The sequence below is a fragment of the Rhopilema esculentum genome, chromosome 13 (assembly GCF_057945365.1).
Source record: "Rhopilema esculentum isolate cy_ngs chromosome 13, ASM5794536v1, whole genome shotgun sequence".
Taxonomy (NCBI): domain Eukaryota; kingdom Metazoa; phylum Cnidaria; class Scyphozoa; order Rhizostomeae; family Rhizostomatidae; genus Rhopilema; species Rhopilema esculentum.
Genome location: NC_142827.1, coordinates 2,520,463 through 2,744,014, shown reverse-complemented (window position 1 = coordinate 2,744,014; position 223,552 = coordinate 2,520,463). Strand labels below are relative to the sequence as shown.

Here is a 223,552-nt window from a genome sequence, read left to right as displayed (position 1 = left end):
GACCTTTCCTTCATTCACAAACTAGATGAAGCCTACCTCAGAAAAAGGGCACATGCTTTTTGCCCTAAAACATAATCTGGAACAATTTCACCAAACTCCCATGCAACATTCCGGATATGTTTTAAGACTGGGTTTCCACGCTACAATAATAATTAGAAATCAGTCAATACCAAAATTAGATGAGAAAATCTACAAATCAAAAAGAACAACTAAAGTGGTTCTTTTCTACACACGGTACGTGATTATGTAAACATAAACTTATTATATTCTAAACAAACATGTGGAGATAATCAGGAAATATGAATATGATTTAATGAGAGATATGCATTTAACTATTTCTTTTGTTGTTCTGAATCATATTGGCAATCTCCTTTAATTATGTATGGTGCTTAAAAATGTATTCGTAGGGAAGTCCAGAAAAAGCTTCAAATGGTGTGATTTATGACACACCACTATGGATAAATGTTAAGGGTTTATCTTTTGTTTTAAATCAGTTCTGACGTTGTTAAATTACGTTAAAATTTATGAAAAAATACTATGCTCAGACTATTGTCGTAAAATACAACAAAATTTCTCACCCCTCTAGTGCATTTTTCTATCTAGGCCACTGGCTGTGACCTGCAAAATTATTACTGTGGGACAACAGGCTGCCAGGAAATCCACCATAGCTGTGAGCACATGCAAGTGTTCAAGCTCTGTCCATTTATAAATACAATATCACTAAACCTACCTGACGGGCACTCACAATGATTGAATTACTGCTGGATTTGAAGGATGGTGTCTGTTTGGACCTATCCCTTGAAAAAGAATCTTTCTTTCAGAACTAAAGCATATTACTAAACAAACTAAAATATTGGGACCATCACTTAAGACAAAATTGGTCTTCTTAATCTCAGCCACTCAGTATACAATCTATCCAAACTTGCAACTGTTTATTTTTTCATCCTTTTACTAAATATACTTAGAGGAACTCGAACATGAAAGTGAAATTCAAAACAAACTTTTGAAAAGTAAAGAAACCAACTTTTCGACGGCCATTTCTTCCTTTTCAACAGCCACATCGTTTCGTTTATCAACAGCAGTTGGTTCAGTCACTTCTATCTTTCCATCATTATTTTTTCTTTTAACAATCTCCGTGCTACTTAAATAACTATCTTTCTCCTTTATTTTTTGCGATAAGTCTGTAGTCTTGGTATTTGCCTCGGTAGGATTTGACTGGTGTGGTTCTATAATAGAAGAAACTTTAATTCCGCCTCTTGCTGCACTGATTTCTTGGCTGTCTTCAGAATTTGCCGGTCTTTTAAGTGAAGAAAACACAGAACCCTTTTTTAACCCTGCTGCAGGTTGATCCACCTCCTCTGCACTTGGAATTTGGAATTTATACCTTGGTACTTTCGCATCTTTTGCAGCCATAATTGAGTTCCCGCGAGAATGAATCAAACTGGAGCCTCGATCCCACATGCACATTGGCCTCGATTTCCCACTGGCGACAAATTTTTAGAAATGTCGAACCTTTTCATTTTGTGCCTGTTATATATGTACCAAATAGTTGTCTGTGGAGACGAAAATTTAAAAAATGACACAAAATATTCGTGGGATGAAAATGGTTACGTGTTTTTCTGCCTCTGCATGGGTACGTTACAAGCTTTAACCGTGTATAAACAAAGCTAAAGTTTTGTGAGTTGTTTTCATCAAAAGTCAAATGAAACGTTTACAATTTTTTGTTTACAATTAAAATTCCCGAAACATTAAATTTATTTTTCCTGTATGAGCGAATTTTAATACAAATAAATTCGGAATTTTCCTTGATATCAAGTGAAGCGAAATATCTTAACAAATAACGAGAAACTTCACTGTTTGTTTGAGACATCTACCTACCCCATTCTAATTAGAAGTCTTTTTCTCATACCTTTCTATGTTCATCATAATCTTTATTTTTATTGTAGATTTACTATTGCAGGTTGAATAGAAGCCAGGAATTCAAGGGGCATGTGCATCCACCACCCCTTCTCTCCCCACTTAATTCCAGGCACTAAGTTTTACCACCCTCTATTTTCTGAAAAGTTGCCTTTCCTTTTGTAAAATTGCCCCTTGTATCATACAAAATCCCTTTTTTCATGCCCCCACAACTGTATGCAGAGACATGTTTACTACCCTCTGCCCCTCCACTTTTCAAAAAGTTCTAACACACCTGACTATTTCAATTTTTTATAAATAAGTATCTTGTTAGTTTATTGAAAGAAGTATTTTTCTGATGGATTTCTTTTTAGGAAGGTTTGGGAACCAAGCAGAGCATTTTCTTGGTGGCGCAGCTTTTGCTAAGGCTTTGAACAGAACCCTTATTGTGCCTCCATGGATGACTTATGTATAGTATCTGTTACATATTAGAGTTTACATGATTATCTCTTTTTATAATTATCTAATTGCTACAAATGCAGCAAATCTTTATTCTCATCTGTAGATAAAGGATCCCCTCCAAAAACGTCTCCAGTTTTTAGAAATGTTTCTTTTTTATGGAAAAGTGCCCCTTTAATGGAAAAGTACACCAGAAAGATCCTTTTTTGTCTGGAAAGATGACCTTCTTTTTGTAAAGCATATTTCAACTGAAAGATCCCTTTATCGGAGGCATCATGGATAGGGACCCTCAGGGGGGGGGGGGGGGCACAGCTTGCAACTTTCCAACAACTGGTTTCCAGTAAAATACAATGACATCATTGACTGCCTGCAGGCGGTGTAATTAAGAGCTGATGTCTCTATGCCTTAGGAGGATATCTGTTGTCCCAGGTCCACATAAGCCATCTAGAGGCTGCCATTTTTTAACCTGCTTTTCAAAATAAATGATGATGTATGTATGTATTTAAATGTCTCATCATAAGCAATTATGCCTCCACAAAGGCTTGCCATGTAACATGTCAAGTCATTTCCTGTTTTAAGGTGTCATGATATCACCTGGAAAATCATTAACAGGTCATGATATGAGGAGGCGGTCATCTATTTTACAAATCTAAATACAGCAGATGGAAAATCACAAAATACTCTATTTTTCCAAAAGCCAACAAACATCAAATTTCTGCTCAAATTTCTGAAGATCCCCTGGCCACAATGCCTCTGCTCATTTAAAAAAAATGATCAAGACTTTATGAAAGAAAATGATGCACTACCCTTCACTTACTCTTTATATGGTTGCGGCATTTAAAACCTGGGCTATCCAAGTGCCTTTTTCTGTTCCCTTCAACCCCTACTTTTGTCCTGCTTCCGACATAACTGTCCTTGTTAGATTACTCCCTTGTTGTGTTTGTTTGTATCATTCTATTATCTCAGTATTATCAGTTCATCATTAGACTTTATAATGAAATTTTTAAATGCTTTCCCTTTTCAGAAAAGTGTGACCTTTACAGATTGGTTTCAGTTGGAGCCCTTGCAAGAATACCACAAAGTAATTCTTGCTGAAGATTTTATGAAATATCTAGCACCAAGATATTGGCCTAAGGGAAAGAGAATTGGCTATTGTTGGTTACCTTATGGAAGTAAACAAAGATGTGTTATGAAGGAAGGATTTCCATTTAAAGCTTTCTGGGATAATCTTGGTGTAGATTTTGATGATTACGTTATATACCACACTGCTTACAACATGGAAGACCCATATGTACTTTCAGAATGGATGAGCCAGTAAGATATTGAAATCTAGGGTTTATTTGGCTTTCGTGTTTCTTGCCCTTCTGACCTAGAACAAAAGTTACACCTTAAGGTATACTTACATGAAGATTGGCATGATATTTTACTATAACTTTTTAGTACACCCTTGCTAGGGAGGGTACACAACAGGTTTTGAGGGATGGGAGGATTAGCCCTTTTTTCCATCTGGGATATAGTATGTTTGATTCCTGGCTAAACTGGTGTGAGAATAGCCAGGGGGGAGATTGGATTGGATGTGATCAAAAATAAAGTAATGCAATCTGGGACGTGCCCAAAAATAATTTGTCTATGATAGTATGAATGTTGCTCAATGCACACCAATCTATGACTTCTTAACATCCATGATATCTGTTTTCATGATGTGCCATTTTTAAGGCAATTAATTTTTTAGACATTATTTTGCCTTATAATGGAATCTTAGGTTAATGCGGAGGATCCCCCCAGTCCAATCCCTGTATGCAATCCTTGTCAGCCAGCCCTGCACTTTTTATTTCAATCTTAAGCAAATCCTAGAGGCCTACTCTGCTGCCATCTTCCATTATACATTATGTAGTTGCAATACCGTTGCAAGATTTTTCTATTTCTTTCAGTAGTCGCTTGACACCTAGAGATACAGAGCCATTTTTGTAGGTTAAACTGCATGAAAACTCTTCTGAGAAATATTTTGCTTGTCTGTTTAAAATGTGTCTGTTTAAAAGACAAGTGTAAGTACAATAATTTGTTTTGAGAAAATGTGTCTGTTTAAAAGACAAGTGTAAGTACAATAATTTGTTTTGAAAATCTTTCATTCTTTTAGATTTCCGTCGGAAAAACATCCAGTTCTAGCATTTCGAGGTGCACCAGCCACTTTCCCTATTCAACCTGAGCATAAGTCCCTACAGAGTCTTTTGAAATGGTCTAGCAAAATTGAAAGCATTGCTCAAAATTATGTTGAAGAGAACCTCAGACCTGGAAAGTTTGTTGGTATCCACTTGCGGAATGAAGGATCCTGGGTGAGCTGTGAATTTATAGCATATAGCATTTATAGAAAAGCCCGTATCGTGGCCCTCCTCATTCCTTATAACCCTCTCCTCACTCCCTCTGCCTGAATCTTTTCCAAAACACTGTACCTAGGATTAAACTTTTCTGAGATTTTTTTATATCCACTTAAAGATTACAAGCTGCACTACTTTACAAAATTACTATACAACTATACTATACCTCTAAACAATACCCGGGGAAGAAGAAGGCAATGACTATCCTTAGGTCGTTTGGTCACAGAGATTAAAATCAAGTCTTAGAGATTAAATAAACGACCTAAAAGAAAAACAAAATGGATCCAAAGAAAAGAAAAGAAATGTTAAAATTTTCTAATTTAATTGACCAGATTTTTGGATAAATTCTAGAGTTGGCAGGAGTATTTTTTACTTTGTAATAAAGCAAAAATTGAGACTTGTCTGAGATTTTCTGCAAGAGGCACACAGGAATCAAGTAACAAGGCAAGGTTTAAATTTGAAAGCAATCTGACTGTTGTAGCTTAACATTTTTATATATGGAAGTATTCCATAAAACCAAAGAGGGACTTTTAACCTTTGTTTCACACACTTATTTCACCGAGCAACGGCTGCTAAGATCACACATAAATAAAGTCATCAAGTCAAAGGCCGATGAAACATTACTGAGGACATGAATTTACCATAACTGAATTTCTTTATGAACAAATATTAGCACAGTATTGTTGAAGGCAAAAACATTTGGAGGCATAATTATTGATTAAATAAAAGATTCGCTAATCAAGTTTTATGCATGTTGTTGGTATCACTGAGATCTGCCTACAACTACATCTACCAGTTACTCTCTGCCTTCTTTAGTGAAGATTCTGACTATTCTAATTCTGTTCAATGTGAAGATTCTATAGAGGTAGGCTGTATTAGAGGATGAAGGTACAAACTGGACATGGGACCTTTGGAATCAATTGCAGAAAACTGCATAGCCCAAAGCCATCTTGCATTGCAAACTTATTTTAGCAAATTATTGTGGGGTTATATAGCCTCTTGCCTGATTCTGCCTACTGTCCAGTTTAATATGGTCAATAATAGATCGTTATAGTTTCCTCTAAATGGAAAGCAGTTTTCTTGTCGTTGATTTTGACAGTGTCAAGAACCACAAAAATCTTTATCTTTTTTATTCTTCTTTACCTAATCAGTTATAGAAGAGTGATCACTTTTATCAGATCAAATGAGTGATCAGAATTGACATGTTATTTTGGTAAAAGTTTTTCCTAATTATTACACAGATTCAAGGTTGTGATTATGCTGATGGCTCAGCAGCATTTATGGCGTCTCCTCAGTGTTTAGGTTATTCACGATATCAGAAGGTCACGCGTGATTTGTGCGCTCCACCGCGAAACAAAGTCGTGAGGACTGCAAAGGAAATCGTGGAGAGAATCCAAGCTAAGTTTCTCTTCATTGCAACTGACAATGATCCAATGTTAGACGAATTCAGACAGGTCTTTGAATCTTTAAATGTAAGTATTTCTATTTTGAATTCTTTAGGTGCCTTTTTAGCCAAAATACATAAGATTGAGAATCTGATTGAAAATTTGATTGAAAATCTCTCCCGTAAACACGCATGTCTGGCGCTATGAAATCATCAATGTAAAAAATTTAGCTGCCTGATGATCATATTAAGCGTAAAAGTCAGATTTGCAACTTAGAGCTGTTCTTCTCTATACACCAAAAGGTGTTAGGCCCTGCCTTCACAGTATTTTTTTTCTTTAAAACGGAATCGGTTTTTTTCATAGGAGGTATGAAGAGGCTGCAGGGCAGTAAGGCAAAGTACCAAGGCATAACAATAACAAAATTAAGAGTTCTGTTATTTTTGCAAGAGCAAGGGGGGAAAAGCCCCCGTGCCCCCTTGCTTCAGTGTCCCTAGATTTGTTGTAAACAACAAGCTCTAAAGGTTAAGCACGATATTTTTTGGTCAAAACATATTTAGACTGTATTTACCGGCTTTATTAAGGTCCCTGCAAGCGTTTATTAAATGATTCTTCGATTTTAAAATGGATTTTTTTTGCTTTGAGATTGAAAATACAAACACCTATATGTCTTTGTAATCAACTCTGATGTCTAGCTAAAGATAAAATTATGGTTAAAAACGGTTCTTTTCTAGGTAACAGTTCGACATTTGAACCCAGAAAGGCCACAAGTTGATTTAGCAATTCTTGGAAAAGCTGATCATTTCATTGGAAACTGCGTTTCTTCGTTTACAGCCTTTGTTAAGCGAGAACGAGACTTGAATGGGAAACTAAGCTCCTTTTGGGCCTTTGAAAAACGGTGACTTATCGATTCACGTGACTAGCTTTGATATGTCGAGGCTGGAGGTTGAAACGGCTTTTTGAGATGCTGCGAAGAAATAGTCCAGGTTTATTTCGATTCAACTCAAATAAGCCTTCTAAACACAATCATGGAATAAGCATCATTTTAAAATATTGTGAAATATTGCTGGTTTTGTAAATTTATCACAAAAACATTTGCTGTTTGCAGCAAGTAAACTGTATGAATATTTAATAGACAGAAGGCATTTTCCAACTTTTATCTGTCAATATGATTTACTTACATTGTTCGGAAATTAGTTTCAAACATCATCTGCAACTACAAATGTGCCATTAATTATCTCTTCTGAATTAAACTGTTCCAATTTTTCAATTCTAACTTCTTCATTTTCCTGGTTCTATTATAATGGATTCCGTTAGTCAAAGATCGCTAATAGAAGCCCCAGAACCACTGGTATAGCATGATGGGAGCATTCATGCCCACCGAGAGGAGGAGCAAGGGGGCAAGTGCCCCTGGGGCAAAATCTGACTTTTAATAACAGGATAACTTTAAGAAAAACTAATCGTATCTGTTCCCGGAAAGTTTAACAATACCTTATGAATATAAATAGCAACTAGATAACGAAAATTATATGTATCTAAATCCATATTAGATAGATTTTAGGTGTATTGCTTTGGTGAGCCAGGGGCTCGAGCACTGGGCCTGCCCCTGGGCCCGGTGTGGCCCTTTGTGGACCTGCTGATAAATATGAAGATCGTAATTTGCTAAATGCAACTTCAGTGGCATAAGCTTACTTCAAACTCATTTGCAAGAAAGGTCGTTTCCTGCATTCTTAAGGTTGTTGCCTCAAAAATTTAGCGATCAGAGGCAGTGGCGTAGCTTTAGTTTGAAGACATTTGCTTGGTCATCATGTTTACAGTTTCCAGACAAACGCGTTGATGAAGACGACAGGGCTCCAATGTTACACTGTTTTTACTTCCTTGTTTATATGCTTCCTAGTTAATTGATTTCCAGCAACACTTGGAGTGTTTCTAGATTGTATATGTCATACATATTGAATAGAAGTTGCTACAGATTTTATCTATAACTATAACACAAAGGATACTTGCTTCCAGTTTATCATGTTTCTAGATCGCTAGTAGCAGGGAGACTCCAGTTATTGTCTATGTTGAAAGTCTCTAGATAAATTTTAAATGAGAAAGGAAACATTTTGCCGTGGATTAGTTCAAAAGTATATAGTGGCAGCAAAATGCGATGTAGAAAAAGTAGCTAAACTTTTCGGCATGTAGCATATTTTGTAGCTTTATTTTAGACGACAGGAGGGGTCTTTGCCGATAAAGGCAGTAAAGTTATTTTTCCATGTCTTTTTAAGTCTTTAATTTTCCACAGCTAGAACTCAAAATGCTTTCCACATCTAGAGAGAAACCAAAATTAAGAAATATTTTAACAAAGAATTGAGCAGTGAAAGAAAATGTTAGGCAAGAAATTAAGAAGGTGCACAGCCTCGGGAGGATTACCCTCTTTTTGCATTACAACAGAGTGCTTTACGATCACACTCTGGGGGATATTTGGTACTTAAGCATGACAATCAAATTGATTTGTCTAATCTGATTCTAACTTGCATCAAAATACTGTAGAAGGTTTCAATTTTTCGTGATAAAAGGAAATTCCAGATAATATTGCTGTCTTTGCTGGTTTTGATTGTTTAGGGATATGGACGGGAGAATAGGTCCCTAGCCCACCGTCTCCAGAGTACCAGAAAGAAGGCCGTTAAACTGCTACATATCGATCCTTTTCAATGAGTTGCTCAACGTCTTTGTTGCTTTCCATAACGTCTCCTAAGCTAACGTTTTTGCATCTAATAGCCCAAAGTCTTTGGCTATTCAATGCAGGAATTTGTTCTCGCTAATACTTTTTGTCTTCTGCCAACAAATTCAAACAGTTAGATATTTTTTGGTACCATCTCTCAATATAAAGTCGACCGCTTTTTCTTTTCGTATCATAATGCGTATGCCTATCAAATCTTTGAAATAGTCATCAACATATAGATAAAGGCGATATCCAATATCGTCCATTACTTTTCTCACAAACAGCACTGTAAATGGATGACATTATTCTGTAACACTTTGAATTTCCATAAAATTTGATCAGAGAATCCAAAAAACTGCTTGCGAATATGACTATAGCACTCCACTCAAAGAAGGCATCTATGACACCAAACGGCGAACGCAATGTTGAATGGACACCAGTAAACACGAAATACATTCATAACTAAACGAAGTATTTTCAATGCAGCTAGTTACTCATTTCGAAAGTTGATTATGATTTTCTAGCATACCTTTGAAATAGTCGTCAATATAACAATGGCCGTGCGAATGCTAAACATTTAGGGAGGGTTGGTCTGGATCATGCCTGACTACTCTCGTTCATTGAGAAAGAATTGCCGAAAGGAGCCTGCAATGCTTTAAACTTGCCCTGATTAGCGAAGCTGCTGCAATACTCCCAGCTCCTGTATATTGTATTTCACCAAGGAGCTTCGCTACTCTTAAAAAAAAGCGATCCTACAACTCTGCGACATTTTGTGTTTCCATGTATAAAAATCAATGAGTTAAGAAAACTGACACTAGCCGCAATTACACTACTCCATATGTAAATTGTATCCAGCAGAACTCCGGGTGCAGAATTTCTGTTGAATTTACGATACGTCCAGAAAACTGAAGAAATGTCGTAGGGGATGTAGCAGATAAGAAACAAACCCAAGACCAAACAGATTGTTTTCACTGCAGCTAGACGTTCTGTTCGAAAATTGGACGTATCTTTTCGATTGCCAGGTTGAAAACGGAAGACTGCATTTTCTTGGTGTCTCTCAAGAGTTTTTAATGTTTTTGTATTCAATATGAGAAAGACTGTCTTAAGCGAAAAGTTAAAAATCACAATGGTTAACTGACGGTAGAAGGACTCCCATATCACGGTAATCGTAGCTGCAACAAGTCCACTAATAAGACAAGATACAACCAATAGGGTCATCCGATTATTGTTCATCATTGTCTGATATCGAATCGGTTTTGCGACGTGAAGGTACCGATCTAGAGAAATTGTGATTATCATAAAGAATGAAATATATCCCAAAAAAATCACTGTAAATTCAACAGATTTGAGCTCAAGGCAGTTTCTTTGTCTACTTGATATCCAGAATGCTCCCAGTACAGGCTTTGCAAACATTCCCAAGCACAAATCTGACACTGTCATTATGAGAATAAATTTATTTGAAAATGTCCGTAGCTGCTTCGATTTGTACAATGCGAAAATCAAAAGGGAGTTTGACAGGATATTGAAAAAGGCAAATATAATCATAATGGCTCCAGCAATTGTAGTGTACGGGTTCCCTGGATTGTTTGGAACCAGCGACAGACAACGACTTAGTACTCCATATTCTCGTAGCATCTTTGTCTACGATATTTTCCGTCTTTTCAATAAGAATATACTTTTTTGTCTTGATGCTTTTCTTGGCCTTTTAGTTGCAACCCTCTGAAATTACGATGCGAAAAAAGGAAATGCTGCGAACCAATTTCCATTTCAATTAGGTTTCCTTTACATTTCCATTTCAATTTAAATCAAATACAGCTTCAATTGACTTGCTTAAAGTCTTAATTGTTTATAAACATTGAAATCTGAAGGTTACTAAAAAGCATGCAGAATGGAATAAAAATCAGTTTATTAATTTTGCAAAGTGTTAGAAAGCCTCCGCGTTTTTTTCTTCTATTGACTTAAAATTAAAGAAATCAAGCACGGAATGATCAATCGCTTAAGTCAGCTGTCATTTCTTCGCATCGGATATGGACTACTTAATTCGTAAATTGAAATATTGGCATACCGGAAAACAAGGACCAAGGACATTTAGGCAGGACCCTGGACTCCGGACGCTGGACCTAGGACCCAAGACCAAGGACCCAAGACCTACGACCCACGACCCACGACCTAGGACTCTATATGTTTTCGATGATGCACTCCTTTCTTTTCAAGAACACGAAGTCATAACATTACATGCCATGAACAATTATACATAAAAGCCAAAACTTTAAAACATCGAACAGAAGACTGCACATCATAGTAAAGGAGAAATACTTCCCGTGAATATAGAAATGAATCTGATTTTTGTTTCTGGCCCTGTGTGAAAACGAAAACTCGGGTAGCTCGGGCAAAATGCTAATGAACGATTTAACTAGAAAGCAACGCCTTGCAATGTAAAATACTTTCATTGACCGTGAAAATTTAAAGTGGTTGTTTTAGCAAAGTGGGGAAGTACAGTAATTACTATTCCGTCATAGTAAATACAGCAATCCTAATATCTTTAGTACGCGCACTTCATTGACAAGCCATCAAAGCCTAAGTAATCTTTATATGTTAACAAAAAGAAAAACATTAGAACGTTTATATGCTCTAGAAGCAGGAATGGCTGCACTTTCTTTGGTATGTTTACAAAGACCGCGGAAGATATTTTAGTTTTAGGGGGCTAAACCGTTTTGGGAAGTTAAAAATGCTGAAAACTTAGAGCAGGGCTACTTTTGTATGGTTTTAAGTACATTTTGGAAATTTCAGAGGGGAGCCATATGTTGTGTTGTTTATTGCTTTATGTATTTATTTAGTTTTGTTGTTGTTGTTATTATTGTTTCGCGCCTTTTTTGTAGATTTGTTAGGCGTGGGTTGAGAAACTAGAAAAGAAGTTTTAAGAGTTCGATTTTGGTAGCTGGATTTTAGCTGAAGCTGAGTTGTCGTGGATTGAGAATTTCAAATATTGTAGAACTCGATGGATTTTTGTTATGGCCGCTTTTTCACTTACTCGATGATTTGTAAATACTGTAAATATCGCTATTACCTCGCCGTTTTATTTCTTGTCGTCTGTTCACGTTTGTCATTTCATTTCACGGACAAAGATCAATTACCATTACACTAGGACAGGATTGATATAACACGTAACCCTTAGCCTTCTGTGGTGCCGGTATCTTAATCATTTTAGACTGAAACATTTTGCAGTCTTCTGTTCGATGTTAAGAACTTTTGGATTTTATGTACAATTGTTCATGGTATGTAATTTTATTTCTTGGTGTTAATTTGAAGAAAGAAGTGCATCTTCGAAAACATATAGGGTCCTGGGTCCTGGGTCCTGGGTCCTGGGTCCTGGGTCCTAGGTCCTGGGTCCTGGGTCCTGGGTCCTGGGTCCTGGGTCCTGGGTCCTGGGTCCTAGGTCCTGGGTCCTGGGTCCTGGGTCCTGGGTCCTGGGTCCTGGGTCCTGGATCCTGGATCCTGGATCCTTGGTCCTGTATCCTGGGTCCTTCCTTAAGGTACTGGGTCCTTGTTTTCAGGTATGCCTGAAATATTGAACCCACCTGACAAGCAGCTGTAGTGTCTTGTTGCCATGAAAACAGTGCAGTTTACAAATATCTACTAAAGGAACTACCAATCAAATCTGCAGTCTAAAGGACGTTTGTTTATATAGTTACAATGAAGAACGCCTTTCAGTTTCAAACTTCAACATTTTTTCGAAGCAAACAGAACTGTATAGAATATTACTGATAGCAAACCGTTCCACTTACCGGCTTGTCTGAACGGCACTTTCGGTGTTACATTCAGTGACCAAAAATGAAAATCTTTTTCATTGCAAATCATAACTTGCCTTTCTGAGTGTTGGTTTTTTCATTTGAATGTAATCAAGCTCTTGAAAAAGTATTAACTTATGCGCGCATCTCATCTCCATTTTCAGCATCATAAAAAGTGCATGTTTGCCGATTGTTAAAAACCAAATATTGAGACGTAAAAAGAATTCAAAATATATTTATCTTCATCAAAATCGTACACACAAAAAAACAAACTTACAACACGTGCTAACTGGAATAGAGGCTAGATATGATTTATGCACATATTTTAATACTATTGTCCACAGGGGACAACACGATGTATGTTTTACCGACTACAATAACGACTTCCCTTTAGAGAAAATGATAAACGAAAACCGCAAAGAAATAAAACAAAAAAGAGATTACAAATTTATGAAAAGTTCGTTATTTTGAGGGTTACTAAAATGAAGGGACCTAAAATTTTGTTGGCAATAACGAGAGTTCTTTATATCCGGGGTGCGTTATTCCGCGAGAAATTTTAAAGAGTTTGTTAAGCAGAATCCAGGGTACCAGAAATTCAGTTCGTTATACCGGGAAGTATCCGATATATCCGGGGCTCGCTATATTTGTATAGTGGAAGGTTGATGATCTAACAGATCTTTGAAATAGTCATCAACATATAAATGAAGAAGTGGTATCCAATGTCGTTCATTACTTTACTAACAAACAGCACTGTTTCTAGAAAAAACGGATTGTCAATCTTGTGAATGGATGACAGTATTCTTTTACAATTTGATTTTCATAAAAATTGATCAAAGAATTCAAAAAACTGCTTGCGAACATTGCTACAGCACTCCACTCAAAGAAGGCAATCACAACACCAGACAACGAACGCAATGTTATTAGACAGTAATAAACACCAAATACTTCCATAACTAAACGAAGTATTTTAAGCGCAGCTAGTTACTTATTTCGAAAGTTGATTATGATTTTCTAGCATACCTTTGAAATAGTCGTCAATATAATGATGGCCGTGCGAATGATCAGGGAGGGTCAGTCTGGATCTTGCCTGACTAATCTCGTTCATTGAGAAAGAACTGCCGAAAGGAGCCTGAAATGCTTTAAACTTGCCCTGATTAGCAAAGCTGCTGCAATACTCCCAGATTCAGTCTCCATGCCTAAGAATTTAAATATTTTATTTCACTCAGGAGCTTCGCTACTCTTACAGAAAAGTGATCTTACAACTCTGCGACATTTTGTGTTACCATGCATAAAAATCAATGAATTAAGAAAACTGATACTAGCGGCAATTACACTACTCCATATGTAAGTTGTCTCCAGCAGAACTCCGGCAGCAGAATTTCTTTTGAATCCATGATACGCCCAGAAAACTGAACAAATGTTGTAAGGGGTGTAACCGATAAGAAATAAACCCAAAACCAAACGAATTGTTTTCACTGCAGCTAGACGTTCTGTTCGAAAATTGAGCACTTCTTTTCGATTGCCAGGTTGAAATCGGAAGACTGCATTTTTGTGGTGTCTCTCAAGAGTTTTTAATGTTCTTGTATTCAGAATGAGAAAAACTGTCTTAAGCAAAAAGTTAAAAATGACGATGGTCAACTGACGGTAGAAAGAGACCCATATCACGGTAATCGTAGCAGCAACAAGTCCACTAATAAGACAAGATACAACCAATAGGGTCATCCGATTATTGTTCATCATTGTCTGATATCGAATCGGCTTTGTAACGTGAAGGTACCGATCAACCGAGATGAGAAGTATCATTAAGACCGAAATATATCCCAAAAAAATCACCATAAAATGAAAAGATTTGAGCTTAAGGCAGTTTCTTTGTCTACTTGATATCCAGAATGCTCCCGTCACAGACTGTGCAAAAATTCCCAAGCAAAAATCTGACACTGTCATTATCAGAATAAATTTGTTCGAAAATGTCCGTAACTGCTTCGATTTGTACAATGCGAAAATCAAAAGGGAGTTTGACAGGATATTAAAAAAGGCAAATATAATCAAAATGGCTCCAGCAATTGTTGTATTCGGGTTCTCTGGATTGTTTGGGACCAACGAGAGACAGCGACTTACCACTTCATTTCCTCGTACCATCTTTATCTTTGAAATTTCTTCCTTTTGCCAATCAAAATATACTTTCTTGTCTTGATGCTTTTCTTGTCCTTTTAGTTGCAATCCTCTGAAATTACGATGCGAAAAACGAAAGTGCTATCAATCAATTCCCATTTTAATTAACGTTTCTTTACATTTCCATTTCAATTTAAATCAAATAAAGCTTCAATTGACTTCTTTAATGACTTGTTTAAAGTCTTAGTTGTTTATAAACATTGAAATCTGAAGGTAACTAAAAAACATGCAGAATGGAATCAAATTCAGTTTATTTATCTGGCAACGTATTAGAAAGCCTGAGAGTTTTTGCTTTCTATTGACTTGTAATTAAAGAAATCAAGCGCGATATGATTAATCGCTAAAGTCAGCTGTCATATCTCCGCAACGGAAATGGGATGCATAATTCAGCTGTCATTTCTTGTTGGGGATACGAGCTGAAACGGCTATTGTCTTTCCTTTTGTTTGTCGCTCAAAGTTTAAATCCAATCAGAGAAAGGTGTGTTAAAAGAGCATGCTCAATTGCTTACATTTTGCCGCGAAATACTGGTTTCATATCTCGCTCTCGCAGCTTCACTCGCTTGGATGAAACTGGAGTTGCACGATGTTTTATCGTTCTGTTGTTGTTTATAAAGTAGCTTTCTTGTAAAGGGCCTAGATGGAGTGGAAATCTAAGCAAAATTAGGCTACAGCACACAGGAAATTAGTCTTGTGTTTGTAGCTGGATTTATTATGAACTGATGGAATTATCATGGCGGGGTTCCGGGTGCAGAATTGTTCTGTTATGTTTATCTATCAAGAAGGGACTGTGAATCGAATAAAAAGGACATCGGGTATTATCACTGTAAATTTGGGAACTATGTCTGGGCCTAACAACATAAATGAAATTGCATCATTAACCAAAGCTTTGATATTAATATATTCGGTTATCTAAGCCCAATTACGACCAAAAAATCTGTAGGAAACTAGATAACGCATGGGCTCCGACGCTTGTTGGAAAGTTGGGGGGCAAGGGAGATTTTAACAATCATAACAAAAGATGTTTAAAAAGTTCTATTGTTTCGCTAATTAGTGGGGGTATGGCACCCTCCCCCATGGCCCCTTTGTCAGAGGCCTGTAACACCCCTTGCTTGCAGCGGAGTTATCCAAATTTACCCCCACTCCCGTAAGTCTTTGATTGTAAAGAAAGGCAAAGTATTCACACTCTTCATTTCTAGATTTATCCCCCCCCCCTTATTTCTGTCGCTGACGCACAAATTAGCCAGTTTAGTTTATTATCTAAACTCGAAAAAAATTTAAAATTTGCATAGTGTTCTTGGTTGTTTGAAACATGCTAATTTAAAACAACTGGCAAGGAAAAAGGCAGGGGCAGAACTGATGCTTTTTACTGAAAAACCCTTGGTCTAAATTGAGTCATGTTAAGGTTATTTGTCACTTCCAAAAAAGGAAGTGGTACTGTAACATTAAGATTACCAGAATTCTGAAACTATGTATCCTTCATCCTAAGATAACCCTTTGCCTGTCTTAAATAATGACCCCTTAGCATAAAAAAGTTTTTGGTGGGGTTGGATCAACCAAATGTTATTTTTTAGTTTAAAAATGGCTGAATTAAGAATAAAAAACTTTTCTTTAACTTGCATGTCACTGAACAAAACAGTGAAAGCTTACTTTTAGTTATCAAAATAGGAAACTTAAGGGTGTACAGACCACTTTAAGGTATTCACAGTTAAACAAACATCCCCTTTAAATCATGCACATACATCTGCAAAAATGAGAAATGGTCAATCAGATAACTCCAGTGAATGCCATATGTTCTTGATTTGTTAGGGAAAGTGAAGGAAAATTCAAGTAATAGAAACATAATTTATTGGTTTTTATGAGGTAACCTATAGCATTTTAAGCACTAGCTTTTGACTGCTGAACTTATAAAAATTGCTTACTTAAAACATGCAGCCTTTCTAAATAGCAGAGAGAGTGACAGACTTCCTCTTCTGTCTTTCTGCATTAGAATGAAGCCTTCTGTCTTTCATACTTTGAAGTGGAGTTACAGTGTTGGTGAACAAATTCATATTGGGGGAAGGGGTGCTGCCCGTAGTGTTACTTCTCATTCAGCAAATAGTTATAAATGAAATGTAGTAGAGTGTATAGTTATAAATGAAATGTAGTAGTTTATCTAAATATATTCATGGTATGGGATGTTATGGCTTGGTGTTCTTATAGAGAAAGGAGTGCATCATCGGAAACATATAGGGTACTGGATGCTGGATCCTGCGTCCTTGGTCCTTGATCTTGCGCTCCGGATCCTGCATTCTGAGTACTTGATCCTGGGTCCTAGGTCATGCGTCCTTGGTCCTGGGTCCTAGGTCATGCGTCCTTGGTCCTGGGTTCTGGGTCCTACCTTAAGCTACTGGGTCCTTGTTTTTCGGTATGCCTGAAATATTGAACCCATTCCAGGAATGTTTACAAAAGCTGAACGTTCACACTGTGTATGCCTGACAAGCAGCTGTGATGTCATGTTGCCATGAAAACAGTGCAGTTTACAAAGATCTACTAAAGGAACTACCAATCAAATCTGCAGTCTAAAGGACATTTGTTTATATAGTTACAATGAAGAACGTCTTTCAGTTTCAAACTTCTTTCTTTTTTCGAAGCAAACAGAACTGTATAGAATATTACTGATAGCAAACCGTTTTACTTACCGGCTATTCTAAATGGCACTTGCGATATTATATTATATACTGTTTCAAACAAGTACGCTTTGTATAAGGAACCTTTTTATGACGCGGAAAAGGTTAAAAAGCCGTTAGTGTTAAGGACAAAATCACTTTTGAATACTTTCATCATTGCTAGCATTCAAGAATTAGAAAGCCAGTTCCATTCTCTTGAAGTTAGAAATCACATAACGAAGACAGGGAAATTTTGTGAGCAACCTATTAAACAGGGTAACTATGATTTTTTCTTTTCATATGTGATCTTTTCTTTTCTAGAAGGTATGCTAGGCGCTGGAGAAGTTCGAAATATTCAAAACTTATGTTGAAGAAAGCTTAAAAAAAGTAAAATCAATTTTATACACTCAATCAAATTGTAAACTCAACAACGGCAAGAAGAAGCAGAAAAACGTTCCAAAGGCAATCTCTATCTTAAAAGAAGATTGACAGGCATTTATTATACTTCTTTTAAAAGATATTAATCTCTGTGAATCTTTCTTTCTCCAATCCCCAATAACAGCATATCTTCCTAGCAGGGTCGTCGCGAGGCAGTCCTTGTTTGGGGTGTCGGCTACGAATTTGCCTGATTAAAGATAATTGCCTGAAATTCTTTAGTTGTTGACACAAACCTCTGCAATACATTTTGCCAATCCAACTCTGTGGTATATAATTCGCATATGCCATTTATATGATAACAACGGACTTTCCTAAAAGCTTGTCAAATCTGTATATCGGGACGGGCAAAGGGTATAGTTACAACCCGAGGCGGCACCATGGGTGCATCCTAAGGAGTAGATAATTTTCGAATTTTCATGTTTCCAGTTAGTTCCTTGGAAAATGCACTCTTTCAAGCAAATTTTGCTAAAGCAATCTTCCTAATCCTATTGAAAATTCTTTTAATTTTGCAAACGGATTGAGCAGCAGATAAAACAACTGGTGCAATTTCACCGTGGTCTTGAATATCCCCGTGTTGTTTCGTTACTTAAAGGCCAGGTAGCAAGAAGCCAATTTAGATCCAACTAGTTGCCAATTTAGAACTCGCCTTTCATCCTGGCATTCCTTTCGAATGATAAAAAAAATCTGTAGCTCATTGTGAACTGCAGTTGGCGCTTCTACTGGGAAATGGACACAAGGCACAATTGTACCTCAGAAGGGCCTGGTTTTTTGGATTTAGTGCCCACAAGAAATTGTAAAATCATAGCGCCGAGTTTGTTTAACTTAATTCATATACAGGAAATATCATATTTAACCAACGGAGCAACTACCTTGGCTTGATCCTTTATTGATTTCAAGACGTGAGGGTCTCTCATCTACTTAAACCGTTTCTTCCAAGGAACATATTTCACATTTCCTATTGAGATACGATTGGGGGGGGGGGGGATGTTACACACGCCCACACCCCCGGTCGCGACGCTTCAGCTTCCTAGCCCAGAAACTCTCGACTGAAGAGTGTATTTAAAATTCATATGATTGATAAAGTTTTTGTAATGTCTTCACAACCACCTTTGGTGCCCGCTTGGCTTATGACGGAATGGCGATGCTCTCCCTGAAATACATGCCAGAAACGTCAGGCAATCAGTCATAAGGCGGCGTTCCTATGTCATCGAGAGCGATTTTGGCCGTTGGTGCATCGGCGCAAAACGCTCAACTTACCATTAACCTCTAACAGGAAGAGGCTACTAAAGGAAAATACACAATTTACTAGCATCAAAGATGCCCAGCGGTATGAGAAGTTTTTGTAATGCTAGAAAAAAGGACAAAACTGTCAAGGTAATACCGAAAAATTTCAATTTTCAGATAGGGAAAACAAAAAAGCGAAAAGCTCTTTTGTAATAAGGCTTCACCAAGCAAAGTGACACCCACGCTATGTCGAGCCCATAAAAACCCCTAGTTCGAGCAAGGTAATATAAATGCTATTTACCTTACCCTAGTATTTCTAAACCATTATATTCTAGTATAACTGGTATTAGTAAAACATGAAGAAACACGTCACAAGAGACCATGGCCAATAGCAAGTAAATATCAACTTAGGACAAATATCAACGTGTTCTTGTGGCTTTGGTAAACAGATAGGAAAAATGTACTTGCCATGCGCAAAGTAACCACAGGGCACCGAGAGAAACTGAAGCAGGGATTTTGTTTATCGCGAAATCCGCCATAATGAAATGTTGCCGCCCTTATAAAATCTTATATTGGCAACAATGATACCATTAAAACTTTTATTATGTTTGTTTTTGAGCAAAGGTGGAAAAAAGGAAAAAGAAGTGTGGGAGAGTACAACAAACGAGATAATTTTTAGATAATTGTTAATTGTTTAAAGCAACGGAAAGGTCGTACGTTTCTTCGCGTTGCTTGTTATCAGCTAATATAAAAACATCAAATATTTCGGCAGTTCTTAAAAAAACACTAGAATATATATGCAGCTCAAAACTGCACATTTTGTCCAGTCTTTTCCCAGTTCAAAAAATTTCATCATTCCTTTGTCTGCACTGAAATCTTTCGGGTCCAACATATTTTTATATCAACCATTAAACTTTCAGCAATTTATAAACACGATAAAATCATTTCATAAAATCTTGATTCAGCCTGACCATGCACTTTAGCGCTTCCGTTTGTTTTCTTGCGTATGGATTATGAATAATAAACTGAAAGCGCGATCTCAACCGAAAGCTTGTAAAAAATGAGGGGATTTGATTGGAGGAGACTGTCTTTCAACTGTTGCTAATTTTTGACAAAAGACAGTAAAATTGATAATGGCACATTAAAGGTTTCGTACATTTAAAGCAACAAGGGGGTTTCCATCTGCAAAGCTAAGCGTCCCTGCAATAATACAATAATAGTCATTCAAATAAATTATACCTAGTGGAGGATTAAAGGAGGGCAATTAGGGGCAGGTCTGGCGTCCCTTCTTGGAAATCGTGCTTCCCTTTTAAAGAATGAGAATCAGGTGAAAATTTTTAAGAGACCTATCGATAAAATTACTTCCAGGATTACCTCAAAGTTAAAATTGCCTTAATTTAAATTGAGGCAATGTGAATTGCTCACGAGGACAATGCTTGTATGCTTGTAAGTGGGAAAATATTCTCTTCAAGGCTACAACTGATTTTTTACTTTATTTAGAGGATTGAGAAATTAAATTGTGTGGAGATAGCACGCGTTTAGATTAAGATTAGATGAAAAAAAAATTTCGATGAACGGGAGCAAAAAAATGGTTGATCCCATGAACACCAGCCCCTTAATTTTAGGGCCCCTGACGGAATTTGAGCCAAAGACCCACCAGGATCATATATTAAAAGAAAAAATACCAGTTACCCTGTTTGCTAGATTGCTTACAAAAATTCCCTTTCTATTATGTCCGGGGTTCGTTATACCGCGAGAATTTTGAAAGAGTTTGTTAAACAGAATCCAGGGTACCAGACATTTTGTTCGCTATACCAGGAAGTTCGATATATTCGGGGCTCGTTATATTTGTACATTGGAAAGTTGATGATCTGACAAATCTTTGAAATAATCATTAACATATAAATGAAAAAGCGATATCCAATGTCGTCCATTACTTTTCTCACAAACAGCACTGTAACTGGATGACATTATTCTGTAAAACTCTATATTTCCATAAAACTTGATCAGAGAATGCAAAAAATGCTTGCGAACATTACTACAGCACTCCACTCAAAGAAGGCATTCATGACACAAGACGAGGTATGAATTGTTGAATGGACAGTAGTAAACACGATGTAGTTCCGTTACCAAACAAAGTCTTTTCAATGCAGCTAGTTGCTCATTAAGAAAGTTGATATGATTCTCTAGCAAACCTTTGAAATAGTCGTCAATATAATAATGAGCCTAGCGGATGCTAGACATTCAGGGAGGGTTTGTCTAGTCTGGATTTTGCCTGACTACTCTCGTTTATTGAGATAGAACCGCCGAAAGGAGCCTGAAATGTGATAAGCTTGCCCTGATTAGCGAAGCTGCAATACTCCCAGCTCCAGTGTCCATGCCTATGAATTTAGATATTGTATTTTACCCAGGAGCTTCGGTACTCTCACAGAAAAGCGATTTTACAACTCTGCGGCATTTTGTATTTCCACGTATAAAAATCATTGAGTTAAGAAAACTGACACTATTCGCAATTACAAAAGTCCATATGTAAATTGTATCCAGCAGAACTCCGGCAGCAGAAATTTTTTCGAATTCATGATACGCCCAGAAAGCTGAGGAAATGTTGGAGGGGGTGTAACAAACAAGAAATAATCCCAAAACCAAACGGATTGTTTTCACCGCAGCTAGACGTTCTGTTCGAAAATTGGGCAATTCTTTTCGATTGCCAGGTTGAAATCGAAAGACTGCATTTTTGTGGTGTCTCTCAAGAGTTTTTAATGTTCTTGTATTCAATATGATAAAGACAGTCATAAGCATAAAGTTAAAAATCACGATGGTCAACTGACGGTAGAAGGACTCCCATATCACGGAAATTGTGGCAGCAATAAGTCCACTAATAAAACAAGATACAACCAATAGGATCATGCGATTAGTGTTCATCATCGCCTGATATCGAATCGGCTTTGTAATGTGAAGGTACCGATCAACCGAGTTGAGAAGTATCATTAAGACCGAAATATATACCAAAAAAATCACCGTAAATTCAACAGATTTGAGCTCAAGGCAGTTTCTTTGTCTACTTGATATCCAGAATGCTCCCAGTACAGGCTGTGTAAGAATTCCCAAACACAAGTCTGACACTGTCATCATGAGAATAAATTTATTTGAAAATGTCCGTAGCTGCTTCGATTTGTACAATGCGAAAATCAAAAGGGAGTTTGACAGGATATTGAAAAAGGCAAATATAATCATAATGGCTCCAGCAATTGTAGTGTACGGGTTCCCTGGATTGTTTGGAACCAGCGACAGACAACGACTTACCACTCCATATTCTCGTAGCATCTTTGTCTACGATATTTTCCGTCTTTTCAATAAGAATATACTTTTTTGTCTTTTAGCTTCTCTTGTCCTTTTAGTTTCAATCCTCTGATATTACGATGCAAAAATGAAAATGCTGCGAGCCATATACCATTTCAATTAGATTTCCTTTACAGTTCCATTTCAATTTAAATCAAATAAAGCTTCAATTGACTTCTTTAATGACTTGTTTAAAGTCTTAATTGTTTATAAACATTGAAATCTGAAGATAACTAAGAAACATGCAAAATGGAATAAAAATCAGTTTATTAATTTTGCAACGTATTAGAAAGCTTGAGCGTTATTGCTTTCTATTGACTTGTAGTTCAAGAAATCAAGCGCGATATGATTGATCGCTAAAGTCGGCTGTCATTTCTCACCGGATATTGACTGCCAATTTTGTAAATTCAAATAATGGCATACCGGAAAACAAGGACCAGGTACCTTAAGGCTGGACCCTGGACCGAGGACTCAGGAGCCAGCAACCAGGACCAAGGTCACAAGATCCACGACCCAAGACCCACGACCTAGGACCCACGACCCACGACCCACGAACCACGATCTAGAACTGTCTCTTTTTTTTGATGATGCACCCCTTTCTTTTCAAGAACTTGAAGCCATAACATTACATGCCATGAACAATTATACATGAAATCAAAAGGTTTTAAACATCGAACAGAAGACTACACAATGTTTCAGTCTGAAATGATAAATATACTTGCACCCAATCCTTGAATGTTTATAAAAGCTGAACGTTCACACTGTGTATGCCTGACAAGCAGCTGTGATGTCATGTTGCCATGAAAACAGTGCAGTTTACAAAGATCTACTAAAGGAACTACCAATCAAATCTGCAGTCTATAAAAGATATTTATTTACAAAGTTACAATGAAGAACGTCTTTCAGTTTCAAACTTCTATATTTTTTCAAAGCAAACAGAACTGTATAGAATATTACTGATAGCAAACCGTTTTACTTACCGGCTATTCTAAACGGCACTTGCGATATCATATTATATACTGTTTCAAACAAGTAGGCTTTGTATAAGGAACCTTTTTATGACGCGGAAAATGTTAAAAAGCCGTTAGTGTTAAGGACAAAATCACTTTTGAATACTTTCATCATTGCTAGCATTCAAGAATTAGAAAGCCAGTTCCATTCTTTTGAAGTTAGAAATCACATAACAAAGAAAGGGAAATTTTGTGAGCAACCTAGCAAGCAGGGAAACCGCGATTTTTTATTTTCATATGTGATCTTGGTGGGTCTATGACTCAAAATCTGACAGGGGCCCTAAAATTAGTGAGCTGGTGGTCACGTGATCAATCATTTTGTTGCTCCCGGTCATCGAAAAGTTTTTAATCTTAATCTTTAGAACATTCAAAAATGAACAAAAAATTATAAAAAAACCTAATATGTTAAATAAACCTGTAAAAAGATATGACCTCTTGAAATATTGCAAAAATGACGTCATCAAACGAGTAGAAACTCTTTACCATGTCTTTTCTCACTTATTTCTCATTGTTTTGAAGAGTGCTAAATCTCAGAATGGCTCAGGATTACTTTCTGGAGACAATCGAATTATTTTCGTAAAAATTCATATTTGTTGCTTTTTTTCACGCCATATTCATTTCAATAAAAGAAAATGTTTTTTGCTTGATGCAAAATATGGTCAAACTCATGTTTTGTTTCTTTTGGAAAACTCGGTAATGATGAGTAAAGCTGGGATGTTGAGTAGACGCATTCACTAGGTTATAGAAACAGAACTGAAGCAGTTGACAACTGAGTAGAGACCACTCACATTCATACAAAGTTAAGATAAACTTAAGCGAAAACAATAAAAATATCTACCAAAAGAGTGCACAAAGAGGAAGCCAAAAGTGCACCGTAATCTTCAATGGCTCCACGTCTAGAGCTAAATGTTTATAAAACTAACCCATTTACTAGAAATAATCCATAGATTTCAAAGGGCAAAGATGTCAATGTTGAAGTTGTAGAAGATAAGCTAGGCGCTGGAGAAGTTCGAAATATTTAAAACTTATGTCGAAGAAAGGCTAAAGAAGTAAAATCAATTTTATACATTCAATCAAATTGTAAACTCAACAACGGTAAGAAGAAGCAGAAAAACGTTCCAAAGGCAATCTCTATCTTAAAAGAAGATTGACAGGCATTTATTATACTTCTTTTAAGAGATATTAATCTCTGTGAATCTTTCTTTCTCCAATCCCCAATAACAGCATATCTTCCTAGCAGGGTCGTCGCGAGGCAGTCCTTGTTTGGGGTGTCGGCTACGAATTTGCCTGATTAAAGATAATTGCCTGAAATTCTTTAGTTGTTGACACAAACCTCTGCAATACATTTTGCCAATCTAACTCTGTGGTATATAATTCGCAAGTTCCATTTATATGATAACAACGGACTTTCCTAAAAGCTTGTCAAATCTGTATATCGGGACGGGCAAAGGGTGTAGTTACAACCCGAGGCGGCACCATGGGTGCATCCTAAGGAGTAGACAATTTTCGAATTTTCATGTTTCCAGTTAGTTCCTTGGAAAATGCACTCTTTCAAGCAAATTTTGCTAAAGCAATCTTCCTAATCCTATTGAAAATTCTTTTAATTTTGCAAACGGATTGAGCAGCAGATAAAACAACTGGTGCAATTTGACCGTGGTCTTGAATATCCCCGTGTTGTTTCGTTACTTAAAAGCCAGGTAGCAAGAAGCCAATTTAGATCCAACTAGTTGCCAATTTAGAACTCGCCTTTCATCCTGGCATTCCTTTCGAATGATAAAAAAAATCTGTAGCTAATTGTGAATTGCAGTTGGCGCTTCTACTGGGAAATGGACACAAGGCACAATTGTACCTCAGAAGGGCCTGGTTTTCTGGATTTAGTGACCACAAGAAATTGTAAAATCATAACGCCGAGTTTGATTAAACTTCATTCGTATACAGGAAATATCATATTTAACCAACGGAGCAACTACCTTGACTTGATCCTTTATTGATTTTATGACGTTAAGGTCTCTCATCTACTTAAACCATTTCTTCCAAGGAACATATTTCACATTTCCTATTGAGATACGATTGGTTGGGGGGGGGGGGATGTTACACCCTCCCACACCCCCGGTCGCGACGCTCCAACTTCCTAGCCTAGAAACTCCCGACTGAAGAGTGTATTTAAAATTCATATGATTGATACAATTTTTACAATGTCTTAACAACCACCTTTGGTGCCCGCTTGGCTTATGTTAGAATGGCGAAGCTCTCTCTGAAATACATGCCATAAACGTCAGGCAATCAGTCATAAGGCGGCGTTCCTATGTCATCGAGAGCGATTTTGGCTGTTGGTGCATCGGCGCAAAATGCTCAACTTACCATTAACCTCTAACAGGAAGAGGCTACTAAAGGAAAATACACAATTTACTAGCATCAAAGATGCCCAGCGGTATGAGAAGTTTTTGTAATGCTAGAAAAAAGGACAAAACTGTCAAGGTAATACCGAAAAATTTCAATTTTCAGATAGGGAAAACAAAAAAGCGAAAAGCTCTTTTGTAATAAGGCTTCACCAAGCAAAGTGACACCCACGCTATGTCGAGCCCATAAATACCCCAGTTCGAGCAAGGTATTATAAATGCTATTTACCTTACCCTAGTATTTCTAAACCATTATAATCTAGTATAACTGGTATTAGTAAAACATGAAGAAACACGTCACAAGAGACCATGGCGAATAGCAAGTAAATATCAACTTAGGACAAATATCAACGTGTTCTTGAGGCTTTGGTAAACAGATAGGAAAAATGTACCTGCCATGCGCAAAGTAACCACAGGGCACCGAGAGAAACTGACGCAGGGATTTTGTTTATCGCGAAATCCGCCATAATGAAATGTTGCCGCCCTTATAAAATCGTATATACGCAATAATGATACCATGAAAACTTTTATTATGTTTGTTTTTGAGCAAAGGTGGAAAAAAGGAAAAAGAAGTGTGGAAGAGTACAACAAACGAGATAATTTTTAGAAAATTGTTAATAGTTTAAGGCAACGAAAAGGTCGTACGTTTCTTCGCGTTGCTTGTTATCAAATATTATAAAAACATCAAATATTTAGGCAGTTCTTAAAAAACACTAGAATATATATGCAGCTCAAAACTCCACATTTTGTCCAGTCTTTTCCCAGTTCAAAAAATTTAATCATTCCTTTGTCTGCACTGAAATCTTTCGGATCCAACATGTTTTTATATCAACCATTAAACTTTCAGCAATTTATAAACACGATAAAATGATTTCATAAAATCTTGATTCAGCCTGGCCATGCACTTTAGCGCTTCCGCTTGTTTTCTTGCGTATGGTTTATGAATAATAAACTGAAAGCGCGATCTCAACCGAGAGCTTGTAAAAAATGGGGGGGGGGGGGATTTGATTGGAGAAAACTGTCTTTCAACTGTTGCTAATTTTTGAGAAAAGACAGTAAAATTGATAATGGCACATTAAAGGTTTCGTACATTTAAAGCAACAAGGGGGTTTCCATCTGCAAAGTTAAGCGTCCCTGCAATAATACAATAATAGTCATTCAAATAAATTATACCTAGTGGAGGATTAAAGGAGGGCAATTAGGGGCAGGTCTGGCGTCCCTTTTTGGAAATCGTGCTTCCCTTTTAAAGAATGAGAATCAGGTGAAAATTTTTAAGAGACCTATCGATAAAATTACTTCCAGGATTACCTCAAAGTTAAAATTGCCGTAATTTAAATTGAGGCAATGTGAATTGCTCACAAGGACAATGCTTGTATGCTTGTAAGTGGGAAAATATTCCCTTCTAGGCTACAACTGATCTTTTAAGAGGATTTAAAAATTAAATTGTGCGAAATTAGCACGCGTTTAGATTAAGATTAGATAAAAAAAAAATTTCCATGAATGGGAGCAACAAAATGTTTGATCCCGTGACCACCAGCCCCTTAATTTTAGGGCCCCTGACGGAATTTGAGCCAAAGACCCACCAGGATCACATATTAAAAGAAAAAATACCAGTTACCCTGTTTGCTAGATTGATCACAAAAATTCCCTTTCTATTATGTCCGGGGTTTCGTTATGCCGCGAGAATTTTGAAAGAGTTTGTTAAACAGAATCCAGGGTACCAGACATTTTGTTCGTTATACCAGGAAGTTCGATATATTCGGGGCTCGTTATATTTGTACATTGGAAAGTTGATGATCTGATAAATCTTTGAAATAATCATTAACATATAAATGAAAAAGCGATATCCAATGTCGTCCATTACTTTTCTCACAAACAGCACTGTAACTGGATGACAGTATTCTGTAACACTTTGAATTTCCATAAAACTTGATCAGAGAATGCACAAAACTGCTTGTGAACATTACTACGGCACTCCACTCAAAGAAGGCATTCTTGACACAAGACGAGGTATGCATTGTTGAATGGACAGTAGTAAATACGATGTAGTTCCGTTACTAAACAAAGTCTTTTCAATGCAGCTAGTTGCTCATTAAGAAAGTTGATATGATTATCTAGCATACCTTTGAAATAGTCGTCAATATAATAATGAGCCTAGCGGATGCTAGACATTCAGGGAGGGTTTGTCTAGTCTGGATTTTGCCTGACTACTCTCGTTTATTGAGATAGAACCGCCGAAAGGAGCCTGAAATGCGATAAGCTTGCCCTGATTAGCGAAGCTGCAATCCTCCCAGCTCCAGTGTCCATGCCTATGAATTAGAATATTGTATTTTACTCAGGAGCTTCGGTACTCTCACTGAGAAGCGATTTTACAACTCTGCGGCATTTTGTATTTCCACGTATAAAAATTGATGAGTTAAGAAAACTGACACTAGCCGCAATTACACCACTCCATATGTAAATTGTCTCCAGCAGAACTCCGGCAGCAGAAATTTTTTCGAATTCATGATACGCCCAGAAAACTGAGGAAATGTCGTAGGGGATGTAGCAGATAAGAAACAAACCCAAGACCAAACAGATTGTTTTCACTGCAGCTAGACGTTCTGTTCGAAAATTGGACGTTTCTTTTCGATTGCCAGGTTGAAATCGAAAGACTGCATTTTTGTGGTGTCTCTCAAGAGTTTTTAATGTTTTTGCATTCAATATGAGAAAAACAGTCTTTAGCATAAAGTTAAAAATCACGATGGTCAACTGACGGTAGAAGGACTCCCATATCACGGTAATTGTAGCAGCAACAAGTCCACTAATAAGACAAGATACAACCAATAGGATCATGCGATTAGTGTTCATCATCGCCTGATATCGAATCGGCTTTGTAATGTGAAGGTACCGATCTAGAGAAATTGTGATTATCATAAAAAATGAAATATATCCCAAAAAAGTCACCGTAAATTCAACAGATTTGAGCTCAAGGCAGTTTCTTTGTCTACTTGATATCCAGAATGCTCCCATCACAGGCTGTGTAAGTATTCCCAAACACAAATCTGACACTGTCATTATGAGAATAAATTTGTTCGAAAATGTCCGTAGCTGCTTCGATTTGTGCAATGCGAAAATCAAAAGGGAATTTGACAGGATATTGAAAAAGGCAAAAAAAATCATAATGGCTCCAGCAATTGTTGTATTCAGGTTCTCTGGATTGTTTGGGACCAGCGAGAGACAATGGCTAACCACTCCATTTCCTCGTACCATCTTTGTTTATGAAATTCTTCCTTTTGCCAATAAGAATATACTTTTTTGTCTTGATGTTTTTTTGGCCTTGATATTATTGCAATTCTTTGATAAGATGATGCGAAAAACGAAAATCCTGAGAATCGTGATCCTTACAAACAGCTGTACATACCTTGCAAGCAGCTGCGGTGTCCTATTGCTTGCTATAAGATCTGATGATATATTGTATTGATTGTGTACCATATTGTTTGCCATCATAGCAGATGGTTTCATGAAATTTTTATAGTTGGAATAAGGAATGTTCTTTTTACCCTCAATAAAGATATGGTTTTTTAGATGATGATGCTGACTGAAATTATTGTATATACTGCCTTGAATAAAACTGAGCAAGATGGTCCCCAGAAAGCAAAACACGGGAATTTTCCTTCGTCTGTATGTCTTTCCAGTCTGAATCTATCCATGCTCTGAATTTGGAATAAATTAGGCATTTAGTTTTTTATACAAGTGTATTTATTTTGAATAAGATTATTTGTTATTTTTACATAAGTTTTTTCATTAAGCAGCTGGGTAGCGTAAATGAAAACGGGTGTTAACTGGCCATTTATCGTAAACAATAGAGATGTTTAGTGTTCATCGGAACATCGATCGATGATTGACTAAAATGTCCATTAAACGACAAACGTGCTATCTTCAACCAGTGCGATCTTATTTTACGTGCAGAGGACACGGAGCCAGAGAGATGCAAACTGTTTGTGCAGTGTGTAACGTGATTTCTACTGACTGATTATAATTTACAAGAGTTCGTATTGATATAGAAAACTGGCAAACTTAATTAAGAGTTATACAAAGGAATGGATATGCTCGATGGTTAACAATGGTGCGATGGATTAGGTTAAAATGATGAGTATAGAATTACGTAGGTATGCAGAAGAAGCAATGATGGATTGTATAAAATGGCCTAAATTGAATCACTACAGATGAACTAAGAGTAAAACCCATTAAAAGTTTTTTCTTAGAGTTCAATTATAAAAAAATGCTATCTATCTCTGATGCCCCTACAAATGAACATCATCATAAAGCAAATTAAATTTAAATGATATTCAAATTAGTATAGGTGATTAATGAAACATAAATTGTTTAATTTTTATCACTTGGAAACAATGAGATCAATCTTCTAGAGTTATATTTGAAACATACAGTTTTGTTGTTAGTGAAATAACTACAACGGAATTCAACGACCTGACCTTGTAGTATTTTTTGTCCTGTTTTTCTCTATCTACAAACTGGTGAGATATAAGACCTGTAAATGCCACTCCAAAACTCTCTTTTAGTTCATTTATGGTTGCACTTATAAAAGGGTTTCAGGCGCGGATCCAGACTATAGCTAATGACGCAGTCGCTTCAGTCAGATATTCAAAGTACTTGTAAGATATTTTCTGAATTTTCATGACTCATTATTCGATCATTATTTTGCTTATTACCGCCGTATTGTGGCCCCATTGGTCTTAGCCAACGTCAATGGTTTTAGCCAAGTATCTTTCAGAATTGTTTAGACAAAATTGGCGGGAACATAAAGACAACTTAAATGAATTTGCGAGCCAATTGCCTAGCTTGAATCAAACGCTGCAAGCCAATCCTCTTGCTCCCCAAAACAATCGGGCTTTGTCAGGAGTTTTGCAAACCAATCAAATGATGAAGCAAATGTTGCGAACCAAAAATTCACAGAAAGGCATGAGGAGTGTGAAACGTCAAGGTTACCAGGTTACCACGAGGAATCAAGATGGCAGTCTCACTTCTTGATGCTTTGAGTGAATGCCTCTTAAGCAATATCCTTTCTGCAGACGATAAGTAAATAAAAATAAACAATCTTAAGACATCTTAAGACATATTCGCACAGCACTGCAAATAGAATGAATGGCCTTGCTTTACTACATGTGCATAGAGACATTGAGGTAGATACTGACGAAATAATTCGTCGTTTTGCTTTGCGACACCCTCGACGCATGAAGCTCCTCGACATTCTCAATAGTGATCCTAAGTAAAGGGATAATGGTTCAAGATGATGCAATTTAGTTTCCAATTAATCGTGCAGCTTATAGTATGTTAGGTTGAAAGCTTAATTAAGAAGTTAAAAATAAGGCCATATCAATTTTTATAACAACTCTCGACCGAACAGTCCAAACAACTTTTTTTTTCAAAATAAAGATGAAGATTTCAATTCTGAAGTCTAATTTTTGAGAAAGATACATAGATAGCGAGATACAAAATCGATGACGTCAACCCGGAACGGAGAATTCGCACACAAAAAATTTCAGCTCGAGGTGTTGAAGTAAAAGCAATAATGAATTGTAGGACGTCTTCTATTGTATTTTGGACATGATCATAAAGCGTGACCTGATTGAATCTTTTCTCAACACTTCTCAGCCCGTGTTGGACGGCATCGGGATATTTCTTGTGTTCTCCCGGTCTGAGAAGCTCGATCCAGTCTTTTTTGCCCAGAGAGGCAGACTCGTTTTCATTTTTCGGGCACTTAGGCCATAAACATTGGAGCCATGTTTGTGCTTGCAGAAATGAAAGATGTTGTTCGTATTAAACCGCGGCATTTTTCATATGATCTACATAGCACAATTGCATACGAACTAAACAAGAAGCTAGCAAATAAGGTAAGTGATCTGAAAAATTAGTTACAGAGTTTATATGGTCTATTTTTTTGAACGAAACAAACCAAAGCTCATCATCATCTCAATTCTATCCCAGACTGAAAAGTTTGGTCTGCGCGGGGAATGCGTTCCCTGCGCAATAATTTTTGCCCTTATTTCCGCCCGCGCATTATTAAGAATCTGCCGTAGATTCCGCGCAAAAAATTTTTTTTTATCTGTTCATGTTCCCCTCAAATATTCCACCAGTTTAACTTCTGACTTCTGATAACAAGAAAAAACAACGAATACAAGGTCTCTTCGAAAGTCTGTGCTTCAAATTCCACGCACGATTTCGCGGGAAACATTCGTTATCCGCAAATTTCAAAATTATTGTTCTGGCATTCCCCGCGCAGAAAAAATACTTTACAGACAACAGGATTTCGAAGATAATTAATAGAGAGTGCGGGAAAATAACCGACCCGAGCGAGGCTCGAACTCACGACCCCTGACTCTGTACGTCAAGTGCTCTACCGCAGCTGCGATGGCTCCCCTGTGTATCTGGTAAAAGAGAGGGGCAGTGCGGGTGAATGACTCGGCCTTGGGTGTTGGCTTGAAAGCACGACCCGATAGCTCAGTGGGAGAGCACTTGACGTACAGAGTCAGGGGTCCTGAGTTCGAGCCTCGCTCTGGTCGGTTATTTTCCCGCACTCTCTATTAAAAAATACTTTACAGTCTGGAATCCATCCGGCGGAATTTTTGCGATAAGCAATTTGTAAAAAAGGCGAAAACGACGTGTCTTGGAGATTCAAAGCATAAAAGGAGAGTGATTTGAAAAAGCATTAAAAAACTCTTATAAGGATTTTTCCGTCTGCAACATGTAAGGTCATTGTACTGTGTACAATTATGTTTGAGGAGTTTTGAGAGTTGCAGACATTATGCTGTCAACCTTCTTAGTTGCATATACAGCATGTAATTGTACAACAAAGATATAGTTCCAGAGAAATTAATATGATAAATTTTGTTGCTTCAGGTTGTGCATGAAGTTGGGCTTTGTATAACTTTATTTGATATAACTGAAGTATCTGACTCCTACATTCTGCCTGGAGATGGAGCTGCTCACACACCAGGTATGTTTCTAGGATCCCTTTAATTTTACGTTCTATGATGATTTGGACTGAGGTCAACATCTGCATTCTGGCCTACCTTTGAGTAGTATTTGTGTGTAGAAAAGATATGAATCAAGACAAGCTACCTGATGATAGCATAAATCATGGAACTTCTGAACAATCATTTAGAGACCACATCATATCTACAGGTAAAACATGTACTGCTGTGTTTATTTGGCATCAGAAGAGGTTTGCAACAAATATACACTTGTCAGTTTTAGTTGTTATGTCAGAATTGGTTTGTTGAAATTGGAAATTTCGTATGCTATCATTTTGCATGAAGATAACTGGCTAAAGGTCTGTTATAAAGTGCTCAATGCTGATACTCTCGAGTCTGGAGTAGACAAGGGACCTAAATAAAGGGAAAAAGTGGGAAATTTTCCAAATAAATAATTAGCAGGGTGAATGGCTAGCAGTCCCTTAAGCTGGAGACAGAAGGAACAAGCCTGGCTGTTTGTATTTTTGTAGGTGAGCTGTGAATTGCTGCCCTTATTTGGTGAGGCGAGCTAAATCAGTAACAGAATGTAATTTAAATCAATGGATAAATGGCTTAAACCTCTTTAGCTTCTGTCGATTGCCTTTAAATAGTCTTGAAGTCAAGAAGTATGCTGTTTTACTTCTTTCAATGTTTATATGCTGAAACCGTGGTTCAGACACCCCTTTAAAAGAATAAACACAAGGTTCCATTTGGAACCATACTAAAATGAGCATGGTTAGGCCTTCCTTTTACATGGGACACATCTGCATTTACAGGAGAAAATTGGAATGGTTCCAAATGCTAGCCTACCAAAACGGGATCGCTTAGAAAAAGTTCCATTTGGAATTGTTCCAAATTTCTCATGTAAACACAGCCAAAGTTAAGCTTATTGTCTGACACTCTTCAGAATATATAACATCAGAACATAGATCAAAAACTCTACGCTAGGAAATATATATACCCAGTTGTGGTTGAAATAGGCCAATCATAAACTCAAGCTTATGACTGTTGAGGTTGCCCAATCAGTGCAGCTTGCCTATGGAAAATGAGCTCCTTTTTTCTAGACAATAGCGATTTTTTCATGCTTATGTAGATAGATTCTAAAACTGCTATATGGAAGAATGATCAAACAAGAGTTTTGTTTCAAATGCTGGAGGGGACCTGCAGTTTTTTTCTATCCCCAAAAATACAATTTCTTCGACTTTCCCACCAAGAATATGCCTGTTTTCATAAGATTGAAAGGTTCTAAGCTCTGCAAACATACCTTTTGCTTCATTATCTTTTTCCAAGTAGATTAAAGTTTGTGACTATCAAAATAAAATCTGTCGGCTGGTGTTTGCAGAAAAAATTAATTGCAAAAAATGCAATGGTGGGAGAAATTGCTGTTGAGAAAATAAATCAATTAACCCTTTTCAGGGTTCTCTGAATACGAAAAGGGCAAATGAATGGACATTTTAGGGGAGTGATTTTTCCTTCATGTCTGTTTAGGAGAGCAATTTACAGCTTGTCTCGGGTTGCGAGGAGAACACAGAGGTGAGCACAAGTTATTGCCTGCAAAGGCCAGGCCTGAGAAGGAACATACAAAAGATGCTGGTTTCCTTAGACGCCTGAGGACTTTAGGTGTGTGTGAAGGCGTGCCAGTGTTATCTTAGGCCTAATGTTGCCTGGACTGCCATAATCAAGAGTAGGCAGAGCTGTACATGCTTTGGTACATAGAACAGGAAGGTTCTAAATTGTGATTTCTGGCTTCATATTTATGTCTTCATCAAGCAACTGTTTGATCTGTGACTACATGAGAAGACCAAAGTAGTTATTGATGTGCAGCTTTTTATAGATAAATATTTTGCTCAAAACCTCAGTCTATGAAAACTGAAAGTATAGCATTGTTTTCATTTTTTGATTGTTTACATCAGAAAGGAGTGGGAGGGAGAAAATAAAGCACTTACGTCAGGCCACTCCATGGAGACGCGCTATAGCCCGCGCCCACACAAACCCAGTGCAAAATAAATTTGCGAGGGTTTTTTTCCGCCCGCGCAGTTTTTCAAACCAACGCTCTCATTTATTCCATGCAGTTTAGCCTCCCGATGTTCATTGGCGGAAATTCAGGCTTTTATTTGGGGGGGGGGCGGGGGGGCAGGCCTACGATTTTCCGACAAGATTTCATCGTGGGTCATGTCTAATTTTAAGAAAACTGTACATTTTGATGAAAAAGGTGATTTTTTAAGTAGAAAGAAGAACAATCCATTTATGATTTTTGATATCAAGATCTATATCTCATCTAAGACAATTGATGATACAAGAGGTCGACTGATTACACATAGAGATTACACATATCAACAATAGAGATTAAGTGTGTCAGAAGTTCTTCCTGAAATCTTGTTCGATGCGTCTAGGGCCGTAATATAGCACATATTAACAAACTATTGTATAATCTGCTAAAACTTTTAATAGAATAGGAAATGTGTTCGCACGAAAGGAATAACATATAGCGTGATTAATGGTAGGAATAATTAAAGTGAGAAACGTTATTCTAAAGATTTTCAAGTCACGACATATTAACTAGGCATTCCCAAAAAGGTAGTGATACACATAAAATGCCTTCTTAAGGTGAATAATGTTTGAAGAATTGGCAACGTATTGTGTTCTTGCCTTTGTAAATATTCAAATATGAAAAAAATTTCCAGCAGTTCTGCAAGGGCTAAATAGCCCTCGCAGCCAAACTGGCAAGTGCTTGGTATAGCCCGAATTGTTTTATCCCCGAAGAGAGGCCTGTCTTACGTATGCTGCCTTGTTAATTTTGCTGTTGCCGATTGTTGTTTGATGTTGTTTAGGGTATAGATTTTCTTATTTTGGTTTTTTTCTAGTAAAGTTCAGATATGTGGTTTTTAGACCATTCATTGATGAAGTTCTTGTCGGTAAGATCAAAGGCTCAAGCTCAGATGGAGTTCAAGGTAAATGTAACTGTTTTTGGATAATTGTGTTTCATCTCCATTATATGCTTTATGTTTTATGCCGTTATGAAAACAGGGTACACAACGGTGTAAGGTTTATTCTCAAGCCACTTAAATGCCTTTTTTATAAAACTAACAAGCAAGCAAGCAGGCCTTTTCATTTGATGCGAGCAATCACTCGGGATCGCGCCAGCACACGCGCAAGCCGAACGACGCGAGCGTTTGATTGCTCGCGCAAAACAGTAAATTTTGATGAATAAATGTCTTATCAATTAACACATTTATAGTCATCTTTTGTGACTCAAGAAGTTACATATGCAATGCAAAGCCGGAATATCAAAACACAGGAAATATAAGTAAGCTGACTTAACCACATCTCAACGAAAAAATGCATTTGAAAATCAATTCCACAGCGAATGTTTAGGAATACTGTAGGTACTTAGTATTTGAACTACAATAGCACTTAGGACATTTTCTGGGCAGTAAAAGTGTTTTTAAAAAGGTATGGAACAACATTTTGCGATCGTCCGGCAATATTGTCTGTATTACCTTCGCGATGTCATAAGTTTATAAGCGAAGCACATTTGTATTGGGTATTTATTCTTTCTTGGAGTGCATTAAAGGTCATCGTAACTGTTTGTTTTCATTTGATATTACCTCAAACAAACAGGTACCTTATAACAGGAACATTTTTTCACTATCAGAGCGATCGCTTGCACAAGCAAAATCACACGATCGATGGACCACTCGCGTGGGCTATTTCTTACAAAGGCCTGAGCAATCAGCATATTTGTTTCTTAATGTCAGCTAGGCATACGGCAGTATAAACAGAACCTGCTGCTTTTGCCTCACATTGATATTCTTTTCTGTCCAGTAACCTGGATGCTCGAATTCTAGCATCAAAAGGATAGACATCTGAGTTGGCTACAGTCTTGTAGAAAACGATCCTCATGGGGCTCAAACACACAGTGTCTAGATCATAAATCAGGTCTCTTAAATGCTTATCCACACAACGGTTCATCCTTAGTCTCATTTCTATTTATAAAAATTTCTTTTATTGCATTTATCTCTGTTGCAGTATCTTTGGGGCTCTTTGATGATATTCTTATCCCAGCTGTGTATCTGCAGCAGAAGTCAAAATTGTATCCTTTCCATGCAAATTTTATATTTTTGGTTTCTTGAATTTCATGCAGCTTTACAATATATACAAACTTGTGTTTAAATGTAGCTTTTGAAATAGTAATTACGTTTTTACTTGTTTTATGTCTATGCTGTTGTCCCAGCTTATGCCACGTTTTTATGATCAGTGCAACATGTTAAGCCAAGTATTTTTAACTTAATTTCCAAGGAACAGAATTTTATTTGTACAGTATCTGCAACATTTTGGAATAGCTGGTGTATTTCTGCAAGATGTGGTCAGAAGGGTATCATGAATGATGGTGATACAAGTACAAGCATTGTAAGATGATGTGATCATCTTTTTCACCATGGGTGATCTTTCTTCTTGATAATCTTAAAAACGATTTGAATACTCAAGTAACATTAAAGGGAAATGGTTGATTTGGCTTGAGGTACTTGAATGGCATTGTTTTGCGTAGCAAATCCATTGTCATGGAAGGACTGATAATCTGATCATCACCTTTGTTTCTTTCTTTTGTTGTTGTTTCTTTTTGGGCGTAAAACCCCTACACGAATTGCCTGTTAGGCCTTGTGTAGTATTTAATGTAGATGCGGATGATTATAGTACTTCAATGAAGTTGTTATTACCTCCCCTTCTTGTAAGACTCTCCCTGATTTCTCTTGTTAGAACTGTGCTATTGGCATCTCAGGCTCTCCCCACTGATCTCAAAAAAAGACTGGATCGAACAACCTATTGTTCTCCTACATCCGCATGAGGAAGCCGATGTAGTCTCTCCATCTTGAAACCTTGAGACCTCTCGCGCCTAAAGCTTTGGGCTGCCATTTGTTAAAGCGGGGCACACACAGTGCTGCGCCTTTAATTGTGCATTAGTAATTAAATTCTTAAATATTCTAAGATACAACAGGCCTAGGAAAGGAAAATGAGTGATCAGTTGATTATTCGTTGCATAAGCTTAATACCACGGCAAAAATGTTTAACGTCACTTACGAACAATGCAAGTTTTTGTTTCAACGTCTACTTTGAATTTTGCTATGAAAAAGTAAGTTGAACTGAAACCAACATAATTGCTCTTTTGCGAGGTCTCAAGATGGACGCTGCAATGTAGAATCAATGCTGGCCTGGAGAAGCTCGATCCATTTTTTTTTGAGATCAGTGGCTCTCCCTAACATAACCGTCTATAAAATACTCAGTTAGAGATTAAGTTTCTAAATTATTTTTATTAATCTGGTAAAATCTGATTATTTTTTTATTTACCGTCCTTTATCAATAGGCAACTGATTGGGGGATGCGGCTTAGCCTTTTCAATGTGCAAATAAACACACTGATGATAGGTTTGTGGGTCCAGCCATGATAATGGGTTTGCTATGTAGGGAAGTCCTTGGACATCTTTTTTGAAATAACAGAATGATGATGTGGTGTAGCCAGTTTCTTTCCTCTTTTCTGTACAATTTGATAAGATGAAAAAATGTTAATTCTTGTCTCCAAATGCATAGCCAAGAAGTAATTTTCAATGAATTTGTCTCATATCCCCTTTTCTAATTGTAAAATGTTCAGTTCGTAATAATATCGTTTACAATCAGATCATAAGCAGCTGTGCTTGTTATGCCTTAATGTTTGCAAGTGATGACGATGAACAGTTATGGGTATGGGAATATGAGACAGACGATGGCTCACATGACCTGTTCATGGATGCAAATGAACCAATCAGGTTTAGAATTATTGATGAAGAGTTCATTGACATGACACCATCAGGGCCGATGCTAGCTGGAAACACTGAGACAACAGAAACTGCAGAAAAAAAGAAGGCTCCTTATAGTATTCTGGTGAGCTTGTAACTCCAATAGAAATTAACTTGTGCTTCAGATTTTACACTGTTATTAACGCAGGATGCTAATCTATTTCCCTTGAATTTCTCCCACTTAACTCAAAGTGCCTTACACAACTACCAAACATTTTTTAAAACAATACCAATTCTCTGTTATCTTATGTTGACTAGAGCAATCCACAAACTTAAATTTCACACACTTTAATAACTATCGCTCTTCTTGGAAAATGTGTAGACCTTCGAAATAAAGCTGATTCCAAAGTAGGTCGAGATGTTTTAATAGATACCACGAAATTAGGCCTAGTTTAAAATAAAGCGAGATGAAAATGAAGTATCAGGGTGTACTACCCAAACTCAAAATAGCGTTAGGGGAGATTCCCCACCACAAAAATCCACATATCATCTTTAAGAATGCACAAGGGTGCCAACAGTTGGGTAATGTTTAGAATGAAGAAAGGGGCGTGGCTTGGTTCAAGCTTTGTCTCTCTTGTTCAGGTTTCTAATTTTTTTCATAACTACCGTGTTACATTATCGTGTTGTGCTACTTTTACACATATTACCTATTTATGATAGGCGTCAATAAGCGAGCCTGGTCTAGGATTGCTGTCATGGTGGAATTCAACTGGGTGATACAAAAACCGGCTACTGCTACAGCTGCCACGTGGCAAAGCATGCTTACATCAAGGCAAGGCATTCTTTTGCCAATCTCAGTACATGCTACTTCGTCAAACTAATGATGTTGCCCCGTATGTAGCATTTCGATACATATATGTTGACTTGTGTGTTTGAAAAGAAAATACTTAAGGCACTCGAAGAAAGATACTTGAATGCATACATTGACATTGAATCTTGGAAAGATATTTCTCCTTGTGGTATTGTATAGTGATGTTGTATTTCACAGCCATTATCAGTTAGCCACATATTGGTTAAAATTTTCAAACAGCAAGATGTGATATGCAAAACATACAATTGACTTTGCCACACCGGTTTCAAGATTTATGGACAATTTTCCCGAAAATTATTTGGTACATTTTAGATATTTTTCTGTAACTTTTATAATAGTAAGATAGTTTATAATAAGTTAGATTGATATGAAAGCAGTAAAGGTCTTATTCAAGGCTTTCTTTAATGCTTTTTCACAATTGCTTGGTTTGTTCGATAACAAACACTGGAGATACATAAGTTCTGTGCGTGTTGCAGCTAAATAATAACAACAGCAACAACAGTGGGAACAACAACAGCAAGATCTATATCTATTCAAGGCTAAAAAGTCACATTGCAAAGAAGCTCCTACCCTTTAAGGTCCTGTGTTGAAAATAAAAAAAATATACAATTACATGTTGCATTCTAAAGTCGGGTTAATATATATCCAAATTCACAGTTTTTGAGGTATTCATTTTTCAAAAAGTTTACGCTGGGGAAACCGGTTGAGATTGTGTCGTTGTTGAAAAAAAACAAGAAAAACAAGAAAATTAGCTGCAGAATTATTGGAGTATCGGATATTGACAATTTGTGTTAAGGTTAGCAGGTACCATACAACTTCAATGATTCGCTGCCTGATTTCACTTCACGCTTGAGTGGCCTCAAGAACCTGCGAAGATACTCCCTTGAACGAGTATGCCTGGGCGCCACTGCAATTTTTGCATTGATAAGTAATATGCTTTAAAGAAAATGGTCAGAATAAATCGACCTGGCAAGCTATTTATTGGAATAGCATCATTCGCCTTGTTTCTTCTCGTTAGAGTTACTCTTGAGAAGAAAACCTCGATATTCGAAAATGTCCGCGCGGTTAGCCGGCAACTCTTATCGACGCCTCTTGATGATAACTGTGTTACAAGCAAAGGAGCAGTGGAGGAGTTCCCGAAAGACTTCTTTACGCAAGAAGAGAGACTTCGGGGCGCTTGTGTTGTCCATATACTAGTTGCGTTTTACATGTTTGCTTTATTAGCGGTTGTTTGTGACGAGTACTTTGTTATTAGTTTGTATCATATTTGCGCGCGGCTAGATCTCGACAGTAATGTTGCAGGAGCGACATTTATGGCAATCGGAAGCTCCGCTCCGACGCTATTCATATCAGTTATATCGATTTTCTTCACTGAATCGGGTGGAGATGTGGGCCTAGGCACCGTCGTGGGATCGACGATTTTCAACACATTATTTATCATTGCTACATGTGGCCTAGCCGCCAAGCAAGTTATCTACCTTACGTGGTATCCACTGCTCAGGGACTCGTTCATGTACACCATAGGAACTGTTGCGCTTGTGGTCACGATACGAGATCGCGAAGTCTATTGGTATGAGGCAACTTCGTTCGTGGTTATATACGCAATGTATATTATCGTCATGTATTTCAATCGATCGCTAGAGAGTTTTTTCGTCGGTATCAAGGAGAGATATTTCGGCGCATGCAGTGATGATCAAAATGACAGCATTGTTGAAACAACTGCAGATAAATACGAAAAGATCATGACGTCAATCAGTGAAGAGCTTTCTACAGTGATCAACGCGGAGAGAAGAAGCGACAACGCCACGGCGCTTGAGATTGTCAAGAACAAGTCGATCAGTGATCTCGCTGGATTGAATCTAGGAAAAAATATAGGCACTCAAACGACATTTGCCCAGCGGGACTCAACGCTAGATACTAATACGACTAAGAAAGCTGATTTATCGCAATTTGAGCACAAACAAGACTCGCCGTTCAAAGCACCAGATGGTATTATAGCCAAAATTGCATGGGTACTTGGTATGCCTGTCTGTTTGTTATTCTACATCACAATACCACCATGTTGTAAACAAAGATGGAGCGAATGGTTTCTCGTAACGTTTCTAATGTCTGTTCTTTGGATGGGCACGCTGTCCTATGTTTTAGTGTGGATGGTCTGCATTTTAGGCGGCACGTTCAACATTCCTGATTGCGTCATGGGGATGACCTTTCTCGCTGCTGGCTCCAGCATACCTGACGTCATGGCAAGTGTTATCGTAGCCAGACAAGGCGAAGGAGACATGGCCTTGTCGAACGCCATTGGTAGCAATGTGTTTGATATGTTGTGTTTGGGTGTGCCTTGGTTGATGAAGAGCACCATCATGAACCCAGGAACTTCTGTCACCATTTACAGTCAAAGCATTATGGTATCTGCTCTGCTCTTGATAGGTAGTATATTTTTTACTGTCTTAGCTATACATTTGAACAATTGGAAACTCGATCCTAAACTAGGAGTTATATTTTTAATCGTTTATGTAGTATTTATTTCATTAGCTACTTTGGTAGAGTTTATAGCTTGCCCGTGCCAGTTGGAAGTCTAGTAGTCTCTAAATTTACCGTTGGTAACAATAAAATACAACACAGCATCGAGCATATCCCTATTTTGAGAACTCGAATTTGATTGTATGAATTCATTCGAAGGAGATTTTTTCAAGAACTGAGAAAATTTTGAGAACCTTTTCAGATACTAGGTCGATCAAGAACTGAGCAGTCTGAATTTCTTGATCTTGGTCTTATCAAGGGGCGGATAGGCCGCACTTTCCCTTTGATGCCTTGAAATTAAGGGGGCATAAGGTGCAACTGAGTAACTTTAGATTAGAATAGTGCTTAGCATGAGAATGGGAGAAAGGGAGGTGGAAGGCTTAAGCTCTTTTGGGGAACTTTTCGCTAGATCATTAGGATAATATGTTCTCGAGCGATGCGTCATCTAGTTATGCCACTGCTTTCTTGCAAGGTAACAAAACGTGACCACTGCAGTTTAATATTCAGTACAGGAAGAGGTTCCGTTTGATGATCTAATAGTTTTTGAAGTTGAAATCGACTTTGCTTAAGTGATACTCAAAATTCTTGAGAGAAAATTTGCAGAGTCTAGAGAAATATACATCCTTCTTCCAGCCAGACAGCCTTGACTTTCAAAACGTCTCTGCAATATAAATACTTTGTCTGGATGTGCTTACATAATTTATTCCAACCGTAAGCCCACTTGTTTGCAGGCTGAACCTAAGTAACGGAGGAGGACAAACATCACAAATCTTAGGGAACCCTTTTGCTGTAGTTAAAATATTTCATTTAAAGATGCGATATTTTGCAGACTGCTAGTAAAATAATTCTTTATTTTATTCTCTCAGTCACTGTTATTAATTTATGACTAATTTTGTTTCTTTTTGTTCTACTAGATTTTTCTCGTATGTAATTTTTGTCATAAGATTTTCATTTTTTGAAATTATGCCATCAAGTTATTTTATCGTCAGATATCTTTCTGTTGAGGCACTTCATTTCATTTTGTAAATCGGCAGCCAATCGGTATATAAACAGTGCTGAAATAATGTGATTTCATTGGCTATCAACCAATCAATCAATCAGTCAATCAATCAGTCATAGCAATCAATCAATCAAAGTTCCTCTATAGGCGTGTGTATGGTATCATGCTCACTGATTGGTCAATTTTGTTTGACCGATGGCTCAAGCCACGAAAGGCAAATACGATCAGCCTATTGCATGAATTTTCATCATACAAAATATTAGTTTGCTCTTATCTTGGTGTCTTTCAACAAATGAAAGCAGCCAGGAATGTTTTTAACACAAAGGGTCTGATACAATACAAATAAAATCGTCAGTAAATAATAAAAGAAGAGAGATTAATAGACTGTGTAATGTAATAAAGAAGAATTTTAAAAACATAAGAGGTTATTAGTGGATTTGACATCGGCAGAAGAGCGTGGCTGAGAGTATTTGATAGAAGCTCAATGGGAGAAATTGCGGGGTTGTGGGGGGGCGACCGCCCCCAGCTTCTGCCAAATTGTCAGTTAGAAAATAGTTTTTACCATTTTTGTCGGAAAATTTGGTAAATTGGTGGCAAGTTTGTTGTTTTTGTGGGTTTGGCTCCAAATGATACAATCTTTCTTAACAGAGTCCAGAAAAGTTGTTAACCTTCCTCCAGACAAAAACATCCTAGAAAGCAAACCTTCCTCACAAAACAATAGAGAATGGGCGTGGCTTGGGTGTATCATAGGAGCTTATATTGTTTTTCGTGGACCTTCCTCTGTTCAGTGGCCGTGCGACCGTAATGTTTTCCTTACTCTGTTTCTTGAATAGCAATGATGATGTGCATGAAAGTATAGAATTTTCAAATGTTCCAGTTTTAAAGAAAAACTAAGCTATGGAAATTAAAGTCCTTTATCTTTGATTCAGAGGATATTTTAAACCAAGTAGTCCCTGAAACGAGCTGTCATTGATTCAACAAAATATTGCTAGGACTGTTGATATATTTTGGCCTTATTCCTTTAAGTAGGAATGTATCGTCAACCATGCGTGAACATTTAGATGTAGACATGAATGAATACAATGCTTCTTTGGCAGCAGATGTTTATTGCAAGAAACATTACAAGAGACGGTCAAAAGAAAAGCAAATGTATAAGGGTATAGAAAAGAAAAAAGAAGTAATAAGGGCTTCTTGAGGGCACATGCTGCTCCTCAATTTGTTTGAAGTGCCCAACAAAAGAGGTACCCTTGTGGTACTAAAATCAGAAAGGGGGCACTACTCCAAGCATATAAAAAGCAGTTGTAATCCTGATGTCATGCCCTTATTCAAACCTCTCAGCATTGTTCTGATCCACCAAAAAGGCTGTCATGTTTAGAGAGGAACAAAGTTTTCCCTCCAATACACCCATATGGCCCAGCCTCCGCTGCAGACCATCTGGTGGGCTCCATCTATTCCCCTGCCCTAGCAAGAAAACCCACACCATTTACAGATGGATTTACCCACCATTTCTAGATGCCCCTCATCCAGGCTTTATCGTTTCACTACAATGCAACCGCTATGTCAGACTGTAAATGGGCAACCCATGCTGACAACGAAACAATGACAAACCCATAATAAATAACTTCAATTTGAAAATAGATTACTCTCTAAGCTATCTATGACATTGGTTAAAATTAAACTATTTTATGTTATTTTATATCTATTTAAGATTTAGGCAGTTAATGAGAAAGAACTTGATCTTACTTTTACTGTTATTTTAAAGTTAGGCTAAAAATCTAATTGCAAAAGCAAAATGATATCAAGATAACAAAAAAATTAAATATAATCAAGGAAAGTGATATAAAAATATAAGAGATTGCTCTAAATATACGTGAGTGACCCAGCCAAAATGTTAGTTAGTGAATTGAAATATCAATAAAAATTAATATAAAAAGAAGACGTAAACACAATAGCTTTTACTGTGCAAGGAAGGGTTGCAGTCTAGAAAGAAACAAAGGTACAACATAAAAACAGCATTTTCTCAATACAAGGATTGAGAAAGGATAGCGGATAGAATCGAGAGGTGAAGGGAAGGGAAGGATAGGCTCAGATAAAGTTGAAAAATAAGAGTAATTAGAGGAGACGAAAGAAGATACAGAGCTAACAACAGAAACATAACATAAGATAAGATAAAATAGAAAGTCACTAGAAATGAAAGATTCAGGAAGAGAAGAGTGTTACACGTTACAACACAGAACAAGCACGACACTACAAGGCATTTACTAGAACTACACAAGCGAGGTTCAAGTAAAGCCTTAATTATAGGACATATAAACACAACAAGGAAGATATGCTAAATCTGTACAGCTGGCATTATTGCATTTGTCGTGAAACGTTCAGCCTTTCAATGAGATGACATCTGATGGCCTGCTAGCTGGTCCCCCTTTCTACTTTCAAAAAAACGTTATCGCATTGTTATGCTGAGTAAAAGTTGAATAAGGCTTTCAAATGGGGGACCATAGAAGGCAATGGGGCCAGCAGCACTCTGTGCCACTATTAGACACAGAATGCTGACAAGGTGCGTTGAAGGTGCATATTTTGTTCCTCTCGGCATATTCGCTGGGTAGACGAACGACAGGAAGTCTTGAAGTGACTGATCCATACATGCCTCGGTCATTTCAAAACTAGCTGTCGTTCTTCTGCCCAGCAAATACACGGATTGTACTTCTTGGTGGATCAGAACAAACGATTTAACTAGGGGCATGACATCACGGATTATACTTTGTAAAAGTGATTGGATTGTGCCCCCTCTCCATGTTTTTAGAAAAGCGTGCCCCAAAAATTGAGCATCACTGTGTCCTCAAGAAGCCCTATCTGCTTCACGAAAATACACAACAAGGGGAGATAGATGCTAGAGGAAATCATATGGAATTCCACCTGCTGCCATTTTTTATTTTTAAATGTTTTTTCTTCATCTGTAAACTTCTTTTCTTGATATGCCTATAAAATAAGAATGCGAAATTGATTTGAAATCTGCAATAAAAAAGAGGCAGTTCTTACTTGAAATGGCTGCGGTCTTATCTGTTAAAAAGTATGAATGCAGTATGAAAGCAGTATGAAAATTAATAATAAATTTTACCTTTCATTTAAGAAGAAAGCCTTTTTTAAACCCGCAAAAGCCCTGCGAGTTTTTCTTTCCTGCGGTCTTTGTCGAATCCTTGGCTGTCTTTTCGTTGTTCTTCTTTTCCTGATTGCCAGCTCCGTCTTGACTAGAGAAAGAAGCCTTTCCTTTCCTCTCTGCAGCCTCTGCTGCTGCATTCGCCTCTTCTTCCTCTTGAAGTTGAGCCTAAAGTTGATATTGGTGTATAATTTATATATTATGAACTCATTTATTCTTTGTCTCTAGAAATTTCACTCTCAGTAACTTTCACTCGACTGTCTGAATTACTAACTTCTATTAAAAGTGCTAAAATTTAGGCATTGTGAGTATTATGGAAAGAATATTTGAATTTAGAATATATTCATGGATCAAAGATACTCGTTAACAATATGAACACTGCTCCTTTCCTACATACCTCGAACTTTCCAGTTAGCTCTTGATGTAAGTTGCACTTAAATTGTTTCCTTTCATTTTCTCGGTAGACAATTTTAATTTTACCCAATTTTACATTCGCGAGCTATTATCTTTAAATACTGACATCGTAAAAAGAAGCTTTTGTGTTGAGAATGCTCACCTCTCGTTGCTCTTCCCGCCAGTTGTCATACCAAAGATAGGCGGCGTAACCAACCACTCCAAACGTGACTGTTGTCTGAACGACTTTCCAGAACGTGTTCATTTTTAGGTTTTGCAAATAGCCAACGTCTTTGGTACAAATGATTCTTTCTTAATAGATGTTTGCGTAAATTCTGCAACTACTTTCGTAGAATTATTTTCTAGTCGAATAAAAACTCGTGTTCGTTTGTTACTCTCGATGCGAAGACTAATGTGAGACTGATTAAGTGTGCATTATAATTGTCTTTCGATATGACGTCAAATTAAAGCCATGCGATACAGATGGAGGCTGCATTTTGACGTATGATGGAAATCAGGCCTCTTTTTCCTAATAAAAAATTGGATCGAGACAATGTCTCGGTCAGTACTTAATACCTAATTTCTAATGAAAACGAATATGGGTTTTCTTGTCGTTACTAGGTGCATATGTTGGCATGTTCAAGGCATGAGGATGAGGGTGTTGCGTCGATGTTTGATTGAAAAGTGATGTATCATCTAGATAAACTTAACAATATCGAGTCACTTATAATTGACAAATGACGGATGAATTTTCATAACAGGGTTTCCAGAACTGATCAAACTATCTTTTTGGAGCCCCATCCCTTACCCCATATAAATATTTATAAAATGTCCTTGATATTTATAAAATCTAAAAATTATTCGACAGGTTTATAGAACAAGGGTGTAGTGTTATGGGAAGAAAAAAGGGGCTCTCACAGTTTTTAAATTTAAATTTATAATAAGTGACAGTTTTTATTATAGGGAAATTGCTCCCCCTATTTTTCCAAGCAGCTTTTACGAGAAGCAAGTGAATCTTTTTCAACATTAGGCTTGCGGCCTTACTTGCCAACGACATTACGATTGCAACCAATGACGCCAGAATGTATCCTTGCCGTACTTTTCGCTGTGATTTGGTCTCGAATTTTTATTTGAACAAAGCACTTGCTTTTTCTCATAACTGCACGGTATAACACCGAGTTTAATTAAGTGGAGGGTCATTTAAAGAAAAGGTTGTCTTTCAAATAATATGCATTGGTAGCCGATCTGATTTAGGGCGGTCTGAAAGTCTTGAAAGCTGTCGAAAATTGTGATGCCTTTAAATATAAGAGTCCTCCAAACATTAAACTATGCGATATTCGGTATAAGAATTCCTCGGGTAAAAAATATGCAACTACAAATGCTAAGCACTTCTCCAGCTCTGCGTGAGTGAAGATGCGATTCCACTTGGTTTCAGAAACATTAAGGGTTCCAGCAATTTCTGCAGGAAGCTTAAAAGTATCTATAATTTCAACAGAAGTCCAAAATTTGCAAAAGTTGGATGCAAAGGGGAAGATGCTCCCTGAATCTCAGCCACTGTGTTCCTAGGTAAGGGACCCACAGCTGTTTATTATACTGATTAAACCTTTTCTAAAATGTTTTATAGGACCCTGGGGAAGTAGTGTTAATTGCGCCATTATAGTGTTTCATTTACTCTAATGGTCCGTCAGACAATACTCGATGGCAAAGAGGCCAAGTTGTACATGATTTGGTGTGAAGAACAGGATGGTGACGACGGCAATTAGACATTTTTACTTTTCCCCAAATTTAGTTTCCATTACAAAAATTCTGTACCAAAGGCAAGATAGTAAATTTTTGAAAGTTTTTTAAAACTGTTAATTAAGTTTGTGCCTCTAAACAACAAGATACAAACTCATTCGCTTCGCTCAGTTTAAAAACAAACCTTGATTGGCTTCACCCACTCCCCTTTCCAGAGCTGGCTTCGTGCATGGGATGTGGGGGTAGAGAAGTCACTTCAAAGCAAAAAGGACGTCGTATATAAATAAAATGCAAAAATTTCAACCTTTATAAAATTATTAACATATTTAACATATATAACATATTTATAAAATTATTAATGCTCATATTTAAGATATGAAATTAACTCTTGTGGAAGTCTGTATATGTTTCCAAATTCATCGATTTGACAAATTGGTAACAATTGTCGTATTTTCAGTCTGCAGATTTCCTTCAAGGATCGAACAGTACCTAATGAAAAATTAAAATGATCAGTAAGAACTGTTAAATTAGAAATAAAATACTGCTTACGTTGCTATAAAAACAGTTGTCACACTAGAGGGACACCAAGGTACAATGGTCCACCGCTTTTTCGGTCACATTTGTTGTTTGCGATTGATGGCTAAACTTTTTCGACTCAGGACACCCTATCCCACTTTGAATTGAAGTTAAAGTACGGATCTGAGCAAGATTTTCATATTTTGAATTAAGACAAGTTGTAGCTGTGCCCTTTTACAGAGAGGGGGTGTAGCCATAATATAACATTTCCGTTGGCAGAGCTCATTCCATTGAGGCTTTCAAAACTAAAATTAACAAACTTGCTTTTATCCTCCTCTTCCAAACCCCTCCCTCCTTTCTAGGCTATTAGATCCCAGGCATTTCCCTAGCATTACCAACTAAAAAAGTCTCATCACCTTGCAACTGAGTGATAAGTTTTCGACATGAATCATCAGGTGTAATTTCTTGTGCCTGAGAGCCACTACTAGTTCTTGCATTGAAGTCTGCTCCATATTCCCATAATTTTTCGATGCATGCTCTTTTGCTTGTGCTTGCACAAATATGCAGTGCTGTGTAACCAACACAGGCAAGCGAATAGAATCTTTTTGAATGGTCGGCTCCAGCTTTAAGTAAAATCTAGAAAATCACATCAGAATTTTTTATCATATTATGTAAGATGCTTATGCTATTGGGTTTATGTTCTCCCTACCCCTCAATTATTATAAGGGTTTGAAAGGGACAATTTCAAGCCTTCGTAACTGGCGATCACAGACAATTTTTTACTGAGTACAACTGCAATTTTTTCATAAATTTATTAAAGATTCAATTTTTAAATAAAATTTAGGTTATCATTCAGCACATTTCACACGCTTATTTTTTTGTGGGTAGTGATAAAAACGTCCAAAATAGGTCTAAATCTAGCTGCAAGACACGTTTGTTGTCATATTCTTGAATTCTGATTGGCTAATGGGGTATGGAGAATTTAGGTCGCTCAGCCAATCAAAAATTTGGAACCTATGCTGGCATAGTGGGAAACAAATTAGTTGCTACCCTCCAGTAAGCAACTACCATCAGATTGACTGTAACAGTTGTCTTTGATGTTTCATAGCCTTTGAAAGATTTCAGCCAAACCATCAGTTTACTCCTTTATACTGATATGTTTTGCTGTCATACAACATTTAAACATTATATGATAAATTTCAAATTAGTTACACCAGGTGTGAGTCAGATATGAATCATGTTGGAATTATGCTGGTTACCTACCTCAAGCATTTCTTCATTTGCATGGAAGCAACTTAACAAAAGGGGTGTACATTCAAAGTCATCTTCAATATTTACTTGGCAACCAGCTTCAACCTTTATGTGATAAAAATAGCAATTTAACTCCACATGATGTTCACTTGAAATGACCGTAGGAATTCTTTTGAACAAGTTTATATTCAAGTATATACTGATTGCATCAAAAAAATTTCTTGATTAGAAAACAAAAAGAGGTTAAGGAATAACTTGGGTAATTATATGGGGGTTAGGGAGGGGGCAATTATTAGCACCCTTTAATAATTGCCCAGCTATGTTATTGTATTTCTGCGACCGGTTTTTCAGTAGGGAATAACTAGTCCAGCCATCTTTTTGCAGCCCTCTTCCTAACCCCAATATAAAATTTGTATCAAATGCCTTTGAATTTTACATATCTTACTATTTTAAGTCATTGTTCATTTTACTGAACATTGCCTTTTATTAGCCCCCTTTGAGTGGAATTTCTGAACAGTCGCTACAAGGAGAATATCAATAACAAAATTGAACTTCTAACAGACTGAGCCACATTCTCTGAACATAGCTCAGCATTATTTTTCAAAATGAATTCTGATTGTAAAATTCATAAAGTGTTATAACATATTACCAATTCTCTTGCAATTTCAGGAAAATCATTCATGACTGCTATATGAATGGGCACTCGTCCATCATGATATTTGACAGAAAGATTAGCACCAGCTTTTATTAGCAGTTTTAAACATTCCAATTGACCTTCACGAGCTGCAACAACTAATGGGGTCTCTGGGTATTTCACTTCTAGTTTTGCACCCTTGTCCAGCAAAAGCTTCACACATTTTTCATGGCCTGCATATGTTGCCACCCAAAGAGGAGTCCATGCTGCTTTGTGCTTATTTATACCATCAACTTCTGCTCCTATGATTTGTCAAAATGCTTCATCAAGTTATTGTCACAGGAGAGTTTAAGTATCATCTTATCATTTAGTATTATAATTACCAAAGGACAGCAATGAAATCAACTGTGATTCTACATGGATCAGGGAGCGATTTAGATTATCAAATTTGAGGTAAGTAAAAAGAGATAAAGTAAAATTAGTTTCTTGATAGTTAATTAGTATAAGAGTCTAGGCTATTTCAGAGTTCATTTTTGGCCTCTTTTAACCATTGCTACAAATTTGCAACCATTTTGCATGCATAAAAAGCTATAGATCAGAGACCGGGCCACAAAAATGAACCTGATGGGGGGGGGGGGGGGGAGGCTGAGAATCAAGTTTAGTGACATAGGAGGACCCACCAAGTTTGCGTGCAACATGAAAGAACATTTTTGAAATTCAACCTTCTAGAATAGCTAAAAATGCATCTCCCAGACTAAAATTTAACAAATTAATAGGCCGCTCAGAACAGACAATTCAACGATTCTTTGAAAAACCCTGATAATTGATTTTTAGGAAAAATTTGGGAGGAGCGGAGTCATGCTAAAATGCTAGTGACAGATGTTGGGGAAAGAAAGAAAGGGTGACCTTTGGTTCAAAGTGCACATCGCTGTCAATAACAAGAAGCTGTTGTATTGATTAAGAGAATTTCACTTCCTGAACAGAAATGTGCATCTACTTTGTCTCAACTATTTTCAGTAGGCCATGTCTACACATCCAAAATGCAGACATAGCAATGATACAGAAAGGTATCTACTGAATGGAAAATTTAAAAAAATATCCCAAAATAAATTAGTAAAATTCAGTCTCTCTTAAAAAAAATTAAAAAAAGATGTCCAAAAAGTTTTCATCTTTGAAAAAGTTATATATTGTCCATATTACAAATGCATTGGGCTATATTTGATTTTTGATACCACTTCATGTTTCAAAAAATACTTTGAAACTAGGATATTATGTTATCTGTTTTTAATTTTTGAACAAGAAATATGAGCCATTTCAGCTGTTCAATGAAATTAGCTGAGCAAATTCAGCTGAGCAAAGAAATTAAAATATGTACTTTTAAGGTAGTGTTAACTATGAGAACTAACAAATGATGCATAGACTGGAATGCAAGGGCTGAGATATCGGAGGGGGAGGGAGGCTTGGCCCCTCCCAAAAAATTTAAGTAGCATTAGTAAATAATTTTAATTTGTAAAATATGGCTGTTGTTACATTTATTTATCAGGGCTAGCCCCCCTTGCTAAACAATAAGTTGTACCTTAGACTTGATTGGAATGAACTTGAAATTACTCATTTTGCTCTTGGCCTTTAGCATTTCAGGCTTTCAAAAACCCTTTATGTCGTCATATTGTGTTAGTCTATTACATAGTCTAATACAAAACAATGTATTATCTTTAAAACCGTTTGATTGGGCGGGCCTTTATGTTAGATGGTACAGAAGCTTTCTTGAGCCGATCCAATACAGGCTTAATCCACAATACAGCGAATACAAGCACAAAAAGTGCTAAAAACAAAGAATTCCGTGCCATCAGTACAGGACGAAAATCCACAACTTTTAATTACCTGCTTCCAGAAGTAATTTAACACAATCAGCATGCCCTTGTTTTGCTGCCATAAAAAGCGGAGTCCATAGGGAATTCTTTGTTGTATCGATATTAAACTCTTCATTGTGTTCATAACTCTTCAATAAATTATACAGAAGGTTGCATTTGCCGTACTCAGAAGCATGAAGAAGCCGAGCTTCGGTCGTCTGTATCTCCAAATCCGGGTGTTCAGAGAATTCTTGAACATTGTCCATCGACATCTGTTTTCCAAAAAAAATGTACAGGAATTATTGTACAAACATTATCAGATGTGCAAAACATATCTTCTACAATAATTTGTATGGAAAAAACTCTTTTTAGGGATCTGAAAATATTGTTTGAATCTCATCTTATGATGTCGCCTCGTTTCTGTCAACAACAAATCAGCCTCCTTTCCATTTAAGGTCGGGATACCAAAAGAGTCTGGGCTCAAATCTTTACGAAAAACATGGTGGAGTTGAGTCTGCTACAATGTGAATTATGGTCGACCGAAAAAGAAAATTTTAAGTGCATAAATATATGTTAAATGCTCCCGTCAGGTAGATATTGCGTAGAACTAAAAGTTCTTTTACCATATCAAATGCTGTAATTTTGCCTTTGGGCAACAAGCTGGCAAATTGGGCCGGATAGCGAGTAAGCACGCGACGGTCATCACCAACACCCTGGGTGCGACACAGAGCCATCAGCACCCCAGTTTTCCTTTAAAGAAGCTGAGGAAGCTCAAGTCTTGCACTCAAGGAATGAGGCAGTCCCCCACAGAAAACCAAGAGCCTGATGAAATGGACACCAAGGATGATGGTATGTAGCCAATCAAGCCAATGGTTGAAGTGGGAAACTTGCATTTTGCAATTTTAAATGAAGTCATGCTTTCAACATATTTTCTTTCCAAGAGGGTTTCATTTGTGTTGGAGCCGATTTTAATGAGCTTCTCATTTGAAATGATTTAGTATAATGAACTATCACAAAGTCAAATAAAAACATATGCAATATTAAGACCTGTCAACCTTAAATTTTCAAAACATTTCAGATTTTTCCTAAAGAAAAATAGGTAGATTTGGTCAAAAACAGGGAGATCACAGTAATTTGATAAAGGAATAAATATACCTGATAAAATTTTGTGCTTGGCAAACAGTTTATGACAAAAGTGATCATAAGAAGTATCTTCATAATAACTTTTAGTGCTTTTTTGTTAATCAGTAAGCACTAACAAAAAATTGTTGTCATGTGGAAGTCAATGTGACCATTATATCTTAATTGTACCTCCTGTAAAAAGAAAATATACACAATGGATCTGTCTTTGAAGCATAAGATGCGCAGTTCAATCGAACATCCGGTGAAGAATCTTCCTAGACATTCTGCTAGACATCTTTAAAACCGGGAGAAAAATTTAAAAAAATTGGACACCAGGAAAGAGCAGTCTAAACCAGGAGTCTCCCAGCTGAACTGGGAGGGCTGACAGGTCTGAATATTTTCACAATCTTGTAATTTGATAATATTTAGCAAATTCTTTTTTTCTTCTAATGTTCCAGGCTAGAAAACTGTTTTGCTGGTTTTTTGCCCTTCAACAAAATTCAACAACAATAAACAACAGAATTCAGATTTGCAGATAAAAACACTTGGCAATAAATTATGCATAGAATTTGTACTGAAAGCTTTCACAGAGATGTTGTATTTTTTGTCTTTCCCTTGTAATCAGAAGTCAAAGTTTAGTGAGTGGAATATTCATGGGAAGCATGACCAGATGGAAAAAATACTATTGCAGACTATCCATGGCAGTTTCTTGATAAAGCCCTGGTCAATCGATCCAACATTTTGCCCAACATTTATTTTGATGTTGGAAAGTGATCCAACATTGGTGGTCAAACGACCCAACATTTCACCCCACATTTCGCCCAACATTTTCTTGCACAGATCGAAAAGGGAATGGGTAGTAGGTAACATTAATGTTGCTTAACAACAGTAGGCACACCAGACGCTTGTGATGATGACCGTACATAACAACATGATGATGACCGTGCACCACATTTCGATCTGAGAAAACGAAAGGTAATCGCCACCATAGCTATAATGTTATCAATTGTAAGCAAAATCAAGAGTCAAAACCAGAATCAAAGGGAGAGTCAAAGCAATCGAAATAAACCCGAGAAGTCAACAACAATGCTATGATCAAATTTTGGTAGTCTTTTACTGACTAACCGCGTGCAGAGCCAACAATGTTGGCTAAGATGGTCAAGTGATTCAACATTTCAGCTAACACTTCAAAACAAAAAAATTGTTGGATGTCGGCAGCCAACATTTTTGACCTCAGTCAAATTTCGTCCAACATCAGAATTTACAATGTTGGGTGACCCAACAGATGGCCAACATAGGTGAAATGTTGGATCATTTGACCAGGGCTTAATGTTCAGGCAGAAAGTTATTTCATGGGAATGCCTTTTCTGCAAAGACTGAACTTTACCGTCTCAGGCCTTGCACTAAGCAAAATAAGGTTGCTCCATATAACAAGCTCCTAAGAAACTCAAAGCCCTCACTCACACTTCTATGTAAAATTGTTGTTAGCAAAAATGTGTTTTTTTAAGGAAAATGTGTCAAATGTTTTCTGTTCTTGAGGCCTTTTTTTAATAAATCACCTTTGCAATTGGTATCCTTTCAAAAGAAATTTTTTTTAACATTAGACGCTACAGAAAAAAGTCCATTGGTGGACAGTGCAGAGAAGAAGAAGGGGGAAGCTGTTGCATCCAATGACATTGATATGGATGGTGGACCTAGCAGAGCAGAAGGGCAACTTCGGTTTGAAGTGCAAAACTTTAGCAAGATCAAGGACACAGTATACAGTGATCCAGTGATGATCAGAAATCTCCAATGGTAAGTTTGTTTAAGTATTGCTGTTTGCCAAGGTGCCTACCAACAAATGAAAATCTGATTAATCTGTTCCATGGTTTGTTTTTCTGCTGTCCTACATAAGCCTTATTATGCAATTACCCTCAAACACAACAAATAACTTTCTAGGGATGGCTCTTAGGTCCAATATTTGTCTTCTACATTTCAGTTTAACTAACTATATCAATTCAATGTAGATGATAGGCTGATACAATAGGGTATGGTTTGAGATATATACAGGCTTGGCGGTTTGAGGAGAGTCAAGCTTTTGCTCCACTCCAGGCTCTCCTAAAATGCTGGAGGGGAGCAACATATTGCTCTCCTAAATCGCTCTGAAAAGCATTGCTCTCCTTGAATTCAATTTTTATTTATTTCTATTCTTATTTATCTACAAAAAGCTCACCTGGAAATTACTAGGAGAGCTGTTTACTGCTCCCCTGTTTAAATCATAAATATTCAAGCTGATATATATATATGATGGTAATGGTACAGTAAGGTATAGTTTGCTTCTAAATAGGTATAATTCGTGGCATAGATGAAATTATTGTCTCTTTTTAGCATTAGTAAGAAAGTCTTATCTATTTAGATAAAAAAATGTAGCCTAAATTTATTTCTTGCTCAAAGAATTTTTTACTTATTGAGGGAGTTTTAGCTAGCAAAGTTGCTGAAAGAATCCAATTCATTATTTTATGGCTTTGGTTGAGTTCCAGCGATGGTTCGTAAATTACACATTAGAGGACATAAGATTTCAACCTTCTTTATTTTAATCTTTTTCTATTTTTAATATCTAGGCGTATTATGGTGATGCCACGGTTCTCAACAGTACAGTCTGGAGAGAAGATGAAAAGTTTAGGGATATTTTTGCAGTGTACACCTGAAGGTGAAGGGTCTTCTTGGTCCTGTCATGCCTCTGCAAAAATCACTGTTATCAATCAAAAGAACCAAGAGGAGAGTTTCACAAGAAGTGAGTTTAGTGCCTTGTGGATATATTGTTACTTTGTTGTTCCTTTGTACCGTTTATAATGAAAAGTTTGTATGTTAATAGTTAACAGGAAAGTTTTCAAGGCTTTTATTCATTAAACTATATACTGTTTTGATATATTTTCTTCTGACAATATTTAAAAGTTTTTAAACAATCATTGTTGCTTTTATGTTTCTGTTTTAATTAAGAACAAAGTTTTATTTAATTATCAAAAAACAGTGATGCTTGTCTACCTTGTATAGATAATGAAGTATTCAGTTGCTCAGTGTAGTCTAGTTTGGAAGGAGACTACAATCAATCTTCTTCTATCTGTCTTTGACAATTCATTTAAAGATTCTTAAAATATCCAAAGATTGTTCATCTTCTTTCAGATTTTATTAAAGAATCCTCTTATCAGCAAATAATGATTTGAAATTGTCAGTCTAAATAATGGCTTGGTGACAATGAAGTGTCTGCAATTATTACAGCTTGTTTCCTAATTTTTTTCTTGCAAAAGGTCATGTTGACCTGGTGACTCTTTGTAGAACTCTCCTTTTTGCATGAAAATAAATTTTGATTTTATTGCATTTGTCTATTAACTTGAAAACATAAGCCAGACCCTCACATAAATATAGGCTTGAAATTAAACATTTTCTATAACTTCCAAGAATAGACTCTCAAAACAAGTAGAGATCCAGTTGTGTTGGTGTACTTATGCAGACAAAAAATTTTTGCAATGTTTTTCTGATTATCTGAAAAAGTTTCATCTTTTTTGTGCTCCATGAAATGCTGTAGTTTTGGCAATAAACATGGAATAGGTTTATGGTTTATTTTTTGAAACCCCTGTAGATTCTATCTTGACCTGCACATTGAATCTTCTTCTGTTTCTGAAATATTATTTAATGTGTGTGTAGGGCTCCAGTAAGGAAAGGCTCCTGAAAATTATCTGAAAATTATCATACTAAAAGGTTGTTTTCCAAGCGTTTGCACTAACTTGATGGCTACATTTATATGGTTGGGGGTCATGGAAGATCTTTATAAAGTGACAGGAAAATCTTTAAATATTCTTGTCTTTTTTTAGAGATCACCCATCTGTTCTTTCAAAAGGAAAATGACTGGGGGTACAGCAATTTTCTCCAGTGGCAAGTGAGTCAAGATTTGTTTTTTTTGCATATCATAAGTGTGTAAGTTTTTTGAGACAATTTTATTTTTATGGGCTTTACCTGAAATAGTCGGCCTCTCAAGTTTTCAGTCACCTGATTTCGTAAATTTGATGAAAGAGGTGTTATCTTCTTATTACAGGATGTTATTGATCCAGCAAAAGGTTACATCAAGAATGACACCATTATTGTTGAAATATCAGTTCAAGCTGATGCACCACATGGCGTTTTGTAAGTTTAACTGTTAGTTTTCCACTTATTCAGAGCAGAATTATTTTGTGATTCTTGTGTTACACTACCTTAAGTAGATTCATTGAATTTGTCTGCTAAACTTTTTCTACTTGTTCCCATGTTATTTTCTAAGACATATGCTCTGAAGAGATATCTCTTTTTGCCAGGTTTTCCCCATTTCCCTTTAAACTTCATTTGGAGTAAAAATTGGCAAACAAATAGAATTATAATGAACCTTAATGGACTGGTACAAATGAATTAATACGAGCCAGAAAAATTCTTTAGTTGATAAATGGTAACTCTTCTTTGTAAGAAGTAAAACTTCGTATATCAGTGTGAAACAAAATAAAAATTCATATCTTTTCTATGCACATCTGGTTGTCATAAAAAGTAATCATCTTTTTATCATAATTTCGGCATCTCTTACCCAAGCGTGAGTTATGCAAAAGTAGCTTGTTGTTTGCACAGAAGATGGTTCTGTCCTTTAGGGTCATCATGAAGCTCTTCAGTAGGTCAGGGCCATTTGAGCAAATGGCAGTTTTTAGTAGGTCAGGACAAAATGTTTGTTTGTTACCCAGATACTTCTATTGATAATTAACATTTGCAATCAGTCTTTGTAATATGAAAGAGACTGCGTGGGGCGTTTCGCATGTCTTGACTACTTTGCGCGTGCGAGGGCGTGCGATGTGGACCACTTTTTTATCGGTCGTTACTCATTCCTGTTGTCAAGAACTATAGGTTGCTGCTTTCAAGGAGACCATTTGTGTTACAAACTGAACAGAAACCAAGGAAATTGTCGGACAAACTATCCTTGTTCTTCTTTAAAGATGTTAAATTTAATTAGTTAGATTTTCTAGGAAGTAATAATAGAATCGTTTTGTAATCAATTATGGAAATCTGGGTTGAGAAAATTTCAATTGCTCGTAGAAATTACCATGCATTGTCGAGAAATTACCATGCAGCATCACTGACTTCAGTATCATCGTTAACGTAGCGGATATCATAGCAGATACTCTTAAGAAATATCTTTATACAATTTGATCGGTGTTCCTTTCACGATGATATGGAATTCAGCGAAAAATCGAATGAGATGGGACGGGTAGAGAAATGACACAAATGTCGAAATAAACACACTTTCTTTGAACTCAAAACGAATTTTTACAGCTCTTAATCCAAAAAATTTGTCGATAACAGTTTAAATAATTAAAAAACAGCACAGTCATTGTCTCTTCTTTTTTAGAGCTTTTTTCAGTTTCCTTCTCTTTCTCAAGCTTAGGTTTCTTCGATATACCGATGCCATTATCAAGCTTTCTCTTTCTGCTCTTCGAAAGATAGAGCACTGTTGCCCTTTTCAAGATATTTATCTTTCTTCGTCAGTCAAAATATCATCATTGATTGCAATACTAAGTCGCTTCTCCATAACACTGTATGACATTCGTAGTCGTTTGATAATTCTGTTCTTTCCCCAACCAAGAAATGTCGCCAGCTCCACTTTGTTTTCTTTCGCCATGATCACCGAAGAACAGAATAATCAGATGGACAGTGAAGACGACTCTTAAATCGCCGAGTTTTGAAAGTTAATAAAGCACCTTGGTGTTGATTGCAGATTACTCCCCCCTTGTTACCCCTTGGTTAAATAACTATAATATTAAGCGATCTTGTCGTAACTACTTTGTGACACCGTTGTTAGATCCCGTACGGGAATACTTTAACAATACCTTAGAAAACGACAAAACTGCCTTTGATTTTGGCGGCTTTGATTTACCGCTGCTTTAAAAATCTTCGAAACATAAGCAATTTTTAAAGTTTTACGGCAAATTCTTTGTTTTGCGCGGGCGATGATTTGCACGCCTTGGGCAATTTGGGCGTGTGTGGAGGCGATCGCACGGCTCATATTACAAAGACTGTTTGTAATGAAACTACACTTAGCAGAATTATATAAACATTTAATTTAGATAAAATATGTCTGTGAATGCTTGTTCATGTACCTCATTTGTTGAAGTGCCAGACTAGAACCAAACAGCTGTGTTTTTTCAATAACCATGTCAGGTACTTTTAACACAGTTTTAGCTTTCAAATGCGTGATACGGCCTAACGAAAGATCTTCTCGTTTTCAGCTGGGACTCCAAGAAACTCACCGGTTACGTAGGACTGAAAAATCAAGGAGCAACTTGCTATATGAATTCATTGTTACAAACACTGTTTTTCATGAGTGAGCTTCGAAAGGTATGACAAATAGCGCCGAGTAATGCCGACTTATACCGAGTCGTACCGAGTGATAACGAATAGTCTCATATTTTATAGAATATATAAACCTTTTAGTCACTAAGCAATCATTGAGTTGAGCTTATCATGGATATTATCTTTAGTTAAATTGAGACGTTTACTTAAAAAAAGTTTCATTCACTTTTCTATGTAACTCCCAGTTTTTGTTACACTTTGATTTCGGCTTCTTTCTTTTATGACCTGGCTAAACGCCAAGTACTTTAACAATAGATAGATCAAGTACTTGCCCCCCCCCCCCCCCCCAATATTTGACTAAGTGATTCTGGCGAAAGGCTGTCAGATTCAAAACTCATTTAAAAATCCAAGTATTAAGACAAAATGCAAGATCTCGACACTGCCTTTACATAATTTTACTTTTCAACTACTGTGTTTTTCTATCCCCTTGCAGGCCGTCTACCAAATGCCGACAGAAACTGACGATATTAACAAAAGTGTCGGGCTTGCTCTTCAAAGAGTTTTCTATGATTTGCAGTTCAGGTTTGTTTATATCCTAATCAGTCTTAATTTCAGCTGAATTGTGGCTTATACGAACTACTTCACACTGAATCTCTTTAGCTGCTTTTTGAGTCCAGCAACTGATCTTACGGCCGAGAAATTAATTTTTTTTATGAAAAAGAGTAATGGGATGGGCTTAGGTGAAATAGAATAATTGATAGGATTTCTATCGGATTATTTTGTAGGCTTAGAAATTACTCATCCTGTACTCTGTAAGTATAACTGTCACGAATGACATTTGAAGATGGTGCAAAGCTTTGCATGTGACAATATCATGAGAACCAGCAAAGCAGCTGTGTGACAGGCCTTTCGTTAGATGTTGAAAGCATCCATTCCTGAGACCCAATGACTATAGAAATAGCTTAATACCTTGGTAGAATTAGTTTATTATATTTTGAATAAATACCAGAACAGATAACCACCTACGGAGTGATTTTTTGAATAAGAAATTGAATACTCTACCACCATGGCTATTTTGTAAACAATTTCGCTGTGTTTCAAGCACTTTTTGATATCCACATACCCTGGGGAAAGACTCTCCTCAAGCAAAAAGTACCTCAAATCCAACCCTTGGAATCCAAGATCTGTGTGTAATATACTCGCCAGTTGGGACGAGAATTACGGATCTTTGCCAGATGACCGACCATTTGTCTGGATAAAGGTTAAGTGTCAGCCTTGGACGTGTTGATCCTACCACTCCTATTGAGCCTACTTTAAGAGATCAAGTGTACCTATACACAGGTTCCAAAGCATACTTCATGTCTTTGAACCCAAGGATTTTAAAACAGATCTGTGTTTTATTTCTGGCACTAATGCATCCTCGGAAAATTGCAAGTTTATGGAGAGTAGTTGTAGTTCTTTATGTTTTGAATGTCAGTTTAATCAGTTCGTTTAGAAGAGGATTCTAATTCCGAATTGCTAGCAGTCTTTGTAACCAGCTTCAATGAAACATCGCTCCCTTATTTTAGGAATAACATTCATGTTAAGTGAATCAGAGTACACGGCCTTTACAGATAGTTCGTGTATAATGATGGCAGCAAAACAGTTTCTGAATGGAACAAACGCATTGCTTGGTTGGAACCAAATTGTAACAAGCACTTAATTTCATTGGGAGCATGCTTAATTTAAGTATTTTGTATTTCCCGTGACAAGTAGTTCACTCTTCAATAAAATGTTTCTTGCCTTCAGGCTTAGCTTTACTGAATCTCTAAGAAAACTATATTATCTAGAAGCCTTATTTAAATGTCCTTTTATCCTGCAGTGAAGAATCTGTTGGTACAAAAAAGTTGACAAGATCTTTTGGGTGGGAAACACTTGATAGTTTTATGCAGCACGACGCACAGGAGCTATGTAGAGTGGTATGTTGGATGTCGTTTGAATGTTTTTTGCCTTAAGAATCTTTTTCATTGACATTAAAGTTGAAATGAGTTGAAAGAACCTTCACTTTTCTTGACTGTGTGTCGTGTCTTGTCCTTGAAAAGATGATAGAGTTCTTAACTGATGATGTCACAAAATCTTTTTCTGAATTTTTGCATTTTGAACCGTAATGTGAAAGAGCATCATACAATACCTCTAAATCTGCAAAATCAGTTAAAGGTATTATGAATTGGCTGAGACATGTCCCGATGAGCACAAGCTCTGCCCCCATCAAATCTCTGTAGGTTTACCTCTGTTCGTATCTTTATGGCTAATATCACATCCAATTTTTGACATATTTAACCTTTAGTATTTATATATTGTATTATTACACGGTGTTCTTTAAGGTTATGTGGTAAAAATTCGAAAGTTTAAAATTAGATTTTTATGACGTCAAGTTTCAATTAATTCTTTATAGCTTATAGCTACTGGTTCAGACCTGTTTGCTGATGTGTTAGTCTATTTTGCTCATATTTTTCCTTATTACCAAGCCATTTCATTTTTCATTGTACTTTTCTTCTTGGCTTGTGCTTATCACATTTAAAGCCCGGACTTTATGATATGAAACTGTTCTCAAACTGATTTCTAGCTCCTGGACAATATGGAAAGTAAAATGAAAGGAACAATTGTTGAGGTACATTTGTTTTCATGCTCTCACTTTTTTCAACACGTTTTCGTGGCGTAAAAAACCTTTATCCAATGTGCAAATAATTGCCTCTAATCTTGCTTTGCTCTTGTTAATCATTGGGCTATTTCTTTGTCTGAATATCTCTTTCTTTACATTAGGGTACCATACCGCGTCTACTCGAAGGAGAAATGGTTGTAAGTAAACAAATTGGTTGCTTGCTTCATAGTCAATAAGAAAGAAATTTGATTTCGCGATTCCTTTACAGCATAGTATTTGAAAGCTTTACTTATTAAATTCAGCAAAAATTGGAGTCTGGTGGCAGAAATGAGGGCCAAATGTACCACAAAAAGCCACTTTTGCTCAATTTGATTTTCGCCTGGGACAATACATTTCCAAAGCGAGTGGATTTTGTACCAGAGTTTGCACAATATCACACGTTTTTCTCAAAGATCAACTGATATAAACATGTCCAGCAGGGTTGTTTCAGATAGAAAAATAAGCTTCGATTATGGATAGTTTTTAACATCAAAGCCTGACAAGACATTAACGTGACTCAATGTCAAGGCTTGTAACAAACCTGTTTTTCATGCTAATCGCCATCTGACAGCTAACACCAGATAAAATTAAATTACAAGCAAGTTTTTGAAAATCAGAAGATACCAGTCTAGTACTATTTGCTTTTAGTAAAAACATCCCTGACATACCATTTCTCGATGCCAATCTCAGATTGCTTTGTTCGAACGTTTTGGAATGTAAAACACTTCGTCCGATGGAGTGTAGACCAGTAATTATGCCATGCATTTCTTTGTCTCGGGGTTCCTTTTCAAATTTTGCTACTGTGCCAGTTTGCCTGGTTGGAAAACAAGTGCGTTTCGAGCAGGATACTCAAGTTTTGCTCATTACCCGCAAAAATGTCTTTATCTGCTAATGAAGGTGATATCAGGTGCAAGTTTGGATGAAGCCCTGTATGCCAAGGCAAAATTTTAATATACCGTAAGTCCTCGAATTGCCCCCCCCCCCCCTCGAAAAAGCCCCTCCCCCTCGAATAAGCCCCCACCCTAAAACTACAAATTTTCAATAACCCTCCCCCCTCGAATATGCCCACCCCTCGAATAAGCCCCCACTGCTACCGTAAATTCTCGAATTGGACCCCTCAGTTTGATGATTTTTGCCTTCCGAGGTTGCCTTTGGCGTTGTATTAAATTGCCACAGCAAATTCATACTTTTGGTAAGAATTAATTAAATGCACATAGAGACATTCCTACTATAATAAACGAGTGCCCCCTTCGTATAAGCCCCCTCCTCAAATAAGCCCCCATCCAAAGATATGAAAAGTAAATAAGCCCCCAGGAGGCTAATTCGAGGATTTACGGTATGTTGGATTAAATTTCAATTTTAAAATTATATTACACAACGTTGGATTCTCGTCATCTTTTTGCCTTATTCCTGACAATTACCTTGACAATAACTCATTGCAAAATTCATTGCAACTCATTGCACAAGCTAATCCAGATTCTTCGTTTTAGTCATATGTGCAGTGTCTCCATGTCGACTACAGGTCCAACCGGTATGGTTTCTTTCTATTCCACAATTACCATTGACAAAACATCTGCCTTTGTTATTAGAATCTATTAGACTCATCAAAAGTGACTTTAATCAAATTGAATTTCGCGAAATCTAGTATCATCAAAACGATTTTTCATTTGAGAGGAATTAAATCGTCATAATATGTTAAGCTATCTTGTTAGACTGTCTTTAGTTTAACCTTAACAAGATCTTTTCCAACTTAGATTCGTAAATAATTTAAATGCTGAAAGAGTGATTTTGTAAATGCCACAACTTTTTTGAAATCCTTTCTTTTCATTAAACCCTTGAAACATGAAAATATGTTTTCCAGTCGCTAGTGAAGTTGTTTCTCGCAATTTTTTCTGTTTCATTTAACAGGTAGCAGAATTCTCCTTTTCTTATGTAATATTTGGCCCATCATTGGAAGCTTCATTTAATATGAATTCCAATTTGAGTTTGAATATGAATTTTGGTAGGGAACAAGAAACTCACAGCTTATCAATGATGCTCACATCTTCCGATACATTTTAATTGTGTAAATAGCTTGGCCTGGAATGGCAAATGATTTTCAAGAGTATATTTTTATTGCGATTATTAGAGATCAGCAATCCACCTATGATGCTTATCAAAAATCCTGCTTGCTACTACCTGCTTGCTAATTTTTTAATTCTTTTACCACATCCAACTCCATAAAATGTTGTTTTCTGCAAAGTTACGAGGCTCGATGTATTCCAATGGATTCATTTCGGATAACTATAATATTTAAATCTAGAGCCAACATTGTTGGAGATAGGGGGTATGGTGTCAGTCTTTTTTATCAGAAAGAATAACTTTTTTCAAACAACACTGAAGCAACAGGGCATCCTAAGAACTTTTAGCAAGGAATTGTACAGATGAATTTTACATGTGAATTGTACATGTGATACCGAAGACTCTGGAATCAGTTGTTTTTATTATATGATCAAATAATTTATAGTGATTTTCGTTTTTCTTTCCTAGAAAAGAGCCGTTTTATGATATTCAACTCAGTATAAAAGGGAAGAAAAATGGTATGTGTCTAAAAATTATACAAGCATTATTTTTTCAATGCTTTATATGGAATGAAGTTTTTAGTAAGTGTTTTAGTGCATGTATTGATTAAATTAAATTATTTTAAGTAATGGATTTACCATTTAGTAGGGATGAGCTAACAATGGATTAAACTTCAAAGATAGATTCGTTTTATAACTCACAGTGTTATTGTCGTATTTTACTTTATTCAAAGTTGTAAAAATTTTAATACTTCAAAGAAAAAATTGAAATTAACATAAATGGGGGAGACCTACTAAATGTTAACTGATAATATTTTGTTTCGGTTTTTTGAACGAGCGTCACAGGAATGTTTTTGAAATTAACATCTTCACCTCAGATTTTTAAAACTCTTTTTTCATTTTAGTGTATGAATCGTTCAAAGAATATATAACACCAGAAAAGCTTGAAGGGGATAACAAATATGACGCAGGGGATTATGGGATGCAGGTATGTTTTTTCAGAGAATAATGAAATAATGGTTGATTGTAATTGGTTCAGATTTGTCCTGTCCTGTCCTTATATGTCCTGTTCTGTCTTGTCCTGTCCTTCCATGTCCTGTTCTATCTTGTCCTGTCCTGTCCTGTCCTGTCCTGTCCTGTCCTGTCCTGTCCTGTCCTGTCCTGTCCTGTCCTGTCCTGTCCTGTCCTGTCCTGTCCTGTCCTGTCCTGTCCTGTCCTGTCCTGTCCTGTCTTGTCCTTTCATATCCTGTCTTTTCCTGTCTTGTCCTGTCTTGTCCTGTCCTGTCCTGTCCTGTCCTGTCCCGTCCTGTCCTGTCCTGTCCTGTCCTGTCCTGTCCTGTCCTGTCCTGTCTTGTCCTGTCTTGTCCTGTCTTGTCCTGTCTTGTTCTGTCTTGTTCTATCCTGTCCTGTCCTGTCTTGTCCTGTCCTGTCCTGTCCTGTCCTGTCCTGTCCTGTCCTGTCCTGTCCCGTCCTGTCCTGTCCTGTCCTGTCCTGTCCTGTCCTGTCTTGTCCTGTCTTGTTCTGTCTTGTTCTGTCTTTTTCTGTCCTGTCCTGTCCTGTCCTGTCCTGTCCTGTCCTGTCCTGTCCTGTCCTGTCCTGTCCTGTCCTGTCTTGTCTTGTCTTGTCTTGTCCTTTCATATCCTGTCTTGTCCTGTCCTGTCCTGTCTTGTCCTGTCCTGTCCTGTCCTGTCCTGTCCTGTCCTGTCCTGTCCTGTCCTGTCCTGTCCTGTCCTGTCCTGTCCTGTCCTGTCCTGTCCTGTCCTGTCCTGTCCTGTCCTGTCCTGTCTTGTCTTGTCTTGTCCTTTCATATCCTGTCTTGTCCTGTCCTGTCCTGTCCTGTCCTGTCCTGTCCTGTCCTGTCCTGACATGACCTGACCTGACCTGACCTGACCTGACCTGACCTGACCTGACCTGGCCTGGCCTGACCTGACCTGACCTGTCTTATTTTCTCTTCATTATTATTATTATTTTTTCTTGTCATAATATACGCAGCAAACGGAGTTTAAATGACATTTAAGATTTTAATAATAAGACGGTTTTAAAGTTTTGGGTTCTTTTGTTTAGCATTATTTTCCTGGCATCGTTGTCATACTGGCATGGATGTATTTTTGATGTAAATTTGAATTTTGTATATCTACAGGATGCAAAGAAAGGTGTCATCTTCAAAAAGTTGTCGCCAGTTTTGCATCTGCATCTGCTCCGGTTTCAGTACGATCCAATGACAGACTCGAATTATAAAATTAACGACAGGTAAGTTTTGACAGATTTGTTTGAAGCATAGCTTACGGATTCAATCAAACATAAAGTTTTGAGTTTATTGTTCGTACCAACTTCAAGTTTGGATTTTACGAAATTATACCATCAACAAAAATTGATACTGCAGTATATTAGAGATCGTATAAGTGCTAAATCTGGGTCTGATTTGATTTGCGAGTTCAGTTTGTACATTTTGCTTGTGAATAAAATTGCGCTAAGGCAATTCGAACACAGTGTCTTATTAAGGGCATTTGAACGACTATCCACACTGAAAAAAATTTGAAATAGCAATTTTTTTAAACTAAACAGACTGCTTTTGTAAAAGTTTTTTTCGGATGTGCAGGCTTTTTGCGGTAATTTTGAAAATGCTTGTTTTCGTTTCAGGTACGAATTTCCTGAAAAGCTTGATTTAAGCGAGTTTCTTGAGAAACCCGAAGAGACACCATCCACATACACTTTGCACGCTGTTCTTGTACATAGTGGTATGTTGTTTCTCCATTTGCCGTGTAAATTTACAGCCTCACCTTATCCCTAGTTGTACACTCCTGCTGTTAGCATTTGAAAGTAGGAAATGATGGCCAGGACTTTTCAGAATGCCCTGTTCTTCTCGATTTCATTGCCAATCGTTTTAGAACTGCCATTGGCGGAAATTTAGCAAATCATTCTTTGCCATATCTTTGAATCCTAAATGATAACAACGTTTTCTTATTGCTTCACATTGACTGAAAAATGTATTGATATACTTGGCTCAATTACAGTGTTGTAAAGGCGAGAACAGCTGATCTTAAATATCGATTTTCTCTAAACTGCTAAAATCAACCCAATTTGATTCAAAAATAGAATTTGGACAATGTAACAAAAAGATAACTTGCATCATGTTCCTCCACTTGTTATGCACAAGGAGGATGTCTTGTTACTCTTTAGGTCCTAGAAAAATCATTAGTTTTTATTGTTGAATGCTGTTGTCTTTTTGTAGGCGATAATCACGGGGGACATTATGTTGTGTATATCAATCCCAAGGGTGATGGACAGGTAAGACAATCTTCCTTCATCTCGCAGCTTCCGATGTGTCTGCGAATATTTATTTCCTAGTTTGAAAGACCTTTTTATGTCTTTTGCAATTTTTAATCCTACATCAACAAGTATACTCACAAATAATGTTGACAATAAAACTCGTCCCTGCTTTTGGTACAGGTATATTCAAATCTATAGTCCTCCCATTACTTATTCTCAAGATATTGAATAAGGTTGTTCAACGGCCAGACTCCTAAGTTTCTCCGTTAAATTCTTGATAAACGAAACAGTTTCCCTTAAATGTCCGAATTCAGACTTTTTTTCTTTATTTCTCAGGTAAATAAAAAAAAATTTGGCATGTATATATTTTATGAATTTTGTTTTCTGTAAAATTGAAAAGGTGAATCTGCATTTTAAAAAAAATTACGATGTTTTTTGTTTTAGTGGTTTAAATTCGACGATGATGTTGTTTCACACGTTAGTATTTTTCAGTTCCTTCTCAGTATTTTAGCTCTTTCAGTTCCTTTTTCAGTCCCATCTTCTCATATAAATACTATTGTTGTAAGCATCGGTTATCTCATTTGCATAAAAATTTTGATCAGCGTTCACAAGATTCATAGCTGGACTTTTTTCTTCTCCTTTCTAGATAACAATAGCATCGTTTTCCTTCGCCAAGGAATCAAATTGATAGAAATAGGCCACAAAAATTATTTTCACAAGAAATAGGCCTATTAAAATATAAACAAATTTTTTATTTGTTTATTTCATTCGGCTTTTAAAATTATATTGAAAGTACAAGGTTTTGGCACATTACAGCTGAAGATCATATGAAACATTTCGCAACATTGTAAAGTATGCTGTCCTCAAACACCCTTCTCAGCATATGAAATGTTGACACGGTGGTGTTGACAGTCTGAGAAAAAGTATTGTTACATGTCATGAAAGTTTTTCTGCTGCCTCGTTATCTATCAAAAGCTTTTTCTTACAAACAATGCTCTCGATGAAGCATTTTCATTATGATTATTTATAATTCAAATTTAGTTTTTCCTTAGTAATTATAATCCAAAGCAAATCAACGAATGATAGAAACACAAATATTTAGCCACTGAATGTGATATGGATTTTTTCAAATTTATCTAGGCAACCAAAAAGGAAGCAATTGAAAATAATTTTGGTGGACACGACGTAAGTATTATGAATTTTTGTTTGAAACACCATTATTTAACTATGATTGAAAATCTGAATAAGCAATATGCAACATGCTAGAGAACACTTACTTGCTTATTTTCAACTTAATTGCTTTGAAATATTTTAATACTTCGTTGAACTCTTTTTTGTTCACTTGGAATCTCAATTTGAAGGATCTCGCTGTAAAAGGCAATTATTTCTGGAAATCTGTTGAATAAGAGAAGAATTTTCTGCTTTATGAAAGTATTGCTTTGAACATTTGCCTCCGAGCATTTAATACAAAAAACCGTCAGGAATTCTCAACCTGGTTTTGATTTTAACTTGAATATGATTGAATAATTGAATTTTTCAAGAAGATTTTTTGTATTATTCTGATAAACCGAAGCAAAATACTATTTTTTTATATTGTGGAGTATAATTTAATGATCTTTCGGGAAATTAGGTTTGTAAATATGTGTGGATTGGCAGATTCTGGTGCATGTAGATTTTTTCGTTTCTGTATTTGTCGTGTTCTTTAGTCTAGTATCCATAAAATTGCTCTTGCAGGAAGACCTAACTGTGAGGCATTGCACCAATGCATACATGTTGGTATATGTCAGGGACAGTCACATAGGTTGGTATCACATATTGTCATTATTTTGTCACTTGGCTACCTTAATAATCTGAAAAATTTTACCATGCTATTAGGCCTAAGCACTGTATTTTTCACTTCATCAAGTTAGAAACTTGCTTTAGATATATTATACTTCAGTATAAGTTGGCGAGGTTCAGTTTATTGGAAATTTGCTGTCAATGAAGAAAGATGAAATGGCTCTTATGTGGCCACAGATCCGTCGCCATATTTCAGGAAATTCCTTAAACTGATATCTGTGTCACATTTCCATATTACCTGTAAACCACTTCTATTTAGCATCGAAACAATTTTTTACATAAATCCCGATTTATATAAACAATCCTTCAAATATATGAGCGCTAATCGTTTAATTTCATATCGCGAAAAATTGTAACCAGGCAATAATGTTTCTAATAAAGTACTGGGGAATTTTATTATTATGTATGTGGCGCAACTAATTTCACTCCTCCAAAAACTGTAAACTGTTAGTTTGAAAAGATGCAAGTTTGCTGTATATGGTTATTGCTAGTTTCTGATTGTATTCCATGATATTTTTATTTGTAGGTCAAGTATTGCAAGAAGTACGTGACGAGGATATCCCTGAACATCTCAAACGAAAGTTTCAAGAAGAAAAGTAAGTTACTCTTTCACAATTTTTCAACAATTTCTAATACTTTTGTAATGTTGGAAAATCATCCAGAAAATTGATAGGTATAGCATACCATCAGCAAATTTTACTTCATGTAAGAGCTGATTGTTTTTACTAACTGCAGTTTGGTAACATAAGGTAGGGGTAGTTAAGAACCAGATAAAAAGTTCACCAAGAGCAAATGCTGGTTTCATGTCCGCATTCTTTTCTGTAGCTTCTGCCGTCAAACAGTTATCTAGTGTGTTTTCGACGTATCACCGTGGAAACTCTTACAACTCGGTGCTTTCCTGGGTTTCGTATCACACAGTTAATTCTCCTCTTACCAATCATTATCGTGTCTGAAATGATCTTAGCCATTCCCTTTAACAACCAGTGAAATGAGGTCTTTAGGCCGCTCTGATCCTCGTTGGTTGAAACGTCACTTGATGAGCGCACAGGCTTCTGGTCTGCCACAAGCTGGCCAGGCCATGCCTTAAGACTTGCCTTGTATCAGCCATCTCATATTAGGCCCATTTTGAGTCATAATCTCTCTGTCACTGCATTGGTGTTGATGCTGTTTTTATTTTATTCAGACGTCTTGAAGCCCAACGACGGAAGGAAAGAAGCGAAGCTCATCTTTACATGGACGTAGATGTGAGTACATGTTCCTCGTGGTAATTACAAGGGTGGGGCTTGGTTTGTTCATAAGGAGTGTTTGAAATTGGCTGTTTATGGTCACAGAGTGCGTGAATACTGAAATAACAAGGGCGGAGGTCGGAAGACTAAAAGTTGACCCGTTCTCGTTACACACGCTTTACGTTTATTTCATTATAAGACTTAATTGCTTCACAAACTGCTCCTTTCCCAGATAATAATTTTAATAAACCACATGAAATAGAATAGTAAAGAATTTTCTTTTGATGATCGACATCAAATCTTGTTTCCAGCTGTGCTCTATTGTCTCTTTATTTGATGTTTTCCCATATTTAAAGTTAGGGTCTTGATGTTCTTTTTTGTTTGTTTATTTGTTTTTAACTGTTTTCGTCATCATAGGTCGTTACCAGCGATGTTTTCTACTCATGGAACGGCAACGACCTTTTCGATATTGATCGATATAGGAAAATGTATGTTTAATTTTGAAATATTTGAATGAATTTTTTATTTTTTTTGACATTTTTGAAAAGTGTTGCAAGATTGCCAAGGGTATAACTTTCTCAACTGTCCCTTCAAGAGTCGTATGCAGGGGCGGACACTTGATCAAATATTGGGAGGCAAGCCTATTGTTTTAATAAGATGACTTCACATTTCCCATTGTTTTAGAACAAAAGACCATTGTCCTCTCAAGTATTCCGAGAGAGTAGAGCGGTCGCCCCCCTCCCCTCAAGTAGAGCGGTCGCCCCCCTCCCAAGTGTCAGCCACTGGTCGTATGTTCCTTGATCTGGGATCCTTTTCTCAAAAGATTTAAACTTTCAAATAAGAACCTCCCGTTTTAGGAAATAAAAAATATCTTAGAATAAATTGTTGATTGTTTAAAATTTCTTTTTTAAATCATCTGGGTAGACATTTTCTATGTAGACAGTTTCTGTCTATCTCATTTAAGTCTCAAATGCGATCTCAAAGACATATAATATTGTTGTATTAATAACACCCTTTTGGCAAGGTGTTAATATGGAGTATAGGTATTTGCTCCGTAATTATTAGCGCCGTCTGAGGTTGCACCCTGACATATGCACTTGAGCAAAGCAACCAGGGGGTATTGTCTTAAAGTCGTTAGAGTACCCTTAACGGCTCGACCAGTAGAAATTCTTGATATTTGCAAGCGCCAAAGTTTTGCGGAAATATTTTATATTTCTTTAGCAATTAACCAAGCAAATATATTCTTTTCCAGTCGTTTCAGAGTTCCTAAAAACGAAAAACTGAGTGACTTGATGAAAAGACTAGCAAATTTAATGGTACACCACTTAATTATTTTACACCATTTTGTACTCACATTGTAACTGTCGTAGTAATCTACAAATCTATAGTTGCCTTTAATTCTTATTCAGATATTGACTTGTTAAGAAATATTAAGTAGTCTATAGAAAAAGTTTACCGTTTTACTGGCTTAACATTTCTAAAACAATGAAATCGTTTTTGAATTAATCATAAAATGCTTAAGAAATGAACATAAAACAAAGGTTTCCACCTAATTTTTTTTCTGACTATTACCTTTCAACGCGATGATTTATTTTCAGTTAATCATGGATAGTGAATCTCCAACACTGTTGAGAGGTTTATGGTTCTACAAATTTTCATATCCAACATAAATCAGTATAACTTAACTTGACTCGAAGTGGCCGTTTTTGTTGAAACCAAGTCATATATTTTGCATACTTAGAAATGTTGTAACGCTTTTGTTGTTTTATTCGAAATCCTACAGACTATTACTTCTTTCAAGCCAAAAAATATAATAAATAAAAAAAGGCTTCGTTTGCACAAAAAAGAAATTCGACTTCTATTGATTCAAATCTTTCACCAATTGTTTCTTCCCTTAACCTAGTCTATCTTTCTCTGCCTAATAGGGCTATAGCTCACCTGATCAACTGCGTCTTTGGCCTCTGTCAAGACGAACGAACAACACAATTCGACCAAACTCCTTCGATTACTCTAATGTGGACAAGAAAAAATTCCCCACGATCAACGACGTAGATGTGAGTGAAACTGTGATCTAGTGAACTTATCAGCTAATACACTGGTCTTTATAAATACTGTAATTTCTAAACAAAGATCTCTTTATAAACCCTTTTTATCTTCTCTCTTCCTATTTTTTCGTTTTTAATTGTCTTGCTTGATTACTTGAATTGTGTAGTTAAAATATGGTTTTCGTTTTTAATATAGTTGCCACATTCATTGATCCAGTTTTTGAACTAGAAAATGAACAATGATTTCGATATTTGTTTTTAATTCCGAATGTCTTTTAACCCGCACCAAGAGACCATGACTACTTTCTTTTCATGTGATAATGTAGTATATTGGAAATTAATATATGGTTTCCGGAACTGCATTTATTGTTCTGCATATTTCATTTTGTTACTAGTTTTCGTAAAAGATAAGCAACATAACTCTTACTAGTGTGATTTTTGGTTGTAACATATCAAAATTGCAAATATTTCTTAATGCTGGTCCTATACGCTATGAGACAGGGCTGTCTTCTTAAACCTGAATTGTCCCGACGTATTGTTTTGCAAAGAAGCATAAAACATGTTAATTTCATGTTTGAAAAGGTGCCTAGGATTGGCTTCCATATTTCCTCTAAAGAAAATAGCCAGCAAAGGCCTTTAAACAACAAAAACTCAATTAGTTTCAGATCCTCTTTCCTGTTGGTAAGTTCATTGTGAAAATAGCCTCAAGACGCCAGACTCTACTTCACTGCCTCCTACCCCCTACCTCCCCCTACCTCCCCCCTACCCCCTTCCATGATTTCATGCTCGGTATATGGAGATTTCATCGCGGAGGTTTTAAGATTTTACATTGTGATAATGATAAAGTAAACAGAGACCTTATCCAATTACAGGTGGCCACTCTCAGCGAACAGGATCAAATTCTACTAGCTTTTCTTGAAACTGTAGACCCAGAATCAGCAGACAAAGTGTTGCCACCTTTCGACGAAAATAACCATGTTTTGCTATTTTTCAAATATTACAATCCAAGGACGAAAATTATGGCTTATTGTGGCCATCATTATGTTCCAGTCACTAAATCACCACGTGAGTTTTCGTAGAATTTTATTTCGTTAGAAAAGTTTGCCACAAATAATCTTACGTTTCTAATCTTACGTTATAATGCCACGAACATTTGCCACGAATAATCTTACGTTACGTTTTCTCCGTTTGCCTGTTAAATTTGAACCAAATACTTTGCTTTTTCAGCAGATAACTTAATGCCACAGTACAAAATTGTTTTTAGTATTCATTCGGTTTTCAAGAATTTTTATTTCAAATGTCTTCTCTTCCAACTTGCAGGAGAACTTTTTCCACTAATGTGTGAACGAGCAGGATTGCCCAAGGACACAAAACTACTTTGGTTTGAGGTAACGATTCCGTTTTTATGTTTCTTAACCAGTATTATCGCTTTGATGAGCTGAAGCTTATATCATAATATTGTTAATAAGATATCATCTTACTGAATATCATGTCATATTAATGAATCAATATTTTATACGATATTTTAACTGAATATATTATGTCCTTTGGATGAATATCATCTTATTGAATAGTCAGAATATATATTATCATGCTACTGAATGCAAATTATAATATTTTTTTATAATTTTCTTTTTATAATGATATTCTGAACCAGATATTTCTGCTTTCTTTTGATACATTAGTCAGCAGCCTCATGAATCAAATAATTTGCAAAGATATTTTGAATATTATTAAGGTTTTACTATTAAAGAAAAAAGTAACCGATATATTTTAAAAGATGTTTAACTGTATTCAAATTCTTTAGTTGGTTTTGCTTGTATATTATTTTTTAAGCTTTCTTTGTTACCTGCAGGAAATTCGACCGGGGATAACTGAAAAAATTAACACAGATAAACGATTCGACGAGGTATGTGGTGGCATTCTGTTGGTATTTAACATTGCTTTTATTATAGAAATCATATAGAATATATATTTATTCCTAGGTGTTTGAGATATTTTCGAAGGTGAAAAACCTGAGGATTTTTGTCTTTCTGTTTTAGCCAGCCGAACATTTTTTGAGGTCTTTCATTTTATTATTTGTCCTTTAGGCTGTTCAAGATTTGATGGATGGTGACATCATTTGCTTTCAAGCGTAAGTATCAGTATTTTGCTTTATTCTTTATTAATTTCTTCATTCTTTTCTTTTTTAAAAACTACCTGCTGTAGTAACTAAGTCTATTGCAAAGGTTTAGTGTCGTATAATCTAAATGAACACGATAGAATTTTCAACAGCTACCAGTGCAATAATCAGATTAAATTTGTTACTATACCAATATTAGTATAAATACAACCGACTTTTATGCTCCACTCCATTTTAATGAATTCTGAAAATCTCTAATTCATCTCTCCTCATTAAACTCACCTTAAATTAGAAGCTGCCGTGTCCCCCTCTTTTTCCACTTTCATGTAATTTTTCTATTCTTTCTTGTAATTTAATTCTGTTACTGTTGCTTATAATTTTTTGAAATTCAGATTGTATAATATTACTGTATATCACAAGCGTATGTAATAGGGCACTGGGCTCGATAACCTTTCAGGTTTATCTCATTGTCCTAGGCAACACTCACGGACATTCTCTTTGTAATTCTTTAATTCCTCTTTATGTTTAAGACAATAAGTAAATATATTTTTAATAAACATGCTGTAAAAATATTGCTTAATGAAAGAAATTTGAATTTGAATTTAAACTGTTACAAACGGGCTAAGATATAACCAGCAAAATATCTAATGTTTAGTAAAGTATTAGTTTCGTTTCGCCTGGGTGTTTAAATTTTGGAAGCAGACCCAAAATATTGTCTGTGATTATGTTGATATATCTTAGGTAATTTTCAATAATATTTAGTTTAAATTCAGCTGCCTCTGCACGTGTAGAACTATTTTGTAATATTTTTTATATAATATTGTCCAATTTCTACAATTCTACGAATATTATCTTGACGTCATTACTGGGTCACTTTTTAATTGATGTCGATTAAATACTTAACAATGCTGGATACTTAAATCGATTATTTTTTATTTAGATACGAGCCTGATCTACTCAGCTACAGCCTTCCTACTTGTGAGGAATACTTCAGGTAATCACAAACAATGATAACCCTTTATTATTACCGCACAGTATCTAGAAAGCAGTACACATTTTATTAGCGTTTTGTCCTCTCACACTGTACAGCAATGACTGTATTTATGCACCAGGGGTCATTGGCCCAGACGCATTGCTTGGGCTTTCTTGGGTGCGTGTCCTTTTCCCGGGGCATCTTTGCAAAAATTGATGCCCCATAGCGAGATAAAGATGGCAAATGTTTCTAGAGGCAGTTTTTTGCCGTCAAGTTTTTTGCATCTTTTCTGTAGCTACGCATGTTGGTTTGCAGACTTTTCTGAATGCAATTCCAAAGCAGATTTTAGAATTATGAACATCATCCTTCATTTACAGAGGAATTTTTTCCTTAAAGTATTGTATTTGTAACTACGAGCTTCCAAAGCTTCTTTTACCTGTTGTTCCTCTCGATGTGACTACAGCTAATGACTCCAACGCCGTGGATTACATGGAAGTAGCGACTTCCTTAAATCTACTTGGTGAAAATTCTGTCATGTTAGGGACTCGAACCCCAGGTCATTGGGCCTGTAGTCTATCCTCACAATATGATGAACTATGAGTGTTGAACGAACATATTTTTGTAAACTTTCCAGCAGTTATAAGAGAGAAAACTCAAATGTTTTTATTTCTCGAATGTAAAGGTCAAGTTTTGTATTTATCGGTGCTTTTATACACAAGCTTTTTGGATATCTGATGGAGTTAGATGTCTTTAATTTGTTGTTCCATTTCAGGGACTTATCAAACCAGATAGATGTTATTTTATGCGATAAAAACATCCCAAATGATGCTGGGTTCAACGTCAAATTGTCTTTGAGGATGCAATACATGCAGGTTTGTTTTTTGCCAATGCAACTTCCAACGACATTACTTCGAAGTATTTATCAGGGAGGCTTTTTAGTCATCTGGAGTTGTGAAAATAAGCTGAAGACGGTTTTAAGCTAATCATTAACTGACATTTTCATCAAAGCCTTTTTGAATAAGAATTTGGCTTTGTCTACTGTTGGGTAAAAAGTTTTTTCCCCAAAAACTTTGAGATTTGCGCGAGGGTATACAGTTTGTGCGTCAATGTCTGATTTTTGAAAAACGTTTATATTTGTACATCATTTATCATTACAATGTCGAATTTTTATTGTCAATCAAATATGAATTAGATATATTTACAATCAGGCCATTTGTGCCATTTTGTGCCAATTTTTATATTGCAATTCATTTTGTCAACATTTATCTTTTAAATTGTTACTTCAAATATGCTTTCAGTTTGATAGGCACCTTAGATTTGTTTATTGCTTCATCGCCCTTTTTGATTTTCGTTTTCATTTCCCCCCTGTTTTTCTTGTCAATCTAGCTCGCAGAAACAGTCGCAAAGCATCTTGGGTGTGATCCGATGAAGCTGCAGTTCTTCAAACCACAAATGTAAGCGAATATTCACCTACAAAATAAAAAATATTGTTCTTTTTATTTTCTTAAATGACTTTATCTAGTAAATCAGTTAGAAGTACCCAGATCTTCCCTTTTATTTCAGGTACCTTTTCGTTTGAAAGATGCCGTCAGATTCAATAAAAGTTTTAAGTTGCATACACAAATGAGTTGTGTGTTGAATGGCTCAATGTCCTTGATAACTTCAGTAGCATTTTTAAACCATATTCTCAACTAACTTTTACATTGATTTCGTTCGTCCTTAGGTACAGGGATGCGGCAGGCAGCGCTGTCAAATGTAGCTATGAAGGCACACTTAGGGATATGCTAGCAATCTTCCGAAGTCGATCGCCGAAAAAGTTATATTATCAAATTGTAAGTAACTTAACTAGAATATCTTTTCTACTAGTCGTATATTCCTCCAGGAAAACACTTTTTATTATTCTGATTTTCTTTTTCTTGGTAACTCATCATTTCTAAATTGGCTCCCTTAATTCCTTCATCTATCCATTTTAACAAAGTACCCACCTACCTACGTTACAAAAGCTTACTACTTTCCACTTGTTTGATTAGCGTCATGTAATACGTGAACGGCCCGCTATGCCAAAGCATTCAGAAACTTGCTTATATCTTCGAACCTCACGAATATTCGAGCAAATGGTATGCAGGGTTATGTCCTGAAACGTTCTATGCTTAATAAAGTGCATAAGTCCACCTGGGATTTTTGGTCTAGTCAAAATTGTATACATTTGAAAAAGTTATTTGGAAATATTCTTTTTTCCGCCCTTTGCTATTTTGTATTCCGCGAGAATTTTTTTACGAAGTAGATCCTCTTCTTCAGTCTTGCAAAGTAAAGGTGCCATCACATTTGGATCTTAAAAATATTTATCTTTGCTTCTACCGAGCATCTGAAGGTAGTTTTTGGGATACTAAGAAACTATGCTTATCGAGCAGTGTCCTGGTCCTTCCTCTTGATGTGACCAAACCTAGTGATTCATACGCCTGGAATTACAGAGAGCTGGCGACTCTCCTCATTTGGATCTTGAGTCCACTGCCCTTAACAAATGACCCATTCTCACATCATACCATTCCAGTCACACTGCTCGTAGATATTTTTTTGGCTATTGTACGTATTAAACGTCAGTTGATACAACTCATGTTCTGTCTTCGTTTTTTCCTATAACTATCACTACCCCATGCCACATCTATGGTGTTTTATTTTGCCATAAAAAAGTGCCAAGAAATGCTATTTGTCATCATATAATCAAAACATAAGTCAATAATTTTCCTCCTTTCATAGCTAACCATTCCAATAAACATCCTGGAGAATAAATTTCAATTCAAAGTAACGTGGTTAAACGGAAATCTGAAGGACGAGGTAATCTGTTACAAAATTTTTTCAATCTTAAATAAACAATATTTTGCATTTGATATGCAAATTTTACATAAATCTATCTTTCAAGAGGATATTTTCGAAAAGAGCTTCAGAAGTTACAAATACGAATAATGTCATTGTTATTTTGAAAGAGTAATTAATGTTCATCGCTAGATGAAATATCTCAGAATTGGTATTAGAGGACAATTTTTTTTAAAGAAATTTGTGTTGCTGTAGAATATTTTTCTAGGACCTAATCATTTTTTCTGAAAAGTTTTGGAGAAAAATATTTGATGAGGAATTTAGTGACTAGATTTGGCGAAGTAGACAACGTCTCCATTTCATAAAAAGGTTTTTTATGAGACATGATGTAGCTCCTCTAACATAAGACGTTATTTAGTGGGCCTTGATCTCATTCTGACAATCAACACAGCGGGTAACCCGTAGATAAACTTATTTGATCTTAAAGAATAAATCTCGCCCCTCTCATATCGATGTTGCCGGCAAACTCAATTAAGTTTTATTTGGTATGTTTCTCTTAGCTCGCCTCGACCCAATCCGTATTCGACTTAATTAGAGTTAATGTTTCAGTATTGTATTTGTCGCTATCTAGTTATTTTAGGACGTTTCCAACACAACAACGAAAACAAAAGCCTTAAAATTGTAAGTATGAATATATTTAACAAGTAGGTATGCACAAATTCACGACATCCTTTCGTTTCTTTAACAGCAAGAACTGACTCTGTTTGTGGAAAAAGAAGGCCTTGTGTCTCATCTGTTCAAAGAGGCCAGGCGCCATGTTAGCTCTGCGACCGAGCAGTTTCGATTGCTAGAGATTGTTAGCTGTAAGGTTTATCGTGTTGTACCAGAAGACCAGCCGCTGGAACAACTCACGCCACAAACTCAACGGTCATATAGGCTAGAGGTAATTGCCCGTCATTATTGTATGGTTTCTGTACATTATAAAAGTTACGGGTTTGTTTTAAAGTGCTCGATGCCGAATAGACGGAGTTCTATTGCCTGATGATTGCATAAAGCACGAAGCTCTGGTTAGCAACTTAGAACCTCCCTGTTATAAACAACAAAAACATGTTTTCTCTATTCATGTATTTATTATATATAACCTAAACAGTCATGTGCTCACGTTTCTGATTTGCCTGTTTCGATTCAAAACTGGGTATATATATATATATATATATTTCCTATCTTAAACATTTTCAATCATGCTTTGAAGAGTGTCAGACTATAAAATGTTTCCTTTTCACAAACCCATAATTACATGTCTATTTTAGTTCTTTATCTATCACCATACTTAGAAAGCGGTTTTATTGCATTAACGAAATATTTTGTCTTCCATGTTCTTGTCACATCGTGGATGTTTTCCTGAGCCGTCTCTGGAAAAATTCTAGGAGATTTCGCAATTAAACATTAGAATTTAAAAAAATCATTTCAGGCTACTTTTTCCTGCTCTTTCAATTTTCTGGCATCGTTGGCTCAATTTCAAGTTCCTTTAAAAAGTCGTTTTAAAATTTCTTCAACATTTTTCGGATACGAAACAAACTGTAATAAACAGAATTGTGATATAAAGAAAGAACTTACGACCTCATTTCTAATGACCATCCACCGTTGTCTCTATCCACTACATACTATCGCTTTTTTTGATTGTTACTTTATATTTCCGCTGCGACAATAAAACTCCATTTGCCGTTTATTCGATATGATTAAACCACTAGTTTTTATCAGTTCTCTTTGCAGTACTTTTATCTTTATTTTTTTACCAGGCTGTGAATGAAGAAGACCTCACCATTGATGAGGATTCTGTCATTATCCAAGTAGCGCATTTCAATAAGGTAACAAGCGAATATTCTTCGAGCGATTGGAGTAATTTTTTGATATATATATATATATATACTCAATATAATCTTGCATTGACAGGATACCATTTCTTCAACTACTCTACTATACTACAAGGACGATACCCCAGGGGAGCAAACGATAATGACTACCCCGGGGCCATTACGTAAAGAATGACTAAAATAAAATTAACTACATTTTTTTAGAACTATTTTTTACATTATTTTTTCACGATATAATCACTTTTTATAGAACTAAGCACATTTGAATTTAATTTACTTATTGGAGTGATTCATTTGATAAAAGCGATTGATTATTCTTTATCATAACACGTTGGTGATTGTTTGACTGTTCTGATTGATTTTTCGGTGATTATTTGATTCTTTGAATACGCTGCTTATTATAATGATGATGGGTGTAAGGTGTTGCATTAGTTTTTTGCTCATTTCATGTCACATCAGCTAAATCAGTTCAATTCAGTTCATTCATTTTAAATTCCACTACATGCAAAACACTCTAATAGTAGGCAACTTAAAAAGAAGAATCTACATATTAATAAACTAAATTTAAGTTCTTTAGGTGAAGAATTCTTAAGGAGGAACTCTCTCAGTAGCTAAGCTAATCGAGGAGAGCGCATCCACCCCTTTTCTGGAAAAAATTAAAAAAATATAGGTACATGGTGATTATCAATAGTTGTGTTTATTCAAAAGTTGTGCTCAATATTGTATCGTTCATTGTATTGTATTGTATTGTATTGTTGTATTGCATTGTATTGTATTATTGTATTGTATCGCTCAATATTGTATTGTATCGTATGTATCATATATCGTTCAGGCTCAGTATGAATATGTCACTCAATAGTTATGTTAAAACAGAAAAATTTTCAGTTCCTGACTTGATCATTCGTTCTGAAACTTACTAACTTCAAGTTATTTCTCTCACCTATACGCTTCTAACGAGGTACCATTCACTTTCTAGAAACAATTATTTCTTGACTTATGACTCTATTTCCAAATATATGTGATCTAGGCCCACTGTGATCGATGTAATCTTCTGCTTTTTTAGGAAGTGTACAACACATTTGGGACACCGTTTCTGCTCAAACTACGAGATGTGAGCATCAATATTTGTATTTTTCATTTATGATACATTTGAGATATATAACCATAAAATATGATATGAATGATTTCAAAGTTGTGCTAGAGGCATATCAAATCCTAATATGCTGTAGCTGGCATTGTTTTGCGTGCAATTTTCAAATTTCACAATACCGATGGTTTATTTTTATACATAGTATAATAAACCTATTATTCCATATGCATTATTCAATATGCAATATATCATACCACATTAAAGTCTTATTTGGGATTTCATATAGCTTTTTCATATAGGCATTACCGGACTATGAGGCAGAAGTATGACGTATTAGAAGCTACTGCACTATTATTACAAGTACTGGCTAATAGCATACCGAAGTGATGACGTCAAAAAAATATATTTTTAGAATTTTTCAGTTTTGAGTTTTAACACCAAAAAGAATTATTAATTACCTCTAAATGTGGAAAATCAGTTGAACGTACAGGCTCTTCCCCATCAAATCTCTGCAATTTGGTCTTGCAAGTCAGAATAAAATCCGTTAGCTAAACTGCAAACCTTTTATGGGCCATATCTCGCCTTATTTTGAACATATCTAACTGATTCTGCATAGTGAGAGGTGCTTTTGCCGTTCGTTAAGATTATGCGGTTAAAATTTTAAAAATATATTTTGATGGACGTCACATTTCGGTTCTTCATTTTGAGATTAATGAGGATCATTACAAACGGAATTGATTCTCTTAATCATAGTGCGTTCAGAATATTTGAATAGAGATCAGTTTAAATATGAAAATCAATGCCATTTTGTTTGTTTTGCTATCCAACCATAATCTGTATTCCAGGGAGAAAAAGTTGGTTCAGTTCGCAAGCGAATTCGAGAGAAACTGGATATGCCTGAAAAAGAATTCGATAAAGTTTGTATTTATTTATATTCAATTTAATTAGATTGAGCGTTTTTATATCATACAACAGCTATGTTTTCAAACCAAAAACTAAATTTGCATTCCGCGACTCAGCAAAGCTAAATTAGTCACGAGTACCGAAATTAATTTTACTGCATTGTACAGAACAGCAAGCAAACATGCGCTACATACTCATATTTCCTTCCCAGGGCTTGTAAACATTGGAACACTTTACCCTCATCCTGCTTCCCAGATTCCTATATCCTTTTATCTTTATTCAAAGCTAAAATCGACGAACTTGATCTCACCTCCCTCTCTTCTTAGCCCCTTCCACTCTTCCCTTAGTTAGAACTTTGCTATAGGCGTCCAGGCTCCTCCCGAACATAACCAACAGGAACAATCTAGAGACAAACGCCAAGATGTGTTTCTGATCATTTCTACTTTAAGTCATTTAATATTATTTTTCAAATCATATATTTATGTTCTATTTTCGTTTATTTCACTCGTAGATACGGTTTGCCAGAGTGCAGATGGGGAAAGCAGATTACTTTTCTGATGGTATGCAGTTTATTATATATTATATTATATTATATTATATTATATTATATTATATTATATTATATTATATTATATTATATTATATTATATTATATTATATTATATTATATTATATTATATTATATTATATTATATTATATTATAATATATTATTTTATATTATATTATATTAGATTATATTATATTATATTATATTATATTATATTATATTATATTATATTATATTATATTATATTATATTATATTATATTATATTATATTATATTATATTATATAACATTATATTATATTATATTATATTATATCATATTATATTATATTATATTATATTATATTATATTATATTATATTATATTATATTATATTATATTATATTATATTATATTATATTATATTATATTATATTATATTATATTATATTATATTATATTATATTATATTATATTATTCTATATTATATTATATTATATTATATTATATTATATTATATTATATTATATTATATTATATTATATTATATTATATTATATTATATTATATTATATTATATTAGATTATATTATATTATATTATATTATATTATATTATATTATATTATATTATATTATATTATATTATATTATATTATATTATATTATATTATATTATATTATATTATATTATATTATATTATTCTATATTATATTATATTATATTATATTATATTATATTATATTATATTATATTATATTATATTATATTATATTATATTATATTAGATTATATTATATTATATTATATTATATTATATTATATTATATTATATTATATTATATTATATTATATTATATTATATTATATTATATTAGATTATATTATATTATATTATATTATATTATATTATATTATATTATATTATATTATATAACATTGCATTTTATTATTGTATTTTGTAATGTCATGTTATTTTAATTTCTTTTCCTATGTATCATTTACTGTATTTATTTACTAAATGCTATCATTATTTAGTGATCTATGTTAGCCTTTCCTTTGCAGCATTCTATAAAATATTATATAGAAATATACTTCGGAGTTACCTTACCAGTGCTATGCTGCACTGGAGGACGACTTCACGTATGTTTATTTCCGTTTCAGATGACGATCAGCAAATATCAAGCAAATGTTTCCAATCATCCGCCAACACGACGACAAACAGACCCTGGTTAGGCCTGGATCACGTGAACAAATCATCCAAGCGAACTAGGTATGCTTACGCAGAGAAGCCAATTAAGATTCATAATTGAATCCAACTGTACTTAATTGAAGATCAGCACATTAGAAAATTTCTAAATTCCCAGAGAACACCCGGCCATTTTGCAATGATAGTACAGGTTTGGGTGGTTCAACTTAGCAGTGTCCGGACGAAAATAAAATAGTCAATCTTGTAGGCGGAATATTCAAGCTTGCACAGGGAATTTTAATTTCGTTTAGTTTTCAGAACAATCAAAGTAAAAATTTAAACTTGAATAGTCTGTTAAAACTCGATTTATCTGTTTTTGTTTGTACAGAGGTCTTTGACAGACTTCGTACTATATATGGCGTTGTGTCGCGCGGGCGCCCGCGGTTGAATCACCCGGATCAAGATATTGCTTTGGTTAGTAGTTTCTTTCTTTGTTATGTGAAATTCAGAAGATTGATCAAAGAATACTTAAGTTGCAACTGCATACCTTTTATTAAGGCTTCTTGTGTAGGAAACCTTTGTAGGCTGAGGTATGGTGCGATCCATTTGAGTCTAACGTGAAAAACCGTGCTTTTAATGCTTTGGCCTAAATCTGGAACGCGGAAATGTTGCTGTAGTTCAAGAATTCTAAGGAAAATATTTCCTTTTTGTCTCCTTTCCTTTCTGAGAAGGCGTCTTGTGTCGATCATGCCGTTTTATTGCTAGATATAAAGATAGAGGGAATCTAATTGATTAATTAATATCAAGAATTCGCTGATTTTTTCTCAAGCCACACGAAACCTTTGCTGCCCCGGTTTTTTGCATATCCTGTCCTGCATAATGACCTTAATATATATAGAATATTTATCGAGGGAGGTTGATTGCGTTTGCCAACCAATCAAATTTAAGAAATTTCTGTCCTTTCCAAGAAAGCATACAAGGAAAATACCCATGGGACCATCTTCATAATCTTTCCTCGCAACCCCCCTTCCCCCATTTAACGGGGCCAACTTATCAATGTTTCCATTTGTTGCAAATTTCTCAACATTGAAACTTGAAACTCAATTCAAGTGTCCTTCAAGCATCTTTGCCTTTTTGCAACCTCATTTATTATCAAAGCTCGAAATTGAAAAAATCCGTCGAAAGTATTGATAACCTCTTACCAATTAACTAGATAGTTGACAACCCCAGCTGGGTGTACTTTAATGTCTCGAACCTTCGTTTCTGGAATTAGACAGAATTAAGATAGTTCTCCAAAGCAAATTATTTATGTTATTGTCCTATTGTGGTAAGATTATTTTCCTATTTGTTCGCCGAACTCTTTGATTACTTGTACAGCAAATAAAATTTGTCACGTAGTTTCAGTTTTTATGTTATGTTGTTGGGTGTTCGTTATCAACTTTTGCCAAGCATTTGCATACAAGCTTGAAGCTGTTAGTTTGAGAAATTTCATATGTCGCTTCTGTAAGACTTATCAACGATCATGGTATGCAAATTATCAATTAAAACTTGTCAGATTGCAGTCTCAATGTAAAAACAATAGGATAAAGGAAAGTGTGTTTTTTTGTGTTCTTTCTTGAAGCTGTTGGACTGCATGCTTTTTCTGAAATCGATACTTGTGGGTAGCAGGGAGTGCCAACCTATCACTGCTTGTAGGCCCAAATGAAAAGGTGTCAACCTGTACGTTTTATTGAACAAAATAATTTTTAGATTGTACTGACTATTATATCCACTTATTGAAGTTTTGTCTTTTGACTTTTAACATGAATTTTTCGGCTCGAAAATACTCTGTAAGGTATCCTTTATTTTCATATATTTCTGTTCGTCAATATTTTGTGAGTGTATTAAGTTTAAATTGTGATAATATTATGAAAATTAGACCAAGGCATTTTGGGCACACTTATGCCGTGAAAGACTTGGAGAACAATCTAACCAATGAAAGAAGAGAAAATTTCTCCCATCTCGGTTTTCTTTAACAAAAATTTATGGTTCAGAGACAAATATTGAACGCAAGGTGCTTTAGTAAAGAACCAATTGATCACTCCACGCTGGATTTAGTGCTCATTTACTTTAGCAAATTCAAGAAATTACACTACATGGGGTTGCTGATACGAATGTTATGTGTTTATGTTGAATTTTGTTAATTGGGAAAAGGCTAATTTGTGATGTTAGACTGACTCCGGATTATTGCCGTGGTTTCAAGTTGTCTTTATTAAGATTGCATTCTTTGTTAAACTTAAGTTATTTTTAGCGGTGAAGGGCTTTGGAAGGTGTGTGTAAAACAAAAGCAGACGAACGGGGTGGACTCCATTGGGATGGGATGTATGGAAAATTTGACAAAATGTCCTCCCTTATTACGTGGAGGACACGCCCAAGGGAAAGAAAGTTTGAGTGAACCATTCCCCACTTTCTTTATGTTGGAAATACCCCTGATACCAGAATTCATTGCCAGCATGTAAGAATGCCCATGAGAATGCATTTTTTTACACGTGGAGGCCTTCGAAGATCACTGGATTTGAGCCACAAACATACTGCTATAAAAGTGCACATTTTCTCTTGCATATAAGAGTTTCGTTTGAGAACTAAACAGATATGTCGAACACGTGTTTTGTATTTCCATCTTCTCTGCCGTTGAAGTTCTCTGGACCCTGATCCTGGTTGCCGTATCGCCATTTTGGTGCAAAACTACAAGAGAAGGGCGACTAGGCCAAAAAACACGTGCAATGAGAAGCGAAGCTGAACGGAAAGTGAAATTTGAAGAGATTCAAACAAGTGATTCTTCTTTTGCTGGTAAGTCACCATTTGTATACAGAAATTTCATATAAATCTTGGCAATGAGTTAGGGCTTTGAAATATCGAAAACGCTGGTCAAGGTATATTTTCAACGACCAAAGATGATAGCAAATGTGTAATTAGAATTGCCGCATTAGTAGTCAGTCGTGACATTATTTGCTCGTATCGGTAAGGAAAAAGTTCCTATATAGGGGTGGGGGCAGGGAAGGAGGAGGTAATGTTTTCTTATTTCTAAATTTTTGCGAGTGCAGCACATATAGCAGTTTAATGAATTAGTTATATCATTCAACAACAAAACACCTATAGAACATCTCGAATGCTTTTCAAGCATGTCGACATATGATACAGACATTACAACTTAACACAACCAACCTTCCTTTAATGAAAATTATGTGCTTAAATTTAATTATTGCTACTTCACTGTGCCACGCAAAAATGCCTTCGTGGAGTGTAAAGTCTACTTGTCTTCTTTAAAATAAAAGTGTATGTGCATGTGTTAGGGTGGGGGGGGGGGGCGGTGGTAAAATCCTCATGCATAATGACGTTTATGTGAATTGTAAAAAGATAGAAAGGGGTCAATAGATTAGAAGGAAGTGAAACGTCCAGAGTTCTGGATTTTTGGATAAATAAGGAAAAACTTTGCAACGATCATTAGAAAATCCTCAAAAATCCAAAAGCTAGGGGAAATTTTATTACAATTCTGCTAAAACACGTCGCTCGTGTTGTCTTGAGATAGCAGGGAGGGTAGAAATAGCACATATTATTCTAGGGTAGTTTGCGTCAAATACTTTTCAGCTTATAAAATGTGAGATTCTGGCCTCTTTGGCTTATTTGAAGACATCACTGAACGAAGATTTAAGACTTATCAAACAGAACGAAGATTTACGGGGGCAAAGAAAGCTCTAAAGTGATTGGAAAATGTTAAGCAACATCGGAAAATTTATAGTGAAACGACTATAAACCACATGAATAGCAATATAGCGGATGATACCAGACAGTTCACTTAGCTATATTTGCTTTATTCATATCGAGATAAATTTAGCTGTAACGATCCGTGAACATTTGCGTAATACGTGGATCGAAGAGCCAAGTTTTATATCAATATTGCTCAATACGAAAAATATCATTGACGGCGGCAGACTGAAAAACCTCACCATAAGCCGAGAACCCACTCCGGAAAATGATCCGCGGATCGGATCAGATTTTGTGTTGCGCAAGCGCTTTGGATGCAAATATGGTCACATGACTGATCCGCCACGGATCGAAACGGATCGAAAAAAAAGTTGAAATCATTTCAACTTTTTTTTGAACCGTTCCGGTACAGTAGTTTTCTTTTGATCAAAATCGAATTAGAACTTGTTAAGCAATAGAGCACTTGCGTCATTCTGTGTCACGTGCATTCGAATATGAAACGATCCGCGGATCGAAAGAACAACGCGATCTGATCCGATCCGCGGATCATTTTCCGGAGTGGGTTTTCGGCTTTAGACCTATCTGTGAGCAGCCGCTTGATAGGAAATTAGCACAATCAGACAACTATGATAAAACATTTACAAAATATTTAAACTATAATTAAATATTCCCTAATCTTTCAATTAATTATCATCTATATAAATTCTTTTGCTAACATATATTGTCTGTTTGCACAAAATTCCACTTCCCCAGCAAAACAGACACCATTATTTGCAGCAATGCATTGTGGGATCACCTACAGTCATGTGACTATCTATTGTTACCTCTCGCCAATCAATTGCTGTATCTGCAAAACGACAAATTTACTTCCATAAATCAAACATGCTTCTCCCTATCTTTGACAAAAAATCAAATTCAAATCTTTGTAGAAAAATTAACATTATTTCATATGAGATGCAGAATATTTCTAGAAAAGTTATTTTATGACTAGCGAACTTCTCTTCTTAGGCGAACAAATAGTCGGGAAAGAATAAAAAATCTCGATAATATATATAAATATTCAAATAAATAAGAAGTTTAAGAACAAGAGATGCGTTTAAATTTAGGCAAAAATATATAATGAACAGCTAAACAGCAAAAGAACAAAGTTAACATCATTGAATAAGTAATTAAATGTGAAAAATTGATTAAACTTTATATGAGTCTATGAAATTGATAAAAATTTCAATAACCCATCATAAAAAAGTTTTGGGTGACAATAAGTCATTGGATAACGTAAAAGCATTCTTGAAAACGGTTTAAATTAAACATCTCTATGACTAGAAACTTTCTCATTTCACTGTTGGATTTCCCTTAGTTTGAAACCATAATAGTTTATGACCTCTCGAATGAATATATTTCAAACCTTCTTTTAAACTCTAAGGATAATCCAAATTTTTCATCAACAAATAAACTGTTCAACTGGGAGCAAAACGAAAATGTACCAAATCTTTCTTTTGCTCGCACGGGAATGGAACGGAACGATTATGTACCGTTCCATTTTTCGTATCATTTTTGTGGTCGTTTGAATTTTTAAAACGGAATGATTTGGAATGGAACGCAATCGTTTCCGTGTGAACAGGGCCTAAGATGTTTCTTTGGTTCAGAAAGATTTCAAACTGATATTCAATGAATAGTTGAACTTATTTGTACCTGTTGCTTGTACATCTGTTTTATGTCTTCAAGATCCATTCTAAGTTCATCAGCTTCTTCCGCCTTCTCCCCATACATTTGCAGCGCTGCATTGTACCTGGATTCTAGTGCCTGAAGTGAGAAACAAAGACATTGTAAAGCTTATACATGTCGAAATCTTTTTGCGGGGTAGAGTAGTTTGTGTTGTAACATACTATTGGGATAGAGGAAATGATATATATATTATAGAGGCGGTGTTATATATTAAGGGACACCTTACTGGCAAACAAGAAAATATACGGAGAGATTCTCGTACTTTAAGAGTTATCAAAATATGAATCTATATTAAAATCATAATCTTTATGAATAAAGATGTTGATATGAATCCATCTAACTTTATACCTTGCAATCTTGCTGCCTTACATTGCCTTTTTAAAATGCGTAAGAATTCGCATGAGGTCTAACCTTCTTAGGAAGTTGAACTAAGACATGTTATCATATGTATACAAAAAGCAGGATTACAGGTCACTTCATTCAACAAAGATGACCTATTTTGTAATAACGGTATGCTCAAATTAACGATCATTTTCGATACTTTATCAAAATTCGCTTATGATAAACTCACATATCAAGAGAAAACCTTTGAAAAGTAAATCATTTCATCCGATAACCTTAAAGGCAAACAGTCGTGAACAAATTGGTTTTAGCCAAAAAAGATTCTAGAAGTAACTGGAAAATTACTGTAATAGAAATTCGACTGAACATATGTGGATATATTACTAAAACCTATCTGAAAAGCCTAAAATAAGTTCTCTTAATTTCAGAGTTGAACATGTTGACTGAAATTGTGTTTGTTCAAGCTAAGTTTCTAAAAATGTCATAGTAGAGAAGGATTTCATACTTTATAATTTTCTTTCATCTCATTAGAGTCATTCAGCTTGTCTTGCAAATCTTCAACCAAATTTGCAAGGTCGACCAATTCTTGTGCAAGAGAAGCTCTTGTTTTCTGCAACGCAGTAATTTCCTCCTGAAACCAACAAATTTCTCGTAAAAGACTTACTAGAACTAAAATTGTTTCATTTACCAAGGGGTAACATAGGAATGCAATAATAAATAAAAGTAACTCTGCATTATATTTTACTGCCATCCGCCACATAAAGTCAAACACGTTTATGATAAGCCTCCTGTAGGCTTTATATTTTAATTCGTTTTGATATAGCATTCATTGTGTGTTGGGCTTCTAGAAAATTACAAAGTAACGGAAATAAATATTAACGACATTTTCAACGCATTCAAGCCTTCGAATGTTTTTTAGGAATTTGTGATATTTCATTGACTTTTCTCATAAATACAAACAATAACTAATTACTACAACCTCAATCAAGAACTGTATCAAAGAGCGTGTATTGTAAATCTTAAAAAATCTGAGATTCTAGAAACTTGGAATACATTTTGCAACTATGCAGCCTGACCTATTTTTTTAGTTCACTACGATCAACAGATACAAACGATATTCGTCAATTAATTTCCTAAATCTTCACCGCTTCCAGAGACATCCAAGATCAATTAAATAGTTCAGAATGTTACCTTTAATAGTTCAGAATGTTACCTTTAATAGTTTAGAATGTTACCTTAGCTGTCAAAAACCAAGTATTGGCCAAAAGCAAAAAGGTGAAATTTTTTATTACCATGACCTTATACGTATGCATGGTTTTGCAAATCATGTATTTGAGTCATGAGGGAATTGTATTGTATTTTTTGCTGACCCTGGCTGCTGAAGGTAGTTTTAGGACACTGAAAGGCAATGCTTATCGAGCAGTGTCCTTTTTCTTTCTCTCGATGTGACCAAACTTCGTGTTACAGAGAGCTGGTGACTTTCCTCACTCTGAGGGAAAATTTGTTCATGCCAAGGACTCGAAACCACGGACCCTTGGGTCTGTAGTCGCCGACCCTTACCAAACCAGTAAGCCTTACTCCTTGCACGAGTTAAAGAATACCAAGAGAGTGAAAATTAAATACATGAAACTTTGATATATAAAGAAAGGCATAGCAAGAAAACCTTGAGTAGCTGCAGCTCTCCGTCTTTTTGCCGCAATTGCGTTTGCAGTTTCTCCATGATTGCTGTTGACGCGCCTCGGTTGGTTGTCTCAATCACGTTTGATGAGCTACTCGAGCTGCTGGTTCGTGAACGTGTTGTCTTAGCAAGCGTATCGTGCTCGAGGTCTTCTTCCTGTGTGTTTCTCTCTCCCTGAAATTCAAGTACACAATCACATTTTTCTGGACACAATCATTATTCTGATGAAATATTTTAACACAGTAACTGACAATTTATGATTATGAGCGGGTCAACATGCGAGTGTAAACCTGAAGGAGGGTAAGGCTAATGGAAACAGCAAAAACATTTCAAAAACATTACAATCTTCTTTCACATAATTACCAATACTAGTGTAAAGTTTTTAAGAAGTCGAATGATTTGAAGCTAGGCAGTATAACACTAAGATATAAAACGAACAAGTCGAACATATGAATTGCAAGATAACGGCTATTCAATTAAAAGGCCTTCTGTATAATCAAGATTTTCTTTAGTTTTAAATTTCAAAACCACATCACTTTTAACAAAATTTACTTTTTCTCAACATGAACTAATAACGCTAGGGATACATAATATCTTCAGATAACTCGAAATCTTCCAAAAGCGAAAATTCTTTACCAGATGATTTTGATAATAATGTTTTACTTACTTGTATATTATTTGTTTGGTGTAAACTTACTGCATTCGAGCTATTTTGCCGAGACAACTGTCTATTTGCCTGCCAAAAAAGAAGAGGTTCGTCATTTCTACAATAACATTATCTGCAACACGTCATTAAAACATTGTTTACATATCCATAACAAAGGCATTCATTGCATTAGGCTGTCCGCCGTATTCTATGAAACTTGCAATAAGTTTGGATATAAGGTAACAGACAGGAACAAATCAAAACAACGACGAGAATTCTTGACTCTATATATCTAAAATTTGCTATGTAAAAGAAAATGATCAAAATTGTAGCTGAAAACAACAGAACAACCATTTTTGCTGGCCTAAAGCTCAACTCTTTCGAAATTCTACACTGTGGGGCTACAACTAATTGGTTTAGACTTTGAATTTTAATCAAAACAAACAATATAAAGAGCTTCAAAGTTCCTAAAGTGACATTACGCTAACTTATATTCTACATAGAAACTTTATAGGTAAAGTAACATTGGAAAGAGTATACTGTAGAAAAATTAAATATCAGCGTAAAAGGGCCAGTAACTCGCGTGCAGATTTAGCTGTTAGAACCAGAGACACGTAAGACTCTTGAGGAGGCAAAATCTCCTAAGCACTTGACCCCCGCTTTTTAAGCTACTTTTGCCCTTGATCACTAGCATCCGGGGCTGCAATCCGGAGGGATACGTGTTACGTGTTACGTGTCACGAAACTGAACAACTTCTTCTTGTCAAAATGATGGGTTTTCTTTTGAACAGGAGTTAATTCGACAAAGCTTAGGCCCTAAAAATCATATAAAAAAATACTGGATGAGGGGATGTAATTGAAAATTGTACATATTTCTTTGGAAGAAAGCTCAAAATTCTGGACTAAATCTATCTTAGTTCCTTAATGGTCGAGCTTCTTGTCCTACCTTTATCGCATAGATAAAATGCATGCTGGATTTTTCCCCTGGTAACAAATGTAAAAAACATAATAGGCTTGAAACTAATTAAAATAATATACCCTATATTCAGTTGACATTCGTGATAATTCAGTCTCGTGCTTCGCTCGTTCTGCATTCAGTTGATTTTCGATAAACATCTGGAATAGAGAATATGTGTTAATACAAGTAGATTCAACACGAGAGCAATCTTTTGCGTAAATAATGAGCCCATGGCCTAAAAAAGCACTCCTACAAACTTTGGATATTACATAGATCAAAAAACTTTTCAAAGCAACTTTTGTATATTCCTTAAAAAATGAAGTATAAAAATACTTTGTCAGAAAACCAATTAAATTCCATGGAAATCTGTAACGGTTGGCTTTAGTGTGTGATATATTTCGTAATATCTCAGTTGCATGTTATAGTCACATGTGCTGTTGAGTCCTGTTGTGTCAGTTAACGTCTTTCTAATGGCAATGTGTTTGTCTGTCAACATGTATTGTGACGTTCGTATTGTTCTCTTAATTACTTTCCGTCAATGTTCACTTTAGAGTTGGTCTTGCTGTTGAACGAATAAAGACAACATCAGAATAGAGTCTCTCTCGTGTTCTACTTATTCGGGGCTTAGGCCCATTGGCCTAGCCCCATCGTATCTTCACCATCCTAAGAAGAACCCGACTAACATAAAACGTTACATTTGGTGACAGAGAGGGATGGTGGTGAAGAGAGGAAAGGACGTCGGAAGCAGAGTAATAAGTTGTTTCACTCGCGGTGGTGAAGAGAGAGGTCTGTCTTTTGCTTCAAACTAACGATTTTTTCAATTTGGCTAATTACTAATTACCGTTGGGCTCAAGACCACTGTTGCTGACATCACTTATCGGAGAAAAGAATACGCAACAATGACATTCAAGAGAAATCAGACGACGCCATTATTTTTGTAAAATAGGAAGTGGGTGCTGGCCATGAAGGGTTGCAGCAGGAGGACGGAGGATCCTCCCGATTTGACATTTATTTTCAAAGATGCTGTTTTGAAGCTGGGAACACCAAGCGATGTTGTAGGCACTACCTTTGCTTGCTGTTTTATGCCTCCGGGCCTTAATGACTCTTTGGACCTTTTTATTTTTAGTCGTTTGTTTCTAGGGATGTTCATTTTAACGTATTTACTTTTTGTAGAGAGGGGATGATGTAACGGTTGGCTTTAGTGTGTGATATATTTCGTAATATCTCAGTTGCATGTTATAGTCACATGTGCTGTTGAGTCCTGTTGTGTCAGTTAACGTCTTTCTAATGGCAATGTGTTTGTCTGTCAACATGTATTGTGACCTTCGTATTGTTCTCTTAATTACTTTCCGTCAATGTTCACTTTAGAGTTGGTCTTGCTGTTGAACGAATAAAGACAACATCAGAATAGAGTCTCTCTCGTGTTCTACTTATTCGGGGCTTAGGCCCATTGGCCTAGCCCCATCGTATCTTCACCATCCTAAGAAGAACCCGACTAACATAAAACGTTACAATCAAAGATCTTTTGACGAAATGCAGATAGATTGTTTTATCAAAGGGTCTGTTTAATAAAATACTTTCCGGAGAGAAGACATGAGCGATGGACACGATCAGGGTGAGTAACCAGTGCCACTTGCTTCATCAACTGAGGTACCAGGTAATATATCAATTATATGCAATTAGCTAAATTGGTAAAATTTCATTCATTCATTTTATAATATTTACACAGGTTAAAGGCTCATACATATATGTTTTTCAACCTGACCTGTTTAAATGATTAAAATAAGCGCTAATAAATAGGTCATAATACTAATAACAAAAGAAATTTACCAACCAAACCTAATTTACAATATTTAATAATACTAAGGCTATAAAAAGTGAACGAAAAGATGAAATAAAAGTTGTCCCCGACTATAGTTGTTCTTTGAAGGTTTTCAGGGAGGGGGCCAATTTGGTAGCCCTTTCTAGACTGTTCCACAGTTTTGGACCGCGATAAGAAAAAGCCTTTTGGCCATTTATCGTTTTTAGCAGCGGTATCTTAAGATCAGTTTCTGATGAACGCAGAAACCGTTCTCTATCATCCGAACATTTTTCGAATAATTTTCTCAAGTAGTCTGGTGCAAGCAGATTTAGAGATTTGTAAGTTAGCGTGGCTGTCTCCTTTCTTACAATATTTCTGATGGTTAACCAGCCAAGATTCTGATTTATCAGAGCAGCAGACGCATCGTATGGGCTGCTAGTTACAATTCTGGCAGCTCTATTTTGGATTTTTTGCAACACGTCAAGCTTTGATTCATTACAGCAGCCCCAAACGGAACAACAGTAGCTCAAATGGGGCTCAACAATTCCTCTATACATTTTGTTGAGTATGTCAGATGGAAGATATTTCTTAGAATACTTAATAAGTCCAAGGGCTCGATTAGCCTTGGTCTTGATAGTATCGATATGCTTGTCCCAGTTGAGCAGTGAACAATCATGAACAGTGTCGCTGGCCGCAGATTCAAGTCGTGCCCCGATCGTTTCACTCTCTCATGTTCCCTACTCACATCCGGTTCTATACTCACAAATAATTTATAACGGTGAAAGCAACTGGCCGGCATCAATGCAAAAGAATTAACTTAAATATAAAATGATAACAAAACTGAACTAAGAAACAAACCTTTTCGTTTTGCAGCTCTTCCAAAGTCTTCCTAAAATTGTTACTGAAATCTTCATACTTTTTCTTTTCTCTGTAAGAAAATCATGTCTGAATTATTTCCTATCGATTTATTATGGCCGCGCATGATGGTCTGAAATATTACTGCCCATCACTCAACCATTGCAATGGTTTTCCATAATAAATGACTTCACCAAGGAGGAGCTGCATAGTTGGAAATATATTGCATGAGAGGGGGGGGGCTGTTTAGCATAAGAATTCACTACCGCAGGGTATTCATCATATCTCTAAAGAGTTAGGTCGTAGTTTGTACCTCTTACCTATTCAAATTCTCTTCTGTATTTTTTGAATCCTCAATTTTCTCCTGAAGATCTTCTGAAAGCTTTGCTTTTTCTTGGCGTAAAGTTTTCACTTGCATTTCCAAAGCATTTACACGTGACTTTATCTCCATTGCAAACTCGACTGCAGATCGCTCCTTCTCAGAGACAATTGCCAGCTGATTCTGAGCAGAGGCTGTGAAAACGAGTAGAAGAATTTCTTCATTTGCACAGATTATTGGCCTCCTTGCAAACAAGAAGAATTTCTCCAATTGAACAATGGACAGTTGTTCTTACGCTGAATAACAAGTAACTATAACTACAAATCAAACAGTTTACACTTGGTCTTATCCTGAAAAACCTACAGAAAAATATGATGTTTAAATAAGTAGTTATACCACATATTTAAGGAATACATTGCCACCAAGCAACTTTACAAGAGTTTCCAATGAAGTAAGAAAATAATATATCTTTAACAGTATCTAAGACTTATTGTCAACTATTTTAAACTCGATACAGACGTTACAGTTCATAGCTAGAATGGCTTCAAAATTTGTTGGGGATATGATACGATGTTTATGCATTTTTACGAGATTTTTCCCGTTTCCCGGTAAGTATAAGAGCAATTATAAAAATGAAAAAAATTGAACAATAAGAAAAGGTGCAGCCACTGGCACCGATTGGAGAGGGCTGAGACGACTTTAAAACATCACCTTTTACACTTTCAAACAGTCTGTTTGGAGCAAAAATTATGCATCACAACAATCAGCAGAGAATTTCAGATATTTCATTCTTACCCAGTCTCTCACTAAGGCTTTTCTCAATTTTCTCCCAATTAGCAGCCTGGTTATGATGGCTACTCTGAAGGTTTTCGATTTGACGTAAAAGTGGTCTTGAAGCTAAAATAAAATTTATTTGCAGTTCTCATCAAACCTTTGCAATATGATTGCATTTTGCCATCATGCCTTAGAGCCATTTTTAAAGATGTAAAATCTGTGTGGGGTTCGTAAGTTAATCCAAATATCAACCCGACAACCAAGAGACAATCCTGGACGATGAAAGATACTCTTTGCGAGACGACATGAAAAATCTGACAAACTTTTTGCTTAGGATATCCCAATATTTCATGCCATGTCATATTTAATGTCATATTAAACCCATTAAAAGTCAAAGAGACCATGGTTCATAAGAAATTCTTAATGCCATTCAATACGAAAGGGTGAAAAGTACACTAATAACAAAGACATTACACGACACAGCTTCCTACAAAAGACAGCCTGAATCAAGATGAAAATACGAACACTGAGGTTGATTAACGTGTTACCTGTAGCGATACTCTGGGAAAGCTCTTGGTTACGTAGTTCTGCTTCTTCTATTCTCTGCGAAAAATGGGTTAGCGAGTGAAATGACCAGAATATAACAAGCACTGGCACAGTAACGAGGAAAATACTTTTTAAAATACACAAACATCTTTTTGTCAGCTAGAACTCATCCTAAGAGACAAATGTAAGCAGGTCGCAAATTTACAAGACAAATGGTACTGTCATGTTAAAACAGGTTTTTCCTTCTAATTTTATCCTAATATTACCTCTAAGTCTAACGAAAATGCATCTGTATGTTATTCTACTAAAAAGCAAATAAACACAGGTTTTAAGGCAGTCACAAACAAACATAGGTTATAAAGGAGAATATTCAAAAAAAGATTCCATCAACAAAATCAAGGGTATTGAAATATTTAGGCATGAGAAAAAGATCAACAGTTTGTGTGAAACTTAATCATGGGTAAAACTGTTATTTACTAAGTTTGGAAGGAGAGCAGGAGCCTTTCAGCTTTGTCCTTTCATTAAAAGTTTCAAAAATTGACCAGTTTTCAGTTTTAAGAGTTTTGAAAGTGAAATTTCTTCAAATTATTTAAAATGCAACCAAGAGTCCGAGATTCTAAATAACATTAAGCGTAGACGAAGAATTTAAGAATTTGTATATGACTCTAATACGACAATATCAAAGAAAATTGAGCGGTTATCTATTAGATTAGTGCAGTGTTGTAGATTTCTGAAACGAAAGAGTTATTTCCATTGAATGAATTCAACTAACAAAAATAAATACACGGATTAAGAGAACACTATGAAAACGGTATTTCTCAATGTACCTGGTGAAGATCTTTTATTTCAAGCTGCAGATGATCTTCACGGCGGGCAGCCGCTTGTTCAGTTCTTGTAATTATCAATCGCAAACTTGCCATCTAAAATTGAACAACATATTTGGTAATCAGTACATGAAGCACTGCAGACATTTAGTGAGACCAAAGTACATCTTTAATTAGCATGATTTTATCGTTATTGTATATATTGTTATTATAAATGCAAAAACAGACATCAGAGTACCCGCAAACAAGGATTCTTAGCACTTTACTAGAAGGTTTAGTGAGAATTGGAAAGCTGAGCTAAGGCCAATACAAAGAAAAGTCAATCCAAAAGCGATATCAAGAAGCATCCAAACAACAAAATGGTCTCAAGTTGGATGTTTGTTAGAGGCATTAATTAGGGAGGGGTGTTTATTAGAGGTTGGTTGTAAACTGGAGGAAATGCGAACCCAAATGTGCTAACAAAACTGGTAGCTAAAAAGAGCTGCAGGTCATAGCCAGAGTCAAAGTACTTGCCTGATTTTGGTTCTCCTGTTTCTCTAAATTCGCTTCATTTTCGATTTCAATTATTTTCTTCTCTAGTTCCTCTTTGGAACTTTTTAACAAAGTTATTTCCTGTAAAGATGAAAAGAAAAGATACCACTCTCTTATTAAAAAGTTTGTATAAAAAAGCAGATATAAAATTAATTCAAAACTGGGTAAATAAATTTTTTACTTAGAATTTTCGATCAAAATTCTGATTTTTTAATCTGAAGAGTTTCATACAAAAGCTTAAGTATCTTTCTAAATGTCTGATCTTTTCAAATGTCTGCCATTTTAACATTTTTTATCAAAAACAATTTTTTAAAAAATGAGACCATGGTCATTTAAGACACACAATAATATGGAATATAAAGAAAACAGGCTTAAATTCAGTTTTATCAGATTTCGTTCAGCTAACATATCTCTATTTCTGTCCTTTTTCCCCTCTCTTTCGTTCAATTTTAAAAATATACAAAGTAGTCTCGTTTCAGTTTGTCACAACCCATATCTTAACCCAAGCGATACAAACGATAAACGATATCACACAAGCCTAAGATCAAAGTGAGAGGAATACCTCGATTTCTGATTCTCTGTTGGCTTTCTCTACACTCAATCTGTTGATCTCCCTGGAAAAGAAGTGAAGTGCAAAACTAGTTAATACAACATGATAAATCAAGCCATGATCAGGGTACAAAGTTGTGCTTTGATGGTGATCAGAGTTGATCACGGTTTACGTGATCATGATAGGTGATTAATTGGATGGGCGATTAGTGATCACTGAACCAATTACTTCTAGTTAATAGAAAACTTAACACACAACTGTCAAACATAAATCCTCTAAACAGCTGATCGATGAATATCAATAAACTCAGCAGTTATAGAAGACAGAAAAGCTGAACGGTATGTGATAATGGGTAACTTGTAGGTTTGAAATCTCAGTCATTTTAATCGATAGCGGCTTTGGTTTGCATTGAATTGATACGGAACTTAGAAAAGTCTAACCTTATTTACTAATAGTACACGATTGCCTATCGTTGAAGGATTTGCAATTTTCAATACATTTATTAAGGACTTTTCATATGCAAACCAAAGTATCATCGAAGAAATTAAAGTCTAGATAAAATTCGAGAATCTAAATCTCGAAACGTACAGATAACCAGAATCTAATGTAGTTTGCATTCCTTTCATTTTATCTTCTGCGTCATCTAGCTGATCTTTTAATTTTGAAATTTCATCTTCCTGTTGGTCTGTGATCATTTCCAACTTTTTCAGTTGATCTTAAAAGGAAAAGAAGAAACGTTTTAAGGTAACCGCTTTACGATATCGTCATGTCCTTCCCTAAAATTGTTGCAGTTATGTTTAAGTGTCTCGAAGAATATCTATCCTTATTGGCAACTTTTCTGTAATTTTCATATTCCACATACCACAGAAAAGTGACAAGAAATGCTATTTGTCATTATATAATCAAAACATAAGTCAATAATTGTCCTTTTTTCACAGCTAACCATTCCAATAAACATCCTGGAAAACAAATATCTTAGAATAATTGTCTAAACTTGCCAATCTTACAACGGAAGTAAAAAAAGACATATTTTCTTTCGACTGTCCCTTCTTTGTTTCGTATATTTATGAATTAGGGCAAAAAATGGCAAGCGACCAGAGAGCTTGGTTGCAGTGTTAAAGGTCATGCTTCAAGGTAGGATGCATGATTTGGAGGCTCGCCTCCTGCTCATCCATTAGCAAATGGGTACCCAGTAAAAAAAATTTGATGGAGGCTGAACGCAGCTGGAAAAGGAACTGGAAATTCTACACTAGTAATTCTACACTTGGCCTTCACTAGCAGCCACTTCCCTTCATCGTAGGTCATCAATGGGACCAACTTTAACTTAACTTTTAAAATGAATTCATCTTTACCGTCCTCTTAGCACTATGTTTCGCAGCAAAACTGCGATTTCCAGGTGATATAAGTACCTTGCACATAGATGATGTGACATTAATATATTTTTAGATTAACAAAACTTGTTTTCATTTGAAAACCTCTTGCGCATGACTTAAAACACCGGGTTATACTCTTTTGGCATAATTTTTCCGCATTTGGACAACGCTTAGCTTCCAAGCACAAACCATCCTAAGCTGTTCGCTTAAAAATCATTTTTCTTGTTGTCAAAGTTACTCACAGCACTTATCTCCGAAAGTGGTGAAAAACATCAGCTGGAAAATAACAGTTTTTTTCCCGGTAAAATTTCTCTCCTTAGCTTGAGCATATTCACACGTTCATAGGTAACATCCCTGGTTAAACAGCAGTCATTAGCATTAAACGTTTCCGGGAAATTGACTGCTTTGAAACCAACTTTCTGCTTTTTGCTTGCATAGGAAGCCAAATCATGCATGCACTGAGATGGTCATTGTACCAAATTAAACACAAAAACGGCTCAAGTTCTGCTTTAGAAGTTTATCTATACATTATTCTAAGATATAAATTTATGAGGAGGCAAGGATCAGCTACTAAGGCAATGAAACTACGTAGCAAAAGTTACCTTGTAAAGTCTTCTCTTGCTCAAGCTTGTCACTCAGCGTCTCTTTCAGACTTTTCAACTCCTTCTCCTTGTCCTCATTTTCTTTTCTAATGAATAAAAATGATTTTATATATATATATATATATTCGGTATAAAAACTTACAACAGCAAATTACCTAAAACAGTATGTACGAACTACTAAACTAAATTACAAGGACGGAACCCAAGGAGCAATATAACATGACTGCCCCCTGGAATATGACATGTATCTAAATATAACTAATAACACAACTATAATACTACATATACATAAACTAGATTATAATAAAACATACATAGTAAATACATACATACATAAAAATGATTAAGATACAACGAAACTCATCTTAATGATTAAAAACGAGTCTATTAAAGAGCGTGATCCTGCAATTAATTCAATAGCAATTTTGTACCTTTTCAGCCTAGATAATAACAGCTTTTCTAAAAATCTACAGCTTTTTCAACAGCTCTTAATTCCTTTATGAACTTTTTAGGGTTCCTTTGCGAAAGTTTTTTTATTGCACTCTCTTTATGTTTTATCTCTAAAAATCGTGAAGATTGATAAAAACAGAATTTCATAAAACATTACTCACTCAAATGCGTCAGCTTTCTTTTCCAATTCTTTTGCCTTCAGCTTCAATTTTTTGACAGCATTATTGCTTTTTAGCTCTCGCTTGGACAACGCTTCACCTTGAAAAATGAGATGAGCAATTTACAAGTACTAAAGTAGAGCTAGAAAAAACTTAAAAAACGCCTACCCATGTCGATACATTGCCGTACATTATTCTAACATTTCAATATCCTAATTTTTCAAGTAACAACAGTTCTTGATGAGCATCACAAAGCTCAAAAGCAGGCCAGGGTGACAGGAAACAAAGTTCATTTGAATAGCTTTTTATGTCCGAACCTAAGTGAATGCAAGAAACAGTCTAAATTGCTACTGAGTGACTATTTTTACAGACAATTGTATTAGCCATTCGAAAGGGCAAACTATTTTCTTGCAGTTTTTCATGCGATAAAAGTATTCATCCTTCTCAGGTATCCGTTCGACTTGCGGATCCATGATAAATACGACATACAGTACCTTCAGCCAAGAGACCAGCAATTTGTTCTTCCTTTTCTTCCAAAGCCACCCTGAAGTCGTGAATAAGCTGCTCTTGCCTTTTTGAAGAGAAAAAATATTAAAACTTCATGAAAATTTACAAACAATATTCAAAAAAGGTATATTGTTGACAAATATACGAGCCCACATGCCTCGGGCCTAATTTGCAGTTTACAAACAATTTACAAACAATATTAATAAAGGTATATTTTTGACAAATATACGAGCCTTCATGCCTCGGGCCTAATTCGCAGGATGCAGTATCCAGCGCAAAGATTGAAATGATGTGTGTCTACTAAAGTAGAGCAGCCTAGAAGGGTGTCCAAGAGCCCTAAAATTTTCTAAACATATTCAGAGACTACGTCTAATTTTATTCATTGACTCTTGTTGGCCAAAAATCAAAATCATAACTTCGCACATTAAAAGAATCTTGAAATGACAAACAGGATCAATATTTTCGACGGCTTTTTCAATTTTTTCAATTAGAATTAATACAGCTACACGCAATAACACGACAAGGAGGTTATGGTAAAATTTAAAAAAATTTACTTAAATAAACATCGATACGTTAATATATGTTACTAGACAAATTACAAGATGATACTTAAAGAGGTGATATCAAGCATATCTCTCCTTCAGTCAACAAGAAAACGGCCCAAAACAAGCAGTGACTGAGAGTAACAAAAACAACAAAAAACAAAGAAGATGAAATTTTCTATTCTTTGGAAGACTTTAAGGGTACTGATTAACCCACTAAGGTTTCTACTCTACCATTTTGATGAAATATATACCAATACAAGGCAGAATATATTGAGATTTCTGTAAGTTACTTTGCTTTCGGTCTTTGAACATTTCTTTTGAAAGAGGAATCGCCGAAGAAGCGCAAAAACTTAATTTGTTGGTTCTCAGGATCAACTCCAGCGGAACTTTTGGCAAGAGAATTTGCACAAAACAGCGAAACTTTGCAGTTGCCACTAAGAATAGCAAAGCCAGATAAATTTCACGTCAAATCATACAGTAACTTGGACAATATGTTCTTATCAAAACTAACCACTAAAAATCAAAGGTATATTGCTGGATTAAAATGATAAGCAGATTTTCTTACTCTTTTGTCAATCGTTCAGTTGTCTCTTCAAGCTCCTTTTGCAATTCGTTTCTTTCCTAGATTGCAAAGACATGTCTCCATCAAAAAGTAAGCTAAAATGTATCAGGTAAGTTCAATTTCTCGTTTTGAAAGATAATTGCAATGTAATACCTGTGGATAGCTTTGTTGCACCAGTCTCTTTTTAACTGTCATGATTATAACAAGATATTCAATTCACGTTCCTTATTATCTTGCCAATAAGGGTTTTATTTGGCCTATGGCAATTCTCTCTGTGGTTTAACAATAAAAAAGTACTCAAATGAAACTGATTATTTTTTTGTGATTGTCAGTGGCAAGCTATTCTTGGTTGAATAAAGTGTTTCAGGGACCTAAAACCAACTTGAACAAAAATTTTAATCAGATGCATAATGCTTGTGGTGTCCAAAAAAGCCAAATCGATATATACTTTTTAGTTATACATCAAGTGTACTCGGTCAAATGTTTAAACTATTCAAAATTAAGGAATAATTATTACATCCCTCAGCTATCACTATATAAAAGGATTTTCCGTACATCATAGAGAAAATAATTCTGCACTAACTTTTCTTACAAGGATGATAGCTATAAATTTAAAGTTATCTACCGAGCTTGAACCATGTATACAAGTTGCATGAGTGTCCTGCATAATAGAAGCTATGTCCCTGCTCCTGCTGGCTGTTCTTAAGACTGTTTCAGTGTATTCTTAGATCTCGAAGCAATAAGTAATAATCGCATTCTTTCTAGTATCAAGCAAATTATGTAAAAATTCACTGGACATTTTACCTTGGTTGTTTTATTCAGTTTTGTATTCAGTTCTCCAATCCTTTTAGAAAATTCATCCCTCATTTCCAATATCATTGAGTCATCCCCTTGTGTGGCCTGTTCGGCTTGCTCTAATTGGCTGGCAAAAACAAAAATTACAAAAAATTAAAACACTCTTCATAAAACTTGTTATGATATAGTAGCACCAATTCAATACCTACTAAAGATCTCAACTAGAGGAAATTTTGAATGATACTCAAAGTCTCTGGGCATAAATTCCCTACAGAACTTGAGATGGTCATAGTTTCATGCCAGAAGTGTGCTTTACGGCATTGTCAATTCTGGATATATAGAGGGTACAAAAAACCTAATAAAATTGTGAATATAAAAAAAATTATATGCAAAGTTTTCATGCTAATTGCGAAAGATCTTTCAACTTCTGATAATTCATACTGTGAAAGAATCTCACTAGGAATCTTAAATTGTATTGTCTAAAAGACCCTGGCAAGCAGACTGGAGGCTACAAAAGTTTTAACACTAGAGGCACCATCAAAATACATCATATTCTTGTATGTTGCCTCTAGTGCCTTACAAGTATTCTTGTATGAAAGGGTGCCTTAATAGCTAGTCTTTTTTAATGGTTCTAAGCATTGCTTCACAATCTGCCAAATAACAGTTTGATGCCTTATGGAAAAAGTGAAGTACATAGTGTCAACTGGCATAGCTATGGGCTTTTTTTGCATTGTTACTGACTAGCAACAGATCAGATGCTTTGAGAAAATATTATTCACTTTCTATGTGAAATATAAGGGACATACTTTTTCAATATTGATACAGTCTCTTGAAGATCAATGTTTTCCTTACTGAGAGTGACCATTTTTGATTCTCTTGCTTCCACAAGCTCCTTCAGTCTTTTCACTTCCTTCAAATACAAATCATTAACAGAATATTTAATGATGAAACACCATTAAGCCCAAGGAGGGCCTACACGAAAAACTTTTCACAAAAAAACAATGGCAAAAGGAAAAATAAGCTACTACTTGGCATTTACAACAGGTCTTAGCATCCATGAGCCCCAAGCTCTACATTTCTGACTAAGCCATTTCCAACAAACAATGCCAACAGTATTTTCAAAAATTCATATGCTGAAATATATCCAAACTTTAGAATTAGATTTCTCAGGTACACAGATTTCTTTTAATATTCTATAGAAATCGTTTTTTAGGTTACCTGCTGAAGGTAGGCAGTTTCTTCATTTGAGTCTGACTTTGGTTGGTCTTCTTTTCCATCATAAGCGCCAAGTTTGCTATCATGGTCCCCTTCCATTTCCTTTGTTTCAATACAATCTGGTTCACTTAAATCTTGCTTTGTGGCAACATCTTGTCTTAAAAAAATTTCTGCTTCTTCAGCCTGCTTCTTAGAAACGTCATTTGACTCTGCTGAATTACATGATGCAGAAACCGGGCTTAATAGCTTTGTGTTTTGATTCTCCTTCATTTGTATGCTGCTATTAGTCAACAGATTATCAATGTCAGGAGTTGCAGGCTTGTTGACATCAAGATCATCAAGTACAGTAAATTTGTCATCCTGACCTTCAGTTATGCTTTTAATGCTGTCTGTTTCATCTGTTGCAAATGCAATACTACTTACATTTGAATTTTCATTCTCTTCAGTAGAAACAGTATTGCCAGTGCCAAAGTCATCATTTTGTTCCAACACAGAGTCTGCAATGTTGATTCCTTGCTCCATTAAAGTAGAACATTCAGGGTTAATTATGTCATTCCTAGATTCATTGTCTGCCCCATCACTTTTCTCAATTTCCTGTTCACTTGAAGCTTCAATAACTGAATTACAGCCATCTTTAGAGTCATTTTCTCCACCATCATCTGATGCATTATCAAAATCTTTATCTAAATTCAGGGAATTCTGAGATAAATCACTTTTAACTACACCTGATTCTTCTAAATTAAATGTTGTTGACAGATCTTGCTTTAAGTCATCAGATACATCAATATCTGAATCTGAAGTTTTAAGATTTGGTTCTGTTGAAGGTTCTTGGGGCTTATTCAACTCCGTTTTGCTATCATCGGTTCTATCTGTGGTATTTTCTTTATTATTAGAATTTTGATCTTCTTTTGTGTATGTCAACATCTGCAAACCTTCAGTTGCATCCAAATCCCTAGAATCTTCATGCTTTTTATTATTTACATCACACAGTGTATCTTTACTTTTTATGCTTATAGCTGCTAAGTTGTCTTCATTCTTCATTGCTTCTTTAGAGTTTGGAGTATTTTCATTAGTCTTAGAATCATCAACAAACTGATCAGAGATGTTAACTGAATCAGATGTTTTTGTCTCATTGTCCTTGGTAGTCTGTAGACTCTTTAGCTTCACGCTTGGAGTTTTGTTTGCTTTTGGAGTTGACTGTTTGCTTCCTCCCAAAAAAGAAGCAAAAAATGGGTCATCTTCTTGGGTTTTTTCACTTGTTTGATCTTTACTGTCATACTTTTTAGATTTCCTTTCAACATTCAAATCTAGAAAATAAAGGGTAAAGTCTGATCAGTTGTTTAGCTCTTGATGCTTTCACATCCAATGTAATCATAGGAAAATGTAATATTATAAATTTTTACTTTCTCAAATCAGTATAATCTGAAATAAGTTATCAAAAAGCATTATTTACTAAAAGAAAGCATTACCTAATTCAGATTAAAGAGTAATAGAAGGAAGGTTCAATATACAGTGTTCCTCTGCAGAGGGAATAAATCTTTAATCCCTAGAATGATGAAATGGCTGACATGGAAAATAAAAGCTAAGTTGAGAATAACATGGGTTAGGAACACAGTTTTTGCAAAATGACTACAAGCAGTCTTTGTAATATGAGGCGTGCGATCGCACACGCACGCCTCCACACACGCGCAAATTGTCCAAGGTGTGCTAATTATCGCACGCGCAAAACAAAGAATTTGCCACAAAATTATTTTAAAATTGCTCAACTCAAAGTAACTCAAAGTCGCCAAGGTGTTGTTATAGTATTCCCATAAGGGATTTAACAACAGCGTCAAAACGATCGCTTAACAGTTAATACGACAAGATCGCTCAGTTGACCCAAGGGGGATTAATCTGCAATCAATATCTGGTGCTTACTGTCAAAACCCGGCAATTTTAATTTTCGATCCAAGAGATGTTTTCACTGTTCGATTGATTATTCTGTTCTTCGGTAATCATGGCGAAAAGAAACAAAGTGGAGCTGGCAACATTCATTGGTTGGGGAAAGAATGAATTTTTATCGGTTTCAAGTCGGAAAAGGATGATGCTACTTCGATGATGCTGATGGAGTATTTAGTACGATGAAGTGGTTTGATCAAAAGCAATGGAACGACAACAAGGATTACGGGTTCCCAGAGATAACTGCTTTGCAGCTATTTTCAAAAACCCCCCTCAGCGAGACGAAGTTTGATGTTTCGAAAGCTCTCAAGGAATGGAAGTCATTCAAAAAATACGTACAATATAATGCTTGTAGGATTGAAGCAAGAAAGCTGTGGAAAAATACGCTTTCTTACAGGGCAGACGAGTACCCCAACCTGTGCATTCTGGCAAAGATAATGGTTGCAATATCTGGCTCCAATTCATCGGTAGAGAGAGCATTCAGTATTCTCAGCATATTATTGTCAGATAATGTCATACAGGGTTATGGAGATGAGACTTCGCATCGCAGTCAATGACATTATATGGACTGACGATGAAAGGGAGAATATTTTGAAAAGGGCAACGGAGATCTATCTTTCGAAAAGCAGAAAGCGAAAGCTGGATAATTGCAACAGTTTATCGAAGAAACCGAAGCTAGATAAGGAGGAGGAAGCTGAAGAAAGCTCTGATGAAGAAGAAAGTGACGGTGACTGTACTTATTTTTAAATTATTTTAAACTTGTTTTTGTGCCCAAAGAAAGTGTGTTCATTTCGACGTTTGTGTCATTTCTCTACCCAATCCTTCTCATTTGATTGTTAGCTCAATTCCAAAGAAATACCGATCTAACGGTAAGATATTTTTTATGAATATCCGCTAAGATATTCACGGGTAATAGAATTTAGGTAATAGAGTAGGGTCTACGGGCAATATAATTTTTTTTCAATCCAGATTTCTTTAAGTGACTAATTAAATTTAACATCTTTAAAAAAGAGCAAGAACAGTTTCTCCGTCAATTACCTTGGTTTCCGTTCAGTTTATAACATAAAAGGTCTCCTTAAAGCAGCACCCAGTTCTTGACAACAGAGATGAGAAACAACCGATAAAAAGCGGTTCGCATCGCACGCCATCGCACGCGCAAAGTAACCAAGGCGTGCGAAATGCCGCACGCGGCCTATTTTCATATTACAAAGACTGTACAAGCAGTATAAAAATCTAATTTTGGCACGCTAATTACTTTGGTTGGTTCACATAATTAGGTTTCAAGTGGGTTATACCAATCAATGTGCACATATTTTGAATAAAAACATACCAAACAACTTGCAAACCTTTGTCAATTGTTATTACTAGGCTATATGACAGAGATATCAAACAATAATGATCCTCTTGGCTAATAAATCTTTGACACTTTCAAAAATGAAGAGCTAAAATCTTTGTCTCTAAATTCTTTAGGAATAACCTATTTACACCTTTTGCTGACCAACCTGTTTCTACCTCTTTTACCTTGATAAAAACTTCAATCAAATTAAAAGAATTCAGTATAAAATTTTGAATTGGATATTACATAATTTTTATTGAAAGATGGAGTTTTTTCTTTCAATTGATTTGCCACCAAAAGGCAAAAGGTGTCATGTGCAAATATTCTAAAAACAAAATATTGACAATCTTGTTTTGCATTCATTTTTCTACTATGATTTTATGACTTCTGTAACATGTAATAAGGAACTGATTAAATTCTAATTTTTATGTCATAGATAACTATTGGCTTTAAATGTTTGGTTTTGTAAATTTGCCATTTATGGTAAGACATTTTGAAAATCAATCACTAGATTAAAGATTCTTCTTAGATATTTGTTGGTTACAGCAACCTATAGGAAGAAGGCTTCTAGACCATCTTTATATAAAATGAAATATGGAAATCGTGGCTATATACTGTAATGAAATATGGAATTCAACATACTATAAATGAAATTAACACTTCTAGACAGGCACCCAAGCCACAATATTCCAAAAGTGTATGAAAATATTTCAAGATAGTATAATAAGGAATTCAAATTCATTCTTAGAGATGTAATGTCTTGTCTCGAAATTAAAACGAAGAAAGATACCTGGCAATGATTCGTTGGAGCTCTTTGATTTCGTTACCAAACTTTCTGAATAACTGCTCGACTTCGACAAGGCAGATAGTTTATCGCTTCGTTTTGGCTGCTTTCTTTCAGTTGTATCCTCATCTTTAATATCCAGAACTTTGTCGATAGACTTCTGTGCTTGTGAGATAGCGGACTTCGCCAAGTTTGAAAACCCGGACGTATTAAACCAACTCATAGCTGTAAGATATAGTATTCCCTTCTCTCGTTTGAATGGATATTCAAAGGGTAAGAGTATCTGTTATCAAAGTTTGCTCTGACTGCTTTAAATTCGGATCCAGAATAGACATAAGTGACAAAATCTAATCAATTCGGGGATGGTCCTGTTTTGTGATGGTGTTAGGCCATGTTTATGTATCTAGGCCAAAATAAATCGCGTTTAAACCCCACTCGATCGACATTGCAGTTCATCTGAGCACTTTATATACAGAAAAAAATGTATCCAGGTTACTTCAAGATGCTTATTCGATAAAAATTTCATTCGACAATCGATATTACTTCAAGGAGAACACCGGTAGCTCCGTCCATCAATCCATCCATTTTGTTGTTGGTTGTAGGAATGTAGTTGTTGCTGTCTCCACGTAGCAAGGTGACAAACGCTGCCTGCCAAAGTGTCCTCGTTCCATCGTTCTCCGTTGCTCTGTGCAATAAAATTATCGTGTGAAGTTTTTCATCATTAGCTCCTGATACCGTAAATCCTCGAATTTCCCCCCTCCTCGAAAAAGACAAATTATCAATAAGGCCCCCCCCCTCCGTATATGCCCCAGCTACTACCGTAAATCCTCGAATTGGCCCCCTCGATTTGTTGATTTTTGCCATCTGAAGTTGCCTTTGGCGTTGTATTGAATTACCACAAAAATTCATACTTTCGGTAAGAATTAATTAAATTTTCATAGAGAAATTCCTACTGAGATATACGAGGTCTTTCATTTATGTCTTCTTAATGTCTACTATAATTTTATAAGCCCCCTCGTATAAGCCCCCCCCCCCAACAACCCCTCACCCAAAAAAATTAAAAACAGATAAGCCCCCAAGAGGCTAATTTGATGATATACGGTGAATGATTTAGCTTCCAATCCTCGATCCCTAATTTCAAAGAACTTTCTCACCATTTTTATACACAACCTCCTACCATAGCAGCATTCGCTTCGGTCATCAGAACACTGATTAGAAATAATAAAAGCTTTGCTTCTTCATGGCCTTACGGTAAGACTCTGCATGAATTCTTCAAAACATTGCTCATGGTCCATACTTTCACTCTTACTTGATAGAAATCCTTCGTGTTATATGACAGTCTGGTATAATCTGGTATAGGTATAGTTTTAAGGGATTGGAAACTGATGGAAATTCCAGTTTTTAAAACTCAGTCTTTAACCTTCAGATACATTGCTACTGACTACCAAATAATGCATTTTTACCGAATCATAGCAAAATTTACCGGAGAACACAAAAAGTGGGGGTTGTCGCAACCCTACAACCCCCGGTAAATCCGTCCCTGATTGATGCACAAATATAATTCCATCAATTATCTCTCTAGCTTTTGGCATATAACGCCTGAATCTGTTTCATTAAAAATTTTTGCTTCATACTTGCGAAACTTGCCTTTCTGAAGCTTCACTTTAAAAATATCTAGTGCTCTTTGGTAGCAGCTCTCTTAGACTTTTAGACTTCAATTAATACAACCTGTCTATAACACGTTCCTTTCAGTGCAATTTAATCTTTGGCTTTAAAATCTTTATTCTGATTTCACACTGACATTCATCGCAGACATTTCTCAAACTCCAGCATTACTTGTTCGTCGTGGGGTTCTACAAGGTGGCTGCCTTAGCCCTCTAATATTTTATCTCTGTTTTAATTCTTTCATAAATTACACCAACACCGATATCGCCAACAGTCTGCTGAGGAAGCTGCTGCTGTTGCTAGTTTGGAACAGCTACTTCTACTTCAACTGTTTTTAGCTACTTCAACTGTTTTCACTTCCATATATCTTGGTCTCTTCTTTACTTCGAGATGGGCAACGGCCCTTATCAACCTTAACTTTTATCCTTATTCTCTGATATGTTGAAAAATTCGACAACTTCATCTTTATTCGTAATATCTAAAGTTTCCTGGCTGGTGGTCAAAAACCTTTATACCATCTGGTTTCTTTAATTAAATATGTACGTTGCGTGTGGTACTTCATCCAGAATAACGGTAATATAGTTAGAAAATAAATTTAGTACCAGAATGAAAATATAATAGTTCGATTGTTAAAAACACGACGTTTCGAGCATGTACTCATTATCAAGTGGCTAGAAAAGAATGGGCGAATCAAGAACTGCTGTAAGCAGTATAGTTCTCTCAAAAATCATTTTGGATTTTACTGCTAATGACAAATACACTGTAAACTGGCTCTCACACTGCTATAGATTCTGATTCCTTTCAATGACATCTTTTACTTCGTTTCTTAATGGTAGTTAATTTGAATTGAACACGAAATGCTTCCATTCTGTTAATTATCTAAATTTCATTTGTACAGTTGGGCTCTCTCAATGGGCACTCAAGGAACAAATGATAACAGGCAAAGTCAATATTCGTAATACACTACCCACCCTATATTCTATATCCATGTCAACAGTGCTACACAGTTGTATCAATTAATTGACTAAATATGCATTTCGGTCAATTTGGTTTAAAAAGAAACTGAAATAAAAGGTTTTTCAAATTTATGTGTATCTTTCTTGGCATAATTTTCCCTGGTTTGAAATTCATCAGTCGTTAATTTCTGTGATGAGCTAGCTCCTTTTTTTGAGGAAAATAGTAAAATTCAACTCACAAATGGCTCGATCCATAACTGGGGATATGTATTTCCTAGCGTAGAGTTTTCAATCTATGTTTTTACGTTTTATACTCTGAAGAGTATCAGACGAAAAGAAGAAATGCTCAAATGTTTTTCTTTTCAAAGCCATTTTTAAGTTTTGTACCACAAAAAGTTTGTTTAAAATTCAATTCAAGACAACACGTATATCAACCAATAAAAGAAGTTCCTAATAAAGGAACCTAATTAGACAAATTATATTTTGGACTACTTTCTTGTATCTAAAGCTGCATTTACATGAGAAATCTTTGAACAGTTCCTTTGCAGTGTTTGTTCCAAGTAATTTGTTTACAGAGAGCTCACACTGGACTGTTTCCATTCGGAAATGTTTTAAGTAACTGAACAAAAGCGACGTCGGAGTCCCATGACGTAGTGCCAGTCCCTTTTAATGTAAAAGCTCTAACTTACGACTTCATGTTTTTTCCCATTCAAATTCCATCAACATATATTCCTATAATCTTCAAAGTTTGAGAAAACGTCATTGTCTTTTTAGGTCGCAAAAGTGGACACGAACAATTTTTTCATAAATGTTCGTCTATAAATATATTTGAGAGTATAAGCCGACATGAATCCTGAATTTGTAGTTATGACTTTCGGTAACAGGCAGAGAAACGACAAATGAATCAAAATTTACAATTGCTATTTAATATTCTTAATAAGACACAGCGCAAATCTGAAACAATTAAATGCAGCTTAAAGACACGAAAACTGGAGGCAAACGTACGAACGTAAAAATGTTTATGGGTTTAGAGTCTAACGAGACGTTTGTAACTAACAATACAATCTATGTACAACGGTCGATCTTGAAGGTGTCTTGTATACCGATTTTAACTGAGTGGTTAAAAGGCGAGGTGAAAAGCAAATCATGTAGTGACTGGCGACAAGGCATGGCTCTGGAGGGGGGGGGGGGGAGAATCATGTAATAGTTGAGGGTCCTTTTTTATTTTTCATAGTTAATGGTTCCAGGGGTCTAAGGCAGGGGCTAAGAAATGAGTGTGTAATGCGTCGCACATCAAATTAAATTGGGCTCCTTTTGACGTCGCCAGTTAGCTACGGTTTAATCCCGCCATCGAGGCTTGCCTCTCTTGAAAATATTTGATGCAAGTTAGGATGCCCGGGCAACGGTAAAGGAGATGGTTAACCCTGATCACTCTGTCAATATCCCAGCGACATTGACAGAGAAACTTTCTATATTTTGGTATTGCTTTGATTTTTGTATTAAATGTTACTTATATTTTCGTATTTATTTGATTTATTAAATATTATCCATCAATTGGGCCTCATATGAGTGAATTAAGTTTATATAGTAGCAAAACAAATGTGCCAATTCATCCTCTACGAATTCTAAAATGAGTAACACCTTTTTGTAATTGTATAATCTAAGCGAAATGCAATTTCCCATAAAACAATCGCACGGGCAGTTGATGTTCCTTTCGGTAAATAGCAATCTAAAGATATCATAAAAATGTCCGGGCCAAAGAACGCGGGCGGCCAGCGAGTGTCCGGTATCCATAGCTTGACCGCATTCATAATATCTAATGTCTAAATATTACAGACTTCAGCTTCTGCAATGTTTTTCTTTGTCGAAGAGAAAAAACTCCCCTTTACTCCATAGCATCAGCTCTTAAAATAAAGCATTCTCTACAGTCTTCAAAACCGGAGATCCCATTCTGTTCAGAAGCGGAGCCCAGAGCACTAGCAACTCTTCTCAAACATTTGAACTGCAGAAACGCCATCTGATGGACCAGCAACATGACGAAGTTTCTTTAAAAATATCCAGGCTATTCTCTAAATATTATAGTCCGTAGAATAGTCGTTAAAAGGAGATTTTTTGTAGTGTATATCTTTACTTGCGTTACTTTTCTCTGTCTTCTTCTTGCGGGGCAGGGACATTGTGGAGGCCCTAGGAGAAAGGAAAAGTTCAATGCCTACTTTGCTTTTTATAAAATTTGTCAATAAACTTTGAATAAAGCAACAGCAATTTGATTATCGGACTGAATATACTGAATAGGGATCGAAATCTTCAAAATGAGCCTTTCTTTCACTGATGTGTTACTTTTTGAACTCCTTTGCGTCACCCTTCACATTAACGACAGTATACTAACATTATAGCAGCTTAAACAGTCCGTCAAACTACAGTTAATAAGCGTAATAACATTCAGACGCTTATAGATGGCTAATATTTGATTGAAGATGACTTATGCCACATTAGAATCTTTAGAATGCCTGTATAATCGAGGATGCTATGCTGCTTTCCGAAAGAACCCTTTACCATCACTTACTGTAAAGATAGTTGCTAGGTTGCCTTATGTTTACTATAGCTGCTGTAACGTAATCAAACAAGATGCACCCAGCAAGCCTCGTATTAAGACAACCTCTCTTAAACAAAATTTCAAATAATTTCAAAATAGATAATGAATTCATACCTTCGAACAATAGGCCTTCTGTAAAGATAGACAAACAAAACGATGACAACAACTAGAATGACACCGCCAATCGCGACTCCAATTATTAGTGGCAGCGGGGTCTTGTTTTCGTAATCTGGAAAATCAAGTTTTACAAATTATTGCATGGTTTTCGAAGAAGCGTTTACAACTACTGGGGTTACAAATTAGACAAGTGCCATTACTCAAAGTGAATATATTCAAATGAAGATGAACTTACAATGCAGCAAATCTAATCATATACCCTTAGAAGGCATGCTAATTTTCAACTTGGACTGTAGATCGTTATCGTAACCAATACCAAATTTTAGATGTTCAAAAACATATCCTGTAAATAACAAGATATCAAAACAAGAAGGTTTAACACAAGAAGACTCAAAAATGTTTCTTGAAATTCTTAGTACTGGAGGTTTATTTAGATTATCTCAGTAGAGTTTTAGGGTAACTGAAAAAAATTGTAGAAAATTATCCCTAAACCAGTTTTGCTGAGTGAGTGGCCGGCAAGTGTCTTTTAGTTTTGGTGTCGCTGAAACTGTTGCACTAAGCCTGAAAATCAGCGCAAAGGTCTAGATTCGTAGTCATGTCAACTCACCATCTCTTGCAGGATAAACATTTGTGTAAACCTTTTCGGTTGTAGAGGGAACCTTTGCTGACGTCCGATCAAGGAGTTCATTCGAATTCTTCCTCTTGGTCGAGTCACCTGTTTTTGCAGTTGTTGGTTGCACAGGGGTAGTCGGGGTTGGTTCTGTTACTAAAAACAAACAAAGAAGGTCCAAACTTTTCCACATTGTCTAATCAAGGAAACATGAAACAGCAAAGTTATTAGTAAAAAATTGGTAATCATTTTATGTTATTTGGATTCTTTTACCTGTAAATATCTCCCATGAAAACAATATGCATTAGACTATCGTTTGTCTACAACCTTATAAACAAAATTGTAACTGCCAGGTCTCTCATAAACACAAATTTTTTTTTAGCTTTTAAAAGCGAGAAACAAGTCAAGCAACAGAAATATCCAAGAGTGCGAACTGTCTGGCAATCGGTAAAGGTATAAACCTTCGTATTTATTCAAGTTTGTTGACAGCTAACTACATCGCAAATTTTCTTTGCAAAATAGATTCTAATTAAGAAGGAAAAGTAAGAAGAAAAAACAATATTTGGGGTTGGGAGCTCGATAAGTTATCAACAAGATCACTACTTTATTTTCCTACAATTCATGGTTGTAAAGAGGAATTTGTTCTACGAGATCCGTTACCTAAATGCAGCCATCTGCTGATAATTGCAATTACAAAGGTTCTTTGTTCTTTTCTATTTTGCAATATGAATCGATATAGTAAACGTACCACAGTTAACAGCTGTTATTGCTTCCAACATCGTCTTGTTCATATTGACACATCGAGTTACATCCAAGTCTGATATTATGCTGCGGATTGCCTCGTCTGCCAGATCACTTTTCAGCTTACACGTCTTTCACCTCGTCTGCCAAATCTTTAACACTTTCAAAAATGAAGAGCTAAAATCTTTGTCTCTAAATTCTTTAGGAATAACCTATTTATACCTTTTGCTGACCAACCTGTTTCTACCTTTATTTCCTTGACAAAAACTTCAATCAAATTAAAAGAATTGAGATAATATTTTGAATTGGATATTACATAATTTTTATTGAAAGATGGAGTTTTTTCTTTCATTGGATTTGCCACCAAAAGGCAAAAGGTGTCATGTGCAATATTCTAAAAACAAAATATTGACAATCTTGTTTTGCTTTCATTTTTCTACTATCATTTTATGACTTCTGTAACATGTTATAAGGAACTGATTAAATTCTAATTTTTATGTCACAGATAACTATTGGCTTTAAATGTTTGGTTTTGTAAATTTGCCATTTATGGTAAGACATTTTGAAAATCAATCACTAGATTAAAGGTTCTTCTTAGATATTTGTTGGTTACAGCAACCTATAGGAAGAAGGCTTCTAGACCATCTTTATATAAAATGAAATATGGAAATCGTGGCTATATACTGTAATGAAATATGGAATTCAACATACTATAAATGAAATTAACACTTCTAGACAGGCACCCAAGCCACAATATTCCAAAAGTGTATGAAAATATATCAAGATAGTATAACAAGGAATTCAAATTCATTCTTAGAGATGTAATGTCTTGTCTCGAAATTAAAACGAAGAAACATACCTGGCAATGATTCGTTGGAGCTCTTTGATTTCGTTACCAAACTTTCTGAATAACTGCTCGACTTCGGCAAGGCAGACAGTTTATCGCTTCGTTTTTGTTGCTTTCTTTCAGTTGGATCCTCATCTTTAATATCCAGAACTTTGTCGATAGACTTCTGTGCTTGTGAGATAGCGGACTTCGCCAAGTTTGAAAACCCGGACGTATTAAACCAACTCATAGCTGTAAGATATAGTATTCCCTTCTCTCGTTTGAATGGAGATTCGAAGGGTCAGAGTATCTGTTATCAAAGTTTTCTCTGACTGCTTTAAATTCGGATCCAGAATAGACATAAGTGACAAAATCTAATCAATTCGGGGATGGTCCTGTTTTGTGATGGTGTTAGGCCATGTTTATGTATCTAGGCCAAAATAAATCGCGTTTAAACCCCAGTCGATCGACATTGCAGTTAATCTGAGCACTTTATATACAGAAAAAAATGTATCCAGGTTACTTCAAGATGCTTATTCGATAAACATTTCACTCGACAATCGATATTACTTCAAGGAGAACACCGGTAGCTCCGTCCATCAATCCATCCATTTTGTTGTTGGTTGTAGGAATGTAGTTGTTGCTGTCTCCACGTAGCAAGGTGACAAACGCTGCCTGCCAAAGTGTCCTCGTTCCATCGTTCTCCGTTGCTCTGTGCAATAAAATTATCGTGTGAAGTTTTTCATCATTAGCTCCTAATACCGTAAATCCTCGAATTGCCCCCCTCCTCGAAAAAGACAAATTGTCAATAAGCCCCCCCTCCGTATATGCTCCCGCTACTACCGTAAATCCTCGAATTGGCCCCCTCGATTTGTTGATTTTTGCCATCTGAAGTTGCCTTTGGCGTTTTATTGAATTACCACAAAAATTCATACTTTCGGTAAGAATTAATTGAATTTTCATAGAGAAATTCCCTACTAAGATATACGAGGTCTTTCATTTATGTCTTTTTAATGTCTACTATAATTTTATAAGCCCCCCCCCCCCCAACAACCCCTCACCAAAAAACATTAAAAATATATAAGCCCTCAAGAGGCTAATTTGATGATATACGGTGAATGATTTAGCTTCCAATCCTGGATCCCTAATTTCAAAGAACTTTCTCACCATTTTTATACACAACCTCCTACCATAGCAGCATTCGCTTCGGTCATTAGAACACTGATTAGAAAAAAGAAAAGCTTTGCTTCTTCATGGCCTTACGGTAAGACTCTGCGTGAATTCTTTAAAACATTGGTCATTGTCCATACTTTCGCTCTTACTTGATAGAAATCCTCCGTGTTATATGACAGTCTGGTATAATCTGGTATAGGTATAGTTTTAGGGGATTGGAAACTGATGGAAATGCCCATTTTTAAAACTCAGTCTTTGACCTTTAGATAAAGAAGGTAAAAAGATAATGAAAGCAACTTTTCAATTTCATTTTGTTACTACTGACCAATGGCGTCGCCAGCTTGAAAAAACTTGGGTGGACAAAAACAATTTTTTCTTGGCCAGGCCCAGGCCTCTTCAAAAATCCTTTTTTAATAGTTTCTTATCTATTTTGAAATATTTGGATAAGCAGCTTTCACAAGCAGCGTTTTTTGTAACGGTGGCTTTTTCGCCAGTGCAAAAATCAAAATTGATCTCATCGGCCCAACTCGCCTTTCTGAAGCTTCACTTTAAAAATATCTAGTGCTCTTTGGTAGCAGCTCTCTTAGACTTTTAGACTTTGACTATGCTGAAGAAGTTTGCCATCAATTAATACAACCTGTCTATAACACGTTCCTTTCAGTGCAATTTAATCTTTGGTTTTAAAATCTTTATTCTGATTTTGCACTGAAATTCATCGCAGACATTTCTCAAACTCCAGTATTACTTGTTCGTCGTGGGGTTCTACAAGGTGGCTGCCTTAGCCCTCTAATATTCTACCTCTGTTTTAATACTTTCATAAATTACACCAACACCGATATCGCCAACAGCCTGATGAGGAAGCTGCTGCTGTTGCTAGTTTGGAACAGCTACTTCTACTTCAACTGTTTCTAGCTACTTCAAATGTTTTCACTTCCATATGTCTAATTTTTATCCTTATTCTCTGATATGTTGAAAAATTCGACAACTTTAATCTTTATTCTAAATATCTTAAGTTTCCTGGCTGGTGGTCGAAAACCTTTATACCATCTGTTTTCTTCAATGGGCAAATCAAGAACTGCTGTAAGCAGTATACAGCTTTGTAAGCAGTGTAAGCTGTAGGCAGTTCTCTCAAGAATCAATTTGGATTTTACTGCTAATGACAAATACACTGTAAACTGTCTCTCAAACTGCTATAAATTCTGATTCCTTTCAATAACATCTTTTACTTCGTTTCTTAATGGTAGTTAATTTGAATCGAACACGAAATGCTTCCATTCTGTTAATTATCTAAATTTCATTTGTACAGTTGGGCTCTCAGAATGGGCCCTCAAGGAACAAATGATGACAGGCAAATCAATATTCGTAATTCACTACCCACCCTAAATTCTATATCCTTGTCAACAACAAACAACACTACACAGTTGTAACAATTAATTGACTAAATATGCATTTCGGTCAATAAGAGGTTGGTAAAGAATTTGGTTTAAAAAGAAACCAAAATAGAAGGTTAGATAGTTCTTTTTTAAATTTATGTTTATCTTTCTTGGCATAATTTTCCCTGGTTTGAAATTCATCAGTCGTTAATTTCTATGCTGAGCTAGCTCCGTTTTATGAGGAAAATAGTAAAATTCAACTTAAAATGGCTTGCTTTTCGATCCACAACTGGGCATATATAATTCCTAGCATAGAGTTTTCGATCTATGTTCTCACGTTTTAAAAACTAAAGAGTGTCAAACGAAAAGCTTTAGTTTACTAAAATGTTTGCTTTTTCAAATCCATTTTTAAGTTTTGTACCACCAAAAGTTTGTTTAAAATTCAATTCAAGAAAAAAGGTATACGAACCAATAAAAGAAGTTCCTAATAAAGGAACCTAATTAGACAAATTAAATTTTGGACTACTTTCTTTTATCTAATGCTGCATTTACATGAGAAATCTTTGATCAGTTCCTTTGCGGTTTTCAAATGATTTGTTTACAGAGAGCTCACACTGGACTGTTTCTATTTGGAACCGTTTTAAGTAACTGAACAAAAGTGACGTCGGAGTCCCATGACGTAGTGCCAGTCCCTTTTAATGTAAAAGCTCTAACTTATGAATTCATGTTTTTTTGCCATTCAAGTTTCAACAACATGTATTCTTATTATCTTCAAAGTTTCAGAAATGTCATTGTCCTTTTAGGTCATAAAAATGGACATAAACAATTTGTTCATAAATGTTCGTCTATAAATATGTTTGAGTATAGGCCAACATGAATCCTGAATTTGTAGTTATGACTTTCGGTAACAGGCAGAGAAACGACAAATGAATCAAAATTTACAATTGTTATTTAATATTCTTAATAAGACACAGCGCAAATCTCAAACAATTAAATGCAGCTTAAAGACACGAAAACTGGAGGCAAACGTACGAACGTAAAAATGTTTATGGGTTTAGAGTCTAACGAGACGTATGTAATTAACAATACAATCTATGTACAACGGTCGATCTTGAAGGTGTCTTGTATACCGATTTTTACTGAGTGGTTAAAAGGCGAGGTGAAAAGCAAATCATGTAGTGACTGGCGACAAGGCATGGCTCTGGAGTGGGGGGAGGGGGGTGTTGGGATAAATCATGTAGTAGTTGAGGGTCCTTTTGGTTCTTCGTAGTTAATGGTCCCAGAGGTCTAAGGCAGAGGCTAAGAAATGAGTATGTGAGGCGTCGCATATCAAATTAAATTGGGCTCATTTCGACGCTACCAGTTAGCTACGGTTTAATCCCGCCATCACGGCTTGTCTCTCTTGAAAATATTTGATGCAAGTTAGGATGCCGGGCAACGGTGAAGGGGATGGTTAACCCTGATCACTCTGTCAATGTCCCAGCGACATTGAAAAAGAATCTTTCTATATTTTGCTATTGCTTTGGTTTTTGTATTAAATGTTACTTATATTTTCGTATTTATTTGATTTATTAAATATTATCCATAAATTGGGTCTCATATGAATGAATTAAGTTTATATAGTAGCAAAACAAGTGTGCCAAATCATCCTCTACGAATTCTAAAATGAGTAACACCTTTTTGTAATTGTATAATCTAAGCGAAATGCAATTTCCCTTGAAACAATCGCACGGGCAGTTGATGTTCCTTTCGGTAAATAGCAATCTAAAGATATCATAAAAATGTCCGGGCCAAAGAACGCGGGCGGCCAGCGAGTGTCCGGTATCCATAGCTTGACCGCATTCATAACACTGTCTAAATATTACAGACTTCAGCTTCTGCAATGTTTTTCTTTGTCGAAGAGAAAAAACTCCCCTTTACTCCATAGCATCAGCTCTTAAAATAAAGCATTCTCTACAGTCATTCAAAACCGGAGATCCCATTCTGTTCAGAAGCGGAGCCCAGAGCACTAGCAACTCTTCTCAAACATTCGAACTGCAGAAACGCCATCTGATGGACCAGCAACATGACGAAGTTTCTTTAAAAATATCCAGGCTATTCTCTAAATATTATAGTCCGTAGAATAGTCGTTAAAAGGAGATTTTTTGTAGTGTATATCTTTACTTGCGTTACTTTTCTCTGTCTTCTTCTTGCGGGGCAGGGACATTGTGGAGGCCCTAGGAGAAAAGAAATGTTTAAATGCCTACTTTGCTTTTTATAAAATTTGTCAATAAACTTTGAATAAAGCAACAGCAATTTGATTATCGGACTGAATATACTGAATAGGGATCGAAATCTTCAAAATGAGTCAAAGTCTTTCACTGACGTCTTACTTTTTGAACTCTTTTGCGTTACCCTTCACATTAACGACAGTATACTAACATTATAGCAGCTTAAACAGTCCGTCAAACAACAATTGGTCAGTTAATAAGCGTAATAACATTCAGACGCTTATTGATGGCTAATATTTGATTGAAGATGACTTATGCCACATTAGAATCTTTAGAATGCCTGTATAATCGAGGATGCCATGCTGCTTTCCGAAAGAACCCTTTACCATCACTTACTGTGAAGATGGTTGCTAGGTTGTCCCAAACTGCTGTAACGTAATCAAATAAGATGCACCCAGCAAGCCTCGTATTAGGGCAACCTCGTATGTAACCAACTTCTAATAATTTCAACATAGATAATGAGTTCATACCTTCGAACAATAGGCCTTCTGTAAAGATAGACAAACAAAACGATGACAACAACTAGAATGACACCGCCAATCGCGACTCCAATTATTAGTGGCAACGGGGTCTTGTTTTCGTAATCTGGAAAATCAAGTTTTACAAATTAGTGCATGGTTTTCGAGGAAGCGTTTACAACTACTGGGGTTACAAATTAGACAAGTAACCCCAATGGAATCTCCGGTTTTACCTGACTGTGCAGAATGTTTTATTTTAAGAGCTGATGCTATGGAGTAAAGGAATTTTTTCTCTTCGCTAAAGTGAATATATTCAAATGATAATGAACATACAATGCAGCAAATCTAATCATATACCCTTAGAAGGCATGCTAATTTTCAACTTGGACTGTAAATCGTTATCGTAACCAATACCAAATTTTAGATGTTCAAAAACATATCCTGTAAATAACAAGATATCAAAACAAGAAGGTTTACCACAAGAAGACTCATAAATGTTTCTTGAAATTCTTAGTACTGGAAGTTTCTTTAGATTATCTCCGTAGAGTTTTAGGGTAACTGAAAATATTGTAGAAAATTATCCCTGAACAGGTTTTGCTGAGTGTAAGTGGCCGGTAAACGTGTCTTTTATTTCTAGCGTCGCTGAAACTGTTGCACTAAGCCTGAAAATCAGCGCAAAGGTCTAGATTCGTAGTCATGTCAACTCACCATCTCTTGCAGGATAAACATTTGTGTAAACCTTTTCGGTTGTAGAGGGAACCTTTGCTGACGTCGGATCAAGGAGTTCATTCGCATTCTTCCTCTTGGTCGAGTCACCTGTTTTTGCAGTTGTTGGTTGCACAGGGGTAGTCGGGGTTGGTTCTGTTACTAAAAACAAACAAAGAAGGTCCAAACTTTTCCACATTGTCTAATCAAGGAAACATGAAACAGCAAAGTTATTAGTAAAAAATTGGTAATCATTTTATGTTATTTGGATTATTTTACCTGTAAATATCTCCCATGAAAACAATATGCATTAGACTATCATTTGTCTACAACCTTATAAACAAAATTGTAACTGCCAGGTCTCTCATAAACACAATTTTTTTTTTAGCTTTTAAAAGCGAGAAACAAGTCAAGCAACAGAAATATCCAAGAGTGCGAACTGTCTGGCAATCGGTAAAGGTATAAACCTTCGTATTTATTCAAGTTTGTTGACAGCTAACTACATCGCAAATTTTCTTTGCAAAATAGATTCTAATTAAGAAGGAAAAGTAAGAAGAAAAAACAATATTTGGGGTTGGGAGCTCGATAAGTTATCAACAAGATCACTACTTTATTTTCCTACAATTCATGGTTGTAAAGAGGAATTTGTTCTACGAGATCCGTTACCTAAATGCAGCCATCTGCTGATAATTGCAATTACAAAGGTTCTTTGTTCTTGTCTATTTTGCAATATGAATCGATATAGCAAACGTACCACAATTAACGGCTGTTATTGCTTCTAACATCGTCTTGTTCATATTGACACATCGAGTTACATCCAAGTCTGATATTATGCTGCGGATTGCGTCGTCTGCCAGATCACTTTTCAGCTTACACGTGCATTTGATTGGGTTTGACTTAAGTTTTCTAAGAGACGGAGAAATAATCTTTTGTTTATTGAATGGATCATTTATTTGTATAGAACGATAATATACACAATATGAAAGAAAAGTGAGAAATATAGTATTTGTAAGAATAGTGAGTAGAAAAAGCAGCATATAGGGGCTGGAATTCTTCCTTCGACAGTTTTCTAGGATTTTTTGGAGAGATCAACAAAAGGTGAAAAGAAAAAAGGGCAAAAGAAAGAAATAAAAGGTGACAGTGAAAAATTTTGAAAGGTGAATGTGTTAACAAAGACTACTGTGCTATCATAAAATGTATGTTTTGGCGTTTTAAATGCACGGCCAAATTAGTTAGACTTTTTGCAGATAACCTGAGATATGGCCACATGAGCACAGGCTCTTGTACCAAACCACTGTTATTTAGGGCTGACTCTGGTTCTTAAACTCACGAACCAGGCCAAAACAACAGCAAACATAAAGCAAGACTTTGGTATTATATTTACTAGCTCTAACTTTCAAAAACCCAAAAAATAGATTCTTATGACTTAATCGCTCTGCTACTTTGCGCAGAGGCAAATTATATTAATATATCATTAAATCTAACAACGAATAGATATTCTCATATTCTAATAACAATATCTTAGCTGATTATTAGTGCAATTCACGAGAAATCTGCTTACATTTTCGTAAAACTTGGCAGGGAGCGAATCACATCAACTGGGGGCTCCGAAAACAAATTTGATTCCAGGTTTCTAAAAATCAGAGAAGATATCATGAAATTTCGTCATGAGAAAAAAATGAGACAACCAACGCTAAGAATTATGCTACATGGCCGGAAATTAAAGTATTTAGCGATCTAAAACGTCAACTATATATTGTTGAATGCATTTTGTGCGAGCATCAGAAGGGGCTTAAATTCAATGCTTGATAGTCTAGTTTGATGAGAAATGTTTAAACATGATCTGGTTGTATTAACAAGGCATTTGCAAACACAATCTGAGAGTCATAATCTGAGACATAACAATTACAGTTAAGCTACTCCTTGATTCTACCTTCAAATACATAATACAGCAGAAGCTTGAAAAACTGGTTTGAAATTTTTACGCTATAGGATCATGATCTTTGTCTAGAATCTAGAGAAAATTATAGACTTTTGTCTTTCATCTGTTTTTGAACTTTGCGAATTTTTTCAGAATATGAAGCGCGTTAGAATAATCCTGATTAGGATCAACTTTAATGCAAATCCTTTCTCGTAATTACTGCGAGAATCTTGAAAGATCCAGGAATTAAGAACAAAAACTTGAAAGAAATAGAATCGAAATGGCAACCAAATTGTCATAATTAGTTACAACTCTGAATGTTACAACTTACATTTCTTTGACAACTGATAAGTCTTTGAAGACATCTGACGGTAGGGATGACAACTTGTTTTTCTGCAATGTCCTGTTAACAAAGTTATTTGCAATAAGCGAAAGCATGGATTTAGATTTAAATTTTGCAATAATTAACTTTCAACTTGAAGGAAATTGTGACAAACTTGATATTTGTCAACCAGATTTCAAACTGGCTTTTGTCATAATGGTATCTTGATTGGCTGTAAGTTATCCAATCAAATCTATCATTGGTTGAAATACATCCTGACATGTCATGGCTTTTTCTATTGACTCAGTGGCTGGTGAGCAGCGATTGGTCAAAGTAATGAGCCAATCAAATGCAAAATTCACGCCTTCAATAATTTTTTACCAGAATTGGACAGCGATCATAAAATACATATAACCGTACTTATGTCATTATAGGAAATAGTAAAATGCAGAACATGGGGCAGTGTATTTCATTAATTTGCTTATTTGTGCATGAATAAGCTTGAGATAATCTAGGAAAAGATTTGAATAATCTGATAAAATCCAACTTTCACTTTGTTTCAAATTTTGACAAACTCCTTGCAAAGAAACAAGATTCTAGGGCACAAAAGAGGTGTTTTCGCTTATTTGCCACCATAATATTCTTTTGCAAACTGCCAGAATCGCTCAGAAGGTACGACCCGATTTGGAACTGGCCAATCCCTTCACCCCTTGATATTTTCTGTAATTAATGAATTTTTAAAGATTTTTCCAACCATTCTAAAACCAAAAAAGGGAACCAGCTAGAACATGACAATACGTACAAAGTCTCGACTCGGTGCAGTCCTTGGAAGACTCCAGACGGAAGAATTGAGAGGTGGTTGCTTCCGAGACCCCTGAAACAGAGAGCAAAAAAATTAAAAAGAGTTACCAACCGATGCAAAAAACCAATTCGTTGAATATTTTCTCAAACTAACAGATTTTCGTTTACAATAGTGTATACTCACAGATAGTAAAGTTTACTGAGGTCTTTGAATGCTCCAGCGGACAAACTTTCTATCATGTTGTCTTCCAAATTTCTAGAGAAGATGAAATGCAGAGATAAAATGCGTTATCAAATTTTGGTATCTAGGATTGACTTTATAATGTAGTTTTAAAATAATAGAAAAAGCAACATGTAATTATCGTCTTGACACTTCAAGAAGCTACAAAGTGAATCATTAGAAAAATGAAACGAGTCATTTCAAGTGGTAAGGGAGAGTCTTGCACCCCAAAATCGCAATTGAAATCTCTGTCCAGATTAAGAAACTGACAGCTCTGAATTATTTCCAGCCTGTGCTTCAGACCTCTGACCTGTGACACACCGAAGAAACTAAAAGGCTGTTTGATAAGCATTGCGTTACTTAACCCACATTGGGTGCCATGTAGCAAAAATAGCAGCGATAACCTGAAAAGCACCATGCCCTAACAATGGTAATTGTGATAAGGATACCCATTTTCCCTCCCTGACCTCACAGCTCAAAAAGTCCCCTTGCTAGCTCAAAAGAATTTCCTTTTATATTCAAGCAGGTATAGACTAGATTGCTAAAGCAAGAAATTTATAAGACCTTCAGAAACTGGATTCTTATATTTATAAAAGACTATTATGTACCAAAAATTCAAAACCTTTGATCTAAAAACCTCTTAGGATGAAACAAACCAATTATGATTTGGCAATTGTTACTTTTTTAAAAGATGACATTAAAAAACAAAAATATTTTTGTAAGAAAAATGGAGAAAATAAAACGTTTGAAAATTAACTAAATAGCTTACAAGTAACTAATTCCTTCGGCTCTTGCAAAAACTCCTGGTCGTAGCACCTTGATACGATTTAAATTCCAATGGCTGAAAAATGCAATAGTGTTGTTAGATAACCAAATTACAAAAACCAAATTACAAAAACCAAGTTACAAAAACCAAGTTACAAAATTTGATCTATCTACATTAATTTGAATAAAAAACTAGTAGCCATAAGCAATAGGGGCGAAGATTTCATGTTCCTTTCAATATGATAAATCTAAGGTATGTTGTCGTGGGTTTTGATTGCCAAAAGAATTTCTTTCGGCATCTGGCTTTGATCAAGAATCAAAATTTAGAAAATGTTTGACTTACACAGTTACGGTCGAAGTACAGTTTTCAAACACTCCCTCTGCAACATCTTCAAGAAGGTTGTTCTCTAGGTAACTGAAACATAAATCAATATAATTTATCATATATATTTTTATATATACCTTGTCAGGTACGATCAACTATTGCCTGATGACTGCATCAAGCGTTAACAATGAGCTGTAACTTAAAACTGTCTTGTTTTATGCACCAACGCGTTTACAGCTCTGCCAATTCGGCGATAAGCACTATATGGCAGAATGGTAAAACAGTAAGTTCATCATTTTCTCATATATGTATATATAAATACATGATGAATGCATGAATGCAATTTTATACATGATGAAAAGTATGCTAGCAAATTATAGATGAAAGAGAAGTCCTATTGTAGCGGGAATAGACAGACGGTCAGGGAACATAATGTGCAATTATCATATAATGACAAATTGTCAAATGGCAGTATGTCTATGCTGACTTTAGTTATTAGCACGACCGTCAAAATTGCTGATCCAATGATGACAAGAATTCGGTGGTGATTAAGTTGGTTTGGACCCAGCTACTTGTACATTGATTGGCTCAGACTGAGCTACACCATCCCAACCCCCGTCCCTGAAACGTGTTTCTTCAACGGACACACTCCCTAGTTTAGTGACAAGTGAACAGATAGGAAAGCGAAATAAAGACTGTTTCAGAGGCTAAAATCAAACATTGATACTCACAATCTTATCCCTAAACTTGTTCCCGTGTTAGCAAACAATCTCTTCCCAACGGATTGTATCCGATTGTTTGACATAAATCTAAAAAATGAACAACATTAATCTCAAAGTTTCACTTCAATTATATAGAATACCTGCTTAATATTTATGGAAGCGAGAACGAAAAAAGGAAAAATGAAATTTATTCTTACATTTCTTGAAGATTCTTTAAGTTTGCAAATATTCCATCTGGAAGTCTTTGGATTTTATTATTTTCGATGCTCCTGCAAGAATACAAGTTATTTTCCGATAAATCATTACTAAGGGCCTAAGCTCATCAAGATAAGAATGCCTAATAAACATTAAACTACCACTATTTGCAACCTCAAAAAAGATAGATACTAACAAGTAAGAGTAGAAAAACATTCAATGCTAATTCAACTCTAAAAATTCCCTTCCAGAAACACATTTCGTTACGACTGAGTTATTAGTGTATCTGGTATTAAATTTTTAGTTATCGAACAACAGTCTCGAAATCCCAAGAAATTTCAGCTCTTCGTTACACGTTTGTTTATACGAAACTTGGATCAGCACTAAGTACCAAATTTTGCTTAGTTTGGTATCCAGATTTTGGCGTACTAAAATTTGTACTAAAAGTTTCTTAGTTGGTTCCTTATTTCGGGACCTAAAATTGCCTAGTTGTTTTGAAGTTGAGCATTTTTGAAAGAATATACATGCAGACTGTCACGAAAATTCCAATGCAGATCAAAATCCAAAGTATGCCTTTCCAAAGAAAAGAAAAACAAATTGGCCAAATTTTTTAAAAATGGAAATTTTCACATGTTTTTTAGTTTTTCTTGAGCCTAGTACTGAAGTTTCTTATAAACCAGTTTATTATCAATAAAGAACGTGTATCTTTTGCCTTGCTTGTTAGTTCAACATGCATTCACTTGGTCCTGTTGAAAAATTCACCAAACAATACAAATTTTGTTATGTCTTTCAGGATTATGGGCTGTTGTGTCTATAGCCGAACAAAGCCCTTTAGATTGCGTTGATTATAGATTGCGAACAATTTATACCTAGCGTGGGAGCCACTTAATTAGCTTAAGTATCACGGCAATTGTTGTCACATTTAGCTGAATTTGTGGGCAAAAAACATATGCAGGTAGTTCAGTATTTGATTCAAACAGATTTTCCAGCACTAGCCTTACATCGTCATCTTATGCCTCTCTCCTAAGCATTTTAAGCGAATAAAAAGAGGCTGTCTTGTGCCGCAAGAGGGATATCGTCTTCCCCCAGAAAGCCCCCCCCCCCACCGCCAAAGCGTGCATGTAACAATACCCCTAATAAAATATCACGGTTAGAAGTACCAGTTTATTAGGCATGGGACATGCAAGAAATTAGATAATTGTGCAACTCCGAAATTATGAAATCATAAAAAATTTAATATAACAATTTCTGAGCATTTTAATCTGGACCACATAACCCAGAGAGCACTATCACAAACATCAAAAGTCATTTAAACATTTTACACATCGCCTTATATACAAGCAGATTTATATAGGCTCTCTCCCCCATCAAACCTCTGTAATTTGGGCTTGGTTCTAAAATCTATGAACCAGGCAAAAACCATTTTTATTCATAAGTAAAACACAGCTTCATAAGTAAAACACAGCTCTTTTATTTGCTATATCTCGGTCAGTTGTGACACTTTTTGAGACAATGAATTGTTTTCTTTCAGGTTATGCATTCAAAGTCAAAATAAAAAAAAGAAATTTCAACATCGCACTCTTGAACCCTATTGAAGGAAAATATAGATGAAGAAAATTTATATGAAATGGTAAGTTGCTTAGTTTGATAGAAAATAAAAAAGTTCTTTAGATTATCTAAGCCATGTCGTCTTTTGCGCTTTGTGAGATTTATCGGATAAGCATCCTCCTTTATCGAGATTTTTCAGCACTCGTTTTATCAAGATTTGGAAGACTTAAGAAACTTTGTTGCTGTTGACATGTCTTCAAGATAGTGCAAACTTTAGTGGCCCTTAACAGACCGAATCCAACAATAACGAGTAGCACGCAAGAAGATTTATCGATCTTTTTAAGCGTATTACGTTCTACGTTCACCATTCACACCGAGAGTAGGGATATGTGTCTTAATGAAGCTTTTGTGACACTTTGTGGGTCAACACGAATTCTTAAGTCCCCTGCTTGGTATCTTTGATGAGTTAATCCAACTCCGATGTCGAATGTATTAGTAATGCTGTACTCACAATGTCGCTGTATTTGGCCAAAGCGTCGGGAAATTTGATGGCAACCTTATTATATCATTTCCGCGGAACCTCCTGAAACAAAACAAAGAAAAGATAAGCAGACATGCTGTGAAATTGTTATTTTTGGACAGTGCTTTTGTTTCTAACCAGCGATCGAATGAACAGATAATGAAATACGACTGGTAAGGACATGAGAATTCAAAAACTTTTTGTTTTGAAATGTATTAGATATCCGTCTTTAAAGTGATAAGAAAAAAGCACAAAAAGTGGCTTGTTTGCCATCATGACGCAACTTTGAACTTGCTTCACAAAAGATAATCGATAAAGAAAGGAGTACAAGCTGAAATCAACTCATCCCAGCAGGAAAGATAGAACAGCTTTCATGTGATAGAAACACTCCATAAAAATTTAATCATGTTGTGGTGCATAATCAGAAAAACATAATGTCGCGTAAGGATGACTTTATGAATTGTAAAACTTCAGGTTAGTTTTCTACCCTAAAGTAAGTAGAATGTTAGTGTATTTCAATGGACGGTACAGAGCACAAAACAACTGCTGCCACAACAACCATCTCTAGATGATCGCAAAACATTATGGTCAATGACGTTTATTGACTGGCAATATGGCTGCAGAATGAGTACAGTCAACTCCCCTTATAGCCACTCCGCTTAATGTCACACTACCGGTTACAGGCACATAAAATTTAGACCCAAATTCGCAAAATTCTATAATATTACTCCGTTTACAGTCACATTTTCCATACTGTCACAAATTTTCAAGCAACTTTTGGTGTGACTATAACAGGAGTCTACTGCGTTGTCGTTTGCAAGGCTTGAAGGTCTCAATTACAACGCAAAATCTGGCTTGTTAAAAATATCATATTCATTATCTTAACTGAATGCTGGGATTCTCAAGCAGAGGCAGGGTCAATATCGAACGGTAACCAATTACAATAATAGTGATTTATACCCCGTAGGCCTAAACAAACAAATTCGTTTATACTGAGACAAAAAAACCGTATTCCTGACTGAACATTGTTCCTAAGTTAGGAATAATGTTCAATCAGGAATACGGTTTTTTATCCTAACTAACGCACAATCTCAACGCAAACTGCCCTCCCAACTTCACTTCATCGTCATCGCAATTTACACGCCAGCGATTCTGATTGGTCTGAATTGCGTTAGACCAATCAGAATCGCGTTATTCGTTTGGCTGCTCCTATATTCACAATGTATGTTTCGGCGATAGCATTGCTACTAGGTTTGGCAACAAACGTAGGCCAAAACACAAACTAATTCAACGTCTATTTGATGTTGCTGGAATCCAGAGATGATTACCAGTTGAGCTACTCTAGTCTTGGATTTTCACAAACCGCTGTCAGATTGCCTGGGATGTTCACACGAAATTTTCAATATTATATTGAAGTAAAAGAAATGCAGTTGGATTCAATGCCGTCTGCAGCTCCGAATTAAGTATGCTCTAATCCGGAAAAGGCTGCTTTCGGATTGATGAATCTTAGCGAAAATGCAGGATGTAGTGGCGACATAACAAGATTTCACAACAATATGTATTTTGTTACGATTTTCATAAATATTTGTGGAATAAATCAACTTTCTCGAAATTATTCGACGTAAGCCAGCAAAATCCATTTACGAAAATCCTACATGCACAAATTTGTGGTTAATATCATTTGGTACAACACCACTAGTTCTTCCGCTACACTTTTATCAAACCTCTGTTTTACTGAAAAAGGTTCGAAGGATCAAGTAACCTTTTGAATAGCTTTGGGAGATTTGTAACACTAACAAAAACTACATCGCTACAGATTTAGGATTTAGCTAAGTGAATTTGTTGTTTGTTTCCAAAACATGGCAGTCAAGCAGGGTTCTATCTGAGCCCACAAGGCAGAGAGCACATCATCCTTGGGCGGCAATCATCTAATCAGGCGTCCCTTTCATATCCATTTAAAAACAACAACTGCCAAAAATGCACCTACCATGCCATTCGTTGCGCTAAGGGCCCCGTTGTCAGAGAAATCCATCGTTGATTAAAATGTAAGAAAATTTTGAATAAAGCAAGGAGAATTGACAGAACATTGAAAGCCGACGAAAATCGGAGAAATAGCGAACCAAAATTTTGGTCAAATTTTTAACATTAATTCCGGAAATACTTGATAGCTTCAGAATAAGAAACCGATAAAAGTATTCGGATATTTCATCATATTGTATGTAGAAACAAATTAAAATGCAACATTCCGTTCTTGTTTAATCGTTCCTGAGGAAACATAATCTTCCTTTGACCGGGATGCAGGAAACGAGGTCAAAAGAAGATGGCTAAGCATTTATAAAAGTAAAACGGACATAGGATAGGATAGCTAGATAAGAACAGATGGGCGTAGCAAAAATGTACCACAAAAATTGTTGATCAAGAGTTGCTGGTATATTTAAAGGCATATGGAGGAATTAAAAAACGAAGGAAGTAAATATACAGGGTTAGGGCTAGGCCACAACGTTGTCAAATGATTTTAAACACTTTATTCAAGCGTTGAGTTTATTGTCCTGCTACTCGCAGAAAATTTTCTGAAGTAAAAGAATACAATACAGTCTACAACTAACAACGCATGATCACATGTTCACGTCAGTAACTACCGATGAGTGTAGAGGCCATGATCTTGTTAAAATGTGTCTTAGCGTTGGAAGACACAACCTGACAAACATACCACTGTAAGAAGATTTAGGATGTACCAAAGCAGACCACAAAATTTTCTTTAGGAAGATCAAAAACAACGAAAAAGAAAGAAAGGTACATCTGATTGGTTCATTGTTTTGATGTATCGGTGTCAGATACTGCTTGATGTAGTTCAAGGTCCGAGGGCAAAAATTGAGCTTTTAAATTCCCTCTTTCTGTCTTAACATTCAACAATGTATATATGTTAAATGCTATTGACAAAATAACATCTCATACTTTTCATACCATCCCCAATTAGTGCCAATTCAGAGGCCTCATTGGCACTAATTGGGGATGGTTTCGATGTCAGTTTTAATGAGCTAATTAATCAAGACGATTTATGTCACTGTTCATTAGAAAAAGGATAAAACAACACCTATTTTTAAATGGTTCAGGCAAATGCTTTAGTGGTATGATAAAATGATAAACAGAACAATTAGAGCCTAAATGGACAAGAAATAGGATGATTTATATGTGCAACGAAACAAAGATTAGAATATAATCCAAAAACTATATTAATTATAAGTAGGTAAAGGGAAATATTGTTAAATCTATATTTATGTCTTTGTTGTAACATATATATTCTTTCAATTTGTAAATATGATTTTTGTGTTGTGGTAAAAATTGCAAAGTTCCCTTGACAAAATAAGCATCGAAATAAGTGATTACGTCATACGAAAACGACTCCAGGTGGGAAAACCACCAGATAACTCGTGTTCTATTCATTTAAACGTGTATTTTGCACCTTGAAAATATTCACATGAGAAATTAAATTTCTTTTACGGTTTAGTTCGAATTTTTGAAAACCTTGGCTGAAAAAAAGTTATTCGTACATGGAATAATATGATACAATAGAATGGCCCGTTTAATTTTGCAGTGTAAAACCAAGTGTAGTTTACCGAATTGGTAAACCGAATTCTTTGGAAGAAAACTGACAGATAGAAAAAAAATTCTATAATTGTTGATAGAGACAACGGATAGATTTAAGAATTTGAAATTTAGTTTGGCTCATAGAAAAGAAGGATAACCTATTCGTTAGTATTATGTGTGAGACCTTGATTTGAAATTTGAATTATTAGAATTTTGAAATTGCCAGACTTTTATTGAAATTTTGAACGCGTTGACGTAGAAAAACATTGTCCATCTTCGAACTAAAACATTGTTTTTTCATTACTTTAGAAATTCATTGATGGGAAAGGAATTGTTTTGGTATAAAAGCGTATAAGACTCCAGTTTAACAAATTTTGAATTACAATGCGACTTTTCAGTTTAAACTTATAAATACGATTTCAGTTGATAAACGCCTGAATCGGGCCTAAAATTGCCGTACCAAAATGTGTATGAAACCTATAATATTATCAGCAAATAACGAAACTAAAATACTCTAGTAGCAAACTTGTAATGTTAATGGTTGGCGGAAAGAACAGCCAGTTATGTCAATATTTCATCGGCAATTCAAGGTGGTTTCCTTGTCGCCTGTTACTTGACCATTAGCAAATATTGCAGATCACTTAAAAATAAACAGATCGATAAAGGCATTAGGGATAGCGGGTTGATCGCAATTTAATGAAGAAATAAAACAGAATGGTGACTCTTACATTAATTGGGTATCCCGACTAATGTTGACAGGAAATTCTCGTAAACTTTTGCTTTCGCAGTTGACTGCCACTAGACGATTTGTTGTCCCACAACGGCATATTGATGGACAGGCTTCAGACGTGTTGACAATAATATTGATGAAAAGTAAACACAACAAGACGCGAACATCTTCTTCTTTAGGACATCTCCTTCTACGATCCATGGCTGTTTGTGTGAATAAAAAAGTCTCTTCTAGGTATTCTAGCGACCAGTTTCTGCCCGTCTCCCTCTAGGCTTCTCTAACAATCCCTTCGTGAAATTCAAAATTTGCATAAGAATGTCCGATGCGTGGTTCTGTACATAATAAATGACTCTCGAACGAAAAAGTCGCATTGTTCTTGTGGTTCTAAATTGAATGAGATTTCTTTCAAGTCCCTACGCCCCAATAATGTGGAAATTACAAGTATAATCAAACGCTAATTGGATTCGGGAGACAATGACTAAAGTTTGCTCATACGATAAAAATTCGGAGAATGATTGCAAGTTGTGTTGGTTACATCGGACATGTTGAGATCGGGAATGCCTTGAGCTCTGACAAGATAGGGCGTGAAATCGAGATGATTTTCCAAGACATTTTTCATCATTTCTTGTTTGCCAAGTAACATTTCGATCCCACCAACATTTGTCAGCAAACATGGCTTTCTGATTTGGTCAATAAAAAACAAACAAAATTGGCTTTTAATGAAGTATGAGACCGTTTATAAAAATGAAAGTTAAAGACTTTCAGATTTTCCAGGAAAGAGGTTTTCGAAACTTGCAAGGCATTTGGCATGCAAATAAAGCTAATCTTGCAAGAAGTTTCGGCATTGTACCGTAAAAACACAACAAGTTTCTCTGGGATTTCTAGAATCCACATGTGTGAATTTACATTGTTCTCCGAAGTTCTACAAAGAAAAATTCGCAAAAAATTTTCACCGCCTTTCACAAACAAGTTAGCCTAGAAGAATAGTCTTTCAAATTTCTTTGCAAAGTTTAGAAACATCATAAAGACCGCTAATGTGATATTCTTTGTGTTGCAAATGTTTTTAAAGTTAAAATACTTTGGTTGTGTATGTGTTAACAATTTTCATTGTCTAATAGAATTTTTCCTCTTTCGGTTAAAACTTGCAATATTTTGCTTGCTCGCTTTTTAACGCATTGTCAACATTCTATGTTGTGCTTCTAAATTTCATTAACATTCCTTGATCATCAAATCTTCCATATCACCAGATACAAGGTTAATTATTGACTCAATTTCCCTGCAGTTCAACTTCGTTTATAATTTACGGACATAATTAAACGTTGCATTTAAGGTATCCTACAAGCCTTGCCAAAATATCTGGAACACCTACACAAAATTTTCACGGTTCAGAAGCTGCTCCCCCTCTCACCATTACAATGTTGATTTGTATCAATTCTGCATGATGATCAGTCACAATCTTACTAGGATTTGAAGTATAAACATTTGCAAGGAAGAAATCAACATTGTAATTAAAAAGGGGGAGGGACTGTGAACATGAAAATAGCGTTGATCACTTGAAGAGGTAGTTATGACCTGGGGTTGTCAACTTTTGAACGTGAAAATTGTGGTGTCTAAATTATATTTTGCATTGATGGTAGATATTGTAAAACTAGTGTTAAGATCTCAGGCAACATGATACAGTCTTCTAAGAATTTGTCTTCTTTAGTTCATAGATATAGAGGATTCATGATTTCACTTAACGATGGTTCTCAAATGCACACAATCCTCGTATATTATTTTCGAAGATTATTCCAAACATATTAGATATACACAAGCAATAATTTTGCAGCTAGAGCAAGGATTTTATAGCTAAGCAATCCCATGATGCGAGTGACTCATGTTGTGCCTTGGCGAAGGACTAAAAACGCTTGCCGGTTTCAATAGGAATTTTGTCTAACACGCAGCCACGAAAGAGTAAGTTAACAATGTGTCGCATGAATTATTGATTTATTTGAAACTGGGTCAAAGAGACCTGTACACTTCACCTGAATAGCATTAATTGAGACCAAGGACCGAACTGTACTGTCAAATAAAGGGTATTAATTTGTTAAACAAGCATTGTGAGGCGATAGCGTGCATCGGTGAATATACCTGAGCTTACAACACAAAGCTCGATACTCGTTATTGTTGCTGTAAAGTGACAAACAACAGGATTTAAATGTTGAATAAATTGTGTAGAATATCTTAGGATGTTAAGAGCGTGTAGCCAATATCGCAATTTAACACAATTTTAAGTTTGATTGCGTTGTGGCCTTCCGATATCATAAGAGCATTCCGTCACATTTTTGTTCTGAAATGAAAGCAGAAACCTAGAAATGATTCAATCCAACTACGTATATATGAGAGATATTGCAAGCCAAAGAAAAGAATCGGCACTCTCTAGTTTCTAGTCTAAACAAAAATAAGCATTTTGGTGTCAGACCGTGTACGAATAATGAGAAATGTATCAGAACAATGCAATGAAAAGAAAGATCAGCCCACGTGCAGGATGCAGTTTTTGGGAAATGCACACGTGGACAGGGAGCTGGTCTATAAGAAATCGAAGTAAACATTCAATATGATAGTGGAACGTGATAGAAATGAAGATTGTCCGATGAAAGAACTGGAGAAAGCTAGATTTTGACATAGAAGAGACGGGAAAACTCTAAAAGAAAAGTATAGGATATGAAAAAGGGGCCTTGAAATGGGCAACACCTTTTGTGGAAGCTACACCAAATGAAATGTTGGAAAAACATGCACAAGAAAAACTGAGTCACTGAAAGAAGCAAAACTGAAATCCGTGTGATTGAAAGTGCACGAAAATCATTGAAAAGAAAACTGACAGAAACTGACCCGTTCCGAAAAACAACGCGCAACCAGCCTAAATGCATGGTATGCCGACCAAGAAGCTTAAGACAAAGAATCAGTGAACATCGATGAAGTGCGAGGAAAAAGACAGATTTCCATATTCCACAAGCAGGTAGAAGAAAAACATGACGGTGAAAGACAGAATATATGTGTACAATTGAAAATTCTTTCGATTTGTGGCAATGATGGGAAGCTGGGACATGAAGACGAGAACGTTTAGACCAAAGGAAGAACGAGCCAAACGAGGGCAGCAACAATTTTTAGAATGAATTATGAACGTGTAGGTGTGCTTCTAATATTGGCTATTAAAAGTAACCTAAATATAATTGGTCGTAAAACATCATAGGATCTCATCAAAACATTGGCTCGAAAAGCCGGTGATCGAAAACATAAAAGCGATTCGAATTCATCATTCGAAAACCGAGTGTAATGTTCGAATATTGAAAGACATTTTTCATGAAAAATACAACACAGAGAATGCGACTTTTTTTTAGAAAAATTGGAAAAGTTTGAAAAAAAAAATTCGTAGCAAAAATTCGTGGCTTTGTTATGTTTTTAAAAACTCTAAGGGTTGTCTCCATACAGACTTACTTTGGATATGAAAAGAAGTGAAGTTGGCTCAGAGACTTGAGGAGCATCAAATCTTTAATTGGAAGCAAAAATCTGTACTTGGACTTTTAAAGTTCTTTAATTACTCTCAAACTCCAATTGAAAATTTTCGTTCTAAAGAATATGATATTACTGCACCATTTTGAAGAGGAAATTGTAATCAGTAGGGTGGTTCCGTTACTTCGCCATCGGGACATTGGGTCAGCTTTTGGTAACCTCTTAGCGGTAAGCTTACTGGGAATTATTTTAACCGTAGGCTCAATGGCATGACTCAATGGCAACTCGGACGAATTAATATTTAATGAAGTCGATTGTTCAGTAAAACTCCAAATTTTGTTATGGGCGTCACTTTAAGTGAATTCAAGGTTGCCTGTTTCAAAATCAATTAAACTTACGCTCACATTTTAGCGGCAATTCAGTATTTTGATCTGTGTCACGAAAATCTTGATTTCTGTCAATAAAACCTCAAAGTTTCCCAAAGATGCATTCTAAGCTAGGCAAGCTATCAAAAAAGACTTTGCATTCGTAATTGTATTTGTTACCACCTAGCTTCTGATGGCAGCTTTTAGGACACCGTGAAGCTATAATTAGCGAGTACATCCGCACGATGTGCTTAATCTTGGAATAATAGAGCTGATGATTCTCTTCGCTCTAAGTGGAAGTTTGGTCATAACAAGGACTCAGACATCAGCTCCTTGAATCTGAAGTCCGCGACCCTAATCAATGAGCCACCCTCGAACTAAAAATTTGGATTTCTCAGAATATCTAATATTCATCGAGCCGTGTCCATATTCCTCCCTGTTGGTTATTCTTCTCACATTTCTCTGATTGTAGCATCCATGATCTTTGCTATTCGTCGTTTCTTTAATTCTTGATTTTTCTTAATCTATTATGTATTGTTCTAATTATCACTTCCTGGGTCTAACTATACTGGGTACAACTTTTGGCAATTGTTTGCAGGAGTCCAGTCAAATGACACTTCCTTAGGATACAAAAATGATGTTGTCTGATATTCTATCGCTCAGGTAACTAAATATAGCCTTTAAAGGCAAATAATCAAACAAGACAAGGGTGTACATAGGCCTCCACCAGTTTCCATAAAAAATTCAAGTCTTTAAAATAACAGAGATTGAATCCATGCACCGTCTCTAAAGCTTCATCTAGCTGACGTCATTGCTCGTCTTGTGATGGTTTACCGAAGAAGGCGGAAAACCAAGACTTCAGCAAACAAAGACAACCGACACTATCTATAAAATTTTGTTTTAAATACACTGGAACGTTATTCATATAGAATCTATTGACACTTGGACAAAAGTCATTAACATAAAGACGGTTAAATACTAACAACAGCCGGTAATACTTACAACTGATGACGTCATATTATTAATAATGCAATGCCTAAATCATCCTAAACCCTTATCTTTCTAAATCAACCAACACAAAATTTTCATCAAAATTAACTATGTTAAAATATTCATGCTAAAAGGGCTCATTTATAATGAGAGGCATCAAAACTTTTGAAGAAAGATGCAGGGAAATTTCTTAAAAATGGCAAGTATGCTAAAGAGAATAGGACAAGAATACATATTTAATATGATAAATATCTAACGTCTCAACGACCTCAAACTAAAACTCAAACATATGGGTGTATGGGCCATTTGTTTCCATTGACAGAACCTGTCTGTTTCCATACGTTCCTAAAACGGAAAATAACAAAAGCTTTGATAGATAGAAATCGAGAAAGAAACTTAAAAAAACCATTATGACGTTAAAAATCTTCTTTCGCCTTTTGTTATATCAATATTACAGATGGTATTAAAGCTATAGAGAATAGGAACATAACAGAAGCTTAATCTGTATATAACAAATTGACAAAAGGGATTCATAAAACCTCTATGACGGAATAAATTTTCTTTCGAATTTGCCATATTCATATTCTAGTTGGTATTGAAGCAATAGGGAAATTGTACAAGAAAACCAGCTTGTACTCGAAACTGAAACCCTTTACAAATACAAGGTTTGGTACCTTGATAAAGATCCGGGTCAAAGCACTAAAGAGAGCTTGGTGGCAACAACTTCCAATGTACGTACGCATATGTCTTTAAAACCATTCGAATAAGAAGAATCATCGAAAGGAGGCAATATTTCTTTGACTTAGATGAGATTTGACGTAACCAAAATTCAAATTTTTGACATTTCTAAAAAAATTAAGATCAGCTGATGTTTATATTATGATTGTGAATATGGGAACTGGTTTGTTATCTATGAGGTTGAATGTTCAAAAACTGCCAAGATGTACACAACTTAGCCCTATTAAGAACTTAGAACTGTCCTGTTCTACTTAGGACGGTCTTATTCTACTTAGAACCGTCTTGTTCTATGTAGAACCATCCTGTTCTATTAAGAACCATCTTGTTCTACCAAGAACCGTCCTCTTCTATTTAGAACTGTCCTCTTCTACTTGGAACCCGAGAACCGTCCTGTTCTTTTGGAACCGTCCTGTTCTAGACACCAAAGCGTATACAGCTCTGCCTATACAACATGGACCACCCTCCTTACAGGCCATATAGAACAACACATCCACTATCAACATCACAATAGAAATAGATGGATCAAACATTGAGCAAATGAGCAGTACAACCTACCCAGGAAAAATACTGACAAAGTTTTAACAAGAGATCTTGTGATATACATACCAAACTGAACACTTTTCCCGTTACCACCTCCATGTTCTTCAACTAGAAACTAATAAAGTAGATAAATATTAGTCTTAACTCACATTAAAGTGACGTTTTTATCTAGAAAAAAAGACAAATCAAAGGAACAATGTTTCCAGCCTTGAAATCGCAAGAGTACAAAACAAGTCAAATCAAGTTGCATCTCATTCAAAGCACAATAATCGAGGGGCAAATCACTCCAAGAAAATCTCGTAGACCTTTCGTGAAAATCCTATTGTTTTAACTGAAAATCCCTAGAAATCCTTCTGTTTTAGGGAAAATCTCGTACGCTATTTGCAAGAGTGAATTGCCTCTCGACAATAATGCACAATAAGTAAGTTATAGTACCTTGATTAATCCGACAAATTCATCATATAAGTGCTGTCCTTCATCCTTTGGGATATTTGAATGATACCTAAAAACAGAACTAGGTTAAAGATAAACTGAACTGGAACTAAAATAGTCATTTGGTTTAGAGAGATCGACTAATAATAACGATATTTCAGAGAATTTATGTAGATAGGAGGAACATCCATGCATTTAGCATTAATATTTAGGAATTGTAAGTGGCTTTCATCCGCACTGCCCCCAGAAAGCTTTGAGCGAAACTATGTTTACTAGAAATTCAAAAAATTGGCTAAAGAATACATACTGAGTAGCTTTGCCTTTCATTTTACCACCAAGTGTCGCCTGCAAAAAAGATTCAATTTTTTCAAACGCCTGATTTCTCTCCTTCTTCTAAAATATAGGTGCTACTCGCATTCCTATACAATTAACATAATTTGAAGCAAAAAAGTTTCAAAAATACCCTTAGCAATTTTTAGCTATGAAAATGTCATACAAATGTTCTCAAAAAACTTTGCTAACAGCTTCGAAAGTTTAATCCTAAGTTGCACAAGTTAGTCTTTACATAGGCCGTATTTAATGCACACAATCTTATCATCATCACACCCGTTAAGAGACCCACAAAATGCGCATGATTTCTTTGTTTGACATCAAAGGCTAAAGAAAGGGAACTTAATAGAGAGGGGGGCTTATTTAAAATTTTTCTTGATAAGGGGGGACTTAGTAGAGAGGGGGGCTTAATAGAGGGGGGGGCTTAATAGAGAGGGGGCTTAATAGAGAGGGAGCTTAATAGAGAGGGGGGCTTAATATGGGTAAAAATTCTGAACAAGAATGTTTGGTAGTGCAAACTAATTGCTAAAAACTATTTTATTTTATTCAAAGTACAAAAAAAATTTAAATTAATAAAGCAATATAAATTTTATACAAGGCCCAATTTTTTAAATATTTTACAGAAAAGAAACTAGTCCCCCCTCTATGTTTAGCCCCTCAATCAATAAATACTGCAAGTTTTCAAAGATATGATGTTTCATTTACAGTCTTTACATAATCAATGTTGAGCTACGTTTTTTTCAGGTTTATCGTTTAAAAAATATATCAATGCCTTTTGCTTTTAACATTACTTTGAAGAGTCCTGGAACCACAAGTCTTACTTCTAAATATATTGGGCCACTGGGAGTAAACTCCAAGCAGCAACCCTCGCTGGCTGAGAATGGGTGCAAGAAGACTTTTTCTACAAGCTGTTGATTAAAAAGGTTGGAAAAGCCCTGCAAATTTAATATTGCAATCTCTAGCTGCTGTAAAAGTTGGAGTACATTGCGGAGCGACAATGCTGACGAAATGACGATGAAAGCTCCTCTTCAGTATAGCCATTTTGAAGGCAAATTTCTATTAGAATTTTTTCCTTTTGCTTGCATTTTTGTTCAATATTTAGTTTCTCAGGTGGGCAAATATATCAGCTCAAATGACATTCTTGAGTTGCTGAATAACACGAAGGTCAAAAAAATTGAAAATCGAGGTAAAGCAACCTTAATTACGACCATCAGCCTTTGAATTCCACGTGCTTGAAAACTGCAGAACCACCATTTTGATGACGTCATGCAAACTTTAAATAGCAATAACTCATTATCTGCTGGTCTGATAAAGTTTCTTCTTTAGAAATTTTTGCTCCTATTACAATGCCAAACAAGACGGTCGGAGCGATTTTTCAAAAAAGAGAATTAAAAATTTTGATGACCTGGGGAAATGACGTCATCGAACACGTGATTTCTATTGTGTTACAAAAATGTATCCAAGGCTTAAAATATTCAGCAAGGCTGAAAGTACCCAAATCAAAAGCAAAAAAGGTTAGGCACTTTGCTTGACTGGTGTTAAAAATTCCCTGTCTACTCATATTAACAAGAGTATGTGGTTTTGCCAATAACACCAGTCTGTGTCCACTGAAAGCAGATAGCAATTCATTTTGCAAAGCTTTATGTAAATTTTCAGTGATACTTTAAAGCTTTTTTCCAAGGAGCAATCAGAAAAAAACTTAAAGTTTTCATTCAAGCTCACCAACCAACTATTCTTGATCACAAATCTTAGTGTCAAACTGTCCATTGCATTACACACAAATAATCCAGCAAGTCATTTGCTGCTTAGATGTTCTTTTATAATCTCTATGTTACCAAAAAGAAAGCTTTGCATTTTTCCATCTTTGAAGAACATTGACAAGAGCTGAAATTCGCTCACAGGGCTATTTCTATAGTAGTTTGATCTTTAACTGAAAGATTCATAGTGTGGATGCAACAATGAGATGCAAGAGTTTTTGGTTGAACTGCAGCAACTCAAGCTGCTGTGCCACTATTTTTACCAGCGTGTTGCTCACTCCCAGACAAAATTGACAACAGCATTAGGCCTCTCTATGAAAAATCTGGTAAAACATTGAACCATAGCGATATATCCTTTATCCCAGCTACGATGATTTCACGATTTATGTTGCTAACAATAAAAACCCCATGAAAGTATCTTCCGTCTTAAGGTTTCCATTTTAAAAACTAAAGGAAAATTGCTCTAGATATTTGTAACAGCATCACAGCTGCAAAAATTGTTAGCATTAATTCTTTTTAATGTAAAATGTAAAATGACTAAATTCAATTCCTTGATTAGCAAAAAGGCAGGCATGCTTCCTGTTGCATGGACCCGGCACAGTATATAAAGATAGCAAGTAACTGAACAATGTGAACTTACCTGTGGGACAATCAACACATCGCCTGGAAGATCTAATACTGAGACATTCTTTTGCCTTGTGTCACAGAAACTTAGTTTCACATTAAGCAAACTAGTGGCTAGAAGAATAAGAAAAAGGGATATCTCAAAAATCAATCTTGCACAAATAAAAATGTTTTCATGATTGCAAGAATATGTTTTGGGAACCTATTAAATAAGAGATCAATTTTCTATAAGGTAGCATTGGATTCATCATAATTCTTCTAAAGAGCTCCTGGCTCTGCTTTCAGATACTTAATTTCTGCAAGGCTCTTTCTAGCTTTTATCAAAAAGTGCCCAATGATAAAAATATTAGAAAGTGACTGTCACAAGAAAGTTGTGTAGAGTGTTCAGAATAATTGTAGCTGAAATTTCGCCAAATTTTTTGCCCATCACTGATATAAATTCTAAGAATATCTACTTGAGATTCAAGCTCTGAAACTTTAAAAGATACTGGTGATACAAGGAATGTACATATTCCATGAGAAGTCATTAATCAAGAAATAATTTTGTTCAGATATGATGATGCATTACCAGTTTTTTTCACCACATCTTTGGTACAACCTTTGAAGAAACATACATAAATTACAACTCCTCTTTTAATCTGAAAGAAGATTGTCTTTATGTCAGGGAAAGTTTTTAAAGAATAACAAAGCTAATGACATGCTAGTTATTTATTTTTTCACAATAATTTTACAGTTCCATCAGATGAAACTTTATGGTAAAATAAACAAGAAAACAATTAATAAAAACATGTAGTCCTTAAAGATTTGATGCTACAGTAAAATTTGGGTTAAAGATAATTTTTTTTCATTAGATCCATCATTTTACTCCATTTTGTGACACTTCCATTTTCTATACTACATAAAAACAAAAGGGAGTGCTTTTTTTTAAAAAAAATGGTATTAAAATTCCTACTCTATAAGAGAGAGCACTTTTCACTACCCTCTATAAACTTTTCCTTGTAGGAAAAACAGGGGTAGTAGCTAGAGATATATACCTGAAAAGTGTAAAGAATGGAACTGATCAGCTAACAGTGTTTCAGATCAATCTTTATCTTATCAGTAGAGCTCAAAGGCCAGTCTACAGAGTATGACCTGTGCAAACCCGATATATTTTTGTGCAAAAAACTTGTCACATGCCGGGTATTTTTGGGTGTGGCAAAAAAGACGGGCGTGGCTGGGTGTGGTCCCATAGAAAATGTCAGCTGATAAAAACAAGTCAAGTAATACTTGACAAATATACAAATAAAAACTTGGGCTATCTTCAACAGTGTACTTCACATACATTTTTACAGTGAAATGCAAATTTACAAATTTTAACCACAACAGGGGAAAATAGTCGGTGCACACCCAGTCTGCAGAGTATGGCATGTGCACACCAGAGATATTTTTGTGCAAAACCCGTCGCACACCGGGTATTTTTGGATGTGGCAACTAAGATGGGTGTGACTTGGTGTGGTCCCATAGAAAATGTCAGTGGATAAAAACAAGCACAGTCGTGTATGAACAATTTGAGATTTCATGAATCTTACTTGACAAATATACAAATAAAAACTTGCGCTATCTCCAACAGTATACTTCACACGCATTTTTACAGTGAAATGCAAATTCACAAATTTTAGCCACAACAGGGGAAAATAGTCGGTGCACACCAGCACACAAGACATTTTTGGTGGTGCACACCGTCACACCAGGCTTTTTGCTCGTGCACACCGGAGATCTCGTCGAAAAGTGCCATACTCTGCAGACCGGGTGCACACCAGCACACCAGAAATTTTTGGTGGTGCATATCGGCACGCCAGGCTTTTTGCTCGTGCACACCGGAGATGAATCTGATTACCAATAATTTCAATTCCTTTACTTGTACAGCTTTCACTTTACCTCTACAAACTTAGCTTCATCTGTTTCAGTCTTTGGTGTGACCTGCAACCTAGCTTTTAAAGCTTGCTGTATCAAAGTTCTTGCGTATGTTTCCGCCATCTTGTAAACATGCTTTAGAAGACTCTCTCTCGCATTTGGCCTCGTTCGGGCGCTTCTGTTTCAAAATGGAAGGCAACGAAGGCAGTGCTGGAAATGGAAATCCCGAGGATATTACTAACAAAGAAAATACTGAACCAACTGTTGATACTGCGGAAAATGACCAAGGAAATGTGAAAAGAGATGCCAGCAAAAAGAAAGGTATCTTCTTTGCTATAAATCAACGTAGTGTGTTTAGAACAGGATCTGACTTTTTCATTATTATGCAGACCAGGGCCAAGACTGCAATGCAGAGTATCTACGGCAAATGCACACCTGAGATATTTTTCTAAAAAGTATCTAAGAAAGGGGTGGTATCAGGGATGGCGCTAGGAAAGATCCGATAAAGGGGCTAATGCTTCCGACGGGGGGGGGGGGGGGGGGAGGCTAACTATTTTGGTACGAAACAAAGTTTTGGAACACGGGGAAGCAGGTTAAAGCCGCCACCGAACTGTGCCAACACTAATAGCATTGCGTTCCAATAACTATGTCAAGTAACAAAGAAACAGGAACCGCACATTTTGCCTTTATTTAGTTTACACGTGTAAATTTCTCGAAGAGTAGAAGTAATCTTATTTGAAGAGTTAGGTGTAACAACTGAATTTATGTGCAGCCTAGTTGACAAATACCATGGGCAGTGCAAATTAATAAAGAAAGTAATTTGTTCAAGGCGGGCGGTTAACGTGCGAACTGACATTGAGGTGAGCAATGAATAGCTCGCTTAGCTTACCCGAGGCGAGCGTGGAGGCACAGGCAGGTGATCGCCCGCCTCAAATAGCCAGGACTGTTCAAAGACGTTTTTTTTATACCCATCCAAGCGACCAATTTGATTAACGATTAGAGGCTTCATTTAACAGAGCCTCTTCAACACAATCTTGTAGGGCAGGTGACTTTTGTCTCTTTCTGTCTTCTCTTACTGTTTCAGGCAGGCTCTGTCTGTTTGTTACATCTTCAGCTGTATCCCAGAATTCTTGATACTTCTCTCTTGAGCGGAACTCAGCTATCTCTTTGTTCAATGTGCCAATGAACCAAATTGTGTCAGTCAGGTCGTTTGTTGGTTTCTGCAGCATGTTAGAAGCAAATTTACCTTTCCCAGAATGTGCTTCATCGCAAGCAGGTATTGCACAAATTTTTGATCAATCTGTAATTTGAAGCCATTGGCCTCAGTTGTATGGTCAGAATCTCTGCCATTATCAATGATAGGGGCTAAGCTGCTCCAACAGGGGATGTAGCCCCCTAGCTCTCCCCTGGCACCACCCCTGACTGCAAACTGGGTAAAGGATGTGGCATTTTGAGATCTGGCCTTGACATGGGTGTGTAGTATTGCTTATCGCAAATGAAGAAGAATCACGTTTCCTCAATTTAGACATAATCTTGCCTTGGTTTGATAGATACAAAATAACTATGAATCTTGTCCATCTTTTTCGATATCTTTTTGCTGTAGCATAGTTGTGTAAACTATATAAACAATTCAAGCACACATTTTACCAAAGTGCATACTTGCACACTTGAAATTTTGGTTTTGCACACACTAGATCTCATAGAAAACTGCAGTACTCCGCTGTCTGGGACCAAGGGACTGCAAGAATCAATCAAGTGCTCTTTATCAATATTATTTAATGGTGCACATTTCAAGGGGGGAGGGGAGGCATCTTCATTACGAATGTTGTCAAAGAGAGCGTAGCATCAAGCATGCCAAATCTGATTCTGAGGTTTGTTTTAAAGATAATAGTCCATTTTTTGAGTAATAAACAATTTTCCCATATGACCCCGGTTTCCCTGTTTGACGCTGTTTCCTAATTGAGCCCAAGCGCTGCCAATGCTGCTATTGTTTTTCTTCTAGATGCTGCTTCAGGTGCAGCTCCACCGTAGCTTTATAGAAATAGACAACTACTGCTTACTGGCCTGTCATAAAATAATTGATGTTGTATAGAGCTATGCACTCTTGTTGAAGGGAGAAAATAAAATGCTTTATTATAATTTCAAAAAAAGCCCTAGGCTCATATTAGAGGAATGTGTATATGCAAAAGCAACCCAGGATTGGAGGGCTTACAGTCAGGGCAGACTATATTAGGAATTTCAAGGCATTCCAGAAAATCTTTTGTTTATGATGGAATTCTTACTGGAATTAATGATGATGAGTTGTTCTTCTATGCAAAGTTGACATTGCATTGTTTAGATTTGAACAGTATGAATGTATCTGCTAGATTCAAGTGGTTAATTATATAATAAGCAATGGAAGACTTCATTCAAATGTAAGATATAAATATTGATACAGTCAAAACATTTCAAAATGCCTTTTTGACATCAACAAAAAGCTAGATTTGTTTTTTAACGCAGAAGGAAAAGAAAAATATCAACTGGGACCTTGCTATTTTCAAATCAATAAACTGGAACTTTACCAAAGATGCTGAATCAAATCCATCTTCAAGCCATTATTCCTCAAAATTTAGTTTTACTCTACATGCACAAACATATCCTCTACTTTTTAATGTTGTATAGACCTTAATCAACTGACAAAAGAACTGCTTGCAAGCAGGGACGGCAGGCAGTGGTAATAATGTTAATAGTCTATTACCACTTTTTTTCAAATAAAATTCTGATCATGAACTCATACAAGCTGTCAGAATAAAGTTATAAGCACTCACATAAAATTTGGTTACCTACTGAATTTTTATGAATGAAACAAATTTCTATTCTATTGCCAATAAAAACCACAATGAGCGTCTTTATCTGTTATCAATGAGCTTTTTGTCAAATGTTGCGTTGACAGTTTCGCAATTTTATTACTGCCAGCCATGTGAAACAACCAGGTTAGCGATGACCCATTGATTCGGCCCCTTTGTTTTCGTGAATGAAAACTGTGTGGTTTGGCTTTGGAGGTAATAGTTCTCAAATTCTCTTAATGTGGCCAGAGACTGCTACGTAATCAGCCGGTATCTTTTAAACATGAAGCGCTTATTAGCAAATGATAGAAATAAGCATCACTGGGTTGTCCAGAAAGTCTGGATATGAAAAAGAAGGGTAGACTTTGCCCTAAAGTCGTGATAAAGAACAGATCCTGTGAATCTGCTTATCAAGCATATTCATGGATGTGTGGAGATGAAGAAAAAATACTTTTTTGTTGGCCTTGTTTAGTCATTGGTGACTTATCAACAGCAAGTTAGAAACATATCACTTTCAGGCCTTGCCCGGAAAGGCGCTCGATCGAACGTGCGCGCCTAGAGCGCACACAAAAGAAGCTTAAGAGAGCGATTTATAGAGCCCCTTAAAACGTAAAAACAATATTACCACGGAGCAAAATAATTTGTTGGCCTTTGTCTAATAAACTTGATCAAGCATAAACAATCTTCCCAATAGACCGCAATATTATGTTTTGCCTAAGATTACCCCTTGAGTAAAAATTTCAGCAAATTCAACGTTGGGTTTTCGATACCCTTTTTAATCTAATAACCCTCTGATAACCATCAAGGACACAGGCCATCAAGCGTATTCTCCGCCAGATTTATTTGATTTTCGAGCAAGCGTTAATCTTCAGTTGAAGTATTATTTTCTGTTTTTTCTAAATAATTTAGATATAAACAATAAATAATTAGATGTTCTAGTGTGTCTTATAGAATGGATAGCATAAAAATGGAAACAAAGTTAATGTTCGACTTAAAGCCATGCGTTTTCCTTTATTTCTATATTTGTATTAACATAGTGTTTGCTGCATGGTTTTTTTTTCATATTATGGTGTTTTTTGGTATCACCATTGAATTTCCTATTTAACACTTTTCCAAAGCTTTCGATATGAAGCTCTCGATCTCCTAAAGCTCTTTAAGGATGCCCTCAAGGACATTTTATTTAGAGGTGCGAACTAAAGCGCCTAGAGTTTCTAAGAGGCTCTTTTTATGGAGCACCTTCATTTTGCTTAGAGCAAGGCCTGCACTTTTATAAACAATATAAATAGATCAAAATATTTCTGTTAGTCCTTTTTGCAGAGCTCAGGATGAGCAAATGGTCATGAAAGGGCCTCTCGTCGGCTCTTTTGTTAATCTAATCACAGTTCTATTAACCCGCCTTTTAGTGGCTAAAAGAAAAGGCAATAGGCCGTCCAAGTGAAATATGGCCTCATCGTGCAGCCCCGCATTTATTTTGCAATGGAATTTGCAATGGATGACAAGGACAGAATTTGTAAAATTGATATTTTGCCTACTACTTGTGGCAACATATTAAATATCAAATAGCATTTTAAGGCGACTTTCAATGGAAAACATTCCAAATAAATTTAATTTTTTTCAGATAAAAAAGTATCACAGATTCACAGATTTCACAGATTTTGCTCAACATGACCAAATTTAGCCCATATTGCTATTTAGCCCAAATTACATGGCTTTAAAGTTCCATTCATTACAATTTATAATTGTGCTTCTTTTTACAAGAGTTTTTACTTCATCGAAAGAAATGTTTTCTTTATTCTTATCCTCTGTCTTTTGATCATTTGCAAAACTGAACGGCCCCTTACATAAAGCATTTCCTTGGTGCCCAGCTTCTTCCCCAGTTTTTAGGAATGGATCATAGAAGCTATTACCAACCCCATAACTTTGTGCACCACCCCTGCTTACAAGCATCTTTTTTGTACAAATTTTGAAACTGTTTTATTAAGGTTTTTTCAATATAAACACAGAAAAAAACACTTTTAGTAGAAAATCTTTAACAATTTTCCTTATGATAAGATACATGATTGAACACTTAAATTCAACTATTTGTGACAAAAAACTAGAAATCAACATTTAATGCTTTCCATGATGTTGAAAATAACTGCCTTAAAATTTCTTTGAAGTCACAACGCTCTTTGCATTCATTCCCCATTGGTAAGGATTTGAAGAGTCTGTTATAGGAAGCCGACCATTTCTAGAAAATGAATTTTTCATTGAACAATTCGATGTTTAAATAGATCCTCAGACTAGTTTGCTTGTAATTGCCTAATAAATGAATTCTGAGCAACAACTTGGATGCTATCTTCATTGCCTGATATTTTAGCTTATTTTTTCAGTTGACGTTTTGCTGAAAGCAACAGGAGATGCACCTATAATGAAAAAGAAAAAATGGGCTGTGGATCAAAACAAACAGGTCTCGTATTTGATAGACTTCATCAAAAAATACATAAAGTGTGATCCATCAGAATCACTAGTAAGTATTAGTTAGTCAAAATTCAGTATCCGTATCAGTTAGTTATTCAAATTTCTTTTTGGTATGATACTTTTACATAGTCACATCAAACTGACAACAGAATTTGCAACTTCTGACGTCACTGTGATGTAGATGTCACCCCTTATTCCAATGTCATTATTGTCAACATGTGTGGCTTTCAATATCGCAAATCCCATTTCAATGTCCCCTTTATTTCTTCAGATATTTCTGAAAAACCTATTAAAAATTACCAAAAACGGTTGTTCAAGAAAACCACGTTTTCAGGGTTTTTCCCCATATTCCTCCTTGGCCAATAGCCCAGATTTTTCATTCTACTATAGCCCTGTGCAGATTCAGCCTTAAATTTACACCTTCCAGTGAAATCCAAGGTGGGTACATTTTTGTTGGTTGTGAATGCTCCACGAAATCAGAACTTTAGCTGCCTCCGCAGAAAAAATGACAGATATTTCTGAATTTTCTAACAATATGTAGAAACTTGCACCTTGAAATAGATAATGACTTACATTTTTGGTCATTACTATCTGATTTCTTAGAATTCATAGTGTCTAAAAGTATTTCAGTGTGTTTCTGCTTTTCTAAAGAAACAAAAGTTATTTATTGGTTTTTTCTTCACTTCCAGTTTATATATGTTAATCAGACATTTGTTCCACCACCTGATCAATTAATCAGCAACCTATATGAGGTAAGCAAATTTATTATAAAGATTTTGTATGCAAAAACTCGTCTTTTGTGAGTATTTTAGTCTCTTTAATTGGCTCCCTTTCAAAGCAAACTGGGTTCTAAATGGGTTGGACGATATGATCATGAACATACATTGAAAAAGCTTTTTAGGTAATTGGCTGTTTTCTATTTTATCCAAGTCACTTCAAAGGCAGCAGGTGTTTGACTTCTTACTTTTACAAAACAATGACAATATGATAATGTATAATAAATATTCTATATCATTTAACTATTATAACGCCACTTCTGATTTGATTAGGATGTTACTGGTTTTACAAAGCAGATTTATATGCACAATTTCCAATCTCTCTTGTTTTCAATCAGCCATTTCTGTATGCAATGATCTAATTTTTGCATTGACTTAGGGTTTTCTCAAAGTTATTCCAATGTTTGAATTTTCAGTGCTTTGGGACAGATGGAAAGCTGGTCCTCCATTACTGCAAAACTCAAGCTTGGGGGTAGACACAAAAGTACAGTTAGGTCAATTTATTTATCATTCCCAACATTTTGTTAGTTTCTGACTGAGGATATCAATTAATAACCTTTCGGGTACTTAAACGATAAACAATTGTATATACACATAACGATTACAATTATTAGATGATTCAATAATGCATTTATAAGTATTTTTTATTTCTATCTTCAATGCAGTTACTCTATGTGGTTCTTTGTGGCATTTTCAGTCCGAAATTTAGCTCTTTTAAGCATTGAAGGTAAAAACTAAAAAAAATGTTAGCAAAAAAGTGTAAAATTCAGATTGGAAAAACGAGAAAAAAGTAGATAAGAAGTAATTACTACCACCTGGTTAGAGCCTCAAACTCAGATGGGGAATGGTTGTGTGTGCCCCTGGTATGTTTTGAGCAATTAGCTTGAAAATGAGCAGAACATGATAAAAATGCAACTCATCAGCCAGAAACCTACAAGGGACATTTCAGGGCTTTTATTCACACATTGACTTTTTAGATTTTACCTTCTACGCCTATAAAAACAAACGTCTATCTTAATAACGTAGTTTTAAATTCTGTACTTCTATGGTTTGATTGAAAGAAAACTGACAAGAATTAATATTGAGTAGAAAGGGGGTTAAGTGTAGGGCAGCCATGGAGAACCAAATCTTCAAAATTTTATTCAAACTGTTATCCTTTTGCCAATTAGAAATTAGATTACTGTAGTTTTGTAGAGTAAAATGCTGTGCTAAAATTTATAGAAGGCGACGTATGAAAGTTGCAATATCAAATGCAAGGATTGGAAGGTTACACTCATTTTTTATAAGAAACTCGCTGTATAAAAACGAGTACTGAGCAGTCTGAAAAATTAAGTACTCGATGCAAAAAGTTACAGAACTCAGTAATTTTGTGAAATTCTATCATCGTGATTGGCTGGTTGACATAAACGTTGAGACTGAAAATACACTTCCCTCATCTAAGTGCAGTATTAGAATGGAAGCTAATCTCTTTACTGAAATGTCATGAACATTTGAATACAGAAACATTTACGATTTGCAGCGACGAAAATCCTTCAAACAAATTTTCTGTTGGGAAACTCCTTATCGTGAAAAATTGAAAATTTGATGCATTCTTCACTCCTCTTTGAAGCTAAGATTCTTTTCTTTTCTCGGGGGAATTTTCCCAAAAAACAGCCATGCCTTGTAGACAATGATTTAAAATTGTGGATTGCAATGAAAATCAAGATACAATACTAGCACAACTCCTTGAACACTTAGTTCAATTTCAAATTCGAATTCAGCCATCCTATTTTCCTCTTCAAGCGATGTTGGCTTACTCCAAAATGACGGAGAAAGCTACGAAGCTGGCTTGAGTATGATATTTTGTTTAATCATAAACGTTCATCTTGGGAGAATGGGTAGCGAAATTAGTAGTGATCGGGGAAAGTGAAGGAGATAGTTAGTAACAATTTGAAGCTGATGGATGTAACCCGTGCTGTGCCATATTGGAGTACCAGTATTTGAGTATTAACCTGATAAATACCCAGGGCCGCCGGGAGGTTTTGGGGGCCCTTGGGCAAAACTGAAGACGAAGATCACATCCTTTAGATTAGCTTGAAATACATTTCTGAATATTTTTTGCTGCAGTTGTTTAACTGTTAAGGCATGTTTTTGCTATGATTGATTCGTTCCACTCTTAACATCTAATTCATTACTTCATGTGGCCCCCTTGACTTCGGGGCCTTCGGGCAATTCATTCCACGCCCCCGCTCGGCAGCCCTGAGATATCTACTGAACAGGATACCTTTTCCATCCCAATATAACATACGTAAATTGTAGTTCGCAATTTTGCACACATATCCGATATACCTTGTCAGCAGTGTCGAGAATTTTAGGGATAGGGGACAAATGTCTGGAAAATTTAATATTTTGGGATAATAGTTGCAGAAGAAAGCAGGCTATAGCAACTTTTTCGGAAAAATTCCCCCCACCACATAGATCGATTTCAGCCACTACTTGGTAATCGTCAATTAATTTAATATTAATGCAATTTCGAGAATAGATATATAAGAAGACCCGATATTCATAAGAATTCTTGTTTGTCTGATTGCTTAATAGTAGTAACTTTCAAAAATTCTTACGGGAAATATTCCTGAACTCAGTAAACAAAAATTCTTGAGACGTGTGAGAGAAGACGTTGAAATGAAGCCATCTGCTTGATTAAGCAAACTTAACTGTTTTATTTTGGATAGATTGGCGTGTTGACTGGAGGATTTAATTTTTATGCATTTGGAGCCAGGAGAATCATAACATTTATTTTACATTTCCTTTCCCATTAATGCTATCAAATAATCAACAAAGATCAAGATATATTGAATGCAATTCATCAGTAAAAGCTTGAATTGTTCAATCCGGAGAGAAAAATTTCAACCAATTCCTGTTCCTTTTTATTGTAACTTGTACGAAAATATTGAATGCAGGCATAAATGTATGCTTAATTGCTTTCTTGAAGTAAGGAAATATTTGCTGGGGATGTAATTAAAATGTTCTTGTTTTGATGGTCAGTTTAAATGCAAAGTCTTCTGTTTAACAGCGTGATAATTTCCTATTCTTTATGTTTTTATGATTTGAGATTTCTGGTACAAAACTTTTAAGACTGAATAGGAACGAAAACAATTTTTTTCCTAGATTCGTTTTTTCCTATTTTCTTTTGAAATAGAACAAAACATTAGTTTTCAAACTGTTGTAAGAACTAAAACTTTGAGATAAGTGCTCTCATTATAGGTCAGCCACAAAAATATCATTTTTGTGGAGCATGTGACACAGGAATCGTTTCCCTCTGCTTCGCAGCTTCTGAAGCATTTAGCTGTTGGAGTTTGTTTTTATTCAAGATCTTGATGACCTATGTTGAATTGGGGACAGGGAAGGTGAAATTACGGAAATATGTTGAAAACATTGAGTAGAAGTGATTAATTGCAGTTTTCTGTTAATTTTCCATGGAATTATTTATTTTATCGATATTTGTATTTCTTGAAGCGCTGTTTTAAAAAAACTCGCCTTTAAGGTCCTGTGAAAACAGCAGGATAAGAGAAAATTGATATCTTTATATATATTAGAAGGCCTTAAGACTTTTAACTGCATTTTACGGTCAATTACAACGTGTTTGCTAGATTTGAACATTATTTGTTTCGCCCATTATATTTTTTCATTTTTCATTGCTACAGTTCCATTGATTTTTTCCTGCAACTTGAAAACATTTTCTCCGTATAATGAAATCTAAGACCCTTTTTAATTTGCTGCCTGCTTATTTTAGGTTTTTTGAAAATCATCTGATTTACAAACGTAAATCGAACTAAAATCGAACTAAGCCCTCGCAAACAAATAGTTTTATTTGTGACTATATTGGTGTGTCACGGTTCATTCTCTTTTTCAATATACGTTTTCCTTTTTGTAACTTATAAGTTTATTCTTGTAAAGGGCCTCTACTGCAGTCTATATTGTAAATTTATACATGTGTTAGTATGTTGTGTTCCTCACACAACAGCCGGTACTATTCAGCTTATGCGGCAACTCTAGAACAGGTAGTCATTTAACAGTAATCTTTGCATATATTTCTATCGATTTATGTTAAAGGAGCCCCTATGCAGATCTGTAATGTTTTCTTCCCTGAAATGAGATTCGAAAACAAATCATCGAAACCAAAGTTTCAACTAACAAATGGCTGTTTCGTCTTATAAAAGCATAGTATTTTTATATGAACTTGTTTGGTTCTAAATGCTATAGGTTTGTTACAAAAAGTTCATTTTAGAATTGGAATGGATATAGTATATGTATTATGCATAAAGTTTATTGTTGACATATTAATTGCTAAGTTTATTGTGTCTGCTAAGGACGAGAAATTCTTGTCTTGTCTTCTACTGGGAATGCAAAGGTCACATGTTGTCTGGTATTGTGAGGTGTCACCTATGGGAACGCTTAAAAACTGGGGAAATTGTCAAAATGGGTTTCAAATAGAAGTTTAACTTAAAAATCGTATAAGATTACAAATTTTGAATGGAAATGACTTTTTATACCTTCAAGGTTTTGAGTAGATTGGTTGTGCGTTGTTTTAATGGCAAGACACAGTAGTTTGGTTGACCCCTTGTTCTAGTGCACCGAGTAAAGCTGTTTGAGGATATGAGTTTCATAGAATAAACCGCAACATTGTAAGGATAAACAAATCACAAACGATCAAAGCGATGGGCAGCTCTGATTCGATGCTAGGTTAGTTGTCTTGCTATCGCTGACCCAAGGAAAGGAGGTGGCATGCCGTGCTCCTGTTGCGACCGAAAGAACGTATAAAACAGAATCATCCCGATTTCTGGCTTTGCTTGTCAGCGTTGCAGTCGTTAAATGCCGAACGTTTGAACAGGTTGCCTGTGAGCATTTCTTTGATGTTGTGCTGTGTCTCATCGTTTGAAAAAAGCAATGGCATTGGACACGACTGCTCTGACAATCGCCACCACGCTCTCTGGTTTGACTACCAATAATTCAACTTTCTTTTTCAACAACAGCGATGTCAATATTGGCAAATCAAAAAGATGGAACCATACGCATGAAATGTGCATCCCTCTTGCCATCCACCAATTTCCAAAGGATATCATTGGGCAAGAGAACCGTCAGAGAGGTGGCGTGTTGATACACCTTTTTGCCGCCTTATACATTTTCGGAAGTCTTGCTTACCTATGTGATTGCTACTTTGTCCCTGCACTGGAAGTTTTGACTGATCGTCTTAAGATACAGCCTGAGGTTGCTGGTGCAACGTTTATGGCAATTGGAAGCTCTTCTCCGGAACTTTTTACTTCTCTTATTGGGGTATACGTAGCCGAGGACGATGTTGGGGTTGGGACAATAATAGGCTCGGCGGTGTTCAATATTCTGTTTGTCATTGGCTGTTGTATTATCGTTTCGCCAAATGTTCTGTGCATTGAAGTCTATCCAATCGTCCGTGATGCTGCTTTCTACACGCTTTCCCTCATCCCATTGGCTGCTATTTGCATGGACGGCGAAGTCGATTGGTACGATGCAGTCTCTCTTGTCCTTCTTTATGGCTTGTATATCTTCATGATGTACCACAGCGTCGCTTTGGAGAAGTTGTTCTACAATATCTTCCCAATGGCGAAGCCTGAAGAAAAACCGAAGGAAACAACGCCTTTTTTGCATAACAATGGTGAGCAGAAACTCGATGCAGCCCAAGCCAAAGCAATTGAGGCAGGAAACGGACATGTTCACAAGGACAGTAGCAATGGAGATGTTAAGTTTCTTGTTAATGGTGAACATTTGGAAATAAAAGTTACTGACGCATCATGCGAAGAGTACCAACATGATGATGATGGATCTTTCTTCGATGATTTGTATCCTCCATCTGGTAAAATGAAGAAAGCAATGTGGTTGATGGGTTTCCCGATCATTTTCTTGTTTTGGCTGACTATTCCAGATGCAAGCAAACCAAGATGGCGCCGTTGGTTCCCAATGACCTTCCTTGTCTCCCTTGTGTACATCGCCTCGTTCTCCTACGTGCTAGTCTACATGGTCACAATCATCGGCTACACATTTGGTGTTCCAGATATCGTTATGGGCTTGGTATTTATTGCCTGCGGTGCAAGCGTTCCTGATGCCCTTGCAAGCATCATCGTCGCCAGGCATGGTCAAGGCAGGATGTCAATCTCAAATTGTATCGGCAGCAACGTTTTCGACATTCTGCTAGGCCTAGGGTTGCCATGGATGATGAGGACCCTTGTCACCCATTATGGCCATGCAGTTCCAATAATGAGCGGCAGCATTAAGTTTACAGTGTTCATTCTGATTGGCAGCGTTGTTGCAATGCTGTTCACGTTTTGGATCAGTCGATGGAAACTGCGCTGGCCCGCCGGCCTAATGCTGATTGTGACCTACCTTGGCTTTATAAGTATATCTTGTTTGTTTGAAATGAATGTTTTTGGGCGCTATAATCTGCCTCAGTGTGAGTAGCCTGCAACAAAAATTGCTTAGCTATCTTGGGACTTCTCTGCCTTCATTGTTAGATCTACCATCATGCGTGAAAGTCTTTGAGGATATATTTACTTATTGCCTGCCCAAGTATTTCTAGTTTTTCTGTCTTTACAGTCCATATAAGCACCTTCTCTGATATTGAAAGCCCATTCATTTATAACTAAAAAAAACCCGCCATTATACTTCCATTTAAGAATTCCCTAGGTCTTTCAAGAGAATCTCTCCTTGCTTATGATGAATTAAAAATTTGCCTTAAGCTTTCTTATTTTTTGTTGTCTATAATAGAGAACTGAGTTGTTTGCAATCTTGTATTGTAATTTAATTTCTAACTTTTAGCAAGTTTAAAGTAATAGATAGATATACAATTAAACATTTTTTCTCGTTTTGCGTCAACTTTCCACTCTATTTCATACTACATTCCTCTTTTACGTCATAACTATTACCCAGTCCCCTCAACCTGTTAGCCACTTTGAAATCTTATATCTGAAACTGTGTGATTTTTTCAATGCAACCGATAGCTGCAAAAGCGATAAAAATTTGCCTTATACATAAGGAATATGTATTACTTCACTTGGTGCAGGCTTATACAATCCACGTGATTCAATTTCCTATTACTGCTAATATCTTTTTCACAACAAATGTATATTCGAGTACGTTGAGTTCATTTAAGCTAAGATGTCAAATCTAAAAATTCAGTCTCTACCTAACACAATGTGCGATTATTCTTCAGTTCTTTTTCTTGAATTTACAAATTTACGATTTGTTTGTTATCACATTTGATTGGTTGTTCGTTACCTGAATCAACAAGCAGAAGCACATCGAGAAGAAAGTTCCAAATATATTTTTGAATAATCGCATATCTGTTAGAGCTGATGCTTGATTGCAGTATTTGTTTGCTATGTAATTATTTCATTGTTTAATAGTTTATTGATTTTGGGATTAATAAATAATAGGCTTAGCTGCTTTACTTGTTAACATGTGTTGCAACCCAAAACAAAAATCTTATAGATATTTTCTTGTCTCATGACCTCTACTTTTTATTAAAAAAGGTCTTTAAAGATTTGCAAATTCGCAGAGTCGACCAAATTTTTGACTACCGCTTACGACTTTTTGGCTATTTTCTTGCAGCCGCTGCAATTCCCGCGGCTTACATCTTTCGCTCAAGATTTCAAGCGGTTTGCGGTGACTGCCGTGCGGTTAGGCCTCAAAAGTTCGGTTGAAGAGAAAATCTGGGTTGATGATGTTGGCCAGATATCTGTCAAAATAAATTGAAATACTGGCCGACTTCTAGTGAATACGTTATTCGTCGTAAAGACAACTTCAGCAATTGTGGCCTCAGTTTTATCATTTTTATATGAGTTCGGGTTTTTGGATCTTTTTTGCGTATCTTGCCGCGCTTTGCTCCCCTATAGGCCCAATCCTGCCCCCCCCCCCCTAAACAGTTAGCTTTGGTCTATTTACTGCACAATGCCCTTTCTGTGTCATTCTTAGTTGTAAACAGGAGCATAGCCAGGATGGTAAGATTTGGGGGCAAAGACAAGTTAAGCGAGGGAAAAACGGGGGCCTACACGCTTTGGAAGGTTAGAGAACGCCCTTAGTATTTTGTTGTTGGTGGCGTCCGTCCCCTCTTCTTTCCTCACATTACACTACTGGTTGTAAATGCGTGTGAAAAAGCTTACCAACCGTAATTTCCCTGATTGTCGCAGAGAGAAATACGGATAGATATCTTTGCATTCAATCTTAACGATCTTCCCAAGAAACGATATTTTTTCAACAAATTTAATTTAAAGTTCTTTTCAAACAAAGCCCCATCGGTTAAAAAATTTGATGCTTAATAAGAAGTAAAGGCCATCATTTTATGGATTTATATTTACAATAATCATAGAACTGAGTATAATAGCCCATCTATTTAGCAGCTGTGCTACCAGGGAGTTGCGTTTTAAACTGATTTCAGCTTGTAAGATAGTATCTTCATTGGATCAAAAACAAGGGCAACCCCTTAGTGGCACATTTTGGACATATTCTGACAACAATAGATTTTGTTCTGTGCCCCAAATTAGGTCTTATCAGATTTTCTCAAGGGAGTAAATTAGGCTTTAAGTTGGAAAGATCGCTGAGTACAACCCCCCCCCCCCCTCCCCTCCGGATTCTATGAATCTTGCAATGGAAAGTTCGATAACAAGCAATAGGAAGGAACAATCCAAGATAAATTTAACTAATTCGAAAAGCAAAATTTGAAAATAAAGCCCAGCACAGATTTTTCGATTCTGTTTTAGGGTTGTTGCAAAAGTGATATCTTTCGTGGAATTTCTACATAACTTTTGCTTATTAAAAATTTTGGTTATATTATTTTAAAAGTTGCTACCCATTGTTTGACCTGTAGCCTGTGGAGTGTTGGGAATAAGATATTCACGGTTGGCAAGTTTAACATTAAATTTTAGAAATATTTGTTAATTTATTTACAAACAATGAAAGCCATGTGGAATGGAAGTGGGTTTGTGATTTTTGGACTTTAATAGGAAACTCGTCATTTATAACCACCATAAATCGATGCGGGTTTCGTTTGCACCAATCATATCGTTTCCTTGACATCATATTGAGAACAAAAGGTCTGGCAACGACAACAACTAATTGATATGAGTATACAGGAAATGAAGTAGAAAAGATGGCAGCAATTTTCTGTGGAAAATTATCAATTCGATCACCTGCCCTTGTCGGAGGAAAAGAGGCCAGTTACTGAAAATTTGCGAGCGCATAGGCCCATTTAGACTCTCAGTAATTCACAGTTGTTGGTTTACGAAAGTATTTGGTCAACTTTTGCTGAGTTCGTCATGGGAAATTGTTGCATCTCGCCGAACAACCAGAAACAAATTGTCAGACGGCCTAAAGATACAAACGGTAAAGTGAGCGGAAAGGACAAACACTCTCCAGTAACATGCATAGCTGCAAATAAAACCGCGACAGAAAATGAGAAAAAGAAACACCTTGTTGAAAATGGGAGCTCGTTACTCAACGAAAGTAAGTTTTCTAGTCCAGCTGCTGTGAAGTCGGGAAACCCCCCGCAAGACAAAGATTCGAGTCGTTCCTCACAAAAATCGGACTTTAACGAGCAAAATATCGAGACATTATTTGCTAAATATAAGGATAAAAACGAAGAAAATATATTAGCTGCTGGTACAGAAAGCCTTTGCCAAGATTTAAAACTTGACCCTACTGAATTTCGTGTTCTTTTACTGGCGTGGAAGTGTAATGTTTCCCAGATGTGTCGTTTCACAAGACTGGAATTTACGCACGGATGTAGGATTTTAGGTTGTGATTCAATCCGTACAATGCAATTAAAACTGTCTGTTGTAGAACAAGAAGTTGACGACAAAGAACTATTTCGCGATCTCTATCGTTTCACTTATGGCTTTGGCCTAGATGTAGAGGATGGTCAAAGAACTTTGCCAACCCAAGTTGCCATCGATCTATGGAAGCTTGTGTTTACTATAAAGAGACCTCGATTTTTAGATGAATGGTTTGAATTTTTGGAGAAGAAACAGGTAAAAGGAATATCCAGAGATACATGGAACATGTTTCTCTACTTGACAGAAACAATGAAATCAGATTTCAGTAACTATGATGATTCTGAGGCTTGGCCCAGTCTTTTTGACGAATTCGTAGATGAACGCAATCAGCCTGTAGAAAATGAGCAGAAAGAGTCAGATAGTGCTTTTTGATTTAGATAATTTTGAATTTTTTGGAGCTATGGCTTTTAGAGAGAATTTGGTATTAGTTAAGTTAAGGGGCAATCCACCATTAGATTGAATTTGTTATATTGTTGTAAGATGAGCTAAGCATAGGAAATTTGATATTTGCCATTTCAATCTTAGGGTATTTCTAGTATTTCAAACATTTATTGAAAATCAAACTGGCTTTGGGTTGTTCTGAATATTTCATATTCAGCTTGTTGCTACCCTACATCAAGCGGGAAACCTCTAAAATTAGAAAAATTTCCAGTCCTTTACCTTCATCTGTTATATATCTTGCAGGGCCCTGTCAAACTCCAAAGGTTTTGGAGCTTCAGGTGTATATGGGAAAATTGAGGAAAAGTGATGATGTAACAATTAGTTTGGTTGTTCAAGACTTTGTTTAACACAAAGCTACAATACACCTGAAAAACTCTTAGTATGTGATTGCCTTACGATTGCTGCTCTGCCAAAATATTTGATTTAGTATGACTAAGCATAGTGATTATGTTTTCTGGTGAATTTGAGAATCAGACCCATAAATTATGAACAAAAGTGCTTGAAATTCCTTCACCTTGCTTGCAAGAAAGAGAACATATGAACAGAAAACTAATTAACAGTTTCTAAAAGAATTTTCCATTGTTTCTGTTGTTTGAATATCAGTTTTTACACATTTTAAACATATTAGCTGTCATAAGATAATTTTAGAGTAATTAGTTGTATATTTGGAGTTATTTAGTTCTCAGGGTAGCATTAAATGGCATTGACTAGATTCTGGGTTAATGATGAAGTGCAACAAGACATTTATATGTAAACAAAGATGTTTAATAGAGATATAGATTTTCCTATCAAACCAGACCTCAAGTAAAAAGCACTTTGATAACTGTAAATAGGGACAGATTTTGTAATCCAAGGTGTTGTATTTTACTTGAAACTTTAAATGACCATTGCCAAAGAATTCAATGAAATGCAATCGACTTTGCCTCAATCAGAATTATGACCAATCCTCCTGTGATTTATGATTAATTCATTCAAATAGAAAAGTGATATCAAACTCTTTATAACAGCATACACAATGCATTTGGTATGAGTTTGATCAAGTAAAAATTGAGTAATAGATATTTGCAAATTTCATAGCTTATTTGTAGTTATTTCCAGAGTAAGTATTGTGTTATTTGTTGCTTCAATTCCATATCCAAAGTAATGTATTTCCAAGATGTGTCTGTGTGTTTCTATTTTATATCTGCCTTCAAATCAAGTTAAATCACTATATATTCTTCTGGCATTCCTATGTTTTGAATTGGCCTTTTCCAAGCAGAACAGACAATGAGATTGATAAGGTATATCAATGTTTGAAGATGCATAATTATAAGCTAAAAAAGATCCCAAGAATTAACTGGCAAAGAAATATTACCAACAACGAGCTCTTTGCCAGAACAAAATGTGAACCATGGAGTGAAATAATAAGAGAAAGGAGACTAACATGGCTAGGACATCTCATGCGCTGGTACCCAGAAACACCAGAAAGGAAGACCCTCAAAGAATATCTCAGGAAGGTAAAACGGCCACAGGGAAGACCAAAGACGACCTGGATGCAGACAGTAAGGCAAGATCTGGCCAGCATCGGAATTGAACTGGATCTCTCAAAAGAAGCACAAACGTTGAATAGATTATCTGAACTGACAGAGGACAGAAAGAACTGGTGTGGCATTGTGAGAGGTGTCATGCAGTATTAACTCTTTTGACGTCTTAGTAGTAGTAGTAATTATAAGCAAAAATGACTGTTCTTGCTTCTTCATTTTGCCTCACCTTGACCATCATCCCAGTTTTTGAACAATTTTCTTATAAAAATAGCTTTGAAAAAAGCAAACATGTGCTTTTTTCAAGTCTGAAAATCAACCACATATCAGATTTTTATCATGCAATGAAGAAACCACCAATAACCATTAAAAAAATTCGAGTTTAACATCCACAAAATGTCAACAAAGCTAGAATACCAACTCCTAACTCTTGAATAATTTCCCTATGTTTTGAGATGCTCTCTGATATAATCTTTTATAAAACATGCTCCCCAAATTTTTATTTTTGCAATCGGATCCCCTTCCATGGCACAATTCTGTAATGATTGAGGCTTAAATATTAAAACAGATATACATTGTTTGTCAAAACAACAGGCTGATCAGCTTTTTATTCTAATCCCATTAACAAACATGTTTAAAGTACCATAATCTTATTTTCTGATTAAGAAACTTTCAAGGTCATATTCGCTTTTGTGTTTCTTAACAGGCCCCTGTATTTTGAATGCATCTTATTTCAGTTTTATGAATACACCCAAAATCACAATACTCTTTAACTAGTGCCTCATAAAGCTTTTATTTAATTATATGTAAGGTAAAAAACTTTTCTCTTATTTGTGTCTCATACTTATCGCGTTCTACAATCACGCTTGGTTTTTATATAGTCAATATGGGGCAAGTTTGTGTGCACGAATTAACCATATTTAGATTAAATTTTGTTTCAGTCAATATCTAGTTTCTTTATGGACCATTTTTTTTCGTCGATCAAAACATGAGAACAAATAAGACCAAAAGGGTGCATAAATTCTGAATGGTGCAATTGTTTTTACCACAAGATTGTCTTATCTGTCATGCTTATTGCTTTTGGCATCACGATTTTCTTCAAAATGCTTTGATTATAAGCACAGTTCTAATGCTATGTTATGGAAAGAAAAAAAGGGATCTGGATCTGTTTAAAAAATGAAATATCGGTCACCTTTTCACTTTCAGGGCTATTAGAAGCGGTTGTAGGGCTATAGTTTTCTACTGCGCTGCGCAGGAGATCTGGACACCAGAGGACAGGAATTGAAGAATATCCTCATTTAGTTGTTTCAAGAAGTTACACGTGTTTCGCTGCAAAGCTTCACAGTAATGGAAATTCCAGTCATTCAGATTGATGCGTGAGAAGGAAGAACCGCAGGATAGGCTGTACGCCGGATTCTTTGAATCTTGCAATGAGATTTTAAAATGAAAGATATACAGGAACAAAGCAATACGACGACGAGAATCCAATGTCACGAAACAAAATTTTCAAAATAAATTAAATTTAAAGAGTATACTAATATTTCGCCCCGGCATACAGGGCTTCATCAGAGTAAAATCAGATCGATCCTTTTTTTGTACAATTATTTGAAATAGATCACTTCAGTGGGATGATCGCCGGTAATTGAGATTTAGATCATGTCAAATTTAGTAAAAAAGTGCTTTTTGCTTCTCAGAGGGCGTGTCTCAAGAATTCTTCCAGGGAGTGGTATCCTATTTGGTTTTCTTAGCTGTCATCAAAAGTAACACCTTATTTGCCGTAGCATGTTGAGGGAATCACGCCAGTTTTTGTCGGATCATACGAGTTGGTTAAAAGGACTGTACATAGAAGAAACATGCAAGAAACATGCAGCAAAGGCTGTCACACAGTCAAAGCGGTGGAAACTCTATCAGGGCAAGCGCCACCGATTTTAAAGTGGGGGGGGGGCCAAAAAAGGGGGTAGTAACTAAAGGTTGCAATAAAAGTGGGGGCCATGGCTTCCCCCCCCCCTATGCCTATGGCCCTGTCTATGTGTTAAATTCATGTTTAACTACCATCACAAATCTCTCTATTACATAGGTACTTTGCAACTGGCTAGCCATTTATCACTTCAGTGAAACTTATACATTCCTAGCGATAAAAAATAATAAAATTTTCATCCTTCACTTATGGTAGCCTTGAAGTCTGAGCTGATTTTAGAGTGTCGTCATAACTAAAAATTTCTTAACCTTTCTACAATTTACAAATGATCTAGAAAATAAAAAAACGATTACAACACTAAATCTTATTACAATTACGATGGATTTGAAAGCCTTTTACAAAACCGTAAATCCTCGAATCAGTCAATCCACTTATATGCAAAAATGAATTTTTGGGTGCGGGCTCATTTTAAAGGAAGTAACACTGTATGCTATTGTCCTAGGGGGGCTTTCTTGAAATAAGATAATATTCTGCAATTATGCGATACTTTTTCGGGGTAAATTTGGATGTTATTGTGAGACTCGTAACATTTGAACATTTGGCAAGGGCGCCGGAGCCACGGGGGCAGCGGGAGCGCCCTTTTCAAGAAATTGATTTCCGAGCAATATTGATTCATATTAGAATTTTAAATGCCAATGAAATCCAGGTTTCAAGTGTTTCTTGTTACCTATATACAGGTCAAGATTTCCCATTTTGATGAAAACTAAAAACCGATTTGCAAGGCAATTTGACCAAAAACATTCTCGTTGATCACTTCTTTCAAACCTTCATCATCATGCTGAAGACATTTTAGTTTGTCACTAACGCGATATATCAGCCATAGGATGTCTTAATTTACTGAATGATGTCTTAATTTCAAACAAAGACGTAGGAACCGTAGGGCACAGGCAGTGGCGTACCCAAGGGGGGAGAATAGGGGGGTCCGGCCCCCCTCCACTTTTCTAAAATAGATCCTCGAGATTTGTCCAAAAATGATGTAAAACTCATTGGGGGGGTGTAGTATACTGTATGCTTGTGTCAATAACAATTGTAAAATACTTTGCTATTTACCGTAGCTAACATAAATAAAAAAATGAGGGGAAATTTTGCAAAAAGGCGTTTCCCCGCATTTGCGAGTGTCTAAAGGGCGTGGTCCAAAAAATCTGGGGCTCTGCCCCAGACCCCCCACTGCTACAGCCCTGGGTACGCCACTGGCACAGTGGGCACCTGCCCCCATCCCATTCAAAAAATTCATGGAAAATGCCTCTTTGCAGCTCACCAAGATGCCCTTTTTGCCAACTGCGGAGCCAAAAATGTGCTTGAATTGCTTAGGTGTTATACAAAGTGAGCAAAGATAGTAGGGAGTGATATTTTGGGTCCATGATCTAAAATGTTTCTATTCGACCTGCTTTTAGAAGCAACAGAAACACAAACTCACGCCCAGGGCCACCGAAATGTGGAGGCGGTGGCAAATTGGCTCTGGGCCTTGAGGTTTAGGGGACCCTCAATGTTTACAGTTTGAGAAAGGAATTTGTAAGACATAACAAAGCTTTACAGCGTTTTAAACGATTGCAAGAAACTGTCTACAAAAAATACTCTGAAATGGAATTTTAGCTAATCTAAAGGGCATAGCCGCCAAATATTTTATGCTCGCTACGCTTGCGAAGGGTCTCTTTTTTCAGTTGTGTCGCAAGGCTTCCAAAACCTCTCGGCGGCGCTGCTCACAACTAAGCTAGAAAATAACATCTATATCATTGTAGCCAGGCTTTCAATAACAGTCTTTTTCCAACCTTTCTGGAATATCTATTAAGGTGCCCTTTAAACAGGCTTTTAAACCTTATAAAATCTTTGTTAGGGTGTCCCTTTAAGCAGGTGCACCCACTTTTAAAATGCTTCCTACGTTCTTAAATTCAATATGTTTTATTCAAGACTTTTTTGAATCAAGAAGTTTTAATGCAGCACGGTATTCGTATTCGACGCTTTTAACGTACCGGCTGGTTGGAACTTTGTTCCAGTTGGCCCTGTTGCTTCTCCTAGTTGTCCCCTTTTGAATCCTCACTAGTTAAAATCGTTAAAAAATATTCTGAAAACCTGGCTTGAATTTGGTAAGCCGTTCTAGAATGCAAATTTCTTTTATGAGCCAGTACTAAAAGCTTCTTTTAGAGTCATTAAATTTTAAGTGATTTGAGTTTCTTATAAGATTCTTATGGGAGCCCGGTGCAACCTGAAATTTCAAAAGCAAGTTTTTGAAGCATTTTTGAAGCCGATATGTCTCTCTTCCAGAAGGAAAAATAATAGAATGATGTGATTTCTTCTGCTCTCAAGCGAGGGACAAATCACTCTTGAAAATGGTGTACGAGATTAATGATTATTTGATTATTGATTATTAGTTAGTTATTAGATTATTGATTATAGATTAGTGATTATTTTGTGATTAAATCAATTTTATGTGTGATTAATTTAGTTTTTAGTGATAGAAGCGATTAATTTTCTTTATTAATTTTTGATTTTCTAGAAACTGAATTATAGATTCAAAAGTGCTTTCAAATAATTTCATGCTCAATTAACGTCGTCAACGATATTCTGTTGAAAAAGAAAAATTAGCAGTTCAGCTCAGGGGTGGATCCAGAAAAATTTTGATCGTTGCATCATCTTGACAGCTGCTGATCACCTTGAATGAGACATTAAGACAAATGCATGTGCTCTTGGGCCGTCAACTTTCGTCATAAAAATTTGAATTTGCATCAGAAGAACTGTCTTTCCTGAACATTAACATTAGCAACATGGAAGGAAATAGCCTGGAATGAAAGACAGTGAACAGTTGTTCTTGTGAAAGACATTAAGACAAATTCATGTGTTCTATTGTGTGGGTCATCTACTTTCGTCATGAGATTCTGAATATGCATCAAAAAAAGCTATCTTTCCTGAACAGTAGCATTATCAATATGAATCCAAATAGCCTGGAATGAAAAAAAACAGTGTACAGTTGTTGAACACCTTGTGAAAGACATAGAGACAAATGTGTGTGCTCGGTTCTCTGCCCTCGCAAGTGATGTCGTTATTGGGAAATTAAACTGTCATTCCTGAAACTTTCACCGATAGAAAAAATTACAAGTTCCAGAAATATGGAACTTGATTATCAAACTTTATCTGTGAAAGTTACCAGAATCTGACATAAATCATTTCCTATAAATGTAACAGTTTCAACTGCAAAATCCGGAACTGTCTGGATTCGCCCCTGCGGCAATGAGTGTAAAAAAGCTTCTATCAGGCGTGGTTTTCGATCAGATCACCTTCAGTGGCATTTGGGCAACAAAAACAGCAATGGTTGTTTCAGTGACCCCGGCATCATAACGAGGCCTTTATTTTTGCTCCATTGCAAGGAACTTATTAAAGCTTGTTGTTTTTGAGCGTGTGTTTGCAGATTTTCATTTACATAAATAGAAAAAGTGTGAGAGGGAAATTCTAAACATTGAATTTTTCAATAACATATGCGGATAAAACAAGTGGGCAAGGATTCTAATATTTGTTTTAAGTAATTTTTGTGATTAATTGGTTTTTTTATTTATGTGATTAATTTGTGATTAAAGTGTGATTTTTCTGGAGGGCCATCACCTTCCACCAGGTTTCGCCACTAGCTAAACGAAGATTCCCGATTTGTTTTAGTAGCAAACTTTGAGACCCTAAGAAGCCCTTTCTGCGGTACCTGCCCCCGCCACAACCGGCGCCTCTGCCATTTCTGGGGCGAGGCCGTTTACAGATTACACTCTTTTTTTGTATAAGAACCAGTAAATTTAAGTTCAGGCTGACTGTTCTTAATTTTTTCGAAAATCTGAGGCTGGATTGTTCTTAATTTGTTCTTAAATTAAGAGGGTGTAAGCAGTGCTATTGCTAGGTTTTTCGCTCTAATGGGGTGTTCAGGCCTCATTTGCCAACAGAGTGAGTGAGACAGCCCCTTAAGTTGCTGACAAATTTGAATATTCACCGAAAAAGCACCCACACAACGCTAAAAATCCTCGATTTTGAGAAAAAACGTTGTTCAAAATTGCATTTTGCAGAAGCTCAGCCTCAGCTTGTTCTTAATTTGTTCTTAACTTTTGACCAGTTTTGAGGCTCGTGTTCTTATAAAATTGTTCTTATAAAAAAAAGTGTAATTGACTATGCCTCTCGTGTCTACACGTATAATTTCCTGGGTAGTTCAAGCCAAAATCTCAATCAATAGTTCACCTGGAGCATCATAGCTGCTACCAGTTATTATTTTTACTGCTATGATTAGGAGCCTCTGCAATCTATTGATCTAACTAATGCCACATGATCCCAGAAACAGAGCAGCAGTACCAAAGGTTAGGTGGTATACCGGGTGGCATACCGGAATACCGGAAGGTTAGGTGGTATACTGGGTGGCATACCGGAAAACAAGGACCCAGGACCATAAGGCAGGACCATAAGGCAGGACCCGGGACCCAGGACCCAGGACCCAGGACCCAGGTTTCGGCAGAAAGATCTTCTTCATTTAGTGCCCATTTACTGTATTTTGTATTGTATTGTATTGTATTGTATTGTATTGTATTGTATTGTATTGTATTGTATTGTATTGTATTGTATTGTATTGTATTGTATTGTATTGTATTGTATTGTATTGTATTGTATTGTATTGTATTGTATTGTATTGTATTGTATTGTATTGTATTGTATTGTATTGTATTGTATTGTATTGTATTGTATTGTATTGTATTGTAGATTATTTAACGTTAGTTTTTACAATAGTGAATATACACTGATTAAGACTAACATGAAGCAATTTCAATGATTGCATAAGACAGTTCATTTACTGCGAAACGAGCTTTCCCGCGAGACCTTCCATGAAGTATCTGTAATGTGCTTCTTCCAATGTAAATTCTGGTCAATGTCAATAACATTTACAACTTCAAATTAACTATAACGTGTGATTAAACTGAAATAACATGGTAGAAACTTCTCTTTTTGATAGTTAGCAATGGTGTCGGTCTTGGTATCAAGGTTTTGAAAACCTTTACTTACAGAATCAATTAGACGAGCCAAGCTTTTAGCGCTCAAGTTTATTACAAAGAAGTTCATGATTTACTCTATCAAGTGCATTAACAAATCAACGAGAACACTAAAATATATTGTATTCTTTGCTACCTAGCTTTCGAAGGTAGTTTTAGGACACCGAAAAGCTATGCTTATCGAGCAGTGTCCTGGTCACTCCTCTCGATGTGACCACGCCTCGTGATTCCTACACCTGGAATTACAGAGCGCTGGTGACTCTGCTCACTCTGGGGAAAAGTTTGGTCGTGTCAGGGACTCGAACCACGAACCAAGGCCCTTGGGTATATAGTCATCGACCCTAACCTCTGAGCCATTCTCACACCGCAAAGTATATCACCATTATAATTCAGCAATCAGTTTAGGGAGTTGATGGTCCTGAGACCTATAACGCCCTGCTTAAATCCTTACATTTCATCTCACTTGGAATTTAATGCATTCCACTTAGCCCGTATTGACGATGCTTTTAAAGGATTGAGGCACTGAATGGAAATTGAAATAATCCTTACGTTTCTACCTACAATTCTCAAGTGTCGCGTGGGGTTCACAGATTACCCTTATAGCTATTCAAACAAAAACGTGTAGGGCTGTTGTCAGTTGCTGATGATAAGCAAATAAATAGATTAAAGGTTTATATGATTTGACTTGCTTTTAAATTAGAAGCTTAGCAAATATCAATTTTAAAATTTTTTTATATCGTCCCAGTCAGCACAGCAGCTCAGGAACACTTGAGCTGCACTGGAGCATCGCATGTTTCTTTTTTAGGCAGGCAAAAAGACAGGCAAAAAGAGTGATGTGGAGGGTTTTCAGTATTTCAGATTTGTCAAATTTCACAATTTTGTAGAGATTTGTTTACTTCTAATGGGCATGTTTACACTGGAGCTCTCATGACCAGAAGGAGAGGCCTTTATTGTAGATTAAATTATACATTGACTTAAACACTACAACGTATTTATTACCGGTAAAAATGTTGCAAGACTTTTAAAATTTGTCTAGAACTTTTTCCGTTTGCACCCCAAGCGTAGCATACATAGCGGTTTCCATCTTTTAAGATAAGCTCTTTGGATTATCCGTTTTAAAATTCAGCTCAGTTCAGTCTAATAACAATTTAGTTTAACCTTTTATCCGTCATTGGATGATGTGTGGAGATAATGAGTTTGGGGTGTCCCCCCTAGAAAATCACTTTGGGGTGCTACCTTTACTGTCGCTATTTCTGGAAACCATGCTTGGCATTTTGAGCATGAGAATTTAAATTAATATGTGGAAGTAAAGGTCAGCACCAAAGAAAAAGATAGTTGAAATAAATTGGACAAATACATGAAATGACATGAATGGGGCCAGTTTGAGTCGCTTCTATATCATTGGATCCGATTCCAGCATTACTATTTAGCCTCGTTTTCGTAGATAGCTGCGTGCGTCGAAAGGGATCGTCATGATATGGTAGTATTCAAAAACGTTTGAGCTTAGCCAATTTTAAGTGAAGTGAGTTCGTAACGAATCGGTACATCTCTGCCGTCAAGCTCCTCTTGACAATACCCCAAATTTGCATTTAACGTTATTTATTATACCTAATTCATTCACGGAAAATCTAAGTTCATGAAAACGTTAAATGATGTCTGCAATTTTGCTAAATATGAAATGCGTATACGGTTGCTGGAAGAAATCTGAACAAAGATATCTGCAATTTCTTATGTCTACCCATCGACGTCATGTCTGTGATGCCTGCTTTAATATTTTTTTTCTAATAATGAGGCACCGTGTTTGATTTGCTTCCATGGGACAATTCGTTGCTACTTGCAATAAGATTAGCTTTTAGTGCTTTTAGTGCTACATTTGATGCTCTCCTTCTCAAAACTGATAAAATGTGTACCGCAAGGGCTGTAATTTTGTCCGTGGGTATTTCTAACGTCCTTATGGAAACTTAAACTGGCTCAAGGTCGAACCCTCTGGATCTACGAAAGAGAATATGTGGAAGAAAAGAAAGCAAGGAGATCCTAGATCATGCTTCCGCTTTTGATGCTTAATATTGATTCAGTTACAGCATGGCCTATTAGAAGGGGAAATTAGCTGCGGGGACAAAAATTAAGAAGGGGACAAACAATAACCTATTGCTGAAAATAACGAAAAGTCACTGGAGCTGTGGAAGCAATTGCCCTTCTAGTTAGTTGGTTAAAAAAGGCCCTGAGTTGCAGCCCACATGATTTGCCCCAAGCAAAGAGTGACTAACATGGGCTCAATCCTGATATACTGACACGTTTAAAAGACGATTCATGGTAAAACCTGTTTTTGATTGACATCATAAAACCCAACCCTCGCAACTGAATAAATAAAACTGCCATTTAACCTAGTCTGTATCCAGGTGTTGCAACTTGTATGTTTGCTTTTGCAATTAATATTGGAATCATAAACTTTCTGATCTCCAACGTGCACCTGCTCTGCCACGATGCTCCTGTACAAACTGGTTCTATTGCTGGGAATTTTGTCGTTGGCCTCATGCCGAAGGAATCGTTACAGACGGTATAGATTCAGGAAGTATTTCAATAGACGATCGTGTGGGTCATATCCTTCAGCAATAACCGAAAGGTAACTGTATCTTACTATTCTTTAATCTTAACACTCAGTTTTCAAGGACAATTTCATTACTGCTTCAAACTATTAAAAAACATTGCTATCTCAGATATTTCGGAGGGAATAATGCGGTTATTCTACTACCATAAAATACCTATAATAAATAGCAAATTATGTTGAATTCACAACATGTTCTCATCAGAGCAAGTTCGTACTTAATCGCTGTTTTCTCCTCACCAAACAATTGAAGAATCATTGAAGAAACTTTCTCAAGAAAAAGTCTCAATTCTCTTTATGATTAATGAAGCTTAGGAAATTGGAGATTTCTTATTTTTTATAATGAAGCCATAAGTTTATCTCGCTTCAGATTCACGAGAATATCTCTACAGTTTTCTATTACTTCACGAATATTGAATTTGGAAGCATTTTTAAGGGAAGGGTCTCTGACGAGAAGGAAAGGAGTCTCTTGGCTTATGTATGACGTGCAAGGACAAAGTACTTGCGATGAACGGCTACTTTTTGCTAGTTAGTTATTTAGTTAGTTAGTTAGTTAGTTAGATAACACTTTTCACCAGAAAGCATATGGGTAATTCTATTAAGCTTTAAGGCAGATATTTACATAAAGCTTTAGGCCGAAATCCATTGGCAAAATTCATTCAAAAAATTCAATGACATTTTTAGTAGCACATAAAATCTGCTCTGTTTTGTTAGCACGAGAGAAATGTGTCAATCCAAGATCCGATTTGTCATAATTATTAAAAGAACTTACAAATATTGCCTAGGATCTTTCTTATCGATGTTGTAAATATTTTAAATGCTTTTTCTGGCCACCCTTAGAATGTCATATCTCAAATTTTTCTCCCAGCCAACCATGGTGGCAGTCCTCCTCCCCCCTCCCCCCAAGGTATCAACCCTCTCCGTGTTCAAATTGGAAGATTGCGTGACGAAAAGAGCCCCCTTGTTAAACTTTTCCGACTACATCCTTGGCCATTGGAAGAATACTAAGTACGCCGTTTCTTTTATGCGGTTTCGATATCGCTCGGAATAAAGCCAATAGCTTCCGTTTTCTGCAGACCGAAGATATGATATCTAGCAACTCGAAATTCATATGACGTCATCAATATGGCGGATCACAAGTGTAACACGAGTCGAGTTCAGCTTTTTTGGGTACAATCCGTGTTGTGGTTTTATCATTTGTAACCCATAATGGCTTTTACTGCCTGTTTGAACTCAGCCTGGGCTGAATATTCTCATGTCAACGATCTTTTAACAAATGTTCTTATAATTGGGTACTAGAGAGTTTGGTCTTAAACAGGCACCGCGGAGCGTTGAGAAAAGTGGGGGATCTAAAAAAAGTGGGTGAGGGGGGGGGGCGTGTAAAACTGTATAAAAAGAGGCTTTACCGGTATTTTATTACTTTATATTTGACATTTTTTTGCAAAAAGCGGAGGGACTAAAGCCCCCCAGCCCCCCTGCTCCCCGAAATTCTAGATATTTGCGTACCCCGAAAACTTGAACTACTTATCCTATGCAAAGACATCCGTGGATAGAGTTGTCAGGTGTGATGTCACAAAATACTATTTTTAGAATTTTAGAATTTTGTCCGCATAACATAAAATAAAACCATAAAATACTCTCATATACGCCAAATCAGTTAGATTTGTCAAAAAGCGGGTGAGCTATGGCCAAAAGAAGATTTGGAGTTTGCTAACGGATTACTGTTATCTTGACTCAGTTCATAAAGTTATGAACTGAGACCAAATTACAGAGGTTTGATGGGGCCAGAGCTTGATGCTCCTTCAGGTTATGAGAACAAGTTTTAAAAATTCTATATATATATAGATTTGTTGAGCCTCATCACTTGACAACTCTATTCCTAGACAGCCTTGATAAACGTAGTCATGTTGTTTTTATAGCGAATTGAAAGCCTTGGGTGAGCAGATATGGAGAGAAGATACAAACAGAGTGCAGCATGGGATAGGATTCAGACTGGACATGCAAACAAACGCTGGCTACAATGGCGTTGACTATGCATCTAGGCCGCTTTTCAAATTCGTTAATCAGTCGGTACTGCAAAAACCGTCTGTCAGAGGTAGCCATTTCCAAATTCCATGAACAGATACATTTTTCGAAAGTATTTCAAAATTTGGTGGCAGAAAATATATGAATGGCCACCGCAGAGCAACTTCCCTTATTAAACTTTTTGGAACATCTACGCAAAACCTTCACTGCTTGCGAAAGTTGTCCCACCCTCCCCCCTCCTTTTAAAGTACCGACTAATATCAATATTGCATGATTGTCAGAAGAATTCCAACTTGGATTTGATCCATAAACACTTTCTAGGAAGGCTTAAACATTGTACGAAAGGAGGCAGGCAGGGGGCCTTGGGGGCTATAGCTCCCCACTTTAATATCTTTTTTCAAGAGAAGAAACAAAGACAAATACGCTCTTTGCAAACACAGGTAAACAGAACACCAAGATATATACACACGCGAGGAAGGGCCTCGATAACGTTTAACTAGTGTCTTGGACACTAGCCAAATACTTATATTTCATGGCCTACTTTTTGCCAAAAACGTTCATTATTAAGAAATTCACCATCAATATATCAAATTCAGCTTACTTAACTTTTTCTGACATCCCTGACAATTCTGATATCAGATTCAAAAGAAGAATTTATCAATTCCAGCACTGTTCATTGAACCATTCTTATTAAAAGTCGTACACCTTTTGATAGTCAGAGCGAACTTGTTAGATTTTTCAATTTTTTAGCCATGGTTGCCCTGTTTGATAACTACAAAAGAGCAATTGGATCATCAGAATATGTCAGTAGTGGAGAGAGAAGTGAAAACTGGAACTTCCTTAATACTGTGACAAGCACTAGGCCTATGGAGCTGGTATACCAGTTCTTGCTAAGGAAAAAGGTCGTGTGCTCATTGAAAGACTTCAAGAACAGTCTTTACAATATTTGGTTCAATCTGTACGCAAGAAGAAGCAGCAAAAAACGATATACAAGGTGATATGCTTTTGTGTGAAGTAGCCTTGAAAACCTTGTTTTTCTCCGCTCGTTTCCCCAGCAAGCAAATATCTTAATGCGCGAGGCAACCTTCCGTTCCGCAGTCAAAGAGCATGCATGCTTGATAACGACTTTGTTCCATGCGCATGCTCCTTGACTGCAGGACGAAGGGTTGCCTCACTCATTAAATTACTTTCTCTTTATTCTCCTTCCAACAATTGCAGAGAAGTAATATCAATATAATAAGGGCTGAGTCAACCTTTCCACTGAAAGCAGTTGATTTTGCACTTTAGCTTAAAACAATCCTGTAAACGTTAAAGTCTGTCCCATTATACTGCACTGTATCAGACACCCCTATATCGTAATTCGTCTATTGCAGGGTCTCCGATGAACGGGTGGGGCTGGGGGCATGGCTTTCCTACTTTTTTGCAAACCAAAGAGCTTTTTCCAAATCTTTTGCTATGGGAGATAAATGTTCCCTTGGTTTTTCCTTTTTCTACCTTCTGCCAGAGCCCATGTATTGGAAAGTTCCACCTCCCGTACCACCCTCTATCTCTGAAGGTTTCATGACAGAATTCTGAAGCACTTAGTAATGCTGGACCTACAATCACATCGCTATCGTTTCTCTGATTATTCCTTGTTTAGAATTATATAAAAAAAGAAAAACACCCCCCTCCACCCTGTTTGCTAGAAACACCCCTTCTACCAAATCCTGTTTGTTAGCAAGTGGAGCATTAAAGAAATACCTTCGTTACAAATGATGTCTAATTAAGCAGGTGGCAGGTAATAGTGATCTAATTTCGGAATTGCCAACCAGCAAGCTATCATAGAGCCACTGTAGTTTTTATACTTGGCAAGTTAAGTGTGCCTCTGATGTTAAATTTTTTAATGAATATAAAAGTAACCTTTTCACGAAAGAGTCGGTAAAGTTTCTGTTCTCAAATAAGATGGGGCCAGAGGGTGATGGCGGCTAGGCTGCAATCCCAGAGAGTTGCGAAAAAATCGTCAAGGTAGCGCAAAGCGGGCAAAGTTAACTCATGATTTTCGTCGCTCGTACGCTTTAGCCAATATCTCTGATTAATTTTTTGATTAAGGCTTTATGATTAAGCGGTTTATTTGCACATTTTTTTGCAATTCCGTTGCATATCTGAATTATACCTGCCTTTGATATGTTACTTCTCCATAGGGGAATCTAAATAAACTCTACTAGAACACGTCATCCGTTCCAGACCCCTTGATTTATATGTGGATTTTTCTCTTGGTAGTGGCTTGGATTCGTCTGGATTTGAGCATGTGTTTGTTGGTGAAACTGACTCATCCAAAGTACTCGGACTTCACAATTGGATTCAGTTTTATTTGCAAGAGAAGAATCGTAATATAGACTACAAGGGCTACAAGGGTTACATCAAGGTACTTCATATCAAAACAGTTTTAAATATCGTCCTGATTTTACACATGTGTACACATGTATTGTTTTACATGTACATATTCAAGAGTTGTTTTTACCTAGATTGTTCAGAAAGATAGAGTAACTGCGAGGGTCTGGAGAGCTAAAATTAACAAGCTCAACTGATGACACATTAAGAAAATTTGATTTAACAATTTTACTATGCATGACAGTCCTCAACTGAACATTAAAAGTTGCTACTACAATAAGCCTAGACGTGCCCGTATATGTAGCACGTTTCTTGGTTGAAGCAACGAATCAGTCTAAGCCAATCAACGTACAAGTACGTAGCGTGGTCTCAACCAATCGAATCAGAGAGCTGTTGAATCCATGTCAGCATTTGATCAGCAGCTTTTGCAATCATACAAGCAACTGCAGTTTATATTTTCACTTTGCCCTTAATTTGTTTATTTTGATTGCAGCAAAGCTCAGTCTTCACATGCCAGTTTTCATGGTACGGGTTACTGAAATCGATTGGCGGTGCATTCGTTGGAACGTCACCAGAATTTGACTTTGCCATCTACAGCTTGACATTCATGTCAAAAGTGAGAAATCCCATATATACATTTGGAGGTGACCGAGTTCGTGTTAAATGTTATGGCATTGCAGGAGGAAAAATTGGGACATGCTACCCAATTTTGCTGTAGAGACTGGTGCAAATGCAGAAACAGCAAATGTGATGCAGATTAAGACGTATTTTAATTTGTGTTGATAGAAAAAGTTATAAATCATTTGACCATTATTGTCGTTTTCATCTCTTTATGCAGTTCTGCTAGTATCACAGGAGATAAAAAAATCTACATTTTCTAAACTAGAATTAGAGAGAAGGTTTTTTCTACCCAACGAGTATCTAAGAGTGATTTTATCGTGTAAACAGCCAAAGGAAGGATTTTCAGATTTTTAATTTTTAATTGTTACTCACCTGCCTATCTTCCGAGGGCTGGTTTTAGGACACTGAGAAATTTTGCTTAGTATCTCTTCCTCTCAATATTACTATACGTCATGATTCCGTCGCCTCGAATTTCGACTTTCCTCGCTGTAAGTGAAAGTTTGGTAATGCCACTGACGCGATCTACATGCTCTTTGATCTGTAGTTTACGATCCTAACCACTAAACCATCCCCAGCCGTCTAGAATGAACTGCAAAGTTCTTCATCATATTCAAAGCTGAAGCTCTCAGTTTCTTTATGCAAATGTTACGTTTTAAAATTTAAGGCCCTTGCAATGTCTTCTTCTTCGTGAATTATTTTCACTCCATGTCAGATGGCCACACTCATCGTACCAATATCCTTGGTCCTATCAAAGTTTCCCTCAAGTTTGGTAACGTTTATATTACCCAAGAGTCTCATCTTCAAGTATATCATCGCTCTTGTCATTCCAAATTATTTGACAGACTTTTTGTGATGAATATCAGGTTGATGCTTTTTCAAAGTATATGAATAAGTCAATAAATGCGTTCGATAAGCGAAGAGAGCAGACATCTTTTAAGTTATTTGTACGCTTGTTATGCATAATGCAAAGATTATGAAGTTTACAATGAAGATACCCAAGTTAGAGTTACAATTATACAGATTACCGTTAGAAGATAAGGTTTTCTCAGTATTGCAGCTGAGTCCATTAATTAACAAAGATAAGAAATGCTGTATCACTTTAAAAGCTAAATTTGCCTCAGGAGAAAATTTCAGACTACGAATTGTCACTGAAACTTGCTTCCAATTGTACGCTAGGAATGACCCTTTTGTACTTAAAGTGGAGTCTTGCAAAAAATTAAAATTTAATGGCAAAAAAATTGCAATAAAGCAAATCCAGAAAAATGTTTGACAATATTTTTTAGGTATAAATTTCATTTACACGTTTCAGTTGGTGTTAAAACAGAGTTTTTATTGTTTCAATACTGTGGACGAATTCCCACCGTGAAAGTAAGTCATCCATATAAAATTGTTATCATTCATGGCCGCTCAGCGGTAAATTACTAAATATATGCGAAGCCAGCGGATCATACATTCTTTGGTTCAGAATGGACATGGTTTGCTTCCTCTAATAATTCAAAAAGTACGTTTTCAAAAGAACTGAACTTCTTTAAAAAATGTTATCAAATTTTTAAACGAAACAAGATTCCTCAAGCAATTAACAAGCTCAATAATGATATTTAGAGGTAACACCATTAAAAACACAAAGTGACCGCCATATAATATCTGATGTTCATTTGCTTGACAAATCTTACAGAGATAAACCAAAAAACTGAAACTATTTTGGCTTTGTCTGCACAGATACTTTAAAATCAAGACGAGTCAAAATGGTGCACGGACATGATGCATTTTCAAATCGCTTATTATCAAGATCGTCTTATCATGAAGGTGGTTTCAAGTTTTTGCGTTTTTTGTCTACAGATTTATCGTTTTCGTGTAGGCGGGAGGTGAAAACGTAAAGAAATGAAAGTGCTTTCATTGACAATGTCGTGTAGACGGAGCTTCGACAATCAAAGCTTTTTTATCTAGATCTTTAGTTGATTCTAGACCAGTTTTTATCTAGATCATCAGTTAAATTCTTAAATCTCTTCATTTTCCTTTGTTGATGCTGAAAAGTTCAAGGCAAGATGTCTCTGAAATTTACCATCTTTCGTCTCATACTTAATGACAGATGCTGCACTAAAAATGCTGTTATTCTTTCAATGTAGCAAGCAGTCATAGAAGAATTGTGAAAAGCTATTCAAAACCTATCACCTTTACGGGTTTATGGTGATTCATGTTAATCAATCTAATTCTTATATATTCAGAGCATACCTGCAAAGACAATCTTCATTGTCATCTGACCTAGCGATTCGAAATACTGCGCATGCCCAATGTGAGGCAGCTGAAAGTTCCCTGTTCCTGCAGCTAATAAATTATTAACAAAAATTGTGAGCATTTCCAACCTGCTTTGAAACTTATCAGCAAAGCTTTGCGATGAAAATATTGAGTAATTAAAGTAGCCACCGAACTATCAGGGATGGTTCGATACCTGAAAGACTGTTGTGGCTTCTTCCATCTCCGTTATGCCGCCATCACGATTGCTGTATTACAAATAGTATGTATGAATACTTCTTTTAATTGTAACAAGGCCTAAATTTGCTCATATACAATGACATAAATAGCGTCAGGAATGCAATTTTCTTCTTTTCAATTAACTGTAGCGATATGGTGAATTTTCTTATATTCACAAGTAGTATGTTTATTAATAAATCGTTAAAATACTGTGTAGGTGCTCAACAACGAATATAAATTTTCCATAAATAAGAAATATGTCAGTCAAAACATGGCTTAATCAGACTTAGGAATGAACAGACCCATGGCTAAAGCATTCTTGAAAACTTTTTATCAGGACATCGATATTGAATTTGATTTTGATGTCCAACAGGTTTTTAAAGATTCATTGAATGACTGTATAAACATGTCGCTTGAATACCTTTGGATTTTGTAATAACATTTAGCCACAAAAAAGCTAAAAAAAACAATGACATAGGATTAGCAACTTGACAATCTTTAGCTATTGAGATTGATAATCGTTTTTGGCTGAGAGTTTTTTTACTGAGAGCTCAAGTTATCTATAACAATTGTTTGAACAAAAAATTTTAGGGTTAGGCTTCAGAAAGAAATTTTTAGGCCAACGTTATAAAACTTAGATCCTGAGAGCATTGGTTATGATCTGTGGAGGTCACTGCATTTTCCAAAAGGAGACAGATAGTTAAGATAAATAAGGTTAGAGCAAACTTTTTGTCTTTTCGTAAAATAGAAACTGATCAACTATTCATCTTGCATTTTTGAATTATATGGCGGAATTATTGAAATAAAAAGGTTTTTTAGTTAGAAAATCTGACTGCAAGATTTTAAAAACTTGAATTTATTTGATAATGATAATCTTAAAAGTATACGTGTACGGTGCTTTCTCCTTTTGCTCTTTGTTCAGAAACATTTTGTCGACACCATAATCACCATGGTTGTAAGGTTAACAGTAGGTATATTTAAAGACATAAATTTTCGCAAATTAAATGATTGTAGAATGCATTTGCGAAAAATGAATCAATTTTATCCTTATCATAGTTTATCAAAGCTAAGCTTGGACATCAGCCAGTGCTTTTAGCCTCTACGGGGCTGTTTCTGGGGCTGTGTTGTAGGTTTGCAGTTTCACGGCCGCAGCCATATTTCCGCCTGCCGCTTACGGATTTTTCGATTTTTTTCGATACATGCCTACGGTGTTTTCAGTTAATGCAGCTTGATGGTAAAAAACATTTTATCGACTATAACTTTCGTTTCCATACCAATCTTCCTTTCCTAAGTTCCCTTAAAAGTTTCCATAATTGTAAGGTTAAGGTTACAGTAAACGTTTTCTGGATGAAAATATCCATTTTTCGATTTTTTCACATTCAAGTAGCCGAACTTTCAAGGCACACAACGATACCATGTTTGAAACTAATAGAAATTTTTAAAATGGAAAAAATTACATGTAAACGAAGGTTTCCATAATTTCTTTATCAGAACTTTTAGTTGAGACCTGAAAATCTCTTGACCTGAAAAGCCGATTATCGTTGCTTTGCGGTTGTGGTCGCATGTCTAATTTACAATATCGCATGGCACATCCATGTATCCAATGTACGGCCGTGTTTATTTAAACAGGCTTATTGATCTCAAAGCTTAAAGTGACTTGAACCGGATTACACTGTGATTTACGAGTGTACCTTGCAAGTGTGATCAGTAAATCCTGTTTTCTCCGGATATACAATTCGTCTATATACAGGTACGAAAAAGCTATTTTGAACCCAATGAACCAATCGAATGGCTCAAAACTTTGCACACGGCCAGAAAAGATGTCGGGTAAGCAAAGTGTCTTTAAATTTTTGTATTTGCTCTGGTCCGTCTTTTATAGCCAAATACAGCTGTGAGAGGGAAGAAAAATTGTTTGCCAATTTTTTACATGGTATAGTTTCAAGTGGAGGAGGAATTTGAAAAATCTGAGACAGACTTTGGTAGCTAAGGCCTGGTTCAAACGTCGCGCTTCTCATGTGCCGAACCTAACTCGAGAATTAAGTACATGAGGGGCGCGACGTTTGAATCAATTTGGTACGGCAGATTTAGTTAGGAGCGGCAGACTAGTTTGGATCGGCAGAGCTTGCCGAGCTGCACGACTCCAGCACGGCACGGTTTCAAGCGTCGAACTTGTCATGTACCGAACTCAATGCATAATTATATTTAATTTATTTTCCTTCACAGAATCTATTTCATTCTTGGAGGGCGCATGCGTTTCAAACAAATATTTGAGATTGTGCGCCTTAACCAAGATACTTCATGTAACAATCCTAAAACCCATTTGGCGCGACATGATTAAGTTCGACGTTTGAAACGGGAGTCGCGCTAAACATGCTCAAGTGTCGCTCCAAACAGAGTTGGGTTTAGCACATGAGAAGTGCGACGTTTGAACCAGGCCTAAGGATCTGAGCTTTCTGCTGATATAAGTCAGATTTTGTTACCTCAAACGCAAGGGTACAAAATAGCTTTTGAAGGTGGTACACTCATTTAGCAATAAACTTGCCTGGAAAGTATCATTTTACAATCTTTGCTAATTATTCTGATATGGTTGGAATCGCCACATTCTTGTGCATCGAATGATGTATAGTTTAGTCTGATTCTGTTAATAGTTTTGCTTTAAGGGAGAGAAAACGAAATATCGTGTCAAAAACGTTTACCGTAACCTTAAGTTAGGTAAGTTTAAAAGCGAAATTTTGGCAACTAAGCGTGCTATATATTCCCATGCTGCCTCAGATGCTTTTCGATATATTCGGCAGATTCCAGCCTATGAGGGTTAGGCGGCTAACGTTTTGAAGTTAAGTGAAGGAAGCTTCTTCGATTGAAGTCGCGTCAAAGTTGGCCGGCAGATATTTGTGGTGTAGACAATTTTTAGAGCTGCAATCACGGTTTTATGCTCATTTTAACTCCGGCTTTTTGTCCCGTATAACAGGCCCTCTATAATACCCAATGCCATCTGCTAAAGATGAATCCAAATACTCCTTTTATTTTTACAGGCATTTTCTATTTACTTCATTCACGATGGAGTGACACATGTACGAAGGGCCAGTCGCCATCATGAAAGCCAGAACACTTCACATGGAAACGCAACTTTGGAAAAAAATCCAAAATTTTCACCAGGAAAGCATGAGAAGGACCTCGAGAGCAACAAGACTGCCAACGTAACAGTGGCACTGGTTGGTTCTTTAAACATTCTAGTTTCGCTGGCCTTACTTATCTGTGGGATTATTAATAAGCCAATACTGAGAGGTTTGCTGGCTTTATGGATAAGCTGGGCTGTTGCTGTGATTATTCTAGACTTTGCTATTATAATATTCTACATGACAATTGCTCACTCTTTTCTTGATGGCCTACGTGTTTTTGTTATTTACGGTGTTGGCGTGCTGCTTGAGGTTTTATGCATCTGGGTAGTTGCTTCGTATTACAAGTACTTGGGTATTCTGGCAGCCGGGCCTGCGCAGGGGTATCGCATTGTCTTCAATTCTCGTGGAGCAGAGCCCCAACCAATGTACAACAATTCACAGCAGCAACAGTCAAGCGTGATAGCCTCGGAGCCACCATCATATGCAACCTCGGTCCACTCTACATCTTCGATAGAGCTGACAGATGTTTCCAATGGCAACACAGAAAGAAAAGTAGCCTTGTAGAAGCATTTCTCAGAGTTTATGGTATCTTTAACAAAGATTAATAGGCTAATTGAAAACAACGATTGATAACAAAGAACTGATCAAGCACTTATCACGGCTAATTGAAGCTTAATTTGTTATGTACTTTATAAATTAAGATGTTGTCGGTACATCTAGATATACCGACCATTAGGGGTATGGTCCGTATGCTAAACGACTTTTCTGTTAATGATGATAGCATTAATGCTCGTAAGATCCCGTGTCGATTACTGTATCAGTTTAGAATTAATTAATGATAGACGAACAGAAAAACAGTTTTGTGATTATGTTTATAAGGCAACAGTCTTGTATTTTGCTAATCCTGGGGGGTTTCTAAAATATTGTCAAGTGCAATAGCCATCTTTGATTGAACATTACAACAGCCTTAGCGATTTCTGCATGCAACAACCCCTAAACTTAAAGGCTCTCGCACAACTGGCATGTTTAGCGGCAGCTTTCTTGAGAAATTGATATTAGGCCGGTTTTGAAAATATAGTCGCAAAGCATGCCGGTTGCGCAAGAGCCCTTAACTTCTTTCCTCAAAGTAAATCAGTCTAACGCCGCTGTACACTTACCTTTGATGGCCTTTTCCTAATTAAAAAAATAATCTTACTTTGCCTTTTCCAATTAGAGCCTTACGATTTGCAGTTTTTATCATTGCAAATCATATATATTTTACGTCAGTGGCGCAGACAGAAGGGCGTGAGAGGGGGCGAAAGCCCCACTGTTAAGCAAAGTGCTATTTTCTCGAAAAACCTCTGATCTTGTCGGAATTATATCTTAGTGCTCTACATCTTGAGAGGAAAGTTTTTAAGCTGAATATAACATAAGTAAGTTTGAATATATGCAAAGACTTTTTTATTTTAGTTCTGACATCGTTATTTTATGTACTCAATAGAAATACTCAAAGATAGAAAATCTAAATTTCTAGCCCTCGCTATAAATTTTTCCATCTACGCCACTTCTTTACGTAAAACAGAACCTACTGTTACACCGGCTACCAACTACGCTAAATATGTCATTCCTCATACATATTGTAAGTTATTGTTATTCATTAATATTTATTTTGTTTATAGATTTAATTTTACTCTTTCCAAATGTTAAACAAAAGTCCTGAAATAAGTCGCAGATGTTTTGTGGAAGAGTTTAGTTTGAAGTTTTTGGTTGAAATCCTTTTATCCAAACGCTAGATAACAAGCATGACTGCTTGAAATAATAAACATTAGACTGGCTGAAACATTCAGTGATGTTTAACGAGACTATGTTATAACGCTTTTTATTACTTATTCTAAACATATTGTGTTGGTTTGTATATATTAATATATCTATATGAACGTGTAAATTTTTTTATAACCTTTTATTTACATGCTAGGGTTATTCTGAACATTAAGGGACAAAATTTCAACCTGGCTTGTTATCTTAGTCGTGAGCTTCTTGGGATGGGGAGGTTTTCAAGTCGTGCCTAACAAAAGTGTTGTTGCTGTTGCTAATGCTGTTGTTGTTTGTGATGTTTTTTCTTGAATGCTGTAGTGCCGTTATTTTTCTGCTTTTGTTGCCTTTCTTGAACTCGAAGCACCTATAGTACTGCTGTGGTCCTTAATCTCGATGTTGCTCCTTTTAATTTTCTATACACAAGGGATACTCAACTGAAGGATGTTTTGACAGTGCCGATCTGCAATGATTTGATTCAGCAAATACTTAATTCAACGCATGCAATTCTGATATTGTCTCAGAGTTTTAATGCTTGTGCATATATAAAATGTGCAAACGAATATTAGGATGGATAGCTTGGACTTAGATTGATCATCTTTGGTTGAATTACCCTTCGCTACAATAAACATGTTTTGTTGCAGAAAGCCCTCATACATGGATATTGGGGCAAGAAATCCGCAATGGCTATCGTCCTATTTTTGACATTCCACGCATCTGTTAGGTATGACGAAAAGCAGAGAAAGAATCCGCTCCATCTGGCTTCCAAAGCAAAAGCACATAAGACTTTGCATACAACATAGTTATCAAAAACGTTATTCTAAATCTGAAGTCAAAAGATGAAGTTGAAAGAATTGCTCTTCAAAGCAAATCTGTATGTAGGGTTAGTACTCTTTGGTATAACCACTGAACCGAAATCTTTCCCCCTTTCTTTTCCTTTCCTAATTTGGAGACTTTCCTGTTGACCTTTCCTTCCAAAGACACTTCTCGATGAGGCAACAACAACAACCTCGTAAGCATGAATTCACTTCAATTAGAATTTCTGAAACATCACGGGATATTTTTCCAAACAACATTTCTCGTGATTGATATGTAGGGATCTAAAAGGCTTGAAAAAAGGGAAAAGTTTTCCGACAGCCCGGAAGCAAGGGACAGTTCGAAGTCATCATCTGATAACTCGACAAAAAGGAGCTAGGATCATCAATTTCGGCCGAGGTTTGACAAAACCAACGCAGATGGCGCTTCTAAGAAAGGTTGCCAGAACCGCTGCCAGAAATTGCAGTCCAAGAAAGAGTTTTGTCTCCAGGAATCTATCAACAGAAGAGGAGAAAAAGAATGGTAAATAAACTTACGAAAACTTCATTCTGTTTCGTTTTAAACATTTATTAGACGTCTCTCCCGCTGTCTCTCTGTGCTTCCCCTCTCTCTTTGTTGTTAAATACTTTTGTTATTGGGTGTAAATGGCTTTGAAAAAAAATATTTTGAAAATATTCATAGAATTATTGGTTTATATTTTAGCTTTGCTTTGACTTCATCGTGGTCTATTTTTGAAAATATAAGGTTTATTGAAATTTTTGTGTTTCATATGACAGTGAAATGAAATAGGTGCAATGGTTTGTCATACCATGCTTTGTTTTTGTACGCTGATTTATCAGCTTGCTCGTAGTGTAAAAAGTAATAATGTTCCTAATTAAAGCCCACTTAAATTCTTGGACTGTCTAACAGGTAGGTTTTAGAGGTGAGTTACTTATTCCATTTGGCCAAGCAAACAGGGACCAGAAATTAGAATGTAAACCCAATTTAATCCCATTACTACAATTTACTCCCATTAAGTCATACCCTTTAACTTAGACTTGTTTAATTTCATTTGGTTTTTATAGAAATGTTTGTTGCTGGTTTTGAATATAATTAACCTGAACATGATGTTTTAACTAAGTCAGACTGTTGAAATCCTGTTGGATTTCTCTACCTCATTCAAACTGACAGTCATACCATGTTTAAGTCAGACATTCTCTAAGTCAGACTATTTCCCTACTCCCCCGCTGAATTCAACATTTTTTATTACCTATGCAAATTGTATTATTTAATAGAGGATTTTTCATGTATATGATGCATCCACCATTAATTGTTTATCAATTATAATCTATCCGTAATATCATCATCAAACAATTGTCTTCAATCAGTTACCATCAATCATACAAATCATCATCATTGATCAATCATTATGATCATCAGTCAAACCAATCACCAACAATCAGTTATGGCTATCAAGTTGCCATCATTACCAATGAAGACAAGCATTTGGGTGGAATGCATGATTTCTTAGTTAGAAAGACAGAAGTGGCTAACAACATACCACATCCACCATTGCACCTGCAGTGGCTCCAGATGAAAAGGCAATAGTACAAGTTTAGGGTTGGGTCTTGATTTTAGTTTGGACATGTAATTGTTATTTATTGTTTTGAATTAAATCTAGAGTGTTTGTGTGCCATAATGTAATGCTCTGTTTTGTGTCTTGTCGCTTATAAGATTTACTTGCTTGCTAAAGAAAGGCTGTTAAATATATTATAAATTAGTTATCAATAGGATATTATTTTTTTGGTATTTATCATAATCAGAAGAAGCTGTTGAAAGATTGATTGTCAAATACGTATTACAAAAAAGTGTTTGATATTTTTCAATAGATGAGCTAAAGGGCCTCAAAAGACCATGATCATTGAATATTATACTTTTTCGTTAGTAAGGGGTTTACCATTTATATAAAACTTAATCCTGCATAGTGTGGCTGCAGATAAATGGAGAAAGTACAACTTCAGAGTGAACTCTTGCATTTTTGTTTGTTTGTGAGCCCAATAATTTTGTCTTGTTCTGCAATATGCTATAACCTTGCCAGCTCTGACAGAGCCCTTCCAGCATTTGCAATGATTGGGAACACTTTCTAGGACTATGCTCTTCCCCAATTAGAAGATGATATCCATGTCAATTTGCAGGGACACAAACTGATGGATATTTTTGGGAGGGTGAGGACTGTCATATTGTAATTTTTGTACTAAAATGCCACAAGGCCTTTCAAAATTCCAGAACCTTATCATATAAGGAAAAGTTTTTCCAGTCTGAATTAATAAATTTCTTGCCATAAGTGTTTTGTGATACAATTCGCTGTTATTGATAAGCATTGAAATCAGAACTTAGAATTTCTGTTTCCTCTCAAATTTTCTGACTAATTCAAAGAATTTTCAAAGGTTGGGGGGGGGGGGGGGAGGTGTGACACATTGACCGTCCTGGTAATATTTGGTGTGCAATCACATGTGCATGCCTTCACACACACATTAAAACACCTGAGACTTGCTTTCTATTGCACATTCAATTCCACGTTTTGAATTACTTTTCTTTTTCTCTTTTGTTTCTTTCAATTTCTTGTTTGTTTTCTCTAATTTTAGATTCATTTTGTGTGTGTTATCTTGATAGCATTTTTGGGGACATAATAACTGTTTAAGGCCGTGTTTCCACTACTCTGTTTTTGTATGTCTCCGTTATGTCCTTCCATTTCTTGTATTATTCTGAAAGTATTATGTCAGACATGGTCAAAACATAATAATACGTTTTGTTTCCTTTACTTTATTTTTTATCCGTTCTCATATCGTTTGTTTGAGCTCTTTTTGAAACTGAGATAGAATGACTCTGTTTTGAAATGCCTCTATCTTTGCTGTTCCTAAAAAGCGATCCATATTGAAATGATTCCTTTTCCACTGACTCTACTTTCAACAGTGTTTTTGAATGACTTTGGTTTGGTATCAAATGACTCAATATTTGAGTGTATTAATGGAACTAAGAATCTAAAATGGATTCATTTGAATCTGTTCTTACACAGAAACAGATGAATGGCAACAGGGCCTAAAAACTTGTATCCTTTTTGTTAAGTTATTTTGTTTTGAAGAAACTTCCTCTAAAATCCCGTAGAACTATTTGGTTTTTTTGAAAACCTCATCCGCTTTTTCAAATATATACATATTTGCATAATATATGACATTTAAAAGGCTATCAGATCTTCATAAAAATCATAAGTTCTCCATTTGATTGATTGCACGCCATCAAGCGCTGACAAATTTCATATTACCAGGACTGCATTGATATCTCTACACAAATTTTTCCCATACTGATTGATTGCTGTTGCTACCCTGGTGTTCTTCTAGTCCTTGGCCTATTTGCAGGCATCTTAATTATGGCTTCCATAGACAAGTTAATTGTTTTTCATCCTTCTAAGACTGAATTTATTTTGTGTTCTTTAATTGAATTTCAGGAAAGCTTGTTCTTGGTTGTGGGAGCAATGTGGTTGATCAATTTTTCAAGGTGCAAGGTATCTAATGCTTTCTACCTGTTTGCTTATAACTAAAAGATATAAAAACATTTTAAAAACTTTTCTTAACAAAACATTAGAATGATCTCTCAAAATTGCTTTCTTGAAATATTACAATGTTACAAAGGATTTTAATACTTTATATCTAAGACAATCTTTGAAAAATTATACACTTTTATAATTTTGCCTTGCTGTTTAACAATTATATGCCTTGCTGTTTTTGTTTTAGCTCTCCCAAAAGTTGGTGAAAAAGGATTTTTCCAAAGGTACATATATAATTATTGTTTTGTTAACGGTTTATTTTCCTAACACATTTTTACTGCAATTCTACATGCAGAATTCAAATGCAGCTATACTGGACTATGAGAAGCAAGGTTTGATTCTTTGATGTTAGAGGGAATTGAGTTTAGATATAGTAAATTAGATTTATGAATTTTTTTTAAAATATAGAACAAGACAAATTTTGCAAAAGAAAATGTAGTAGAGAGAAAATGGAATTTGCTACTTTGTTAAAGAATATTTTTATTGTCAATATTTTCAGTGTTTTGTTTAAATTTCACATTTTTTTCTTGTTAAGATAGCAAAGATTGTAAGATTAAACATGATTTAGGAATTAAAATATCTTTGTCTATGTTGAATGCATTTTCAAATTTTGCAGCCCAACTCATATCAAGGAAAAGAGCATAGTCGGTGGAGTGACTCTCAACCATTTGTCTTGGGCATCTTTACTTGGAGGTAAGCTGTGTTTAATTGTGTAGCAAGCTTCTCACAGACTAAACTGAAATGGCAGTGTTAACTTCATAATAGCTGTGATTTGCAAAGCTTTTCTCTTCATCAGTGGCAGACACCTATGGAGGACAATGGTCTTTTGTTCTAAAAGAATGGAATAATGTGAAATCATATTATTAAAACAAAGGGATTGCCCCCCAATATTTTGACCATGGATACATTATGAACGTTGTAGCCACACAGATTATCTTTCATCTGTTCTGGCTTCATTACCACTGACTTTTTGATCATTTCTACTTGATTATCTTCAACTTTCCTAACCTTACTTGCTTAAATTTTCTTCTTCGTCCCATTATAGTATTGTTACTTTAGTTGAATCTTGTGATAGTCACAAAATTTTTCAGACAAGCCTAATTTCTTCCAATTAACATACCAGGAACTCTTATGATTTTTAAAATTTCAGTGAAGTGTTTGATTAAGGGAGTGGTTTATTGCAAAAATTCATATTATAAGCATAAGATGTTGTTGAAGGAAAAATATATATGAAACAACATTCTGTAAACCGTTCCAATGATTAAGTGATCACACTATTATGTTGAATTTTCTGAATTTCGACAGAAACATAAATTGTCTTGTGATGAAAGATATGTTTTCAAAAGCAATACTCTTGATACCTTATTGTCACATTTAAATAAACAATGAACCTGTCAGTTTTAGTATATGTGCATCTTTTTGCTATTTCTGGCATTTTTCTATCATTTCACTGCTCCTATTAGAAGGAGGGGTATTATGTTTGCTTAGAAAGGAGAGAAGTTTAGTTAAGACTCTGTGCTTGTTAGTAGGATTATGATATCTTGAAGTACATCCAACATATTAGATCTCCCTTCTTTTTCTCTTGTACCGTGAATTCTCAAATTAGTCCCCTGGGGGCTTATTTATTTTTGATATTTTTGGTAGGGGGCTTATTTGAGGGGGGGCTTATACGATGGGGGGAGGCTTATAAAATTATTGTAGACAATAAGAAGACATTATTAAAAGACCTTGTTTATTTTAGTAGGATTTTCTTCATGAGCATTTAATTAATTGCTACCAAAAGTACGAATTTGTGGTGGTAATTCAATAAAACGCCATAGGCAACCTCAGATGGCAAAAACTATCAAACTGAGGGGTGCAATTCGAGAATATACGGTAGCAGTGGGGGCTTATATTGACAATTTGTAGTTCTAGGGTGGGGGCTCATTCTGTATCGGGCTTTAGTTCGCCTGGCGGGAGACGATAACTCAGAAAGAGAATCTGCTCATTGTAAACTGAAGTTTCATGACTTTACGAATACGGACTCCGACTACAACTCACTACAAATCTACTAATCATTCGTTATACACACATTTGACAGATTATGATTGATGTGTGATTGGCAGTTCGATTACAATTATAAGCAAAACGTGGTTAACGGGAGAGAGACTAATCCTGTTACAATTCGAGGGAAGGCTTTTTCGAGGGGGGGGGGGGGGCAATTCGAGGATTTACGGTATTTGCTAGTATTCTTATTAAATCTTTCCAATTTTGCTTTACCTGAAATCTAATTGTGTTTATTTTTAGGCAGTTTGTTTTGTTAGTATTGTTTTTAAGTATGTTTATTTTTCCCTGTCATCTATCAGGGGATTTGTTTTGTCATTGGGGAAACAAGTCAAGATTTATATATACTCCCTTTGGACCTATAGCTCAGCTTGATTGGATTGTTTTCAGTTTATTTCAATGACCAATGATGTTCACATTAAATGTTTTGTATTTGTAGTCCCAACTGGTTTGCTTGCCCTGCAAGGTGCCGATGTGCCTGGTCGTTTGATAAGAAACAAAATGAATCAATTGCATATCAGTAAAGATTTTATTCAAGGTAAGATGAGTTTAAAAAACCGTTTGATACCCCAACCAAAATAGTTTCACTAATATTTTGAATGTCAAAAAGACACTTTAATCTAACTTTAATCTAATGTTATGCATCTCTATCGCTTGATACAATTTTTAACTTTCGTTTTGTTTTGTATTACAATCTGTTTGTTTATACTTTTGTTGAATCATATATCAAACGATGTTAAGCAATAGTATAAAACGTTTTGACGTCAGATACAATGTGGTCAGGTCATGTTGACGTCGGAAACGATGAATGAGGACGTCCGATTTGTTGACGTCTGATACAACTATGTCAGATACCACGACACCAGTCAATATGACGTCGGAAACGATGAAGTCGGACAGGATGACGTCCGATTTGTTAATATCTGATACAACTATGTCAGACACCACGACACCAGTCATTATGATGTCGGAAACGATAACATCAGACACGTCAACCTCATACACGATTATATCAGACACCATGACACCAGTCATTATGACGTCGGAAACGATAACATCAGACACGTCCACCTCATACACGATTATATCAGACACCATGACGTCTGATGCAACGACTTCTGGAGAGTCTACCTCTAGCATGATGACGTCACTATAGAATCGCATTTCAAAACCTTTCTTCGACGCCACATTTCTTTTGCACTGCCTAAAATATTAAAATATGATTTTTATAATGCTTATTTTGCTAGTGAGCGACACGTACACAACAGCTCAGTCATACGTTTTCATTCAACAAGATGGCGAGCGCTCAATCATAATGGCTTCAGGTGCTACTAGTATTATTAAGAAGCACACTGTCGAGGAGTTCTTCGGTAAGTACCCACCGAATATTAGTTGAGGTATATAATCCGCAATCATGTATTTAAAACAGAAACAGAGAAAAAGTTTACAGTTTATGCTGACTTGTCTACATATCTTTGCATTTCCGGTTATCGTTTTATTCTGCTTCAAAGTGAGGTCAACTTCACCTCTTTGTAATTAGGTTTTGCATTTTAAGCACTGTTTAACACTTTACGTTTTCTGACACTAAAATGACAGAAGTCTATTCTTTGTAAGGAAAAAGAGTTCTTTAAAGTCATCCAATAATTCTCTTAAAGAAGCAAAGCCTGTCGAGGAGAGGGCAAGAGGATTTCCATTTCAACCTTTAAAAAGTTGGGCATGGCTACCTGCTTGACATTAAAGAACTCGAGTACAAAATTGTTTGTAATCAGTATATGCGTTGAATTGCTTCCCCGTCATACATGTACCTAAGGCCCTGTCTGTCGTGACCTATCACAACCGAGTGTCTTCTCATGAATCACTGTAAGTTTATGAGGACAGTCTATATTTTATAACAATTTTTCATAATAATTTGATACAAATGTATTTGGAAACCCCATAGATGAAGCTGTGCGCAAAAATGCGCTGATGATCACATCAGAAATTTCACAGGTCCCACTGTCTGGTGTTATTGCATTGCTGAAAATTGCAAAGTGAGTTATTGCTCTTTTTAGACGCAAATAACCCTTTTCAGATCTCAATCATTTCAACAAGATAAGATATCATTTTAGGTTGCTTTCATCTTCTCTAAATTCAAGAACTTGTACCTGTTCTCTTTAGTTGAAATATTCGTGTCCCTGAAAATTTTTGGATTCACCCATCACAAAAAATAACGGAAATTTTTTAGCTCTCCCAAATAAAGGATGACATCTATCCGCCATACTTCTCAATGTAGTTGCAAGAACACGACTATTAGCCACGTGTTAAGCTTGTATACAGAACTTTCACTCTGATTGGTCTAGGAACTTTACTAAAGAAGGTCACATTAAACTTTTTGGGTTTGTAAATTTGCCTTGAATTTTGAAATGAAATTTCTTTTTTCAGGGAAATTGGTATACCGAGTATTTTGGACTTAGATGTTTCTCCTTCGGTAGTTACAAATTTTTCAAAACTATTTACTTGAATTTTACAAAATGAAACTCTTGCTTCAACTAAGAGGCCTTTCGATTTTCGATAATTTCTTTTCTCAAAGTTTTATCATTTGAATTGAGTTCTCTTTTGTTTTTTAGGTTGCAATAAATGAAGCTAAGCTGGGTACTCTCGAAGAGCTGAAAAAGTAATTCTTTCCGTTTACTGTCAGCGTCTTCGTTTGCAAGATCTTGTCATTTGCCTTTCAATATTTCTTTAGGAAGCTATTTATGTTTCTGGAAGGGGGACTTTAGCGACAAACGCTCAAAAAACCATCGTTCTTATTCTAAACAACTGCTAACGAAGTATTACAGGACTGTCGATAGAAAAGTAGAAGATAAAAGAAGGGGTTCCAGAGCATGTAATTAATGGAAATCTTTGTTCCCCATAAGGAAACCTATGTCCCAAAATTTTATCTTTCTACTTTACTACCTAAGTTGGTAAAATGTTTATAGAAAGTAGATGCTCTTATAATTTTCAATTTTGAACATAAATGTGCTTTTGAATTGTTTTTAAACGATGAAATGGGTAAATTTTATTCAGGGGAAAAGAAAGGAAATGCAATGTGGTTTTGCACATTTAGAATATTCAATCATCTTTTGTTTTTGTATTACTGTGAGTCAAAGTTTTACATTTGAAGAATACTCAATAAGATAGTTATTGAGATAGTTTGATGACGTTTGAGCCTTGCTGTCGACAATAGCTAATTCTATGATTCTAGCAGTATTTAGTATGAATATTTTGATAATCTATGTTATTATGTGTATTTTAGTGAAGAATTCTTCAATGTTTAACGTTTTGAATATTTGGGATTTTCTCCCCTGCATGAAACAGGTTTTGTTATATACCAAAAAATGAAGGTAGTTTTCAAAGTTCTGTTTTCCATTGTAGGTGTGTGATGATGGCTGATATTCTAAAACCAGCGAAACATGCTGCTGCTGAAATGCTGGCTATTTTGAAACCCGATCTGAATAAGTATGTCCATTCATGTACTGAATTCTATAGATCTAAAGATACTTCGAAACAAATAGTTCTGCTTTCATATCATGGCCTACGACATGAATTTGAAAGTGGGGGGGGGGGCCAAGGCTAGAAAGACTGGGGGCAAGGCTTCTTACCCCTTTTACTGCAGCGTTTAAACTATTTGCTTTGCAAAAAAGTGGGGGAAGGGGGCATAGTTCCCCTGATGGCGTGGGCCCTGATTGTAAGTAAATGCATATCATTTTCTTCTCCCTCACTGTCAGATGTTTGAGTTTGTCTTTCATCTATATCTCATTATCTTCTTCTTTTTTGCTTCTTTTATTTCTCTTCTTTTTCTTCTTCTTCTTTATCATATCTTTCATCGTCTTCTTCCTATACTTCTTCTCTCCTTCTTCTTCCTCTTCTTTATTTTCTTCTTCTCCTCTCCTTTTTCTTCTTCCCATTTTTTTCCTTGTCATTATCTTCTTCTTCCTCTTCTTCCTATTCTTACTGTTCTTCCTTTTCTTCCCGTTCTTCATCTTCTTCCCGTTCTTCCTCGTCTTCCTGTGCTTCCTGTTCTTCCTTTTCTTCCCGTTCTTCCTATTCTACCCGTTCTTCCTGTTCTTCCTCTTCTTCCCGTTCTTCCCGTTCTTCTTCTTCTTCCCGTTCTTCTTCTTCTACCCGTTCTTCCTCTTTTTCCTGTTCTTCCTTTCTTCCTTTTCTTCCTGTGCTTCCTTTACTTCCTGTGCTTCCTGTGCTTCCTTTTCTTCCTGTGCTCCCTTTTCTTGCTGTGCTTCCTCTTCTTCCTCTTCTTCCACTTCCTCTTCCACTTCAACTTCCTCTTCCACTTCCTCTTCCTCTTCCACTTCTTTATTTCAATCCCTGTAATATATTCCCTATTTTTCTTCTTCTCTTTTTCGCCTTTCCTCCCTGTTTTTTCGTCCCCCCCCTTTCTTAATATGTCATTGAAAACATGTCAGTTACCCAATTATGTATACCATTTATGATTTTAATCTTGAACCTGATGCAACCAATATCGAGTCAACCGATCAATAGCCGTTTTTGATCGATCGATAACGTGTAGGGTACGTAACAATTTTTTGCCGAATAAATTTGTACACAGTGTTTGCTTTTTAATGAAACTGATATGAATTGAAAGAAATAAATTATACCTTCTTTGCATTCGAAATCCTTGTACAAAGTGATTAAAAATACAAGCAGATTCAGTTTATGTTAAGCATCTATCCAGTATAGTCAATCGTCAAATAAACAATCAAATGATCTCCAAATCTAAAATTATCTCCAGGATTGACAGTTTAAGCGGTGCTGACGTCGCAAAGTATCTGAGAGAAAGCTGCGATTCAACATTACTAGCCATGACCAATGGCTCCCAGTCATCAGTATTAACCAGTGAAAATCACGTGAGTCATCCCCTCTTTTTTCGCTAATGACCCTTAAAATCAAACTCCTTTTCGTAGATTTACGATAATTTTTTGCTATCCTTTCTGCATCAAAACTCATAAATAACTTATTGGTAAATTTCTTTGAGAAGAAAGTTAAAGTAAGCTTTTTTTCGAATTCCATATATATGATTTAGAATAATGCCTGCTTCTCACATGTTTCCAAGAACATTATCTTTACAGAATGAAGCAAAGTTTTACCCCCCTCTCGGGGCGCTTCTATTCTGTGCCATACTGTAGACAGTCAAAAATCGGCATAATTTAGGCATAAATTAGGCATAAATTAGGCATAAATCTGCAAATTTATCTTTAGAACAACAAACCTGTAAGTTTAGAAACCAGTAATCAATTCAGCCTTTCAGATTTTAGGTTGAATTCCCTTCCTTGAATCAGCCAATCAAAATTGGTTTAACATTTTCTTCCTCGAATCAGCCAATCAAAATCGAATGTATTCCCTTCTTCAAATTAGCCTATTCAAACCATATTTTGCATTCACTTTTCAGACAGTAGAAGTTCCGACGGAAAAGCTTAAAACAGTCGTTGATGCAACAGGGGCTGGGGACGCTTTTCTGGGCGGTCTGATAACTGGTAACATCTTACATATGTTGTCTTGTCCTTAAAATTTCTACTTCTTCGTTGCAAGATTCCAATCGATTTTCAAAAGTACGTTATCATAAAACTTATGACTCATGTTGCTATTTTGCGTCTCTCTTAAAGAAAATTCTCTTCGTGTCATGTTATTATTGATTTGTGAATTTTCACTCCTGAAGAAGAGCTACCCATGAAAGATGAGATTTCATTCGTAAATCAAAGTTCTTTTGTCGTGAAACTCACTTTTCTTGCACTATCATACTCTGTAAATTACATTCACAATGTATAGTGTTATTTTGCTTTTTTGTTCGAAATGAACGTTGTGTAGGAGCTCAGGATCTGAAAGGTAGTGTTACTATATTTTAAATTTGTTTCCACACAGGCCTTCATTTCCATGGAATTCCAAAATCCGAAGATGACATGAGGTGAATATTACGTTTATAATGCTTGCTATCAGAGATGAATTTCATCCACCTCATTGGCGTAGCAAGGGGCAAGGCCGCAGCCCCCAATAGCCAAATAGTTTATATCTGAGAAAACAAACGGATAGACTAGCAAGTTTATCAAAAGGGGCATTTTCTAGCATCTCTAAAGCATGGTCTCAAAACTGTTCAAAAAAGTCTAGCCCACTCGTCTTTGGCCTCCATTCTCGACATTTTCTCAAAATGTTCTTTAAGATATCTTAGGCTTCCTGTTGAATAGGATTGTCTTAATACCTGTTATTTCATATCACGGTAATTTCCACCAATGCTTTGTAGTTAAGGTTTGTCCAAACTTCCTTATTATTCTAAAAATTGTTTTTTCTTATAATAAGAAACCTATGCAATAGGGGGTCAAGGTATAGGCTTCGTTATGTTAGGAGAGAAAAGCCAGCATTTGTCTGAAAGACCGTTAGCTTTTCAAAACTTTGCATCATCTGCACTACGCAGTTGATTACCACAACTCCAAACATATTCTGTGGTCGGAACATTTATTGATCTTATTGGAATTAGCCTGTCAAGAATCGAAAGACGAAGAAAATGTAGAGAAAAGGGTGTTACGAGAAGAGTGAGAACGCAACTCGTGATATATAATAGTTTTGATTAAATGCTTTGAATTGCCATTAGATGTAAATTTTGCCTTCACCCTATTGCGCATGTCCATATGATGCACTTTCTCATTGGTTCAAACAAAAAGATAGAAAGATGACCATAAACGGTAGGAATTAACACTTATCTTTTGAACAAGGTTATAGTAGACTTTTTTTGCTATTACTACTGATCTCTGGGGCCATTTGGTGGTTTAGTTAGCGTTTTATTGCATCGTAACATCCGCTGCGCAGGTGGCCTTGCCTGTTCCTATGCTCTCTGCTAATCAATTGGTGAAATCCCGACTTTGTATCGCTTCTCTTTCAGGCTTATAGGAGCTCTGGCTAACAAAACAGGTGCTGCGTGTTGCAAAGTCCTCGGTGGGTTGCCAAGCGACCAGTCAAGGTGAGTAAGAGGCTAGCATATTCAAATTCAAATTCAAATTCAAATTTCTTTTCATTAAGCAACATTTTTACAGCATGTTTATTAAAAATATATTTACTTATTGTCTTAAACATAAAGAGGAATTAAAGAATTATAAAGAGAATGTCCGTGAGTGTTGCCTAGGACAATGAGATAAACCTGAAAGTTTATCGAGCCCAGTGCCCTATTACTTACATACGCTTGTGATATACAGTAATATTATACAATCTGAATTTCAAAACCTTTCTGCTCTTATAGCATAACTGTTATAGTTTTATCCTCTGTTAAATTCTTTTTGATCTATAAAACGGAAGTAAATAAATTGCTGCATGTTTCCATTGTTAACTTTCCCTTATGTTTTTAACATTATTGCTATTTGTTGAGACAGATATTAGTCACATATGATGAACTACTCTTCTTCGCCACCCCTCTCCCCCCTCCCCCCCCCCTGAGTCAATGGGCCTACGCTTCATTTACAGATATCTAAAACAGTGTTTTGTTGACCATCACTCATGTTATAAAAAATAAACCTGTTTTTGGTTAATGCTCTAAAGATGCTAGAAATAAACATTCGATGTTGTTAAGCTTGCCTGTCCTTGTAACAGAAAAAAGCATCAATTGTAATAACAGGGCCAGATTTGGTTAACCATTTTTTGGAAAAGTCACCTGTTGCCAGTTGCAAGTTGCCAGCTATTATTTTAGTTAGGAACTCACAAATATATATTAAATCGTTTTCCTTTACTTTATTCTTTAACTACAGATGATTTATGTTAAGTCGGACCTTCAAAGAGATTGGGGGGGGGGGAGGAAGGGTTTTGAAATGATCCAATTAAGTGAAAGTCCAAATCATCCGGGAACTATCTTTGACTGGAACAAGGCAGGAAAATCCAACGGGAAATGGAAATGAGTCCGACTTTGTGAGAGTTCAAATCTTCCGGGATCTGTCTTTGACTTGAACAAGGTAGGAAAATCCAACGGGAATTGGAAATGAGTCCGACTTTGTGAGAATCCAAATCATCCGGGATCTGCTTCGACTTGAACAAGGCAGGAAAATCCTATGGGAATTGGAAATAAGTCCGACTTTGTGAGAGTCCTAACCATCCGATGTACGACTAAACGGGATTCCACTGTATATTGATGTTCTATGTACACTTTGCAGGGAAGTTCTAAAAGACGAAATACTCAAATACAAGGGTGCATTTGGTGACAACGAGAGCATCGAGGTTGCAGCTTACAATCCTTGTCCAGACTTTGAAAACAGTGTAAATGCTGATTTCGAGGCTGCTCAGGGCGTTGTTGATTTAATGGACTTCAGAACCGTGGAAAAATTCATCGATTATTTAGAAAATTGCAAAGGAAATGTATTGATCTCTGGAATAGGTGAGACCGGTTATCCTATTTAAGGCTAACTTGTTGGCCTGTGTATATGGTTTATTGTTTGTTATATATTTTCTGAGATCTATTTTGAAGTTCTCAAAGCCGTAATAGTACCTCCATTGTAAAACTAGACACTTCTAACTTTCAGCTACGAGTTCCATGCTTTCTGCAATCATCAGGAATCATTCTGAAATCTATAGGTTAGAAAGTTTTCCCTGTTTGCTTTGTTTCGCCATTACCTTATCATATTCTGGTTTTGAGAATCGCTTCTAAAATCATCAGGATTAAATATCCCCTCTAAACACATCGCGAACAGGACTGAATATGCCACACCCAAGTCCCACCCATTTCTGTTCATGGTGAAGAATCCTCTATCAAACAAACCGTTTTCGTGTGAAAAGTTTAGCATTTTTCTACATTTTATCTTATTGAATTTTGAGCATTGTTTGTATATGATTCACAATTCGCAGGTAAATCAGCCATAGTTGCTCAGCGTATGGCAGCCTCGTTGGCATCCACGGGGACTCCGGCTCATTTCGTTCATGCTACTGAGTGGGCGCATGGTGATCTAGGTGTGTTTTTCTTACAGTTCACTATTCCTGCAGTCAATTGTTTATACTTGTACGCCGTATGACATGGCCACGATTCAATAAAACTGAACATTTCAAGGCGTGAATTAGATTATCAGAAGCCCATTTCATATCTATTCTTAATTGAAAAACCAGTAAAATTTCTCGTCTTTCTCCACAACATTGCCAATCAAATGTCAAGCAAGGGAGATCTGTTCTGTACCGGGCGGGCACAGCTCTTTAGATTTTTTGTAAACCGCTGTTTACAGCCGCCTTTAGTTCTTGTCTGTCTACAAAACACCAGCTAGCACTCTTCAGGCGGCTGTCAGCCGCTAACTTTAGCATTCTACTTTTGCATCTCCTTCACGTAGTTTTTTTGACTACCCCTTCCCCATTTTGATACAGTTTTATATTCAAACACTCAATTTCAAGAACTTTAGTAGTGTTAGTTAGGAGTTTTAAAAATCACCCAGGCAAAAACTCTGAAGATCGGTAGAATGTTTAACAATGGATCAATCGCATCTACAGCAAGAGAGAATTCTAGTTCATCCATTTATGATACTAAACTATCCTATGCCTTGTTTGGCTTTGGAAAACTTGATATTACAAAATGGCAAAGATGTTCACAACGCTTCTCGTCGTTCAGTGAAAGCACGTTGGTTGAGGCTTCAGGCTTATTATCAAAATTAGAGCACAATTCTGTCCTAAAAGACTTGAATAGTTTTGCTAGATTGAAAATGCTCACATTATTTCTGCTGAGTTCCTATATGTTCATAGTAGCTAATACAAGAACACTCATACATTTGAATGAACGGTCTATCCCGATTTTATGCTTGAAAGCATCCCAAATGAAAAGAACACTGTTTGGTCATGATTGCAATACATTGAAGAGATTCAACCCCTGTATCTTTTATTTTAGGAAAAATCCGAAAAGGAGACGTCGTTGTGTTCTTTTCACACAGTGGCAACACCGAAGAAGTGAACTACGCAGCTGAGCTGGTGCAGAAACACCAAGTTCCATTATTGAGCATTGTCGGATCGAAAGATTCATCGTTAGCACATATGAGTGACGCGATCATTGACTATGTTGTTGGAAAGGATCTCCTTGAGCCGCTGGGAGGGGCGCCAACTTCTAGCATCATAATGCAGGTATTTTCTAGTTCTCTCCGTTATGGAGATATTTTTTAATCCTTAGCCCTACGCTTTCTGTTATCAAACTCAACTCAACTCCTACGCGTGAATACGCGGGTAGAACCGCGCCTTTGTTTGTAGCGTACTCTCCCATCCGGCATAATGCCATCCGCGTGTGGTCCCATTAAATGTTTATTCCACGGTTATACCACCATTCTCGCTCAAAGGGACTAGGATTTAATTGTGAGAGATACAGGAGGGTATGGTGTCCCTGCCCCAAGTGGAGAGTTCCTAAGAGGTTTCAAAAATTTTATCTTTGATGGCCATGAATGAATTTCAAGCTATCCCCTCATAACTGAATTGTCAATATGCTCCATGCGTTCTGTCTGGCTGTCTGGTCGGGCTGGGTGCCCTGACCAATCTGACTCTGTCTCTCAAGTTTTTCCTATCTCCCATTAGCGCTTGAAGATCTGTAGGCTCGTAGTTTGCGTCATGTGCAATTTTCTGTATGTAGGTTGCTCTGGGTCGTCCTACACTGTGCTTAGGTGTCCATAGCAGTACAAGTTCTTCCGTGGTCCTCTTATAATGCTTAGCAATCTTTCCGCTCTTCTTACGGTGTTCCTCTTACAGGGCTGTTTCCACGATATTTTCAGGACAGGACTAGTCATATTTTAACAGTTCATTTGATAAACGAGAATATCAGATTTATGTCAATTTGGTCATGGAAAAAAGCACGTAGCTTATCTTAGGAATTTCATTCAGTTTACCGTGATTCTGAGAATGCTATTTCATGTTTTGTAGGAAATGATGGTGAATGGTATCGTTTATGAGTTGATCAGGCGAAGGAACTTCACGAAGGACCAGTTTTTATGGAACCACCCTGGTGGGTCATTGGGCAGAAAACTGTCAAAGAAACTTGGCTACAATATCAGATTTGTGTAAATATAGATTTCTTGAAATTCAATGCATGACACTCAATAACTGAGGTAAATGTTTTTATCTTCATCCATTTTCAAGATTGTCTTTATACCTAATCACCAACGGATAAGTAGGCTGGTAACGAGTGGCGGATGTTACGTCAGAAGGTCCAAAGACAAGTGTAAGATTAAATATTTTGTCTTAAGTGATATAAGTGATAAAATCTTTTGGATTGAAATACTACATCACGATTGCCTATTAATTAAATGACAGTATTTGGTGCTTTCTTTTACATCAAGCCAAGCACCCCCCACCCCACCCCCTTCTACGATGCTACAACGTTTTGGAATATAGTGAATGTCTTTTGTATATTGAATGACTTAACAATATTTTAAATTTCAAATATCGAAAAGCTTTTGTACTGATTAAAAACCAATGTTAGGAATACATGATATATTGTTTAAACCGATCGATGTTGAATCAAATGCTGGTATTGTAATATTGTAAAATTTTCTAGGTATTAAAAAAATTGTGAGGCAAAGTTCTTTCCATCCTCTTCAAGCGTTCTGTTAAACAGTTTTCTTATTTTTAGCATTGACTGTTCTGCTCCTTTTTACTTTTTTCAAAAATTTTCAATTTGGGAAAGTTAGGAAGTCAATATTATGCTATTGAGGAACGTCATGAAGACTAAACATTAATTAAACACATTGTACAAAAGAGTGAATTGTGACTTCTAAATCTAGGTTAAGCGACTTTCACTTTTGCTAGTGTATATCAACAAAAATTATTCTTGAACTCAAGAATGTTGGGAAAAAGCGATTCCGCATCAAATTAAATTTATTAAGATAGGGGCCTCACCATCTTTCTCGGCAACCTCTGTTCGTCGTTTTCCTCAAAGCCAATGTCATTGCCGTCCTCTATGTTCAAGTAATGAATACTCATATCTTTGACGTCGGAAGCAGTTCAAAATTGAAAAGACATTGTTTCTACATAAGTTGACACTTTTCCAAAGTTTTTAAAAGGGAATGGCCACTTTTCAAAATTTTGGGGCACGTGCCCCCGGTGCCCCCAGATTCCGATTTCCTTTCTTCATATATTTCACGAACATGGCTATCTGTCTGGGACGTCTAAAAAGATTCTTTATACATCCTTTTTCCAGAATCACATCTTTAATATGCATACCCTTGCCCTTCGTCACAATTTTATCGATCCTCAGTTGCTGGAAGGTATCCTTCTACAAGCAAGATCTTCTTTCTTAATACGAAAAACAGTAACGACATAACAACGCATTGTCCATCATTGAATATGTTTCCACACAATAAATTAAAGTCGTTGCTCTTTTAGCTTTGTTATTCAAGTTATTGCCTTGAATAACACATATGATCTCAAGTATACAAGAAACTTTTTTCTACGAATAAAGAATTTGATAAATTGCATAAGAGTCCAACTATCGTAATTTTATTGATTTATTATTTAGATTCAGTGTAATGTTGAGCAGTTTGTTTCTACATATTGCAATTTCTTGTTGTTATTAAGTCATCAATTCTTGAATCGCTCTAAATGTCTACAGGACTTTGGTAAGAGAGCCTGATATGGAATTTTAGGCTCTCAACTAACTGAGTCCATCAAAATTTGTTGTTCTTTAATACGTAATTTGCTTCTTAATGTACTTTCTCTCTCCCAGTTTTCTATGTCATCTGAGTGGCTTAGAACTGTTTCTTTTTACTTCTAAGAACAGTGGTTCTCGTTAATTGGTTGTTCTGTCAGTTGTTTTCCCCCTGTTTTATGTGATATGAATGCTTCACGTGATTGCTCCAAGTTGAACCTTCTAGTTGAGAAGCTCATTCTTTTATGCAGTATAGACCCATTTCAAATTTATTGGTTCCTCTCAAGTTTCCACTAATTCTGCTTCTTTCATGTTTTCCTGTAGCCGCTCCCCCTAAACCCCAGATGATCGCTATTACTCTATTGTCACAAAGAGCTTTTTGAGACCGTAGAAAGTATATATGCATTGACAATTTCAATATTAGTTTCAGTGTTTCAATATTTTTATTCATTGATCCATTTCGTTGAGTGCACAAAGAAAGTAATTATGTCGTTCCACTCATCTGTAGCTTTTTATGTCACCGAAATTCACCGTTTTCCCAGATGGAAATATATCGAGGTTATTCAATAGCTTCTTTCACGAGTGCTTACTTCTTAAAAACATTCTTCTGCGAAGCTTCGTATTACCACAACTCCCCCTCGCACTGTCACCTTTATATTCAGGATAGACACCCAGGGGGTATCGCTCATTATTCCCACAAAGGACCAACAGTTATTCTAGAAAGAAGATTTTTCTTCCTAAAATCCTTTCCACATTTTGATCCACACCACATTTTAGCAGTGTACCTTCGCTTTATTACGCCGTCTTCATACAATTTTCTCTGACTTTGGAAAGTAGGCAGTAACATTTTTCGATGCTCGACTGTTTTGAGGGAACAGGAAAGATGTAACATCTGCCTGTTAAGTACTTTGTACCTGATCTTCTGAGATGTACTTTTAATTGCGATTTGTGTGGCTACAAACGGGCATTGGTCCCTCACGTGCAACAATACAATAGCAAAAATGTTTTGCCCTGACAAATAACACTAAGCGCATTTTTTACCTGGCAAATGTTTTCACTTTGTTGCTGGTATTTGTTACCGGAAAAGAATCTAAATTTAGTTACTTGATAGACAGGGGTCTGCACTGTGGGAAAACGTACTGTCTGATGAAACAGCATGGAACAGAGATGACTTGATACCAGCTAGAGAATCCGTCATTTAGTCGTGAAAAATCTGTAGCAAAATCCTTTGTAGATCCTGACTGCACGGGATCGAACCAAGCCGGGATTGATTCCAAATCGGTACGGATCAGCCTTTCGTTTACACGGGAACGTTCGGGATGGATTCTCTGTGCGTGCTAATTTGGTTCCGATCCAGTTTGGGATCGATCCCATCTCGTGTAAACGTCCAAATAGGTGGGATCGATCACAAATTGGCACGGATTGGAAACGGGGCTAATGAACTCGCCAGTTTGAGGTGCTTTGAGCACGGTGCTTCGACCTTTGGTCAGGTCTTGCGCGCCCCTTTTGCCCACAAGATGAAAAATACGAAAAAGAAAGGGAAAGTTTTCGCGAGTTTTTGATAAATTTAGCGAACATGCTCCAATTTGTAATGTTTTTACTCCAGCGTGATATTAAGGAGTAGTGCACTTTTTATTCATCGCTCGAAATAAACATTTTGTTGCTACCTTTCAAATTTGAAGCCATTTTCCTCTTAGCCTTCCTATAAATTTGGCGGTATTTTCTTTGTGTTGTTGATGGAATAAGCAATACGCATGAGCATTCCTTTTAAAAGGGCCTAGAAAACAGTGTCGTCCGATCTGGGGTCGATCCAGTCGATCCCGTGTAAACACAGTTTATTTTGGGATCGATCACGTGTAAACGTCTGCGAAATTTTCATCTTTCCCATTATGCCCGTGTAGACAGGGTCTAACTGTTATCCTGTGCAGTCAGAGCGGAATTTATATTTGTATAGCATTCAAATTCAAATTTTGTGATAAATATCAGAATCATAAAATTGTACAGTTTTAAAAATACGAAATCTAGCGAAAATTGCAATATAACAAAAATTTTAGAAAACAACAATAACAACAACAACACCAAGAATAAGAATTACATTCAGTGAGTGCAACACATGTTTCGAAGATATGGCTACCAGAATAAAGTATCCGGAGTCTAATATTCAGAAAACAAAATGTTTGATGCTGATGCAAGAATTATGCAAGAAAACGGAACGTGAAGTTTATCGAATCATAGTTTTATGTTTCAAATGGACGATATAAATTGTGACAATAAATGAAATCCTCTCCCAATATAATGAATAGATATTAGAACATTTAGACAGTCGTTGCCTTTTCTTCCCAGTCCCTAAACAGCTGCAATTTGATTGTTCATAACATTTTACTTTCTATCCTTTACTCTATATTTAATACCTTTGCCTCAAAATGAAACTACAAAAAAAGGCGAAGTAAGCGAGTAATCACCATCTTTCTTGTTTTATCTATGCAGTTCCTTCCAGGCAAAACATTTACTTTTCAGCTAATACAACAATACAATTGTCGGTTCTCCGCGAACCCAAATAATCGACGAGGCACAGCACAGTCTTTCTCAAGTACTGTCTGTCCGAAGCGTACAGCGACAAGGCCCAGCGCAGTCTTTTGCAAGCACTGCCTGTCCTGTATAAAGCCCCGGCAAAACGACTGGACATTTGCACTGGTCAAGCACCGGACATTTCTTACTTGTTCAGAGAATGGACACCAAGAAAATATTTGTGGTGGCAAAACGACTGAAAATCGTCCAGTGAATTTTTTCCCTGTTGAAGAATGCGCGCGAGAAAACTGGCAACAGGGCGTCTCTTTACTTTTGAAAATACACTTTTTATAGCCCTAACCACGTCATCGTATGAAATAGAGTGTATTATCAAGAATTGCTAGGACTGCTAGGTTCATCACAATCACCGTACTCCCGCTCTCTGCCATGGCTTTCATTATCGGAACTGAAGCTAATCTCTTTAGAAGACTCGTCGTTACTAATGAAATGCCTTTTTCTGCTTTTCTTTGAATTGAACGTTAATGTTGATTTCATTTCTTTTGCGGGGTTTACTAGGATTGTTTGTCGAAGATTTGAAAATGGGAAATAAATTGACGCCAAATCCAATCCATTATATCAATTGCGTGTGCGCGGACTGGACAATGTTCAGTAGAGTGGCAAAACAACTGAACATTTCTCTACAACATCAGTGAACAAAAAGAAATTTAATCCTGTCCAATGAACATTTTTGACTGCCTTCAAAATCAACTGAACAACACTCAACATTGCTGAACAAGACTGGACAAGATGGCAAAACGACGCAACATTTACGCTGGACATTTGCCCAGTGCAAGTTCAGTGAAAATGTCCAGTCGTTTTGCCCGGGCTTCAAAGAAAATAAAAATGTTATGAAGCCAAGAGATCAAACTATGGTTTCTGTGAATTTTAAAAACCAAATCGAAAGAATGTGTATATCATGCATGCGAGTTGTGTGAATTATCAAGATGCAGAAGAGAAGTATCTGCAAAGATACCACAAACAGGGGCGTAACTAGGCCAATAAGTTGGGGGGGGGGGGGGGTGAACAGGGTTTCTGCCCTGCAAAGTTGAGTGGTGCCCTGCAGACCTCGAAGCAAAGCTATGTCTATAGGATGCTAATGAAAGCTTTACCAATGTACATTTTTCTTTACCAAGGATAAATTTATAAGCAATAAAAACAAATTTGAAACTTAATTGCCTATGAAATATTTATTTATCGACGTGAGCTTAATTTTAATTTAAAATTTGATTTTGCTTTGCAATAAAACTTACATCTCACGGGGGGGGGGGGGCGTATGTTTTTTGGTACATGATAAGGACGATGCCACAAAATTGAACATGGCGGCAAAGTATAAAGTTTAGCGAAGTAGGAGGACCCACCAAGGTTGGGTCCGACGGAAAAGAAAGTTTTTGAAATTCTACCTTGAAGAAGGGCTAAAAAAGCATCTCCAAGGCTAAAATTTAGCAAAATACTATACTGCTTAGGAATAACAATTCGACGCTTCTCAGAAAAACCGATTATTGTTTATTGTGAAAAATCGAGGAGGGGAGGTGCTATGCTAAAACTCTAGTGACAGAAGTTGGGGAATGAAAGGAATGTGACCTTTCTTTTCTGATTGCACATCGATGTAATTATGTTAGTAAATAAACCAAACAAAATCGGTATCTAAACAGTTTGTTCTCCTTTTCTCATACACTATTTAAAAAGTAAAAGAAAAAAACGATAAAAAACTCTTATTTTGAAAAGAATGGGGAATTTACAACTCAAACTGATTTGTGTGGACTCAACCTTGCACTAAACCTATGCATCAATCATCGTTGCATTTACCGAATGCAACGTCAGGGAGGGAAGATCATTGCAAATGTGATATATCTATTTCAAAATCCTTGAACGGGCTTTTTACAAACTTCAAAGGTGGCGTTCCTGCGTTCCAAATGTGAATAGAGAAGGGAGGGAAAGAGGCAGGACAGCTTAGTCCCGATTATTCCCCTTTCTGTGTGCCCCGCACTGATGTTGCGTGTGTACGCATCATAGGCGTAGACTTGCATTTTTCAGGGGGGGGGGGGGGGCTCAAAAAATTAATGACAATTCCTAATAGCAGCTACTGATGTCACAGGATAGAAAGTGGATTAACTAAGGGCTTAAAGGTGATTTTTCCGTGCATTTTTCATTATCGAGGAAGAAGAAACACACAAATGAAATGATTGAAAGTTTATTTTTAAATTATAATCAGTTTCTTTAGGTTGAGTGAGGTCATGAGTTCTATTTAGTCACCCGAAATGTACTCTTTCTCACGGCATTTCATGATATGAAGGTGTCAACAAGTTCATCAATTGACAGACACAAATTTGTCCATAGCTATTATCACGTCAGCAAAGATCGCACGTTGCTTTTCTCTAATGCTTCCAGCCTCTCTGAAGGATTGGCCTCGAGTTGGATCTGACCTTATGTTCACAATAATTTCATACTTCATTTTGCTGTAAACACAATTATCTAATGCAACAAATCTTATGCGTGAAACCAATGATATAACAAACTAATCTAAAAATTGGTAAAGCGCTTACTTATTTTCCAGGGGGGCTCAGCCCCCCTCGCTTTTCGTCAGGAGGGCCTGAAGCCCCAGGCCCCCCCCAAAGTTTACGCCTATGGTACGCATGTTATAAACCAGAACCAAGTTGGTCTGGCTCTTTAACAGACAAGTAGGACAGCGGAAAAGAACATCAACGTCAACTGCTAAACATCAAACACGAAGCAGTGACTGTCGCGTGTTTTCATGTTGTCGTCACTAAAATTTGATCGCCAGTTACAGAATCCATGCTACAGCTGATTTTCAAGCTCTTTGCTAATACTTTGTGAAGAATGCGGAATGTTGTTATCAACTCTTGTGATTATATTTGTAACTACATTTGTTTTTGCAGTTGCTGGTAAGTTACCTTTGATGTCACATTGAAATTTTCGTCTTAAGATGCGAGTGAAGACTTTGGAATTATTGCGGAAGTACCTCTGCTGAATGGCCTAAGCGTTAGTGTTTGAACTGACAAGGAACCTAGCGATGGCAGATAACATCTTTATATATTCGTTTTTGAGTTTTCAGCGTTACAATTTATCACTTTCAATCAATTTCCAAATTTTTTGTTATGGTTGTTAAATTTTCCCTTGCCCTCTCCTACTTTTCATATCCTGTTTCGGAGCCCACGGTTGGACCACAAAAGAAAACCACGTTATAGTTTAATGTAGCTTACGTATTTTTTTCAAGGGCAAATTAAAACATCACCCCCCTCTCTTCCTGGGGACAATGTTGGTTTTCCCAAACCGGCGCAAGAAATAGGAAATTGGTTAGGCTTAATCATGATATTATCCTAAACATTCAATATTGTTCTGGGGGGTAATTGGAGCCCCTTGGCGCCGCCACTGTCTGGGGGAAGGTGGAAGTAGTAATACTTTGGGAGGAAATGAAAAATGGTATGCAAATTCAACGAGTTAAATCTTATGAACGAATATAGCTATTTAGGCCCTAGATTTTTTCCTAATTGTTGGAAGGGCCTCACTGGTTTAAATCTATCAATCACCTTGCATTGTGCAAATACATTAGCAGTTTCGCACAGAACAGAATAGATGTGCGAAGTGTTCATCTGAAAATCATGACACTTTTTGGCAGCGTTGCAGTAAGCTTTATTGCAAAAGCAGGAGGGGCTACGGTTAGCTATGGGTCGTACACTCAAAATTTCATCCAAATCAGAATATTGTTTTTTAAAAAGAAAGTGTTGTCATTGTATTAGAGCATTCTAAATTTTGAAATGGAAAGAGTGAGAAAGAGTTAAACATTTAACGTCGACAACGACAGTATTGTTTAATCTATAATTCGAGACTAAAAAATGTTAAAACTTCCCTTCACCTAACTGATATTGTTAAAAAATATTTGTTTGCCAGACCCTTTGGGTCTCCCCAGTGTTTTAAAAGACGTTGTCCAAAATATTACACCACCTTGACCAAAAATTAAATCATTAAAACAAGAATGGGCTTTTCTTTTGTTTGAAGAAGAGAAGATTTTCTTCATGTTCGATTTTTGGAAGCTTGTTAAGACTCAAAACACTTGAGGTGCTGACAAAATGGTACGACACGTTGACTTACGCCATGTCTCGTAACAGCGCTGTTTCGTAGATGTTCTTTAGCAAAACTTCTGCAATTTTGATTTCTTTATGTCCTTCTTTCAAGTTATGATCTTAAAGGTGCTGTTCTTTCAATAATTTGTATTAATTCCACCTTGCTTTTTATTTGCCCTGCAATGCATCTTATCTTGAACAAATTTTCCTTTTTGTGCAGATGGTGCTGTGCAAAAAATTGAATTCACGGAGGAGCCCAAGAGTCTAGTGGCTTTAGAAAACGAAAACGCCATCTTTCGATGCTCCGCAGTCACAGTTCCTCCCCAGCGGATCAACTACATGTGGAAGAAGAATGATATTTACATGGATATCAGCAAGATGCCAAGAGCTGAGATTACGTCATCAGGCAGTCTCGTGATCAGTTCAGTAAAACGCTCGGATTTTGGCTCCTATAGATGCATTGCACAGTGTACTGATGGGGCGCTCATTAGCCAGCAAGCAAAACTGGAAAAACCTGGTACCACAGTCACAATTCATTCCACTTGTGAATTGCTCATAACTAAAAATAACCCAACCACAACTCAGCCTTGTGATCTTCTCCTGACTACTTTTCAATCTGAACTCGTTTTTAAGTAAATACTGACTTGGAAGAGAGGCCATCTTTAAAATGTATTATCCGTTTTCGAACAAGCTGTTTTAACAATACAACTTGGTATCTGTTTGGAAAATTGAAACCCCTGTGCAGATTTGTCCTCTGTCTCACATTATATGTTTTATTGGCCACTATCCTGTTTGGTGTTGATGCAACAACAGATAAATTGTGTTTTTAGTAACATTGATATATTTCTTTTAGAATTGTCAATGGCTGCAACGCAATCGACAGTTCAAGTGAAGGAAGGTGGCTATCACATTTATGATCCACATTTGAAAATAAACACACCAGTCACAGTTTCATGGCTGCTGTGCAGCAAGTCAACAACTACTTGCAAATCTCCTGATCCAAGATCTACGTACGTAACCTCCAATGGAAGTCTTTTGATGAGCCCTATAATGGCGGCTGACGATACATACTACGGGAAGCTAGAGATAAGGGGCAAATATACCGGTACCAGACAGGTTGTTTTTGGTCCTATCAATATAATTGGTACGTATTTTGCTTCCTCCATTTTCACAATTGAGGCTTTCGTTTCCTTGTAGGTTGCTGACCAAATATCGTTCTCTCAGGTAGACTATAAACATTTGGGAGAAGGGTGATTATTGAGTTACTTGCCCATTAAGAACCCCACGCAGTTTTTCTGGGCCTACCTCCTTTAATAGTTTGAAAGTTTGACAAAAGGAATAAAATTGTTGCTACCAATTTTTAAGTGGAAAATTGAGGTATCCCACCCGGCCTTTGTAGTTATTTCCGTTTATAAAAAAATTTTCTAGTAAGTGTTTAATGTACCCGCCGTTTATATCGAGATAGTTTTAAAGTGGCTACCGTATTTTCTCAAATAGAAGCCTTGGCATATCTGTGATACAAAACTATGCTTTCCTTTTGTGAAAGTCAAGAATCACGTAAAATACTTTTGTTATTTTTTTCTATGCAATATCGCTTACCTAAAGATATCAGATTTCAAGACTGAGAGTGCTAATAGAAATGCGGCTTCTATTCGAGGGCGGCTCCTTCTCTTATTCTTCCATAAAAATATGCGGCTTTTATTTGAGAGCGGCTTCTATTCGAGCGCGGCTTCTATTCGAGCGCGGCTTCTTCTCTTATTTTTCCAAAAAAATCTGTGGCTTTTATTCGAGCGCGGCTTCTATTGAGCGCGGCTTCTATTCGAGCGTGGCTTCTGTTTGAGAAATACGGTAGAGTATAGAGGATGTATTCTGCCTTTTCTGGACCATGTCTTACACACTTTCTACTGCAATGCTTGTTTTTGCTAAAGAAGTTTGCTTGTTTCACAGAATACTTATCGAATAACTGGAAATTTAGATGTCCGGAAGCTACTTTAAATTTTCTACCGACAACAACAAACTTCACAGTACCTGAAGGTGGAAATGTCATAATGGATTGTCTAGCTGTGTTAAAAAGATGCGCGTATGTTTCATATCTTAGCTAGCTTTAATTTAGGAACACGGTGATTTTTTTCAAATCTCTTTTTGGTAAGGAATGGGTTGTAAAAAAGACTACTTGAATTTCTATATGCATCTTCTCAGCTTCTGCAATTTTTGCTAAAACCTGATTTGCATGTCAAATTTTTTCTGAGTTCTTCTGAATGTTGCTTATTTTGATTTGTATGTTGTTAAAAGCTGTTTCGTTTATTTATAAGTGTCAGGATGAATTTCTGTCTTAACCGCATATGTCAGCTTTGATTCTCTGAAGCAGAAAAATAAAATGTTTTGCTTAGTCTACAAAAATATATTTTTTAGTATATATAATTATGTGCTTCTACTTATTTGAATTCTCAAATATTTCTTTTTGATTTTACATTATGCCGGAATATCAGACATACTATTTTGGACTAGAAAAGTTACAATGTTGTTTGTAATTGGCACATACTTGAAATATACCATTTAGGTAATCCAATCTTTATCATATTTCATGTACGTTGCGACTATGTGGGAAATAATGTTATCTATTGTCTTTAATACAAAATACGTCACTCGCTTTGTAGAAATACATTAGTTTTCCATTGGGAAGACAAGGCTAGAAGGAGGCGAAGTGAAACGAGGCAGCTTAAGCTAAGCAACGTAACGAAACAAGACGAGGGGACCTACACTTGTGTTGTTGATACCAGTGGAGATCCCAAAGCATATTTTTTCCTGAAAGTGGTTGGTGCGTAAAATCTCTTTGTTTTCAAAAATCTCTTCAGGATGAAGCTGTAGATCTACACTTTGTAAAGTAAACTGTTCTAGATGAAATGTCCTCTAAGCGAAGTCTTTGACCAGGGAACCGAAGCACAGTAATGACATCTTGCGAGCATGTTAAATGCAAAAGATACTTCTGTTCTTCGTGTACCTCAAAAGAAATTTCCAGCGATGTATCATTCAAGCCAATATTTATTTTCTACTACAATCTTTATTATACGTAAAACATCAAGGAAGAGATCTGAACCTGGGAAAAGGTAGTGCTGAGATATCCAGAGACGTCTCCCTTCATTGATTCCTTTGTTTATTACATTGCATTACATTACATTACATTACATTACATTACATTACATTACATTACATTACATTACATTACATAACATTACATTACATTACATTACATAACATTACATTACATTACATTACATTACATAACATTACATTACATTACATTACATTACATTACATTACATTACATTACATTACATTACATTACATTACATTACATTACATTACATTACATTACATTACATTACATTACATTACATTACATTACATTACATTACATTACATTACAGTATCCCGTACTGTCAGATATGGACAAATTGTAGAATAAAATTATATCCCTTCCTAATTCTTTTAATGTATTGTACTATACATAGAATCGGTTCATGGACTGTTTTTTGCTTCTCTTTCGACAGGAAAGCCGAAAATTGTTGATCCACCCTCTGAGATCTTAACTCTTGGCTCAGATGGTCTTGTAACATCAGGTGTTGTGGAAAATACAGATTTGGTTGAATGGTACACTAATGCTGAGCGGATACTTGAAGATACAACAATCTACCAAGTTAGACGGGATAATAGGCTTTTGATAAAGCACCACAGCCGCGCTTTCGAAGGCATTTACCAAATTGTTTATCGCAACCAAGCGGGCGCTCTGACAAGGACTGTCAAAGTGGTCATATCATACGGTATAGCAAATATAATATTTTGCATGAATTTTGCGGGACTTAATCCGGGGGTGGCAGAACACACAGGCCTATAGATAATAGAGCCGCACCACTGATTTTACCAAACTATGGTATAAAGAAAGTTAAAAAAGAGTTACATCTACTCTTTTCCCTGAATTCTTTCTTCTAGCGTTAATAACTTAGCAAGGTGGATATTTCTAGCCAATTTTCATCTAGGTGGTCAGGTTCATTCATTGCAGCCATCCAACTCAAACTCCTATCTGTTCTTCCTTGTCCTCTAACTACTTCTTAACAACACTAAAGCCAAGTAAAATGGAATATTGGATCTTTTTATAAGGGTGGTGGACAAAATTATCTGATACTTAGAGAAAGAAAAGGTCAAATGATACTTCAAATTTCTGTTAACTAGACTCCCCCGTCACTTGGACACTGCATTCCTGGCAAAGTGTCTCTGAAATTTCTCTATTTAACTACTTTTTTTCAAGAAGGTCATATTTTACTTTCAAGGTGCTTGCGGGGAAAGATTAAATAAGAATGAGGGAGAAATTTCGTTTGCTTATCCGAAAGATCTTCAAACAAGCAGTATACAGTGCTTTTGGATTATTCAGTCGTCTTCACCATCTCCGCTGCAATTTTACTTTACGAACTTCATCTTCCATGGCAGATGCGACACAACATTCGCTTTTATTTACAATGGAACAGTGAAGATGACTGTCGCCACTGGCATGCATTTCTGTTCCAATACACCTCCAAAAGGACTGGTATCTACTCATGGTCCGTATGTTACTGTTTTTGTGCAAGGACAAAAGACGGACCTTGACAAGGGAAGCTTCAAACTTCTTTATGGCCCAAATGTAACAGGTAATAGAAAGTACAGAGATCTATCGGTAGGCATTCGCAGCTTATCTTATCTTAGTTTATTTTGTAAAAGGCAAAAGAGACTTCCTTTTTGCGCACAGCTTCAGGAATTAAGTAATCTAAAACGAAGCTGTTCAACACAAGCATTTGAATTCAACTTTTTCGCCCTAGTGCCAACAACTGTACCTTCAACGACATCGAAATCAAGCAGAGCGCCAAGTACGACAGCATCAACAACAAGTACCAAAATAGCAACAAGCACTGTTACTAAGAAAACAAAGCCTAGTTCACAGGGAACCACAACCAATGTAATTTCAACCACTCGGACGAGCATCATAACAGCAACAAGCAAAGTGCGAAAGACAAAGAAACCTAAAACAACAAGAACAGAGGCTATAAGTACGGAATACAAGAAATGGTCCACCAGCAACACGAATGCAACTACGGTTAAACCGAAAAAACACAGAAGAAATAGAAGTATGTTTTCGCATTTTTATGTTAAATCTTCATATAATTTGTCCTTACGCCCTCAGAAGTGATCGTTTTTGTTCGTTTCCAGGACAGGCCCACCAAGAGAGGGGGCAAAGGGACAATTGCTCTCGGCTCCGTAAACAGGAAGGGCCCACTTGTAATGAAACTGTCTCTGGTTAAAGCGTGACCCTCAATAATATGATGATTTTTAGAAAAACAAATCAAATCTGTACTGAATAATTCAACAATGCTTTCTGAATATAAATTTAAAGGAAATAAAGAAAGTTCTATGCATTTTAAATTCAAATCTTTGGGTAGAAATAAGGGACCAAAGCACCGGGCGTGTCCCTGAGGTAGACGTGGCTCTCGGCGGCCATGAATGCCAAGCTTTAAAATTCTTCGTTTGGTGATTTTTCTTACTTAAAACTCTTTGCGTGAAGATTCTCCAAAGAGTTCTATCAAATTTTGTGTGGTTCTTCACAAATCAATTATTTTTTTTGACTGCCTTGGCATTTTTTCAAAAGATTCTTTCAATGTTGCTCTCTTTTCTTTCAAAATTTGATGGCTTTTACAGGGACTACGTCACGAATTTGAAAGTTGGGGGAGCAAGGCTGGCAAAAGTAGGGGGCCGAGGCTTTTTCCCCTTTTACTGCAGCTTTAAAACTTTTTTCTTCGTAAAAAAGTAGAGGGACCATGGCCCCTCCGCCCTCCCCCGATGGCGTGGGCCCTGTTTTAATTATTCTTGTAACGTTTATTTATCATTGGCTGCCTTCATTGATAGTTGATTCTGTACAAATATAAATTTCAACTACATTCCAAAAAAATTCTGCAATACACCATCAAAGATCGCCTCGGCCCTGTCAATCAAAAAGTTGTTAATGATTTTCTTATGATTTTGATGAATTGCAATTTATAATTTTGTTATAAAATTTATTGTTCTACTGTTTAACATTTAATGACTAAGTATAAATAGCAATTTTTATTCTTAATTAGGCTCATCCGACGACGTCACAGTTGCAGTTGCAGTCTCTGTTACTGTTGTCATCCTCATTGTTATTCTTATAATTGTTTTTATATTATACAGGTTTGTAAAATATTAATTTCAGAATTTATAGTAAAAACATGTTAGATATTCTATATACCTTCGCAGATTTGAGAAGTTATTAAGGTCATAGGGCAAGTTTGTGGGTCATTGAACAGGCCAAAGGTGAAAGGTGGGCATACAAAAGTAAGATTATTATATTATCAAGTAGCTGAGTTAATTTTTTTATTAGCCATAGTCCATTTAGCCAATTTAATTTAGTTACTGGCTTTGAAGCTTAAACTTTTACGAGTACGAGACAGTACGAAAACATGCATATTTTCAAGTAAAGTTCCACTCGAAGAAACCACTTTGTAACAATTTGCTAAATCATCTTGATATCAAGTCATTTCAGCATATATTGTTATCAAAGTAGTGTATGCTTTGAGTTTGGAATAGAAAATTGAAACAGTTTTGCAGGACTATTTGCAGACTTTTCACCAAATGGCAAACGTTATAGAAACTGCTTGTATATGATTTGGTTAATCTTTAGAAAACAAAAATCACAGAGAAATATCAGCAAGGGATCGTTCTTCGCCAACAAAAAAACATGTGCTAATGGAAGAAGCAACGTTTCAAAAGATGGAAGATCACAAGAAACTTGTTTTACACTTCGAGGTAAATCTTAAAGACTTAGAAAAAACAGATAAGCGAATCTCGTGAACATGAGAAAATTTTATGGTGTCTATCGAAATGAAAAATGTATTCAATTATTTTAAGGCCATTATTAATCTTTTCAATAGAAAGTTCAATACGCATTGCAACCTAGAACAGTCCTATCCTAGGCACCGAAGCGGATATAGCTTTTGCCTATACGGCTTCGAGCATTTTATGACAGACTGGTAAAAAGTATTCAGAAGTTGTTTTGTCAAATTATGAATTGTCAAATTTGAATACTGGATAGTATTATCATTTTCTTATATGCTTCTAGTATGCTTGTTTAGAAATAATTTAAAACAAAAGTGCTTACTAGGTGCAGAAAACCCTCTTACTGTTCGATTGCAGGAAATTCCGATGGCGGCTCTACCCGTAAACCTTTTCCAGACGTGATTCCACGTTTTGACACAAAAACAAACTCACGTTATGCTTCCTACAATCAAAACATGAGTGAAGACAATTATACAGCACTTGGAGCAGAAACTGCAACAGATAACCAAACCTACTCATCGCTGCAGTTTGAACGCGACCAAAGCGAAGAGAGTCTATTTCAAGGGCACCCATATGCTGTTATTGTCCCTGAGGAGGAACAATACATGCCGGTAGCAAATTGCGACAGTATTTCTGGCAATGTAATTGAAAACCAATCCGTCTGTGGTACGATGCAGCCAGTCTACCAAGAGCTGCAAAAAGAACACGATTCGCCGTCTAATCATCAGGGATATCATCCTTCTTGTGTCGTGGCTAACCATGCTGCATTCATAAACTCACAGCCTCATTTGTATGAAGGGGCTCCTCAACAGCCTCTTTACCATGTCCTGGAAGACAAATCCGTGGCTAACCCCGGTTTAAAAGGAAATGTACAGATTGGACAAGAGTATTTGCAACCGCAAGCTTCAATTAAACCACCACGTGTCTCGCCTAAGCCGCGTGCCCGGAAGACCGTAAGCGAGGGACATAATAACCGGAATGCAGAATATGCCACATCGCATTACATTCAACCAAATCCTGTGAATGAAACTTTTAAAAAGAGTTATAGCCAGTCTCAGCGCTATCAGAAACCGAATATTGACTCGGTTGTTTCCGATTCCGCGCTTTACATGACGGCGTGCGAAGGAGTGAATGGAGAGGACCGAGCCGCAGAGAATGGCGCAACGGCAATGAAATATCAACCAATCACATCAGACGATGCTGCATATTTGGCAATAATGAATGGAAATTAGACAGACTGACATTGGAACATAATGGAGAAAACATTTCTCAATTATCTGTGATATCGTAAAGATTCTCTTTAGTTGTTGAAAAATTTTTACATGGCGAATTAACTGTTCGAAACGCATGCCCAATCATGTTCCTGCAATTAAGGCAGCCTTTCAACTAGCCTGGGTTAAAACATATCCGGGTTAAAAGCTATCCGTTTTTAAAGTGAGTTAATGGAAACGGCATTTTTCTTCGACCCATTTTTAATTCGGAAACGCCATTTTTCTTCGATCGTTCCCACTAAGCCGGGTTAAAATGTATCCAGGGTGAAAAGTTGTAAGAGAAATCAGTATCTGCATCAAAAATCCTTCAATTTCCATCGTTGTAGGCCAACGGAAGCAAAATCGACATCGAGGATTTTGTTTTTTGCTTTTCGGCGCCATCTCAATTCTTAAACGTTGCTGTTGTTGCACGTGGGTCAGAAGTTATCCGGGTTTCGGCGTTTCCATTAACTTGAAGGTGGGTCAAAAGATACCCGGGTAAAAACTGACCCACTTTGAAACCCGTTTTCAAACTTTCAGTTGTTCTAAAAGATTTTAAGTTCTAAAATTTATCTAAAAGAAATTACAAAATTTATTTTTAGTTTATTGTAAAACGTAAACGGCTACGCTTAAAAACACAACTGAAAATTTTGTTTCGTTTTTTGTTTTTATTCGTTTTTCAAGTGGGTTAGTGGGAACGCGACGCAGAAACGGATAACTTTTAACCCGGATATGTTTTAACCCAGGCTAGTGGAAAGACTGCCTAAAATTGCGTTCAACATATTTGCATGGAAGTAAATTGCTGTTTCTGTAATTCTTTGTAATACGAAATATTAGGTATTCTGGATTATGAATATCAGTGATGCCAAAACTTTGCAGAAGAAAAGGCTTATTTGGCTCGTGTTTGCTCGGCTTCTATCAGGTTGAATATAACGATTCCAGCCAATAATAGCTTTCCTTTTAGCTGAATAATTCACATTCTTGAAAAGATGATTTGGTTGGTTTCTGCTTCTTCTATACAGCCCAGTTTGCTAAAAAGGTCTTTGTGTCCTTCACTACCAATAACAGCATGTTAGGAAAGAATTTCTTGGAGGAGGAGGGGGGATTTTCTTAGAACCACACACTTCCCAGAAAACGTATTTCTTGTTAAAAATGTTTTAGTTGTTTTTTTATCTGAGAGACCGAGGTGGGTGCTCAATTTGGGGGAAAATTTTGTTTCTAATGCTGGAAGGGATATGCTAAAACATGCGATTCTGATATCAGGCAGCATTTACCGGAAAACCCAGATTGTGCAAAAAACTATAATGGCGACAGGTTTTGGATAATTGGTAGAGCCCGATTGTCGTTTTATCTAGCATTTTTAGAATCTATCTACTTAAAAATGACACCCCTTCCATCGAAATCTACCCGAGAGCCTTGCTTGTGTCTTTACGACAATTCTAAAAAATAGAATTTAATTATGTCAAATTATTTATAATATTTGGTATGGATAAACGATCATAAAATATTTGATGGTAATGCTTTAGTATACTCAAATGTTTGCTTTTTCAAAGCCATTTTATAATCGATCATGTTGGTATATATAATAATGAAATAATCTTAGTAACAAGTTTGTTTTTATTGGTCTTTCAACACAGCATTTAAAAAAAAGGTTTTTTTCTTTATAAGGACGCATAATCTAATACAAAAGGACATGTAGTTTTAGTCACAGAATCGTTGTTCGTAGCAAATGATTTCTGGCTTTGTGACACTGGCAAGCGAAAAGAATGCCGATCACCATGAATAACTTTTAGGGAGCAAAGAATGGTGTTAGAAAAGCTTTTACTGCATGAGAGTAGTATTCATGAAATGAAATCACCAGTGTTCTTGGGGTTGTAGATCTAGGGAGCCTTCCAGTCACCAACCACCACCTCTCTCCCAGATGATGTGCCCTGTTGTGATGTCAGGACCATAGCCCACCTACCTTTTTGCGGAGCAAGTAGCTTTAAAGCTGCGGTAAAAGGGAAAATATCTCCTTGCCCTGGCCCACTTCTTTTGCTAGCCTTGCCACACCCCTCTCACTTTCAAAAACGTGGCTTGAGCCCTGGGTTTCACAAGAAGATAGTGATCATAGCGAGCAATAAACCTTGAATTAAAAAGATCTAATGTAACCAGACACTAGCTAACACAAAGGTTGTAGGAAAAGACAGAAACTCATTAAATGATTGTGTTCAAGACTTGAAATACTCGTAGTCGACTTTCTATCTTGATTTTGCGTATACATATATAAATTTTCAGATTCGTTTTCTAGCTATACCGAGGCGTGTCTATTTTTAGAGGTTTTTTTGTCTGTCTAAGTTAAAGTTTACAACCTTTTTTCAATATATATTTATATAGGTCAAAATGGCCTTTAGTCTAATACAAAACAACATAACGTTAAACTTTAATCGCCCACACCTGGAATTTGAATTTGAATTTAACGGGAATTTGAATATAATTAAAAAGTTAAACTCTACATATCATGAATTGAATCAAATTAGAAAAAATGGGATAGGATCGAATCAAATGTTGAAAAAGCATTATGGTTACACCAATGACAAATCACAGTTAAATAATCTGGATTTATAACTGAAACTGATGTCCACTGACATAATTAATTATGTTATGTTAATTATGTTAAATCTATGCGATTGAATTTGTTTCTGCTGTGTTGAAGTTTCTCACACTTACAAAATGCAACTGTCATTTTTTTAGCCAGAAGCTTTTGTATCAATATTTTCTCGACTCGTCAATTAAATTTGTCTTTTTCACTAAATGTAGCTATGTTTGGATACTTTTAATTAACAAAAATAAGCGGATTATTCTTTATTCTTCGGTATCATTACGAAATTAAATTCACCCACTACGTGATTTTAAGAATTAGGTTTTCAAAATGCAAAAAGTCTGTTTAATTTTGGTACAGGATTATAAGTGACTTTGTTTGATATACTTCCTTTTATTTTTGCTTCTTGAAATCAATAAAGTAAATATTCAAGGGCGTATATTCCCCTGCCAGAGTCACCTCTAGCTATTGTGCTCGGGGATTGGGTGTCAAGTTCCCATTTGCCGTCAAGAGGGTTAGCCATCTTTTATTAACAGAACATTTTTGAAATTCGCCGATTATCCTCCTGGATGGAAAAAATCCTCGTTTTTGAAACGGACTTTTTCGACGACGCCCACACACGCCCCCTTCTCATAGCTCCGACCCTGGACACTACAGCAGACATATACCTGTGTGGGTGTGCTGCGCTAGTGTTTTAATTGTATCCCTCCTCGTCCCTCTTAGTTTGTATCAGTGTTGGTGAAAAGTTTAAGCATACACACTCTTTGCATAAGAATACCCAGTTTTTTGCCGATTCTTAGATTATTCTTAA

General features: G+C 36.1%; 18 protein-coding genes across 22 annotated transcripts; 10 read left to right on the top strand and 8 right to left on the bottom strand.

Annotated features, from left to right (window-relative positions):
• Window positions 1-1,466: 1,466 nt before the first annotated feature.
• On the top strand, window positions 1,467-7,382 carry LOC135692200 (GDP-fucose protein O-fucosyltransferase 1). 2 transcript variants are annotated; one of them, XM_065210274.2, is made up of 6 exons: window positions 1,467-1,633; window positions 2,271-2,365; window positions 3,380-3,669; window positions 4,493-4,688; window positions 5,972-6,202; window positions 6,847-7,382. In XM_065210274.2, the coding sequence occupies exons 1-6, from the start codon at window positions 1,504-1,506 to the stop codon at window positions 7,012-7,014; spliced, it is 1,110 nt and encodes a 369-aa protein (XP_065066346.2). In that variant the 5' UTR covers window positions 1,467-1,503; the 3' UTR covers window positions 7,015-7,382. The 2 variants fall into 2 exon arrangements, with proteins under 2 accessions (XP_065066346.2, XP_088968106.1); XM_089111980.1 differs by having other exon boundaries at window positions 1,468-1,633; window positions 2,275-2,365.
• A 6,171-nt stretch (window positions 7,383-13,553) lies between these two features.
• On the bottom strand, window positions 13,554-17,110 carry LOC135691690 (histamine H2 receptor-like). The gene has a single exon (XM_089112071.1). It carries the CDS (start codon window positions 14,744-14,746, stop codon window positions 13,826-13,828), a length of 921 nt encoding a protein of 306 aa, XP_088968197.1. The 5' UTR covers window positions 14,747-17,110; the 3' UTR covers window positions 13,554-13,825.
• A 2,760-nt stretch (window positions 17,111-19,870) lies between these two features.
• LOC135691691 (alpha-1A adrenergic receptor-like) lies at window positions 19,871-23,885 on the bottom strand. The gene has a single exon (XM_089112070.1). It carries the CDS (start codon window positions 22,408-22,410, stop codon window positions 21,490-21,492), a length of 921 nt encoding a protein of 306 aa, XP_088968196.1. The 5' UTR covers window positions 22,411-23,885; the 3' UTR covers window positions 19,871-21,489.
• Window positions 23,886-31,569: 7,684 nt separating this feature from the next.
• On the top strand, window positions 31,570-39,476 carry LOC135691694 (DNA-directed RNA polymerase III subunit RPC8). The gene is made up of 6 exons (XM_065209643.2): window positions 31,570-31,728; window positions 32,735-32,831; window positions 35,712-35,798; window positions 36,877-36,940; window positions 38,561-38,762; window positions 39,338-39,476. The coding sequence occupies exons 1-6, from the start codon at window positions 31,618-31,620 to the stop codon at window positions 39,392-39,394; spliced, it is 618 nt and encodes a 205-aa protein (XP_065065715.1). The 5' UTR covers window positions 31,570-31,617; the 3' UTR covers window positions 39,395-39,476.
• On the bottom strand, window positions 34,969-47,704 carry LOC135691695 (uncharacterized). Of its 2 annotated transcripts, XM_065209645.2 has the most exons (3): window positions 46,722-47,704; window positions 46,127-46,333; window positions 34,969-45,987 (listed from the first exon to the last, which is right to left on the bottom strand). In XM_065209645.2, exons 1-2 carry the CDS (start codon window positions 46,821-46,823, stop codon window positions 46,130-46,132), a joined length of 306 nt encoding a protein of 101 aa, XP_065065717.2. In that variant the 5' UTR covers window positions 46,824-47,704; the 3' UTR covers window positions 34,969-45,987; window positions 46,127-46,129. The 2 variants fall into 2 exon arrangements, with proteins under 2 accessions (XP_065065717.2, XP_065065716.2); XM_065209644.2 differs by having other exon boundaries at window positions 34,969-46,333.
• LOC135691692 (sodium/potassium/calcium exchanger 4) lies at window positions 40,436-42,990 on the top strand. Its single transcript, XM_065209641.2, has one exon. The coding sequence runs from the start codon at window positions 40,436-40,438 to the stop codon at window positions 42,065-42,067; it is 1,632 nt and encodes a 543-aa protein (XP_065065713.1). The 3' UTR covers window positions 42,068-42,990.
• Window positions 47,705-48,594: 890 nt separating the features above from the next.
• Window positions 48,595-52,980, bottom strand: LOC135691693 (uncharacterized). The gene is made up of 5 exons (XM_065209642.2): window positions 52,578-52,980; window positions 50,712-50,998; window positions 50,075-50,167; window positions 49,228-49,447; window positions 48,595-48,784 (listed from the first exon to the last, which is right to left on the bottom strand). Exons 1-5 carry the CDS (start codon window positions 52,816-52,818, stop codon window positions 48,651-48,653), a joined length of 975 nt encoding a protein of 324 aa, XP_065065714.2. The 5' UTR covers window positions 52,819-52,980; the 3' UTR covers window positions 48,595-48,650.
• A 36-nt stretch (window positions 52,981-53,016) lies between these two features.
• Window positions 53,017-86,218, top strand: LOC135691956 (ubiquitin C-terminal hydrolase 7). The gene is made up of 39 exons (XM_065209966.2): window positions 53,017-53,395; window positions 55,273-55,462; window positions 56,269-56,441; window positions 57,520-57,584; window positions 57,741-57,829; window positions 59,947-60,055; window positions 60,504-60,592; window positions 61,872-61,968; window positions 62,616-62,660; window positions 62,813-62,848; window positions 64,181-64,221; window positions 65,220-65,269; window positions 65,656-65,738; window positions 66,891-67,000; window positions 67,391-67,488; window positions 67,983-68,038; window positions 68,465-68,497; window positions 69,161-69,205; window positions 69,755-69,821; window positions 70,386-70,455; window positions 71,043-71,103; window positions 71,503-71,573; window positions 72,338-72,401; window positions 73,011-73,139; window positions 74,003-74,195; window positions 74,451-74,518; window positions 74,986-75,039; window positions 75,221-75,264; window positions 76,193-76,246; window positions 76,998-77,097; window positions 77,612-77,679; window positions 77,949-78,057; window positions 78,983-79,060; window positions 79,788-79,982; window positions 80,839-80,907; window positions 81,977-82,024; window positions 82,849-82,920; window positions 83,418-83,466; window positions 84,601-86,218. Exons 1-39 carry the CDS (start codon window positions 53,338-53,340, stop codon window positions 84,747-84,749), a joined length of 3,279 nt encoding a protein of 1,092 aa, XP_065066038.1. The 5' UTR covers window positions 53,017-53,337; the 3' UTR covers window positions 84,750-86,218.
• Window positions 86,219-87,092: 874 nt separating this feature from the next.
• LOC135691955 (TATA element modulatory factor) lies at window positions 87,093-118,436 on the bottom strand. 2 transcript variants are annotated; one of them, XM_089111988.1, is made up of 22 exons: window positions 117,724-118,436; window positions 106,128-107,431; window positions 105,716-105,819; window positions 104,919-105,036; window positions 104,118-104,173; window positions 102,995-103,071; window positions 102,504-102,600; window positions 101,893-101,978; window positions 100,506-100,632; window positions 99,930-99,981; window positions 99,350-99,448; window positions 98,840-98,932; window positions 98,015-98,069; window positions 97,488-97,589; window positions 96,694-96,886; window positions 96,377-96,446; window positions 93,798-93,875; window positions 92,782-92,850; window positions 92,100-92,288; window positions 90,942-91,067; window positions 90,062-90,172; window positions 87,093-89,216 (listed from the first exon to the last, which is right to left on the bottom strand). In XM_089111988.1, exons 1-22 carry the CDS (start codon window positions 117,938-117,940, stop codon window positions 89,190-89,192), a joined length of 3,450 nt encoding a protein of 1,149 aa, XP_088968114.1. In that variant the 5' UTR covers window positions 117,941-118,436; the 3' UTR covers window positions 87,093-89,189. The 2 variants fall into 2 exon arrangements, with proteins under 2 accessions (XP_088968114.1, XP_065066037.2); XM_065209965.2 differs by lacking the exon at window positions 117,724-118,436 and adding an exon at window positions 110,189-110,828 and having other exon boundaries at window positions 87,094-89,216.
• On the bottom strand, window positions 114,030-117,024 carry LOC148958595 (uncharacterized). The gene is made up of 4 exons (XM_089111990.1): window positions 116,872-117,024; window positions 116,121-116,279; window positions 115,511-115,625; window positions 114,030-114,987 (listed from the first exon to the last, which is right to left on the bottom strand). Exons 1-4 carry the CDS (start codon window positions 116,912-116,914, stop codon window positions 114,873-114,875), a joined length of 432 nt encoding a protein of 143 aa, XP_088968116.1. The 5' UTR covers window positions 116,915-117,024; the 3' UTR covers window positions 114,030-114,872.
• Window positions 118,437-121,180: 2,744 nt separating the features above from the next.
• LOC135691958 (uncharacterized) lies at window positions 121,181-135,677 on the bottom strand. Its single transcript, XM_065209968.2, has 14 exons — window positions 135,325-135,677; window positions 131,000-131,071; window positions 128,943-129,014; window positions 128,755-128,832; window positions 128,042-128,113; window positions 127,703-127,774; window positions 126,898-126,969; window positions 126,715-126,786; window positions 125,922-125,993; window positions 125,231-125,302; window positions 124,424-124,575; window positions 123,673-123,831; window positions 122,977-123,091; window positions 121,181-122,452 (listed from the first exon to the last, which is right to left on the bottom strand). The coding sequence occupies exons 1-14, from the start codon at window positions 135,525-135,527 to the stop codon at window positions 122,338-122,340; spliced, it is 1,398 nt and encodes a 465-aa protein (XP_065066040.2). The 5' UTR covers window positions 135,528-135,677; the 3' UTR covers window positions 121,181-122,337.
• A 4,387-nt stretch (window positions 135,678-140,064) lies between these two features.
• On the bottom strand, window positions 140,065-146,625 carry LOC135691960 (D-aminoacyl-tRNA deacylase 2). Of its 2 annotated transcripts, none has more exons than XM_065209971.2 (7): window positions 146,505-146,625; window positions 145,163-145,192; window positions 144,611-144,708; window positions 142,191-142,228; window positions 141,887-141,953; window positions 141,518-141,566; window positions 140,065-140,518 (listed from the first exon to the last, which is right to left on the bottom strand). In XM_065209971.2, the coding sequence occupies exons 1-7, from the start codon at window positions 146,608-146,610 to the stop codon at window positions 140,448-140,450; spliced, it is 459 nt and encodes a 152-aa protein (XP_065066043.2). In that variant the 5' UTR covers window positions 146,611-146,625; the 3' UTR covers window positions 140,065-140,447. The 2 variants fall into 2 exon arrangements, with proteins under 2 accessions (XP_065066043.2, XP_065066042.2); XM_065209970.2 differs by having other exon boundaries at window positions 145,163-145,232; window positions 146,512-146,624.
• Window positions 146,626-146,672: 47 nt separating this feature from the next.
• Window positions 146,673-153,201, top strand: LOC135691961 (autophagy protein 12-like). The gene is made up of 4 exons (XM_065209973.2): window positions 146,673-146,808; window positions 151,685-151,821; window positions 152,462-152,524; window positions 152,965-153,201. Exons 1-4 carry the CDS (start codon window positions 146,676-146,678, stop codon window positions 153,022-153,024), a joined length of 393 nt encoding a protein of 130 aa, XP_065066045.2. The 5' UTR covers window positions 146,673-146,675; the 3' UTR covers window positions 153,025-153,201.
• Window positions 153,202-153,350: 149 nt separating this feature from the next.
• On the top strand, window positions 153,351-160,042 carry LOC135691957 (sodium/potassium/calcium exchanger 4). Its single transcript, XM_065209967.2, has one exon. It carries the CDS (start codon window positions 157,475-157,477, stop codon window positions 159,014-159,016), a length of 1,542 nt encoding a protein of 513 aa, XP_065066039.1. The 5' UTR covers window positions 153,351-157,474; the 3' UTR covers window positions 159,017-160,042.
• Window positions 160,043-161,631: 1,589 nt separating this feature from the next.
• LOC135691959 (DCN1-like protein 3) lies at window positions 161,632-168,431 on the top strand. Its single transcript, XM_089111989.1, has one exon. It carries the CDS (start codon window positions 161,869-161,871, stop codon window positions 162,754-162,756), a length of 888 nt encoding a protein of 295 aa, XP_088968115.1. The 5' UTR covers window positions 161,632-161,868; the 3' UTR covers window positions 162,757-168,431.
• A 5,273-nt stretch (window positions 168,432-173,704) lies between these two features.
• Window positions 173,705-186,652, top strand: LOC135691962 (uridylate-specific endoribonuclease B). The gene is made up of 6 exons (XM_065209974.2): window positions 173,705-173,952; window positions 175,854-176,029; window positions 176,710-176,953; window positions 178,219-178,363; window positions 178,823-181,465; window positions 184,455-186,652. Exons 1-5 carry the CDS (start codon window positions 173,813-173,815, stop codon window positions 179,045-179,047), a joined length of 930 nt encoding a protein of 309 aa, XP_065066046.1. The 5' UTR covers window positions 173,705-173,812; the 3' UTR covers window positions 179,048-181,465; window positions 184,455-186,652.
• Window positions 186,653-187,366: 714 nt separating this feature from the next.
• Window positions 187,367-205,318, top strand: LOC135691964 (uncharacterized). The gene is made up of 18 exons (XM_065209976.2): window positions 187,367-187,670; window positions 190,633-190,689; window positions 190,919-190,955; window positions 191,348-191,424; window positions 193,214-193,312; window positions 194,022-194,144; window positions 194,714-194,804; window positions 195,196-195,241; window positions 195,381-195,427; window positions 196,171-196,254; window positions 197,546-197,660; window positions 198,203-198,287; window positions 198,673-198,715; window positions 199,685-199,762; window positions 200,940-201,160; window positions 201,628-201,729; window positions 202,646-202,875; window positions 203,659-205,318. Exons 1-18 carry the CDS (start codon window positions 187,568-187,570, stop codon window positions 203,797-203,799), a joined length of 1,779 nt encoding a protein of 592 aa, XP_065066048.2. The 5' UTR covers window positions 187,367-187,567; the 3' UTR covers window positions 203,800-205,318.
• Window positions 205,319-210,531: 5,213 nt separating this feature from the next.
• Window positions 210,532-220,649, top strand: LOC135691963 (uncharacterized). The gene is made up of 11 exons (XM_065209975.2): window positions 210,532-210,852; window positions 212,252-212,548; window positions 212,885-213,175; window positions 213,979-214,111; window positions 214,689-214,849; window positions 215,583-215,852; window positions 216,360-216,713; window positions 216,882-217,187; window positions 218,175-218,265; window positions 218,756-218,880; window positions 219,268-220,649. Exons 1-11 carry the CDS (start codon window positions 210,795-210,797, stop codon window positions 220,140-220,142), a joined length of 2,961 nt encoding a protein of 986 aa, XP_065066047.2. The 5' UTR covers window positions 210,532-210,794; the 3' UTR covers window positions 220,143-220,649.
• Window positions 220,650-223,552: the final 2,903 nt, after the last annotated feature.

Bases quoted from the DNA above. Each gene is read 5' to 3' on its own strand.
- LOC135691956 (XM_065209966.2), top strand. From the start codon at position 53,338: ATGAGGCAGTCCCCCACAGAAAACCAAGAGCCTGATGAAATGGACACC. The intron at 56,442-57,519 runs GTGAGTTTAGTG...GTCTTTTTTTAG, and splicing joins AGAGGAGAGTTTCACAAGAA to AGATCACCCATCTGTTCTTT. The intron at 62,849-64,180 runs GTAAGTAAACAA...TCTTCGTTTTAG, and splicing joins TACTCGAAGGAGAAATGGTT to TCATATGTGCAGTGTCTCCA.
- LOC135691959 (XM_089111989.1), top strand. From the start codon at position 161,869: ATGGGAAATTGTTGCATCTCGCCGAACAACCAGAAACAAATTGTCAGA.
- LOC135691958 (XM_065209968.2), bottom strand. From the start codon at position 135,527: ATGGATCGTAGAAGGAGATGTCCTAAAGAAGAAGATGTTCGCGTCTTG. The intron at 125,994-126,714 runs GTACGTATTGTC...CTTTGTTAACAG, and splicing joins CTGCACCGAGTCGAGACTTT to GACATTGCAGAAAAACAAGT. The intron at 122,453-122,976 runs GTATGAACTCAT...CTTTTCTCCTAG, and splicing joins AGAAGGCCTATTGTTCGAAG to GGCCTCCACAATGTCCCTGC.
- LOC135691964 (XM_065209976.2), top strand. From the start codon at position 187,568: ATGGCGCTTCTAAGAAAGGTTGCCAGAACCGCTGCCAGAAATTGCAGT. The intron at 193,313-194,021 runs GTAAGATGAGTT...TTATTTTGCTAG, and splicing joins CAGTAAAGATTTTATTCAAG to TGAGCGACACGTACACAACA. The intron at 201,730-202,645 runs GTGTGTTTTTCT...CTTTTATTTTAG, and splicing joins GTGGGCGCATGGTGATCTAG to GAAAAATCCGAAAAGGAGAC.
- LOC135691695 (XM_065209644.2), bottom strand. From the start codon at position 46,823: ATGAACACGTTCTGGAAAGTCGTTCAGACAACAGTCACGTTTGGAGTG. The intron at 46,334-46,721 runs GTGAGCATTCTC...TATCAACTTTAG, and splicing joins GGCGGGAAGAGCAACGAGAG to GCTCAACTTCAAGAGGAAGA.
- LOC135691691 (XM_089112070.1), bottom strand. From the start codon at position 22,410: ATGCTACGAGAATATGGAGTGGTAAGTCGTTGTCTGTCGCTGGTTCCA.
- LOC135691955 (XM_089111988.1), bottom strand. From the start codon at position 117,940: ATGAGTTGGTTTAATACGTCCGGGTTTTCAAACTTGGCGAAGTCCGCT. The intron at 102,601-102,994 runs GTACTGTATGTC...TCATTTTTCAAG, and splicing joins TGCTGGTCTCTTGGCTGAAG to GTGAAGCGTTGTCCAAGCGA. The intron at 101,979-102,503 runs GTGAGTAATGTT...TTTATTCATTAG, and splicing joins AAGAAAGCTGACGCATTTGA to AAAAGAAAATGAGGACAAGG.
- LOC135691963 (XM_065209975.2), top strand. From the start codon at position 210,795: ATGTTGTTATCAACTCTTGTGATTATATTTGTAACTACATTTGTTTTT. The intron at 212,549-212,884 runs GTACCACAGTCA...TATTTCTTTTAG, and splicing joins AGCAAAACTGGAAAAACCTG to AATTGTCAATGGCTGCAACG. The intron at 218,266-218,755 runs GTTTGTAAAATA...GTTAATCTTTAG, and splicing joins ATTGTTTTTATATTATACAG to AAAACAAAAATCACAGAGAA.
- LOC135692200 (XM_065210274.2), top strand. From the start codon at position 1,504: ATGTCGAACCTTTTCATTTTGTGCCTGTTATATATGTACCAAATAGTT. The intron at 3,670-4,492 runs GTAAGATATTGA...TCATTCTTTTAG, and splicing joins CTTTCAGAATGGATGAGCCA to ATTTCCGTCGGAAAAACATC. The intron at 6,203-6,846 runs GTAAGTATTTCT...GTTCTTTTCTAG, and splicing joins AGGTCTTTGAATCTTTAAAT to GTAACAGTTCGACATTTGAA.
- LOC135691692 (XM_065209641.2), top strand. From the start codon at position 40,436: ATGGTCAGAATAAATCGACCTGGCAAGCTATTTATTGGAATAGCATCA.
- LOC135691694 (XM_065209643.2), top strand. From the start codon at position 31,618: ATGTTTGTGCTTGCAGAAATGAAAGATGTTGTTCGTATTAAACCGCGG. The intron at 32,832-35,711 runs GTATGTTTCTAG...GTTTTTTTCTAG, and splicing joins TGGAGCTGCTCACACACCAG to TAAAGTTCAGATATGTGGTT. The intron at 38,763-39,337 runs GTGAGCTTGTAA...TATTTATGATAG, and splicing joins AGGCTCCTTATAGTATTCTG to GCGTCAATAAGCGAGCCTGG.
- LOC135691962 (XM_065209974.2), top strand. From the start codon at position 173,813: ATGCTCCTGTACAAACTGGTTCTATTGCTGGGAATTTTGTCGTTGGCC. The intron at 173,953-175,853 runs GTAACTGTATCT...TTGTTTTTATAG, and splicing joins CCTTCAGCAATAACCGAAAG to CGAATTGAAAGCCTTGGGTG. The intron at 178,364-178,822 runs GTACTTCATATC...TTTTGATTGCAG, and splicing joins GCTACAAGGGTTACATCAAG to CAAAGCTCAGTCTTCACATG.
- LOC135691957 (XM_065209967.2), top strand. From the start codon at position 157,475: ATGGCATTGGACACGACTGCTCTGACAATCGCCACCACGCTCTCTGGT.
- LOC135691961 (XM_065209973.2), top strand. From the start codon at position 146,676: ATGGAAGGCAACGAAGGCAGTGCTGGAAATGGAAATCCCGAGGATATT. The intron at 151,822-152,461 runs GTAAGTATTAGT...CTTCACTTCCAG, and splicing joins GTGATCCATCAGAATCACTA to TTTATATATGTTAATCAGAC. The intron at 152,525-152,964 runs GTAAGCAAATTT...TTGAATTTTCAG, and splicing joins TAATCAGCAACCTATATGAG to TGCTTTGGGACAGATGGAAA.
- LOC135691693 (XM_065209642.2), bottom strand. From the start codon at position 52,818: ATGTCGATGGACAATGTTCAAGAATTCTCTGAACACCCGGATTTGGAG. The intron at 50,999-52,577 runs GTAATTAAAAGT...GACAAATCATAG, and splicing joins TAAATTACTTCTGGAAGCAG to GAGCAGAAGTTGATGGTATA. The intron at 50,168-50,711 runs GTAATATGTTAT...TATCACATAAAG, and splicing joins CTGAAATTGCAAGAGAATTG to GTTGAAGCTGGTTGCCAAGT.
- LOC148958595 (XM_089111990.1), bottom strand. From the start codon at position 116,914: ATGAACAAGACGATGTTGGAAGCAATAACAGCTGTTAACTGTG. The intron at 116,280-116,871 runs GTACGTTTACTA...GTTTGTTTTTAG, and splicing joins AATAACAGCTGTTAACTGTG to TAACAGAACCAACCCCGACT. The intron at 115,626-116,120 runs GTGAGTTGACAT...TTGATTTTCCAG, and splicing joins TGTTTATCCTGCAAGAGATG to ATTACGAAAACAAGACCCCG.
- LOC135691960 (XM_065209970.2), bottom strand. From the start codon at position 146,610: ATGGCGGAAACATACGCAAGAACTTTGATACAGCAAGCTTTAAAAGCT. The intron at 142,229-144,610 runs GTAAGTTCACAT...TCTTTTTTGCAG, and splicing joins ATGTGTTGATTGTCCCACAG to GCGACACTTGGTGGTAAAAT. The intron at 141,567-141,886 runs GTACTATAACTT...CTACTTTATTAG, and splicing joins AATTTGTCGGATTAATCAAG to TTTCTAGTTGAAGAACATGG.
- LOC135691690 (XM_089112071.1), bottom strand. From the start codon at position 14,746: ATGGTACGAGGAAATGAAGTGGTAAGTCGCTGTCTCTCGTTGGTCCCA.